Below are 288358 nucleotides of genomic sequence, written 5' to 3'. Positions count from 1 at the left end.
CCGTGTCCTCGGTACGTGTACTGTGCGCACGGGACCCCGTGTCCACGGGCCCTGGACCCCGTGCGCACGGCCCCCCTACAGCAGCCGCGAGTACTTCACCGTTTTGGCCGTAACTCTCGCATCCGAACTCCGATTTGGGTGTTTTTTGGCTCGTTGAAAAGCTAGCGATGTTCCCGAGATTCTCATCTTGGTTTTACCACCATTTGAATCCATCAAATTTTGTCCATTTTGCATCTTTTGCATCGGCCCTCCGCCATAACTTTCGCACCACCACATAAAACTTCCGCAAACTAACCCATTTTGGTTCCTTTGGTATTTGTGATTGTTTGAGTTGTGATTTGAGTCTCCTAATGTGTTTCGGCTACTTAGGGAAGGTTGCATCTTCATCCACCACGAGTGACTTGTATCGGTCCATCGACTACATCCACCGCGAGCTTCCACATCGACGACGACCATCCATCCTTTGAGACCATCTTCAACCGGAAGCAAGGGCGGTTACCCCCGACTTCGTGAAAGGTTAAGTGTGACGAAGGTATCCATTCCGTCATAAACTTCTCCTTCCTTGCCATTACATCTTGATAGACCCACAATCTTTGCGAATACCTTCATACCCATTGAGACTAGCTATCCGAGTATTGCCGGGCTTCACGAAAACTTGTGCACCATAGTGATACGATCTCATATTGTTGCATCATTGGATAGATCATACAGTGCCATTGTTTGTGGTTGAGGCTCATCAATCATAGTGATACTTGTGATACTTGTCGCATATTTGTGGTTGAGGCTCATCAATCATAGTGGAAAGGAAGAGAAGAGCAAAAAAAAGCTTTTAAGCAAGAAAGAGAATGATCATAAGCTTATAAGCAAAGAGTTGAGCATGAAAAGAGATACTTGTGCATGAGGATACATGGAATAGGAAACATTCTTGTTGCATACATATAGGTTGGTGCCAAGTAGTGAATCGTGCTCAAGTGTGCAATCAAGCTAGTGCTCTCCTAGTGTTTGTGCAACACGAGCTTAGTCTTCATTAGGCAATTTTTTATTGCTCATCCATATAGTTGCACAAGCCCCATTATCCCACCGTGTGTGTTTCTTTATTGCCCCCTCTATATTTGTGATCACTTGCTTTGCATTTTGAGTCCTTTGGATTTATTTCAACATTTACAATATCTTGGACTTCAATTTGCATGAAATTTGTGCCACTTGTCCTAACCAAGCCACTCGATAAGCTTTAGTTTGTAGGTGTGAGTGAACAAGTCCGGTACCAATTCCACTATTCTTTCATTTCACATTGAGTGATACAAGATACATCCTCAACTTTGGGAAAAGGTAGCTTGGTATTGTTTATCTCATTTCCTACTCACCTTTGCTCGAGTCTTGTGATGGATAGGCAAAGCACATCATCTCCGGTCTACAACAACGACGACGAGTTCGATGCTATGAAGAACTTCATCGACACCAAGATGGAAAAGCGCATGCAGGAGCTCAAGGCCCTCATCAAGAACCGCAAGTGGTCTTCCTCATCTTCGAGAAGACGCTCAAGTGCAAAGAATCCCGAGCTACCATCTCCGGCAAGTACACACAAGCATCAACATCGACAGGACCATGAAGAGCGACGTTCTGGACGAGAGTTGGCTTCTCTACCAACCCCGTCCACACGGGCCCTCGACCCCCGTGCACACGGCCTCCTGCACCCCCGTGCAGACGGGCTCTACAGAACCGTGACATCAACTATAAGACTACGGCTTCTTCAACACCTTTGGCATCTTTGCCAAGTGACTTCAAGGCATCTTCGCCTTCGGACGTACGACATCTTCGCCTACTCCGCGAGCTCAAGTCCACTACTCCCTCGAGCTACTACGACCTCGACATCGACCATGCAATTCCTTTCTATGGGACTCAAGAACCCGAGGAGTACCTCGAGTGGGAGCGTTTGATGGACGACTACCTCAAGCTACATCAAGTCCCTTCCGAAGATCAAGTGAAGTGCGCCACAAGAAACTTCCACGACTAAGCCTCGACATGGTGGCTTCACACACCTTCGAAGAGCTACGATATGAGTTGGTCCAAGATGAAGAAAGTGATGCGGCGAGAGTTTGTGCCTCCAACCTACACGGAACATCTTCAACGCCAATTGGAGAACACCATACAAGGATCCAAGTCCCTCGACGAGTACTTCAAGAACATGAAGGAAGCCTTGCGACGTGCCGGCGTGGACGACCCCATTTGGATGAAGTTCTACTTCATGATGGGATTGAACAACGACATCTCCAAGACTATCTTCCTCGAGAACTACAAGTCCCTCGATGACAACTACTTTGGTGCTCTCAAGGCGGAGCAAGAACTCAAGAAGGCCACGTCTACTCGACCCCGAGCTCACTTTGCAACGACCATGCTACAAGATGGCGAGAGTGATGATGTGCCATCTTCGGCCTTCATACATGACGAGAGTGATGATGTGCCATCTTCGGCCTTCATCCACGACGACGACTACGAGATGGTTGAGCATGGGATGCTCCCTTCGACCACGGCAATGTATGATGACTTGAGTGATTTTTGCCACCATATTGAGAGTGAGAGTGACTTCACCACTAGCCCCATATATGATGAGCTGCCCCAATTCCCATGTGAGGAGAGCCACCACCACCACCACTTGAGTGATTTGAGTGACTCCACCATATGCGACATTGAGTGCACCTACCTTGAGGGAGTGAGTGAGCCAACACCACATAGGGAGAGTGAGATAGTTGATGAGGCATATGAGGCCATTTCTCTTTCTAACAACTTAACCTCTACCTTTATTATGTCTTCTCATTTGGTGCTAGGTCCCATATATGATGACGCGCCGATCCTCGACGACTTCGTCCTCCCTTTGGACATGACGATGTCCATGGTGGACTATGATGCACCCCCCACATGGTTCCATCACGATGACGATGAACATGATTTGGTCTTTCCCACCTCATCTACACCACTTGAGTGGAATGATAAAGGTAACATAGGTGAAGGTGATGCTCTAGTCCCACTAGTGGACATTCTTGATTTTGATTGCTTGCATGATGTTGATCCACCTATTACCATGCTTCATGCTAGTATGATTTCCCCATGCGATGATTTGCCCATTTATGATGAGTTTGATGATTGCCATGAGGAGTCTAGTAGTTGTGATGCCATGTTACATAGGATTTCTTGTGATAATTCTCTTGGTCACATCATGTTTGATAATCCGCTTGACTTGTCATATGCTATGCATGAGATCTCCCTTATGTCATATTTGCAATCTCATTGTAGTGACTATGCATATGCCATTAAAATAAACCCAATTTGCACATATGTCATAGATGACAAGCCCATGGTTATTGGCATTTGTTTTTCTCGTGATGATATTGATATGCTCCCTTTGCATCAATTATCTAATATGCCATGCCATGACCACCGAGCTTCGAACATGCATTGTTTGCCATGTTGTCCATTTTCTCCATATTATGCTTCCGATATTGCTCATGAGGAGACCCCCATAGTTTCCTCATACCCATTAGGAGATTTTGATCCATCCTATGATTTGCATGATTTCCATGATTATGTGCACCATATGCTCCCCATGAATAAACATGCTTTTCATGTGCCATATACTTGTTTGCTCAATTTGTGTCCCCACCGTGTCATACATAACAACTATTCTTTCATTATGGATGACATGTTCATATACCATGCCTCAAATTTCTTTGAGCATTGCTTATCTTGTGCTAACTCACACGTGCACATACACATCATGATGGATGATGTGTACATTTACCACACACACAATTTCTTTCGTTTGTCTCTTTTGTGTAGGTACCCATGAATACTTCTCAACCTCGCAATCCCACGAGTTGACAAAACAAGCTCTAGAGAGCAACGATGATTTGGGATCCCATGGATTGTCTTTCCCACGGCTCTCTTCGCGCAAAGACTTAGCGCATTTCTTCTACATGGCCCTCACTTGGCTATGGGTTGTTGTCCATTACATACTATATGCCCATCTTGCCATGTTCACTTTGCATGATATGATTATTCCTATGCCTTTGCCATGCATTTGTGACCCATGCTTTGCATTACACATGATGATTGATTCTCATACTTGTATGTGTATTTGCAAGCTTGGTGGAGATATTGCTTGTTATTGCCATATTCCATCTATGACCCATTCCTATGATGATACTATGATCTTGCTTTGTGTTCGTGCTTGCGATATGTCATGTGCATTGCCTATATCCACTATTTGCTCACATGACATGATTGCCATGATTTACTCTAGTGTGTTGCATCTTTGCTCCACTAGTTTGCACGACTTGATTGATAGGCTTGCTTATGTTGCATCACCAATGACTCATACTTGCTCATTTCATGCGGTTGATGACAACCATCTACATGCTTTGCACATGATTGTTAGTGCTTCTTGTCACATATCTCCATATGTTGCATCTATCATGCTAGATGACTTGCCATGTATTGAGTGCAACAATGCTTATAGTCTTGCTCATAAGATTGCCCCCATAGCACTCTCACATATGTTTGGAGATTTTGACATATTCCTTGTGAAGCATTCTTGTCTTACCTCTTTGCACCATATACCTAGTGCCTTGAATATCGCCATTGTTGCATCATATTATTCATGCACTTGTGCTTCTAATGGTTATGTGCAAGAGAAGAGAACCATCATGATGGATGATGTGTTTATCTACCATGCGCATACGCTCTTTGTTTTGTTGTGTGCTTGTGTAGGATACTTGGACTTCGCGTCGACTTCCACTTCATATGAGTTGACCATTCGAGCTCTTGAGAGCGAGCCTCATACATTCGACCATGACTGGCTTCTACACCACATTTCCTACCACTTCGACATTGTGAAGAACGCACAAGGACATGCTTTCGAGGTGATATCCTTCTATCTCGAGAACACCCAAACCATGAGCATGCATATTGTGGATCATACTTCATGTGTTGCTTCCTCCATGACACTTTGCACACATGCCAGCGATCTTGCTTCGACCTATCATTACCACATTGCCATGCCACATGATATATATGCCTTGTGTGTTGTATCTAGTTCTTCACATATGCCATGTCCCTTTGCTTATCACATGCTTGACTTGATTGCCTCACACATGTTGAACAATTGCTCTTTCCAATGTGTTGAGTGCCATGATATCTTCACTACACCCTATGCACGTTATGCTTGGATTGTCTTGCACTTGCCCCATGTTTTTAGACATTCCACTATATTTGGTGTTGTGAATGACTCTTATGCCTACCATAGACCGTTCATTGAGCACTTTATGCATGCTTGCTATGACCTTGAGGTAGATGCTTGTTCACTTATCACATATATTTGCATCTTGACCTCCCATTTGCATGCTTGTTCCCATGATGTACTTGATTGTGCTCAATTTATATGTTCAAATGCCATGACACACTTCTTTGCCAAACCATATGCTATGCTTGATGACAACACTTGTTGGGTGAATCACCTCTTGAATGCTTGGTTTTGCTCTTACGACAACCACATTTGTTTTTCCAAGTGCTTGTTATCTTTGCTCCTTTTAAAGGAATTACAAGACGATGCAACATTGGAGAGTGCCCATTTGGAACTACAAGATGATGAATGCTTGGCGATCGTCCACTTCTACACGACGCCATCATCTCTTTCCCATGGTGATTTGGATTTCGATCCAAGGTCGGATCTTTCCCAAGGGGGAGGGGATGATGCAGAGCATCCTATGGACATCACCATGTCAAGAGTTCATTTGGGAAGTGACACGTGCCACATCTACTTCACATACATAAAGGTGAATCATCTCCTTTACACGTGTTCACTTGACCCCTTTGAGGATGGTATACTACTTGACATTACTTCTGTGTGCATTCATAGGTATTGTCGGAGCTTCAAACATAGCGAGGACGAGTTCATGCGGAAGAGAACATCTACACCATCCAAGAGGGAAGCCTGGAAGTGGAGAAGGAAGCGCCAAGAAGAATGCAGCAGCTCCCAGGTGACCCCGTGCGCACGGGCCCCTCCGACCCCGTGGCCACGGGCCTCCCAGGCTGGCGGTCCTGAAGATCCCGTGCGCATGGGTGTGTACCGTGCCCACGGGACCCCCGTGTCCACGGGCCTCACGGACCCCGTGCGCACGGGCCCTTGCGTCCGGTCCCTGGATACCCCGTGCGCACGGGCTCCACTTACCCCGTGCACACGGGGCCCCCTGTGTGATGCCGCGGGCTTTTCCCTTGTTTTACCATTTCGCCCCCACTTATCCCTCTCTTTGCCTAGGACTATATATACTCCCCTTCCTCCTCCATTTAGACTTAGCAAAGTGATAGCTCATTCTTAGGTGAGCTTTGCTCCTACCTCCTCCTCTTGAGAGAGAGACCACTCCCATGGAGTTCAAGACCTCCATTGGAGAAGATCCCTAGTGGATGAAGACCCCCTTGAGGGAAGGATCTATCTAGATCATCAAGCCCTCATCTCCTCCATAGGATTTGGGATGAACTCTACCATGTATCTTATTTCCCTTTGATTGTTCATGTACCTTGTGGATCTTGTGTGTTTGATTGTCTAGTGGATGTGTGATTTGACTTGTTCTTGAGTGTTCCTCTTGTTTTCCCTCTTTTGTTCATCTTGTTCTTGGGGATTCCCCCTCCAATTCGTGAAAGATCTCCCCATAGGGTTCCACCCTACATCACTTGCACTCCTCCTCGACATTCGTGAAGCTCTGACAATACCTATGCATGCATGATGGAGGGTCAAGTAGTATACCATCCTCGAAGGGGTCAAGTGAGCACGTGTAACGGAGATGATTCATATTTGTGTATGTGAAGTAGATGTCATACGTGCCACTTGCCGAATGAACTCTTGACATGGTGATGTCCGTAGGATGCTCCGCATTAGTAAGGATGGCCAACTTGGTTGCGGTTGCCGCCTTTGCACATCTGTCGGTTGCCGCAAGCTACCCAAGTCACATGGGAGGGGGGCAAATGCATGCCTCCCTAAGCTCATTGGCCCTTCCATGGGGGCGGGGCTCCTTTGTTGTGCATTTACTGTAGGTGGTTCCCTTTTCAAGATGTTGTGAAGAGGTGTTGTTTCTGCATATGGTGGAGGCAGCGAATGTCCTCGCCGTAGACTGAGGCTAATGACGGTGGTTTGCAGCGGGTCCACCAAAGCTCAAATGGAGTTGATGTCGACACCCTCAGTGTTGACGAGTGCTTGCAAAGCGGGGTGAGGATCTTGTGTACTACTTGCGAGATGCGTTGGGATTTTCCCCGAAGAGGAAGGGTGAAGCAATATAGTAGGTGATAAGTATTTCCCTGAGTGAGAACCAAGGTTTATCAGACCAAAAGGAGAACCACACACATCCTAGTGAATAGTACCTGCACACAGAAGAGCAAATACATGCACACAACACGGGCAAGAGGGTTGTCAATCCCCTTGAACTCGTTACTTACAAGGATCAAATCTGATAGTGGTAGATAGATAAATTGCAAAACAACAAAAAAGTAAATAAATTGCAGCAAGGTATTTTTGGTTTTAGTAATATGATAAAGATAGATCCGGGGCCATAGTTTTTATTAGAGACTTCTCTCTCGAATAAATAACATACGGTGGGTAGACAAATTATTGTTGGGAAATTGATAGAAAATCACATAATTACGATGTTATTCATGGCAATGATCATGTATATAGGCACCACGTCCGTGACAAGTAGACCGAAACGATTCTGCATCTACTATTATTACTCCACCAATCGACTATTATCCTCAATGCATCTATGGTATTAAGTTCATGACAAACAGAGTAATGCTTTACGAAAGATGGCATGATGTAGACAGAATGAAACCAAGCAATATGATTAAATCCCATCATTTTACCCTTAATGCAAAAAATACAAATACATGCCTCACTACCCTTTCTGTCACTGGGTGAGGACACAACAATATTGAACCAATCACAAAACACCTCTCCCGCTGAAGATAAATCAATGTAGTTGGCCAAACCAAACAGATAGATCGGAGGGAAATATAAAGCTATAACAATCATGCATAATAAAGTTGAAAAGACTTAATTACTTTCAATGAATAATATGATCATAAACCCACAGTTCATCGGATTCCAACAAACACACCGCAAAATAAGATTACATTGGATTGAACTCCATGGAGATCATGGAGAACTTTGTATTGAAGATCAGAGAGAAAGAAGAACCTATCTAGCTACTAGCTATGGACCCGTAGGTCTGTGGTAAACTACTCACACATCACTGGAAGTGCAGCAAGGATGATGTAGAAGCCCTCCGTGATCGTCTCCCCCTCCGGGGGAGTACCGGAAAATGCCTCCAGATGGGATCATGAAAGAACTGAAGCTTGTGGTGGCGGAAAAAGTGTTTCGGGTGGCTCTTTGTTGGTTTGAGAATATTTGGGAATTTATAGAGGTGGAATTAGGTCAAATGGAGCTGCGTGGAATCCACGAGCTCAGGGGGTGGACCCCCCTGGGCGCGCTGGGTGAGCTCGTCGCTCTCTCGTAGATCTTCTGGGCTCCTCCTGAATGTTGTAGTGTCCCTTATGGTCGAGAAAAATCACCGTGAAGTTTCATCGTGCTTGGACCTCGTTTGGTATTGATTTTTCGAAAAGCAAAAACAACAACTAGCACTGGGCACTATGTTAATAGTTTAGTCCCAAAAAATGATATAAAGTTGCATATAACATATCTAAGATTGGTAATATAATAGCATGAAACAATAAAAAAATTATAGATACGTTGGAGACGTATCCGCATCCCCAAGCTTAATTCCTGTTCGTCCTCGAGTAGGTAAATGATAAAAACAAATTTTTTGATGTTGAATGCTACCTAGCATGGTTATCATGTAATCTCTTTACGGTATAAATATTGAGAAATGATGAATTAATTGATATCAACATAATAATATCCATGAATATAAGAAACATAATCATTACTTTTTCGAAATATACGATGATCAACAAATGTTATCCATACTCATTGAATTATGTAAGCATGTCATGACTCCGCCTTCACCGCATAAGTATAGATCATGAGCACCCCAGTGTCAACCCAAGAAATTGTATCATACAACCCTCTTTGGCATTTTCAACTCCACTCAATACATGACATGAGCCATGGATATTAGCACTAGGGTGGAATAGAGTGCGATGGTAGAGATACATAGGAGAAGTCAAAAAGGAAGAAAGACTCGCATCAACTCGGCGGGTCAATAGCAATGGAGAGGCCCATCAATCGATATCAATGCAAGGAGTAGGGATTGCCATGCAACAGATGCACTAAGAGCTATAAGTGTATGAAAGATCAAACTGAAACTAAGTGGGTGTGCATCCAACTTCCTTGCTCATGAAGAGCTCGGGCATTTTAGGAAGCCCATCATCGGAATATACAAGCCAAGTTCTATAATGAAAATTTCCGCTAGCTAGTATATGAAAGTGATAACTCAGAAGAATCTCTGTATGAGGAATATGGTGCTACTCCGAAGCACAAGTGTGGTAAAAGGATAGTAACATCGCCCCTTCTCTCATTTTTTGTTGGGCTCTTTTGGCCTCTCTTTTTTCTGTCCGGAGTCTCATCCCGAATTGTGGGGGGATCATTGTCTCAATCATCCTTTCCTCACTGGGACAATGCTCTAATTAATAATGATGATCATCACACTTTTATTTACTTACAACTCGATAAACTGAAATAATATGACTCCATACGAATGCCTCTCACAGTGTACCAAGATGTGCAATGATCTGGCGTAACATGTATAATAATGAAGAACGGTGGCTTTGCCACAAATATTATGTTAGGTCTATATGACCATGCAAAGCAATATGATGATGAACACATAAGTCATGTGACGGAACAGTGGAAGTTGCATGGCAATAAATCTCGGAATGGCTATGGAACTGACATGATAGGTAGGTATGGTGGCTGTTTTGAGTAAGATATAAGGAGGCTTATGTGTGATAGAGTTTATCATATCACAGGGTTTGGATGCACCGACGATGTTTGCACCAACTCCCGAGGTGAGAAAGGGCAATGCACAGTACCGAAGAGCCTAGCAAATTTCGGAAAGGTTGGAGTGCGTAATTATCCATGGACTCACATTAGTCATAAAGAACTCATAAACATATTACAGAAGTTTATTAGCCCTTGAAGCAAAGTACTACTCACATGCCCCTAGGTAGGAGGTTGGTAGGAGTTAACCATCGTTCACCCCCGATTATGACAACACTTAAGAATTTTAATCAGACATAAAAATGGTCAAACATCCCCACCATGCCATGTCAGGCACTTAAATGAGTAGTAAATAACAAGCTTTAATATTGATATTCTTACTAACCAATGATCCTGGACTCATACCTATTCATATTACAACATCAATACAATTAAAACATACATTTCATATTTAGTGATCTACATGAAAGTTTTATTATACCACTCTTAAATACCTTTACCTTTTGGACTAGTATTATAGCCCGTTCTCATTATCACTTCCTATTTAAAGTCTTTCAAAAAGATTTAAGTCATCATGAGAGTTCAATCATTTCTATAAAATATAACCACTGTCGCGCTCTAACAGATACAAGTGAAGCACTAGAGCAACTGCATAGCTCAAAAGATATAAGTGAAGCTCATATAACATTCTAACAAATCACAATGAGTGTGTGTATTTCTCAAAAAGGTGTGCCCAGCAAACAATTATTGTGGAAAACTAACAAGCAAACAAAATAAAACTATGTCACAAGATGCTCCAAGTAAAACTCATATCCTGTGATGAATAAAAATATAGCTCCCAATAAGATACTGATGAATTGTAGACGAAAGAGGGGATGCCATCCGGGCCATCCCCAAGCTTATACGCTTGGGTCTTCCTTGAATATTACCTTGGGGTGCCTTGGGCATCCCCAAGCTTATACGATTGGGTCTTCCTTGAATATTACCTTGGGGTGCCTTGGGAATCCCCAAGCTTAGGGCCTTGACGCTCCTTACGACCCTCTCATGGGGCCTGGGGGTGGGGATGAGCTGCCCCTCGTCGGGCAGCCGGTGTGCGATGTCGCTGGATAGGTATCCGGCGCCGCGCAGCTTCTCGATGTGCCCCTCCGTAACGGAGGAGGCCATCCACTTGCCTCCCGCTCCGGACATGGCTGGAGAAGGTCGAGGTGAGATGTGCGGACTTGGGCGCTGGAGCTCGAGTGCGCGGAGATGGATAAGCAAAGGAGGAAGAAGGCGTAGGTAAAAGAGGTGGATCCTTATCCCCTTATATATGGGCGGACGAAACTATACGTCCCCACCGGCCTGGTAAAACTCGCTTATCTCCCAAGCGCCACAATCAATGGCGCGGTTGGGTTACCCACGTCTGTATTGATGGGAATCCCGGAATAAGGGGAACACGATCTTTGCTTCGACAAGACGTGCCAAGGAAACCGCTTCGCTAAACGCGCTGAGGTGGTATAATAAAAACGATTCAAGTAAAGGCTTGGTAGTGGTGTGACATCACGCCACAAAATACGTTAGCAGATTGAACTTGTGTGAATATTATTCTCTCTACGGTGGTATGTGGAATTTATTTTACAGAGCCAGACACTATCCTGGTGTTCACAATCTTCTATGGATTATTCGGAGGAGGAACCCACCTTGCAATGCCGAAGACAATATGCGCGCCGTACTCGTCGTCATTGAAGCCTGGTTCAGGGGCTATTGAGGGAGTCCTGGACTAGGGGGTGTTCGGATAGCCGGACTATCATCATCGGCCAGACTCCAAGACTATGAAGATACAAGATTGAAGACTTCATCCCGTGTCCGGATGGGACTTTCCTTGGCGTGGAAGGCAAGCTTGGAAATACGGATGTGTAGATCTCCTACCATTGTAACCGACTCTGTGTAACCCTAGCCCTCTCCGGTGTCTATATAAACCAGAGGGTTTTAGTCCATAAGACGAACAACAATCATACCATAGGATAGCTTCTAGGGTTTAGCCTCCTTGATCTCGTGGTAGATCCACTCTTGTACTACCCATATCATCAATATCAATCAAGCAGGAGTAGGGTTTTACCTCCATCGAGAGGGCCTGAACTTGGGTAAAAACATCGTGTCCCTTGTCTCCTGTTACCATCCGCCTAGACGCACAGTTCGGGACCCCCTACCCGAGATCCGCCGGTTTTGACACCGACAACCTCCTCACGGAGAAGAATGGCTACTATGTATCTTTCCTTTGTTGATTTCGAATCTTGTGCTACCCTATGTGTTCGGTGATCTAGCCCTTGTGTGATCGATACTTGTCGGTTGAGTGATTCTCTTGTTTCTCCCCGTGTTTCCCCTTGTGTTTTCTGCGCGTTCTTCGTGTTTCCCCCGTAGGATCCACTCCAAACATGAAAGATCGGCCCCTAGGGTTCTGCCCTACATCACCCCGTGCACACGGGACCCCGTGCACACGGGACCCCGTGCACATGGGCCTCACTTACCCTGTGCGCACGGACTATCCAGGGAGTTTTGGCCATTTTCTGTTTTCTTCATTTTGTTTCCCCACCAGCTCTTGTGTTCTTCCGCACCATTCCACGCGTTTGTTTGAGTTTTGGGTCACAGTTTCTCTCGTGACCTAAGGTGTTTTGGCTACTTAGGCGCGAGTTGGTATCATCATAATCGCCACCAATCATTGACTCGAACAACTCATCGGCTTCGACAACATCATCTTCATCTACCATAAGCAAGGACGGTAACCTCGACGACACCTTTGTGCTCCCTTGCCATTAACTTGATAACTTCGAGCCATTTTGCGTAGCTTACCATCGAGACTAGCTTGTTGAGTATTACCGGGTCACGCCTTAGTGCACCATTTAGTGTTCCGTCCCTCCCGTGCATTTACTACTTGTTACCTCGTTGTGTGGCTCATATATCAAGTATCATGGCATAGTTCAAAAAAAGAGAAAAATCTTTTAAGCAAAAGAGAAGAGAAGCAAAGAGCTTATAAGCAATAGCATCGAGCCTCCTAGCATACATACATCATCTTGGTCATCATCCATAAGCATACTTGGGATAGTGATACGAGTGAATTCTCTATTAGGTTAGTGCACTAGCGTGTCTAGCCCCTTAGTGCAATCGAGCTAGCGTCTCTCTAGTATCTTTACGACAAGAGCTTTTCCCGTGGTTCGACATCTTCGAGCTCAGCCCTTGGTTGTGCGAATCCCATTTATCTTCCGTGTGTGTGTTCCTCGTGTTATCTTTGGAGGTTGATCTATTTGTCTTACTTGCAATTTGTGAATCTTCTCAACTTTATCAACATCTTGACTAACATTTGTTGAATTATTTGTGCCTTTCCTAACCAAGCTCCTCCATATACCATTTACTTGTAGGTTGAGAAACAATTCCCGGTACCAATTCCCCTATTATAACATCACGTGGGATCGTACTTGTTACATCCACAATCTTCGACAAAGGTAACTTTGGTTTTGTAATCTCATTTTCCTACTCACCACCACTTTCATATGATGGATAGGCCAAGTTCTTCTACCAACCCACTCTTCATCGAGCAAGACGATGACATGTCATCATTCGTCACCAAGAGCCACCTCTTTGGTGCACAACGAGCGCTGCATCAAGAGCAACAAGCAATGAACGACCGCATCGACAACCTCGCCACCGACTTGCGACTCTCCGAGCAACGTACACGGGACAACTTCGACAACAAGCTTGACGCGCACAAGCAAGAGAACGATGCAAGAATGGACAAGATCCGCGCTTTGTTGGTGAACCGGCCTCCTTCAACTTCTTCATACTCAACACGGAGCCACTCAAGTCGACACTCTGATGACACCTTCTCCGGCTCAAGTACACCATCATCGAACACTCTTCGATGAGCCATGCGTCAAGACAGTCATGCGTCTCGCAACCCGCTACACGACAAGCATTCACAAGAGCAGGTCGATGAGCAAGTACCTCGTCCTCACTCAAACCAAGTCGTTGTGATAGAGGCAAAGGTGTCCCGTCTTTCGATGAGATGATGGATTTCGCTTTGGTGGAAGTCGACTTTGACGATCCGACTACGAACGTGCGAGGACGTCGCGCCTTAGCAATCGCTAAACCAACTCCGAGAGGTTATTGACCACGCTGGAGCACGATCAACCTGACCACGAGGGTCTGTTTCCTGCGAGCAAACGAAGAACAAGCAAGAAACTGAGATTGCACTCTGGATATTGTGAATATAAGATGAAAGCTTTATTGATCAAGGTGGGGTTCTGTGACGCCTTTGTCTGGTCGTTGAACACAAACGAAGTACGCGAATTGCAGCTATGGTGAACTTTAATCTAAAGAAAACCCAAAGTCTAAACAGTGCCCTAAGGGCTGTATATATGGAGGAAGAGAGGGGGAATTTCGTGGCCCTTGGTGGAGCGGTCCGAAATCAACCCTATCTCTTGTTTCCCCACACATACGGACTCTAAAAATAGCCTATACTTATGTATTTCGAAATTACAAGGGCCTGGCCCAATAAAAAGGTGACGCAACACCTATAATAGCCTCTGGATGAAATTTATGAAGTGACATCTTGTATATTTCGTCCAAGGCTTCATGCACTCGTTATGGTGGCTTCAAAGACCTGAAATCATCACTTGTAACTCCGTTCTTGTTCTCCTTGCGCATGCCATCATCTCCATGCTTGTTCTTGCTCCAATGTTCATCCTTCTCCAAGCTAGGCCCTTCATTTGTAAGCAAAACAAATGTATCCAATTTAGGCAGCATCATATTCTCATGAACATTAGAATCATTACCAAGAAACGAAAGTACCTGGTAATTTAGTTGGCGTGCGCGAGCTCTAGTAATTGGTCCAGTATGTATAGTAGCAGGGGCTGTGGGTGTAACAATGGTATTGATGTCCTCATCATCCTCCCCTTCTTGAAATGAAGTCGTCCTCGACGGAAGCTCATCTTCCTCACCCAAATAAGGCTTCAAATCTGCAATGTTAAACGTGGGACTAACCCCAAAATCTGCAGGAAGCTCAAGTTTATATGCATTATCATTTATTTTCTCTAACACCTTAAAGGGACCATCAGCACGTGGCATGAGATTTGATTTGCGCAAATCAGGAAATCTATCCTTACGCAAATGTAACCAAACAAGATCTCCAGGTGCAAACACAACATGTTTTCTACCCTTATCTCCAGCAAGTTTATATTTGGCATTCATACGCTCAATGTTTTCCTTAGTTAACTCATGCATTTTTAAAATCAATTCAGCATGTTGTTTAGCATCAAAATTAACCTTCTCCGAAGATGGAAGAGGCAACAAATCAATAGGTGCACGAGGTAGGAAACCATACACAACTTCAAACGGGCACATCTTAGTAGTAGAATGCAATGAACGATTGTAAGCAAATTCAATATGAGGCAAGCATTCCTCCCACATTTTCTTATTACTCTTCAAAACAGCCCTAAGCATAGTAGACAATGTTCTATTGACTACTTCAGTTTGTCCATCAGTTTGGGGGTGACAAGTAGTACTAAAAAGCAGTTTAGTCCCCAACTTAGCCCATAAACATCTCCAAAAGTGGCTAAGAAATTTAGTATCACGATCGGAAACAATAGTATTTGGCACACCATGCAAGCGAATCATTTCACGAAAGAACAAATCAGCAACATTAATAGCATCATCGCTTTTATGACATGGTATAAAGTGTGCCATTTTCGAGAATCTATCCACGACAACAAATATGCTATCCCTCCCCTTCTTTGTTCGAGGTAAACCTAAAACAAAGTCCATAGATATATCCTCCCAAGGAACACTAGGTACAGGAAAAGGCATATATAAACCATGAGGATTGAGTCGTGACTTAGCTTTTTGACATGTAGTGCAGCGAGCAATAAAACGCTCAACATCCCGTCTCATCTTTGGCCAAAAGAAATGTGTAGCAAGTACGTCCTCCGTCTTCTTTACGCCAAAGTGTCCCATTAATCCTCCTCCATGCGCCTCCTGCAACAACAAAATACAAACGGAGCTAGCTGGAATGCATAGCTTGTTAGCACGAAACACAAATCCATCGTTAACGACAAACTTGTTCCACATTCTTCCTTCTTTACAATTCTGCATTACATCTTTAAAATCAGCATCATGCACATATTGATCTTTGATGGTCTCCAAACCAAATATTTTGAAGTCAAGTTGTGAAAGCATAGTATAGCGACGAGACAATGCATCAGCAATAACATTTTCTTTTCCCTTCTTGTGTTTAATGACATAAGGGAAAGTCTCAATGAATTCAACCCATTTAGCATGTCTACGATTCAGTTTAGCTTGACTTTTAATATGTTTCAAAGATTCAAGATCAGAATGTATAACAAATTCTTTGGGCCATAAATAATGTTGCCATGTTTCTAAAGTCCGAACAAGAGCATATAATTCTTTATCATAAGTAGAATAATTCAGACTAGGCCCACTCAATTTTTCAGAAAAGTATGCAACAAGTTTGCCATCTTGTAATAACACACCTCCTAATCCAATTCCACTAGCATCACATTCAGGCTCAAAAGTCTTATTAAAATCAGGAAGTTGGAGTAAAGGAGCATGTGTCAACTTATCTTTCAATATCGTGAAGGCTTCTTCCTGTGCGGTACCCCACAGAAAAGGCACATCTTTCTTTGTAAGCTCATTGAGAGGTGCAGCAATGGTGCTGAAATCTCTCACAAAACGCCTATAGAATCCAGCGAGGCCAAGAAAACTCCTCACTTGTGTGACCGTTTTGGGCTGCGGCCAACTCTCAATAGCTTCAATCTTGGCTTTATCAACTTCGATTCCCTGTGGAGTAACAACATAGCCAAGAAAAGACACTCGGTCGGTGCAAAAGGTGCACTTCCCAAGGTTACCAAACAAACGTGCATCACTTAGAGCAATAAAAACATCACGTAAATGTTCCAAATGTTCTTCCAAAGATCTGCTATAAATCAATATGTCATCAAAGTAAACTACCACAAATCGTCCAATGAAAGCACATAAAACTTCGTTCATTAATCTCTTGAAAGTACTAGGTGCATTAGTTAACCCAAAAGGCATGACTAACCACTCATATAATCCAAACTTAGTTTTAAATGTTGTTTTCCATTCATCTCCCAATTTCATACGAATTTGATGGTATCCACTACACAAATCAACTTTGGAGAATATTGTAGAGCCACTCAATTCATCAAGCATATCATCTAGCCTAGGAATAGGATGACCATAATGAATAGTAATATTATTAATGCCTCTACAATCAACACACATACGTGATGTACCATCCTTTTTCGGCACTAGAATAATAGGAACAGCACAAGGACTAAGGGATTCGCATATATAACCTTTGTCGAGAAGCTCTTGTACTTGACGCATAATCTCCTTCGTCTCCTCTGGATTGGTACGATATGGTGCATGGTTTGGCAGTGAAGCACCGGGAATTAAGTCAATTTGATGCTCAATCCCTCGAATAGGCGGTAATCCCGGTGGCACGTCTTGTGGAAAGACGTCAGCGAACTCCTGCAAAATGTTAGTGACAGCAGGAGGCAAAGAGGAAGGCACGTCCTCGAATGAAAATAATGCCTCTTTGCACACAAAAGCATAGCAAACCGATTTGCTGAAATCTAGCTCATCAATATCAGATTTGGTGGCAAATAAACATGCACTTTTCAATTTAATTTCAGAAGCAACACTAGATGGTTTATTATTAGGCTTCATCTATTGCTCAAATTCTTTTGCCACAATCTGATTTTCACTCTTATTCTTCTCCTGTTTTGCTTTATTAGCTCTATTAATATCATCTTTCAAAATGGAATCAGGAGTCATAGGAAGCAAAGTAATATTTTTATCCTTATGAACAAGAGTATAGTGATTGTTCCTACCATGGTGTACAGAATCTTTATCAAATTGCCATGGTCTACCAAGTAATAAGGAACATGCTTGCACAGGTACCACATCACAATCAACATAATCAACATATGTAGAGATACTAAAATGCACACGAACAGTACGTGTTACCTTAACCTTGCCGCTGTTGTTGAACCATTGGATGTAGTAAGGATGTGGATGTGGTCTTGTGGTGAGAGAAAGCTTCTCCACTATCTCCATGCTAGCCAAGTTGTTGCAACTCCCTCCATCTATGATGTCGCGCATAGAACGTTCCTTCACAACTCCCTTGGTATGGAACAAATTGTGCCTCTGATTTTGCTCAGCTTGTGTGACCTGCACACTCAAAACACGTTGAGCAACTAAACATTCATACCCGTCAGCGTCTTCAGGAGCCATGTATTGCGTCTCATGATCAAAATCATCTCCACCATGTTCTTCACGTGTAATAAGAGTCAAAGTCTCCTCATCATAGTCACTAGTGGACTCATATCCACCACCCTCGGTAGCAATCATCACACGCGGAGATTTGCATTCTCTCGCATAATGACCTCCTCCCTTACAACGACGACAAATAATATCACTTGTGTGCCCTGTTGATGCCATGGAAGAAGAAGAACTCTATGCAGGCCCGGCAGGTGCGCTCTTGGCAGATAATGGTGGTTGTGCCTGTTTTCTTGTATCACGGCTGGAGGAGGCACCTGATTGAGGTGCTGGTGCAGTTGAAGTAGAAGATGCATGCGGTGTCCATGATGAAGGTCGGCCTTCAGAAAAGTTAGTTCGCGCCAATGCTTGTCGATCCTGCACTTCACGTTCAGCTTTACAAGCAAGATGGAATAAACGAGTGATATTAGTATACTCCTTATAGTCTAGAATGGTCTGAATCTCTCTATTTAATCCACCCAGAAAACGTGCAAGCATAGCTTCATTCTCCTCAACAATACCACATCGAATCATGCCAGTTTGTAATTCCTGATAATATTCTTCTATAGAATTTTTTCCTTGTCTTAAACGCTGCAATTTTTGAAGCAATTCACGTTGATAATATGGTGGAACCCAACGCGTACGCATAGCAGTTTTCAAAGCAGCCCAAGTAGTTGGAATAGGATATAATCTACAATGTTCAGACCACCATACACATGCAAAACTAGTGAAAGCACAAACAGCAGCAGCAACCCGTCCCTCCTCAGGATATTGTAAACATGTAAATAGTTGTTCAGTTTCTAACTCCCAAGTAAGATATATATTAGGAACATATCTACCCTCAAATGGTGGAATATTCAATTTCAGTTTAGGAATATGGACATCATCTCGTACCTGAGGTGGTGGTGCAGGCCTACCATTACGAATATATACCTGAGGTTGACCTGCTGGTGGTGGTGCTGGTGGCTGCACGTAGTTCGGATTTTGATCAACCTCATCCTCATAATCGCCTGCATACTCATCATCCTCCTGGGTACCAGCAGCAGCAGTAGCACGAGCCAAAGAAGCATCAACAACAGGAACAGCAACACGAGAAGTTTGGCCATCCTCAATAGGAACACGCTTCGCTCGTCCATACTGATTCGGAAGGAGGCGTTGTTGTTATTGTTGTAGAGGTGCGATAGGTGCAGCCGGCAGTGGTGGTGGAAAACGCGCGAGCAATTCATTAAACTTGCTATCAAGCTTTGTTTCGAACGTCTTCTCAATGCCATCTACCTTCTCCATGGCCTCGTCAAATCTGTTTAGCACATCTTGCACCTGTCCACTCATCATTTGCTGAAATTTATCATGTAGCTGTTTGTTCGTCAGGTTCTCCCAACCAGTCTCATCGGCTTGTGATCCTACCATGGTTAGCAGCAAATAGAAACACACAAGAATATGATTCTACAGACTACTAAGAAGTGGTGGTGGTGTATCACAAACCCGTCAAGCAAATCTCAAATTCTTACCAATTCTTACCCAACAACAGGTGGTGATCGGCAACCGTTGTAGTCAAAACTCTCAAAGCTTGGATAGAGCGGTTACCAGGGAGAGTCAAACGCACGACGTAGATGTATGTGGAGCTGGGAAGGCTTATAATATGGTAGCAAAAAAGGATCAGCAATAATCAATTCAGAGATGCAAAGTTGAATAAACGCTCAACGACGGTACTGTGCTGGTCCTAGGCTAGACTGTACGAGAGACGCGAGCCTAGAACACTAACAAAATCACGGCGCTGCACGTAAACAAGGGAAAAGCACACTCTGGATATTTTTTTTCGCTTTTTTTGCACTGCTTTTTTTGCGCTACTTTTTTTTTGTGAAAAATCACTATAATGGCGAGTGTCTCAAAACTCTTCCCAGGTCAAACTGACAGGATGGGCACGAAATTTGTTTGACCAAATTTTTTTTTCGACTGCCCGGACCCAAAAACTAGAAATGGGTCAAAAAAAAACTTTCTATAACGGCGACTGTCTCAATACGCTGAGAAACACCTAAAAATAGGATAGCCAGAAATTTTTTCGACAAGTGCGTTTTCGGAAAAATTTGGGCCTAAACGGAGGGTGGTTTCCGGACTCTTTTTTTTCGAAACCTACTCCGGCAAGGAAACACGAATCGGAATCTAGATGGATCTCGAAAACAAACCTAATATGACAAGAACTCGGAATGGTGGTGGATATATGGTGGTAGATGGCAGCGGTGGTGGTATATGACAGTGGTGGTGGTATATGGATACGGATTCGAAGCGGTGGCGGATAAGCGGTGGTGGTAGATGGCAGGGGCGATGATGATGGTGCGGCGGCGGCATGACAACTTATGACCAGAACTCGAAACTCTAAAAGACTAGACTCTAAGACCAGCAACTAGACACGACGATGCAACTGCAAATTCAACAAAGCAAAACCCTAAAAAGATTATGCAATGGCTCAGACTGGTTCGGATATGATGAACTAACCCTATTTTTTTGTGGCTTTTTCGTGGACTATAGGTATGAAGAAAATACTCGATCTAAACTATGAAAAACTGTAAAATCTCACCGAGCAACCTGGAAACTGATACCACTTGATAGAGGCAAAGGTGTCCCGTCTTTCAGTGAGATGATGGATTTCGCTTTGGTTGAAGTTGACTTTGACGATCCGACTACGAACGTGCGAGGACGTCGCGCCTTAGCAATCGCTAAACCAACTCCGAGAGGTTATTGACCACGCCGGAGCACGATCAACCTGACCACGAGGGTCTGTTTCCTGCGAGCAAACGAAGAACAAGCAAGAAACTGAGATTGCAATCTGGATATTGCGAATATAAGATGAAAGCTTTATTGATCAAGGTGGGGTTCTGTGACGCCTTTGTCTGGTCGTTGAACACAAACGAAGTATGCGAAGTTGCAGCTATGGCGAACTTTAATCTAAACAAAACCCAAAGTCTAAACAGTGCCCTAAGGGCTGTATATATGGAGGAAGAGAGGGGGAATTTCGTGGCCCTTGGTGGAGGGGTCCGAAATCAACCCTATCTCTTGTTTCCCCACACATACGGACTCTAAAAATAGCCTGTACTTATGTATTTTGAAATTACATGGGCCTGGCCCAATAAAAAGGTGATGCAGCACCTATAATAGCCTCTGGACGAAATTTATCAAGTGACATCTTGTATATTTCGTCCAAGGCTTCATGCACTTGTTATGGTGGCTTCAAAGACCTGAAATCATCACTTGTAACTCCGTTCTTGTTCTCCTTGCGCATGCCATCATCTCCATGCTTGTTCTTGCTCCAATGTTCATCCTTCTCCAAGCTAGGCCCTTCATTTGTAAGCAAAACAAATGTATCCAATTTAGGCAGCATCATATTCTCATGAACATTAGAATCATTACCAAGAAACAAAAGTACCTGGTAATTTAGTTGGCGTGCGCGAGCTCTAGTAATTGGTCCAGTATGTATAGCAGCAGGGGCTGTGGGTGTAACAATGGTATTGATGTCCTCATCACGTTGCTCAAGCTCAAGAATGACAACGACTACGGCGCCAAGAGGAAGAACGAGCGCGTCTACACCAAGAGGAACAAGACGCCGAGGCTCAACATCTTCAAGAACAACAATGAGAAGCGCAAGCTCTTGAGGCGCAACGTGCCCTTCAAGAATCAAGTCAAGCCATCGCACACCAAAATCAAGAGGAAGCCCTTCGAGAAGAAATCCAAGAGAGGAACTACCAACCACGTGTGCACCGTCAAGTCCCTCAAGCTCCTCCACAAGCTCGTCAAGCTCCAACTCAACCTCAAGTTCAACAAGAGCAAGTTGATCATGGACTTCCTCCACGCCAAGAGCAATATGAGGATGATTATCCTCCACGTCAAGGGCGTCATCACCACCATCGCCAACAACACAATGAAGAGCAACGCTATGGCAAGCTTAAATTCACTATGCCCAAGTTCAATGGAAGCAATGATCCCGAAGAGTACCTATCATGGGCATTGAAGGTCGAAAAAATCTTTCGTTTGCACAACTATGAGGAAGAGAAGAAGATCGCTATGGCATCACTTGAGTTCCAAGACTATGTGCTCATATGGTGGGAACAAGTCCTTGAGCACCGAGAAGTAAGAGGTGAACCTCCAATCACCACTTGGCCTCAAATGAAGGATGTCATGCGAGCACGTTTTGTGCCCACCTACTACAACCTCGTTCTCTTCAAGAAGCTACAACTCCTCAAGTAAGGAACAAAGAGTGTTGAAGAATACTACAAGGAAATGGAGATAGCCATGATTCGAGCCAATGTCAAGGAAGATGATGAGCAAACAATGGCACGATTCTTGAATGGACTCAATCATCCCATCAAGAAGATCGCCAACTTCCAACCCTACTCCACCCTCATTGAGCTCGTGCATCAAGCGAACAAGGCGGAACGTCAAGTGCAAGACGACTTCAAGTACGCCAAGTAATCATCCAAGACATACGGCTTCTCCAACAACAAGGCTTCAACAACTCCTCCAACATCTACTTCAACCAAGCCTTCTCCAAGCAACGACGACAAGCCAAGTTACAAGAAAACTTCGTCAAGTTCAAGTCGTCTTGCTCCTACTACAAGCAACTTCAAGCCGCGTGCTTCTTCATCAACTCCGACCGATGAGACCGTCAAGACGAGTTCCTTCAAGTGTTTCACTTGCGGCGGCCGAGGCCACAAGTCCTATGAATGCACAAACAAGCGCACCATGATCCTCAACGACGATGGCACCTACGACTCAATGAGTGAAGATGAAATGGAAGCCCTTGAGAAAGTGGCCATGCACCGATGCGTGAACGAGGATGAAGATGATCGAGTCTTTTGTGATGAGGATTCGAGCCCCACTCTCGTTGTCTCCAAGGTCTTGACTCTTCAACATCAACAAGAAGAAGACCAACGATGCCATATCTTCCACACTAAGGCCGACATCAATGGAAGGTCCGTCAAGGTCATCATCGATGGAGGTAGTTGCCACAACTTGGCAAGTGAAGAACTATGCTCCAAGCTTCAATTGGTCAAGAGGAAGCACCCGCGCCCCTACAAGGTTCAATGGCTAAGTGACTCCGGCACTATACGTGTTGAGCATACGATCCAAGTCTCCTTCAAAATTGGTGCATATGAGGACACTTTGGAGTGTGATGTGGTCCCAATGACCGTTTGCCACCTCCTTCTTGGTCGATCATGGCAATTCGATCGTGGCATCATCCACAATGGGCGTACCAATCACTATAGCTTCAATATGAAAGGGATGGATTACGTGCTACGACCTATGTCTCCTAGTCAAGTGATAGCCGACAAGCAAGCCACCCATCATGGAGAGAAGAGTGAGAAAGTGATCCACCCAAACGTGAGTGAGAGCCACAAGCCAAACTGGAGCGCCTCTTTGCCTAGAGAGAAAAACCTCATACTATTTGCCACAAAAAGTGAGATGAGAGAAGTGTGTGAGAACCCATCGAGTGTGATGCACTTTGTCCTTGTGTGCAATGACGGGGAACCAAAAACTAACACCTCTCACGAGCTACCTTTAGTGTTTCAATCTCTTCTACAGGAATTTCAAGATGTTTTCCCCGATGAGCTACCTCCGGGTCTACCTGCCCTTCAAGGCATTGAGCATCGAATCGACCTCATCCCCGGAGCGCCACTTCCAAACAAAGCTCCATACCATGACAACCCCGAAGAAACTAAGGAGATCCAACGGCAAGTACAACAAATCATCGACAACGGTCATGTACGTGAAAGCTTAAGTCCTTGTGCCGTTCCCGTTATACTTGTGCCTAAGCAAGATGGAAGTTTCTGCATGTGTTCCGATTGTAGACCTATAAATGCTATTATCGTTCGCTATAGGCATCCCATTCCTCTCTTAGATGATATGCTTGATGAACTTAGCGGAGCCGCCTTTTTCTCAAAAATTGATCTTAAAAGTGGCTATTAACAAATCCTCATACAAGAGGGTGATGAATGGAAAACTGCTTTCAAAACCAAATTTAGCTTATATGAGTGGTTAGTTATGCCTATGGGTTTGTCGGAGGCTCCCGGCTCCCGGTACTTTCATGCGTCTTATGCATTTTGTGCTTCGACCTTATATTGGAGTCTTTGTTGTGGTTTACTTTGATGACATTCTTGTGTTTAGCAAATCCATGAAAGAGCATATTAATCATGTTAGGGCTGTTTTGCAAACCCTTCGCAAGGAACGTCTTTATGCCAGCATGAAAAAGTGCACGTTTGGTGTTGACAAGCTAGTTTTCTTGGGTTTTGTTGTCTCTTCCAAGGGTGTCCACGTTGATGAATCTAAAATTGAAGCAAATTAAAACTTGGCCCCAACCCACCAATTTGCAACAAGTGCGTAGTTTTCTTGGTCTTGCGGGTTTTTATCATTGCTTTGTGAAAGACTTTAGCACTATTGCCGCTCCTTTGCATGCTTTGAGTAAGAAGAATGCTCCTTTTGTTTGGGGATCTTTGCAATCCACCGCTTTTGATGAGCTCAAGTCTTTACTTACTCATGCACTGATTCTTGCTTTGCCCAACTTTGAGAAAACTTTTGAGGTTCATTGTGATGCTAGTGGTACCGGAATTGGTGGAGTTTTGATGCAAGAAAAATGAGCAATTGCATTTTTTAGTGAAAAACTCTCCGGTGCTCAACTTAACTATCCCATCTATGACAAATAATTGTATGCTTTAGTGCGTGTGCTACATGTTTGGGAACATTATCTTAGACCTCATGAGTTTGTCATACATACCGATCATGAAACGCTGAAGTACCTAAAAGGTCAAACTAAGTTGAATAAGCGTCATGCCAAATGGAGTGAATTTATTGAATCTTTCCCCTGTGTGATCAAGTACATTAAGGGTAAGGAAAATGTAGTTGCGGATGCACTTTCACGCATATGCACGCTTGTCACTAAACTAGAGTTGATTGTTATTGCCTTTGAGCACATAAAAGACTTGTATGCTAATGATCCATCTTTTGCTAATCCTTATGCTAAATGTTCGACGCATACATCTTAGGAATAATATTACATCAAGGATGGTTATCTTATGAGAGCTAACAAACTATGCATTCCCGAGTCTTCTCTTCATTTGCTCCTTTTGCAAGAGGCTCATGGAGGCGGACTCATGGGACACTTTGGACGCGACAAGACTTTCGCCATGCTCTCCAAGAACTACTTTTGGCCCAAGATGTTCCGCGACGTCTCACACTTCACCACCCGATGCTCGACATGTCGCAAAGCTAAGTCTAAAGCTCAATCACATGGTCTTTACATGCCTCTTCCTATTCCTTATCAACCTTGGGAAGACATTAGCATGGATTTTGTACTTGGTTTGCCTAGAACTCAAAATGGCAAGGATTCCGTGTTTGTTGTTGTGGACCGATTTTCTAAGATGGCACATTTCATCCCTTGCAACAAGATAGATGATGCTTCACACGTTGCAAATCTCTTTTGTAGGGAAATCTTGCGCCTCCATGGAGTACCAAAGAAAATCATCTCCGACCGTGACGTCAAGTTCTTGAGTTACTTTTGGAAGATGCTATGCGCCAAGCTCAGAATCAAGCTCTTGTTCTCATCCGCATACCATCCTCAAACCGACGGCCAAACGGAGGTGACGAACCGTACACTCTCCACTCTACTTCGCGTGTTGATCAAGAACAACATCAATGAGTGGGAGGAGTGTGTACCCATCACCGAGTACGCCTACAACCATGCAAGACATTCGACTACCGGCAAGTCCCCCTTCGAGGTCGTCTACGGCTTCAACCCGTTGTCCCCATTGGACATTCTACCTCTTCCTCTACAAGAGCGCACCAACATGGATGCGAGTGCACGAGCAAGCTACATCAAGAAGATGCACAAAGATACAAGGAACACAATCGAACGCCAAGTACAACGACTAGCGACCAAGCTCAACATCAACAAGCAACCCATCATCTTCAACATAGGCAATCTCGTGTGGCAACACCTTCGCAAGGACCGCTTCCCCAACGAACGCAAGTCCAAGCTTCTCCCTCGAGCCGATGGACCCTTGAAGGTGTTAGCGCACTACAACGACAACACTTACAAGATTGAACTCCCACGAGACAAGTATAACGTGAGCGAAATGATACGGCCATGAAACCGTTGATGTTACTGATGCTGAGCCAGTTAGGAACAAACCATGAAAAGTTGTGAAAAATAATGCCATGCATGAGGCTCGATTTCATGAGGGAAATGATGGTCGTATGCGCCAATTATGTGGACCGAGAATCAGTTCTGTAATGAATGGACCAAAGAACAATTGTATGACATGTTTATTGAATTCAAGAAAGATTGGCACGTGGGTGCATGGTCCTTTACACATGACAACATATAGAGGTGTGCGATAAAGTTCAAGCAAATAAGTGATACAAAGAAAGTCAGGCACACATGAGATAGCAAGAAATCGACGTAGTTTTCAAAACAAAAGGAAAAGGAAATTGCATGGGCCGATTTACAAGAAAATACTGCAGATCAAGGAGGAGCCAGCGCTAGCTTCAGTAGAGCCCAATTTTCGTACGCCTTCGTTTCAACTTATGATAGGCAGAATCCTAATGAATTTTTGTTAGTAGTCCTACTTTGGTTTGTTAGCTAATAACTAGGATGGTACGTGAGTCGTTTTGTTTTTCTAGTTAGGATCCTTTTATTAGTTACCATTAGCACATGACGTGAGAGACTAGGAGTCCAGGTTACAGTGCGCCATATAAAAAGGCAGAGGCTTCGTCCATGTACGAGACAATTTTGAGTTTTATATTCAAGTATGAGATATACAGAAAAACATCTGATGAGGACATCAATACCATTGTTACACCCACAACCCCTACTGCTACATATACTGGACCAATTACTAGAGCTCGCGCACGCCAATTAAATTATCAGGTACTTTCGTTTCTTGGTAATGATTCTAATGTTCATGAGAATATGATGCTGCCTAAATTGGATACATTTGTTTTGCTTACAAATGAAGGGCCTAGCTTGGAGAAGGATGAACATTGGAGCAAGAACAAGCATGGAGATGATGGCATGCGCAAGGGGAACAAGAACGGAGTTACAAGTGATGATTTCGGGACTTTGAAGCCACCATAATGAGTGCATGAAGCCTTGGTCGAAATATACAAGATGCCACTTCATAAATTTCGTCCAGAGGCTATTCTAGGTGCTGCGTCACCTTATTATTGGGCCAGGCCCATGTAATTTCGAAATACATAAGTATAGGCTATTTTTAGAGTCCATATGTGTGGGGAAACAAGAGATAGGGTTAGTTTCGGACCCCTCTACCAAGGGCCACGAAATTCACCCCCTCTTCCTCCATATATACAGCCCTTAGGGCACCGTTTAGACTTCGGGTTTTGTTTAGATTAAAAGTTCGCCATAGTTGCAACTTCGCGTACTTCGTTTGTGTTCAACGACCAGACAAAGGCATCACAGAACCCCACCTTGATCAATAAAGCTTTCCTCTTATATTTGCAATATCCAGATTGCAATCTTAGTTTCTTGCTTGTTCTTCGTTTGCCTGCAGGAAACAGACCTTCGTGGTCAGGTTGATCGTGCTCCGGCGTGGTCAATAACCTCTCGAAGTTGGTTTAGCGATTGCTAAGGCGCGACATCCTCGCATGTTCATAGTCGGATCGTCAAAGTCAACTTCCACCAAAGCGATATCCATCATCTCATCAAAAGACGGGACACCTTTGCCTCTATCAAGTGGTATCAGATTTCCAGGTTGCTCGGTGAGATTTTACAGTTTTTTCGTAGTTTAGATTGAGTCTGTTCTTCATACCTATAGTCCACGAAAAAGCCAAATAAAAAATTAGGGTTAGTTCATCCCATCCGAAACAATCTAAGCCTTTGCATAATCTTTTCTGTATTTGCTTTGTTGAATTTGCGGTTGCATCGTCGTGTCAAGTTGCTGGTCTTAGCGTCTAGTCCTTTAGAGTTTCGAGTTCTGTTCACAGGTTGTCACGTCGTCGCTGCCATATATCACCATCGCATCATCATCGTCGCTGTTGCCATATACCACCACCACATATTCACCGCCAATCCGAGTCCATATACACCACCACATATCCGCCGCCATCACGCCAATCCGAGTCCACCTGCAACATATATCCGCCACTAGTCCGAATTCCACCAGATTCACCTCCGCCACCAGTCCGAGTTCCATCAGTTTCATCTCCGCCACCGGTCCTATTCCGAGTCCAGTATTTTGTTACTCTGTTTTGGATTTCCAGATCACGCAATACTCCGAGTCGTGACAGAGAAGGACTCCCCAACTTCCGTGCTACCCGCAGTAGAGAAATAGTTCCAAACTCAAAAAAAAAATTCTGGCTAGGCAGTTTTTAGACCATTTGTAGACTTTTTCGAAAAAATTTTGTTGCGGAGCAAAAAAAAGAGCAAAAAATTGCAAAAAAGGAAACAAAAAGAGAAAAAAATTCAGAGTGTGCTCCTCCCTTGTTTACGTGCCGCGCCGTGATTTTGTTGGTGTTCTAGGCTCGCGTCTCTAGCACAGTCTAGCCTAGGACCAGCACAGTACCATTGTTGAGCGTTTATTCAACTTTGCATCTCTGAATTGATTATTGCTGACCCTTTTTGCTACCATATTATAAGCCTTCCCAGCTCCACATACATCTACGTCGTGCGTTTGACTCCCCCTGGTAATCGCTCTATCCAAGCTTTGAGAGTTTTGACTACAATGGTTGCCGATCACCGCCTGCTGCTGGGTAAGAACTGGTAAGAATTTGAGATTTGCTTGACGGATTTGTCACACCCACCACCACCTCTTGTTAGTAGTCTGTAGAATCATATTTTTGTGTGTTTCTATTGCTGCTAACCATGCCAGGATCACAAGCCGACGAGACTGACTGGGAGAACATGACGAATAAGGATTTGCATGATAAATTTCAGCAAATGATGAGTGGACAGGTGCAAGATGTGCTAAACAGATTTGAAGAGGCCATGGAGAAGATAGATGGCATGGAGAAGACGTTCGAAACAAAGCTCGATAACAAGTTTAATGAATTTCTCACGCGTCTTCCACCACCACCACCCGCTGCACCTAACGCACCTCTCGAACAACAACAACAACAACTACCTCCACGTCGCGAAACAGCCCTCCTCCGAGCGAGCCGTGTCCCTCTTGCGTTTGGCCAAACTGTTGGTGCTGCTGTTGATACTTCTGTGGCCCCTGCTGCTGATGCGGAGGAGGATGATTATGTGGGAGATTACGAGGATGAGGTTGATCAAAATCAGAACTACGTGCAACCACCGGCACCACAAACACCAGGTCGTCCACATGCAAATAATCACAATGGTAGGGCTCTCCCTGAGGTACGAGATCATGACCATCTTCCTAAACTAAAATTGAGCATTCCACCATTTGAGGGTAGATATGTTCCTGATATATATCTTACTTGGGAGTTAGAAACTGAACAACAATTTACATGTTTACAATATCCCGAGGAAAGACGGGTTGCCGCTGTTGTTTGTGCTTTCACTAGTTTTGCATGTGTATGGTGGTCTGAACATTGTAGATTATATCCTATTCCAAGTACTTGGGCTGCTTTGAAAACTGCTATGCGTACTCGTTGGGTTCCACCATATTATCAACGTGAATTGCTTCAAAAATTGCAGCGCTTAAGACAAGGGAAAATTCTGTCGAAGAATATTATTAGGAATTAAAAACTAGCATGATTAGATGTGGTATTGTTGAGGAGAATGAAGCTATGCTTGCATGTTTTCTGGGTGGATTAAATAGAGAGATTCTGCTTGCATTCAGATCACTCGTTTATTCCATCTTGCTTGTAAAGCTAAACGTGAAGTGCAGGATCGACAAGCATTGGCGCGAACTAACTTTTCTGCAGGCCGACCTTCATCATGGACACCGCGTGCATCTTCTACTTCAACTGCACCAGCACCTCAATTAGGTGCCACCTCCAGCCGTGATACAAGAAAACAGGCACACCCACCATTATTTGCCAAGAGCGCACCTGCCGGGCCTGCACAAAGTTCTTCTTCTTCCATGGCATCAACATGGCACACAAGTGATATTATTTGTCGTCGTTGTAAGGGAAGAGGTCATTATGCGAGAGAATGCAAATCTCAGCGTGTGATGATTGCTATCGAGGATGGTGGGTATGAGTCCGCTAGTGACTATGATGAGGAGACTTTGGATCTTATTACACGTGAAGAACATGGTGGAGATGATTCTGATCATGAGACACAATACATGGCTCCTGAAGACACTGACAGGTATGAATGTTTGGTTGCTCAACGTGTTTTGAGTGTGCAGGTCACACAAGCTGAGCACAATAAGAGGCACAATTTGTTCCATACCAAGGGAGTTGTGAAGGAATGTTCTCTGTGCGTCATCATAGACGGAGGGAGCTGCAACAACTTGGCTGGCATGGAGATGGTGGAGAAGCTTTCTCTCACCACAAGACCACATCCACATCCTTACTACATCCAATGGTTCAACAACAGCGGCACGGTTATGGTAACATGTACTATTCATGTGCATTTTAGTATCTCTACATATGCTGATTATGTTGATTGTGATGTGGTTCTTATGCAAGCATGTTCCTTATTACTTGGTAGACCATGGCAATTTGATAAAAATTATGTACACCATGGTAGAAATAATCAGTATACTCTTGTTCATAAGGATAAAAATATTACTTTGCTTCCTATGACTCCTGATTCTATTTTGAAAGATGATATTAATAGAGCTAATAAAGCAAAACAGGAGAAGAATAAGAGTGAAAATCAGATTGTGGCAAAAGAATTTGAGCAACAAATGAAGCCTAATAATAAACCATCTAGTGTTGCTTCTGAAATTAAATTGAAAGGTGCATGTTTATTTGCCACCAAATCTGATATTGATGAGCTAGATTTCAGCAAATCAGTTTGCTATGCTTTTGTGTGCAAAGAGGCATTATTTTCATTCGAGGACGTGCCTTCCTCTTTGCCTCCTGCTGTCACTAACATTTTGCAAGAGTTCGCTGACGTCTTTCCACAAGACGTGCCACCGGGATTACCGCCTATTCGAGGGATTGAGCATCAGATTGACTTAATTCCCGGTGCTTCACTGCCAAACCGTGCGCCATACCATACCAATCCAGAGGAGACGAAGGAGATTATGCGTCAAGTACAAGAGCTTCTCGACAAAGGTTATATACGTGAATCCCTTAGTCCTTGTGTTGTTCCTATTATTTTATTGCCGAAAAAGGATGGTACATCGCGTATGTGTGTTGATTGTAGAGGCATTAATAATATTACTATTCGTTATCGTGATCCTATTCCTAGGCTACATATTTCTTTTGGCCAAAGATGAGACGGGATGTTGAGCGTTTTATTGCTCGCTGCACTACATGTCAAAAAGCTAAGTCACGACTCAATCCTCATGGTTTATATATGCCTTTGCCTGTACCTAGTGTTCCTTGGGAGGATATATCTATGGACTTTGTTTTAGGTTTACCTCGAACAAAGAAGGGGAGGTATAGCATATTTGTTGTCGTGGATAGGTTCTCGAAAATGGCACACTTTATACCATGTCATAAAAGCGATGATGTCGTTAATGTTGCTGATTTGTTCTTTTGTGAAATTATTCGCTTGCATGGTGTGCCCAATACTATTGTTTCAGATCGTGATACTAAATTTCTTAGCCACTTTTGGACATGTTTATGGGCTAAATTGGGGACTAAACTGCTTTTTAGTACTACTTGTCACCCCCAAACTGATGGACAAACTAAAGTAGTCAATAGAACATTGTCTACTATGCTTAGGGCTGTTTTGAAGAATAATAAGAAAATGTGGGAAGAATGCTTTCCTCATATTGAATTTTCTTATAATCGTTCATTGCATTCTAGTACTAAGATGTGCCCTTTTGAAATTGTGTATGGTTTCCTACCTCGTGCACCTATTGATTTGTTGCCTCTTCCATCTTCGGAGAATGTTAATTTTGATGCTAAACAACATGCTGAATTGATTTTAAAAATGCATGAGTTAACTAAGGAAAACATTGAGCTAAATATAAACTTGCTGGAGATAAGGGTAGAAAACATCTTGTGTTTTCACCTAGAGATCTTGTTTGGTTACATTTGCGTAAGGATAGGTTTCCTGATTTGCGCAAATCAAAGTCAATGCCACGTGTTGATGGTCCTTTTAAGGTGTTGGAGAAAATAAATGATAATGCATATAAACTTGAGCGGCCTGCAGATTTTGGGTTTAGTCCCACAGATTTGAAGCCTTATTTGGGTGAGGAAGATTACCTTCCGTCGAGGACGACTTCATTTCAAGAAGGGGAGGATGATGAGGACATCAATACCATTGTTACACCCACAGCCCCTACTGCTACATATACTGGACCAATTACTAGAGCTCGCGCACGCCAATTAAATTATCAGGTACTTTCGTTTCTTGGTAATGATTCTAATGTTCATGAGAATATGATGCTGCCTAAATTGGATACATTTATTTTGCTTACAAATGAAGGGCCTAGCTTGGAGAAGGATGAACATTGGAGCAAGAACAAGCATGGAGATGATGGCCTGCGCAAGGGGAACAAGAAAGGAGTTACAAGTGATGATTTCAGGACTTTGAAGCCACCATATTGAGTGCATGAAGCCTTGGACGAAATATACAAGATGCCACTTCATAAATTTCATCCAGAGGCTATTCTAGGTGCTGCGTCACCTTATTATTGGGCCAGGCCCATGTAATTTTGAAATACATAAGTATAGGCTATTTTTAGAGTCTGTATGTGTGGGGAAACAAGAGATAGGGTTAGTTTCGGACCCCTGTACCAAGGGCCACGAAATTCACCCCCTCTTCCTCCATATATACAGCCCTTAGGGCACCGTTTAGACTTTGGGTTTTGTTTAGATTAAAAGTTCGCCATAGCTGCAACTTTGCGTACTTCGTTTGTGTTCAACGACCAGACAAAGGCGTCACAGAACCCCACCTTGATCAATAAAGTTTTCCTCTTATATTCACAATATCCAAATTGCAATCTTAGTTTCTTGCTTGTTCTTCGTTTGCATGCAGGAAACAGACCTTCGTGGTCAGGTTGATTGTGCTCCGGCGTGGTTAATAACCTCTCGAAGTTGGTTTAGCGATTGCTAAGGCGCGACGTCCTCGCACGTTTGTAGTCGGATCGTCAAAGTCAACTTCCACCAAAGCGATATCCATCATCTCATCGAAAGACGGGACACCTTTGCCTCTATCAACATCCGAGTTACGGGCGGACATATCCTGTGTATTATCTGTGATTTCCCCATCGTGGAAATTTACTAGCGACGGAGGGTTGATCATCACATCAACGCCTACGTGCTGATCCGAGGGGGTCATTATTTTCGCTCGTGTATTTTTGTACACAGGTGAAAATTGTCTTGAAATTTGCAAGGAGGAACAAGGGGACGAACTGTCGATCAAGCATCACCGTGAAAGATCGGGCCATCTACACGCGCGAGTTAGCATCTCGCTAGTCCGTGCTACATCAAGTGGTATTTAGAGCAAAGGTTAGTCACGACGATTCAGTTTCCAATATTGTGTGCAGAGGCAAGCATCAACATGTTGAGCAAGAACATATTGATGGAGGAGGAAGGCATCGGTGAGGTTGTTCTTTTTCACACTCGTTGCGTTGTGAACGAACGACGTGTCAATCTAACGATTGATGAGAGTACTGCAGTCAACATGCTGAGCATCGAGGTGGTGGAAAAATTGGGACTGAAGATGGCACCTCTTGAAAGACTGTACACGTTGAAGTGGTTCAAAGGTGAAATCAAAATTACGCATCAGATTTTACTAATTTTTGATCTGGGAACATATTGTTGTGCGGAACTTTTTCACGTTTGCCCTATCCCCATGGTGTCGTGCCATCTCCTACTTGGGAACCCATGGTCCAAACGTGTTGGGGCTGTTCGGAATTCCAAGAAAAACAGTTACTCTTTATCATGGAAGGGCCAACAAGTTTGTTTTATTCCTATGCCAGTGGATGTGTTCATGGCAGATTGGAAAGGACGTTTGCAGAAAAGAAGAGAAGAGGAAGAAGAAATAAAGGAAAAGGTTGACGCACCGACAGAGGGGCTGAATCTTTTGGTAGAAAAGGTGACAGGGGATGGTGCAAAAGGGCAGCGGTGGAGTGTTTTTAAGACAAAATGCAAGAGCAAGGACTGTGCATGCAAGATGATAATTGATGGTGGCAGTTTTACCAATGCCATTAGCAAAGATCTTGTGCAAGAATTGGGTTTGTCTATGTGGCGACACCCGCAACCTCACCACGTGGAGTGGCTATACAACTCCGGAAAATTAAAGATCACACATAAGGTACGTGTGAAGTTTGCAGTTGGAGATTATTTTGATAAGGTGGACTGTGATGTTGTGCCGATGGATGCGTGTCAGTTGCTATTGGGAAGACCATGGCAGTTTGATCATGAAGCAGTTCATGTAGGAAGATCCAACACATATATGTTTATGCATCACGGAAGGAAGCACGTTGATGCGGAGCATCCTTCCATCATCCCCATGGACTCTACATCGACACATCCAACCCCACAAGGACCCACGACTAGAGCTAGAGCACGTGCTTTGGAAACCGAGGTGAACTCCTTTCTACTAGACTTGCATATGGACACAAATGGAACATGTCTACTACCTCACCAAAATATGCTATGCCTCCTTAGGTATGAAGAGGAACATCACCAAGGAGCTCAGGAGCATCACCAAGAAGAAGGAGAACCCCCCCAAGGCCACGTGGACCAAGAACAAGGAGAACAACAACTGCACAGGAGGCTCCAGGCGACCCCGTGTGCACGGGCCCCCAAGACCCCGTGCCCGCGGACTACATAGGAAACTGACGCTGGAGCACCCCGTGCGCACGGGCCCAACTTACCCCGTGCGCACGGGCCTCCCAGGATGGCCGGCTGAGATTGCATCTTCGGCTCCACTTCTTCTCCTTCGACCCCAAGGCTATATATTCCGTACCTAGGACCATGTTTAGGGTTAGCAAAGTATTAGATGAGATCTTGGTGAGCTTTGCTCCATTACCTTCCCTCTTTGAGGATCAAGACCCCATAGGGAAGAATCCTTGAGGATTTCAAGACCTCCGTTGGGAGAAGACTACCTTCAAGACCCCTCTTCCTTTGGATTTGGGATGAACTTTGCCATTGTATCTTTCCTTTGATTGTGTTTGTGACTTGTGGATCTTGTGTTATTACCCTAGTGGATGTGTAATCGGGAATTGTTGGAGTGATTGCCTCTTTGTGTTCATCTTTGTGTTCTTGTTATTCTTGTGGTTTCTCTCCTTTCCCCCTCCAAGTGTGAAAAGGTCCTTCCTAGGATTCTACCCTACATCATCTTGGTATCATGAGTCACGCTGATTCACATCTTGGAGTCCCTACCTTCCACTTTCTAGCTTGATTTTGTTGTTTTTCGTCCTAATCCGAAAATCCCCACCAAAAAAAGCCCCAAAATTTTTCTTGCGATTTCTTGATCTTGTGAGATTTGGTTGATTTGATCCACGAATTTGGTGTTTGGCAAGTGGATCTACCCCTCCACTATCTTCCCCACCCTTCCCCCACTGGAATTTGGCCAAAAACTTGCAATCAAAACGAAATCAGATTAGTTCATCCGCTCTCGGGAGACCCCGTGCACACGGGCCATCGGGACCCCGTGCACACGGGACCCCGTGCACATGGGACCCCGTGCACACGGGCCTCACTTACCCCGTGCGCACGGGCTATCCAGGAAGTTTCGGCCATTTTTCTGTTTTTCTCATTTTGTTTCACCACCACCTCACGTTTTCTTCCGCACCATTCCACGTGTTTGTTAAGTGTTCGGTTGCGATTTCTCTTGTGTCCTAAGGTGTTTCGGCTACTTAGGCGCAAGTTGGTATCATCATTGCCACCAATCATCGACTCGGACAACACTTCGGCTTTGACAAGATCATCTTCGACCGTAAGCAAGGACGGTAACCTCGACGACACCTTGTACTCCCTTGCCATTAACTTGATAGCTTCGAGCCATTTTGTGTAGCTTACCCATCGAGACTAGCTTGTTGAGTATTGCCGGGCCACACCTTAGTGCATCATTTAGTGTTCCATCCATCTCGTGCATTTACTACTTGTTACCTCGTTGTGTGGCTCGTATATCAAGCATCGTGGCATAGTGAAAAAAAAGGAAGAAGAAAATGCTTTTAAGCAAAAGAGAAGAGAAGCAAAGAGCTTATAAGCAATAGCATCGAGCCTTAGCATACGTGCATCATCTTGGTCACCACATACATAGCATACTTGGGATAGTGAGATGAGTGGATTCTCTATTAGGTTGGTGCACTAGCGTATCTAGCCCATTAGTGCAATCGAGCTAGCGTCTCTCTAGTATCCGTACGACAAGAGCTTTTCCCGTGATTAGACATCTTCGATCTCACCCCTTGGTTGTGCGGATCCCATTTATCTTCCGTGTGTGTGTGTTCCTCGTGTTATCTTGGGAGGTTGATCTATTTGTCTTATTTGCCATTTGGGAATCTTCTCAAATTTATCAACATCTTGACTAACATTTGCTTGAATTATTTGTGCCATTCCTAACCAAGCTCCTCCATAGACCATTTACTTGTAGGTGTGAGAAACAATTCCCGGTACCAATTCCCCTATTGTAACATCACGTGGGATCGTACTTGTTACATCCACAATCTTCGGAAAAGGTAACTTTGGTTTTGTTCTCTCATTTTCCTACTCACCACCACTTTCTTATGATGGATAGGCCTAGTTCCTCTACCAACCCACTCTGCATCGAGCAAGACGATGACATGTCATCATTCGTCACCAAGAGCCACCTCTTTGGTGCACAACAAGCGCTACATCAAGAGCAACAAGCAATGAACGACCACATCGACAACCTCGCCACCGACTTGCGACTCTCCGAGCAACGTACACCAGACTACTTCGACAACAAGCTCGACGCGCACAAGCAAGAGAACGACGGAAGAATGGACGAGATCCGCGCTTTGTTGGTCAACCAGCCTCCTTCAACTTCTTCCTACTCAAGACGGAGCCACTCAAGTCGACACTCCGACGACACCTTCTCCGGCTCAAGTACACCGTCATCGACCATTCTTCGACGAGCCGCGCGTCAAGACCGTCATGCATCTCGCAACCCACTACACGTCAAGCATTCACAAGAGCAAGTCGATGAGCAAGTTCCTCGTCCTCAATCAAACCAAGTCGCTTTTGCTCAAGCTCAAGAACGACAATGACTACGGCACCAAGAGGAAGAACGAGCGCATCTACACCAAGAGGAACAAGACGCCGAGGCTCAACGTCTTCAACAACAACAAGAAGAAGCACACGCTCTTGAGGCGGAACGTGCCCTTCAAGAATCAAGTCGAGCCATCGCCAACCGCAATCGCGAACGGCGCAATAAAGAGGAAGCCCTTCGAGAAGAAATCCAAGAGAGGAACTACCAACCACGTGTGCACCGTCAAGCTCCTCAAGCTACTCCACAAGCTCGTCAAGCACCATCTCAACCTCAAGTTCAACAAGAGCAAGTTGATCATGGACTTCCTCTACGCCAAGAGCGACACCAAGTGGAACAAGTGCTTCAAGAACCTCCTCCATGCCAAGAGCCACATCATGAGGAACGAGCATTCGAGGACTTTCCAAGGCAAGAGCGATATCGCAACTGCTATCAATATGAAGATCAACGCTATGGAAAACTCAAATTCACAATGCCCAAGTTCAATGGAAGCAATGATCCGGAAGAATACCTCTCACGGGCATTGAAGGTCGACAAAATCTTTCGTTTGCACAACTATGAGGAAGAGAAGAAGATCGCAATGGCATCACTTGAGTTCCAAGACTATGTGCTCATATGGTGGGAACAAGTCCTTGAGCGCCGAGAAGCAAGAGGTGACCCTCCAATCACCACTTGGGCTCAAATGAAGGATGTCATGCGAGCATGATTTGTGCCCACATACTACAACCGTGATCTCTTCAAGAAGCTACAACTCCTCAAGCAAGGAACAAAGAGTGTTGAAGAATACTACAAGGAAATGGAGATAGCCATGATTTGAGCCAATGTCAAGGAAGATGATGAGCAAACAATGGCACGATTCTTGAATGGACTCAATCATCCCATCAAGAAGATCGCCGACTTCCAACCCTATTCCAACCTCGTCGAGCTCGTGCATCAAGCGACCAAGGCGTAACGTCAAGTGCAAGATGACTTCAAGTACGCCAAGTACTCATCCAAGACATACAACTTCTCCAACAATCAAGCTTCAACAACCCCTCCAACATCTACATCAACCAAGCCTTCTCCAAGCAATGACGACAAGACAAGCTACAAGAAACCTTCGTCAAGTTCAAGTCGTCTTCCTCCTACTACAAGCAACTACAAGCCGCGTGCTTCTTCCTCTACTCCGACCGATGAGACCGTCAAGACAAGTTCAATCAAGTGCTTCACATGTGGCGGCCGAGGCCACAAGTCCTTCCAATGCACCAACAAGCGCACCATGATCCTGAACGACGATGGCACCTACGACTCAATGAGTGAAGATGAACTGGAAGCTATTGAGCAAGTGGCCATGCACCGGCGCGTGAACGAGGATGAAGATGGTCAAGTCTTTTGTGATGAAGATACGAGTCACACTCTCATTGTCTCCAAGGTCTTGACACTTCAACATCAACAAGAAGAAGACCAAAGATGCCATATCTTCCACACCAAGGCCGGCATCAATGGAAGGTCCGTCAAAGTCATCATCGATGGAGGTAGTTGCCACAACTTGGCAAGTGAAGAACTATGTTCCAAGCTTCAATTGGTCAAGAGGAAGCACCTGCACCCCTACAAGGTTCAATGGCTAAGTGACTCTGGCACTTTACAAGTTGAGCATACGGTCCAAGTCTCCTTCAAAATTGGTGCATATGAGGACACTTTGGAGTGTGATATGGTCCCAATGACCGTTTTCCACCTTCTTCTTGGTCGACCATGGCAATTCGATCGTGGTGTCATCCACAATGGGCGTACCAATCACTATAGCTTCAAGATGAAAGGGAAGGAATATGTGCTACGACCTATGTCTCCTAGTCAAGTGATATCCGACAAGCAAGCCACCCACCATAGAGAGAAGAGTGAGAAAGTGAGCCAACAAAACATGAGTGAGAGGAACAAGCCAAACTTGAGCGCCTCTTTGCCTAGAGAGAAAAACCTCATACTATTCGCCACAAAAAGTGAGATGGGAGAAGTGTGTGAGAACCCATCGAGTGTGATGCCCTTTGTCCTTGTGTGCAAGGATGGAGAACCAAAAACTAACACCACTCACGAGCTACCTTTGGTGTTTCAATCTCTTTTGCAGGAATTTCAAGATGTTTTCCCCAATGAGCTACCTCCGGGTCTACCTCCTCTACGAGGCATTGAGCATCGAATCGACCTCATCCCCGGAGCGCCACTTCCAAACAAAGCTCCATAACGCGTCAATCCTGAAGAAACCAAGGAGATTCAATAGCAAGTACAACAACTAATCGACAATGGTCATGTACGTGAAAGCTTAAGCCCTTGTGCCGTTCTCGTTATACTTGTGCCTAAGCCCGATGGAAGTTTCCGCTTGTGTTCAGATTGTAGACCTATAAATGCTATCACCGTTTGCTATAGGCATCCCATTCCTCGCTTAGATGATATGCTTGATGAACTTAGTGGAGCCAACTTTTTCTCAAAAATTGATCTTAAAAGCAGCTATTATCAAATCCGCATACAAGAAGGTGATGAATGGAAAACTGCTTTCGAAACAAAATTTGGCTTATATGAGTGGTTAGTCATGCCTATGGGTTTATCGGAGGCTCCCTGTACTTTCGTGCGTCTCATGCATCATGTACTTCGCCCTTATATTGGAGTCTTTGTTGTGGTTTACTTCGATGATATTCTTGTGTTTAGCAAAACCATGAAAGAGCATCTTGATCATGTTAGGGTTGTTTTGCAAACACTTCGCAAGGAAAGTCTTTATGCCAACATGAAAAAGTGCACATTTGGTGTTTAAAAGTGGTTTTCTTGGGTTTCGTTGTCTCTTCCAAGGGTGTCCATGTTGATGAAACTAAAAATGAAGCAATTAAAACTTGGCCCCAACCCACCAATTTGTAACAAGTGCGAAGTTTTCTTGGTCTTGCGTGTTTTTATCGTCGCTTTGTGAAAAACTATAGCACTATTGCCGCCCCTTTGCATGCTTTGAGTAAGAAGAATGCTCCTTTTGTTTGGGGATCTTTACAATCCACTGCTTTTGATGAGCTCAAGTCTTTGCTTACTCATGCTCCGATTCTTGCTTTGCCCAACTTTGACAAAACTTTTGAGGTTCATTGTGATGCAAGTGGTACCGGAATTGGCGGAGTTTTGATGCAAGAAAAACAAGCAATTGCATATTTTAGTGAAAAACTCTCCGGTGCTCAACTTAACTATCCCATCTATGACAAAGAATTGTATGCTTTAGTACGTGTGCTACATCTTTGGGAACATTATCTTAGACCTCATGAGTTTGTCATCCATACCGATCATGAAACTCTTAAGTACTTAAAAGGTCAAACTAAGTTGAACAAGCGTCATGCCAAATGGAGTGAATTTATTGAATCTTTTCCCTATGTGATCAAGTACATTAAGGGTAAGGAAAATGTAGTTGCCGATGCACTTTCACGCATATGCACGCTTGTCACTAAACTTGAGTTGAATGTTATTGGCTTTGAGCACATAAAAGACTTGTATGCTAGTGATCCATCTTTTGCAACTCATTATGCTAAATGTTTGACGCATATATCTTGGGAACAATATTACATCAAGGATGGTTATCTTATGAGAGCTAACAAACTATGCATTCCCGAGTCTTCTCTTTGTTTGCTCCTTTTGCAAGAGGCTCATGGAGGCGGACTCATGGGACACTTTGGACGTGACAAGACTTTCACCATGCTCTCCAAGAACTACTTTTGGCCCAAGATGTTCCGCGACGTCTCACGCTTCACCACCCGATGCTCAACATGTTGCAAAGCTAAGTCTAAAGCTCAATCCCATGGTCTTTACATGCCTCGTCCTATTCCTTATCAACCTTGGGAAGACATTAGCATGGATTTTGTACTTGGTTTGCCTAGAACTCAAAGTGGAAAGGATACCGTATTTGTTGTTGTGGACCGATTTTCTAAGATGGCACATTTCATTCCTTGCAACAAGATAGACGATGCTTCACATGTTGCCAACCTCTTTTGTAGGGAAATCTTGCGCCTCCATGGAGTACCAAAGACAATCGTCTCTGACCGCGACGTCAAGTTCTTGAGTTACTTTTGGAAGACGCTATGCGCCAAGCTCGGAATCAAGCTCTTGTTCTCATCTGCATACCATCCTCAGACCGACGGCCAAACGGAGGTGACGAACCAGACACTATCCACTCTACTTCGCGTCTTGATCAAGAAGAACATCAAGGAGTGGGAGGCATGTCTACCCATCGTCGAGTACGCCTACAACCGTGCAAGACATTAGACTACTGGCAAGTCCCCCTTCGAGGTCGTCTACGGCTTCAACCCGTTGTCCCCATTGGACATTCTACCTCTGCCTCTACAAGAGCGCACCAACATGGATGCGAGTGCACGAGCAAGCTACATCAAGAAGATGCATGAAGATACAAGGAACATCATGAGCGCCAAGTACATCGACTAGCGACCAAGCTCAACGTCAATAAGCAACCCATGATCTTCAACATAGGTGATCTCGTGTGGCTACACCTCCACAAGGAGCGCTTCCCCAACGAACGCAAGTCCAAACTTCTCCCTCGAGCCGATGCACCATTCAAGGTGCTAGCACGCTACAACGACAACGCCTACAAGATTGAGCTCCCACGAGACAAGTACAACATGAGCGACATCTTCAACATCAAAGACCTCTCGCCTTTCCATGGTGATGAAGATTTTGATCCGAGGTCGGATCTTTCCCAAGGGAGGGGAGATGATGCGGAGCATCCTTCCATCCTCCCCATGGACTCTATATCGACACATCCAACCCCACAAGGACCCATGACAAGAGCTAGAGCACGTGCTTTGGAAACCGAGGTGAACTCCTTCTGACTAGACTTGCATATGGACACAAATGGAACATGTCTACTACCTCACCAAAAAATGCTATGCCTCCTTAGGTATGAAGAGGAACATCACCAAGGAGCTCAGGAGCATCACCAAGAAGAAGGAGAACCCCCCCTAAGGCCACGTGGAACAAGAACAAGGAGAACAACAACTGAACAGGAGGCTCCAGGCGACCCCGTGCGCACGGGCCCCCAAGACCCCGTGCCCACGGACTACACAAGAAACTGACGTTGGAGCACCCCGTGCGCACGGGCCTGTACCGTGCCCACGGGACCCCCGTGCGCACGGGCCCAACTTACCCCGTGCGCACGGGCCTTCCAGGATGGCCGGCTGAGATTGCATCTTCGGCTCCACTTCTTCTGCTTCGACCCCAAGGCTATATATTCCATACCTAGGACCATGTTTAGGGTTAGCAAAGTATTAGATGAGATCTTGGTGAGCTTTGCTCCATTACCTTCCCTCTTTGAGGATCAAGACCCCATAGGGAAGAATCCTTGAGGATTTCAAGACCTCCATTGGGAGAAGACTACCTTCAAGACCCCTCTTCCTTTGGATTTGGGATGAACTTTGCCATTGTATCTTTCCTTTGATTGTGTTTGTGACTTGTGGATCTTGTGTTATTACCCTAGTGGATGTGTAATCGGGAATTGTTGGAGTGATTGCCTCTTTGTGTTCATCTTTGTGTTCTTGTTATTCTTGTGGTTTCTCTCCTTTTCCCCCCTCCAAGTGTGAAAAGGTCCTTCCTAGGGTTCTACCCTACATCACACATGCTGAAACCAATGGCAGATATTGCAATCACAACAGAGATGCAAATTCCAGAGAGAAAGGTTGTACAAAAATTAGACCCGAAACCGAGGACGGTTTCATTTAAAGGAAGGAAGGATGATACGGCCATGAAACCGTTGATTGTTGATGTTACTGATGCTGAGCCAGTTAAGGAGTCAAACCATGAAAAGGTTGTGAAAAATAATGCCATGCATGAGGCTCGATTTCATGAAGGAAATGATGGTCGTATGCGCCAATTATGTGGACCGAGAATCAATTCTGTAATGAATGGACCAAAGTACAATTGTATGACACGTTTATTGAATTCAAGAAAGATTGGCATGTGGGTGCATGGTCCTGTACACATGACAACATATAGAGGTGTGCGATCAAGTTCAAGCAAAGAAGTGATACAAAGAAAGTCAGGCACACATGAGATAGCAAGAAATCAAGGTAGTTTTCAAAACAAAAGGAAAAGGAAATTGCATGGGCCGGATTACAAGAAAATACTGCAGATCAAGGAGGAGCCAGTGCTAGCTTCAGTAGAGCCCAATTTTCGTACGCCTCCGTTTCAACTTATGATAGGCAGAATCCTAATGAATATTTGTTAGTAGTCCTACTTTGGTTTGTTAGCTAATAACTAGCATGGTACGTGAGTCGCTTTGTTTTTCTTGTTAGGATCCTTTTATTAGTTACCATTAGCACATGACGTGAGAGACTAGGAGTCCAGGTTACAGTGCGCCATATAAAAAGGCAGAGGCTTCGGCCATGTACGAGACAGTTTTGAGTTTTATTTTTGAGTATGAGATATACAGAAAACGTCCGAGTTACGGGCGGCCATATCCTGTGTATTATCTGTGATTTCCACATCGTGGAAATTTACTAGCGACGGAGGGTTGATCATCACATCGATGCTTACGTGCTGATCCGAGGGGGTCCTTATTTTCGTTCGTGTATTTTCGTACATAGGTGAAAATTGTCTTGAAAGTTGCAAGGAGGAACAAGGGGACGAACTGTCGATCGAGCATCGCCGTGAAAGATTGGGCCATCTACACGTGCGAGTTAGCATCTCGCTAGTCCGTGCTACATCAAGTGGTATTCAGAGCAAAGGTTAGTCACGGCGATTCAGTTTCCAATATTGTGTGTAGAGGCAAGCATCAACATGTTGAGCAAGAACATATTGATGGAGGAGGAAGGCATCGGTGAGGTTGTTCTTTTTCACACTCGTTGCGTCGTGAATGAACGACGTGCCAATCTAACAATCGATGAGAGTACTGCAGTCAACATGGTGAGCATCGAGGTGGTGGAAAAATTGGGACTGAAGATGGCACCTCTTGAAAGACCGTACATGTTGAAGTGGTTCCAAGGTGAAATCAAAATTACGCATCAGATTTTACTAATTTTTGATCTGGGAACATATTGTTGTGCGGAATGTTTTCACGTTTGCCCTATCCCCATGGTGTCATGCCATCTCCTACTTGGGAACCCATGGTCCAAACGTGTTGGGGCTGTTCAGAATTCCAAGAAAAACAGTTACTCTTTATCATGGAAGGGCCAACAAGTTTGTTTTATTCCTATGCCAGTGGATGTGTTCATGGCAGATTGGAAAAGTCGTTTGCAGAAAAGAAGAGAAGATGAAGAAGAAATAAAGGAAAAGGTTGACGCACCGAGGGGCTGAATCTTTTGGTAGAAAAGGTGACAGGGGATGGTGCAAAAGGGCAGCGGTGGAGTGTTTTTAAGACAAAATGCAAGAGCAAGGACCGTGCATGCAAGATGATAATTGATGGTGGTAGTTTTACCAATGCCATTAGCAAAGATCTTGTGCAAGAATTGGGTTTGTCTATGTGGCGACACCCGCAACCTCACCACGTGGAGTGGCTATACAACTCCGGAAAATTAAAGATCACACATAAGGTACGTGTGAAGTTTGCAGTTGGAGATTATTTTGATAAGGTGGACTGTGATGTTGTGCTAATGGATGTGTGTCAGTTGCTATTGGGAAGACCATGGCAGTTTGATCATGATGCAGTTCATGTAGGAAGATCCAACACATATATGTTTATGCATCACGGAAGGAAGCACATGCTGAAACCAATGGCAGATAGTGCAATCACAATAGAGATGCAAATTCCAGAGAGAAAGGTTGTACAAAAATTAGACTCGGAACCGAGGACTGTTTCGTTTAAAGGAAGGAAGGATGATACGGCCACGAAACCGTTGATTGTTGATGTTACTGATGCTGATCTAGTTAAGGAGTCAAACCATGAAAAGGTTGTGAAAATAATGCCATGCATGAGGCTCAATTTCATGAGGGAAATGATGGTCGTATGCGCCAATTATGTGGACCGAGAACCAGTTCTGTAATGAACGGACCAAAGAACAATTGTATGACACGTTTATTGAATTCAAGAAAGATTGGCATGTGGGTGCATGGTCCTATACACATGACAACATATAGAGGTGCGCAATCAAGTTCAAGCAAAGAAGTGATACAAAGAAAGTCAGGCACACATGAGATAGCAAGAAATCAAGGTAGTTTTCAAAACAAAAGGAAAAGGAAATTGCATGGGCCGGATTACAAGAAAATACTGCAGATCAAGGAGGAGCCAGCGCTAGCTTCAGTAGAGCCCAATTTTCGTACACCTCTGTTTCAACTTATGATAGGCAGAATCCTAATGAATATTTGTTAGTAGTCCTACTTTGGTTTGTTAGCTAATAACTAGGATGGTACGTGAGTCGTTTTGTTTTTCTAGTTAGGATCCTTTTATTAGTTACCATTAGCACATGACGTGAGAGACTAGCAGTCCAGGTTACAGTGCACCATATAAAAAGGCAGAGGCTTCGGCCATGTACGAGAAAATTTTGAGTTTTATTTTCGAGTATGAGATATACAGAAAAACGTCCGAGTTACGGGCGGCCATATCCTGTGTATTATCTGCGATTTTCCCATCGTGGAAATTTACTAGTGACGAAGGGTTGCTCATCACATCGACGCCTACGTGCTGATCCGAGGGGTCATTATTTTCGTTTGTGTATTTTCGTACACAGGTGAATTATCTTGAAAGTTGCAAGGAGGAACAAGGGGACGAACTGTCGATCAAGCATCGATGTGAAAGATCGGGCCATCTACACGCGCGAGTTAGCATCTCGCTAGTCCGTGCTACATCACGACATCTTCAACGTCAAAGACCACTCACCTTACCATGGTGATGAAGATTTTGATCCGTGGTCGGATCTTTCTCAAGGGAGGGGATATGATGCGGAGCATCCTTCCATCATCCCCATGGACTCTACACCGAGACATCCAACCCCACGAGGACCCATGACAAGAGCTAGAGCACGTGCTTTGAAAACCGAGGTGAACTCCTTCCTACTTGACTTGCATATGGACATGAATGGAACATGGTCACTACCTCACCAAAATATGCTATGCCTCCTTAGGTATGAAGAGGAACATAACCAAGGAGAAGGAGGACCACCCCAAGGCCTTGCGAACCAAGACGGAGTGCAACAGCAGCAACACAAGAAGTCTGAGGTGACCCCGTGTGCACGGGCCCCCGAGACCCTGTGCCCACGGACTACACAGGAAGCTGGCGCTAGAGCACCCCGTGCACACGGGCCCGTACCTTGCCCACGGGACCCCAGTGCGCACGGGCCCATACCTTGCCCACGGGACCCCAGTGCGCACGGGCCCAACTTACCCCGTGCGCACGGGCCTCCTAGGATAGCCGGCTGAGATTGCGTTTTCGGCCCCTCTTCATCTCCTTCGACCCCAAGGCTATATATTCCATACCTAGGACCATGTTTAGGGTTAGCAAAGTATTAGATGAGATATTTGTGAGCTTTGCTCCTTCACCTTCCCTCTTGGTGGATCAAGACCCCCTAGGGAAGAATCCTTGTGGATTTCAAGACCTCCATAAGGAGAAGATTATCTTCAAGCCCCCATCTCCTTTGGATTTGGGACGAACTTTGCCATTGCATCTTTCCTTTGATTGTGTTTGTGACTTGTGGATCTTGTGTTGTTATCCTAGTGGATGTGTAATCTGGAATTGTTGGAGTGATTTCCTCTTTGTGTTCTTGTTGTTGCTCTCCTTTTGCCCCTCCAAGTGTGAAAAGATCCCTCATAGGGTTACACCCTACATCACCCTACATCAGTTTGGCACATGCAAATTTACTTAGAACGGCAGGTAAATACAGCATATAGATAGGTATGGTGGACTCATATAGAATGAATTTGGGGTTTGGAAGTGGCTGCACAAGCAGTATTCCCGCTTACTACAGGTGAAGGCTAGAAAGAGACTGGGAAGCGACCAACTAGAGAGCGACACAGTGATAAACATGCATTAAGATTAACCAACAATGAGTGCAAGCATGAGCAGGATATAAATCACCATGAACATAAATATCGTGGAGGCTATGTTGATTTTGTTTCAACTACATGCTTGAACATGTGCCAAGTCAAATCACTCAAATCATTCAAAGGAGGATACCATCCTATCATACTACATCACAACCATTTTAATAGCATGTTGGCACACAAGGTAAACCATTATAAACTCCTAGCTAATTAAGTATGACATGAATAACTATAATCTCTAATTGTCATTGCAAACATATTACATTCATAATAGGCTGAATCAGGAACGGTGAACTACTCATATTTACAAAAAACAAGATAGGTCAAGTTTATACCAGCTTTTCCTCATCTCAATCATTTCATCATATATCATCACTATTGCCTTTCACTTGCACAGCTGAACGGTGTGGATAATAATAAGCGTGCACGTGCATTGGACTAAGCTGGTTGCAAAGATTTATTCAAAGGAGAAGACAAGGTAATATGGGCTCTTTATTAGATCAACAATAATGCACATGAGAGCCACTAAACATTTTCATCGTGGTCTTCTCCTCTCGACCCCCAAAGAAAAGAAAATAATTTCAAAGAACGAGAAAAACTATTTACACAGGAAAGCTCCCAACAAGCAAAAGAAGAACGAGAAATATTTTTGGGTTTTCTTTAATACTACTACTACACATGGAAAGTAAACTAGCTAGAAGCTACAACTAATTTTTTTGGTTCTTTTCTCAAAGGTTTTCAAACACACAAGAAGAAAGCAAGAAAATAAAATAAACTAGCATGGATAATACAATGAAAAAGTATGAACACCGACAACTAGAGTGAATATGTGAACATGAATGTAATGTCAGTGAGAAATACGTACTCCCCCAAGCTTAGGCTTTTGGCCTAAGTTGGTCTAGGCCCATGGATCAAAGTAGCTCTCTCCAATGTACTGAGGATGATCCTAGGGGTTCCACTGGTTAGCGAGCTCCTACGGATCCCATTGATAAATAGACTGCTGATATGGATCATGTGATGGCTCTGGCTCCAGATCCGGGGATCGTGCCCCCTCCAATATGCTTGAATATCTACGGGAAAAACAAAGTACCTGCCTGAATGAAGATCAAACAAAATAGGTGCAGGCAAAGTAACAATCTAAAAATTAGCATCGTCAATTATTAGGTCATAAATGAGTCTCTTTTCCTTATCATAGCAAAGAAAATCATGTGCTACCATACTCTTATAATCTAAGTAAATAGTGGGCAACAACTTTTCTTCTTTCTCATAGTGTCTAATAGGTATCTCAAAATAATTAGCAAGACGAGAAGCTTAGATACCTCCAAAGATAGTACCCTTCATACGGTTTAAACTCAACCGTTTAGCAACCATAGTGCCTAAGCTAAAAGTTTTATCATGAAGTAAAGCATGGCGCAAAATGGCAAGGTCAGGAGCACTAAGCCCCCCACTGTCCCCGCGACAAATTAAACATCTACTAGCAAATAATGAGTAGTAGCGCAGACAGGAAAATGTATAATAGATGTTCTCGCTGCCGACACCTTTCTCATTTCCCCTACAGTAATATCTTTAATAAAATCTTCCACATCACAAGGATGTGGTTCCTCGAGGCTGCCCTTAAAAGGTAACTTGCAAACCTCACAAAAATCATAGAGCGGCATCTCCTTATACTCATCATATAAATAAAAGTCTAGCATGAAAGTGAAAATTTTGCGTGAAAGTATTAGTGAGTAGGAGATATTGTTCACACTTATCGTGGAGAAAGTCAGTGATGCCAGCATTCTCAGCCAAGTAATAGAAATCTTCATCCGTCTGCCTCCAAGAATGCATCACTTGGCCATTCACACGGCCGAACCTCCGTGGTGCGAGGAAGGTTGTACTTGGGTTTTTCATTCTCTTTATTCTCCTTTTCCTTTGAACCCTGGCTCAAGGAGCCTCTCAACAATCTCCTCAAGATTTTCTCCCTTAGAAAATTTCTGAATTTTTTAATGACCCAAAATAAAAATGAACCAAACTCAACAAGATTGGTAGCAACTACTCCCATAAGTAGCAAAAATTTGGACCATATAAATTTGACATGCAAGCTCATGAACAGGGTCACCTCAGCAGCAAAAATTTTCAATAAATAAAGCACTAGAACAGAAACTAATTGGACCGTTGGAGGAGTCACATACAAAGAACAATCCCCTAAAGCAGTTTCGTGAATGGAGCTTTGAGCAAGGAAATTCGAAATGGCAGCAAAATGAGCAAGAACACAAGTTTGAGCTATGTGATAACTTTTTCTGGAGGAAGACGAAGTGGATGGGTGCTGGAATAAGCGCAGGGGGCCCATGTGATCCCACAAGACAGGGGCGCGCTGAGGGGGTAGGGCGCGCCCTCCACCCTTGTGGCTAGTTGGTGTAGCCCCCTGGTGTGTTCTATGTTCCAAAAATTCTCAAATAATCTACAAAAAATCATACTAAATTTTCAGGGCATTTGGAGAAGTTTTATTTTCGAGGTATTTTCTATTGCATGGATAATTCAGAAAATAGACAGAAAATACTAATTTTGCTTTATTTAATCTAAATAACAGAAAGTAAAAGGAGGGTACAGAAAGTTGTGCCTTCTAAATTCATCCATCTCATGCTCATCAAAAGGAATCCACTAACAAGGTTGATCAAGTCTTGTTAACAAACATCTTCCGAATGACTTGAAACCGGAGAATTTTCGAATAACACTAGGTTAACTCAACGAGAATATCCATGTCCCCAACAATAAGAATATCATATTTCTTTTTGACAGTAGGAAGAGGGAATTCAAAACCTCCAATAGTGATAGTTGAATTTTTTCCAATAGAATTGATACTATGAACTTGAGGTTGTTTCTCCGGAAAGTGTACCGTGTGCTTACTACCATTAACATGAAAAGTGACATTACTTTTGTTTCAACCAATAACAACCCCTGCAGTATTCAGAAAGGGTCTACCCAGGATGATCGACATACCGTCGTCCTTGGGAATATCAAGAATAACAGAATCCGTTAAAATAGTAACGTTTGCAACCACAGTAGGCACATCCTCACAAATACCGATGGGTATAGCAGTTGATTTATCAGCCATTTGCAAAGAGATTTTAATAGGTGTCAACTTATTCAAATCAAGTCTATGATATAAAAAGAAAGGCATAACACTAACACCGGCTCCAAGATCACATAAAGCTGTTTTAACATAGTTTCTTTTAATGGAGCATGGTATAGTTGGTACTCCTTGATCTCCAAGTTTCTTTGGTATTCCACCCTTAAAAGTATAATTAGCAAGCATGGTGGAAATTTCAGCTTCCGATATCTTTCTTTTATTAGTGACAATATCTTTCATATACTTAGCATAAGGAGGCATTTTAAGCATATCACTCAAACGCATACGCAAAAAGATAGGTCTAATCATTTCAGCAAAGCACTCAAAATCCTCATCATCCTTTTTATTGTATGACTTAGGAGGAAATGTGATGAGAACATCAATACCATTGATACACCCACAGCCCCTGCTGCTACATATACTGGACCAATTACTAGAGCTCGCGCACGCCAATTAAATTATCAGGTACTTCCGTTTCTTGTTAATGATTCTAATGTTCATGAGAATATGATGTTGCCTGAATTGGATACATTTTTTTTGCCTACAAATGAAGAGCCTAGCTTGGAGAAGGATGAACATTGCAGCAAGAACAAGCGTGGAGTTGATGGCATGCGCAAGGGGAACAAGAACGGAGTTACAAGTGATGATTTCAGGACTTTGAAGCCACCATAATGAGTGCATGAATCCTTGGACGAAATGTACAAGATGCCACTTCATAAATTTCGTCCGGAGGTTATTCTAGGTGCTGCATCACCTTATTATTGGGCCAGGCCCATGTAATCTCAAAATACATAAGTATAGGCTATTTTTAGAGTCCGTATGTGTGGGAAAACAAGAGATAGGGTTAAATTCGGACCCCTCCACCAAGGGCCACGAAATTCACCCCCTCTTTCTCCAAATATACAACCCTTAGGGCACCGTTTAGACTTTGGGTTTTGTTTAGATTAAAGTTTGCCATAGCTGCAACTTTGCGTACTTCATTTGTGTTCAACGACCAGACAAAGGCGTCACAGAACCCCACCTTGATCAATAAATCTTTCCTCTTATATTCACAATATCCAGATTGCAATCTCAGTTTCTTGCTTGTTCTTTGTTTGCCTGCAGGAAACAGACCTTCGTGATCAGGTTGATCGTGCTCCGGCGTGGTCAATAACCTCTCGGAGTTGGTTTAGCGCTAAGGCGCGACGTCCTCGCACGTTCGTAGTCGGATCGTCAAAGTCGACTTCCTCCAAAACGATAGCCACCATCTCATCGAAAGACGGGACACCTTTGTGATGCGGACCATCCTTCGGTCATCCCCATGGACCTTCCATCGCGTCACCAAGCACCAAGAGGAACCATGACTAGAGCACAAGCTAGAGCTCTCGAGACCGAGGTGACTTCTCTCCTTAGTGATATATCACATGATCCTCTCGAGATATGGCTACTACCTCAATCTGGAATGTTGTGCGTGATTAGGTACCAAGAGGACCCTCCTGAAGATGCACATGAAGATGGTCAAGACCCCAAGTCCACGGAAGAAGAACCAAGGGAAGAAGGCAAGAACAACCTCCAGGCACCGGACATCCGGCCAGGACCCCGAACATCCGGCCCCTGGAGATCTACACGGCCAGGCATCTGCAGAAGAAGCTACAGGGACCGGACATCCGGCGTCTAGCCCGGACATCCGGCCCCCCTCACCGGAAATCCGGCCAAAATCCCGGACATCCGGCACCGGGGTCCAGGGAGCACAGAAGCTTGCCCCGTCAGCCCGGACATCCGGCGATCGCCCCGGACATCCGGTGCCTCCCGAAGCAGCGGACATCCGGCCCCTCTGAGCGGACATCCGGAGCCACCCATCTAGAGGACAGAACGGGCATCTTCACCAGCCCAGACATCCGGCCCTGCCGACCGGACATCTGGCCCCTCGCGAGACACCGGACATCCGGCCCGACGCCCGGACATCCGGCCTTCCCTGTCCGCCCACAGTGTAGGGCCGAGGCCCATGTATCCCTCTTCGCCCCTAGACTATATATACTCCATCCCCACCTACGTTATAGGTTTAGCATTGTGATAGCTCATTTAGAGATAGAGCTCTGCTCATTCGTAACGGATCTACTCCACGTGAGGGACCGTGCCTCTTGGGAGAAGATCCATTCAGATTCAAGGCCTCCATCCGGAGAAGACAATCAAGACCTCCGCACGGAGAAGAACGGTTACTCTTGTATCTTCCTTTGTTGATTTTGGATCATGTGTTACCTTGTGCTTTCGGTGATCTAGCCCTTGTGTGATCGATTCCTTGTCGGTTGAGTGTTTCTCTCGTTTCTCCCCGTGTTTTCCCTTGTGCTCTTCCGCGCGTTCTTCGCGTTTTCCCCCGTAGGATCCCCTCCAAACGTGAAAGATCGGATTTGATCCATGGATCTGCTTTGCATCGAGTTGATCTAGCTTTTCCCCATCTCTCCCGCTATTTCCATCCACCAATTCGTCCGAATTTTGCCCCGGAGTTGCAATTTTTCTCGTGGAGTTCATCGTGTTTGTCCCCGATCCAGGAGCCCAGACATCCGCCCCGTGTCCAGCGGACATCTGGCAGCAGCAACTCCATCCCCCGCGCCCATTTTCGCATACTTTTGCCCAATTTTGCCCCGGTGCCCACGCTTACTTCCGCATACCCACACCGCTTTCCACAAGCACCACCACCGCTCACTGCTACCTCCTATGTCGATTTTTACACGTTTTGGTCTTTGAGATTTTGAGTTGTGGTTCCCGTGTCCTATTGTGTTTCGGCTATATAGGTATGGTTCGACGTCAACATCACCACCGCTCATCTCCATCGACTACTCATCATCACCAAGGACGGTAACTTCGACGACATCTTTGTCATACCTTGCAATTGCATTGATACCCCACATGGCCTTACTTTTGCGTTGCTTACCCATCGAGACTAGCCATTGAGTATTGCCGGCAACGTGACTTGTGCACATTAGTGATCATACTCCATAGCATACATACCATACCACCATGGTGCATATCTTGGCATCAACTTGTGTGTCACAAAGTTGTCATAGCATACACAATTGCTATCTTGGTTCGTGAAGTTTTGCATGAGAAAAGAGCTCAAAAGTGAAAGAGCCACCCAAGCTTTTAAGCAAAGAGGAAAGATAAGCAAAGAGCTTATAAGCAAGAACCATAGCATCATACTACATTAAGATTGTCATATAAGATCATCTTAGATCATAGCACCGAAATACCATACATATAGCATACTTGGGATAGAGATCGTTGCATTTTTGCCTAGTAGGTTGTGCACAAGCTCCGTATCCGCCTATTGTGCAATCGTGCTAGCGTCTCTCTAGTATTGTGCAACAAGAGCTTTTTCGTGGATTCCACATTTTGGCTCATTTTTGGTTTGCACAATCCCACTTATCTATTTGCATGTGTGTTTCCGTGTACCACTACTTGCTTGGTCTACTTGTTGCATTTGCAAATTTGTGTATCTTTTCCGACTTTATTGAAGCTCACTTACAATTGCATCAAATTTTGTGCCACCATCCTAACCAAGCTCCACCATAAGCTTTTACTTGTGTAGGTGTGAGAACCGACAAGAATTGGTACCAATAGTGCTATTTCATTGTCCGCATTTGAGTGAACTTGATTCATCATCAACATCGGTCAAGGTACATTGGTATAAGTTCTTCTCCTTCTACCTCTCACATTTTGCTTGGAATGATGGATAGGCTGAGTACTTCTACCAACCCACTCTTCATCGAGCAAGACGACGACATGTCATCATACGTAACCAAGAGCCACCTCTTCGGTGCACAACGAGCGTTGCATCAAGAGCAACAAGCTATGAACGAACGCATCGACAACCTCGCCACCGACTTGCGACTCTCCGCGCAACGTACAAAGGACTACTTCAACAACAAGCTTGACACGCACAAGCAAGAGAACGATGCAAGGATGGATGAGATCCGCGCCTTGTTCGTGAACCGGCCTCCTTCAACATCGTCATACTCAAGACGGAGCCACTCAAGTCGACACTCCAACGACTCCTTCTCCGACTCAAGTACACAGTCATCAAACACTCTTCGACGAGCCGCGCGTCAAGACCGCCATGCATCTCACAACCCGCTACATGTCAAGCATTCACAAGAGCAAGTCGATGAGAAAGTCCCTCGTCCTCACTCAAACCAAGATGCTTTTGCTCTAGCTCAAGAACGACAACATCTTCATCTCCAAGAAGAAGAACGAGCTCGTCTACACCAAGAACAACAAGACGCCGAGGCTCAACGTCTTCAACAACAACTATGTGAAGCGCAAGCTCTTGAGGCGCAACGTGCCCTTCAAGAATCAAGTCGAGCTATCGCCAACCACAATCGCAAATGGCGCAATCAAGAGGAAGCCCTTCGAGAAGAAATCCAAGAGAGGAACTACCAACCACGTGTGCAACGTCAAGCTCCACAAGATCCTCCACAAGCTCGTCAAGCTCCACCTCAACCTCAAGTTCAACAAGAGCAAGTTGATCATGGACTTCCTCCACGCCAAGAGCAACATGAGGATGATTACCCGGCGTCATCATCACCATCGCCAACAACACAATGATGAGCAACGCTATGGCAAGCTCAAATTCACAATGCCAAAGTTCAATGGAAGTAATGATCCCGAAGAATACCTCTCATGGGCATTGAAGGTCGACAAAATCTTTGGTTTGCACAACTATGAGGAAGAGAAGATCACTATGGCATCACTTGAGTTCCAAGACTATGTGATCATATGGTGGGAACAAGTCCTTGAGCGCCGACAAGCAAGAGGTGAATCTCCAATTACCACTTGGGCTCAAATGAAGGAAGTCTTGTGAGCACGTTTTGTGCCAACCTACTACAACCGCCACCTCTTAAAGAAACTCCAACTCCTCAAGCAAGGAACAAAGAGTGTTGAAGAATACTACAAGGAAATGGAGATAGCCATGATTCGAGCCAATGTCAAGGAAGATGATGAGCAAACAATGGCACGATTATTGAACAGACTCAATCATCCCATCAAGAATATCGCCGACTTCCAACCCTACTCCAACCTCATTGAGCTCGTACATCAAGCTACAAAGGAGGAACGTCAAGTGCAAGATGACTTCAAGTACGTCAAGTACTCATCCAAGACCTACGGCTTCTCCAACATACAAGCTTCATCAATTCCTCCAACATCTACATCAACCAAGCCTTCTCCAAGCAACGACGACAAGTCAAGTTACAAGAAAACTTCGGCAAGTTCAAGTCGTCTTCCTCCTACTACAAGCAACTTCAAGCCGCTTGCTTCTTCATCTACTCCGACCGATGAGACCGTCAAGACAAGCTCCTTCAAGTGTTTCACTTGTGGCGGCCGAGGCCACAAGTCCTATGAATGCACAAACAAGTGCTCCATGATCCTCAATGACGATGGCACCTACGACTCCATGAGTGATGAGGAGATGGAAGCTCTTGAGCAAGTGGCCATGCACCAGCGAGTGAACGAGGATGAAGATGATCAAGTCTTTTGTGTGAGGATTCGAGCCCCGCCCTCGTTGTCTCCAAGATCTTGACTCTTCAACATCAACAAGAAGAAGACCAACGATGACATATCTTCCACACTAAGGCCGGCATCAATGGAAGGTCTGTCAAGGTCATCATCGATGGAGGTAGTTTCCACAACTTGGCAAGTGAAGAACTATGCTCCAAGCTTCAATTGGTCAAGAGGAAGCACCCGCACCCCTACAAGGTTCAATGGCTAAGTGACTCCGGCACTATACGAGTTGAGCATACGGTTCAAGTCTCCTTCGAAATTGGTGCCTATGAAGACACTTTGGAGTGTGATGTGGTTCCCATGACCGTTTGCCACCTCCTTCTTGGTAGGCCATGGCAATTCGACCGTGGTGTCATCCACAACGGGCGCACCAATCACTATAGCTTCAAGATGGAAGTGAATGAATATGTGCTACGACCTATGTCTCCTAGTCAACTGATAGCCGACAAGCAAGCCACCCATCATGGAGAGAAGAGTGAGAAAGTGATCCACCTGAAAGTGAGTGAGAGCCACAAGCCAAACTTGAGCGCCTCTTTGCCTAGAGAGAAAAACCTCATACTATTTGCCACAAAATGTGAGATGAGAGAAGTGTGTGAGAACCCATCGAGTCTGATGCACTTTGTTCTCGTGTGCAAGGATGGAGAACCAAAAACTAACACCTCTCACGAGCTACCTTTAGTGTTTCAATATCTTTTGCAAGAATTCCAAGATGTTTTTCCCGATGAGCTACCTCCGAGTCTACCTCCTCTACGAGGCATTGAGCATCGAATCGACCTCATCCCCGGAGCGCCCCTACCAAACAAATCCCCATACCGCGTCAACCCGGAAGAATCTAAGGAGATTCAACGACAAGTACAACAACTCATCGACAATGGTCATGTATGTGAAAGCTTAAGCCCTTGTGTGATGAGGACATCAATACAATTGTTACACCCACAACCCCTACTGCTACATATATTGGACCAATTACTAGAGCTCGCGCACGCCGATTAAATTATCAGGTACTTTCGTTTCTTGCTACTGATTCTATTGTTCATGAGAATATGATGCTGCCTAAATTGGATACATTTGTTTTGCTTACAAATGAAGGGTCTAGCTTGGAGAAGGATGAACATTGGAGCAAGAACAAGCATGGAGATGATGGCATGCACAAGGGGAACAAGAACGGAGTTACAAGTGATGATTTCAGTACTTTGAAGCCACCATAATGGGTGCATGAAGCCTTGGATGAAATATACAAGATGCCACTTCATAAATTTCGTCCCGAGGCTATTCTAGGTGCTGCATCACCTTATTATTGGGCCAAGCCCATGTAATTTCGAAATACATAAGTATGGGCTATTTTTAGAGTCTGTATGTGTGGGGAAACAAGAGATAGGGTTGATTTTCGACCCCTCCACCAAGGGCCACGAAATTCCCCTCCTCTTCCTCCATATATACAGCCCTTAGGGCACCGTTTAGACTTTGGGTTTTGTTTAGATTAAAGTTCGCCATAGCTGCAACTTCGCGTACTTCATTTGTGTTCAACGACCAAACAAAGGCGTCACAGAACCCCACCTTGATCAATAAAGCTTTCATCTTATATTCGCAATATCCAGATTGCAATCTCAGTTTCTTGCTTGTTCTTTGTTTGCTCGCAGGAAACAGACCCTCGTGGTCAGGTTGATCGTGCTCCGGCGTGGTCTATAACCTCTCGGAGTTGGTTTAGCGATTGCTAAGGCGCAACGTCCTCGCATGTTCTTATTCGGATCGTCAAAGTCGACTTCCACCAAAGCGATATCCATCATCTCATCGAAAGACGGGACACCTTTGCCTCTATCAAGTGGTATCAGATTTCCAGGTTGGTCAGTGAGATTTTACAGTTCTTCGTAGTTTAGATCGAGTCTGTTTTTCATACCCACAGTCCACGAAAAAGCCACATAAAAAATAATTTAGGGTTAGGTCATCATATCCGAACCAGTCTGAGCCTTTGGATAGTCTTTTCCGTCTTTTGCTTTGTTGAATTTGCGGTTGCATCGTCATGTCGAGTTGCTGGTGTTAGTGTCTAGTCCTTTAGAGTTTCGAGTTCTGTTCACAAGTTGTCATGCCGCCGCCGCATCATCATCATCACCGCTGCCATATACCACCATCATCGTCACTGCTGCCATATACCACCATCGTCATCACCGCTGCCATATACCACCATCGTCATCACCGCTGCCATATACCACCATCATCATCACCGCTGCCATATACCACATATTCACCGCCATCACGATAACCCGAGTCCACCTCCATCAGTGATTCGCCAGTCCGTGTTCCTCCGCCCTACATATATCCGCCACAAGTCCGAGTTTCCACCAGATTCATCTCCGCCACTAGTCCTGTCCGAGTCCAGTATTTGTTGGTTTGATTTCGATTTCCAGATCACGCCATACTCCGAGTCGTGACCAAGTCAGACTTCCCAACATCAATGCCACCCGTACAAGAAAAATAGTTCCAGTTTAAAAAAACCAAGTCTAGAAAATTCTGGCTAGGCAGTTTTTAGACCATTTGTAGACTTTTTCGAAAAAAAATTGTTGCGGAGCAAAAAAAAGAGGAAAAAAAGTGCAAAAAAAAGTGCAAAAAAAGAGGAAAAAAAATCAGAGTGTGCTCCTCCCTTGATTATGTGTCGCGCCATGATTTTGTTAGTGTTCTAGGCTCGCGTCTCTAGCACGGTCTAGCCTAGGACCAGCACAGTACCGTCGTTGTGCGTTTATTCAACTTTGCATCTCTGATTTGATTATTGCTGACCTTTTTGCTACCATATTATAAGCCTTCCCAACTCCACATACATCTACGTCGTGCGTTTGACTCTCCCTAGTAATCGCTCTATCCAAGCTTTGAGAGTTTTGACTACAACGGTTGCCGATCACCGCCTGCTGTTGGGTAAGAACTGGTAAGAATTTGAGTTTTGCTTGACGGATTTGTGACACCCACCACCACCACTTGTTAGCAGTTTGTAGGATCATATTCTTGTGTGTTTCTATTGCTGCTAACCATGCCAGGATCACAAGCCGACGAGATTGACTGGGAGAACTTAACCAACAAGGAGCTTCATGATAAGTTTCAGCAAATGATGATTGGATAGGTGCAAGATGTGCTGAACAATTTTGAAGAGGCCATGGAGAATATCACTGGCCTTGAGAAGACAATCGAAACAAAGCTCGATAACAGATTTAATGAACTGCTTGCGCGTCTTCCACCACCGGCTGCACCTGCCGCACCTCTGCAACAACAACAACAACTACTACCTCCACGTCTCGAAATAGCCCTCCGCCGAGCGAGCCGTGTCCTTCTTCAGCCTGGCCAAACTGTTGGTGTTGCTGTTGATACTTCTGTGGCTCCTGCTGCTGATGCGGAGGGTGATTATGCGGGAGATTACGAGGATGTGGTTGATCAAAATCAGAACTACGTGCAACCACCAGCACCACAACCACCAGGTCGTCCACATGCATATAATCACAATGGTAGGGCTCTCCCTCAGGTACGAGATCATGACCATCTTCCTAAACTGAAATTGAATATTCCACCATTTAAGGGTAGATATGTTTCTGATGTATATCTTACTTGGGAGTTAGAAACTGAACAACGATTTACATGTTTACAATATCCTGAGGAGAGACGGGTTGCTGCTGCAGTTTGTGCTTTCACTAGTTTTGCATGTGTATGGTGGTCCGAATGATAGAGGCAAAGGTGTCCCATCTTTCGATGAGATGGTGGCTATTGTTTTGGAGGAAGTCGACTTTGACGATCCGACTACGAACGTGCGAGGACGTCGCGCCTTAGCAATCGCTAAACCAACTCCGAGAGGTTATTGACCACGCCGGAGCACGATCAATGTCACATCCCTAGTCTGGTATGACCTAGACTAGCTAGTCATTTGTGCATCATATTTAAATTTCATTTAAATTTGAAATGAGGATTGGTGGAACCCTCAGAATCATTTTTGGAAATGACCCAAATAAAAATTTCTCCAAAAGGGTCCAAGAAAATGCTCATGTTGCCCTCTGACAATATTGGACAGAGATAAAAATCAAACCAATATTTTCAGGACCTCATAAGTATTTTATTTTGGACATTCGGAATTAATACAATAATTATTTGCTTGGATATATAAATGTTATATATATTTTATATGTCCAAAATTGTGCCATTTGTTGAGGAGCTCTGGAATAATACCATTAGCCCCTACAAAAATTGGCATAATAAAAAAAAAATGGTTTGGTATTTTTATTAAACCAAACAAATGTCAGAAAATTAGAAAAGAAAACAGAAAAGGGGAGAGAGACTTACCTGGGCCACTTACCCGATCGGCCCAGTAGCTCGGCCCAGCTGACTGGCCGACGCCAGTCGTCCCCCTCCTCGCGCCAGAGGGACAGGGCGCGTGGTCGCCGCACACCGCGCGCATGCGCGCCACGGCAGCTGCCTGTGTGCCCTCCCCCTCGACGCCCTGGCCTCGCCAGAAGCGCCCAGCACCGCCCCGGATCTCTCCCTCGCTCTCTCGTTCCTCTCCCTCCCCTGCATCTCTCCCTCTCCCCGCGCCCGAAGCGCTGCCGTCGCCGCCGCACGCCGTGGCCATAGCCACCGCCTCCCCCTCGCCTCCCCGTCGTGCCCAGGAGCTCCGCCTCGTCGCCAGCTACCTCCTCGCCGAGCCACGCAAGCCGGAGTGCCCCGAGGAGCCGCCATCGCCGTCATCTTCGTCGTCGGCCACCCGAGATCGTCGGCGCCCGTCCGTCGTCTCCGACTCGTCCCCGAGCCTGTTGACCATCCCGTCACCTCTGCCGTGAGCTTCTGCGCCTGTTCCCCCCTTCTCTTCTTCCTCCCCGTGCGCCGTAGCTGTGCTCCCGCTCGAGGCAGAACTCCGGCCGCCGCCGTGAGCTCTGCTCCGGCGAGCTCCGCCGCCCCCGCAGCCTCCCGCGTGTTCCACTGGATGCGCGTGAGCGCGGGCTTCGCTCTCGTGGTCTCCGCCGCCCGAATGGTCGCCGGAGCGACGTTCCCGAGCCCCTCCGCCGCGCTCGGCCTCGCCGGCGGCTAAACGCCGGCGGGATTGACCGGTCAACCCGCGCTAACCCCCCCCCCCCAGTTGACCTGGGGTTTGACTACCCAGAGTCAATGACATGTGGGCCCGGCCCTACTAATTTTTAGTTTAGGATTAGTTTAGCAACTAATTATCTCTGTTAATTAACTGTGACACTGACAGTGGGCCCCAGCGCCACTAATCTTTTTAATTAGGATTAAACTAACCCTGTTTAACCCCCCTGTCACTGACGTGTGGGTCCCACACGTCAGGTTTGACCCCAGCCAGCCGCAGTTGACCGCTGACGTCGTGCTGACGTCATGCTGGCGCAATATATAATTTCTGGATTTAATTTAAATCAGGAAATTCCAGAAATTGTTTTAAACTTCAAAAATTCATAACAATTCAACCGTAGCTCAGATTAAAATAATTTATATATGAAAAATTATCAGAAAAATGCAACCTTTCCATCTGTACTAGTTTCATGCATGAAAAACCAACTTATACATGCTGAATATGGGAAAACACATTAGGGCATATATAAGAGACTTAATTTAGAAATGCATTTGAACCTTTGGTTCAAATGGACTTCAAACCAATTGTTTACTAGTTGCATTAGCTCAAACAGCATCACATCTACATGCCATGCTCATGCATCATATTGTTGCATATGATTGTGTATTGATTGCCGGCACCGTTCCTTCTCGATAGGTCCTGCTCCGGAGACGTTCCAGAGTACCTGTCTGTGAAGCAGTGCCTCCCTTGTTGATTTACCAGGCAAGCAAACCCCCTTGTTCATTTCGATAAAACCCTACTCTCTCGCTCCTGCTCTCAGTTATTGCATTAGGACAACAACGGTTCATCTGCTACTTTGTGCTGCGGTAGTTGAACCCATTCCTCTGCATGACCTGTCATTGCCACAGTAAATAGTTGAAACCCACTAGCATGTGTAGGAGTTGATTGAAGCCACTGATGTGTTCCTACCATGCTATGCCTGCTATTGCTTAGAGTTGTGTCAGGTCTGATTCATTGGGAATGAATTGGAGTGTCACGATATGTTCTGATGCTGAGAGTGAAGTGTGTGAACACGATTTGGTAAAGGTAGCGGTGAGAGGCCATGTAGGAGTACATGGTGGGTTGTCTCATTGGAACCGCCCTTAAGCACTGAGTTCTATGTATGTTGTCCAATGACTCGATACTACCACACATTGGGTTCCGGTAACTCGACCCCTCTCGACTTATTAACCAACTTGGTCTCTGTCCAGGAGTCGCAACTAGTTTCTGGTGTTTGTAGGTAGTGCTATTTTTCTACCAAGTGGCACCCGGCAGGGTGGGCTTGGGACAGACTAGGCACACGTGGCCTGGTGTACCGAGTGGCACCCGGATGGTGGGCTCGGGAACCCTGTACACATCGTTTGGGGCCGTGAGCGACACCCCGGCCGGATCTCCTTGCGGATGGAACCCGAATAGGCGATAAACCTGGACTAGAGTCTTGTGTGGTTAGTCAGGTCGTGGCCGACACCCTCGCCAGGCTTCCGCTTGAAGGTTGCCGAGATACATGACGTGTACATGGCGGTAAGTGGCGAGAGCGTGTGTGAAGAAGTACACCCCTGCAGGGTTAACATGATCTATTCGAATAGCCGGGTCCGCGGTTATGGACTTCTTGGATGCTTACATGGTACATAGACAACTTGAAGTGGATACTCTAAAATGCTCAAGACAAGTGTGAGTGCTATGGATGGCCTTCTCGTAGGGAGACGGGGATGAATCCATAGTAGTGTATTGTATGGTGATTAGTGGACTCGTGTACGTTGTTTCACCTCAAGAGTTTCTGGTAGTCGTAGAACAGGATAGCCACAGAGTCAAAGCTGGCTTGCTGCAACTAAACCCCACATTACCCTCTTGATACAAATGCATGTACGATAGGATCTGATGTAAGTCTTGCTGAGTACCTTTGTACTCATGTTGCTTTATTTATGTTTCTTGCAGCGAAGACTTCGGTCTTACTAGTGTTCTCGTGGACTTCGACTAGTAGCTAGTACCTCAGCTACGATCTTGATCGGACGTTGTAGATAGTCAGGCGTTCAGCCTTTTTCATTTATAGATGTCTGTACTCAGACATGTAATGCTTCCGCTTGTTGCTTGATTGCTCTGACTGTTGGGTCATGTGACCCCTGTTTGTAATAATGCTGTGATGGCTCTTCTGAGTCTTTATCTATTTGAGTTGTTGAGTTATGCTGTGATGCCATGTTGTACATCACATACTTGCATATTATGCGTACGTGTAATGTGTACTGCTATGTGTGGGATCTGACTATCTAGTTGTTTATCCCTAGTAGACTCTCTTACCGGGAAATGTCTCCTAGTGCTTCCACTGAGCCCTGGTAGCTTGCTACTGCTCCGGAACACTTAGGCAGGCCGGCATGTGTCCTTCTTCGATCCTGTGTCTGTCCCTTCGGGGAAATGTCACGCGATGAATACCGGAGTCCTGCTAGCCCGCTACAGCCCGGTTCACCGGAGTCCTGTTAGCCCAGTGCTACAGCCTGGATTCACTCGCTGATGACCGACACGTTCGATGCTGGGTCATGGATGCCTGTCCCTGTAAGTTAGTGCCACTTTGGGTTTACGACTAGCCATGTCAGCCCGGGCTCTTTATCATATGGATGCTAGCGACACCATCATATACGTGTGCCAAAAGGCGCAAACGGTCCCGGACAAAGGTAAGGCGACACCGTGGGGATACCGTGCGTGAGGCCGCAAAGTGATATGAGGTGTTACATGCTAGATCGATGTGGCATTGAGTCGGGGTCCTGACAGCTTTGGTATCAGAGCCTGACTGCCTGTAGGTTTACCAAGCCATACTGGTCGACGTTGAGTCTAGAAATTCTTTAGTTATGTAAGGGAATTGATTGTGGGAAGGAACGTAAGGCTCTTTTACTCCTTTACCTCATGGCCTTCTGATCTGAGTCCTCCTATCTTTCCTACGGGGTTAAGGAACTAGGCTTCTCTTCCGTCTATCAGGATCACGTGTTACTACTCCGTAGTTCCATAAGACTGGTTGATCAGAGTCATACCCCAGTTTCGAGTACTTCCGGTGTAGTCTGTTTAGTACTATCCCAGAACCTTGAGTGGTGATGTTGAGTTGTTGTACTACCCCATTTTTAGTAGGATGTCTCATTCTGAGCATTTTACTGCCGTTATGCTGCCGGAATTTTCCTAGGAGTTCGAGTGATACTAATTCCTTGTCCTACATTCTATAGCCTATAGTTAATGTTGACTCCGTCCCTGGTTTCGTTTCTCAGGATGTCATCAAGTTCTGTTGCTCGTAGCCAGAACCATGGATATGGTAGGGATGAGGATCCTCCCGACCAGCCTTCGTTGACAGAGTTCATGCTAGAGATGGAGAGGAACAAGAGTGAGTCTAACCGCTTGTTGGCACGTATCGAGGGGAACACCGCACATCAGTTCAAAGGGTCTGCTACCATTCATGACTTCATTCGTTTGCACCCACCTACCTTTCATCATTCCATCGAGCCACTCGATGCAGATGACTGGCTCCGTAGCATCACTCATAAGCTGCGTTCCGCGAACGTAGCTGAAGATGACAAGGTCACTTATGCCACATACCACCTGGAAGGTCCTGCTAGTCTTTGGTGGCAGAACTATGAGACTATGCTTCCAGCTGGCCAGACTCCTACCTGGAAGGATTTCACTGAGGCTTTTCGCGAGCATCACATTCCCCAGGCCCTCCTTGATCGCAAGAGAGAAGAGTTCTGCAGTTTCACCCAGAGTAAGATGGCTGTTGATGCTTATAGCAGAGAGTTCGAGAACCTTGCCCGTTATGCCACAGAAGAAGTGTCCACGGACGCCAAGAAGCAGGCTAGGTTCCGGAAGGGTCTCAACCCCAAGTTGCGTCGTGATCTCCACCTGCATCATTGTGATACATTCCAAGCTCTTGTGAACAAGGCCATTAATGCAGAGACAGCTCAGCTCACTTACGAGGAGTCTCGTAAGCACACCCGTGATTTGGGATCCTCCTCTGGCTCTAGTTCCCAGAAGCGTCGGATTTGGGTTCCAAACTCCGCTCTTCCTTCCGGATATACGCCGGGGCCATCCTCTGTGGTGCCTTCCCCAACTCAGTCATATGTTCCACCCAGGCCTACTGGTAGACCGCTTGTCAGTGCGGGTCCACGTCCAACCTCAGGGACTTGCTTCACATGCGGGAAGCCAGGACACTATGCACGTGATTGCTCTCAGACTAGTTATGCTCCACCCCAGCCCGAGAAGACTGTTGGCTGTATTAAGCCATCACGCAAGATGATCAGTGTCAAGTCAGTTCCCACTGAACGTGGACGTGTGCATCACGTCTCAGCTAAAGACGCTCATGATGATCCAGATGTCGTTCTTGGTACACTCCTTGTCAATTGTCACCCAGCATCAGTTCTATTCGATACTGGAGCATCTCACTCCTTCATTTCTGAAGGCTATGCTCGTTTGCACGACATGTCATTTTGTGATATGCCAACTCCGCTTGAAATCCAAACCCCAGGGTCTAGATGGCAGACCACCAGAATCAGCCATGGTAACGAAATCCTTGTTGACAGACTTGTATTCCTTGCATCACTTGTAGCCCTCAAGTCCTCAGATATTAACATCATCTTGGGTATGGACTGGATGACAGCTCATCATGCCAAGATTGATTGTTACACAAGATCTGTTCAGCTTACACACCCATCTGGCAAGATAGTCACCGTCTCCACTAGAGTTGCAAAGCGTCAGCTCTATTCTCTTAATGCCAGCCCTCTTCCAGACCTTGAAGATATCCCGGTAGTCCGTGACTTTCCGGATGTCTTTCCAGAGGAACTGCCAGGTGTTCCACCTGACAGAGATGTAGAGTTCGTCATAGATCTTATCCCAGGAACAGCTCCAATCTCCCGGAGACCTTACAAGATGGCACCCCTAGAACTAGCCGAGCTTAAGAAACAACTCGATGAGTCCTTGCAAAAGGGTTTCATCCGTCCTAGTTCTTCTCCTTGGGCTTGCCCCGTCCTCTTCGTCAAGAAGAAAGACGGTACGGACCGGATGGTTGTAGATTATCGTCCCGTTAATTTGGTCACGATAAAGAACAAGTATCCGCTCCCCAGGATCAACGACCTGTATGATCAGCTCGCTGGATCCTCAGTCTTCTCCAAGATGGATTTAAGGTTAGGATACCATCAAATCAAGATCAGAAACGGGGACATTCCCAAGACAGCTTTTGTCACTCGTTATGGTCAGTACGAGTACACCGTCATGTCCTTTGGCCTAACCAACGCCCCAGCCACATTCTCCCGCTTGATGAACTCGATCTTCATGGAGTACTTAGATAAGTTCGTCGTGGTTTACCTCGATGATATTCTTATTTACTCGAAGAACGAGGAAGAGCATGCCGAACATCTTAGACTTGTGTTAGAAAAACTCAGAGAGCACCGCCTTTATGCCAAGTTCTCCAAGTGTGAATTTTGGTTGTCAGAAGTGACCTACTTAGGCCACGTAATCTCTGGTAAGGGCATTGCTGTCAATCCCGAGAGAGTTCAAGCCGTTCTCGATTGGACTCCACCTGAGACGTTAAACAAGTTAGGAGTTTCCTTGGTCTAGCCAGCTATTGTCGCCGCTTTGTTGAAAACTTCTCCAAAGTAGCCAAACCCCTCACGGAACTTCTCAAGAAAGATAAAAAGTTCGAGTGGTCCCCACAGTGTGAGTACAGTTTTCAGGAACTGAAAAGACGCCTGACTTCTGCTCCCATACTTGTGCCACCGGATTTCACTAAAGACTTTATTATCTACTGCGACGCCTCACGACAGGGACTAGGTTGCATTCTTATGCAGGATCGTCATGTGATTGCCTATGCATCTCGACAGTTGCATCCACATGAGGAGAATTATCCTACACATGATCTAGAGCTTGCAGCCGTAGTCTATGCACTCAAGACCTGGCGACATTACCTCCTTGGTAAACGTTGCGAGATCTACACCGATCACCAGAGTCTCAAGTATATCTTCACCCAACCGGATCTGAACCTTAGGCAAAGACGTTGGTTGGAGTTGATCACAGATTATGATCTAGGGATTACCTACACCCCAGGCAAAGCCAATGTCATGGCTGATGCTCTAAGCCGTAAATCCTATTGCAACAATCTCATGTTGCAGCAAGGCCAACCACTTCTCCATGAGGAATTCTGTAAGCTTAACCTTCACATTGCTCCTCGCGGATTCCTTTCTACCTTGGTGGCGAAACCTACCCTTGAGGATCAGATCATCTCTGACCAGAAGTTTGATAGGGGGTTATCCGCATTAAGAGAAACATTAAGAAGGGAGTTGGTGGATGTTTCTCTATGGATGATCGTGGTGTTGTTTTCTTTGAGAATCGCTTGGTGGTTCCCAAGAATCAACATCTGCGACAATTGATTCTTAAGGAGGCGCATGAATCTCCTCTCACGATTCATCCCGGTAGTACTAAGATGTATCAGGACCTACGCCAGAGGTTCTGGTGGACTAGGATGAAGAGAGAAATCGCTGAGTTCATTGCTAAATGTGACATTTGTCGTCGCGTTAAGGCAGAGCATCAAAGACCTGCTGGCACCCTTCAGCCTTTAGCTATTCCTGAATGGAAATGGGATAAAGTTGGTATGGACTTCATCACCGGCTTTCCCAGGACCAAGAGAGGGAATAATGCTATCTTCGTAGTCATTGATCGTCTCTTCCAAAGTGGCTCACTTCCTTCCTGTTCGAGAGAGTATCACTGCTAGTCAGCTTGCTGACTTATATATTTCTCGAATAGTGTCACTCCATGGTGTTCCACTAGAGATCAATTCAGACCGTGGCAGCCTTTTCACTTCTCATTTCTGGGAGAGTTTCCAAACTGCCATGGGAACCCATCTTTCCTTCAGTACCGCTTTCCACCCTCAGTCGAGTGGTCAGGTGGAACGGGTCAATCAAATTCTCGAAGACATGCTCAGAGCTTGCGTTATCTCATTCGGTATGGATTGGGAGAAATGTCTTCCTTTCGCCGAGTTTGCTTATAACAATAGCTACCAATCCAGCCTCAAGAAAGCTCCTTTTGAGGTTCTCTATGGACGAAGATGTCGAACACCTTTGAACTGGTCAGAAACCGGTGAAAGACAATTCTTTGGACCGGATATGATCCAGGAGGCAGAAGAGCAAGTTCGCATCATTCGTGAGAATTTGAAAACAGCCCAGTCTCGTCAGAAAAGCCAGTACGATCGTCATCATAAGGATATGACTTATGAAATTGGCGACCAAGCTTACCTTCGGGTTACTCCTTTGAAGGGTACCCATCGTTTCGGTATCAAGGGCAAGTTGGCTCCTCGTTACATTGGTCCTTTTCGTATTCTCGCTAAACGAGGAGAGGTTGCCTACCAATTGGAACTACCCCCACATCTTTCTCGAGTTCATGATGTCTTCCACGTCTCTCAACTCAGGCGTTGCTTCTCGGATCCCATCCGCGGAGTGGACCACGAAACGCTTGATCTCCAAGATAACCTCACATACCGAGAGTACCCGGTTCGCATTCTTGATCAAGCGGAGCGTGTTACCCGACGTCAGAACATCAAGTTTCTCAAAGTTCAGTGGTCTCATCATTCCGAGAGAGAAGCTACTTGGGAGCGAGAAGATCGTCTTCGACTGGAGTACCCCGCTTTCTTTCCGTCGACCCCTGAATCTCGGGACGAGATTTTTTCAAGTGGGGGCGAGTTGTCACATCCCTAGTCTGGTATGACCTAGACTAGCTAGTCATTTGTGCATCATATTTAAATTTCATTTAAATTTGAAATGAGGATTGGTGGAACCCTCAGAATCATTTTTGGAAATGACCCAAATAAAAATTTCTCCAAAAGGGTCCAAGAAAATGCTCATGTTGCCCTCTGAAAATATTGGACAGAGATAAAAAATCAAACCAATATTTTCAGGACCTCATAAGTATTTTATTTTGGACATTTGGAATTAATACAATAATTATTTGCTTGGATATATAAATGTTATATATATTTTATATGTCCAAAATTGTGCCATTTGTTGAGGAGCTCTGGAATAATACCATTAGCCCCTACAAAAATTGGCATAATAAAATAAAATGGTTTAGTATTTTTATTAAACCAAACAAATGTCAGAAAATTAGAAAAGAAAACAGAAAAGGGGAGAGAGACTTACCTGGGCCACTTACCCGATCGGCCCAGTAGCTCGGCCCAGCTGACTGGCCGACGCCAGTCGTCCCCCTCCTCGCGCCAGAGGGACAGGGCGCGTGGTCGCCGCACACCGCGCGCATGCGCGCCACGGCAGCTGCCTGCGTGCCCTCCCCCTCGACGCCCTGGCCTCGCCAGAAGCGCCCAGCACCGCCCCGGATCTCTCCCTCGCTCTCTCGTTCCTCTCCCTCCCCTGCATCTCTCCCTCTCCCCGCGCCCGAAGCGCTGCCGTCGCCGCCGCACGCCGTGGCCATAGCCACCGCCTCCCCCTCGCCTCCCCGTCGTGCCCAGGAGCTCCGCCTCGTCGCCAGCTACCTCCTCGCCGAGCCACGCAAGCCGGAGTGCCCCGAGGAGCCGCCATCGCCGTCATCTTCGTCGTCGGCCGCCCGAGATCGTCGGCGCCCGTCCGTCGTCTCCGACTCGTCCCCGAGCCTGTTGACCATCCCGTCGCCTCCGCCGTGAGCTTCTGCGCCTGTTCCCCCTTCTCTTCTTCCTCCCCGTGCGCCGTAGCTGTGCTCCCGCTCGAGGCCGAACTCCGGCCGCCGCCGTGAGCTCTGCTCCGGCGAGCTCCGCCGCCCCCGCAGCCTCCCGCGTGTTCCACTGGATGCGCGTGAGCGCGGGCTTCGCTCTCGTGGTCTCCGCCGCCCGAATGGTCGCCGGAGCGACGTTCCCGAGCCCCTCCGCCGCGCTCGGCCTCGCCGGCGGCTAAACGCCGGCGGGATTGACCGGTCAACCCGCGCTAACCCCCCCCCCAGTTGACCTGGGGTTTGACTACCCAGAGTCAATGACATGTGGGCCCCGGCCCTACTAATTTTAGTTTAGGATTAGTTTAGCAACTAATTATCTCTGTTAATTAACTGTGACACTGACAGTGGGCCCCAGCGCCACTAATCTTTTTAATTAGGATTAAACTAACCCTGTTTAACCCCCCTGTCACTGACGTGTGGGTCCCACACGTCAGGTTTGACCCGGACCAGCCGCAGTTGACCGCTGACGTCGTGCTGACGTCATGCTGACGCAATATATAATTTCTGGATTTAAATTAAATCAGGAAATTCCAGAAATTGTTTTAAACTTCAAAAATTCATAACAATTCAACCGTAGCTCAGATTAAAATAATTTATATATGAAAAATTATCAGAAAAATGCAACCTTTCCATCTGTACTAGTTTCATGCATGAAAAACCAACTTATACATGCTGAATATGGGAAAACACATTAGGGCATATATAAGAGACTTAATTTAGAAATGCATTTGAACCTTTGGTTCAAATGGACTTCAAACCAAATGTTTACTAGATGCATTAGCTCAAACAGCATCACATCTACATGCCATGTTCATGCATCATATTGTTGCATATGATTGTGTATTGATTGCCGGCACCGTTCCTTCTCGATAGGTCCTGCTCCGGAGACGTTCCAGAGTACCTGTCTGTGAAGCAGTGCCTCCCTTGTTGTTTTACCAGGCAAGCAAACCCCCTTGTTCATTTCGATAAAACCCTACTCTCTCGCTCCTGCTCTCAGTTATTGCATTAGGACAACAACGATTCATCTGCTACTTTGTGCTGCGGTAGTTGAACCCATTCCTCTGCATGACCTGTCATTGCCACAGTAAATAGTTGAAACCCACTAGCATGTGTAGGAGTTGATTGAAGCCACTGATGTGTTCCTACCATGCTATGCCTGCTATTGCTTAGAGTTGTGTCAGGTCTGGTTCATTGGGAATGAATTGGAGTGTCACGATATGTTCTGATGCTGAGAGTGAAGTGTGTGAACACGATTTGGTAAAGGTAGCGGTGAGAGGCCATGTAGGAGTACATGGTGGGTTGTCTCATTGGAACCGTCCTTAAGCACTGAGTTCTATGTATGTTGTCCAATGACTCGATACTACCACACATTGGGTTCCGGTAACTCGACCCCTCTCGACTTATTAACCAACTTGGTCTCTGTCCAGGAGTCGCAACTAGTTTCTGGTGTTTGTAGGTAGTGCTATTTTTCTACCAAGTGGCACCCGGCAGGGTGGGCTTGGGACAGACTAGGCACACGTGGCCTGGTGTACCGAGTGGCACCCGGATGGTGGGCTCGGGAACCCTGCTCACATCGTTTGGGGCCGTGAGCGACACCCCGGCCGGATCTCCTTGCGGATGGAACCCGAATAGGCGATAAACCTGGACTAGAGTCTTGTGTGGTTAGTCAGGTCGTGGCCGACACCCTCGCCAGGCTTCCGCTTGAAGGTTGCCGAGATACATGACGTGTACATGGCGGTAAGTGGCGAGAGCGTGTGTGAAGAAGTACACCCCTGCAGGGTTAACATGATCTATTCGAATAGCCGGGTCCGCGGTTATGGACTTCTTGGATGCTTACATGGTACATAGACAACTTGAAGTGGATACTCTAAAATGCTCAAGACAAGTGTGAGTGCTATGGATGGCCTTCTCGTAGGGAGACGGGGATGAATCCATAGTAGTGTATTGTGTGGTGATTAGTGGACTCGTGTACGTTGTTTCACCTCCAGAGTTTCTGGTAGTCGTAGAACAGGATAGCCACAGAGTCAAAGCTGGCTTGCTGCAACTAAACCCCACATTACCCTCTTGATACAAATGCATGTATGATAGGATCTGATGTAAGTCTTGCTGAGTACCTTTGTACTCATGTTGCTTTATTTATGTTTTTGCAGCGAGACTTCGGTCTTACTAGTGTTCTCGTGGACTTCGACTAGTAGCTAGTACCTCAGCTACGATCTTGATCGGACGTTGTAGATAGTCAGGCGTTCAGCCTTTTTCATTTATAGATGTCTGTACTCAGACATGTAATGCTTCCGCTTGTTGCTTGATTGCTCTGACTGTTGGGTCATGTGACCCCTGTTTGTAATAATGCTGTGATGGCTCTTCTGAGTCTTTATCTATTTGAGTTGTTGAGTTATGCTGTGATGCCATGTTGTACATCACATACTTGCATATTATGCGTACGTGTAATGTGTACTGCTATGTGTGGGATCTGACTATCTAGTTGTTTATCCCTAGTAGACTCTCTTACCGGGAAATGTCTCCTAGTGCTTCCACTGAGCCCTGGTAGCTTGCTACTGCTCCGGAACACTTAGGTTGGCCGGCATGTGTCCTTCTTCGATCCTGTGTCTGTCCCTTCGGGGAAATGTCACGCGATGAATACCGGAGTCCTGCTAGCCCGCTACAGCCCGGTTCGCCGGAGTCCTGTTAGCCCAGTGCTACAGCCTGGATTCACTCGCTGATGACCGACACGTTCGATGCTGGGTCATGGATGCCTGTCCCTGTAAGTTAGTGCCACTTTGGGTTTACGACTAGCCATGTCAGCCCGGGCTCTTTATCATATGGATGCTAGCGACACCATCATATACGTGTGCCAAAAGGCGCAAACGGTCCCGGACAAAGGTAAGGCGACACCGTGGGGATACCGTGCGTGAGGCCGCAAAGTGATATGAGGTGTTACATGCTAGATCGATGTGACATTGAGTCGGGGTCCTGACAATCAACCTCACCACGAAGGTCTGTTTCCTGCAGGCAAACAAAGAACAAGCAAGAAACTAAGATTGCAATCTGGATATTGCGAATATAAGAGGAAAGCTTTATTCATCAAGGTGGGGTTCTGTGACGCCTTTGTCTGGTCGTTGAACACAAACGAGGTACGCGAAGTTGCAGCTATGGCGAACTTTACTCTAAACAAAACCCAAAGTCTAAATGATGCCCTAAGGGCTGTATATATGGAGGAAGAGGGGGGGAATTTCGTGGCCCTTGGTTGAGGGGTCCGAAATCAACCCTATATCTTGTTTCCCCACACATACGGACTCTAAAAATAGCCTATACCTATGTATTTCGAAATTACATGGGCCTGGCCCAATAATAAGGTGACGCAGCACCTAGAATAGCCTCGGGAGGAAATTTATAAAGTGGCATCTTGTATATTTCGTCCAAGGCTTCATGCACCCTTTATGGTGGCTTCAAAGTCCTGAAATCATCACTTGTAACTCCGTTCTTGTTCCCCTTGCGCATGCCATCATCTCCATGCTTGTTCTTGCTCCAATGTTCATCCTTCTCCAAGCTAGGCCCTTCATTTGTAAGCAAAACAAATGTATCCAATTTAGGCAGCATCATATTCTCATGAACATTAGAATCATTACCAAGAAAAGAAAGTACCTGGTAATTTAGTTGGCATGCGCGAGCTCTAGTAATTGGTCCAGTATGTATAGCAGCAGGGGCTGTGGGTGTAACAATGGTATTGATGTCCTCATTACTGAACATTGTAGATTATATCCTATTCCAACTACTTGGGCTGCTTTGAAAACTGCTATGCGTAGTCGTTGGGTTCCACCATATTATCAACGTGAATTGCTTCAAAAATTGAAGCGCTTAAGACAAGGGAAAAATTCTGTAGAAGAATATTATTAGGAATTACAAACTGGCATGATTGGATGTGGTATTGTTGAGGAGAATGAATTTATGCTTGTACGTTTTATGGGTGGATTAAATAGAGAGACTCGGACCATTCTAGAGTATAAGGAGTATACTAATATCATTCGTTTATTTCATCTTGCTTGTAAAGCTGAACGTGAAGTGCCGGATCGACAAGCATTGGCACGACCTAACTTTTCTGTAGGTCGACCTTCATCATGGACACCGCGTGCATCTTCTACTTCCACTGCACCAGCACCTCCTGATAGAGGCAAAGGTGTCCCGTCTTTCGATGAGATGATGGATATCGCTTTGCTGGCAGTCGACTTTGACAATCCGACTACGAACGTGCGAGGACGTCGCGCCTTAGCAATCGCTAAACCAACTCCGAGAGGTTATTGACCACGCCGGAGCACGATCAACCTGACCACGAGGGTCTGTTTCCTGCGAGCAAACGAAGAACAAGCAAGAAACTGAGATTGCAATCTGGATATTGCGAATATAAGATGAAAGCTTTGTTGATCAAGGTGGGGTTCTGTGACGCCTTTGTCTGGTCGTTGAACACAAACAAAGTACGCGAAGTTGCAGCTATGGCGAACTTTTAATCTAAACAAAACCCAAAGTCTAAACGATGCCCTAAGGGCTGTATATATGGAGGAAGAGGGGGGAATTTCGTGACCCTTGGTGGAGGGGTCCGAAATCAACCCTATCTCTTGTTTCCCCACACATACGGACTCTAAAAATAGCCTATACTCATGTATTTCGAAATTACATGGGCCTGGCCCAATAATAAGGTGACGCAGCACCTATAATAGCCTCGGGACGAAATTTATGAAGTGGCATCTTGTATATTTCGTCCAAGGCTTCATGCACCCATTATGGTGGCTTCAAAGTCCTGAAATCATCACTTGTAACTCCGTTCTTGTTCCCCTTGCGCATGCCATCATCTCCATGCTTGTTCTTAATCCAATGTTCATCCTTCTCCAAGCTAGGCCCTTCATTTGTAAGCAAAACAAATGTATCCAATTTAGGCAGCATCATATTCTCATGAACATTAGAATCATTACCAAGAAACAAAAGTACCTGGTAATTTAGTTGGCGTGCGCGAGCTCTAGTAATTGGTCCAGTATTTATAGCAGCAGGGGCTGCGGGTGTAACAATTGTATTGATGTCCTCATCACCTCCATTAGGTGCCACCTCCAGCCGTGATATAAGAAAGCAGGCACAACCACCACTATCTGCCAAGAGCGCACCTGTCGGGCCTGCACAAAGCTCTTCTTCTTCCATGGCATCAACTGGGCACACAAGAGATATTATTTGTCGTCATTGTAAGGGAAGAGGTCATTATGCGAGAGAATGCAAATCTCAGCGTGTGATGATTGCTACTGAGGATGGTGGGTATGAGTCCGCTAGTGACTACGATGAGGAGACTTTGGCTCTAATTACACGTGAAGAACATGGTGGAGATGATTCTGATCATGAGATGCAATACATGGCTCCTGAAGACGCTGACAGGTATTAATGTTTAGTTGCTCAACGTGTTTTGAGTGTGCAGGTCACAAAAGCTGAGCAAAATCAGAGGCACATTTTGTTCCATACAAAGGGCGTTGTGAAGGAACGTTCTGTGCGCGTCATCATAGATGGAGGGAGCTGCAACAACTTGGCTAGCATGGAGACTGTGGAGAAGCTATCTCTAACCACAAGACCACATCCACATCCTTACTACATCCAGTGGTTCAACAACAGCGGCAAGATTAAGGTAACACGTACTGTTCGTGTGCATTTTAGTATATCTACATATGCTGATTATGTTGATTGTGATGTGGTACCTATGCAAGCATGTTCCTTATTACTTGGTCGACCATGGCAATTTGATAAAAATTCTGTACACCATGGTCGAAACAATCAGTATACTCTTGTTCATAAGGATAAAAATATTATTTTGCTTCCTATGACTCCTGAGTCCATTTTGAAAGATGATATTAATCGAGCTAATAAAGCAAAACAGGAGAAAAATAAGAGTGAAAATCAGATTGTGGCAAAAGAATTTGAGCAACAAATGAAGCCTAATAGTAAACCATCTAGTGTTGCTTCTAAAATTAAATTGAAAAGTGCATGTTTACTTGCCACTAAATATGATATTGATGAGCTAGATTTTAGCAAATCTGTTTGCTATGCTTTTGTGTGCAAAGAGGCATTATTTTCATTCAAGGACGTGCCTTCCTCTTTGCCTCCTGCTGTCACTAACATTTTGTAGGAGTTCGCTGACGTCTTTCCACAAGACATGCCACCGGGATTACCTCCCATTCGAGGGATTGAGCATCAGATTGACTTAATTCCCGGTGCATCATTACCCAACCGTGCACCATACCGTACCAATCCAGAGGATATGAAGGAGATTATGCATCAAGTACAGGAGCTGCTTGACAAAGGTTATATACGTGAATCCCTTAGTCCTAGTGTTGTTCCTATTATTCTAGTGCCGAAAAAGGATGGTACATCATGTATGTGTGTTGATTGTAGAGGCATTAATAATATTACTATTCGTTATCGTCATCCTATTCCTAGGCTTGATGATATGCTTGATGAATTGAGTGGCTCTACAATATTCTCCAATGTTGATTTGCGTAGTGGATACCATCAAATTCGTATGAAATTGGGAGATGAATGGAAAACGGCATTTAAAACTAAGTTTGGATTATATGAGTGGTTGGTCATGCCTTTTGGGTTAACTAATGCACCTAGTACTTTCATGAGATTAATGAACAAAGTTTTATGTGCTTTTATTGCAAGATTTGTGGTAGTCTATTTTGATGATATACTGATTTATAGCAGATCTTTGGAGAAACATTTGGAACATTTACGTGCTGTTTTTATTGCTTTACGTGATGCACGTTTGTTTGGTAACCTTGGGAAGTGCACCTTTTGCACCGATCAGGTATCTTTTCTTGGCTATGTTGTTACTCCACAGGGAATTGAAGTTGATAAAGCCAAGATTGAAGCTATTGAGAGTTGGCCACAACCCAAAACGGTCACACAAGTGAGGAGTTTTGTTGGCCTCGCTGAATTCTATAGGCGTCTTGTGAGAGATTTCAGCACCATTGCTGCACCTCTCAATGAGCTTACAGAGAAAGATGTGCCTTTTGTTTGGGGTACCGCACAGGAAGAAGCCTTCACGGTATAGAAAGATAAGTTGACACATGCTCCTTTACTCCAACTTCCTGATTTTAATAAGACTTTTGAGCTTGAATGTGATGCTAGTGGAATTGGATTAGGAGGTGTGTTATTACAAGATGGCAAACCTGTTGCATACTTTTCTGAAAAATTGAGTGGGCCTAGTCTGAATTATTCTACTTATGATAAAGAATTATATGCTCTTGTTCGGACTTTAGAAACATGGCAACATTATTTATGGCCCGAAGAATTTGTTATACACTCTGATCATGAATCTTTGAAACATAATAAAAGTCAAGCTAAACTGAATCGTAGACATGCTAAATGGGTTGAATTCATTGAGACTTTCCCTTATGTCATTAAACACAAGAAAGGAAAAGAAAATGTTATTGCTGATGCATTGTCTCATCGCTATACTATGCTTTCACAAGTTGACTTCAAAATATTTGGTTTGGAGACCATCAAAGATCAATATGTGCATCATGCTAATTTTAAAGATGTAATGCAGAATTGTAAAGAAGGAAGAACATGGAACAAGTTCGTCGTTAATGATGGATTTGTGTTCCGTGCTAACAAGCTATGCATTCCGGCTAGCTCCGTTTGTATTTTGTTGTTGCAGGAGGTGCATGGAGGAGGATTAATGGGACACTTTGGCGTGAAGAAGACGGAGGACATCCTTGCTACACATTTCTTTTGGCCAAAGATGAGAAGGGATGTTGAGCGTTTTATTGCTCGCTGCACTACATGTCAAAAAGCTAAGTCACGACTCAATCCTCATGGTTTATATATGCGTTTGCCTGTACCTAGTGTTCCTTGGGAAGATATATCTATGCACTTTGTTTTAGGTTTACCTAGAACAAAGAAGGGGAGGGATAGCATATTTGTTGTCGTGGATAGATTCTCTAAAATGGCACACTTTATACCATGTCATAAAAGCGATGATGTTGTTAATGTTGCTGATTTGTTCTTTCGTGAAATTCGCTTGCATGGTGTGCCAAATACTATTGTTTCAGATCGTGATACTAAATTTCTTAGCCACTTTTGGAGATGTTTATGGGCTAAGTTGGGGACTAAACTGCTTTTTAGTACTACTTGTCACCCCCAAACTGATGGACAAACTAAAGTAGTCAATAGAACATTGTCTACTATGCTTAGGGCTGTTTTGAAGAATAATAAGAAAATGTGGGAAGAATGCTTGCCTCATATTGAATTTGCTTATAATCGTTCATTGCATTCTACTACTAAGATGTGCCCTTTTGAAATTGTGTATGGTTTCCTACCTCGTGCACCTATTGATTTGTTGCCTCTTCCATCTTCGGAGAGGGTTAATTTGATGCTAAACAACATGCGGAATTGATTATCAAAATGCATGAGTTAACTAAGGAAAACATTGAGCGTATGAATGCTAAATATAAACTTGCTGGAGATAAGGGTAGAAAACATGTTGTGTTTGCACCTTGAGATCTTGTTTGGTTACATTTGCGTAAGGATAGATTTCCTGATTTGCGCAAATCAAAGCTAATGCCTCGTGCTGATGGTCCTTTTAAGGTGTTGGAGAAAATAAATGATAATGCATATAAACTTGAGCTGCCTGCAGATTTTGGGGTTAGTCCCACTTTTAACATTGCAGATTTGAAGCCTTATTCGGGTGAGGAAGATGAGCTTCCATTGAGGACGACTTCATTTCAAGAAGGGGAGGATGATGAGGACATCAATACCATTGTTACACCCACAGCCCCTACTGCTACATATATTGGACCAATTACTAGAGCTCACGCACGCCAATTAAATTATCAGGTACTTTCGTTTCTTGGTAATGATTCTAATGTTCATGAGAATATGATGCTGCCTAAATTGGATACATTTGTTTTGCTTACAAATGAAGGGTCTAGCTTGGAGAAGGATGAACATTGGAGCAAGAACAAGCATGGAGATGATGGCATGCGTGATAGAGGCAAAGGTGTCCCTTCTTTCGATGACATGATGGATATCGCTTTGGTGGAAGTCGACTTTGACGATCCGACTACGAACGTGCGAGGACGTTGCGCCTTAGCAATCGCTAAACCAAATCCGAGAGGTTATTGACCACGCCGGAGCATGATCAACCTGACCACGAGGGTCTATTTCCTACGAGCAAACGAAGAACCAGCAAGAAACTGAGATTGCAATCTGGATATTGCGAATATAAGATGAGAGCTTTACTGATCAAGGTGGGGTTCTGTGACGCCTTTGTCTGGTTGTTGAACACAAACGAAGTACGCAAAGTTGCAGCTATGGTGAACTTTTAATCTAAACAAAACCCCCAAAGTCTAAACGATGCCCTAAGGGCTGTATATATGGAGGAAGAGGGGGGGGGGGATTTCATGGCCCTTGGTGGAGGGGTCCAAAATCAACCCTATCTCTTGTTTCCCCACACATACGGACTCTAAAAATAGCCTATACTTATGTATTTCGAAATTACATGGGCCTGGCCCAATAATAAGGTGACGCAGCACCTAGAATAGCCTCAGGACGAAATTTATGAAGTGGCATCTTGTATATTTCGTCCAAGGCTTCATGCACCCATTATGGTGGCTTTTAAGTCCTGAAATCATCACTCATAACTCCATTCTTGTTCCCCTTGCGCATGCCATCATCTCCATGCTTGTTCTTGCTCCAATGTTCATCCATCTCCAAGCTAGTCCCTCCATTTGTAAGCAAAACAAATGTATCCAATTTACGCAACATCATATTCTCATGAACATTAGAATCATTACCAAGAAACAAAAGTACCTGGTAATTTAGTTGGCATGCGCGAGCTCTAGTAATTGGTCCAGTATGTATAGCAGCGGCTGTGGGTGTAACAATGGTATTGATGTCCTCATCATCCTCCCCTTCTTGAAATGAAGTCGTCCTCGACGGAAGTTCATCCTCCTCACCCAAATAAGGCTTCAAATCTGCAATGTTAAAAGTGGGACTAACCCCAAAATCTGCAGGCAGCTCAAGTTTATATGCATTATCATTTATTTTCTCCAACACCTTAAAGGGACCATCAGCACGTGGCATTAGCTTTGATTTGCGCAAATCAGGAAATCTATCCTTACACAAATGTAATCAAACAGAATCTCCAGTTGAAAACACAACATGTTTTCTATCCTTATGTCCAGGAAGTTTATATTTAGCATTCATACGCTCAATGTTTTCCTTAGTTAACTCATGCATTTTAAAAATCAATTCAGCACGTTGTTTAGCATCAAAATTAACCTTCTCCGAAGCTGGAAGAGGCAACAAATCAATAGGTGCACGAGGTAGGAAACCATACACAACTTCAAAAGGGCACATCTTAGTAGCAGAATGCAATGAACGATTATAAGCAAATTCAATATGAGGCAAGCATTCCTCCCACATTTTCTTATTATTCTTCAAAACAGCCTTAAGCATAGTAGACAATGTTCTATTGACTACTTTAGTTTGTCCATCAGTTTGGGGGTGACAAGTAGTACTAAAAAGCAGTTTAGTCCCCAACTTAGCCCATAAACATCTCCAAAAGTGGCTAAGAAATTTAGAATCACGATCTGAAACAATAGTATTTGGCACACCATGCAAGCGAATTTCACGAAAGAACAAATCAGCAACATTAACAACATCATCGCTTTTATGACATGGTATAAAGTGTGCCATTTTCGAGAATCTATCCACGACAACAAATATGCTATCCCTCCCCTTCTTTGTTCTAGGTAAACCTAAAATAAATTCCATAGATATATCATCCCAAGGAACATTAGGTACAGGCAAAGTCATATATAAACCATGAGGATTGAGTCGTGACTTAGCTTTTTGACATGTAGTGCAGCGAGCAATAAAACGCTCAACATCCCGTCTCATCTTTGGCCAAAAGAAATGTGTAGCAAGTACGTCCTCCGTCTTCTTCATGCCAAAGTGTCCCATTAGTCCTCCTCCATGCGCCTCCTGCAACAACAAAAGACGAACGGAGCTAGCTGGAATGCATAGCTTGTTAGCACGGAACACAAATCCATCATTAACGACGAACTTGTTCCATGTTCTTCCTTCTTTACAATTCTGCAATACATCTTTAAAATCAGCATCATGCACATATTGATCTTTGATGGTCTTCAAACCAAATATTTTGAAGTCAAGTTGTGAAAGCATAGTATAGCGGCGAGACAATGCATCAACAATAACATTTTCTTTACCCTTCTTGTGTTTAATGACATAAGGGAAAGTCTCAATGAATTCAACCCATTTAGCATGTCTACGATTCAGTTTAGCTTGAGTTTTAATATGTTTCAAAGATTCATGATCAGAATGTATAACAAATTCTTTGGGCCATAAATAATATTGCCATGTTTCTAAAGTCCGAACAAGAGCTTATAATTCTTTATCATAAGTAGAATAATTCAGACTAGGCCCACTCTATTTTCAGAAAAGTATGCAACAGGTTTGCCATCTTGTAATAACACACCTCCTAAAGCAATTCCACTAGCATCACATTCAAGCTCAAAAGTCTTATTAAAATCAGGAAGTTGGAGTAAAGGAGCATGTGTCAACTTATCTTTCAATATCGTGAAGGCTTCCTCCTGTGCGGTACCCCAAACAAAAGGCACATCCTTCTTTGTAAGCTCGTTGAGAGGTGTAGCAATGGTGCTGAAATCTCTCACAAAACGCCCATAGAATCCAGCGAGGCCAAGAAAACACCTCACTTGTGTGACCGTTTTGGGCTGCGGCCAACTGTCAATAGCTTCAATCTTGGCTTTATCAACTTCAATTCCCTGTGGAGTAATGACATAGCCAACTGTCAATACTCGGTTGGTGCAAAAGGTGCACTTCCCAAGGTTACCAAACAAACGTGCATCATGTAGAGCAATAAAAACAACACGTAAATGTTCCAAATGTTCTTCCAAAGATCTTCTATAAATCAATATGTCATCAAAGTAAACTACCACAAATCGTCCAATGAAAGCACGTAAAACTTCGTTCATCAATCTCATGAAAGTACTAGGTGCATTAGTTAACCCAAAAGGCATGACTAACCACTCATATAATCCAAACTTAGTTTTAAATGCTGTTTTCCATTCATCTCCCAATTTCGTACGAATTTGATGGTATCCACTAGGAAAATCAACTTTGGAGAATATTGTAGAGCCACTCAATTCATCAAGCATATCATCTAGCCTAGGAATAGGATGACGATAACGAATAGTAATATTATTAATGCCTCTACAATCAACACACATACGTGATGTACCATCCTTTTTTGGCACTAGAATAATAGGAACAGCACAAGGACTAAGGGATTTGCGTATATAACCTTTGTCGAGCAGCTCCTGTACTTGACGCATAATCTCCTTCGTCTCCTCTGGATTGGTATGGTATGGTGCACGGTTGGGTAATGATGCACCGAGAGTTAAGTCAATCTGATGCTCAATCCCTCGAATTGGAGGTAATCTCGGTGACACGTCTTGTGGAAAGACGTCAGCGAACTCCTGCAAAATGTTAGTGACAGCAGGAGGCAAAGAGGAAGGCACATCATCGAATGAAGATAATGTCTCTTTGCACACAAAAACATAGCAAACAGATTTGCTAAAATCTAGCTCATCAATATCAGATTTAGTGGCAAGTACACATGCACTTTTCAATTTAATTTCAGAAGCAACACTAGATGGTTTACTATTAGGCTTCATTTGTTGCTAAAATTCTTTTGCCACAATCTGATTTTCAGTCTTATTTTTCTCCTGTTTTGCTTTATTAGCTCTATTAATATCATCTTTCAAAATGGAATCAGGAGTCATAGGAAGCAAATTAATATTTTTATCCTTATGAACAAGAGTATACTGATTGTTTCTACCATGGTGTACAGAATTTTTATCAAATTGCCATGGTCGACCAAGTAATAAGGAACATGCTTGCATAGGTACCACATCACAATCAACATAATCCGCATATGTAGAGATACTAAAATGAACACAAACAGTACGTGTTACCTTGACCTTGCCGCTGTTGTTGAACCATTGGATGTAGTAAGGATGTGGATGTGGTCTTGTGGTGAGAGATAGCTTCTCTACCATCTCCATGCTAGCCAAGTTGTTGCAGCTCCCTCCGTCTATGATGACGCGCACAGAACGTTCCTTCACAACTCCCTTTGTATGGAACAAATTGTGCCTCTGATTTTGCTCAGCTTGTGTGACCTACACACTCAAAACACGTTGAGTAACTAAACATTCATACCTGCCAGCGTCTTCACGAGCCATGTATTGCGTCTCAAGATCAGAATCATCTCCACCATGTTCTTCACGTGTAATAAGAGCCAAAGTCTCCTCATCGTAGTCACTAGCGGACTCATACCCACCATCCTCAGTAGCAATCATCACACGCTGAGATTTGCATTCTCTCGCATAATGACCTCTTCCCTTACAACGACGACAAATAATATCACTTGTGTGCCCTGTTGATGCCATGGAAGAAGAAGAACTCTATGGAGGCCCGGCAGGTGTGCTCTTGGCAGATAATGGTGGTTGTGCCCGCTTTCTTGTATCACGGCTGGAGGTGGCACCTGATGGAGGTGCTGGTGCAGTTGAAGTAGAAGATGCACGCGGTTTCGATGATGAAGGTCGGCCTGTAGAAAAGTTAGTTCGAGCCAATGCTTGTCGATCCTGCACTTCACGTTCAGCTTTACAAGCAAGATGGACTAAACGAGTGATATTAGTATACTCCTTATACTCTAGAATGGTCTGAATCTCTCTATTTAATCCATCCATAAAACATGCAAGCATAGCTTCATTCTCCTCAACAATACCACATCTAATCATGCCAGTTTGTAATTCCTGATAATATTCTTCTACAGAATTTTTCCCTTGTCTTAAGCGCTGCAATTTTGAAGCAATTCACGTTATCAATATGGTGGAACCCAACGAGTACGCATAGCATTTTTCAAAGCAGCCCAAGTAGTTGGAATAGGATATAATCTACAATGTTCAGACCACCATACACATGCAAAACTAGTGAAAGCACAAACAGCAGTGGCAACCCGTCTCTCCTCAGGATTTTGTAAACATGAAAATCGTTGTTCAATTTGTAACTCCCAAGTTATATCAGGAACATATCTACCCTCAAATGGTGGAATATTCAATTTCAGTTTAGGAAGATGGTCATGATCTTGTACCTGAGGGAGAGCCCTACCATTATGATTATTTGCATGTGGACGACCTGGTGGTTGTGGTGCAGGTGGTTGCATGTAGTTCTGATTTTGATCAACCTCATCCTCGTAATCTCCCACATAATCATCCTCCTCCACATCAGCAGCAGGAGCCACAGAAGTATCAACAGCAGCACCAACAGTTAGGCCAAACGCAAGAGGAACACGGCTCGCTCGGCGGAGGGCTGTTTCGCGATGTGGAGGTAGTCGTTGTTGTTGTTGTAGAGGTGCGTTAGGTGCAGCCGGCGGTGGTTGTGGAAAACGCGCGAGCAATTCATTAAACTTGCTATCAAGCTTTGTTTAGAACGTCTTCTCAATGCCATCTATCTTCTCCATGGCCTCATCAAATCTATTTAGCACATCTTGCACCTGTCCACTCATCATTTGCTGAAATTTATCATGTAGTTGTTTGTTCGTCAAGTTCTCCCAATTAGTCTCATCGACTTGTGATCCTACCATGGTTAGCAGCAAATAGAAACACACAATAATATGATCCTACATACTACTAAGAAGTGGTCGTGGTGTATCACAAACCCGTCAAGCAAATCTCAAATTCTTACCAGTTCTTACCGAGCAGCAGGTGGTGATCGGCAACTGTTGTAGTCAAAACTCTCAAAGCTTGGATAGAGCGATTACCAGGGAGAGTCAAACGCACGATGTAGATGTATGTGGAGCTGGGAAGGCTTATAATATGGTAGCAAAAAAAAGGTCAGCAATAATCAATTCAGAGATGCAAAGTTGAATAAACGCTCAACGATGGTACTGTGCTGGTCCTAGGCTAGACTGTGCTAGAGACGCGAGCCTAGAACACTAACAAAATCACGACGCTGCACGGAAACAAGGGAGAAGCACACTCTAAATTTTTTTCACTCTTTTTTTGCGCTCCTTTTTTTTTGCGAAAATCACTATAATGGCGAGTGTCTCAAAACTCTTCCCAAGTCAAGATAACAGGATAGGCACGAAATTTGTTCGACCAGTTTTTTTTTGACTGCCCGGACCCAAAAACTGGAAACGGGTCAAAAAAAACTTTTGATAACGGCGACTGTCTCAATACGCTTAGAAACACCTAAAAATAGGGTAGTCAATTTTTTTTGTCAAGTGCGTGTTTGGAAAATTTTGGGCCTAAACGGAGGGTGGTTTCAGGACTTACAAGTGATGATTTCAGCACTTTGAAGCCACCATAATTGGTGCATGAAGCCTTGGACGAAATATACAAGATGCAGCTTCATCAATTTCGTCCCAAGGCTATTCTAGGTGCTGCGTCACCTTATTATTGGGCGAGGCCCATGTAATTTCGAAATACATAAGTATATGCTATTTTTAGAGTCCGTATGGGTGGGGAAACAAGAGATAGGGTTGATTTCGGACCCCTCCACCAAGGGCCACGAAATTCCCCTCCTCTTCCTCCATATATACAGCCCTTAGGGCACCGTTTAGACTTTGGGTTTTGTTTAGATTAAAGTTCGCCATAGCTGCAACTTCGTGTACTTCGTTTGTGTTCAACGACCAGACAAAGGCGTCACAGAACCCCACCTTGATCAATAAAGCTTTCATCTTATATTCGCAGTATCCAGATTGCAATCTCAGTTTCTTGCTTGTTCTTCGTTTGCTCGCAGGAAATAGACCCTCGTGGTCAGGTTGATCGTGCTCCGGCATGGTCAATAACCTCTTGGAGTTGGTTTAGCGATTGCTAAGGCGCGAGATCCTCGCACGTTCGTAGTCGGATAGTCAAAGTCGACTTCCACCAAAGCGATATCCAACATCTCATCGAAAGACGGGACACCATTGCCTCTATCATTGTGTCTTTCCCGTTATACTTGTGCCTAAGCTAGATGGATGTTTCCGCTTGTGTTCCGATTGTAGACCTATAAATGCTATTACCGTTCGCTATAGGCATCCCATTCCTCACTTAGATGATATGCTTGACGAACTTAGCGGAGCCAACTTTTTCTCAAAAATTGATCTTAAAAGTGGCTATTATCAAATCCGCATACAAGAGGGTGATGAATGGAAAACTGCTTTCAGAACAAAATTTGGCTCATATGAGTGGTTAGTTATGCCTATGGGTTTATCGGAGGCTCCCAGTACTTTCGTGCGTCTTATGCATTATGTGCTTCGCCCTTACATTGGAGCCTTTGTTGTGGTTTACTACAATGATATTCTTGTGTTTAGCAAAACCATGAAAGAGCATCTTCATCATGTTAGGGGTGTTTTGCAAACCCTTCGCAAGGAACGTCTTTATGCCAACATGAAAAAGTGCACATTTGGTGTTGACAAAGTGGTTTTCTTGGATTTTGTTGTATCTTCCAAGGGTGTCCTTGTTGATGAATCTAAAATTGAAGCAATTAAAACTTGGCCCCGACCCACCAATTTGCAACAAGTGCGTAGTTTTCTTGGCCTCGCAGGTTTCTACCATCGCTTTGTGAAAGACTTTAGCACTATTGCCACTCCTTTGCATGCCTTGAGTAAGAAGAATTCTCCTTTTGTTTGGGGATCTTTGCAATCCACCGCTTTTGATGAGCTCAAGTCTTTGCTTACTCATGCTCCGACTCTTGCTTTACCCAATTTTGACAAAACTTTTGAGGTTCATTGCGATGCAAGTGGTACCGGAATTGGTGGTGTTTTGATGCAAGAAAAACGAGCCATTGCATATTTTAGTGAAAAACTCTCCGGTGCTCAACTTAACTATCCCATCTATGACAAAGAATTGTATGCTTTAGTGCGTGTGCTACATGTTTGGGAACATTATCTTAGACCTCATGAGTTTGTCATCCATACCGATCATGAAACGCTTAAGTACTTAAAAGGTCAAACTAGGGTAAACAAGCGTCATGCCAAATGGAGTGAATTTATTGAATCTTTCCCCTATGTGATCAAGTACATTAAGGGTAAGGAAAATGTAGTTGCGGATGCACTTCCACGCATATGCACGCGTGTCACTAAACTTGAGTTGAATGTTAATGGCTTTGAGCACATAAAACACTTGTATCCTAATGATCCATCTTTTACGACTCCTTATGCTAAATGTTTGACGCATACATCTTGGGAACAATACTACATCAAGGATGGTTGTCTTATGAGAGCTAACAAACTATGCATTCCCGAGTCTTCTCTTCGTTTGCTCCTTTTGCAAGAGGCTCAAGGAGACAGACTCATGGGACATTTTGGACGAGACAAGACATTCACCATGCTCTCCAAGAACTACTTTTGGCCCAAGATGTTCCGCAACGTCTCACGCTTCACCAACCGATGCTCTACATGTCGCAAAGCTAAGTCTAAAGCTCAATCCCATGGTCTTTACATGCCCCTCTCTATTCCTTATCAACATTGGGAAGACATTAGCATGGATTTTGTACTTGGTTTGCCAAGAACTCAAAATGGAAAGGATTCCGTGTTTGTTATTGTGGACCGATTTTCTAAGATGGCACATTTCATCCCTTGCAACATGATAGACGATGCTTCACACATTGCAAATCTCTTTTGTAGGGAAATCTTGCGCCTCCATGGAGTACCAAAGACAATCGTCTCCGACCGCGACGTCAAGTTCGTGAGTTACTTTTGGAAGACGCTATGCGCCAAGCTCGGAATCAAGCTCTTGTTCTCATCCGCATACCATCCTCAAACCGACAGCCAAACGGAGGTGACGACCCGTACACTCTCCAATCTACTTCGCGTGTTGATCAAGAAGAACATCAAGGAGTGGGAGGAATGTCTACCCATCGCCATGTACGCCTACAACCGGGCAAGACATTCGACGACTGGAAAGTCCCCCTTCGAGGTCGTCTATGGCTTCAACCCATTGTCCCCATTGGACATTCTACCTCTTCCTCTACAAGAGCGCACCAACCTCGACACAAGTGCCCGTGCAAGCTACATCAAGAAGATGCATGAAGATACAACGCACACCATCGAGCGCCAAGTACAACGACTCACGACCAAGCTCAACGTCTACAAGCATCCCATGATATTCAACATTGGAGACCTCGTGTGGCTACACCTTCGAAAGGACCGCTTCCCCAACGAACGCAAGTTCAAGCTTCTCCCTCAAGCCGATGGACCCTTCAAGGTGCTAGCACGCTACAACAACAACGCTTACAAGATCGATCTCCCACACGACAAGTACAACGTGAGCGACATCTTCAACGTCTCCGATCTCTCCCCGTACCATGGTGATTAGGATTTCGATCCGAGGTTGGATCTTTCCCAAGGGAGGGAGATGATGCGGAGAATCCTTCGGTCATCCCCATGGACCTTCCATCGCCTCACCAAGCACCAAGAGGACCCATGACTAGAGCACGAGCTAGAGCTCTCGAGACCGAGGTGACTTCTCTCCTTAGTGATATATCACATGATCCTCTCGAGACATGGCTACTACCTTAATCCGGAATGTTATGCGTGATTAGGTACCAAGAGGACCCTCCTGAGGATGCACATGAAGATGGTCAAGACCCCAAGTCCACGGAAGAAGAGAACCAATGGAAGAAGGCAAGAACAACCTCCAGGCACCGAACATCCAGCCAGGACCCCGCACATCCGGCCCCTGGAGATCTACATGGCCAGGCATCTGCAGAAGAAGCTACAGGGACCGGACATCCGACGTCTAGTCCGGACATCCGGCCCCCCTCACCGGAAATCCGGCCAAAATCCCGGACATCCGGCACTGGCGTCCAGGGAGCACAGAAGCTTGCCCCGTCAGCCCGGACATCCGACGATCGCCCTGGACATCTGGCGCCTCCCGAAGCAGCAGACATCCGGCGCCATCTTCACCAGCCCGGACATCCGGCCCTGCCGACCGGACATCCGGCCCCTCGCGAGACACCAGACATCCGACCCAACGCCCGGACATCCGGCCTTCCCTGTCTGCGTACAGTGTAGGGCCGAGGCCCATGTATCCCTCTTCGCCCCTAGACTATATATACTCCATCCCCACCTACGTTTTAGGTTTAGCATTGTGATAGCTCATTTAGAGATAGAGCTCTGCTCATCCGTACCGGATCTACTCCACGTGAGGGACCGTGCCTCTGCGGAGAAGATCCATTCGGATTCAAGGCCTCCATCCGGAGAAGACAATCAAGACCTCCTCACGGAGAAGAACGGTTACTCTTGTATCTTCCTTTGTTGATTTTGGATCATGTGTTACCTTGTTCTTTCGGTGATCTAGCCCTTGTGTGATCGATTCCTTGTCGGTTGACTGTTTCTCTCGTTTCTCGCCGTGTTTTCCCTTGTGTTCCTCCGCGCGTTCTTCGTGTTTTTCCCCGTAGGATCCCCTCCAAACGTGAAACATCGGCCCCTAGGGTTCCGCCCTACATCACTTTGCCTCTATCAAGTGGTATCAGATTTCCAGGTTGCTCGGTGAGATTTTACAGTTTTTCGTAGTTTAGCTCGAGTCTGTTCTTCATACCTACAGTCCACGAAAAAGCCACAAAAAAAATTAGGGTTAGTTCATCATATCCAAACCAATCTGAGCCTTTTCATAATCTTTTTAGGGTTTTGCTTTGTTGAATTTGCGGTTGCATCGTCTTGTCTAGTTGTTGGTCTTAGCGTCTAGTCCTTTATAGTTTCGAGTTCTGTCACAGTTTGTCACGCCGCCGCCGCACCATCTTCATCGCTGTTGCCATATACCACCACCGCTGCCATATACCACCAACGCTGCCATATACCATCGATCCCTATCCATATACCACCATCGCTATCGTATACCACCACCGCTGCCATATCCTACCACCAGATATGCACCACCAATCCGAGTTCTTTTCGTATTAGGTTTGTTTCCGAGATGCATCTAATTTCCGATTCGTGTTTCCTTGCCTGAGTGTTTCGGGAAAAAAAACGGGCAGTTTTTAGGCCAAAATTTTGGCGATCAAAAATATTTTTTCCCTATCCTATTTTTATGTCCCAGGGAGTGTTTTGAGACATTCGCCATCATAGTTATTTTTTGTCGCACTTTTTCGTCGTCGCTGCCCAGATTTCCAGAAAAAAAAAGTTGTGAAAAAAATTTCGTGCCCATCCTGTCAGTTTGACCTGGGAAGAGTTTTGAGACACTCGGCATTATAGTGATTTTTCGCAAAAAAAGAGCAGCGCAAAAAAAAGCAGAGCGAATTTTTTTCCAGAGTGTGCTTTTCCCTTGTTTACGTGCAGCGCCATGATTTTGTTAGTGTTCTAGGCTCGCGTCTCTAGTACGGTCTAGCCTAGGACCAGCATAATACCGTCATTGAGTGTTTATTCAACTTTGCATCTCTGAATTGATTATTGCTGACCCTTTTTGCTACCATATTATAAGCCTTCCCAGCTCCACATACATCTATGTCGTGCGTTTGACTCTCCCTGGTAATCGCTTTATCTAAGCTTTGACAGTTTTGACTACAATGGTTGCCGATCACCTCCTGCTGCTGGGTAAGAACTCGTAAGAATTTGAGATTTTCTTGACGGGTTTGTGATACACCACCACCACTTCTTAGTAGTCTATAGGATCATATTCTTGTGTGTTTCTATTTGCTGCTAACCATGGCAGGATCACAAGCCGATGAGACAGATTGGGAGAACCTGACGAACAAACAGCTACATGATAAATTTCAGCAAATGATGAGTGGACAGGTGCAAGATGTGCTAAAAAGATTTGAAGAGGACATGGAGAAGATAGATGGCATTGAGAAGATGTTCGAAACAAAGCTTGATAAGAAGTTTAATGAATTACTCGCGCGTTTTCCACAACCACCGCCGGCTGCACCTATCGCACCTCTGCAACGACAACAACAACGCCCCCTTCCGCATCAGTATGGACGAGCGATGCGTGTTCCTCTTGAGGATGGCCAAACTTCTGGTGCTGCTGTACTTGTTGTTTATGCTTCTTTGGCTCCTGCTACTGCTGCTGCTGGTACCCAGGAGGATGATCAGCATGCGGGCGAATATGAGGATGAGGTTTATCAAAATTAGAACTACGTGCAGCCACCAGCACCACCACCAGCAGGTCGACCTCAGGTATATAATCGCAATGGTAGGCCTGCACCACCACCTCAGATACGAGATAATGACCATATTCCTAAACCGAAATTGAATATTCCACCATTTGAGGGTAGATATGTGCCTGATATATATCTTACTTGGGAGTTAGAAACTGACCAACGTTTTACATGTTTGCAATATCCCGAGGAGCGACGGGTTGCTGCTGCTGTTTGTGCTTTCACTAGTTTTGAATGATTATGGTGGTCTGAACATTGTAGATTATATCCTATTCCAGCTACTTGGGCTGCTTTGAAAACTGCTATGCGTACTCGTTGGGTTCCACCATATTATCAACCTGAATCGCTTCAAAAATTGCAGCGTTTAAGACAAGGAAAAAATTCTGTAGAAGAATATTATCAGGAATTAAAACTGGCATGATTAGATGTGGTATTGTTGAGGAGAATGAAGCTATGCTTGCATGTTTTATGGGTGCATTAAATAGAGAGATTCAGACCATTCTAGAGTATGAGGAGTATACTAATACCACTCGTTTATTCCATCTTGCTTGTAAAGCTGAACATGAAGTGCAGGATCGACAAGCAATGGCGCGCACTAACTTTTCTGCAGGTCGACCTTCCTCATGGACACTGCGTGCATCTTCTACTTCCACTGCACCAGCACCTCCATCAGGTGCCACCTCCAGCCGTGATACAAGAAAGCAGGCACAACCACCACTATCTGCCAAGAGCGCACCTGCCGGGCCTGCACAGAGCTCTTCTTCTTCCATGGCATCTACAGGGCACACAAGTGATATTATTTGTCGTTGTTGTAAGGGAAGAGGACATTATGCGTGAGAATGCAAATCTGAGCGTGTGATGATTGCTACTGAGGATGGTGGGTATGAGTCCGCTAGTGACTATGATGAGGAGACTTTGACTCTTATTACACGTGAAGAACATGGTGGAGATGATTCTGATCATGAGATGCAATACATGGCTCCTGCAGATGCTGACAGGTATGGATGTTTAGTTGCTCAACTTGTTTTGAGTGTGCAGGTAACACAAGCTGAGCAAAATCAGAGGCACAATTTGTTCCATACAAAGGGAGTTGTGAAGGAACGTTCTGTGCGCGTCATCATAGACGGAGGGAGCTGCAACAACTTGGCTAGCATGGAGATGGTGGAGAAGGTATCTCTCACCACAAGACCACATCCACATCCTAACTACATCCAATGGTTCAACAATAGCGACAAGGTTAAGGTAACACGTATTGTTCGTGTGCATTTTAGTATTGCTACATATGCTGATTATGTTGATTGTGATGTGGTACCTATGCAAGCATGTTCCTTATTACTTGGTCGACCATGGCAATTTGATAAAAATTCTATACACGATGGTAGAAACAATCAGTATACTCTTGTTCATAAGGATAAAAATATTACTTTGCTTCCTATGACTCCTGATTCCATTTTGAAAGATGATATTTATAGAGCTAATAAAGCAAAACAGGAGAAGAATAAGAGTGAAAATCAGATTGTGGCAAAAGAATTTGAGCAAGAAATGAAGCCTAATAATAAACCATCTAGTGTTGCTGCTGAAATTAAATTGAAAAGTGCAAGTTTACTTGCCACCAAATCTGATATTGATGGGCTAGATTTCAGCAAATCTATTTGCTATGCTTTTGTGTGCAAAGAGGCATTATTTTCATTTGAGGACGTACTTTCCTCTTTGCCTCTTGCTATCACTAACATTTTGCAGGAGTTCGCTGACGTCTTTCCACAAGACGTGCCACCGGGATTACCTCCCATTCGAGGGATTGAGCATCAAATTGACTTAATTCCCGGTGCATCATTACCCAACCGTGCACCATATCATACCAATCCATAGGAGACGAAGGAGATTATGCATCAAGTATAGGAGCTGCTCGACAAAGGTTATATACGCGAATCCCTTAGTCCTTGTGTTGTTCCTATTATTCTAGTGCCGAAAAAGGATGGTACATCACGTATGTGTGTTGATGGTAGAGGCATTAATAATATTACTATTCGCTATCGTCATCCTATTCCTAGGCTAGATGATATGCTTGATGAATTGAGTGGCTCTACAATTTTCTCCAAAGTTGATTTGCGTAGTGGATACCATCAAATTCGTATGAAATTGGGAGATGAATGGAAAACATCATTTAAAACTAAGTTTGGATTATATGAGTAGTTAGTCATGCATTTTGGGTTAACTAATGCACCTAGTAGTTTCATGAGATTAATGAACGAAGTTATACGTGCTTTCATTGGACGATTTGTGGTAGTCTATTTTGATGACATACTGATTTGTTGCAGATCTTTGGAGGACCATTTGGAATATTTACGTGCTGTTTTTATTGCTCTACGTGATGCACGTTTGTTTCGTAACCTTCGGAAGTGCACCTTTTGCACCGACCGAGTGTCTTTTCTTGGCTATGTTGTTACTCCACTGGGAATTGAAGTTGATAACGCCAAGATTGAAGCTATTGAGAGTTGGCCGCAGCCCAAAACGGTCACACAAGTGAGGAGTTTTCTTGGCCTCGCTGGATTCTATAGGCGTTTTGTGAGAGATTTCAGCACCATTGCTGCACCTCTCAATGAGCTTACAAAGAAAGATGTGCCTTTTGTTTGGGGTACCGCACAGGAAGAAGCCTTCACGGTATTGAAAGATAAGTTGACACATGCACCTTTACTCCAACTTCCTGATTTTAATAAGACTTCTGAGCTTGAATGTGATGCTAGTGGAATTGGATTTGGAGGTGTGTTATTACAAGATGGCAAACCTGTTGCATACTTTTCTGAAAAATTGAGTGGGCCTAGTCCGAATTATTCTACTTATGATAAAGAATTATATGCTCTTGTTCGGACTTTAGAAACATGGCAGCATTATTTATGGCCCAAATAATTTGTTATCCATTCTGATCATGAATCTTTGAAACATATTAAAAGTCAAGCTAAACTGAATCGTAGACATGCTAAATGGGTTGAATTCATTGAGGATTTCCCTTATGTCATTAAACACAAGAAGGGTAAGAAAATGTTATTACTGATGAATTGTCTCGTCGCTACACTATGCTTTCACAACTTGACTTCAAAATATTTGGTTTGGAGACCATCGAAGATCAATATGTGCATGATGCTAATTTTAAAGATGTATTGCACAATTGTAAAGAAGGGAGAACATGGAACAAGTTCATCGTTAGTGATGGATTTGTGTTTCGTGCTAACAAGCTATGCATTCCGGCTAGCTCCGTTTGTATTTTGTTGTTGCAGGAGGTGCATGGAGGAGGACTAATGGGACACTTTGGCGTGAAGAAGACGGAGGACGTACTTTCTACACATTTCTTTTGGCCAAAGAGGAGACGGGATGTTGAGCTCTTTGTTGCTCGCTGCACTACATGTCAAAAAGCTAAGTCACGACTCAATCCTCATGGTTTATATATGCCTTTGCCTGTACCTAGTGTTCCTTGGGAGGATATATCTATGGACTTTGTTTTAGGTTTACCTCGAACAAAGAAGGGGAGGGATAGCATATTTGTTGTTGTGGATAGATTCTCGAAAATGGCACACTTTATACCATGTCATAAAAGCGATGATGCTGTTAATGTTGTTGATATGTTCTTTCATGAAATTATTCGCTTGCATGGTGTGCCCAATACTATTGTTTCAGATCGTGATACTAAATTTCTTAGCCACTTTTGGAGATGTTTATGGGCTAAGTTGGGGACAAAACTGCTTTTTAGTACTACTTGTCACCCCCAAACTGATGGACAAACTGAAGTAGTCAATAGAACATTGTCTACTATGCTTAGGGCTGTTTTGAAGAATAATAAGAAAATGTGGGAAGAATGCTTTCCTCAAATTGTATTTTCTTATAATCGTTCATTGCATTCTACTACTAAGATGTGCCCTTTTGAAATTGTTTATGGTTTCCTACCTCGTGCACCTATTGATTTGTTGCCTCTTCCATCTTCGGAGAAGGTTAATTTTGATGCTAAACAACATGCTGAATTGATTTTAAAAATGCATGAGTTAACTAAGGAAAACATTGAGCGTATGAATGCTAAATATAAACTTGCTGGAGATAAGGGTAGAAAACATGTTGTGTTTGCACCTGGAGATCTTGTTTGGTTACATTTGCGTAAGGATAGATTTCCTGATTTGCGCAAATCAAAGCTAATACCACGTGTTGATGGTCCTTTTAAGGTGTTAGAGAAAATAAATGATAATGCATATAAACTTGAGCTGCCTGCAGATTTTGGGGTTAGCCCCACTTTTAACATTGCAGATTTGAAGACTTATTTGGATGAGGAAGATGAGCTTCCGTCAAGGACGACTTCATTTCAAGAAGGGGAGGATGATGAGGACATCAATACCATTGTTACACCCACAACCCCTGCTGCTATACATACTGGACCAATTACTAGAGCTCGCGCATGCCAATTAAATTACCAGGTACTTTCGTTTCTTGGTAATGATTCTAAAGTTCATGATAATATGATGCTGCCTAAATTGGATACATTTGTTTTGCTTACAAATGAAGGGCCTAGCTTGGAGAAGGATGAAGATTGGAGCAAGGACAAGCATGGAGTAGATGGCATGCACAAGGGGAACAAGAACAGAGTTGCAAGTGATGATTTGATGACTTTGAGGCCACCATAATGAGTGCATGAAGCCTTGGACGAAATATACAAGATGCCACTTCATAAATTTCGTCCATAGGTTATTCTAGGTGTTGTGTCACCTGATTATTGGGCCAGGCCCATGTAATTTCGAAATACATAAGTATAGGCTATTTTTAGAGTCCGTGTGCGTGGGGAAACAAGAGATAGGGTTAGTTTTGGACCACTCCACCAATGGCCACGAAATTCACCCCTCTTCCTCCATATATACAGCCCTTAGGGCACCGTTTAGACTTTGGGTTTTGTTTAGATTAAAGTTCGCCATAGCTGCAACTTCGCGTACTTCGTTTCTGTTCAACGACCAGACAAAGACGTCACAGAACCCCACCTTGATCAATAAAGTTTTCCTCTTATATTCGCTATATCCATATTGCAATCTTAGTTTCTTGCTTGTTCTTTGTTTGCCTCCAGGAAACAGACCTTCGTGGTCAGGTTGATCATGCTCCGGCGTGGTCAATAACCTCTCGGAGTTGGTTTAGCGATTGCTAAGGCGCGACGTCCTCGCACGTTCGTAGTCGGATCGTCAAAGTCGACTTCCTCCAAAACGATAGCCACCATCTCATCGGAAGACGGGACACCTTTGCCTCTATCAAAAAGGCATGGGTTTCTGAACCCACGGTTCTCTTTCTTTACCATTTTACCTAGCAACGAAGTCTCTCTTATCATAAGGTTGATTCTTTGATTGTGGGTTATCAAGATCAACAGTAGGTTCAACTTCTACATCATTATTGTTACTAGGTTGAGCATCAATATGAACATCATCATTAACATTATCACCAGGTTCATGTTCATCACCAGATTGTGTCTCAGCATCACAGATAGAAATATCATTGCGATTCTCAGGTGTGTAAATAACAGGTTCACTAGAAGCATGCCCATCAGTATTCTTTTTCTTTTTATTAGCGGGACTAGGTGCATCAGTATTAATTCTCTGAGAATCTTGCTCAGATCTCTTAGGGTGGCCCTCAGGATACATAGGTTGCTGGATCATTTTACCACCTCTAGTCATAACTCTAACAACATTTTCATTGTTCTTATTATTTAACTCACTGAGCAAATCACCTCGTGCCTTAAGTACTTGTTCTACTTGAGTTGTAACCATGGAAGCATGTTTACTAATAAGCTTAAGATCACTTTTAACTCTAGACATATAATCACTCAAGTGTTCAACCATATAAGCATTACATTTCAATTGTCTACCAACATAAGCATTGAAGTTTTATTGTTTAACAATAAAGTTGTCAAACTCATCCAAGTATTCACTAGTAGACTTATTATGAGGGATATCACCTTCATCAAATCTATAGAGAGAATTTACCTTTACTACCTATGCCGGGTTATCAAGACCATGTATTTCTTCAATAGGCGGTAAATTCTTAACATCTTTAGCTTTAATACCTTTTTGTTTCATAGATTTCTTTGCCTCTTGCATATCTTCAGGACTGAGAAATAGAATACCCCTTTCTTCGGAGTTGCTTAGGAGTTGGTTCAGGAAGTGTCCAATCATTATCATTACTCAATATATTATTCAATAGCAATTCAGTTTTCTCAACAGCTCGTTCCCCAAAAACACAACCAGCACAACTATCTAGGTGGTCCCTAGAAGCATTGCTTAGTCCATTATAAAAGATATCAAGTATTTCATTTTTCTTGAGAGGATGATCAGGCAAAGCATTAAGTAATTGGAGAAGCCTCCCCCAAGCTTGTGGGAGACTCTCTTCTTCAATTTGCACAAAGTTAAATATTTCTCGTAAGGCAGCTTGCTTCCTATGAGTAGGGAAATATTTTGCAGAGAAGTAATAAATCATATCCTGGGGACTACGCACACAACCAGGAGTAAGAGAATTAAACCATATCTTAGCATCACTCTTTAACGAGAAAGGAAACACTTTAAGAATAAAGTAATAGCGATTTTTTTCCGCATGAGTAAATAGGGTGGCTATATGTAACATCCCAATTTTCAATTTTATTATTTTTATCTCCAATCATTTCCAATAATAAAAATATATGAGAGAAGATAATATGACTTCTTCAACCTGAGTGAAATATTGGAGAAAGAATTTTAAAATCAAATTATGATTTTATTGGTATTTTATTTGCTATTTTATTTGAATTAGAAAAACATTGCATTTTTGAAAATTGCATTTTAGTCCAGAAAAATGTTCATCTTGTCCTAAATATTAGGTTTGGACGGTGAAAATTGTTTCTGGAATTTTTAGAACTTTTTTAATATTTTATTAGGATTTTTCTTTCGGGCGAAACTTATTTAAAAAAAAAGTTCTGTCGCGCCCGACTGGGCCGAAGGCCCAGCCGAGCAGGCCGGCCCGCACAATGCCACCACCTTCGCCGCTGTCCCCGAGTCTGGTTGGGACACGGGAGAGCCGCCATCGCCGCCCGGGACTCCTCTCGACGCCGAGCTCCTTCCCTCCCTTTAAATAGCGCCACCCCGGGCCCCTGGATCCCGTCCACGCGCTGCCATCGCCTCCCGTCGCCGCCGCAAGCCCCGCCGGCGCCCCGCATTGCCACCCGACACCCGCGCCGCTGTCGCCTCCTAATTCCATTTTGAAAGATGATATTAATAGAGCTAATAAAGCAAAACAGGAGAAGAATAAGAGTGAAAATTAGATTGTGGCAAAAGAATTTGAGCAACAAATGAAGCCTAATAATAAACCATCTAGTGTTGCTTCTGAAATTAAATTGAAACGTGTATGTTTATTTGCCACCAAATCTGATATTGATGAGCTAGATTTCAGCAAATCTGTTGGCTATGCTTTTGTGTGCAAAGAGGCATTATCTTCATTCGAGGACGTGCCTTCCTCTTTGCCTCCTGCTGTCACTAACATATTGCAGGAGTTCGCTGACGTCTTTCCACAAGATGTGCCACTGGGATTACCATCTATTCGAGGGATTGAGCATCAGATTGACTTAATTCCCGGTGCTTCACTGCCAAACCGTGCGCCATACCATACCAATCCAGAGGAGACGAAGGAGATTATGCGTCAAGTACAAGAACTTCTCGACAAACGTTATATACACGAATCCCATAGTCCTTGTGTTGTTCCTATTATTCTAGTGCCGAAAAAGGATGGTACATCGTGTATGTGTGTTTATTGTAGAGGCATTAATAATATTACTATTCGTTATCGTCATGCTATTCCTAGGCTAGATGATATGCTTGATGAATTGAGTGGCTCTACAATATTCTCCAAAGTTGATTTGCATAGTGGATACCATCAAATTCGTATGGAATTGGGGGATGAATGGAAAACATCATTTAAAACTAAGTTTGGATTATATGAGTGGTTAGTCATGCCTTTTGGGTTAACTAATGCACCTAGTACTTTCATGAGATTAATGAACGAAGTTTTACGTGCTTTCATTGGATGATTTGTGGTAGTTTACTTTGATGACATATTGATTTATAGCAGATCTCTGGAGGAACATTTGGAACATTTACATGCTGTTTTTATTGCTCTACGTGATGCACGTTTGTTTGGTAACCTTGGGAAGTGCACCTTTTGCACCGACCGAGTGTCTTTTCTTGGCTATGTTGTTACTCCATAGGGAATTGAAGTTGATAAAGCCAAGATTGAAGCTATTGAGAGTTGGCCGCAGCCCAAAACTGTCACACAAGTGAGGAGTTTTCTTGGCCTCGCTAGATTTTGTAGGTGTTTTGTGAGAGAGTTTAGCACCATTGCTGCACCTCTCAATGAGCTTACAAAGAAGGATGTGCCTTTTGTTTGGGGTACTGCACAGGAAGAAGCTTTCACGGTGTTGAAAGATAAGTTGACACATGCTCCTTAACTCCAACTTCCTGATTTTAATAAGGCATTTGAGCTTGAATGTGATGCTAGTGGAATTGGATTAGGAGGTGTGTTATTATTACAAGATGGCAAACCTGTTGCATACTTTTCTGAAAAATTGAGTGGGCCTAGTTTGAATTATTCTACTTATGATAAAGAATTATATGCTCTTGTTCGGACTTTAGAAACATGGCAGCATTATTTATGGCCCAAAGAATGTGTTATACATTCTAATCACGAATCTTTGAAACATATTAAAAGTAAAGCTAAACTGAATCGTAGACATGCTAAATGGGTTGAATTCATTGAGACTTTCCCTTATGCCATTAAACACAAGAAGGGTAAAGAAAATGTTATTGCTGATGCATTGTCTCGTTGCTATACTATGCTTTCACAACTTGACTTCGAAATATCTGGTTTGGAGACCATCAAAGATCAATATGTGCATCATGCTGATTTTAAAGATGTAATGCAGAATTGTAAAGAAGGAAGAACATGGAGCAAGTTCGTCGTTAATAATGGATTTGTGTTCCGTGCTAACAAGCTATGCATTCCAGCTAGCTCCGTTCGTCTTTTGTTGTTGCATGAGGCGCATGCAGGAGGACCAACGGGACATTTTGGCGTGAAGAAGACGAAGGACATACTTGCTACACATTTCTTTTGGCCAAAGATGAGACGGGATGTTGAGTGCTTTGTTGCTCGCTGCACTACATGTCAAAAAGCTAAGTCACGACTCAATCCTCATGGTTTATATATGCCTTTGCCTGTACCTAGTGTTCCTTGGGAGGATATATCTATGGACTTTGTTTTAGGTTTACCTCGAACAAAGAAGGGGAGGGAGAGAATATTTGTTGTCGTGGATAGATTCTCGAAAATGGCACACTTTATACCATGTCATAAAAGCGATGATGCTGTTAATGTTGCTGATTTATTCTTTCGTGAAATTATTCGCTTGCATGCTGTGCCAAATACTATTGTTTCAGATCGTGATACTAAATTTCTTAGCCACTTTTGGAGATGTGTATGTGCTAAGTTGGGGACTAAACTGCTTTTTAGTACTACTTGTCACCCCCGAACTGATGGACAAACTGAAGTAGTCAATAGAACATTGTCTACTATGCTTAGGGCTGTTTTGAAGAAAAATAAGAAAATGTGGGAAGAATGCTTGCCTCATATTGAATTTGCTTATAATCGTTCATTGCATTCTACTACTAAGATGTGCCCTTTTGAAATTGTGTATGGTTTCCTACCTCATGCACCTATTGATTTGTTGCCTCTTCCATCTTTGGAGAAGGTTAATTTTGATGCTAAACAACGTGCTGAATTGATTTTAAAAATGCATGAGTTAACTGAGGAAAACATTGAGCGTCTGAATGCTAAATATAAACTTGCTGGAGATAAGGGTAGAAAATATGTTGTGTTTGCACCTGGAGATCTTGTTTGGTTACATTTGCGTAAGGATAGATTTCCGGATTTGCGCAAATCAAAGCTAATGCCTCGTGCTGATGGTTCTTTTAAGGTGTTGGAGAAAATAAATGATAATGCATATACACTTGAGCTGCCTGCAGATTTTGGGGTCAGTCCCACTTTTAACATTGCAGTTTTGAAGCCTTATTTGGGTGAGAAAGATGAGCTTCCGTCGAGGACGACTTCATTTCAAGAAGGGGAGGATGATGAGGACATCAATACCATTGTTACACCCACAGCCCCTACTGCTACATATACTGGACCAATTACTAGAGCTCGCGCACGCCAATTAAATTATCAGGTACTTTCCTTTCTTGGTAATGATTCTAATGTTCATGAGAATATGATGCTGCCTAAATTGGATATATTTGTTTTGCTTACAAATGAAGGGCCTAGTTTGGAGAAGGATGAACATTGGAGCGAGAACAAGCATGGAGATGATGGCATGCGCAGGGGAACAAGAACGGAGTTACAAGTGATGATTTCAGGACGTTGAAGCCACCATAATGAGTGCATGAAGCGTTGGACGAAATATACATGATGCTACTTCATAACTTCTGTCCAGAGGCTATTCTAGGTGCTGCGTCACCTTATTATTGGGCCAGGCCCATGTATTTTCGAAATACTTGAGTATAGGCTATTTTTAGAGTCCGTATGTGTGGGAAAATAAGAGATAGGGTTGGTTTCGGACCCCTTTCCCAAGGGCCACGAAATTCCTCCCTCTTCCTCCATATATACAGCCCTTAGGGCGTCGTTTAGACTTTGGGTTTTGTTTAGATTAAAGTTCGCCATAGCTGCAACTTCGCATACTTCATTTGTGTTCAATGACCAGACAAAGGCGTCACAGAACCTCACCTTCATTAATAAAGCTTTCCTCTATTATTCGCAATATTCAGATTGCAATCTTAGTTTCTTCCTTGTTCTTTGTTTGCTTGTAGGAAATAGACCCTTGTGGTCAGTTTGATCGTGCTCCGGCGTGGTCAATAACCTCTCGGAGTTGGTTTAGCGATTGCTAAGGCGCGACGTCCTCGCACGTTCGTAGTCGGATCATCAAAGTCGGCTTCCACCAAAACGATAGCCACCATCTCATCGAAAGACGGGACACCTTTGCCTCTATTAGATGATGTGCCATCTTCGGCTGTCATCTACGGCGACGACGACAAGATGGTTGAGAATGGGATTTTCCCTTCGACCACGGCGACGTATAATGACTTGAGTGACTTGTGCCACCATATTGAGAGTGAGAGTGTGATGCGGAGCATCCCACGGTCATCCCCATGTACAATCCGACTACTCTCCAAGCCCCAAGAGGACATATGACGAGACCTCGAATATACACCATTGGACACAAGGTGAACTCGCTCCTCTCCGAACCTTCACATTCTACATGTGAGACATGGCTACTACCTCATGCATGGATCTTGCATATACTCAGGTACAACCGAGACGACCATGGAGAATCCAAGGACCAAGGCCAAGCATGGAAGAGAAGGAGGAAGAGAACCTGGCCGCTCCAGAACGAGCGGTACTACCGCCCACTCCAAGTAGTACTACCACTGAGACCCAGCCCAGAAGGACCGGAATAACCGCCCAACCACCGCCCGGGCGGAACAACCGGCCAGCTACCGCCCAACAACCGGCCCACCTTCTGTGATCGAGCAGAGCAAGGCCGGTGCTGCACCGGTTTTAACGATTTCTGCCAAAAGACCAGAACAACCGCCCCGATGACCGGAACAACCGCCTCCCCTTCGGCGTACACCTGCAGATCCAGCGCCCGGGCTTCAAGCGGAACTACCGCACCCGCCTGACGGGTACTACCACCCCGCACGATCTCCCAGCGGAACTACCGGCCACATGACCGGTACTACCGGCCTGTTTGCGCACAGTGTAATGGGCTGAGCCCATGTATCCCTTCGCCCTCACTTACCCCTTCGTGGCTCTAGGCTATATATACTCCTCCACCTCCCCCTAGTTAGGGTTAGCATTGGTTTAGCTCATATTTTGTGTGAGAGCCTTGCTCATCCACTTGGTTACTTCTCCTTGGAGCTCACGACCTCTTCGGAGAAGATCCCACAAGCGGATTCAAGACCCCTTCAATGGAAGACAATCAAGACCTCCTCACGGAGAAGAACGGCTACCTTTGTATCTTTCCTTTGTTGATTTTGAATCTTGTGCTACCCTATGTGTTCGGTGATCTAGCCCTTGTGTGATCAATTACTTGTCGGTTGAGTTTCTCTCGTTCATGCCCGTGTTTTTCCTCGTGTTCTTCCGCTCGTTCGTCGTGTTCCCCGTAGGATCCACTCCAAACATGAAAGATCGTCCACATTGGGTTCCGCCCTACATCAGAGTGACTTCATCACTAGCCCCATATATAATGAGATGCCCCAATTCCCATGTGAGGAGAGCCACCGCCACCACCACTTGAGTGACTCCACCATATGTGACATTGAGTGCACCTACCTTGAGGGAGTGAGTGAGCCACCACCACATAGAGAGAGTGAGGTAGTTGATACGGCATCTGAGGCCATTTCGATTTCTAACAACTTAACCTCTACCTCTATTGTGCCTTCTCATTTGGTGATAGGTCCCATTTAAGATGACGTGTCAATCCTCGACGACTTTGTCCTCCCTTTGGACAAGACGATGGCCATGGTGGAATATGATGCACCCCCGCAAATGGTTCCATCAAGATTAAGATGATGAACACCATTTGGTCTTTGCCACCTCACCTACACCACTTGAGTGGAATGAACAAGGTAACATAGGTGAAGGTGATGCTCTTGTCCCACTAGTGGACATTCTTGACATTGATTGCTTGCATGATGTTGATCCACCTATTTCCATGCTTCATGCTAGTGTGATTTCCCCATGCGATGATTTGCCCATTTATGATGAGTATGATGATTCTCATGTGGAGTCTATTAGTTGTGATGCCACGTTACATAGGATTTCTTGTGACAATTCTCTAGGTCACATCATGTTTGACAATCCGCTTGACTTGTCATATGCTATGCATGAAATCAACAATATGTCGTATTTACAATCTCTTCATAGTGACTATGCATATGCCATCAAATTAAACCCAATTTGCACTTATGGCATAGATGACAAGCCCTTGGTTATTGGCATTTGTTTTTCTTGGGATGATATTGATATGCTTCCTTTGCATCATTTATCTCATATGCCATGCCATGACCACCTAGCTTCGGATATGCATTATTTTGGATGTTGTTCATATTCTCCATATGATGTGTCCACTATTGCTCATGAGGACACCCCCATAGTTTCCTTATACATTTTAGGAGATTTTGATCCTTCCTATCCTTTGCATGATCCCAATACTTGTGTGCACCATATGCTCCCCATGAATGAAAATGCTATTGATGTGCCATATACTTGCATGCTAGATTCGCGTCCCAATCATGTTATACATAACAACTATTCTTCCATGATGGACGACATGTTCATATACCATGCATCAAATTTCTTTGAGCGATGCTTATCTTGTACTAACTCACTCACACGTGCACATACACATCATGATGGATTATGTGTACATTTACCATGCACACACTTTCTTTGGTTTGTGTCTCTTTTGTGTAGGTACCCATGAATACTTGTCAACCTCGCAATCCCATGAGTTGACAAAACAAGCTCTAGAGAGCAATCATGGCTTGGGATCCCATGGATTGTCTTTCCCACCGCTCTCTTCGTGCAAAGACTTCGAGCATTTCTTCTACATGGCTCTCACATGGTTATGGGTTATTTACCACTTCTCACTTTATGCCCATATTGCCATGTTCACTTTGCATGATATGCTCATTCCTATACCTTTTCCATGCATTTGTGGCCCATGCTTTGAATTACACATGATGATTGATTCTACTACTTGTATGTGTATTTGCAAGATTGGTGGAGATATTGCTTGTTATTGCCATGTTCTACCTATGACCCATGCCTATGATGATACTATGATCTTGCTTTGTGTTCGTGCTTGCGATATGTCATGTGCATTGCCTATGCCTATTATTTGTTCACATGACATGATTGCCATGATTTCTTCTAGTATGTTTCATCTTCGCACTACTAGCTTGCACAACTTGATTACTATGATTGCTTGCCTTGTTGCATCACCCATGATTCATACTTGCTCACTTCATGCGGTTGATGACAACCATCTATATGCTTTGCACATGATTGTTATTGCTTCTTGTCATATATCTCCATGTGTTGCCTCTCTCATGCTAAATGATTTGCCATGTATTGAGTGCAACAATGCTTTTAGTCTTGATAATGAGATTGCCACCATAGCATTCTCGAATATATTTGGAGCTTTTGACATATTTCTTGTGAAGCATGCTTGTGTTAGCTCTTGCACCATATACCTAGTGTCATGAATATAGCCATTGTTGCATCTTATTATTCATGCACTTGTGCTTCTAACGGTTATGTGCAAGAGAAGAGAACCATCATGTTGGATGATGTATTTATCTACCATGCGCATGTGTTCTTTGTTTTGTTGTGTGCATGTGTAGGATACTTGGATTTTGTCTCGACTTCCACTTCACATGAGTTGACCATTCGAGCTCTTGAGAGAGAACCACCTTCGATCATGATGCTTCTACATTGCACTTGCTTGTGTTTCGGCATTGGGAAGAATGCACAAGGACACACCTTCAAGGTGACATCTTTCTTGAGCATGGATATTGAGGATCATACTACTTGTGTTTCTTGCACCATGAGACTTATTGGTCATCATGGACCACTTGATTGCACACTTGTTAGAGATCTTGCTTTGACTTGCCATTTTCACACTTCCATGCATCATGATATATATGACTTGTGTGTTGCATCCAATTCTTGGATTACTTGCTCCTATCACATGTTTGGTTGCAACAATGTCATTCCTTCACATATGCCATGTCCCATTGATTGCTACATGCTTTCCTTGATTGCCTCACACATGATGAACAATTGCTATATCATTTGTGTTGAGTTGCACACTTTCTTCACTACACCATATGAACATTATGCTTGGATTGTTTGCACTTGACCCATGTGTTTAGACATATCATCTTCTTTGGTGTTGTAGATGATTCTTATGCATACCATAGACCATTTGTTGAGCACTTTATGCATGCTTGCTATGACATTTAGGTAGATGCTTGTTCACTTGTCCCACATATTAGAACCTTTACCTCACCCTTGCATGATTGTTTCCATGATGCTTTTCCATGTGCCCAATTTATGTTCTTACATGCCAAGCCACACTCCCTTGTCACACCATATGCTATGCTTGATGAGAACAGTTGTTGGGTGAATCACCTCTTGAATGCTTGGTTTTGCTTTAATGCCAACCACATTTGTTTTTCCAAGTGCATGTTATATTTGCTCCTTTTGAAGGAATTACAAGATGGTGCGACATTGGAGAGTAACCATTTCGAGCTTCACCACGATAAGTGCTTGGTGGTCTTCCACTTCTACACGATGACGCCGTCTCCTTCCCATGGTTATGAAGATCATGATCCATGGACGAATCTCTCCCAAGGGGGGGATATGATGCGGAGCATCCCTCGACCATCACCATGGACGTCACACAATCACCACAAGGACGGAGAACACCGATGACAAGAGCACACGCGCGTGCCGTCGAAACCGAGGTGAACTCTTTCCTCTTCGAGTTTCATTGGGATTCACACGAGAGTCGGATTCTACCTCAAATGGAGACTCTATGCACTAGTAGGTACCAAGAACAAGACCGTGAAGTGGCGAGGACGGAGACACAAGCACATAAGGAGGAGGAGAAGGAAGAAGGACGCACGAGGTGCGAAGCATGCGAGGCCTCAAACCTCCCCGGGTGCCCAGCCACCAAGGGCCCGCGTGCCCGAACACCACAGTCGCCAGCTGGCCGCGCCTCTGGCCACCCCGGGTGACCGGCCCTTGGACCCCCGGGTGCCCGGCCCCGCCTGGGCGCCACCCCCGGCCAGCCCCGGGTGCCTGGCCTTGGAGCCCCGGGTGCCCGGCCCTCCCTGCCTGGAGTGGCCTGCCTCCACCCCGGGTGCCCGGGCCACTACCCACGGGTGCCCGACCTCTACAGCGCCAAGGGGCGCAACTCCCTGACCGGCCCGGGTGCCCGGCCCCTCGCGCCCCGGGTGCCTAGTCCTCCTTCACCCGGCGTGATGCGGAGCATCCCATGTTCATCCCCATGTACACTCCGACTACTCCCCAAGCCCCAAGGATACATAAGATGAGACCTCGACTATTCGCCATTGGACACAAGGTGAACCCGTTCCTAAATGCTTCCCCTTTGCATTCGTGTGAGACATGGTTGCTACCTCAATCGCGGACCTTGTGCTTACTCAGGTACACCCAAGGACACCATGGAGAGCCCAAGGACCAAGGCCAAGTGTGCGCGAGAGCGAAGGAACGAGAAGGAAGAAGAGTCTGCTGCTACAGCAGCCGGACACCCGGCCATGTCCCGGACATCCGGCTAGGCCCGGACATCCGGCCCAACACCCGGAAATCCGGCTCCCTTCTATCCAGAGAGCACCAGAGTCGGCCAAGTCAGCCGGGACATCCGGCCCGTCGCGAGCCGCCGGACATCCGGCCCAGCGCCCCGAAATCCGGCGCCCCATCACAGAAGCTGGACCCTGCCAGCCCGGACATCCGGCCCCCGCACCCGGACATCCAGCATCTCATGAAGGCCCGGACATCCGGCCCGTCGCCCGGACATCCAGCCCCTCCCGCCTGTGTGCAGCGCATCCGGGCCGAGTCCCATGTACCCCTTCGTCCCTTAGACTATATATACTCGCCCACCTCCTCCAAGTTAGGGTTAGCATTGGTTTAGCTCATATTTGTGTGAGAGCCTTGCTCATCCACTTGGTTACTTCTCCTCGGAGCACACGACCTCTTCAGAGAAGATCCCCCAAGCGGATTCAAGACCCTTTCTAGGGAAGACCATCAAGACCTCCTCATGGAGAAGAACGGTTACCTATGTATCTTACCTTTGTTGACTTTGAATCTTGTGCTACCTTATGTGTTCAGTGATCCAGCCCTTGTGTGATCGATTACTTGTCGGTTTAGTGATTCTCTTATTTCTCCCCGTGTTTCCCCTTGTGTTTTCCGCGCGTTCTTCGTGTCCCCCCCGTAGGATCCACTCCAAACATGAAAGATCGGCCCCTAGGGTTCCGCCCTACATCATCTTGGTATTATGAGCCACGTTGATCACGTTTTTGGAGCCCCTACCCCGTGTTTTCTAGCTTGATTTTGTTGATTTCGTCCTAAATCCAAAAATCCCCACCAAAAATAGCCCCCAATTTTTTTTGTGATTTGTTGGTTTGATGATGTTTTGTTGATTTTGATCCATGGATTTGCTTGGTTTCAAGTGGATCTAGCATCTCCCCAAGTTTCCCCATCTTTCACCCATGAAATCTCTCCAATTTTGCCCTCAAAATCATCAATTTCCGCCCCAAAATCGAGTTCCTCGAGTTCATCCTCGGATTTGGAGCCCGGACATCCGGCCTGCCCGGAGATCCGCCCATTAGCCCGAACATCCGGCTCCTGGAGCGCATTTTCGTGCAAGGTTCTGGACATCAGGTCCCGGACATCCGGCCAAACCCCCGGATGTGCGCCTGCTGCCATTTCAGATTTTTCCCGTTTCACCGTTTTGCCCATAACTAATTCATCTGGAGTCCTATTTTGATGTTCTTTAGCTCGTTTTGAAGCTCTTGACATCCCCCTTCCCACAAAAATACCACAAACATCATTTGACTCCATCAAATGTTTGAAAATTTGGCAAGTTTGCTTAGGGCTTCCACCACATCATCCGCATAGCCACCACCGACTTCCGCAACCTAACCCATTTTGATCCATAGCATTAGTGGTTGCTTGAGTAGTGATTCGAGTCTCCTAAGGTGTTTTGGCTACTTAGGGACGGTTGCTTCTTCATCAACCACCACCACCACTTCCACATAACCTTGCCCACCATACACTTCCGACAACCCAACTTAACCCAATTGTTGTTTGAGTTTTTCGAGTTGTGCCTTGTGTCTCCTAAGGTGTTTAGGCTACTTAGGGACGGCAACTTCAACTTTGACACGTGGATAGCCCGTCATCCCACCTCCGCATTGCCAAGTGCACACCACCACCGCTCTCCGCTACCACCATTTTGACATTTGACGTGTGAGATTTTGAGGTCGCGGTTTTTCCGTTTCCTAAGGTGTTTCGGCTACTTAGGGACGAGACTCCATCATCTTGGTTTCTACATCAAGAACAGCGCCACTCATCATCGCCAAGGATGGTAACCTCCATATCATCTTGGTATCGTGGTATCCCTCCATTGTATATTCCCACTGCCATTGCATTGTTAACCCCTAGCCCATTTTGCTTCACTTGCCTATCGAGACTAGCCATTTGAGTATTGCCGGCAACGTTACTTCCCATAGCATACATACCATATCATCGTGGTGCATATCTTGGTATCATATCTTGTGTCACAAGTTTGTTCCCTCATATACGCAATTGCTATCTTGGTTTGTGCATTGTGCAAAAGTGGCCATAGAGAAGAAAAAGAGAATAAGCTTTTAAGCAAAAGAAAAGAGAGCAAAGAAGCTTGTAAGCAAGTGCCATAGCATCATACCACATTGCACATAAGATTGTCATATCCGATCATCTTGGATCATCTTGAGAGAAACACCGGGAACCATACATACATAGCATACTTGGGATAAAAGTTGCTACATTTTGCATCTTATAGGTTGTGCACAAGTGTCGTATCCGCCTATTGAGCAATCGTGCTAGCGTCTCTCTTGAGTTGTGCAACAGGAGCATTTTCCGTGGATTCCACATTCTGTGCTCATTCCTTGGTTGCACGACCCCATTTATCTATCCGTGTGTGTGTTTCCGTGTGCCATCCATATTGCTATTGGTCTACTTGTTTCACTTGCGAATTTGTGAATCTCTTTCAACATTATTGACTCTTGCTAACATTTTGCATTTAATTTTTGTGCCACTATCCTCACCGAGTTCCTCCATAAGCTTTACTTGTGTAGGTGTGAGAACCGACAAGGATTGGTACCAATAGTGCTATTTCATTGTCGGCATTTGAGTGAACTTGATTCATTGTCAACATCGGTCAAGGTACATTGGTATAAGTTCTTCTCTTTCTCCCACTCATATTTGCTCGAGTCTTGTGATGGATAGGCAAGGCATTTCATCTCCGGTCTATGACAACAACGATGGCATGAACAACTACATCTCCAAAGCGTCCATATTTGATCTACAACGACAAATGCAAGGCGCAGAATCAAGATTGCGGGAGCGCATCGAGAACATCTCCATCGACATTCGTCACTCCGAAGCAAGGAAAAGGGACTACATCGACAAGAAGCTTTCCGCACATAAAGAGGAGCAAGATGAAAGGATGGAGGAGATTAGAGCCTTGACCAAGTCTTCTTCCCCTTCGTCATTGTGACACTCCAAAATTTTTGTGGTTTTTGTTTTCAGAGAGAGCCTTGCTTGGTTTAAAGAAGGTCATTTAAACCCTTCTTAAAAACCTCTCATGTGAGTTTTCTCTCTCAAAATCTTTTCTTGGATTTAGTTTCTTCTAAAAAAAGAAAACCTTTTTGGTTTTGGGCTTTTATTTGGTTTTGATCCATTCTTGATTTTACCATGCCTCCTATGGTAAAATTCTCCCAAAACCCCTCCTTCCACTTTGGAACAACCCAAACATTCTTTCCCAATTAATAAAATCCATTTTTGGATTTTATTCCATTTATTTCTTTTCCCAAAACAATTCTGTCCTTTATTTTGAGCCTAGGTAATTTGCAAAGCAAGTACCTTAATGCCTTTGAGCTTTGGTCTCAAATCAACTCCTCTGGATAGTCCTTAGCACCCACAACCTAGAACCATCAAGATCCACTCTTCTTCTTTTCAAATTTTTCAAAATTCATCCTCTGCAAGTTTGGACCAGATTTGTCAAATTTGGTGAAATTCATATATCCTCTTCTCCAAAAATTCCACCAAAATTCAGGCAACCCCCAGATGCAATGAGAGGCCACCCCACCAGAAATCAGCTCAAGGAGAAACTCCCACATACCAAAATCATTCTGTCGAACACCTGGCCTGCACTGTTTCTTTGCACTTTCAGAGAGATTCAGAAGATCAGAGAGATTCAGTGTCATTTTCTTCGTCAGAGTTCAGTCACGCATCGATAGTGCGCCTGGCGCGTTGCGCACAGCCCCTCCTCCCTATCTAGAGCGCCACACACGCACTTGGCCGGTTCCTGGGGTCGGCAGCACCCTGGCCCGCCTGCGCCGGCGTCTTCTGTGGCGGCAGAGCCACCCGTGGTGACCGAACGGACCCTGCTTCGGCCCGTTACGCCGTTCTGCGCCGCCCTTTGCTCCCTAAACCTCCGCGTGGCTCATGCATGCCAGCGCACCCCCGCAGCACCGTCGCCGTGGCCCTACAAGCACAGGGCGCACCCTCTGCCGCCGACGGGCCCGCGCCGCCCCATTCTGCCGAAACCAGCCAGCACGCCCGATCCAACCTAGGTTAGATGCTAAACGGAGCCCGTGGACCTCCACGTCGATGATTAACCGCCTAAACCTCCCCGACAAATTGTTGCGCCGCCGTAACCATCGCCGGAGAACTCCGTTCACGGCTACCGCCTCGGATCGCCTATAAAAAGAAGCCCCGAGCTCGCTCACGTGCACGCACCACCACTGCACCTCACCAACACCACGCCAAGCCTCTAGGAGGACCTCGAGGAGGTCTCCTCCCCCGACTCCGGCCGCCCCGTTCCACCTCGGCCTCCACCTCGATTAACTCCGGTGAGGCCGTCCCCGGCACCCAAACCTCGTCTGCAATCCCCTCAAGCTACCAGAGGTCTAACCCCTCCTCAATTTGTCCTCCGCAGCACTCTCCAACGAGGCCCACGACCACCCGAACCACCGTCCGCCGGAGCAAGGGCCACCGTCGACACAATGCTTGCCGGCGACCTCTACCACCACCCACCGATGCGGAAAGGTGCACTGAACACGGAGGTAACCCCCGATCCCCCTGCCTCGCCGTGGATCGCCGCCGGCGACCACCGCGGCTCTCAGGCACCGTCGAGCGCTGCCGCCTCTTTTGAATATTCAAACCTGACGGGTGGGACCCGCCCGCCAGCCTCTCTGTTGTTTTTTGAACCGTTTTTTGAAAGCGTATTCTGGCAAAATACGCTTTCCAAACTGAATCGTTTCCGGGACTTTTCTACTTAGGCCCCTGAGAGTTTTCTGTTTCATTATAGATGGGTCCTTGGATCAAAACCCTTATATCTTTTAAACAGAATAGTATTTTTGTTTGATTCTTTTTCTGTTCTCTTTAAAATTTTGTCTAGTTTTTTATTAGATTTATTTGAAAATTATTTGGATTACTTTTTGTGCACCTCGCGGTATTTACGTTACATGCGTATTTTCTTATACCATAGATACCGGAGAAGGTGACGGAGCCGCGAACTTCACCTAGTTAGACTCCGACTACTCCGAACCAGGCAAGCATGTTTGAACTCTTGATATGATGAGTGTTTGTTGCATGTTTGCATTTAGGAGTTTCATGGCATGTTTATGAACATTTCTTTGAATGTTATATTTCATGCACAAAAGTGGAAAGTAAGTTTCGAAAAGCCATATGTTGTTGGATACATATTTGCATGGCCATGTGATGGCATGAGGATGGGTAAGATGGTAGTGTTGTGGCATGCCAGTCTTACGCCAGTCTATTTGACTTCAGTATCATCATGAATCAAATCACATTCCCATCCATTCATGTACTGCCACATGTTTTCCGCAAGGAATATGGCTTAGTAAGTTGCAAACCGTTTTCCTGGTACACACCAAATAGAGAGGCCGGGATGAGGGTTCCATGGCCCTGGATTAAAGCCCGTCATCTGGTCAGGGGGCATGGGTGTTTCCGGTTGGGACCGAGAGGGGGGCACCCCTTAGAGCGCGCGTATAGAAATTTGATCCCATGCTATTAGAGGTTGTGACCTCCCCGTCTCAAAGTTTTTCTTGGACATTGTCTAGGGTGATTCCTGGCATCGTGAGGTGAAATGGGTGTGTACTGGTTAAATGAGTTTCTACCGAAATACCATAAACGGAACTAGTCCTTCGTGACTACAGAAATCCGTTGGCTGCGGTCAGTTAGTACAAACTCTGCAGAGTCACAAATTCTTTAAATCATCTTGTACTTGTCCAAGTACTGTATTCATCTTATATTGTCAGATATCAGCCTCAGTGAGAAAACTCTGGTCGACTACATGTGTGTAAATCCGGTTAAAAGTTTATTCTTGTGGATGGACTAACCCGTTATTTACTTTTGATATAAGCCCTTCTTGTGACGTCGCTCAGGCGTCCGACTGTGGCATACTTGTTATTTACATTTGATATAAGCCCTTTCTATGACATCGCTCAGATGTCTGACTGTGGCATACTTGTTATTTAATTTTGATATAAGCCCTTTCTGTGATGTCGCTCAAACGTCCGACTATGGCATTTCTTTTGATATAAGCCCTTTCTATGATGTCGCTCAGACGTCCGACTGTGGCATTTCTTTTGCAAGCCCTTTCTGTGATGTCGCTTAGACGTCCAACTGTGGCATTTCTTTTGCAAGCCCTTTCTGTGATGTCGCTCAGACGTCCGACTGTGGCATTTCTTTTGCAAGCCCTTTCTGCGATGTCGCTCAGACGTCCGACTGTGGCATTTCTTTTATAAGCCCTTTATGTGGTGTCGCTGAGACGCCCAACTGTGGCATTTCTTTTATAAGCTCTTTATGTGGTGTCGCTAAGATGACCGACTATGGCATTTCTTTTATAAGCCCTTTATGTGGTGTCGCTAAGATGCCCGACTGTGGCATTTCTTTTATAAGCCCTTTATGTGGTGTCGCTTAGATGCCCGACTGCGGCATGAGCTTTAGTTGTTTACCTTTCAAGGCGTCGCTCCAGACACCCGATCGGTTTTCAGTTATTTGTTTTACTTCCAAGTCGTGCAAGAATATTATTTTTGGAATGAGCATCATTATTTTTGTTCATGACGCATTCATGCATACATTTATTATATCTTTTGTCCGAACTGTCTTGCAAGTACTTTCAAAGTACTCACCTGGCTTGTTGATTTGGCCAGATGTTGATGAAAGCAATCTCATGGATGAAGAGTTCGATAGCGAGTCCGACGCCTAGAGGAGTCCCAGTCAGTCCCGTATGATCCTGCATTTGGTCACTGTATTATATCCGCTTCCGCCAGCCCAGAAATAAATACATTGAGCCTCACCTCGACGCTCGATGAGCTGCCAGTTAGTAGTCAAGTTATCCACCACCTTTTATCTCGAGCTAGTAGCATGTCACCACACCCCTGTGTTATAACCGCCCTTATGTAAGATATTGGCGAGTTTGTAATAATTTGTTGAGCAGCCTCAGCTCAACCCTGTAATATATTTAATGCTACTGGTCCTCTGTTTATCAAGTATTTGTCTACCAGTGAGGATGACTTTTCCTACACTGGGATCAAAAGATCGATTTTCTCAACAAGCATTTTATTGAAAAACCGGTTGTGACAGACTTGGTACCAGAGCCAGGCTGACTGTAGGAAGCCACTAGGTGCGATCGCTAATCGGTTATTAGCATGATAGAGTTTATTCATGTTTTTGCAAATGTAGTCATTTTTCTGACAGTCAGCATAAAATTTATGATCTGATCGCTCAGAATTTTTGCCTACTTTTGTAGATGGCTGGCAACGACTGTGAGTCACAAATGTTCACCAACGTGCCTGAGGGGTTCGTCAAGCTCCTCTCCTTCATCGTTCAGGTCGTGATGGGGCCATCCGTGCGCCCAGTCTTCACACTTTATCCACACAAGATCAACGATAGTCTGACCATGCACCAGGCCGCGGTGCAATTCAGGGGAGGGCGCGCTGAGATACGCCGCTTCCGATTCTTGGGGAGAGCCATGCCTACATAAAGGCATGCTATGCAGATGGCTACCCGCGAGGCGATAGCTCGTCTTCGGGATGTTCTTCCTGCAATGAAGACCCGTCGCTACCGCTACCTTCCATGCCATGTACCATACACCTGTCACTACTCATTCTCTTGCCCCAGAGGAGAGCAAGACGAGGCCTTTGAGATGCTTGTCGAGTACCTCCGAGCCCTGGAGGCAGCCTTCGACAGCATGGTGGACGACCTCATAGCTGCCCGCATGGACTCCGTCCATGGCTAGGCCGCCAACAGGAGGGAACTCTTGCACACCGCTCCACCGCTGACGTTCATCTCGTCCTCAGCTTCTCATTCGCCTACCATTCTCGCCACTGCTCGTCGTCTGCCTACCACTGAGGTATTCAACCAAGCTATTGCACCCACTCCCGTTCGCGCTGCACCACTCATTGCACCCACTCCCATACGTGCTACTCCACCTATTCCGCCCACTCATATTCAGGTTACTCCGCCTATGGCACCTGCTCCATCAGCTCAGCGCAGCGTTCCTCGTCTGGAACCTATTAGCGAGGAGGAAGTTGAGTCCCCAGCGTCACTGTGTCTCACCCTCGGCAGGCCAAGGGAGATCCTCACCATCTCTGACTGAGTATGCGTAGACGCCATGCGATGTACCGACTTGTGTGATATGTTTATATGTACATAGGTTGTGAGAAGTAGCCTGTTTGCGCATCATGTAGGATCTGGAGAAGTGCACTAGTCGTAATAACATGTCAGGATTATGTACGCATATCCTAAGTGGTGTAATGTATAATTATGCTTGCGTGTAAGATATGTAATAGTCCTTCTCCGCGCGCAATCGTGTAATTTCAAAAATATCCTGGAGTTTTAAAATTTTCTTTATGTGTGATTTTATTGACTTTTGCGACTCTCTTTCTTGTCTTACGAGTTTCACAAAATATATCCCCAGAGTGAAAGATGTCTCGTCCTTGGACGCGCTCCATGCCAAATTAGCCAGAGGAAAATTATGGCACACCGCCAAACCACAATTTCACTCAGGGACAGACAAGTCACCAAGACAGTGAAACAGCATTTACCCCAAGTGTGTCGTCTATATGAACATAGTCAGCAACAACACCAGGAAATGATGAACCAATTCATCAATATGGGAAATCATTGTGGTCACTATCAGCAGCAGTCCAAGTTATCTGAGTTGCAGAAAAAACGCGTCCTCCAACATTTTCTAATACTGACAAGCCTCTTGAGGCCGACGACTGGCTTCGAGACATGGAGAGAAAATTAATTATTGCACAGTGTTCAGACCTTGAAAAAGTATTGTATGCACCTCATTATCTCACGGGAGCAGCTGCATCGTGGTGGGAAAACTTCCTGCACATGCACCCCAACAAAAATGAAATAAATGAAATAACCTGGGAGGATTTCAAAGAAGGTTTTCGTCGGGCACACATTCCTAAGAGTGTTATGAAAATCAAGAAGAGAGAATTTGATGACCTCAAGCAAAGGACCATGACAGTGTCAGAATACAACAACCAATTTACTCTGCTGTCTCGCTACGCCAATGAAGAGCGCATGACCGAGAGCAAGAAGATGGAAAAATTCTTGGAAGGCCTGGCACCCGCCCTTAAATGCCAGCTGGTTGTGCATACCTTTCCAGATTTTAAAACACTGGTGGATAAGGCCATTACTCTGGAAAATGAGCGACGTAGCCTGGAAGATTTCTGCAAATGCAAAAGGGACCAGACTACTTTTGCTCGCAACCACAGAAGCAAGACGGAATTTCAGAAGGGTGGTACACACAAAACCCCGACGAATAATTCGCGCCCAATCAAGAATTTTCACGCAAGAGACAAGGAGTTCACATATCGCCCAAGCGTTACCTGTTACGCTTGTGGAGAAGAAGGGCACTATGCCAAGCAGTGCCCCAAGCCAAGGAACTCAACCCCAAAGCCTAACAATGGTGGCAATAATTCAGCGCCCAAGCGAAACAATTTCAACCCCAATAACAACCACCGGAAAGGTCACCTGAACCACGTGACCCGAGAGGAAGCACATAACGCCCCAGATATCGTACTCGGTACGTACCCTGTCAACACAATACCTGCCATGGTTTTGTTTGATTCTGGAGCTTCTCACTCATTCATTTTGAAGAGTTTTGCTTTGCAAAATAATTTTTCGATGCTTCCCTTGGAAAAATCAATGATCATCAAGTCCCCTGGAATTAAGCAAGTGACCCAGAGTTATTGTCAAGGTGTGGTTATTGAATTTGAAGGATTGAAGTTTTACGCCAACCTTATTGTATTGGAAAGCAAAGGACTGGATGTCATCCTAGGGATGGATTGGTTAACCACCAACAAAGGTTTTATTGACTGCTTCAACCGGACCGTGATTCTCACACACCATCACGGGAAGAAAATAAAAGTTTCAGCCAAAGAGAGACAAATACCTCGGCAACCGAGATTAAACAAGGTGGACGTTTCTGAGCTGAACAAGGTTCCAGTAGTATGTGAATTTCCAGACGTATTTCCAGAAGAACTACCAGGCATGCCACCGGACCGAGAGATAGAATTCAGCATTGAGCTAGCACCCGGAACCGCTCCCATTTACAAGAAACCATACAAAATGGCACCATCCGAATTGGTGGAATTGAAGAAGCAAATAAAAGAATTATTGGAGAAAGGATACATTCGAGCCAGTTCCTCACCTTGGGGTTCTCCAATTTTATTTGCCAAGAAAAAGGATGGAACACTGAGATTGTGTATTGACTATCGAGCTCTTAACATGGTCACAATCAAGAACAAATACCCAATGCCCCGAATAAATGATTTATTTGATCAGCTCGCACAGGCCACAGTCTTCTCAAAAATTGACTTGAGATCAGGATACCACCAACTAGAAGTGCGAACAGAAGATATTCCCAAGACAGCCTTCACTTCTAGATATGGACTGTATGAGTTCACAGTAATGCCATTTGGGCTAACCAACGCCCCCGCATATTTTGTTCACCTCATGAACAAAGTATTTATGAAGTATATGGACAAGTTTGTTGTGGTATTCATCGATGATATTCTGATATACTCCAAAAACCCAGAAGAGCACGCCGAGCATCTCAGGATTGTACTCGGAGAACTCAGGAAACATCAACTGTACGCCAAATTCAGCAAATGTGAATTTTGGCTAAGACAGGTGGGTTTTCTAGGCCATGTACTCACCCAAGAAGGTATTGCAGTAGACCCGGAAAAGGTCAAGGCCGTACTTGGCTGGAAACCACCAGCTAGCATAACGGACGTACGGAGTGTCTTGGGAATGGAAGGCTATTATCGAAGGTTTATTGAAGGATTCTCCACCATAGCAAAGCCAATGAGCAGTTGCTCAAGAAAGGCAAGAAGTTTGAATGGACGGAAGCATGTGAGAAAAGCTTCCAAGAGATAAAAAGGAAGTTAACAACGGCACCAGTATTAATTGTGCCAGACATACACAAGAATTTTGAGGTATATTGTGACGCATCCCGGAAAGGCCTCGGATGCGTGTTGATGCAAGAAGGCAAGGTAGTTGCGTATGTCTCCAGACAACTCCGCAAGCATGAAGCGAATTATCCCACTCATGACTTAGAATTGGCAGCGGTCATCCATGCACTCAAGGAATGGAGACACTTTCTACATGAAAATCGTTGTGAAATATACACATACCATAAGAGTCTTAAGTATATTTTCACACAGCCGGAACTTAATTTACGGCAACGATGCTGGTTGGAGTTTGTGAAGGATTAGGATGTTGGAATCCACTATCATCCTGGAAAAGCAAATGTTGTGGCAGATGCCCTTAGTCGGAATCCCAGCACGGACAACGACAGTATGCCAAACTTGAGGCCAGAGTTCCAACAGGAATTTCCCAAACTCAATTTAATAATGGTCACCGAAGGCAGTGTATCGAATTTGGAAATACAACCTACCCTGATGGAAAAGATTAAGGAGGCTCAGCACGGACACCCCAGCATTGAAGGCATAAAAAGGAAAGTGAGTTTGGGCAAGGCCTCAGAATTCAACATAGATGAGCAAGGAATATTGTGGTACGGAGAGAGACTTTGTGTACCAAATATCAAGGACCTCAAGCAGCAGATTCTGGCTGAAAGCCACACCGCTCCGTATTCAATCCATCCTGGAGGAACAAAAATGTACAAAGACCTTCAGGAAAATTTTTGGTGGCACGGTATGAAGAGAGACATAGCCACGTTCACTGCATGACGTGACTCTTGTCAACGCATGAAGGCCGAGCACCAGAAACCAGCCAGGCTATTACAACCAAACAAGATACCCGAGTGGAAGTGGGACGAGATTGGAATGGATTTCATTGTTGGACTGCCACGGTCACGACACGGAAACGATGCCATATGGGTCATAACCGACAGATTAACCAAAGTGGCACATTTTATTCCAGTGAAGACAACTCACACCACTCAGAGGCTGGCCAGACTTTATCTTGCGTATCGTCTGCCTGCATGGAGTCCCAAAGACTATCATATCTGACAGAGGCACACAGTTTGTCTCTAGATTTTGGGATCACCTACAACAAGCACTGGGAACCCAACTAGCATTCAGTACCGCATACCATCCCCAGACTGATGGGCAGACTGAACGCGTAAACCAAATTCTAGAAGACATGCTAAGAGCCTGTGTCCTCACCTACGGAACCAGTTGGGAAGAAAGTTTGTGATGCGGAGCATCCCTTGGTCATCCCCATGGACCTACCATCGTCTCACCAAGCCTCAAGAGGACCCATGACTAGAGCACGTGCTAGAGCTCTCGAAACCGAGGTGACTTCTCTCCTAAGTGATATCCCATATGATCCTCTCGAGACATGGCTACTACCTAAGTCCGATATACTATGCATGATTAGGTGTCAAGAAGAACCTCCCAAGGATGCATGTGAAGACGGACAAGCTGCCCACTCCGCGGATGAAGAGAACCAGCTGAAACGGACAAGATCACCTTCCAGGCCCCGGACATCCGGCCCAGGCCCCGGACATCCGGCCCCTGGAGCTTCTCCATCAGCAACAGCCAAGTCTGCCAAGTCTCCAGGGCCCGGACATCCGGCGTCCAGCCCGGACATCCGGCCTCAGCCCGGAAATCCGGCCAAAGCCCCGGAAATCCGGCGCCTCGCACCAGGAACCACAGAAGTTCAACCCTCCAGCCCGGACATCCGGCGTCCTGGCCCGGACATCCGGCGCCTCCGGAAGCCCCGGACATCCGGCCCGACGCCCGGACATCCGGCTCCGCCTGTGTGTGAACAGTGAAGGGCCGAAGCCCATGTACCTCTTCGCCCCCCTAGACTATATATACTCCTTCCCCTTCCTCTTTCTAGGGTTAGCATTGGATTAGCTCATTTTGTGTGAGAGCCTTTGCTCATCCACTTGGATACTTCTCCTCGGAGTTCACGGCCTCTTCGGAGAAGATCCCCAAGCGGATTCAAGACCCCTTTCTAGGGAAGAACATCAAGGCCTCCTCTCGGAGAAGAACGGTTCCGTTGTATCCTTTCCTTTGTTGATCTTGAACCTTGTGCTACCTTATGTGTGTGATGATCTAGCACTCGTGTGATTGATTCTATGTCGGTTTAGTGTTTCTCTCTCGTTTTCCCCGTGTTCCCCTTTGTGATTTCCGCGCGTTCTTCGTGTTCTCCCGTAGGATCCCCTCCAAACGTGAAAGATCGACGTTCTAGGGTTCCACCCTACATCATCTTGGTATCAGAGCCACGTTGATCACATTTTTGGAGCCCCTACCCCGTGTTTTCTAGCTTGATTTTGTTGTTTTCATCCTAAATCCGAAAATCCCCACCAAAAATAGCCCCAATTTTTTTTGTGATTTGTTGGTGTGATGAAATTTTGTTGGATTTGGTCCATGGATTTGTGTTGCTGCGTGTGGATCTAGCTTTCCCCACCCTCCCCACCCTTTTCCATCCACCAATTCGTCCGAATTTTGCCCCGGAGTTGCATTTTCCCCCGTGGAGTTCATCGTGTTCGTCCCCGATCCAGAGCCCGGACATCCGGCCCGTGTACCCCGGAAATCCGGCGCCCCGGACATCCGGCTCCTGGCCCGGACATCCGGCCCCTGGGAGACAGCAACTCCACCCCCGCGGCCATTTCACCATACCTTCGCCAAATTTTGCCACCGTGCCCACGACTTCTTCCGCATACCCACAACACTTTCCACAACCACCACCACCGCTCACCGCTACCTCCTATGTCGATTTTGATACGTTTTGGTCTTTGAAATTTGAGTTGTGGTTCCCGTGTCCTATTGTGTTTCGGCTATATAGGTACGGTTCGACGTCATCATCACCACCGCTCAACTCCATCGACTACTCAACATTGCCAAGGACGGTAACTTCGACGACATCTTTGTCATAACTTGCAATTGCATTGATAACCCACATTGCCTCATTTTGCGTAGCTTACCCATCGAGACTAGCCATTGAGTATTGCCGGCAACGTGACTTGTGCACATTAGGGATCATACTCCATAGCATACATACCATACCATAGTGGTGCATATCTTGGGATCCACTTGTGTGTCACAAAGTTGTCATTCGCATACACAATTGCTATCTTGGTTCGTGAAGTATTGCATGAGAAAAGAGCTCAAAAGTGAAAGAGCCACCCAAGCTTTTAAGCAAAGAGGAAAGATAAGCAAAGAGCTTATGAGCAAGAACCATAGCATCATAATACATTAAGATTGTCATATTGGATCATCTTGGATCATTGCACCGAAATACCATACATATAGCATACTTGGGATAGAGATAGTTGCATTTTTGCTTGGTAGGTTGTGCACAAGTTTGCGTATCCGCCTATTGTGCAATCGTGCTAGCGTCTCTCTAGTATTGTGCAACAAGAGCATTTTCGTGGTTTCCACATTCTGGCTCACTTTTGGATTGCACAATCCCATTTATCTATTTGCGTGTGTGTTTCCGTGTACCAATACTAGCTTGGTCTACTTGTTGCATTTGGAAATTTGTGAATCTTTTCCAACATTATTGAATCTCGCTTTCAATTGCATCAAATTTTGTGACACCATCCTAACCAAGCTCCACCAAAAGCTTTTACTTGTGTAGGTGTGAGAACCGACAAGAATTGGTACCAAAAGTGCTATTTCATTGTCCACATTTGGGTGAACTTGATTCATTTTCAACATCGGTCAAAGGTACATTGGTATTAGTTCTTCTCCTTCTACCACTCATATTTTGCTTGAAATGATGGATAGGCCAAGTACTTCTACCAACCCACTCTTCATCGAGCAAGACGACGACATGTCATCATTCGTCACAAAGAGCCACCTCTTTGGTGCTCAAAGGGCGTTACACCAAGAGCAACAAGCTACGAGCGACCGCATCGACAACCTCGCCACCGACTTGCGACTCTCCGAGCAACGTACAAGAGACTACTTCGACAACAAGCTCGACGCGCACAAGCAAGAGAACGATGCAAGAATGGACGAGATCCGCGCCTTGTTGGTGAACCGGCCTCATTCTACATCGTCATACTCAAGACGGAGCCGCTCGAGTCGACACTCCGATGACACCTTCTCCGACTCAAGTACACCGTCATCGAACACTCTTCGACGAGCCGCACGTCAAGACCGTCATGCATCTCGCAACCCGCTACACGACAAGCATTCACAAGAGCAAGTCGATGAGCAAGTACCTCGTCCTCAATCAAACCAAGTAGCGTTTGCTCAAGCTCAAGAACGACAACATCTTCGTCGCCAAGAAGAACAAGAACGAGCACATCTACACCAAGCGCAACAAGACGCCAAGGCTCAACGTCTTCAATAACAACAACGAGAAGCACAAGCTCTTGAGGAGGAACGTGCCCTTCGAGAATCAAGTCGAGCCATCGCCAACCGCAATCGCGAACGGCGCAATCAAGAGGAAGCTCTTCGAGAAGAAATCCAAGAGAGGAACTACCATCCGCGTGTGCAAAGACAAGCTCCACAAGCTCCTCCACAAGAACGTCAAGCTCCACAAGCTCCTCCACAAGCTCGTCAAGCTCTACCTCAACTTCAACCTCAACAAGAACAAGTTGACCATGGACTTCCTCCACGCCAAGAGCAACATGAGGATGATTACCCTCCACGTTAAGGGCGTCATCATCACCATCGCCAACAACACAATGAAGAGCAACACTATGGCAAGCTCAAATTCACAATGCCCAAGTTCAATGGAAGCAACGATCCCGAAGAGTACCTCTCATGGGCATTGAAGGTCGACAAAATCTTTCACTTGCACAATTATGATGAAGAGAAGAAGATCGCAATGGCATCACTAGAGTTCCAAGACTATGTGCTCATATGGTGGGAACAAGTCCTTGAGCGCCGTCAAGCAAGAGGTGAACCTCCAATCACCACTTGGGCTCAAATGAAGGATGTCATGCGAGCATGTTTTGTGCCAACCTACTACAACCGCGATCTCTTCAAGAAGCTACAACTCCTCAAGCAAGGAACAAAGAGTGTTGAAGAATACTACAAGGAAATGGAGATTGCCATGATTCGAGCCAATGTCACGGAAGATGATGAGCAAACAATGGCACGTTTCTTGAATGGTCTCAATCATCCCATCAAGAAGATTGCCGACTTCCAACCCTATTCCAACCTCATTGAGCTCGTGCATCAAGCTACAAAGGCGGAACGTCAAGTGCAAGATGACTTCAAGTACGCCAAGTACTCATCCAAGACCTACGGCTTCTCCAACATCCAAGCTTCATCGACTCCTCCAACATCTACATCAACCAAGCCTTCTCCAAGCAACGACGACAAGTCAAGTTACAAGAAAACTTCCTCAAGTTCAAGTCGTCTTCCTCCTACTACAAGCAACTTCAAGCCGCGTGCTTCATCTTCTACTCCAACCGATGAGACCGTCAAGACAAGTTCCTTCAAGTGTTTCACTTGCGGCGGCCGAGGCCACAAGTCCTATCAATGCATGAACAAGCGCACCATGATCCTCAACGAAGATGGCACATATGACTCCATGAGTGAAGAGGAGATGGAAGCCCTTGAGCAAGTGGCCATGCACCGGCGCGTGAACGAGGATGAAGATGATCAAGTCTTTTGTGATGAGGATTCGAGCCCCGCTCTTGTTGTCTCCAAGGTCTTGACTCTTCAACATCAACAAGAAGAAGACCAACGATGCCACATCTTCCACACAAAGGCCGGCATCAATGGACGATCCGTCAAGGTCATCATCGATGGAGGTAGTTGCCACAACTTGGCAAGTGAAGAACTATGCTCCAAGCTCCAATTGGTCAAGAAGAAGCACCCGCACCCCTACAAGGTTCAATGGCTAAGTGACTCCGGCACTATACGAGTTGAGCATACGGTCCAAGTATCCTTCAAAATCGGTGCATATGAGGACACTTTGGAGTGTGATGTGGTCCCAATGACCGTTTGCCACCTCCTTCTTGGTCGACCATGGCAATTCGACCGTGGTGTCTTCCACAACGGGCGTACCAACCACTATAGCTTCAAGATGAAAGGAAAAGAATATGTGCTACGACCTATGTCTCCTAGTCAAGTGATAGCCGACAAGCAAGCCACCCACCATGGAGAGAAGAGTGAGAAAGTGACCCACCCAAAAGTGAGTGAGAGCCACAAGCCAAATATGAGCGCCTCTTCGCCTAGAGAGAAAAACCTCATCCTATTTGCCACCAAAAGTGAGATAAGAGAAGTGTGTGAGAACCCATCGAGTGTGATGCACTTTGTCCTTGTGTGCAAAGATGGAGAACCAACAACTAACACCTCTCACGAGCTACCTTTAGTGTTTCAATCTCTTTTGCAGGAATTCAAGATGTCTTCCCCGATGAGCTACCTCCGGGTCTACCTCCACTACGAGGCATTGAGCATCGAATCGACCTCATCCCCGGAGCGCCACTTCCAAACAAAGCCCCATACCGTGTCAATCCCGAAGAAACCAAGGAGATTCAAGGACAAGTACAACAACTCATCGACAACGGTCATGTACGTGAAAGCTTAAGCCCATGTGCCGTTCCCGTTATACTTGTACCTAAACCCGATGGCAGTTTTCGCTTGTGTTCCGATTGTAGACCCATAAACGCCATTACCGTTCGTTATAGGCATCCCATTCCTCGCTTAGATGATATGCTTGATGAACTTAGTGGAGCCAACTTTTTCTCCAAAGATTGACCTTAAAAGTGGTTATTATCAAATCGCATTCAAGAAGGTGATGAATGGAAAACCGCTTTCAAAACCAAATTTGGCTTATATGAGTGGTTAGTCATGCCTATGGGTTTGTCGGAAGCACCCGAAACTTTCGTGCGTCTTATGCATCATGTGCTTGGACCGTACATTGGAGTCTTCGTTGTGGTTTACTTTGATGATATCCTTGTGTTTAGCAAAACCATGAAAGAGCATCTTGATCATGTTAGGGCTGTTTTACAAACTCTTCGCAAGGAAAGTCTTTATGCCAACATGAAAAAGTGCACATTTGGTGTTGACAAAGTGGTTTTCTTGGGTTTCGTTGTTTCTTCCAAGGGTGTCCATGTAGATGAAACTAAAATTGAAGCAATTAAAACTTGGCCCCAACCCACCAATTTACAACAAGTGCGAAGTTTCCTTGGTCTTACAGGTTTTTATCGTCGCTTTGTCAAAAACTTTAGCACTATTGACGCCCCTTTGCATGCTTTGAGTAAGAAGAATACTACTTTTGTTTGGGGAACTTTGCAATCAACCGCTTTTGATGAGCTCAAGTCTTTGCTTACTCATGCTCCGGTTCTTGCTTTGCCTAACTTTGACAAAACTTTTGAGGTTCATTGTGATGCAAGTGGTACCGGAATTGGCGGAGTTTTATTGCAAGAAAAACGAGCCATTGCATATTTTAGTGAAAAACTCTCCGGTGCTCAACTTAACTATCCCACATATGACAAAGAATTGTATGCTTTAGTACGTGTACTACATGTTTGGGAACATTATCTTAGACCTCATGAGTTTGTCATCCATACCGATCATGAAACACTTAAGTACTTAAAAGGTCAAACTAAGTTGAACAAGTGACATGCCAAATGGAGTGGATTTATTGAATCTTTCCCATATGTGATCAAGTACATTAAGGGTAAGGAAAATGTAGTTGCCGATGCACTTTCACGCATATGCACACTTGTCACTAAACTTGAATTGAATGTTATCGGCTTTGAGCACATAAAAGACTTGTATGCTAACGATCCATCTTTTGCACCTCATTATGCTAAATGTTTGACGCATACATCTTGGGAACAATATTACATTAAGGATGGTTATCTTATGAGAGCTAACAAACTATGCATTCCCGAGTCTTCTCTTCGTTTGCTACTTTTGCAAGAGGCTCATGGAGGTGGACTCATGGGACACTTTGGACGCGACAAGACTTTCGCCACGCTCTCCAAGAACTACTTTTGGCCCAAGATGTTCCGCGACGTCTCACGCTTCACCACCCGATGCTCTACATGTCGCAAAGCTAAGTCTAAAGCTCAATCTCATGGTCTTTACATGCCTCTCCCTATTCCTTTCAACCATGGGAAGACATTAGTATGGATTTTGTACTTGGTTTGCCTAGAACTCAAAATGGAAAGGATTCCGTGTTTGTCGTTGTGGACCGATTTTCTAAGATGGCACATTTCATTCCTTGCAACAAGATAGACGATGCTTCACATATTGCAAATCTCTTTTGTAGGGAAATCTTGCGCCTCCATGGAGTACCAAAGACAATCGTCTCCGACCGCGACGTCAAGTTCTTGAGCTACTTTTGGAAGACTCTATGCGCCAAGCTCGGAATCAAGCTCTTGTTCTCATCCGCATACCATCCTCAAACCGACGGCCAAACGGAGGTGACGAACCAGACACTATCCACTCTACTTCGCGTGTTGATCAAGAGGAACATCAAGGAGTGGGAGGCGTGTCTACCCATCGCCGAGTACGCCTACAACCGTGCAAGACATTCGACTACCGGCAAGTCCCCCTTCGAGGTCGTCTACGGCTTCAACCCGTTGTCCCCATTGGACATTCTACCTCTCCCTCTACAAGAGCGCACCAACATGGATGCGAGTGCACGAGCAAGCTACATCAAGAAGATGCATGAAGATACAAGGCACACCATCAAGCGCCAAGTACAACGACTAGCGTCCAAGCTCAACATCAACAAGCTACACATGATATTCAACATTGGAGACCTAGTGTGGCTACACCTTCGCAAGGACCGCTTCCCCAATGAACACAAGTCCAAGCTTCTCCCTCGAGCCGACATACCCTTCAAGGTGCTTGCACGCTACAACAACAACGCTTACAAGATCGACCTCCCACGCGACAAGTACAACGTGAGCGACATCTTCAACGTCTCCGATCTCTCCCCGTACCATGGTGATGAGGATTTCGATCCGAGGTTGGATCTTTCACAAGGGGGGGGGGGAGATGATGCGGAGCATCCCTTGGTCATCCCCATGGACCTACCATCGTCTCACCAAGCCTCAAGAGGACCCATGACTAGAGCACGTGCTAGAGCTCTCGAAACCGAGGTGACTTCTCTCCTAAGTGATATCCCATATGATCCTCTTGAGACATGGCTACTACCTAAGTCCGATATACTATGCATGATTAGGTGTCAAGAAGAACCTCCCAAGGATGCACGTGAAGACGGACAAGCTGCCCACTCCGTGGATGAAGAGAACCAGCTGAAATGGACAAAATCACCTTCCAGGCCCCGGACATCCGGCCCCTGGAGCTTCTCCATCAACAACAGCCAAATCTGCCAAGTCTCCAGGGCCCGGACATCCGGCGTCCAGCCCAGACATCCGGCCTCAGCCTGGAAATCCGGCTAACGCCCCGGAAATCCGGCGCCTCGCACCAGGAACCACAGAAACCTGAACCTCCATCCCGGACATCCGGCGTTTCGGCCCGGACATCCGGCGCCTACGGAAGCCCCGGACATCCGGCCCGACGCCCGGACATCCAGCTCTGCCTGTGTGTGAACAGTGAAGGGCCGAAGCCCATGTACCTCTTCGCCCCCTAGACTATATATACTCCTTCCCCTTCCTCTTTCTAGGTTTAGCATTGGATTAGCTCATTTTGTGTGAGAGCCTTTGCTCATCCACTTGGATACTTCTCCTCGGAGTTCACGGCCTCTTCGGAGAAGATCCCCAAGCGGATTCAAGACCCCTTTCTAGGGAAGAACATCAAGGCCTTCTCTCGGAGAAGAACGGTTCCGTTGTATCCTTTCCTTTGTTGATCTTGAACCTTGTGCTACCTTATGTGTGTGATGATCTAGGACTCGTGTGATTGATTCTATGTCGGTTTAGTGTTTCTCTCTCGTTTTCTCCGTGTTCCCCTTTGTGATTTCCGCGCGTTCTTCATGTTCTCCCGTAGGATCCCCTCCAAACGTGAAAGATCGACGCTCTAGGGTTCCACCCTACATCAGTTTGACAGATGCAGAGTTCGCATACAATAGTTATCAAGCCAGCTTGCAAATGGCACCCCTTGAAGCTCTGTATGGGAGAAGATGTCCTACCCCGCTAAATTGGTCAGAGACCGGAGACAGCCATATCTTCGGCCCAGATATGCTCAAGGAGGCTAAGGAGAAAGTTAAAACAATTAGAGATCGACTCAAGACAGCTCAATGTCGGCAAAAGAGTTATTACGATCGGAAGCATCGGGAAATCAGTTTTGAACCCGGAGAAGTTGTATACCTAAGAGTTTCTCCTATGAGGGGTCTGCAGCGAATCAGGATTAAGGGAAAGCTAGCACCAAGATTCATCGGACCATTCCGTATAGTGGCCCGAAGAGGCACGATAGCCTACCAGCTAGACCTACCCAGGGATTTGTCCAATATCCACAACGTGTTCCACATCTCGCAGTTGAGAAAGTACGTGAGCAATCCAGAGAAGCAAGTATCGCATGAAAATATTGACGTGCAACCAGACCTCACCTACCGGGAGCACCCAATAAAAATATTAGAAGAGTCTGAGAGGAGGACCCGACAGAAAACCATCAAGTTTTTCAGAGTTCACTCGAGCAATCACACCGAGAATGAAGAAACTTGGGAGAGAGAGGATTTTCTTCTGACAGAGAACCCACACCTTTTTAAGGATTAGCTGAAATCTCGAGGACGAGATTTTTCCTAAGGGGGTAGGTGCTGTCACACTCCAAAATTTTTGTGGTTTTTGTTTTCAGAGAGAGCCTTGCTTGGTTTAAAGAAGGTCATTTAAACCCTTCTTAAAAACCTCTCATCTGAGTTTTCTCTCTCAAAATCTTTTCTTGGATTTAGTTTCTTCTAAAAAAGAAAACCTTTTTGGTTTGGGGCTTTTATTTGGTTTTGATCCATTCTTGATTTTACCATGCCTCCTATGGTAAAATTCTCCCAAAACCCCTCCTTGCACTTTGGAACAACCCAAACATTCTGTCCCAACTAATAAAATCCATTTTTGGATTTTATTCCATTTATTTCTTTTCCCAAAACAATTCTGTCCTTTATTTTGAGCCTAGGTAATTTGCAAAGCAAGTACCTTAATTCCTTTGAGCTTTGGTCTCAAATCAACTCCTCTGGATAGTACTTAGGACCCACAACCTAGAACCATCAAGATCCACTCTTCTTCTTTTCAAAATTTTCAAAATTCATCCTCTGCAAGTTTGGACCAGATTTGTCAAATTTGGTGAAATTCATATCTCCTCTTCTCCAAAAATTCCACCAAAATTCAGCCAAAACCCCCAGATGCAATGAGAGGCCACCCCACCAAAAATCAGCTCAAGGAGAAACTCCCACATACCAAAATCATTCTGTCGAACACCTGACCTGCACTGTTTCTTTGCACTTTCAGAGAGATTCAGAAGATCAGAGAGATTCAGTGTCGTTTTCTTCGTCAGAGTTCAGTCACGCGTCGACAGTGCGCCTGGCGCGTTGCGCACAGCCCCTCCTCCCTGTCCAGAGTGCCACACACGCACTTGGCTGGTTCCTGGCGTCGGTAGCACCCTGGCCGCCTGCGCCGGCGTCTTCCGCGGCGGCAGAGCCACCCGTGGCGGCCGAACGGAGCCTGCTTCGGCCGTTACGCCGTTCTGCGCCGCCCTTTGCTCCCAAGCCCTCCGTGTGGCTCATGCATGCCAGCGCATCCCCACAGCACCGTCGCCGTGGCCCGGCAAGCACAGGGCGCGCCCTCTGCCGTCGACGGGCCCGCGCTGCCCTGTTCTGCCGAAACCAGCCAGCACGCCCGATCCAACCTAGGTTAGATGCTAAACGGAGCCCGTGGACCTCCAGTCAATGATCAACTGCCTAAAACTCCCCGACAAATCGCTGCGCCGCCGTAACCATCACCGGAGAACTCCGTTCACGGCCACCGCCTCGGATCGCCTATAAAAAGGAGCCCCGAGCTTGCTCTCGTGCACGCACCACCACTGCACCTCACCAACACCACGCCAAGCCTCTAGGAGGACCTCGAGGAGGTCTCCTCCCCCGACTCCGGCCGCCCCGTTCCGCCTCGGCCTCCACCTCGATTAACTCCGGTGAGGCCGTCCACGGCACCCAAACCTCGTCTGCAATCCCCTCAAGCTACCAGAGGTCTAACCCCCTACTCAATTTGTCCTCCGCAGCACTCTCCGACGAGGCCCACGACCACCCGAACCACTGTCCGCCGGAGCAAGGGCCGCCGTCGACACAGTGCTCGCCGGCAACCTCTACCACCACCCACCGACGCGGAAAGGTGCACTGAACATGGAGGTAACCCCCGATCCCCCTGCCTGACCGTGGATCGCCGCCGGCGACCACCGCGGCTCTCGGGCACCATCGAGCGCTGCCGCCTCTTTTGAATATTCAAACCTGACGGGTGGGACCCGCCCGTCAGCCTCTCTGTTGTTTTTTTTGAACCGTTTTCTGAAAGCGTATTCTGGCAAAATACGCTTTCCAAACTGAATCATTTCAGGGACTTTTCTGCTTAGGCCCCTGAGAGTTTTCTGTTTCATTACAGATGGGTCCTTGGATCAAAACCCTAATATCTTTTAAACAAAATAGTATTTTTGTTTGATTCTTTTTCTGTTCTCTTTAAAATTTTGTCTAGTTTTTTATCAAATTTATTTGAAAATTATTTGGATTACTTTTTGTGCACCTCGCGGTATTTACGTTACATGCGTATTTTCTTATGCCGTAGATACCGGAGGAGGTGACGGAGCCGCGAACTTCACCCAGTTAGACTCCGACTACTCCGAACCAGGCAAGCATGTTTGAACTCTTGATATGATGAGTGTTTGTTGCACGTTTGCATTTAGGAGTTTCATGGCATGTTTATGAACATTTCTTTGAATGTTATATTACATGCACAAAAGTGGAGAGTAAGTTTCGGAAAGCCATATGTTGTTGGATACATATTTGCATGGCCATGTGATGGCATGAGGATGGGTAAGATGGCAGTGTTGTGGCATGCCAGTCTTACGCCATTCTATTTGACTTCAGTATCATCGTGAATCAAATCACATTCCCATCCATTCATGTACTGCCACATGTTTTCCGCAAGGAATATGGCTTAGTAAGTTGCAAACCGTTTTCCTGGTACACACCAAATAGAGAGGCCGGGATGATGGTTCCATGGCCCTGGATTAAAGCCCGTCATCCGGTCAGGGGGCATGGGTGTTTCCGGTTGGGACCGAGAGGGGGGCACCCCTTAGAGCGTGCGTATAGAAATTTGATCCCATGCTATTCGAGGTTGTGACCTCCCCGTCTCAAAGTTTTTCTTGGACGTTGTCTAGGGTGATTCCTAGCATCGTGAGGTGAAATGGGTGTGTACTGGTTAAATGAGTTTCTACCGAAATACTACAAACGGAACTAGTCCTTCGTGATTACAGAAATCCGTTGGCTGCGGTCAGTTAGTACAAACTCTGCAGAGTCACAATTCTTTAAATCATCTTGTAGTTGTCCAAGTACTGTATTCATCTTATCTTGTCAGATATTAGCCTCAGTGACAAAACTCCGGTGGACTACATGTGTGTAAATCCGGTTAAAAGTTTATTCTTGTGGATGGACTAACCCGTTATTTACTTTTGATATAAGCCCTTTCTATGACGTCGCTCAGACGTCTGACTGTGGCATACTTGTTATTTACATTTGATATAAGCCCTTTCTGTGACGTCGCTCAGACGTCCGACTGTGGCATACTTGTTATTTAATTTTGATATAACCCTTTCTGTGATGTCGCTCAGACGTCCGACTGTGGCATTTCTTTTGATATAAGCCCTTTCTGTGATGTCACTCAGACGTCCGACTGTGGCATTTCTTTTGCAAGCCCTTTCTGTGATGTCGCTCAGACGTCTGACTGTGGCATTTCTTTTGCAAGCCCTTTCTGTGATGTCACTCAGACGTCCGACTGTGGCATTTCTTTTATAAGCCCTTTATGTGGTGTCGCTGAGACGCCCGACTGTGGCATTTCTTTTATAAGCCCTTTATGTGGTGTCGCTAAGACGCCCGACTATGGCATTTCTTTTATAAGCCCTTTATGTGGTGTCGCTAAGACGCCCGACTGTGGCATTTCTTTTATAAGCCCTTTATGTGGTGTCGCTTAGACGCCCGACTGCGGCATGAGCTTTAATTGTTTACCTTTCGAGGCGTCGCTCCAGACACCCTCTCGGTTTTCAGTTATTTGTTTTACTTCCAAGTCATGCAAGAATATTAATTTTGGAATGAGCATCATTATTTTTGTTCATGACGCATTCATGCATACATTTATTATATATTTTGTCCGAACTGTCTTGCGAGTACTTTCAAAGTACTCACCTGGCTTGTTGATTTGGCCAGATGTTGATGAAGGCAATCTCATGGATGAAGAGTTCGATAGCGAGTCCGACGCCTAAAGGAGTCCCAGTCAGTCCCGTGCGATCCTGCATTTGGTCACTGTATTATATCCGCTTCCGCCACCCCAGAAATAAATACATCGAGCCTCACCTCGACGCTCGATGAGCTGCCAGTTAGCAGTCAAGTTATCCACCACCTTTTATCTCGAGCTAGTAGCATGTCACCACACCCCTGTGTTATAACCGCCCTTATGTAAGATATTGGCGAGTTTGTAATAATTTGTTGAGCATCCTCAGCTCAACCCTGAAATATATTTAATGCTACTGGTCCTCTGTTTATCAAGTATTTGTCTAGCAATGAGGATGACTTTTCCTACACTGGGATCAAAAGATCGATTTTCTCAATAAGCATTTTATTGAAAAACCGCTCGTGACAGTCATCTACAAGGCAGCGACATTCAAGCCACAAGTCTTCGGAGCGCGAAAAAGGTGCAAGTGCAAATCGTCCTCATGCACATCTACATGGCGACCACCAACACGTTCGTGATCCACATCGTCATGAAGGGCAAGTCACCTCCAAGCATCATGTGCACGACGACGACGAACGACTACGAGCTCAAGCGCGAAAATGACATCATCATCATGAAGATGCTCCACAAGAGCAAATGCACAAGCCCCAACAAGCCCTACTTCACGCCAAGTCGACGCTTCATGAGCACAAAAGAAGACCGCGAGACGACCACCACCAAGACGGTGCTACGACTACCACCACCACTTTGGCATCTTCGCCAAGTGCTATGAAGGCATCTTCGCCTTTGGACGTACGACATCTTCGCCTACTTCCCACGAGTATGCCTACAACGACTTCATCAAGTACAAGGCGACTACCTACGAGCGAGGGGGACACTTCCATCTTCGGAAGCCCCTCAAGGAAGATGGCCGAGCATGGGAAACTCCCTTCGGTCATGGAGACGAGCTACGAGGTGCCACATCATATGGGCCTCCCACACCAAGACGGTGACAAGAATGTCGAGCAAGGGCCATCCCCTTCGACCACGGCGACGAGAGCAAACGTCTTCAACAACATGAAGACGGCGCCCATATTGGACCCATACTCCGAGTCAAGCTACACGACCGCACATGGAGACATTTGCGCCAACATCTCTCCGACACCCACATATGTTGAGATGCCCCAAGTGCCATGTGAGGAGAGCCACCACCACATGAGTGACATGAGTGACTCCACCATACGTGACATTGATAACATTTCCTATGAGAGGATGAGTGTGACCACCACTAGCCCCACACATGAGACCATGCCACAAATCCTATGTGAGGTTGAGCGCCATTTGAGTGACTCCAGCAACCATATGAGTGAGAGCACCCTTGAGGGAGTGAGTGAGCCACAACACTTAGTGAGTGAGATAGTTGACACGGCATGTGGGGCCACTATGATTTCTAATGACTTAACCTCTACTCCTAGTGTGTTTTCTTCTTTGGTGCTAGGTCTCCTACATGATGGCATGCCTACCCTCGACGAGTCCATCCCTCCAATGGGAAACCCGATGGCCATGGTGGACGATTTGATGCACCCCCCACATGGTTCCATCAAGATGAAGATGACAATGAGTGGATCTTCAACACCTCACCTACAACACATGAGCGACGCACCAAAGGTAACATAGGTGATGGTACTTCTCTTGTCTCACTAGTGGACCATCTTGACATCGATTGCTCCCATGATGTTGACCCATCTATTACCATGCTTCATGCTAGTGAAACTTATTCACGCCTTGACTTACCTATTTATGATGAATATGATGATGAGCATGTTGAGTTGCCTAGTTGTGATGCTATGCTCCATAGGATAGCATGTGAAAATTCTCTTGGTCGCGTCATGTTTGATAATCCTTTAAGCTTGTCATATGCTATGAGTGAGATCTCCCATATTGTATCATTTCAATATCAACATAGTAACTATGCATGCCCTATTAAAATAAATCCCATATGCACTTATGGCATAGATGACGAGATGATGGTCATTGGCTTTTGCTTTTCATGTGATGATATTGCCATGCTTCCTTCACATGATTTGCGCAATTCCTCTACTATGACATGCCATGATCACATTGTTTCGAATATGCATTGTTTTGGATGTTGTCAATATTCTCCATGTGATGTTGCTACTCATGCTTATGAGGAGACCCCCATAGTTTCCTCATACATATTAGGAGATCTTGATGCATTTCATACTTTGCATGATTCCCATGATAGTGTACACCTTATGCATTCCATGAATAACAATGCTCTAGATATTTCTCATGATGCATTACAACCTTTGAGTCTCCATTATGCCATACATAACAACAAACCCATCATGATGGATGACATGTTTCTATATCGCGCATCTCATTTGTTTGAGCATTGGATATTTTGTGCTAACCGACACATGCATGTGCGCATCATGATGGATGATGTGTACATATACCATGCACACACAATTTTTCCTTTGTCTTTGTTTTGTGTAGGTACTCATGTATACTCGTCAACCTCTCAATCCCAAGAGTTGACGAAACTAGCTCTTGAGAGCAATGACGCTTTGGGATCCCGTGGACTATCCTTAGCACCGTTCCCTTCGCGCAAGGACTACACGCATCTCTTCTACTTGGCTCTCACACGGCTATGGGCTATTTACCACTTGTCACCTTATGCCCATACTATTGTGTTCACTTTGCATGTTATGCTTTCTTCTATGCCTTTGCCATGCAATTGTGACCCTTGCTTGCATCTACCCATGATTGACCATTATGATACTCTTTGCATGCTTGGTGGAGATCCTTGTTGCTTTTGCCATGTTTATCATGTGCCCCATGCTATTGCTGCTTGTTGTGTTGGGAGAGTCATGATGTCCCATAGATATTTACATATGACCTCTCGCCAATACATTGATGACATTTTTCTCATATCTTGCTTTCATGCTTGTGATATGTCATGTGCATTATTCATGCCCACTATTTGCACCAATGACATGCTTGCCATGATTCCTCCTAGTATGTTGCATCTTCGCACTACTAGCTTGCTTGACTTGATCGCTATGATTGCTTGCTATGTTGCATCACCCATGTTCCACTATTACTTGCTTTCTTGGGTTGATGACATATATGCTCATGCCTCTCACATGATATATCTTGATCATTTTCTCTTGTGTCCATTAGTTGCCTCTCTCATATCCACTTGTATTGAGTGCAACCATACTATGCTTATTGATCTTGGAGACTTTGACACTTTACTTGTGATGCATGCTTGTTTGATTGAGCCTCTTGTATTTGGATGTTCTTACATCATATGCCTCCATACTTTGAAATGCTCCCTTGTACTTTCTTATGATGAGCATGATGCATACACTTGTTGGGTATCTTACCACATGAATGATAGGTTTTGCACTTCCGCTAACCTCATTTGTTTTTCCGAGTGTTTGTCATGTTCTTTCATTTTGAAGGATTCACAAGGCATTACCATCATGAGACATATTGGTTATGTGAAGGCATACATGATGTGCAACTCCAACATCTTCCAGAACATTCATAAGGTGAACTCCTTCTCTTTGAGCCATCCTCAAATACGCATATTGGATGGGTCACTCTTTCATTGTTGTTTCATTCTTGTTGTCTACATGTTACATCTATTGGATGGAGGAGCGACATTGGAGATTGGCTCTACGGGCCTTTACATTGAGGAGCGCTTGGACTTGGATGCACCTTTGGACTTCCACTCTTGCCACGACATTGAACATTGGTACATCAACACTCCTTTGACACATTGCACTCACACATCCATATTTGTTGATTGTGCTCATACATGTCATGCTCGATGGACATATCATACTCACCGCAAGTTTGCACCCTATGCATGGATTGACTCACATTATGATTGCCTTGTTGCATCTTGTATTACCATGTCATCCATGATATATGATGATGCGGAGCATCCTACGGTCATCACCATGTCAAGAGTCCAATTGGCAAGTGACACGTGCGACCTCTACTTCTCATACATAAATGTGAATCTTCTCCTGTACACGTGTTCACTTGACCCCTTCGAGGATGGTATACTACTTGACACTTCTCCCGTGTCCATGCACAGGTATTGTCGGAGCTTCACGGATGTCGATGAGGAGTGCAAGCGCCAAGGAACAACTACACCATCCGCGAGGGAAGCCTCGAAACGACGACGGAAGAAGACGGAGCTGCTGAAGCTACAGGGGCTGGACATCCCGGCCAGAGGCCGGACATCCGGCACCTGTGCAGTCGCCCACGAACTGCACCAATAGAAGGCCAAGGCATCAGCGGCCGTACATCCAGCCCGTGTGCCCGGACATCCGGCGTCTCGGCAACCACCGGACATACGGCGCTCTCCCCCGGAAATCCGGCTCCCCTATCCAGAGAGCACCGAGGCCGACCTCACCAGCCCGGACATCCGGCCCATGCCCCGGACATCCGGCCTCCCGCGAACGCCCGAGCATCTGGCCCCCAGCCCGGACATCCGGCGTCTGCCTGCGCGCAGAGTCGGGCCAAAGGCCCATGTATCCCTTCCCCACTTACCCCTTCGTGGCTAAGACTATATATACTCCTCCCCCTCCTCCTAGTTAGGGTTAGCAAAGTGATATCTCATTTGTATGTGAGCTTTGCTCCTACCTATCTCTACTCTTGAGAGAGAGAGACCACTACTCCATTGGAGGCGAAGACCTCCATCTAGGAGAAGATCCCGCGGGATATCATCAAGACCCCCTCGTGGGAAGATCCGTCTAGGATATCATCAAGACCTCCTCTTGGAGATGAACCTTACCTTGTATCTGTCCATTTGTTGTTCATGTACCTTGTGATCTTGTGTGTTTGATAGTCTAGTGGATGTGTGATTGGACTTGTTCTTGAGTGTTTCCCCTTGTGATTTCTCCCCGTTCTTCCCCGTGTTCATCGTGTTCTTCGAGGGATCCCACTCCAATCGTGAAAGATCGGCCTACAACGGGTTAGCCCCGCATCATATGGTATCATGAGCCACGTTTATCACGTATTTGGAGTCCCTCCCACCGTTTTCTAGCCTTCTTTTGCTTGATTTCGTCCTAAAATCCGAAAATCCCCACCAAAAATAGCCCCAATTTTTTTTTTGTGATTTGTTGGTTTGATGATGTTTTGTTGATTTTGATCCGTGGATTTGCTTGGTTTCAAGTGGATCTAGCTTTCCCCCAAGTTTCCCCACCTTCCATCCATGAAATCCATCAAATTTTGCCCCCGAAATCATCAATTTCCGCCCCCAAACGAGATCTGGAATCGTCGGGCCGGACATTCGGGCCTCAGGCCAGACATCCGGGCCCCAAGCCGGACATCCGGGCCCTGGAGCACCAAATCTGCACGGTTCTATACATACACCCCCGGAAATCCGGCCCCTACCAAGGATATCCGGTCCTTGGCATTTCAGCCTTCCGTGTTTCACCGTTTTGACCATAACTAATTCATCCGGAGTTCGATTTTGACGTTCTTTAGCTCGTTTTGAAGCTATTGACATCCCCCATCCCACAAAAATACCACCATCACCATTTGACTCCATCAAAGTTTTGGAAATTTGGCAAGTTTGCCTTGGCCCTCCACCATATCATCCGCATTACCACCATCGACTTCCGCAACCTAACCCATTTTGTACACCATAGCATTTGAGGTTGTTTGAGTAGTGATTCAAGTCTCCTAAGGTGTTTTGGCTACTTAGGGATGATTACTTCCTCATCAACCACCACCACCACTTCCGCATAGACGTTCCCACCATACATTTCCACCCCAACTTAACCCAATTTTGTTTGAGTTGTGGCTTGTGTCTGCTAAGGTGTTTCGGCTACTTAGGGACGGCAACTTCAACTCGGACACGTGTATAGCCATCATTCCACTTCCGCATTGCCAAGTGCAAACCACCACCATTTTCCGCTACCACCATTTGACATTTGCCTTTGGAGCTTTTGAGTTTGCGGTTTTTCCGTTTCCTAGGGTGTTTCCGCTAACTAGGAACGGCTCGACATCAAGAACACCGCCTCTCATCATCACCAAGGACGGTAACCATTGTATATTACCCTTGCAATTGCATTGATAACCCTTAGCCCATTTTGCGTTACTTGCCTATCGAGACTAGCCATTTGAGTATTGTCGGCAACGTGACTTGTGCACATTAGTGATCATACTTCCCATAGCATACATACCGTTTCATATTGGTATCATCATATCATCTCTTGTGTCACAAGCTTGTTCCCGCATATATACAATTGCTATCTTGGTTTGCGGATTGTGCCAAAGTGGCCATACAAAAAAAAAGAAATAAAGCTTTTAAGCAAAAGAAAGAGAGCAAAGAGCTTGTAAGCAATAGCCATAGCATCAAAATATATCATATGGTATCATACTTGATCATCTTGGATCATTGTGTGAGAAACACCGGGAACCATACATATATAGCATACTTGGGATAGAAAGTTTATCCATTTTTCATCTTATAGGTTGTGCACAAGTGTCTTATCCACCTATTGAGCAATCGTGCTAGTGTCTCTCTTGAGTTGTGCAACACGATCGTTTTCTGCGGATTCCACATTTTGTGCTCATTCCTTGGTTGCACGACCCCATTTATCTATCCGTGTGTGTGTTTCCGTGTGCCATTCATTGCTATTGGTCTACTTGTTTCACTTGCGAATTTGTGAATCTCTTTCAACATTATTGACTCTTGCTAACATTTTGCATCAAATTTTTGTGCCACTATCCTCACCGAGCTCTACCATAAGCTTTACTTGATAGGTGTGAGTGAACAAGTCCGGTACCAATTCCACTATTCTTTCATTTCACATTGAGTGAAACGAGAGACATCCTCAACTTTGGGAAAAGGTAACTTGGTATTGTTTATCTCATTTCCTACTCACCTCTACTCGAGTCTTGTGATGGATAGGCAAGGCATTTCACCTTCGGGCTACAACAACAACGACGAGTTCGATGCCATGAACAACAACTCCGACGCCAAGATGCAAGCTAAAATGGAGGAGATCAAAGCTCTCATCAAGTCCTACAAGCGATCTTCCTCGTCTTCGAGAAGATGCTCAAGAGCACATCCTTCCGAGCTACCATCTCTGGCAAGATCACATCGGCATCGACACCATCACCAACAAGAACGTGAAGGTCAAGAGCTCAACACCAACAACTGCTCAACGACTTCATCAGCTCCCTTGGCATCTTCGCCAAGCGACTTCAAGGCATCTTCGCCTACGGACATACGGCATCTTCGTCAACAAGAACCTCAAGGCTACACTCAAGAGAAGCTCCCCAAGCTCAAGTCCGCGACTTCATCGAGCTACTACGACCTCGACATCGACCATGCGATTCCTTTCTATGGGACTCAAGAACCCGAGGAGTATCTCAAGTGGGAGCGCTTAATGGACGACTACCTCAGGCTACATCAAGTTCCTCCCGAAGATCAAGTGAAGTGCGCCACAAGAAACTTCCACGACTACGCCTCGACATGGTGGCTTCACACACCTTCGGAGTACTATGACATGAGTTGGCCCAACACGAAGAGAGCTTTGCGGCGAGAGTTCGTGCCTCCAACCTACATAGAATAACTTCAACGCCAATTGGAGAACACCATCCAAGGATTCAAGTCCATCGATGACTACTTCAAGGAGATGAAGATTGCCTTGCGATGAGCCGGCGTGGACGACCCCATTTCGATGAAGTTCCACTTCATGATGGGATTGCACAACGACATCTCCAAGACTATCTTCCTCGAGAACTACAAGTCCATCGGCGACTACTACATTCGTGCTCTCAAGGCAGAACAAGAACTCATGAAGGCCAAGGCTTCTCCACCCCAAGCAAACTTCGCGGCGACCAAGCTCCATGAGAACGAGCATGAGGATAGTACCACCAAGATGTCCAAGCCCGACGAGCTCCAAGACGATGCTCCCAAGTTCGACTTCACCACCACCCCTCTTTGTGGCATTGATGGTGTCGAGTCTACCACGACTCTTTTTCAAGACGGTGCGGTGACGAGTACGACTACAGAGACCCTCAAGGACCAAGCTTTGGAGGCGAGCGACAAGGTGGCGAGCGAGGATAATGCTTCCATCTTTGCAGGCGAGAGTGATGATGTGCCATCTTCGGCCTTCATCAACGGCGACGGTGACGAGATGATCAAGCATGGGATTTCCCCTTCGGTCATGAAGGAGAATGATGATGTGCCATCTTCGGCCTTCATCCATGGCGACAATGACGAGATGGTTGAGCATGGGATTTTCCCTTCGACCACGGTGATGTATAATGACTTGAGTGACTTTTGCCACCATATTGAGAGTGAGAGTGACTTCACCACTAGCCCCATATATGACGAGTTGCCCCACTTCCCATGTGAGGAGAGCCACAACCTCCACCACATGAGTGAGATGAGTGACTCCACCATATGCGACTTTGAGTGCACCTATTTAGAGGGAGTGAGTGAATCACCACATAGAGAGAGTGTGATAGTTGATAGGTCTCGTGAGGCCATTTGCATTTCTAACAACTTGACTTCTACCTCAATTGTGTCTTCTCATTTGGTGCTAGGTCCCATTTATGATGACGCGCCGATCCTCGACGACTTCGTCCTCCCTTTGGACAAGATGATGGCCATGGTGGAATATGATGCACCCCCCACATGGATCCATCAAGATGAAGATGACCACCATTTGGTCTTTCCCACCTCACCTACACCACTTGAGTGGAATGAACAAGGTAACATAGGTGAAGGTGATGCTCTTGTCCCACTAGTGGACATTCTCGACATTGATTGCTTGCATGATGTTGATCCACCTAGTACCATGCTTCATGCTAGTATGGTTTCCCCATGTGATGATTTGCCCATTTATGATGAGTATGATGATTCACATGTGGAGTCTATTAGTTGTGATGCCATGTTACATTGGATTTCTTGTGATAATTATTTAGGTCACATCATGTTTGATAATCCCCTTGACTTGTCATATGCTATGCATGAGATCAACCATATGTCTTATTTGCAATCTCTTCATAGTGACTATGCATATGCCATTAAAATAAAATCAATTTGCACATATGGCATAGATGACAAGCCCGGTTTAGCGATTGCTAAGGCGCGACGTCACGCACATTCTGGCCTCAGCGGTAGTACCACTTGGAGTGGGCGGTAGTACCGCTCGTTCTGGAGCGGCCAGGTTCTCTTCCTCATCCTCTTCCATGCTTGTCCTTGGTCCTTGGATTCTCCATGGTCATCTTGGTTGTACCTGAGTATATGCAAGATCCATGCATGAGGTAGTAGCTATGTCTCACATGTAGAAAGTGAAGGTTCGGAGAGGAGCGAGTTCACCTTGTGTCCAATGGTGTATATTCGAGGTCTCATCATATGTCCTCTTGGGGCTTGGAGAGTAGTCGGAGTGTACGTGGGGATGACCGTGGGATGCTCCGCATCATCTCCCCCCCCCTTGGGAAAGATCCGACCTCGGATCGTGATCCTCATCACCATGGAAACGGTTGTCGTGGACGGACTTGTAGTTGGACGAAGTTGAAGACATGGCGCAATCCAAGTAGTCCAAGGTGTCTCCCGAGTGATAGACATGCAAAAAGAGCAAACACAAGCGACACTCGGAAATACAATGGTTAGCGCACACAAAGTGTCCATCATGTAAGAATGAGTCCGCGCGGCAAGATAGGGCATGGCAAAGCACAAGATGATCTAGAATGATAGGCAAATCATTCATGTGGTAATTAGCATGGTGCACAATGCTGCAAATTCTACCATTGTGCAAAATGATGTCATAGAGAGATGGTTTATGAAGAGCATGAACATGGCAATTGGTGCTCAATGTGATTATGTTGTCATGCAATTGATAATGGGCAATATGATCATGATGTATGAACATGCCATCAAGGTAGATCACAACAAATTTGCTAAGGAAATGCACAAGCTCATATATCATGGATGACATGGAAATATATGCAACAAGACAAGCATAATGTGAGTCAATCCATGCATAGGGTGCAAACTTGTGGTGAGTATGATATGTCCATCGAGCATGACATGTATGAGCACAATCAACAAATATGGAGGTGTTGGTGTACCAAAGCTCGATGTCGAGGCATGAGTGGAGTTTCGAAGATGCATCCAGTAAGTGCGAGCGCTCCTCAATGTGAAGGTCCATAGAGCTAATCTCCAATGTCGCTCCTCCATCGCGAGATGTATCATGTAGACAACAAGAAGGAAACAACAATGAAAGAGTGACCCATCCAATATGCGTACTTGAGGATGGCTCAAAGGGAAAGAGTTCACCTTTATGAGAATGTCCAAAATGTTGGTGTCGCACATCGTGTACGCCTTCACATTATCAAGTTGTCTCGTCATGGTACTACCTTGTGAATCCTTCAAAATGAAAGAACATGACAAACACTCGGAAAAACAAATGAGGTTAGCGGAAGTGCAAAACCTATCATTCGTTTGGTAAGATACCCAACAAGCGTATGCATCATGCTCATCATAATAAATTTCAAGGGAGCATTTCATAGTATGGAGGCATATGATGTGAGAACAACCAAATACAATAGGCTCAATTAAACAAGCATGCATGACAAGTAAAGTGTCAAAGTCTCCAAGATCAATAAACATAGCAAGTTGGCACTCAGTACAAGGTGATATGAGAGATGCAACTGATGGAGACAAGAGGCAATGATCATGACAAATCAAGTGATAGGCATCAACATATATGTCATCAACCCAAGAAAGCGAGAAGTAGTGGAACATGGGTGATGCAACCAAGCAAACAATCATAGTGATCAAGTTAAGCAAGCTAGTAGTGCGAAGATGCAACATACTAGGAGGAATCATGGCAAGCATGTCATTGGTGCAAATAGTGTGCAAGAATAATTCACATGACATAGCACAAGCATGAAAGAAAGAAATGAGAAGAATAGCATGAATGTATTGGTGAGAAGCCATATGTTAATAGCAATGTGTCATCATGACTCTCCCAACACGACAAGCATCAATAGCATGGGGCACATGATAAACATGGCAATAGCAACAAGGATCTCCACCAAGCATGAAAATACACATAGAAGTAGCATAATGGTGAATCATGGGTATATGCAAGCAAGGGTCACAATTGCATGGCAAAATCATGTAAAGAGGCATAACATGCAAAGTGAACACGATAGTATGGACATAAGGTGATAAGTGGTAAATAGCCCATAGTCGTGTGAGAGCCAAGTAGAAGAGATGGCGTAGTCCTTGCGCAAAGGGAACGGTGGTAAAGATAGTATGCGGGATCCCAAGTCATCGTTGCTCTCAAGAGCTCGTTTCGTCAACTCTTGGGATTGAGATGTTGACGAGTATACATGAGTACCTACACAAAACAAAGACAAAGGAAAAATTGTGTGTGCGTGATATATGTACACATCATCCATCATGATGGGCACGTGCATGTGTCGGTAAGCACAAAATATCCAATGCTCAAATAAATGAGATGCGCGATATAGAAACATGTCATCCATCATGAGAGGTTTGTTGTTATGCATGGCATAATGGAGACTCAAAGGATGTAATGCATCATGAGAAATATCTAGAGCATTGTTAATCATGGAATGCATATGGTGCATGCAATTATGGAAATCATGCAAATGATCGGATGAATCAAAGGCCTAGTTCTTTTGCCAGAATCTGGGGATTCTCCCAGAATCCGAACCCTACCTAGCTTCTCCCAGAATCTTTGAGCCCCATTTGTTTTACAATACTGTCTAATTAGACCCTAACTAGATAGGATTTTAAAACAAATGGGCTCAAAGATTCTGGTAGAAGCTGGGTAGGGGTCGGATTCTGGGAGAATCCCCAGATTCTGGCAAAAGAACTGGGCCAAAATCTCCAAACATGTATGAGGGCACTATGGGGGTCTCCTCATGAGCATCAATGGAAATATCACATGGAGAATATTGACAACATCCAAAACAACGCATATTTGGTTCAATCTGATCATGGCATGGCATAGTAGATGAATTGCACAAATCATGTAAAGGAAGCATGGCAATATCATAACATGAAAAACAAAAGCCAATGACCATCATCTCGTCATCTATGCCATAATTGCAAATGTGATTTATTTTAACGAGGAATGCATAGTTACTATGTTGAGATTGAAATGATGCAATATGGGAGATCTCACTCATAGCATATGACAAGTTGAATGGATTGTCAAACATGATGTGACCAATAGAATTTTCACATGATATCCTATGGAGCATAGCATCACAACTAGGCAACTCAACATGCTCATCATCATATTCATCATAAATTGGTAAGTCATGACATGAAGAAGTCTCACTAGCATGAAGCATGGCAATAGGTGTGTCAACATCATGGGAGCAATCGATGTCAAGAGATTCCACTAGTGGGACAAGAGAAGCACCATCACCTATGTTACCTTTGGAGCGTCACTCATGTGTTGTAGGTGAGGTGTTGAAGACCAAGTCATGGTCATTGTCATCTTGATGGAACCATGTGGGGGTGCATCATCGTCCACCATGGCCATCAGTTTTCCCATTGGAGGGATGGACTCGTCGGGGTTAAGCATGTCGTCATGTAAGAGACCTAGCACCAAAGAACAAAACACACTAGGAGTAGAGGTTAAGTCGTTAGAAATCATAGTGGCCTCACGTGCCCTCTCAACTACCTCACTCTCTAAGTGTTGTGGCTCACTCACTCCCTCAAAGATGCTCCCACTCATATTGTTGGTGGAGTCACTCAAATGGCGCTCAACCTCACATAGGATGTGTGGCATGCTTTCATGTGTGGGGCTAGTGGTGGTCACACTCATCCTCTCATAGGAAATGCTCTCAATGTCACGTATGGTGGAATCACTCATGTCACTCATGGGGTAGTGGCTCTCCTCACATGGCACTTGGGGCATCTCGACATATGTGGGTGTCGGAGAGATGTAGGTGCAAATGTCCCCATGCGCGGTCGCGTAGCTTGACTCGCAGTGTGAGTCAAATATGGGCGCCGTCTTCATGTTGTAGAAGAGGTTCGCGCTCGTCGCCGTGGTCGAAGGGGATGGCCCTTGCTCGACCATCTTATCACCCTCTTGGTGTTGGAGGCCCATATGATGTGGCACCTCATAGCTCGTCTGCATTACCGAAGGGAGTTTCCCATGCTCGGCCATCTTCCTTGAGTGGCTTCCGAAGATGGAAGTGTCGCCCTCGCTCGTAGGTAGTCGCCTTGGACTTGTTGAAGTCGATGTAGGCGTACACATGGGAAGTAGGCGAAGATGCCGTACGTCCAAAGGCGAAGATGCCTTGATAGCACTTGGCGAAGATGCCAAAGTGGTTGTTGTAGCCGTAGCGCCGTCTTGGTGGTGGTCGTCTCGCGGTCTTCTCTTTTGCTCATGAAGCTTCGACTTGGCGTGAAGTAGGGCTTGTTGGGACTTGTGCATTTGTGCTTGTGGAGCATCTTCATGATGATGATGTCGTTATCGTGCTTGAGCTCCTTGGCGTTCGTCGTTGTCGTGCACATGATGCTTGGAGGTGACTTGCCCTTCATGACGATGTGGATCACGAACGCGATTGTGGTCGCCATGTAGATGTGGACGAGGACGATTTGCACTTGCATCTTTTTCGCGCTCCGAAGACTTGTGGCTTGAATGTCACCGCCTTGAAGATGATGAAGGGGAAGAAGACTTAATCAAGGCTCTAATCTCCTCCATCCTTGCATCTTGCTCCTCTTTATGCGCGGAAAGCTTCTTGTCGATGTAGTCCCTTTTCCTTGCTTCGGAGTGACAAATGTCGTTCGAGATGTTCTCAATGCGCTCTCGCAATCTTGATTGCGCGCCTAGCTTTTGTCGTTGTAGATCAAAGATGGACGCTTTGGAGATGTAGTTGTTCACGCCATCGTTGTTGTCGTAGACCGGAGAGGAAATGCCTTGCCTATCCATGACAAGACTTGAGCAAATATGAGTGGGAGAAAGAGAAGAACTATACCAAATGTACCTTGACAGATGTTGAAAATGGATCAATGATCACTCAAATGTGTAACAAGGAAATAGCACAATTGGTACCAATTCTTGTTGGTTCTCACACCTACACAAGTAAAGCTTATGGTGGAGCTTGGTGAGGATAGTGGCACAAAAAATATGATGCAAAATGTTAGCAAGAGTCAATAATGTTGAAAGAGATTCATAAATTCGCAAGCAAACATACACACGGATAGATAAATGGGGTCGTGCAACCAAGGAATGAGCACAAAATGTGGAATCCATGGAAAACGCTCGTGTTGCACAACTCAAGAGAGATGCTAGCACGATTGCTCAATAGGCGGATACAACACTTGTGCACAACCTATGAGATGCAAAATGGATAAATTTCTATCCCAAGTATGATATGTATGTATAGTTCCCGGTGTTTCTCACAAGATGATCCAAGATGATCGGATATGACAATCTTATATGCAATGTGGTATGATGCTATGGCACTTGCTTACAAGCTTCGTTGCTCTCTCTTTTTCTGTGCTCAAGAGCTTATTCTTTTTTTTGTATGGCCACTTTTGCACAAATGCACAAACCAAGATAGCAATTGTGTATATGCGGGAACAAACTTGTGAGACAAGATATGATACCAATATATGCACCACGAGGATATGGTATGTATGCTATGGGAAGTATAGATCACTAATGTGCACAAGTAACATTGCCGGCAATACTCAAATGGCTAGTCTCGATAGGCAAGTAACGCAAAATGGGCTAGGGGTTGACAATGCAATAGCAAGGCGAATATACAATGGTGTTGTCGAGGTTACCATCCTTGGCGATGATGAGAGGCAGTGTTGCCGATGTCGACCCGTTCCTAGTTAGCCGAAACACCCTAGGAAATGGAAAAACCACAACTCAAAATCTCAAGGACAAATGTCAAATGGTGGTAGCGGAATGCGGTGGTGGTTTGCACTTGGCCATGCGGAAGTGGAGTTATGGGCTATACACGATGTCGGAGTTGAAGCAATGGTCCCTAAGTAGCCGAAACACCTTAGGAGACACAAGCTACAACTCAAACAAGCTCAAACAAAATTGGGTTAAGTTTGGGTTGTGGAAATGTATGGTGGGCACGTCTATGTGGAAGTGGTGGTGGTGGTTGATGAAGAAGCAATTTCCCTAAGTAGCCGAAACACCTTAGGAGACTCGAATCACTACTCAAGCAATCACTAATGCTAAGGGGATCAAGATGGTTTAGGTTGCGATGGTCGGTGGTGGCTATGCGGATGATATGGTGGAGGGCCTAGTCAAACTTTCCAAATTTTGGAAAATTTGATGGAGTCAAATGGTGTTGGAACCTAACTATATGGATGGGGGATGTCAATAGCTACTCAACGAGCTAAAGAACGCAAAAATCAGACTCCGAATGTGGAAGTTATGGGCAAAACGGTGAAACTCGGAACACTGAAACTGGGAGGGGCGGTAGTACCGCTTGTGGTGCTCAGCGGTAGGACCACTTGGAGGGGCGGTAGTACCGCTCATGTCGGGATTCTTCGCAGATCCAATCGGGGCGCGATTTTGGGGCGGAAATGGATGATTTCGGTGGCAAAATTTGACGAATTTCGTGGATGAAAGATGGGGAAAATTGGGGAGATGCTAGATCCACTTGAAACCAAGCAAATCCACGGATCAAAATCAACAAAACATCATCAAAACCAACAAATAAAAAGAAAATTTGGGGGCTATTTTTTGGTGGGGATTTTCGGATTTAGGACGAAAACAACAAAATCAAGCTAGAAAACACGGGGTAGGGGCTCCAAAAACGTGATCAACATGGCTCATGATACCAAGATGATGGAGGGCAGAACCCTAGGGGCCGATCTTTCACATTTGGAGTGGATCCTATGGAGAAACACGAAGAACGCGCGGAAGAACACAAGGGAAATCGCGGGGGAAAACGAGAGAAACACTCAACCAACACGAATATGATCACACATGTGCTAGATCCAAGGAACACAAAGAGATTCACGGTCCAAATCCAACAAAGGATGATACAAGTGGCGATAGCTCATCTCCGAGAGGAGGTCTTGAATCCACGAGGGATCTTTCCTTAAAGGTGTCTTGAATCCATGGTGCATCTACATCAGCTTCCGTCGAGGACGGCTTCATTTCAAGAAGGGGAGGATGATGAGGACATCAATAACATTGTTACGCCCACAACCCCTGCTGCTATACATACTGGACCAATTACTAGAGCTCGCGCACGCCAATTAAATTACCAGGTACTTTCGTTTCTTGGTAATGATTCTAATGTTCATGAGAATATGATGATGCCTAAATTAGATACATTTGTTTTGCTTACAAATGAAGGGCCTAGCTTGGAGAAGGATGAACACTGGAGCAAGAACAAGCATGGAGATGATGGCATGTGCAAGGGGAACAAGAACGGAGTTACAAGTGATGATTTCAGGACGTTGAAGCCACCATAATGAGTGCATGAAGCCTTGGACGAAATATACAAGATGATACTTCATAACTTTCGTCCAGAGGTTATTCTAGGTGCTGCGTCACCTTATTGTTGGGCCAGGCCCATGTATTTTTGAAATACTTGAGTATAGGCTGTTTTTAGAGTCCGTATGTGTGGGGAAACAAGAGATAGGGTTGGTTTCGGACCCCTTCCCTAAGGGCCACGAAATTCCCACCCTCTTCCTTCATATATACAACCCTTAGGGCATTGTTTAGACTTTGAGTTTTGTTTAGATTAAAGTTCGCCATAGCTGCAACTTCATGTACTTCGTTTGTGTTCAACGACCAGACCAAGACGTCACAGAACCCCATCTTGATCAATAAAGCTTTCATCTTATATTCGCAATATCCAGATTGCAATCTCAGTTTCTTGCTTGTTCTTCGTTTGCTCACAGGAAACAGACCCTCGTGGTCAGGCTGATCGTGCTCCGGCGTGGTCAATAACCCCTCGGAAGTTGGTTTAGTGATTGCTAAGGCGAGACGTCACGCACGTTCGTAGTCGGATCATAAAGGTCGACTTGTGACGCCCTCGATTCAATCGTACACTGATCATACACGCAAATGTGTATGATCAAGATCAAGGACTCACGGGAAGATATCACAACACAACTCTAGACACAAATTAAAATAATACAAGCTTTATATTACAAGCCAGGGGCCTCGAGGGCTCGAATACATAAGCTCGAAAACACAAGAGTCAGCGGAAGCAACAATATCTGAGTACAGACATGAGTTAAACAAGTTTGCCTTAAGAAGGCTAGCACAAAAGCAGCAGCGATCGAAAAGGCAAGGCCTCCTGCCTGGGAGCCTCCTAACTACTCCTGGTCATCGGCGGCCTCCACGTAGTAGTAGGTACCCTCGGGGTAGTAGTAGTCGTCGGTGGTGTCGTCTGGATCCTGGGCTCCACCATCTGGTTGCGACAACCAGAAAGAAGAAAGAATGGGGAAAAGGGGAAACAAAGCAACCGTGAGTACTCATCCAAAGTACTCGCAAGCAAGGATCTACACTACATATGCAACATTATCAAAGGAAGGCTATATATGTGGACTGGGCTGCAGAAATGCCAAAATAGAGAGAAGGCCTAGTCCTATCGAAGACTAGCATCTTCTGTAAACCACCATCTTGCAGCAACAGGAGGGAGTAGAGTAACATAAAGTAAAGTAGTAGTAGTGTTATCAACCTCGGCCAGAGATCCTTTCTCGACTCCCTGCGAGAAAGCAATCCCAGAGCCATACTATCCAATTGTCATCACAATCCAATTCTCATCACCATCCAGTTCTCATCATAAGTATCCAGTTCTAGTTGTATCGATCGGGATACAACTCCGAGTGTCCGTTACCGTAGGACAGGCTATCGATAGATGTTTTCTTCCCTACAGGGGTGCACCAACTTACCCACCACGCTCGATTAACTCCGGCCGGACACACTTTCCTGGGTCATGCCCGGCCTCGGACAAACAATACGCCGCAACCCGACCTAGACTTAATAGAGAGGTCAGCACGCCGGACTAAACCTATGCCCCTAGGGGTCATTTGCCATCTCCCCGGGAACTCCTGCACATTGCGAACGCGGCCGGTGAGTAGACCTAGCTACCTCCCTAAAAAGGCAGGTGCTTACCAGTCCAACCCGGCCCGCGCCGCTCAGTCGCTGACGTCTATTAAGCTTCGGCTGATGCATACGACGCAGAACGCCCATACTATGCCCACGTGATGGTTAGTGCTATCAGGCCAGAGGCCCCTCGGATCAAATATCCAAATCGTAGTGGATTAGGAACGCGCGGTAACAAGCAGAGACTCACGAAAGATGTGACCCCGTTGCCCCGTCTCGAGGGCTTGCGGCAAGGGCTAAGAATGCTCGGCCACGCCTTGTAATTATCTCTCGGGCACCTTCCAGGTCAACTCGACTCCACATCACTCGCAATTATGCTCGCGCGGGTACCCCTCATGGTCAACCTGTCTTTAGTAACATGGTTCAGTGTAACATAGTAACCATAGTAACCGTGTGTCCAAACATCAAGGGGAAAACCCGAGGAATCACCCCCGGTGAATTTCACTCGATGTAATCATCAAGGTGAATGTAAGAGGAATCACCCCCGAGGTTCACACTTGAGGGGTTGCACGACAGAGTCGTATCAGAAGTCGTTAAGGCGGAATCACCCTCGATGACCACGACCGAATAGCTACACTACAGGGTTAACATCAGAAGTGTTGTAGAGGTCTCACCCTCGGCACTCGATAGTAACCCAGCAGTGTCGAGCAACTAAGGGGAAAGTGATGTGCGATGGCGGGGCCTGGTCTTCGATCCCGTTGATCGGGTCTTCGATGATGAAGCAGGGGCAACAGGGACAATGTGGGGGTCACTGATGGATCACTAACCAACCTATACTAAGCAGTTTAGGATAAGCAGGTAAGTAACAATAAGCAGGTTACAAAAGCAGGCTATGCATCAGAATAAGAGCAAACAATAACAGTAGCAAAATCTAATGCAAGCATGAGAGAATGGAATGGGCGATATCGGGATGATCAAAGGGGGGGCTTGCCTGGTTGCTCTGGTAAGGAGGGGTCGTCGTCGACGTAGTCGATCACAGGGGCAGCATCGGTCTCGGGGTGTACCGGAGAGAAGAGGGGGAAGAAACAGTAAATATAAAGCAAACATAGCATAACAGGACAACAAGCAGAGCTAGACGTGTTCTAACGTCGTGCTACACGATACTGGCGAGGGGGGGAGGTCAACCGGGAATGTTTTCCCGGTTCTGGACCTGTGTCAAACAGATGACCGGAGGGGGAAAGTTCCATGTTCAGCATGCTAGGGGCATGTGACAGATGAACGGACCGCGTATTCGGATTCGTTGGATTTTTCTGAGCAACTTTCATGTAGAAAACATTTTCTTCCGAGTTACGGTTTATTTTCTATGAATTTTCAAAGATTAAAGCATTTTCTGGAATTATTTAAATTAACAGAAAATGAAATATGACGCCAGCAAAGTGTCAGCATGACATCAGCAGGTCAACAGACCCGCTGACTGGTCAAACTGACCAGTGGGTCCTACCTGTCATACACAGAGGGCTAATAGTGGGTTATTTTAATTAAACATGGTTAATTAGCTGTTGGGCCCCACATTTCAGTGACTATTTAGCTTAACTAATTATTTTTATTTGTAAAAACGTTTATTTAACAAAAATGCGGTGGGGCCCGCGTGTCAGTAACAATGTGTGCCCAGTCAACACAGTTGACCACGGTCAACGAGGTCAACTAGGGCCAGGGGGCCACGGGCAGTGACCCAGAGGCGGGCCCCAGGTGTGCCACGTCGGCGGCGTCGGGGTTTCACCGCTGGCGACCAAAACAGCGGCAGGGCTCGCCGGACTTCGCCGGAAAAACGCCACAGGGGGCCGTTTCGAGCGTGGCCGGGCTCGTTCGGATGTGAGAGGAGCGGCGCATCCAACTGTGACCTTAGCTCAGGCGGGGGCGGGCTGCAACGACGACGGCGTCGAGCGGGGCGGATGCCGGACGTCGGTCATCGTCGGGATCGGGGCTGGGGTGCGTTTGCGGGCAAACCAAGCGGCTAGACGAGGCCTATGCGGTGCGGTGAGCGCGCTGGGCACTGGCCCGTGACCATTTGGTCACCGGAGTCTTGCCGGCGACAAGATCCGCGACGGAGAGTTCGGGCATCTCCAATGCGATCACTACGGTGACGGAAACGCGCGGGGAGAGAGGGAGAAGGATGACGACTGCTCACCGGGCCCTGTAGTTGTGCTCAAATGGGCTCCGGGAGGCATGTCGTCACCGAAATCATCGCCGGAGTTGAAGATGGTCGTAGGGGAAGAAGAGGTCGTCGGTCTCGTCTCGGTGGCTTCCAGCTCCAATGGCTTGGACAGGACGACGCAGAGGACGACGGCGGAGCGCTACGTCATCGGGGCGAGGCGAGAGGTCGACAGGGAGCGTGGGATCGACGGCGCGCGGCAGCGGCTCCCTCGGTGAGGCAGGAGAAGGGTGAGGGGGAGCGAGGAGGAATCTGGTGGGGAGAGGGAGAGGCGGAGCGGGGCACGTGGGGAGGTGAGTGGGAGAGGCACCCGAGGTGTCGGGGGCGTGGAGGCCTTATCCTCCCCCTCGTCGTCGACGGCGAGGCGGTCCGGGGCGACCGCGCCCCTGTAGCGACAGGGTCGGTCGAACAGGGAAGGCGACCCGGGGTAAGGTGGGCCGGCCAGTGTAATGGGCTAAAGCCCAGGGAGGCAGGGGGCTCTTTTCTCACCCTCCCCTCTGCTTTTTCCTTTTTATTTCTTTTTTTGTTTTTCCAGCAGCTTTTGCATCTTCTTTTTAGACACTAATGACTTTGCAAAATTATGCCACTGGCCAAGATAATTTCAAAGAATTATTGTGCACTGCCACAAAAAGGTTGTGAGACTTTAAAAGTAGTTTGCAAATTTTATAATTTAATAAGGCATTTAAATTATTGCTTAGCTCACTGTTATAAGTAGTTTAGGCCACTTAAACACTTCTCAAAAATGTTGGTTCACCACCAATATTACTTGTGATTATTTGGCACATGATGAACATTTTAGTTTTCATGTTTGAGCAAATTGTGAATTTCACTCAGAAATTGAAATGGAATATTGATTAAAGTGACTAAGCACTGTTATAGCAAAATGATTAGCTTGATCTCAGGGATTACTGTAGCATCATTACACCGGGGTGTTACAACTCTCCTCCTCTAAAGGAAATTCTCGTCCCGAGAATTAAGAGGTAGAAGGGAACAGGTCGGGGTATTCATCCCGGAGGTTTTCTTCGCGTTCCCAAGTGGCTTCCTCTTTAGTATGATTCGACCATTGCACCTTGAGGAACTTGGTAACCTTCTGGCGTATTCGACGTTCAGCCTCTTCAAGAATGCAGATCGGATGCTCCTTGTATGTGAGATCATCTTGGATTTCAATCAATTCCGGATCCACTTCACGTTCCGGATACTTGAAGCATCGACGAAGTTGCGACACGTGGAAGACGTCATGAACATGAGAGAACTGAGGTGGCCACTCAAGTTGATAAGCCACCAGTCCATGACGGGCGAGAATACGAAAGGGACCAATGTAGCACGGAGCTAGCTTGCCCTTGACTCCGAACCGATGAGTGCCCCTCAAAGGAGTGACACGCAGATAAGCTTGATCACCAGGTTGATAAGTTGAACCCCAGTGTTTCCGGTCATAGTTGCTCTTCTGGCGGGACTGGGCCGCCTTGAGATTATCCCGGACAATGCGAACCTGCTCTTCAGCTTGTTGAATAATGTCTGGACCAATGAGCGCCCGTTCCCCAGTTTCTGACCAATTCAAAGGGGTTCGGAACTTACGTCCATATAGCACTTTGAAGGGTGCCATCTTCAAGCTGGCTTGAGAGCTGTTGTTATAAGAGAACTCCGCATAAGGGACAGATTCTTCCCACTTTTTGCCAAAAGAAATAACACAAGCTCGAAGCATGTCTTCAAGAATTTGATTAACTCGCTCGACTTGGCCTTAGGATTGGGGATGATAAGCAGTGCTCCAGGTAATATTAGTTCCCATTACCTCTTGGAAACTATCCCAGAACTTCGAAGTGAATATACTGCCGCGGTCTGAACTGATCTCCTTCAGAATGCCGTGGAGTGATACAATTCGAGAGATATACAAGTTTGCTAATTGACTAGCAGTGATAGGCTCCTTGACTGGCAGAAAGTCAGCAACCTTCGAGAATTGGTCGATGACAACAAAGATAGCATCGTTACCTTTCTGAGACTTGGGAAGGCCTGTGACGAAATCCATTTGGATCTTATCCCACATCCATTCAGGAATCGGAAGCGGTTGTAGAAGTCCAGCCGGTTTCTGATGTTCTTCTTTGACGCGACGACAAATGTCACATTCTTCAATATATCAAGCAATGTCTTGCTTCATATTAGACCACCAGTACTTTTGACAGATGTCTAGATACATCTTGGTACTTCCCGGATGAATAGAGAGAGGGGTGTCATGCGCTTCTTTCATCACCTTCTCTGTCATTAGCTCGAACCGGGGTACTACAATGCGATCTCTGAAGTATAAGGTTCCATCTTCACCAAGTGAGAAATCTCTGGATTTCTCTAAGGCAAGATCCTTTTTCATCAAATCAACGTGAGCATCTTTGGCTTGAGCAGACTTAATTGCTTTCAGAAGAGTTGGTTCCAGGACAAGGTTATTCAGAGAACCCTGTGGAACTAGTTGAAGGTTCAGTTTGCATAGCTCTTCATAAAGGCGGGATTGAGCTTTGTAGACCATGTGATTATTGCAATAAGACTTACGGCTCAGGGCATCGGCCATTACATTAGCCTTACCAGGGGTATAGGATATACCGCAGTTGTAGTCAGCAATAGCTTCCATCCATCGCTGCTGACGGAGGTTCAGATCTGGCTGAGTAAACAGGTACTTCAGACTCTGATGATCGGTGAAGATCTCGCAACGATTACCGAGAAGGTATTGTCGCCATAGCTTCAGTGCAAAGATAACCGCAGCAAGCTCGAGGTCGTGAACTGGGTAGTTTTCCTCATGAGGACGCACTTCACGGGAAGCATAAGCAATCACCCTGCGCTCTTGCATTAGAACACAGCCTAATCCTTGACGTGAAGCGTCACAATAAATGACGAAGTCCTTGCGAGAATCAGGATGAGCAAGCACTGGGGCAGAAGTCAGCTTGTCCTTGAGTGCCTGGAAACTTTCCTGACATTTGTCTGTCCAGTCGAACTTAACGCCTTTGTGAAGCAGATTAGTCAGTGGCTTGGCGATCTTGGAGAAATTCTCAACAAAGCGGCGACAATAGCTGGCTAGTCCGAGAAAGCTTCTGACTTGCTTGACAGTCTTCGGAGGGGTCCAATCAAGAATAGCCTGAACGCGCTCTGGGTTGACGGCAATACCATCCTTGGAGATGACATGACCAAGGTAGGTGACTTCGGGTAACCAGAATTCGCACTTGGAATACTTGGCATAAAGTTGATGTTCTCGGAGCTTCTCCAGAACAAGACGAAGATGTTCAGCATGTTCTTCTTTATTCTTTGAATATACCAGTATATCATCCAGATAGACTACAACGAACTTGTCAAGGTAATCCATGAATATGTAATTCATCAGACGAGAGAAAGTAGCTGGAGCATTGGTTAAACCGAATGACATGACGGTGTACTCATATGAACCATATCGAGTAACAAATGCGGTCTTTGGAATACCCTCTTCACGAACACGGATCTGGTGGTAACCCAACCTCAAGTCGAGTTTAGAGAATATCGATGAACCAGCCAGTTGATCATACAGATCATTGATCCGAGGAAGGGGATATTTGTTCTGAATTGTAGCTTGGTTGATAGGACGGTAATCTTGGACCAAACGGTTCGTTCCGTCCTTCTTCTTCACAAAGAGAGAAGGTGCTCCCCAAGCAGAGGAACTTGGACGAATGAAACCCTTGCGAAGAGATTTGTCGATTTCCTCCTTAAGCTCAAGGAGTTCATGAGGTGGCATCTTGTAGGGTCGTTTGGCAATAGGAACGGTGCCTGGTTTCAAGTCGATGACGAACTCGACAGCCCGGGCAGGGGGTATTCCTGGAAGTTCTTCTGGAAATACGTCTTGGAAGTCGCGAACGACTGGAATCTTTTCAATTCCCTCAAGAGGTGCCGCGTTCAACGCATTCAGCACATAAAGTCGTGCTTCAGCGTTTCGAACCAGACGAGCATTGTAGCTTACTATCTCATCTGAAGGGTGTAGAAGGTGGACGGTTTTAGTGGCACAAACGATAGAAGCCGTATGTGCTTTCAACCAATCCATTCCCAGAATTAGGTCAATATTGGAAGACTTCAGAATAATGGGGGATGCAAAGAATTCCAACCCTTCGATTTCAACTGAAACGTTGTGGCTAACCATGGAGGTTTGGCATTGGCCCGCAGGGGTTTTTACCACTAGTGGAGTGTGCATCTCTTCGTATTTAATGCCATGCATGAATGCAAAATCTTCTGATATGAAAGAATGCGATGCTCCTGTATCAAATAAAACAGCAGCTGGTACTGAATTAACGAGAAGAGTACCCATCACAGTGGCAGGCTGGTCTTGAGCTTCATTCAGATCAACATGATTAGCATGACCACGACCATAAGGTCTGGCATTGTTGTTATAGGGCTGATTGTTACGGCCATTTGAAGGTAGAGCCAGCTGGCTCTTTTTCTGAGTGCACTCTTTAGCAAGGTGGTCGGGGCGGCCACATCTGAAGCACAAACCATCATTGGGATAGGGAGCAGGAGCTTGGGATGGTACATCTCGAAGAGGCTGCCTCTCTAGTGGAGGAGGCAGACGAGGTGTAGCATAGGACTGTCTTGGTGCAGGTGCAGTTGGACGATACATGCTGTGGGGAATCCATATCCGACGCTTCTGCGCTAACGGGCCCGAAGATGGGCCAGCGTCACGGCTACGCCTGAGGGATCCCTGGTGTTCCTGAAGACCAGTCTCAACCTGAATAGCCTTGTTCACCAAGGTGGCGAAGTTGGTAAAGTCATGAACGAGCAGTGCTAGCTTGATATCAGGGTGAAGTCCGTCACGGAACTTTTCTTGCCTACGAGCATCAGTAGCAATGACTTCTTCAGCGTAACGGGACAATTCCAAGAATTCCCGCTGATAAGCATCTACAGACTTGTTGCCTTGGGTGAAGTTACGGAACTCGCGCTTCTTCCTGTCCATGATTCCCTGAGGAATGAAGCGGCCATGGAAAGCGGCTTGGAAATCTGGCCAAGTGATGAGCGTTCCAGCAGGTAGGGTACGCCTGTGGCTGTCCCACCATTGAGCAGCGGGACCCTTGAGGAAGAAGGATGTGAAGGTGACATAGCTGGCAGGGGCAACACTAGCAGACTCCATTTCATACGTGACGTCTCGGAGCCAGTCATCAGCATCAAGGGGCTGAGTTGAGCTGCGGTAGATTGTCGGGTTGAGGCCCATGAAGTCCTGCAGAGTAACTGGGGCTGGTTGCTGGTTCATATTAGGACGAGGAAACTAAGCCATCATTCCTTCCATGAACTGGCGGTTCAGCTCAAACTGTTGCATCATTCCAGCAAAGAATTCGGGCGGTGGTAGGTCGTTGCCACCACGACCACGACCAGCCGGTCTAACCATCCTGCTAACATATAACAGGGGGTAGTTCAGCATTGAGCATTTGCAAAGGCAAGGATCATTCATGATGAAAACATGCATAATGAAGGAGGTACGATGGATTCCACTTCGTAGTCAACACGACAGGTGTGTGTACTATTCAAGAGGCTATTCTAAGGAATAACTATGGCTTTATCCAACTTCGGGGTGAATGTGGTCACGGGATCCTAATGTTACCTGAGTAGAAGAGAGTTCAGAGTCCCAGAGTATAGACGAGGAGTAAAAGATCCTAGTACCACCCAATGGCGACATGGGCCCGTAAGCCACACAGCCAATGTTAGTAAAAGTTTTTCAGTGACTAGACTCAACTTCGGCCAAGGAGTTGGAAAGGGGGCTACCTACAGGCAGTCGGCTCTGATACCAACTTGTGACGCCCTCGATTCAATCGTACACTAATCATACACGCAAATGTGTACGATCAAGATCAAGGACTCACGGGAAGATATCACAACACAACTCTAGACACAAATTAAAATAATACAAGCTTTATATTACAAGCCAGGGGCCTCGAGGGCTCGAATACATAAGCTCGAAAACACAAGAGTCAGCGGAAGCAACAATATTTGAGTACAGACATGAGTTAAACAAGTTTGCCTTAAGAAGGCTAGCACAAAAGCAGCAGCGATCGAAAAGGCAAGGCCTCCTGCCTGGGAGCCTCCTAACTACTCCTGGTCGTCGGCGGCCTCCACGTAGTAGTAGGTACCCTCGGGGTAGTAGTAGTCGTCGGTGGTGTCGTCTGGATCCTGGGCTCCACCATCTGGTTGCGACAACCAGAAAGAAGAAAGAATGGGGAAAAGGGGAAACAAAGCAACCGTGAGTACTCATCCAAAGTACTCGCAAGCAAGGATCTACACAACATATGCAACATTATCAAAGGAAGGCTATATATGTGGACTGGGCTGCAGAAATGCCAGAATAGAGAGAAGGCCTAGTCCTATCAAAGACTAGCATCTTCTGGAAACCACCATCTTGCAGCAACAGGAGGGAGTAGAGTAGCATAAAGTAAAGTAGTAGTAGTGTTATCAACCTCGGCCAGAGATCCTTTCTCGACTCCCTGCGAGAAAGCAATCCCAGAGCCATACTATCCAATTGTCATCACAATCCAATTCTCATCACCATCCAGTTCTCATCATAAGTATCCAGTTCTAGTTGTATCGATCGGGATACAACTCCGAGTGTCCGTTACCGTAGGACAGGCTATCGATAGATGTTTTCTTCCCTGCAGGGGTGCACCAACTTACCCACCACGCTCGATTAACTCCGGCCGGACATACTTTCCTGGATCATGCCCGGCCTCGGCCAAACAATACGCCGCAACCCGACCTAGACTTAATAGAGAGGTCAGCACCTCGGACTAAACCTATGCCCCCAGGGGTCATGGGCCATCTCCCCGGGAACTCCTGCACGTTGCGAACGCGGCCGGTGAGTAGACCTAGCTACCTCCCTAAAAAGGCAGGTGCTTACTAGTCCAAACCGGCGCGCGCCGCTCAGTCGCTGACGTCTATTAAGCTTCGGCTGATGCATATGACGCAGAACGCCCATACTATGCCCACGTGATGGTTAGAGCTATCAGGCCAGAGGCCCCTCGGATCAAATATCCAAATCGTAGTGGATTAGGAACGCGCGGTAACAAGCAGAGACTCACGAAAGATGTGACCCCGTTGCCCCGTCTCGAGGACTTGCGGCAAGGGCTAAGAATGCCCGGCCACGCCTCGTAATTATCTCTCGGGCACCTTCCAGGTCAACCCGACTCCACATCACTCGCAATTATGCTCGCGCGGGTACCCCTCATGGTCAACCCGTCTTTAGTAACATGGTTCAGTGTAACATAGTAACCATAGTAACCCTGTGTCCAAACATCAAGGAGAAAACCTGAGGAATCACCCCCAGTGAATTTCACTCGATGTAATCATCAAGGTGAACGTAAGAGGAATCACTCCCGAGGTTCACACTTGAGGGGTTGCACGACAGAGTCGTATCGGAAGTGGTTAAGGCGGAATCACCCTCGATGACCACGACCGAATAGCTACACTACAGGGTTAACATCAGAAGTGTTGTAGAGGTCTCACCCTCGGCACTCGATAGTAACCCAGCAGTGTCGAGCAACTAAGGGGAAAGTGATGTGCGGTGGCGGGGCCTGGTCTTCGATCCCGTTGATCGGGTCTTCGATGATGAAGCAGGGGCAACAGGGACAATGTGGGGGTCACTGATGGATCACTAACCAACCTATACTAAGCAGTTTAGGATAAGCATGTAAGTAACAACAAGCAGGTTACAAAAGCAGGCTATGCATCAGAATAAGAGCAAACAATAATAGTAGCAAAATCTAATGCAAGCATGAGAGAATGGAATGGGCGATATCGGGATGATCAAAGGGGGGGCTTGCCTGGTTGCTCTGGTAAGGAGGGGTCGTCGTCGACGTAGTCGATCACAGGGGCAGCATCGGTCTCGGGGTCTACCGGAGAGAAGAGGGGGAAGGAACAGTAAATATAAAGCAAACATAGCATAACAGGACAACAAGCGGAGCTAGACGTGTTCTAACGTGGTGCTACACGATACTGGCGAGGGGGGGAAGTCAACCGGGAATGCTTTCCCGGTTCCGGACCTGTGTCAGACAAACGACCGGAGGGGGAAAGTTCCATGTTCAGCATGCTAGGGGCATGTGACAGATGAACGGACCGCGTATTCGGATTCGTTGGGTTTTTCTGAGCAACTTTCATGTATAAAACATTTTCTTCCGAGTTACGGTTTATTTTCTATGAATTTTCAAAGATTAAAGCATTTTCTGGAATTATTTAAATTAACAGAAAATGAAATATGACGCCAGCAGAGTGTCAGCATGACATCAGCAGGTCAACAAACCCACTGACTGGTCAAACTGACCAGTGGGTCCTACCTGTCATACACAGAGGGCTAATAGTGGGTTATTTTAATTAAACATGGTTAATTAGCTGTTGGGCCCCACATGTCAGTGACTATTTAGCTTAACTAATTATTTTTATTTGTAAAAACATTTATTTAACAAAAATGCGGTGGGGCCCGCGTGTCAGTAACACTGTGTGCCCAGTCAACACAGTTGACCACGGTCAACGAGGTCAACTAGGGCCAGGGGGGCACGAACAGTGACCCAGAGGCGGGCCCTAGGTGTGCCACGTCGGCGGCGTCGGTGTTTCACCACCGGCGACCAAAACAGCGGCAGGGCTCGCCGGACTTCGCCGGGAAAACGCCACAGGGGGCCATTTCGAGCGTGGCCGGGCTCGTTCGGATGCGGGAGGAGCGGCGCATCCAACTGTGACCTTAGCTCAGGAGGGGGCGGGCTGCAACGGGCGTTGAGCGGGGCAGATGCCGGACTTTGGTCATCGTCGGGATCGGGGCTGGGGTGCGTTTGCGGGCAAACCAAGCGGCTAGACGAGGCCTACGCGGTGTGGTGAGCGCGCTGGGCACTGGCCCGTGACCATTTGGTCACCGGAGTCTTGCCGGCGACGAGATCTGTGACGGAGAGTTCGGGCATCTCCAATGCGACCACTACGGTGACGGAAACGCGCGGGGAGAGAGGGAGAAGGACGACGACTGCTCACCGGGCCCTGTAGTTGTGCTCAAATGGGCTCGGGGAGGCATGTCATCACCGGAATCATCGCCGGAGTTGAAGATGGCCGTAGGGGAAGAAGAGGTCATCGGGCTCGTCTCGGTGGCTTCCGGCTACAATGGCTTGGACAGGACGACCCAGAGGACGACGGCGGAGCTCTACGTCATCGGGGCGAGGCGAGAGGTCGACAAGGAGCATGGGATCGACGGCGCGCGGCAGCGGCACCCTCGGTGAGGGAGGAGAAGGGTGAGGGGGAGCGAGGAGGAATCTGGTGGGGAGAGGGAGAGGCGGAGCGGGGCAAGTGGGGAGGTGAGTGGGAGAGGCACCCGAGGCGTCGGGGGCGTGGAGGCCTTATCCTCCCCCTCGTCGTCGACGGCGAGGCGGTCCGGGGCGACCGCGCCCCTGTAGCGACGGGGTCGGTCGAACAGGGAAGGCGACCCGGGGTAAGATGGGCCGGCCAGTGTAATGGGCTAAAGCCCAGGGAGGCAGGGGGCTCTTTTCTCACCCTCCCCTCTGCTTTTTCCTTTTTATTTCTTTTTTTGTTTTTCCAGCAGCTTTTGCATCTTCTTTTTAGACACTAATGACTTTGCAAAATCATGCCACTGGCCAAGATAATTTCAAAGAATTATTGTGCACTGCCACAAAAAGGTTGTGAGACTTTAAAAGTAGTTTGCAAATTTTATAATTTAATAAGGCATTTAAATTATTGCTTAGCTCACTGTTATAAGTAGTTTAGGCCACTTAAACACTTTTCAAAAATATTGGTTCACCACCAATATTACTTGTGGATTATTTGGCACATGATGAACATTTTAGTTTTCATGTTTGAGCAAATTTTGAATTTCACTCAGAAATTGAAATGGAATATTGATTAAAGTGACTAAGCACTGTTATAGCAAAATGATTAGCTTGATCTCAGGGATTACTGTAGCATCATTACACCGGGGTGTTACAGACTGATAGAGGCAAAGGTGTCCCGTCTTTCGATGAGATGGTGGCTATTGTTTTTGGAGGAAGTCGACTTTGACGATCTGACTATTAACGTGAGAGAACGTCGCGCCTTAGCAATCGCTAAACCAACTCCGAGAGGTTATTGACCACGCCGGAGCATGATCAACCTAACCACGAAGGTCTGTTTCCTACAGGCAAACGAAGAACAAGCAAGAAACTAAGATTGCAATCTGGATATTGCGAATATAAGAGGAAAGCTTTATTGATCAAGGTGGGATTCTGTGACGCCTTTGTCTGGTCGTTGAACTCAAACGAAGTACACGAAGTTGCAGCTATGGCGAACTTTAATCTCAACAAAACACAAAGTCTAAACGGTGCCCTAAGGGCTGTATTGATGAGGACATCAATACCATTATTACACCCACAGCCCCTGCTGCTATACATACTGGACCAATTACTAGAGCTCGCGCACGCCAACTAAATTACCAGGTACTTTCGTTTCTTGGTAATGATTCTAATGTTCATGAGAATATGATGCTACCTAAATTGGATACATTTGTTTTGCTTACAAATGAAGGGCCTAGCTTGGAGAAGGATGAACATTGGAGCAAGAGAAAGCATGGAGATGATGGCATGCGCAAGGGGAACAAGAACGGAGTTACTAGTGATGATTTCAGGTCTTTGAAGCCACCATAACGAGTGCATGAAGCCTTGGACGAAATATACAAGATGCAACTTCATAAATTTCGTCCAGAGGCTATTATAGGTGCTGCGTCACCTTTTTATTTGGCCAGGCCCATGTAATTTCGAAATACATTAGTATAGGCTATTTTTAGAGTCCGTATGTGTGGGGAAACAAGAGATAGGGTTGATTTTGGACCCCTCCACCAAGGGCCACGAAATTCCCCCTCTCTTCCTCCATATATACAGCCCTTAGGGCACCGTTTAGACTTTGGTTTTTGTTTAGATTAAAAGTTCGCCATAGCTGCAACTTCGCGTACTTCGTTTGTGTTCAACGACCAGACAAAGGCGTCACAGAACCCCACCTTGATCAATAAAGCTTTCATCTTATATTCGCAATATCCAGATTGCAATCTCAGTTTCTTGCTTGTTCTTGCTTGCAGTGTCACATCCCTAGTTCTGGCCTGTCCTATGCCTGCTTCCATCTGAGCATCATGTTTAAATTTTTTGAAACCTGAACTGAGGAATTCAGAAGCCTCAAAACCCTAAATAAAAGAGGGGCAAAAACCCTAGAAATCTCATTCATTGCTCCAAAGTGCTCTTCTTAAATGTTTGATAATTTTTGGTAAGGGTTCTGGTCCCAACCAAAATACTGAACATTTTTAAGGATTTATTTTTGGGACTTTGGATTTAATTCATTAGCTATTTGAATTTGAATTATATTCATATAATTAGAATATAATTTCAAATACCCCTGAAATATTTTATAAGCTTTTGGAAAAGTCCATCTAGCAATATAAAATATTCAGAGGAGCTTTGGCATTGTTTGAATTATTATTTTTTAATTCAAGACAGTGGCAAAAGAATTAAATAAAAGAAAAACAGAACAGAAATAAAAGACAGAGAGAGAGAAGGAAGTTACCTGTCAGCCCACCCTGCCCAAACCTACCTGGCGGCCTAGCTGGCAGGCCCAGCCCACCTCCTCCTCCCTGTCGCCTTCCTCCTCGCGCCAGTAGGCAGAGGAGGGACTCGGCGCACACGCCCGAGCTCGCCATGCCACCACCCTGCTCGTCTGCATCGCCTGGACACCGCGACGCCTCGCGTCATCCTCTCGGCGCTGCCCCGACCCCTGGAACCCCCTCGACCTCTCCCATCGCCTCTCCCCTTCCCCGTCCCTCTCGCACACAACCGGCCGAGCGCCACCGTCGCTGACCCTCGCTGCCCTCGCGGCCACCGCCACCCCCTCTCCTCCCCGATGCGCCCCCGAGCTCTGCAGTGCCTCCCTCGACCTCTCCGTTGGCTCACGCGACCGGAGAAGCCCCGAAGCGCCGTCCCGACGCTTTTCCCCTCCTCGGCCACCGAGGACCGCCGCTGTCGATTCGCCACCTCCGACGCCTCCTCGAGGCCGCTGAGATCACCTACGACCCCGCCGTGAGCTCCTCTTCTCTTCCCCTCACTCCACGCACTTGATTTCGTCCCCTAGCTCCATCTTCCACCACGGCCGAAGCTCGCCGCCGCCGTGCCTCGTCGCCGTCGTGGCCAGAGCCACTGTGGCTCGAAGCCGGGCACACCATCGTGCTCCACACCTCACCAGGAGCACGTAGCACGCACCAACGCCTCCCCTAGCGCCCTGCATCGCCTAACCCGCGGGTGCCCGAACTCCGGCCGCCGCCTCCCTCGCCGCTGCCGACGCCACAGCCAACCCCAACTCCTCTGGCTTGCTCGATTGGATGCGCACGAGCTCGAGCTCCCTGTAGAACCCCTCCACGCGTCGAATGGGCGCCGGAGCAGCCATTCCGGTGAGCCACCGCCGCGTCTGGTCATTGCCGGCGGTTAGACGCCGGTGGATTAGCCGGGCTGACCAGGGATTTGACCCCCCTGGGTCACTGACGTGTGGGCCCGTCCCCTGCTAACCTTTGGTTAAGTTAATAACTAAGTTTAATTAAGCCACTGACTCACTGACATGCGGGCCCGGGCCGACTAATTAAACTAGGTTAGGTTTAAGTTATATTAGGATTAGCCGTAGTCACTGACCAGTGGGCCCCACTGGTCAGGTTTGACCAGCAGCAGCGTCTGTTGACCTGCTGACGTCACGGTGACGCAGTGCTGACGCAGTAAATTCATTTCTGGATTTATTATAATCAGGAAATTCCAGAAAATAGCTAAAACTTCAATAAATCATAGAAATTCAACCGTAACTCCAAATTAAATAATTTATATATGAAAAATTATCAGAAAAATTCAAGGAATCCATCTGTACCATTTTCATGCATGTTAGAACAACTTATCACTACTGTTTAGGGCAAATGAAGTGAATGACATTTAAATAACCACATATGGAGTTTGAATTTGAATCTTGGATTCAAACCAACTTCATTTAATCTGGTTTTAGGTGCATTAGCCCAAAACACATTCATATTGCCATGTCATAGCATGCATCATATTGTGCATTGCATTGATCGTGTTTTTCTGTATTTGCCGGTAATTGTCCCCTCTCGATAGACGTGTACCGGCGATGTGATCGTTGACACCGATGAAGAGCTATATTATCTTCAGAAGTGCCAGGCAAGCAAAACCCCCTTGTTCATTCCGATAAAATCCCACTCTCTCGCTCCTGCTCTCTTTTACTGCATTAGGACAACAACGATATATTTGTTACTTGCTGCGGTAGCTGAACCCCTTTATCCTCTGCATGACCTGTCATTGCCACAGTAAATAGATGAAACCCACTAGCATGAGTAGGAGTTGTTTGAGCCCTGTTGTGCCTACTCATTCATGCTTGTTTGTCATGCCTGCTACTGCTTAGAGTTGTGTCAGGTCTGATTCATCGGGGATGAATCAGAGGCGTGTGAACATGTCCCAATGTGTGTGAGCTAAGTGTGTGAACACGATTTGGTAAAGGTAGCGGTGAGAGGCCATGTAGGAGTACATGGTGGGTTGTCTCATTGCAGCCGTTCTCAGGAACTGAGTTCTGTGTTTGTGATCCATGACCAGCTACTACCACACATTGGAATGCTTAAGTGCCCCTCTCGACTTATTAATCAACATGATCTCTGTCCAGGAGTTGCAACTAGTTTCTGGTGTTTGTAGGTAGTGTTAGTAGTCTACCAAGTGGCACCCGGTACAGGTGGGCTTGGGACAGACTAGGCACAGTGGCACGGTGTACCAAGTGGCACCCGGTTGGTGGGCTTGGGAACCCTGCTCACATCGTTTGGGGCCGTAAGCGACACCCCGGCCGGATCTCCTTGCGGATGGAACCCGAATAGGCGATAAACCTGGACTAGAGACTTGTTCGGTTAGTCAGGTCGTGGCCGACTCCCTCGCCCGGCTTCCGCTTGAAGGTTGCCGAGGTACATGACGTGTACAGGGCGGTAAGTGGCGAGAGCGTGTGTGAAGAAGTACACCCCTGCAGGGTTATCATCATCTATTCGAATAGCCGGATTCCTCGGATATGGAAACTTGGACCCCTTGTACAGTTCATAGACAATTGAAAGTGGATACTCTAAAATACGCAAGATAAGCGTGAGTGCTATGGATGGCGTTCTCGTAGGGAGACGGGAGCGGATCCATAGTGGTGTATTGATATGGTGAATATGTGGACTCGTGTGCGCCACCTCAAAAGAGTTACTTGCAGTCGTAGTTCAGGATAGCCACCGAGTCAAAGCTGGCTTGCTGCAGTTAAACTCCACCACCCCTTTGTTGATAATGATGCATATGTAGATAGTTCTGATGTAAGTCTTGCTGGGTACATTTGTACTCACGTTTGCCTATTTTATGTTTTTTGCAGAGAGACTTCAGTCTCACTAGTAATTCCGCGTGGTCTTCGACGTTTAGCTTGTTACCTCAGCTACGATCTTGTGCCCTCGGCAGGATCTGGTAGATAGTCAGGCTTCTCAGCCTTTTTCATTTATAGTTGTCTGTACTCAGACATGTTAAGCTTCCGCATGTGCTTTGACTTGTATGCTCTGATTGTTGGGTCATGAGACTCATGTTTGTAATATCTCGCTCCTCGGAGCCTATTGATAAATTACTGAGTCGTAGAGTCATTTTGTGATGCCATGTTGTATTGCACATATCGAGCATATTGTGTGTGTGTTATTGAAATGCTTGGTATGTGTGGGATCTGACTATCTAGTTGTTTATCTTTAGTAGCCTCTCTTACCGGGAAATGTCTCCTAGTGTTTCCACCGAGCCATGGTAGCTTGCTACTGCTCCGGAACACTTAGGCTGGCCGGCATGTGTCCTTCTTCGTTCCTGTGTCTGTCCCTTCGGGGAAATGTCACGCGATGAATACCGGAGTCCTGTTAGCCTGCTACAGCCCGGTTCACCGGAGTCCTGCTAGCCCAGTGCTACAGCCTGGATTCACTCGCTGATGACCGACACGTTCGATGCTGGGTCATGGATGCCTGTCCCTGTAAGTCTGTGCCACTTTGGGTTTACGACTAGCCATGTCAGCCCGGGCTCCTTATCATATGGATGCTAGCGACACTGTCATATACGTGTGCCAAAAGGCGCAAACGGTCCCGGGTTAAGGTAAGGCGACACCCGTGGGAATACCGTGCGTGAGGCCGCAAAGTGATATGAGGTGTTACATGCTAGATCGATGTGGCATTGAGTCGGGGTCCTGACAGCGTTGGTATCAGAGCTTGACTGCCTGTAGGATTACCAAGCCAAACTGGTCGAAGTTGAGTCTAGAAATTCTTTAGTTATATAAGGGAATTGATTGTGGGATGGAACGTAAGGCTCTTTTTACTCCTTATACCTTATGCCCTTCTGATCTGAGCCATCTTATCTTTCCTGCGGGGATTAAGAACTAGGCTTTCTCTTCTTTCTATCAGGATCACGTGTTACTAAATCCGTAGACTTATAGATTGTTGAATTAAGCCTCAGTTCAGTTTCTACCTCTGTATGTTAATTGTTGATCTCCAAACCTTGATATTGTGCTTTTGAGTGGTTATGCCACCATTTTTGTGAATGTCTCAAATCTTTTCTGAGCATTTACAGCCGTTATGCTGTCCGAGTCATCCTAGGTTTCTAAGTAGTCTGATGCATTTGCAAATCCTTTCTTTCCGTTTCAATGTTCCCATGGGCCAGATTAACCACACTAATCAGTGAGTTGAGGTACTCCGTTACCTTGACATATATGTTGGAGATATTATTATGACCCTAGGTGTCTTAGGGGATCATCTAGTATTTTAGCAATACTTTTGTATCCCCAGTGTGATGATTCTGGCCATTATTTTTGAAAGCATCCTGTGATGCTACTTAGTAATAGGTATTCTGTTCCTGGGTTCTTGAACCCGAGATTCACTCTACCTACTTCATGTTGATAGTAATTGCTAGTGCCTTTAGGATATTAGTAACCTTTGCGATAGTCCTTGAAGTCCGTGGTATCTTCTTCTTCCAAATACCATGAACTACTTATGGCAGAAGTTCCTCGTTGAACTGAAATATCACAACAGGATTATTCTTGATGAGTTCTCCATTATATATTGTGGCTCTGCCAGTTCTACCTTTCTGCATGGGTTATCCGGAAGAAATATGTTGAACTTCGTTCAACATGCTAATCCATGCATCCACAACTCAGAAAATTGTATATTCCTTTGAGTTGTTCTCTTTAGTTGCATTCTGACCCTCGTCTATCAATTGATAGTCAAGAGTATGCGTGCGTTCGTTCATCGATGCCTATGACTCTTGTGGTCTGTCAAGCCATTCTATTCCGGAATGACTAGGAGAAACAAACTCCAGTACCTCTTCCATATCCAGGATTGGGTCAAAGAAGTTGTGCTCCGCAGATCAAAATGCTAATTCAGCTTTTGCTCTGTTCTACCTTGGAGTATTACCCCCTTTATGTCAGAATTGTCATGAGAACTGCACAAACTCTCATGAATTTTGACATAGTGATACTTCTCACCATCATTAGTCATTCCTCGGCCCTCGTGTTGATGCAACCGGAATACCGACAAATGAATTGTGATGTGTGAAATCAATACTCCCAGCAACCTCGTTGCTTGGTAGTTAAAGGACAATAATTTCATTCTTAGTGTGTTGGTTATTGGAATCATCCTTCTAAGACTGATCGTGCTACCTAGTCCTTATTTCGGTGCACCCTTCGATTGATGAGTTAGGATCTCGTCAAGTCCTCACTCATTTGATCATATCGTCTTGCCCCAAAAAGCAAGATTGTTCTCGAGCTTAGTAACATATCGGTGGTTCGTGATTTTCCGAAGATCTTCTCGGAAGTATTACCAGGTTGTCACCTGACCGTTGTGTTGAGCTCGTGATCAAGTTGGTTTATTCTGTAAACCACCCTTTCTCCAAGAATCCGTGTTGGATATCCCTGAGCTAGTTGGTTAAGCTAGACAACAACTTGGAGAGTTGGAAGATAAAAGCTTGCCTGACTTAACTCGTTCCAAAGGGATATTCTTGTGTAGTGTGTGTTGAAGAAAGATGATATCTTCATCGATCGGTCCCTGTGATCAGTTGCTGGACCTATTGTCTTATCAATCCTTTGATTTGAGTGTGGGCTATCGTCAAATCAAATCAGTACCAACGATATTCGAAATGTTGTCTTACTCGTGGTTGATCCCTCGAGCATACACCATTATCTCTTTTGGGTCTGACCAATGCTATCACTTGTTCTCTTAACTATGGAATTCCTTTTAAAAGGAAACCTAGATGAATTGTTGTTGAGCCCATTGACAACATCCTTATCTCCTCCATGATTTTGTTGAACATTAAGCTAGTGTTGCAAACTTTTGAAAGCATTTGTTCATGCTAGCTCATGAAGCATATGTTTGGATGAAGGTAGTGACTTCCTTTAATTCATGTGCATCTGTTGCAAGTTGCCGCCGTGGATTCGAGAAAGTCAATGTTGCTTTCTTTGGAATCATTCCAAATCAGTCATGCACACGTGCGAAGAATGCTGTGGTTTGAAGACTTGCAACCTTCAATCTATATGTATCCCTAGCACACCAAGCCACTGATTGATTTGTTCAAGGAGAAGGAGTATCTTCATAAGAGCTAATCCGGACTTATGAAAGAACTTCGATATCCTCGCTGATGGTTCCCAACCAGAGCTCGGTAGTGTTTTATTGTAAGACTACCATGTGGGCATGCTTGTCTGGGACAACGTGTTCACATGTTTGTAGCAGAACCAGCTCATGTTTTGGAGCTTGCTATCGTAGTTCATTTCCTGAGAATCTCGCAACGTCATCTCGTCGATTTGTGTTGCAAACTTTCATTTTTCTTCCTAGACTCGATGAGTCTGGAATATCCTGACACCAACCAGATCTGAGTCTCAGGCAGATATGATGGTTGGAACATTTCCCAAGAACTATAATATTGGTCCCTCGATAACCGGTAAAGTGGATGTCGTGGCCAACACACCCAGCCGGAAGACCTATCATTGTAGTATCTTGTTTGAGGAAGTTGGCCACCTCCCCATAAGGATTTCGTAGGATTTACCTCCGTAACTGTTCCTTATGGATTCTATTGCTCCCGAAGTCCGACCTTTACTTGATGTTCTAGTTATCAAGCCATATCTATGAATGGGTTACACTAGCACGTCAAGGAGAACATTAGAAGCGGAGTGCTAAATGTCTCTCGGTCGATCATCCAGATTTTGTTTCCTTGGCCTCGCTAGGGTGAAATCTGAGTTGATGTTATCTTCCTATGCATCTGCCTCTTCCATCGTTGTTCATCATGGTGGTATGTTGTGTTGCCAGGATCCTTGACACGGATGTTGGTAAAACCTTGATGAATATGGAAATGCTCAAGTTCTTGAGAGCACGCACAAGCGCTAGGTGTTATCATCGGCACTAACTAGGTTTGCTCTCAACTTCCTCGGTTATGCTATAACTTTTCAAACAGGGAATCCACTCTCTATTGTTGGGTTCTTCCCCAGTTACCAGAATCATTCCCAGCATTTGCATTTTGTTCCTAGCTTGCACCACCAATGTGCCATTCTACCATGGGTCTCTTCCATTTCCGGTGGTAAGCAAATTCATCCACTACGTTGTCTTCAACAAGGTAATCCACATCATCCAAGTTCGAGTATGCCATTCTACCGAACCCCTCTAAATGATCGATTATGATTTGCCTTAAGCTGGTATAAAGAGTTTCAATGATCTCTATATCAAAGGTAATTCTTTTTGCCACTTAAGGTAATAATCTACGAATCACCCTCCTCCAGAATGTCCCGCGGTGGCATCATGGAAACTCAACTCCTCGCTACGTTGACAATCGTTTACCACCTTTTTAAAGTGTGGAATTATTGTCCACCTAGTGAACCTTCGTCATCCGTTTCTTTCCACCCCTCTTGATGTGTATCTCGTGTCTCAACCCGAGAGATAGTTCTACGTCTCATTCTGTGAGTTGTTCGATCTTCGAGGAGATCGACCCTTCTAGAGTCTCCTTCTCTCCAGGTCATGTTGGCAGGATTTCTCAGAGCAAGACTTCGAGACAATGATGGTGATCGAATCAACGTTCATTTGAAGTGCACCCTGGATCATGAAGATTATACTAGTTTGCGTTTCCCCTTCATCTTACCCTACGCTTGAATCTCGAGACGAGATTCTTGTTTAGTGGGGGTGAGTTGTCACATCCCTAGTTCTGGCCTGTCCTATGCCTGCTTCCATCTGAGCATCATGTTTAAATTTTTTGAAACCTGAACTCAGGAATTCAGAAGCCTCAAAACCCTAAATAAAAGAGGGGCAAAAACCCTAGAAATCTCATTCATTGCTCCAAAGTGCTCTTCTTAAATGTTTGATAATTTTTGGTAAGGGTTCTGGTCCCAACCAAAATATTGAACATTTTTAAGGATTTATTTTTGGGACTTTGGATTTAATTCATTAGCTATTTGAATTTGAATTATATTCATATAATTAGAATATAATTTCAAATACCCCTGAAATATTTTATAAGCTTTTGGAAAAGTCCATCTAGCAATATAAAATATTCAGAGGAGCTTTGGCATTGTTTGAATTATTATTTTTTAATTCAAAACAGTGGCAAAAGAATTAAATAAAAGAAAAACAGAACAGAAATAAAAGACAGAGAGAGAGAAGGAAGTTACCTGTCAGCCCACCCGGCCCAAACCTACCTGGCGGCCTAGCTGGCAGGCCCAGCCCACCTCCTCCTCCCTGTCGCCTTCCTCCTCGCGCCAGTAGGCAGAGGAGGGACTCGGCGCACGCGCCCGAGCTCGCCACGCCACCACCCTGCTCGTCTGCATCGCCTGGACACCGCGACGCCTCGCGTCATCCTCTCGGCGCTGCCCCGACCCCTGGAACCCCCTCGACCTCTCCCATCGCCTCTCCCCTTCCCCGTCCCTCTCGCACACAACCGGCCGAGCGCCACCGTCGCTGACCCTCGCTGCCCTCGCGGCCACCGCCCCCCCCTCTCCTCCCCGACGCGCCCCCGAGCTCTGCCGTGCCTCCCTCGACCTCTCCGTTGGCTCACGCGACCGGAGAAGCCCCGAAGCGCCGTCCCGACGCTTTTCCCCTCCTCGGCCACCGAGGACCGCCGCTGTCGATTCGCCGCCTCCGACGCCTCCCCGAGGCCGCTGAGATCACCTACGACCCCGCCGTGAGCTCCTCTTCTCTTCCCCTCACTCCGCGCACTTGATTTCGTCCCCTAGCTCCATCTTCCACCATGGCCGAAGCTCGCCGCCGCCGTGCCTCGTCGCCGTCGTGGCCAGAGCCACTGTGGCTCGAAGCCGGGCACACCACCGTGCTCCACACCTCACCAGGAGCACGTAGCACGCACCAACGCCTCCCCTAGCGCCCTGCATCGCCTAACCCGCGGGTGCCCGAACTCCGGCCGCCGCCTCCCTCGCCGCTGCCGATGCCACAGCCAACCCCAACTCCTCTGGCTTGCTCCATTGGATGCGCACGAGCTCGAGCTCCCTGTAGAACCCCTCCGCGCGTCGAATGGGCGCCGGAGCAGCCATTCCGGCGAGCCACCGCCGCGTCTGGTCGTTGCCGGCGGTTAGACGCCAGTGGATTAGCCGGGCTGACCAGGGATTTGACCCTCCTGGGTCACTGACGTGTGGGCCCGTCCCCTGCTAACCTTTGGTTAAGTTAATAACTAAGTTTAATTAAGCCACTGACTCACTGACATGCGGGCCCGGGCCGACTAATTAAACTAGGTTAGGTTTAAGTTATATTAGGATTAGCCGTAGTCACTGACCAGTGGGCCCCACTGGTCAGGTTTGACCAGCAGCAGAGTCTGTTGACCTGCTGACGTCACGGTGACGCAGTGCTGACGCAGTAAATTCATTTCTGGATTTATTATAATCAGGAAATTCCAGAAAATAGCTAAAACTTCAATAAATCATAGAAATTCAACCGTAACTCCAAATTAAATAATTTATATATGAAAAATTATCAGAAAAATTCAAGGAATCCATCTGTACCATTTTCATGCATGTTAGAACAACTTATCACTACTGTTTAGGGCAAATGAAGTGAATGACATTTAAATAACCACATATGGAGTTTGAATTTGAATCTTGGATTCAAACCAACTTCATTTAATCTGGTTTTAGGTGCATTAGCCCAAAACACATTCATATTGCCATGTCATAGCATGCATCATATTGTGCATTGCATTGATCGTGTTTTTCTGTATTTGCCGGTAATTGTCCCCTCTCGATAGACGTGTACCGGCGATGTGATCGTTGACACCGATGAAGAGCTATATTATCTTCAGAAGTGCCAGGCAAGCAAAACCCCCTTGTTCATTCCGATAAAATCCCACTCTCTCGCTCCTGCTCTCTTTTACTGCATTAGGACAACAACGATATATTTGTTACTTGCTGCGGTAGCTGAACCCCTTTATCCTCTGCATGACCTGTCATTGCCACAGTAAATAGATGAAACCCACTAGCATGAGTAGGAGTTGTTTGAGCCCTGTTGTGCCTACTCATTCATGCTTGTTTGTCATGCCTGCTACTGCTTAGAGTTGTGTCAGGTCTGATTCATCGGGGATGAATCAGAGGCGTGTGAACATGTCCCAATGTGTGTGAGCTAAGTGTGTGAACACGATTTGGTAAAGGTAGCGGTGAGAGGCCATGTAGGAGTACATGGTGGGTTGTCTCATTGCAGCCGTTCTCAGGAACTGAGTTCTGTGTTTGTGATCCATGACCAGCTACTACCACACATTGGAATGCTTAAGTGCCCCTCTCGACTTATTAATCAACATGATCTCTGTCCAGGAGTTGCAACTAGTTTCTGGTGTTTGTAGGTAGTGTTAGTAGTCTACCAAGTGGCACCCGGTACAGGTGGGCTTGGGACAGACTAGGCACAGTGGCACGGTGTACCAAGTGGCACCCGGTTGGTGGGCTTGGGAACCCTGCTCACATCGTTTGGGGCCGTAAGCGACACCCCGGCCGGATCTCCTTGCGGATGGAACCCGAATAGGCGATAAACCTGGACTAGAGACTTGTTCGGTTAGTCAGGTCGTGGCCGACTCCCTCGCCCGGCTTCCGCTTGAAGGTTGCCGAGGTACATGACGTGTACAGGGCGGTAAGTGGCGAGAGCGTGTGTGAAGAAGTACACCCCTGCAGGGTTATCATCATCTATTCGAATAGCCGGATTCCTCGGATATGGAAACTTGGACCCCTTGTACAGTTCATAGACAATTGAAAGTGGATACTCTAAAATACGCAAGATAAGCGTGAGTGCTATGGATGGCGTTCTCGTAGGGAGACGGGAGCGGATCCATAGTGGTGTATTGATATGGTGAATATGTGGACTCGTGTGCGCCACCTCAAAAGAGTTACTTGCAGTCGTAGTTCAGGATAGCCACCGAGTCAAAGCTGGCTTGCTGCAGTTAAACTCCACCACCCCTTTGTTGATAATGATGCATATGTAGATAGTTCTGATGTAAGTCTTGCTGGGTACATTTGTACTCACGTTTGCCTATTTTATGTTTTTTGCAGAGAGACTTCAGTCTCACTAGTAATTCCGCGTGGTCTTCGACGTTTAGCTTGTTACCTCAGCTATGATCTTGTGCCCTCGGCAGGATCTGGTAGATAGTCAGGCTTCTCAGCCTTTTTCATTTATAGTTGTCTGTACTCAGACATGTTAAGCTTCCGCATGTGCTTTGACTTGTATGCTCTGATTGTTGGGTCATGAGACTCATGTTTGTAATATCTCGCTCCTCGGAGCCTATTGATAAATTACTGAGTCGTAGAGTCATTTTGTGATGCCATGTTGTATTGCACATATCGAGCATATTGTGTGTGTGTTATTGAAATGCTTGGTATGTGTGGGATCTGACTATCTAGTTGTTTATCTTTAGTAGCCTCTCTTACCGGGAAATGTCTCCTAGTGTTTCCACCGAGCCATGGTAGCTTGCTACTGCTCCGGAACACTTAGGCTGGCCGGCATGTGTCCTTCTTCGTTCCTGTGTCTGTCCCTTCGGGGAAATGTCACGCGATGAATACCGGAGTCCTGTTAGCCTGCTACAGCCCGGTTCACCGGAGTCCTGCTAGCCCAGTGCTACAGCCTGGATTCACTCGCTGATGACCGACACGTTCGATGCTGGGTCATGGATGCCTGTCCCTGTAAGTCTGTGCCACTTTGGGTTTACGACTAGCCATGTCAGCCCGGGCTCCTTATCATATGGATGCTAGCGACACTGTCATATACGTGTGCCAAAAGGCGCAAACGGTCCCGGGTTAAGGTAAGGCGACACCCGTGGGAATACCGTGCGTGAGGCCGCAAAGTGATATGAGGTGTTACATGCTAGATCGATGTGGCATTGAGTCGGAGTCCTGACACGCAGGAAACAGACCCTCGTGTTCAGGTTGATCGTGCTCCGGCGTGGTCAATAACCTCTCGGAGTTGGTTTAGCGATTGCTAAGGCGCGACGTCCTCGCACGTTCGTAGTCGGATCATCAAAGTCGACTTGCACCAAAGCAAAATCCATCATCTCATCGAAAGACGAGACACCTTTGCCTCTATCAAGTGGTACCAGATTTCCAGGTTGCTCGGTGAGATTTTACAGTTTTTCGTAGTTTAGATCGAGTCTTTTCTTCATACCTATAGTCCACGAAAAAGCCACAACAAAATTAGGGTTAGTTCATCATATCCGAACCAGTCTGAGCCATTGCATAATGTTTTTAGGGTTTTGCTTTGTTGAATTTGCGGTTGCATCGTCGTGTCTAGTTGCTGGTCTTAGAGTCTAGTCTTTTAGAGTTTCGAGTTCTGGTCATAAGTTGTCACGCCGCCGCCGCACCATCATCATCGCCCCTGCCATCTACCACCATCGCTTATCCGCCACCGGCTTCGAATCCGTATCCATATACCTGCACCGCTGTCATATACCACCACCGCTGCCATCTACCACCATATCTCCACCACCAATCCGAGTTCTTGTTATATTAGGTTTGTTTTCGAGATCCATCTAGATTCCAATTCGTGTTTCCTTGCCGGAGTAGGTTTCGGAAAAAAAATCGAAAACGCACTTGTCGAAAAAATTTCTGGCTATCCTATTTTTAGCTGTTTCTAAGCGTATTGAGACAGTCGCCGTTATAGAAAGTTTTTTTGACCCGTTTCCAGTTTTTGGGTCCGGGCAGTCGAAAAAACAAAAAAAAATTGGTCAAAAAAATTTCGTGCCATCCTGTCAGTTTGACCTGGGAAGAGTTTTGAGACACTCGCCATTATAGTGATTTTTCGCAAAAAAAAAGAGCAGCGCAAAAAAAAGAGAGCGAAAAAAGAGCGAAAAAAATCCAGAGTGTGCTTTTCCCTTGTTTACGTGCAGCGCCGTGATTTTGTTAGTGTTCTAGGCTCACGTCTGTAGTACAGTCTAGCCTAGGACCAGCACAGTACCGTCGTTGAGCGTTTATTCAACTTTGCATCTCTGAATTGATTATTGTTGATCCTTTTTTGCTACCATATTATAAGCATTCCCAGCTCCACATACATCTACGTCGTGCGTTTGACTCTCCCTGGTAATCGCTCTATCCAAGCTTTGAGAGTTTTGACTACAACGATTGCCGATCACCACCTGCTGCTGGGTAAGAACTGGTAAGAATTTGAGGTTTTCTTGACGGGTTTGTGATACACCACCACCACTTCTTAGTAGTCTGTAGGATCATATTCTTGTGTGTTTCTATTTGCTGCTAACCATGGTAGGATCACAAGCCGATGAGACTGATTGGGAGAACCTGACGAACAAACAGCTACATGATAAATTTCAGCAAATGATGAGTGGACAGGTGCAAGATGTGCTAACCAGATTTGACGAGGCCATGGAGAAGATAGATTGCATTGGGAAGACGTTCGAAACAAAGCTTGATAGAAAGTTTATTGAATTGCTCGCGCGTTTTCCACCACCACCGCCGGCTGCACCTATCGCACCTCTGCAACAACAACAACAACGCCTCCTTCCGAATCAGTAAGGACGAGCGAAGCGTGTTCCTATTGAGGATGGCCAAACTTCTGGTGCTGCTGTTCCTGTTATTGATGCTTCTTTGGCTCCTGCTACTGCTGCTGCTGGTACCCAGGAGGATGATGAGTATGCGGGCGATTATGAGGATGAGGTTGATCAAAATCCGAACTACGTGCAGCCACCAGCACCACCACCAGCAGGTCGACCTGAGGTATATATTCGTAATGGTAGGCCTGCACCACCACCTTAGGTACGAGATGATGTCCATATTCCTAAACTGAAATTGAATATTCCACCATTTGAGGGTAGATATGTTCCTGATACATATCTTACTTGGGAGTTAGAAACTGAACAACGTTTTACATGTTTACAATATCCCGAGGAGAGACGGGTTGCTGCTGCTGTTTGTGCTTTCACTACTTTTGCATGTGGCTGGTGGTCTGAACATTGTAGATTATATCCTATTCCAACTACTTGGGCTGCTTTGAAAACTGCTATGCGTACGCGTTGGGTTCCACCATATTATCAACGTGAATTGCTTCAAAAATTGCAGCGTTTAAGACAAGGGAAAATTTTGTAGAAGAATATTATTAGGAATTACAAACTGGCATGATTCGATGTGGTATTGTTGAGGAGAATGAAGCTATGCTTGCATGTTTTCTGGGTGGATTAAATAGAGAGATTCAGACCATTCTAGACTATAAGGAGTATACTAATATCACTCGTTTATTCCATCTTGCTTGTAAAGCTGAACGTGAAGTGCAGGATCGACAAGCATTGGCACGAACTAACTTTTCTACAGGCCGACCTTCATCATGGACACCGCGTGCATCTTCTACTTCAACTGCACTAGCACCTCAATCAGGTGCCTCCTCCAGCCGTGATACAAGAAAACAGGCACAACCACCATTATCTGCCAAGAGCGCACCTGCCGGGCCTGCACAGAGTTCTTCTTCTTCCATGGCATCAATAGGGCACACAAGTGATATTATTTGTCGTTGTTGTAAGGGAGGAGGTCATTATGCGAGAGAATGCAAATCTCCGCGTGTGATGATTGCTACCGAGGGTGGTGGATATGAGTCCGCTAGTGACTATGTTGAGCAGACTATGGCTCTTATTACACGTGAAGAACATGGTGGAGATGATTCTGATCATGAGACGCAATACATGGGTCCTGAAGACGCTGACAGGTATGAATGTTTAGTTGCTCAACGTGTTTTGAGTGTGCATGTCACACAAGCTGAGCAAAATCAGAGGCACAATTTGTTCCATACCAAGGGAGTTGTGAAGGAACGTTCTGTGCGCGTCATAAAGACAGAGGGAGCTGCAACAACTTGGCTAGCATGGAGATGGTGGAGAAGCTTTCTCTCACCACAAGACCACATCCACATCCTTACTACATCCAATGGTTCAACAACAGCGGCAAGGTTAAGGTAACACGTACTGTTCGTGTGCATTTTAGTATCTCTACATATGCTGATTATGTTGATTGTGATGTGGTACCCATGCAAGCATGTTCCTTATTACTTGGTAGACCATGGCAATTTGATAAAAATTCTGTACACCATGGTAGAAACAATCACTATACTCTTGTTCATAAGGATAAAAATATTACTTTGCTTCCTATGACTCCTGATTCCATTTTGAAAGATGATATTAATAGAGCTAATAAAGCAAAACAGGAGAAGAATAAGAGTGAAAATCAGATTGTGGCAAAAGAATTTGAGCAACAAATGAAGCCTAATAATAAACCATCTAGTGTTGCTTCTGAAATTAAATTGAAAAGTGCATGTTTATTTGCCACCAAATCTGATATTGATGAGCTAGATTTCAGCAAATCTGTTTGCTATGCTTTTGTGTGCAAAGAGGCATTATTTTCATTCGAGGACGTGCCTTCCTCTTTGCCTCCTGCTGTCACTAACATTTTGCAGGAGTTCGCTGACGTCTTTCCACAAGACGTGCCACCGGGATTACCGCCTATTCGAGGGATTGAGCATCAGATTGACTTAATTCCCGGTACTTCACTGCCAAACCGTACACCATACCGTACCAATCCAGAGGAGACGAAGGAGATTATGCGTCAAGTACAAGAGCTTCTCGACAAAGGTTATATACGCGAATCCCTTAGTCCTTGTGCTGTTCCTATTATTCTAGTGCCTAAAAAGGATGGTACGTCACGTATGTGTGTTGATTGTAGAGGCATTAATAATATTACTATTCGTTATCGTCATCCTATTCCTAGGCTAGATGATATGCTTGATGAATTGAGTGGCTCTACAATATTCTCCAAAGTTGATTTGCGTAGTGGATACCATCAAATTCGTATGAAATTGGGAGATGAATGGAAACAGCATTTAAAACTAAATTTGGATTATATGAGTGGTTAGTCATGCCTTTTGGGTTAACTAATGCACCTAGTACTTTCATGAGATTAATGAACGAAGTTTTACGTGCTTTCATTGGACGATTTGTGGTAGTTTACTTTGATGACATATTGATTTATAGCAGATCTTTGGAAGAATATTTGGAACATTTACGTGCTGTTTTTATTGCTCTACGTGATGCACGTTTGTTTGGTAACCTTGTGAAGTGCACCTTTTGCACCGACCGAGTATCTTTTCTTGGCTATGTTGTTACTCCACAGGGAATTGAAGTTGATAAAGCCAAGATTGAAGCTATTGAGAGTTGGCCGCAGCCCAAAACGGTCACACAAGTGAGGAGTTTTCTTGGCCTCGCTGCATTCTATAGGCGTTTTGTGAGAGATTTCAGCACCATTGCTGCACCACTCAATGATCTTACAAAGAAAGATGTGCCTTTTCTATGGGGTACCGCACAGGAAGAAGCCTTCACGAATTGTAAAGAAGGAAGAATGTGGAACAAGTTTGTCGTTAATGATGGATTTGTGTTTCGTGCTAACAAGCTATGCATTCCAGCTAGCTCCGTTCGTCTTTTGTTGTTGCAGGAGGCGCATGGAGGAGGATTAATGGGACACTTTTGCGTGAAGAAGACGGAGGACGTACTTGCTACACATTTCTTTTGGCCAAAGATGAGACGGGATGTTGAGCGTTTTATTGCTCGCTGCACTACATGTCAAAAAGCTAAGTCACGACTCAATCCTCATGGTTTATATATGCCTTTGCCTGTACCTAGTGTTCCTTGGGAGGATATATCTATGGACTTTGTTTTAGGTTTACCTCGAACGAAGAAGGGGAGGGATAGCATATTTGTTGTCGTGGATAGATTCTCGAAAATGGCACACTTTATACCATGTCATAAAAGTGATGATGCTGTTAATGTTGCTGATTTGTTCTTTCGTAAAATTATTTGCTTGCATGGTGTGCCAAATACTATTGTTTCAGATCGTGATACTAAATTTCTTAGCCACTTTTGGAGATGTTTATGGGCTAAGTTGGGGACTAAACTGCTTTTTAGTACTACTTGTCACCCCCAAACTGATGGCCAAACTGAAGTAATCAATAGAACATTGTCTACTATGCTTAGGGCTGTTTTGAAGAGTAATAAGAAAATGTGGGAGGAAAGCTTGCCTCATATTGAATTTGCTTATAATCGTTCATTGCATTCTACTACTAAGATGTGCCCTTTTGAAGTTGTGTATGGTTTCCTACCTCGCGCACCTATTGATTTGTTGCCTCTTCCATCTTCGGAGAAGGTTAATTTTGATGCTAAACAACGTGCTGAATTGGTTTTAAAAATGCATGAGTTAACTAAGGAAAACATTGAGCGTATGAGTGCTGAATATAAACTTGCTGGAGATAAGGGTAGAAAACATGTTGTGTTTGCACCTGGAGATCTTGTTTGGTTACATTTGCGTAAAGATAGATTTCCTGATTTGCGCAAATCAAAGCTAATGCCACGTGCTGATGGTCCCTTTAAGGTGTTAGAGAAAATAAATGATAATGCATACAAACTTGAGCTGCCTGCAGATTTTGGGGTTAGTCCCACTTTTAACATTGCAGATTTGAAGCCTTATTTGGGTGAGGAAGATGAGATTCCGTCGAGGACGACTTCATTTCAAGAAGGGGAGGATGATGAGGACATCAATACCATTGTTACACCCACAGCCCCTGCTGCTATACATACTGGACCAATTACTAGAGCTCGCGCACGCCAACTAAATTACCAGGTACTTTCGTTTCTTGGTAATGATTCTAATGTTCATGAGAATATGATGCTGCCTAAATTGGATACATTTGTTTTGCTTACAAATGAAGGGCCTAGCTTGGAGAAGGATGAACATTGGAGCAAGAGAAAGCATGGAGATGATGGCATGCGGAAGGGGAACAAGAACAGAGTTATGAGTGATGATTTCAGGTCTTTGAAGCCACCATATCGAGTGCATGAAGCCTTGGACGAAATATACAAGATGCCACTTCATAAATTTCGTCCAGAGGCTATTATAGGTGCTGCGTCACTTTTTTATTGGGCCAGGCCCATGTAATTTCGAAATACATTAGTATAGGCTATTTTTAGAGTCCGTATGTGTGGGGAAACAAGAGATAGGGTTGATTTCGGACCCCTCCACCAAGGGCCACGAAATTCCCCCTCTCTTCCTCCATATGTACAGCCCTTAGGGCACCGTTTAGACTTCGGGTTTTGTTTAGATTAAAAGTTCGCCATAGCTGCAACTTCGCGTACTTTGTTTGTGTTCAACGACTAGACAAAGGCGTCACAGAACCCCACCTTGATCAATAAAGCTTTCATCTTATATTCGCAATATCCAGATTGCAATCTCAGTTTCTTGCTTGTTCTTCGTTTGCTCGCAGGAAACAGACCCTTATGGTCAGGTTGATTGTGCTCCGGCGTGGTCAATAACCTCTCGGAGTTGGTTTAGCGATTGCTAAGGCGCGACGTCCTCGCACGTTCGTAGTCGGATCATCAAAGTCGACTTCCACCAAAGAAAAATCCATCATCTCATTGAAAGACGGGACACCTTTGCCTCTATCATGTATATATGGAGGAAGAGGGGGGAATTTCGTGGCCCTTGGTGGAGGGGTCCGAAATCAATCATATCTCTTGTTTCCCCACACATACGGACTCTAAAAATAGCCTACACTTATGTATTTCGAAATTACATTGGCCTGGCCCAATAATAAGGTGACGCAGCACCTAGAATAGCCTCGGGATGAAATTTACGAAGTGGCATCTTGTATATTTCGTCCAAGGCTTCATGCACCCATTATGGTGGCTTCAAAGTCCTGAGATCATCACTAGTAACTCCGTTCTTGTTCCCCTTGTGCATGCCATCATCTCCATGCTTGTTCTTGCTCCAATGTTCATTCTTCTCCAAGCTAGGCCCCTCATTTGTAAGCAAAACAAATGTATCCAATTTAGGCAGCATCATATTCAAGAATATTAGAATCATTACCAAGAAACGAAAGTACCTGATAATTTAATTGGCATGCGTGAGCTCTAGTAATTGGTCCAGTATATGTAGCAGTAGGGGCTTTGGGTGTAACAATGGTATTGATGTCCTCATCATCTTCCCCTTCTTGAAATGAAGTCGTCCTCGACGGAAGCTCATCTTCCTCACCCAAATAAGGCTTCAAATCTGCAATGTTAAAAGTGGGACTCGCCCCAAAATCTGCAGGCAGCTCAAGTTTATATGCATTATCATTTATTTTCTCCAACACCTTAAAAGGACCAACAGCACGAGGCATTAGCTTTGATTTGTGCAAATCAGGAAATCTATCCTGACGCAAATGTAACCAAAAAAGATCTCCAGGTGCAAACACAACATGTTTTCTACCCTTATCTCCAGCAAGTTTATATTTAGCATTCATACGCTCAATGTTTTCCTTAGTTAACTCATGCATTTTTAAAATCAATACAACACGTTGTTTAGCATCAAAATTAACCTTCTCCGAAGATGGAAGAGGCAACAAATCAACAGGTGCACGAGGTAGGAAACCATACACAACTTCAAAAGGGCACATCTTAGTAGTAGAATGCAATGAACGATTATAAGCAAATTCAATATGAGGCAAGCATTCCTCCCACATTTTCTTATTATTCTTCAAAACAGCCCTAAGCATAGTAGACAATGTTCTATTGACTACTTCAGTTTGTCCATCAGTTTGGGGGTGACAAGGAGTACTAAAAAGCAGTATAGTCCCCAACTTAGCCCATAAACATCTCCAAAAGTGGCTAAGAAATTTAGTATCGCGATCTGAAACAATAGTATTTGGCATACCATGCAAGCGAATAATTTCACAAAAGAACAAATCGGCAACATTAACAGCATCATCGCTTTTATGACATGGTGTGCCATTTTCGAGAATCTATCCACGACAACAAATATGCTATCCCTCCCCTTCTTTGTTCGAGGTAAACCTAAAACAAAGTCCATAGATATATCCTCCCAAGGAACACTAGGTATAGGCAAAGGCATATAGAAACCATGAGGATTGAGTCGTGACTTGTCTTTTTGACATGTAGTGCAGCGAGCAATAAAACTCTCAACATCCCGTCTCATCTTTGGCCAAAATAAATGTGTAGCAAGGACGTCCTCCGTCTTCTTCACGCCAAAGTGTCCCATTAATCCTCCTCCATGCGCCTCCTACAACAACAAAAGACGAACGGAGCTAGCTGGAATGCATAGCTTGTTAGCACGGAACACATATCCATCATTAACGACGAACTTGTTCCACATTCTTCCTGCTTTACAATTCTGCATTACATCTTTAAAATCAGCATTATGCACATACTGATCTTTGATGGTCTCCAAACCAAATATTTTGAAGTCAAGTTGTGAAAGCATAGTATAGCGACGAGACAATGTGATGCGGAGCATCCCACGTTCATCCCCATGTACACTCCGACTACTCTCCGAGCCCCAAGAGGACATATGACGAGACCTCGAGCATACGCCATTGGACACAAGGTGAACTCGATCCTCTCTAAACCTTCACTTTCCTCACGTGAGACATGGTTGCTACTTCAAGCGCCGACCTTGTGCATACTCAGGTACACCTGAGGAGACCATGGAGAACCCAAGGACCAAGGCCGAGCGTGCGCAGAAGCATGGAAGAGGAGAAGGAATAAGAAAAATGGAGCAAGACAGGACTTGCCCGGATCATCGGGACCCCCAGCCGGACGCTCCGGACCGAGCCTGGACGATCCGGACGACCACCCGGACGATCCGGCTAGTTCGACCAAAGACGACAGAAGCCTCCCCCCTAAAGCCGGATCATCCGGACCCCGTCCCGGATCATCCGGAGCCTGCCCGGACGTCCGGACCGCCAGCCGGACATCCGGCCCTGCGCCTCCACCAGCCGAGTCTCCGGATCATCCGGGCCTCCACCCGGACCATCCGGACCAGCCCGGATCATCCGGTTTCGGACCCGGATCATCCGGCCAACGCCTGTGTGCGTGTGTTGGGCTGAGCCCGTGTACCCCTTCGACCCCCTAGCCTATAAATAGTACTCCTCCTCCTCCTTTTGGGACTTAGCATTGATTTATCTCAAGTTAAAGATAGAGCCTCGCTCATCCATTGGATCTCCTCCTCGTGAGAGACCGCGGCCTCTTTGGAGTAGATCCTATCGGATTCAAGACCCCCTCGTGGGAAGATCCCTTTGTGGATTCAAGGCCTCCTCACGGAGAAGATCGGTTACCTTTGTATCCTTACCTTTGTTGACTTTGGATCTCGTGTATCTCTTTGTGTTCTTCGATCTAGCACTTGTGTGACCGATTCCTTGTTGGTTGAGTGTTTTCCCTCGTTCCTCCCCGTGATTTCCTCGTGCTCTTCCGCTCGTTCTTCGTGTCTCCCCGTAGGATCCACTCCAAATGTGAAAGATCGACGCTGTAGGGTTCCACCCTACATCATCATGGTATCATGAGCCACGTTGATCACGTTTTGGAGCCCCTACCCCTCTTTTTCTAGCTTGATTTTGTTGTTTTCGTCCTAAATCCGAAAATCCCCACCAAAAATAGCCCCAATTTTTTTTGTGATTTGTTGGTTTGATGATGTTTTGTTGATTTTGATCCGTGGATTTGCTTGGTTTCAAGTGGATCTAGCATTTCCCCAAGTTTCCGCACCTTCCATCCACGAAATCCCTCAAATTTTGCCCCGAAAATCATCCATTTCCGCCCAAAAATTCGTCCCCGAGAGGAAATCCCGAGCAGTTTGACCTGCCCGGATCATCCGGACCTCCGGATCCGGACATCTCCCGGATCAGCTGGACCCTCTCCCGGACGTCCGGATACCCCACGCACCCAGAAAACAGAACCGGAGCTGACGAACCCGGATCATCCGGCTGTACACCCGGATCATCCGGACCTACCGTCATCCGCTCCCCCGGATGTCCGGTTAACCCTGAAACTGACTCGGCTGATATTTTGTTTTGGTGATAACTAATTCATCCGGAGTCCGTTTTTGACGTTCTTTAGCTCGTTTTGAAGCTATTGACATCCCCTATCCCACAAAAATACCACCAACATCATTTGACTCCATCATATTTTCTGAAATTTGGCAAGTTTGCCTAGGCCCTCCACCATATCATCCGCATTACCACCTCCGACTTCCGCAACCTAACCCATTTTGTTCCCCATAGCATTAGTGGTTGCTTGAGTAGTGATTCGAGTCTCCTAAGGTGTTTAAGCTACTTAGAGACGGTTGCTTCTTCATCAACCACCACCACTACCACTTCCGCATAACCTTGCCCATCATACACTTCCACTAACCCAACTTAACCCAATTGTTGTTTGAGCTTGTTCGAGTTGTGGCTTGTGTCTCCTAAGGTGTTTCGGCTACTTAGGGACGGCAACTTCAACTTTGACACGTGTATAGCCCATCATTTCACTTCCTCATTGCCAAGTGCAAACCACCACCGCATTTCCGCTACCACCATTTGACATTTGTCATTTGAGATTTTGAGTTTGCGGTTTTTCCGTTTCCTAAGGTGTTTCGGCTACTTAGGGACGAGTCTCCATCATCTTGGTATCTACACCAAGAACACCGACACTCATCATCGCAAAGGACGATAACCTCGACGACACCTTTGTATATTCCCTTGCAATTGCATTGTTAACCCCTAGCCCATTTTGCGTTACTTGCCTATCGAGACTAGCCATTTGAGTATTGCCGGCAACGTGACTTGTGCACATTAGTGGTCTACACCATCCATTGCATACATACCATATCATATTGGTATCATATCATCCATTGTGCCTCAAGTTTGTTCCCGCATATACACAATTGCTATCTTGGTTTGTGCATTGTGCAAAAGTGGCCACAGAAAAAAAAAGAGAAAAAGCTTTTAAGCAAAAAGAGAGCAAAGAGCTCGTGAGCAAGTGCCATAACATCATACCCCATTGCACATAAGAGCCATACCAAAATCTACATCATATGATATCATGCTTGAGAGAAACACCGGGAACCATACATACATAGCATACTTGGGATAGAAAGTTTATCCATTTTGCATCTTATAGGTTGTGCACAAGTGTCGTATCCGCCTATTGAGCAATTGTGCTAGCGTCTCTCTTGAGTTGTGCAACACGAGCGTTTTCCGTGGATTCCACATTTTGTGCTCATTCCTTGGTTGCACGACCCCATTTATCTATCCGTGTGTGCATTTCCGTGTGCCTTCCATATTGCTATTGGTCTACTTGTTTCACTTGCGAATTTGTGAATCTCTTTCAACATTATTGACTCTTGCTAACATTTTGCATTAAATTTTTGTGCCACTATCCTCACCGAGCTCCACTATAAGCTTTACTTGTGTAGGTGTGAGAACCGACAAGGATTGGTACCAATAGTGCTACTTCATTGTCCGCATTTGAGTGAACTTGATTCATTGTCAACATCGGTCAAGGTACATTGGTATAAGTTCTTCTCTTTTTCCCACTCATATTTGCTCGAGTCTTGTGATGGATAGGCAAGGCATTTCCTCTCCGATCCTCGACAACAACGACGGCTTGAACAACTACATAACCAAAGCGTCTATCTTCGATCTACAACGACAAGTGCAAGGCACACAATCAAGATTGCGAGAGCGCATTGAGAACATCTCCATCGACATTCATCACTCCGAAGCAAGGAGAAGGGACTACTTCGACAAGAAGCTTGCCGCACATAAAGAGGAGCAAGATGCAAGGATGGAGGAGATTAGGGCCTTGATCAAGTCTTCTTCCACTTCATCATCCTCAAGACGACGACGTTCAAGCCACAAGTCTTCGGAGCACAAACAAGATGCAAGCGCAAGTCGTCCAAGTCAACATCGACATGGCGACCACCATCACGTTCGTGATCCACATCGTCATGAAGGGCAAGTCACCTCCAAGCATCATGTGCACGACGATGATGAACGCCTTCGAGCTCAAGCGCGACAACGACACAATCATCATGAAGATGCTCCACAAGCGCAAATGCACAAGTCCCAACACGCCAAGTCGAAGCTTCATGAGCATAAAAGAAGACCGCGAGATGACCACCACCAAGACGGCGCTACGGCTACATCAACCACTTCGGCATCTTTGCCAAGTGTTCTCAAGGCATCTTCTCCTATGGACGTACGGCATCTTCGCCTACTTCCCACAAGTACGCCTACAACAACTTCATCAAGTCCAAGGCGACCACATACAAGTGAGGGTGACACTTCCATTTTCGGAAGCCCCCCAAGGAAGATGGCCGAGCATGGGAAATTCCCTTCGGTCAGGGAGACGAGCTACGAGGTGCCACATCATATGGGCCTCCAACACCAAGACGGTGACAAGACGGTTGAGCAAGGGCCATCCCCTTCGACCACGGCGACGAGCGTGAACCTCTTCAACACCATGAAGACGGCGCCCACATTATACTCATACTCCGAGTCAAGCTACGCGACCGCGCATGGAGACATTTGCACCTACACCTCTCCGACACCCACATATGAAGAGATGCCCAAAGTGCCATGTGAGGAGAGCCACCACCACATGAGTGACATGAGTGACTCCACCATACGTGACATTGAGAGCATTTTCTATGAGAGGATGAGTGTGACCACCACTAGCCCCACACATGAGAGCATGCAACACATCCTATGTGAGGTTGAGAGCCATTTGAGTGACTCCACCTACCATACGAGTGAGAGCATCCTTGAGGGAGTGAGTGAGCCACAACACTTAGTGAGTGAGGTAGTTGACACAGCATGTGAGGCCACTACGATTTCTAACGACTTAACCTCTACTCCTAGTGTGTTTTCTTCTTTGGTGCTATGATGAGGACATCAATACAATTGTTACACCCACAGCCCCTGCTGCTATACATACTGGACCAATTACTAGAGCTCGTGCACGCCAACTAAATTACCAGGTACTTTTGTTTCTTGGTAATGACTCTAATGTTCATGAGAATATGATGCTGCCTAAATTGGATACATTTGTTTTGCTTACAAATGAAGGGCCTAGCTTGGAGAAGGATGAACATTGGAGAAAGAACAAGCATGGAGATGATGGAATGCGCAAGGGGAACAAGAACGGAGTTACAAGTGATGATTTCAGGACTTTGAAGCCACCATAATGGGTGCATGAAGCCTTGGACGAAATATACAAGATGCCACTTCATAAATTTCGTCCCGAGGCTATTTTAGGTGCTGCGTCACCTTATTATTGGGCCAGGCCCATGTAATTTCGAAATACATAAGTATAGGCTATTTTTAGAGTACGTATGTGTGGGGAAACAAGAGATAGGGTTGATTTCGGACCCCTCCACCAAGGGCCACGAAATTCCCCCCCCTCTTCCTCCATATATACAGCCCTTAGGGCATCGTTTAGACTTCGGGTTTTGTTTAGATTAAAAGTTCGCCATAGCTGCAACTTCGCGTACTTCGTTTGTGTTCAACGACCAGACAAAGGCGTCACAGAACCCCACCTTGATCAATAAAGCTTTCATCTTATATTCGCAATATCCAGATTGCAATCTCAGTTTCTTGCTTGTTCTTCGTTTGCTCGCAGGAAACAGACCCTCGTGGTCAAGTTGATCGTGCTCCAGCGTGGTCAATAACCTCTTGGAGTTGGTTTAGCGATTGCTAAGGTGCGACGTCCTCGCACGTTCGTAGTCAGATCGTCAAAGTCGACTGCCACCAAAGCGATATCCATCATCTCATCGAAAGACGGGACACCTTTGCCTCTATCAAGTGGTATCAGATTTCCAGGTTACTCGGTGAGATTTTACAGTTTTTCGTAGTTTAGATCGAGTCTGTTCTTCATACCTACAGTCCACGAAAAAGCCAAAAAAAAAATTAGGGTTAGTTCATCATATCCGAACCAATCTGAGCCTTTGCATAATCTTTTTAGGGTTTTGCTTTGTTGAATTTGCGGTTGCATCATCGTGTCTAGTTGCTGGTCTTAGCGTTAGTCGTTTAGAGTTTTGAGTTCTGGTCATAAGTTGTCACGCCGCCACCGCACCATCATCATCGCCCTGTCACCTACCACCACCGCTCCGAATCCGTATCCATATACCACCACCAATCCGTATCCATATATACCACCACCGATCCATATCCATATATTACCACCGCTGCCATATACCACCACTGCTGCCATATACCACCACCAATCCGAGTTCCTTGCATATTAGGTGTGTTTTTGAGATCCATCTAGATTCCGATTCGTGTTTCCTTGTCGGAGTAGGTTTCGGAAAAAACGAGTCCGGAAACCACCCTCCGTTTAGGCCCAAAAATTTTCGAAAACGCATTTTTTGAAAAAAATTCTGGCTATCCTATTTTTAGGTGTTTCTGAGTGTTTTGAGACAGGTGCCATTATAGGAAGTTTTTTTGACCCGTTTCCAGTTTTTGGGTCCGGGCAGTCGAAAAAACGAAACAAAAATTTGGTCGAAAAAATTTCGTGCCCATCCTGTCAGTTTGACCTAGGAAGAGTTTTGAGACACTCGCCATTATAGTGATTTTTCGCAAAAAAAAACAGCGCAAAAAAAAGAGCGCAAAAAAAAGAGCGAAAAAAAAATTCCAGAGTGTGCTTTTTCCTTGTTTACGTGTAGCGCCATGATTTTGTTAGTGTTCTAGGCTCGCGTCTCTAGCACGGTCTAGCCTAGGACCAGCACAGTACCGTCGTTGAGCGTTTATTCAACTTTGCATCTCTGAATTGATTATTGCTGACCATTTTTGCTACCATATTATAAGCCTTCCCAGCTCCACATACATCTACGTCGTGCGTTTGAATCTCCCTGGTAATCGCTCTATCCAAGCTTTGAGAGTTTTGACTACAACGGTTGCCGATCACCGCCTGCTGCTGGGTAAGAACTGGTAAGAATTTGAGTTTTGCTTGACGGGTTTGTGATACACCACCACCACTTCTTAGTAGTCTGTAGGATCATATTCTTGTGTGTTTCTATTTGCTGCTAACCATGGTAGGATCACAAGCCGATGAGACTGATTGGGAGAACCTGACGAACAAACAGCTACATGATAAATTTCAGCAAATGATGAGTGGACAGGTGCAAGATGTGCTAAACAGATTTGACGAGGCCATGGAGAAGATAGATGGCATGGAGAAGATGTTCGAAACAAAGCTTGATAGCAAGTTTAATGAATTGCTCACGCGTTTACCACCACCGCCGCCGGCTGCACCTATCGCACCTCTGCAACACCAACAACAACGCATCCTTCCGAATCAGTATGGACGAGCGAAGCGTGTTCCTATTGAGGATGGCCAAACTTCTGGTGCTGCTGTTCCTGTTATTGATGCTTCTTTGGCTCCTGCTACTGCTGCTGCTGGTACCCAGGAGGATGATGAGTATGCGGGCGATTATAAGGATGAGGTTGATCAAAATCAGAACTACGTGCACCAACCAGCACCACCACCAGCAGGTCGACCTCAGGTATATATTCGTAATGGTAGGCCTGCACCACCACCTCAGGTACGAGATGATGTGCATATTCTTAAACTGAAATTGAATATTCCACCATTTGAGGGTAGATATGTTCCTGATATATATCTTACTTGGGAGTTAGAAACTGAACAACGTTTTACATGTTTACAATATCCCGAGGAGAGACGGGTTGCTGCTGCTGTTTGTGCTTTCACTAGTTTTGCATGTGTATGGTGGTCTGAACATTGTAGATTATATCCTATTCCAACTACTTGGGCTGCTTTGAAAACTGCTATGCGTACGCGTTGGGTTCCACCATATTATCAACGTGAACTGCTTCAAAAATTGCAGCGTTTCAGACAAGGGAAAAATTCTGTAGAAGAATATTATCAGGAATTACAAACTGGCATGATTAGATGTGGTATTGTTGAGGAGAATGAAGCTATGCTTGCACGTTTTCTGGGTGGATTAAATAGAGAGATTCAGACCATTCTAGACTATAAGGAGTATACTAATATCACTCGTTTATTCCATCCTGCTTGTAAAGCTGAACGTGAAGTGCGGGATCGACAAGCATTGACGCGATCTAACTTTTCTGCAGGCCGACCTTCATCATGGACACCTCAATCAGGTGCCTCCTCCAGTCGTGATACAAGAAAACAGGCACAACCACCATTATCTGCCAAGAGCGCACCTGCTGGGCCTGCATAGAGTTCTTCTTCTTCCATGGCATCAACAGGGCACACAAGTGATATTATTTGTCGTCGTTGTAAGGGAGGAGGTCATTATGCGAGAGAATGCAAATCTCCGCGTGTGATGATTGCTACCGCAGATGGTGGATATGAGTCCGCTAGTGACTATGATGAGGAGACTTTGGCTCTTATTACACGTGAAGAACATGGTGGAGATGATTCTGATCATGAGACGCAATACATGGCTCCTGAAGACGCTGACAGGTATGAATGTTTAGTTGCTCAACGTGTTTTGAGTGTGCAGGTCACACAAGCTGAGCAAAATCAGAGGCACAATTTGTTCCATACCAAGGGAGTTGTGAAGGAACGTTCTGTGCGCGTCATAATAGACGGAGGGAGCTGCAACAACTTGGCTAGCATGGAGATGGTGGAGAAGCTTTCTCTCACCACAAGACCACATCCACATCCTTACTACATCCAATGGTTCAACAACAGCGGCAAGGTTAAGGTAACACGTACTGTTCGTGTGCATTTTAGTATCTCTACATATGCTGATTATGTTGATTGTGATGTGGTACCTATGCAAGCATGTTCCTTATTACTTGGTAGACCATGGCAATTTGATAAAAACTCTGTACACCATGGTAGAAACAATCACTATACTCTTGTTCATAAGGATAAAAATATTACTTTGCTTCCTATGACTCCTGATTCCATTTTGAAAGATGATATTAATAGAGCTAATAAAGCAAAACAGGAGAAGAATAAGAGTGAAAATCAGATTGTGGCAAAAGAATTTGAGCAACAAATGAAGCCTAATAATAAACCATCTAGTGTTGCTTCTGAAATTAAATTGAAAAGTGCATGTTTATTTGCCACCAAATCTGATATTGATGAGCTAGATTTCAGCAAATCTGTTTGCTATGCTTTTGTGTGCAAAGAGGCATTATTTTCATTCGAGGACGTGCCTTCCTCTTTGCCTCCTGCTGTCACTAACATTTTGCAGGAGTTCGCTGACGTCTTTCCACAAGACGTGCCACCGGGATTACCGCCTATTCGAGGGATTGAGCATCAGATTGACTTAATTCCCGGTGCTTCACTGCCAAACCGTGCACCATACCGTACCAATCCAGAGGAGACGAAGGAGATTATGCGTCAAGTACAAGAGCTTCTCGACAAAGGTTATATACGCGAATCCCTTAGTCCTTGTGCTGTTCCTATTATTCTAGTGCCGAAAAAGGATGGTACATCACGTATGTGTGTTGATTGTAGAGGCATTAATAATATTACTATTCGTTATCGTCATCCTATTCCTAGGCTAGATGATATGCTTGATGAATTGAGTGGCTCTACAATATTCTCCAAAGTTGATTTGCGTAGTGGATACCATCAAATTCGTATGAAATTGGGAGATGAATGGAAAACAGCATTTAAAACTAAGTTTGGATTATATGAGTGGTTAGTCATGCCTTTTGGGTTAACTAATGCACCTAGTACTTTCATGAGATTAATGAACGAAGTTTTACGTGCTTTCATTGGACGATTTGTGGTAGTTTACTTTGATGACATATTGATTTATAGCAGATCTTTGGAAGAACATTTGGAACATTTACGTGCTGTTTTTATTGCTCTACGTGATGCACGTTTGTTTGGTAACCTTGGGAAGTGCACCTTTTGCACCGACCGAGTATCTTTTCTTGGCTATGTTGTTACTCCACAGGGAATTGAAGTTGATAAAGCCAAGATTGAAGCTATTGAGAGTTGGCCGCAGCCCAAAACGGTCACACAAGTGAGGAGTTTTCTTGGCCTCGCTGGATTCTATAGGCGTTTTGTGAGAGATTTCAGCACCATTGCTGCACCTCTCAATGAGCTTACAAAGAAAGATGTGCCTTTTCTTTGGGGTACCGCACAGGAAGAAGCCTTCTCGGTATTGAAAGATAAGTTGACACATGCTCCTTTACTCCAACTTCCTGATTTTAATAAGACTTTTGAGCTTGAATGTGATGCTAGTGGAATTGGATTAGGCGGTGTGTTATTACAAGATGGCAAACCTGTTGCATACTTTTCTGAAAAATTGAGTGGGCCTAGTCTGAATTATTCTACTTATGATAAAGAATTATATGCTCTTGTTCGGACTTTAGAAACATGGCAACATTATTTATGGCCCAAAGAATTTGTTATACATTCTGATCATGAATCTTTGAAACATATTAAAAGTCAAGCTAAACTGAATCGTAGACATGCTAAATGGGTTGAATTCATTGAGACTTTTCCCTTATGTCATTAAACACAAGAAGGGAAAAGAAAATGTTATTGCTGATGCATTGTCTCGCCGCTATACTATGCTTTCACAACTTGACTTCAAAATATTTGGTTTGGAGACCATCAAAGATCAATATGTGCATGATGCTGATTTTAAAGATGTAATGCAGAATTGTAAAGAAGGAAGAATGTGGAACAAGTTCGTCGTTAACGATGGATTTGTGTTTCGTGCTAACAAGCTATGCATTCCAGCTAGCTCCGTTCGTCTTTTGTTGTTGCAGGAGGCGCATGGAGGAGGATTAATGGGACACTTTGGCGTGAAGAAGACGGAGGACGTACTTGCTACACATTTCTTTTGGCCAAAGATGAGACGGGATGTTGAGCGTTTTATTGCTCGCTGCACTACATGTCAAAAAGCTAAGTCACGACTCAATCCTCATGGTTTATATATGCCTTTGCCTGTACCTAGTGTTCCTTGGGAGGATATATCTATGGACTTTGTTTTAGGTTTACCTCGAACAAAGAAGGGGAGGGATAGCATATTTGTTGTCGTGGATAGATTCTCGAAAATGGCACACTTTATACCATGTCATAAAAGCGATGATGCTGTTAATGTTGCTGATTTGTTCTTTCGTGAAATTATTCGCTTGCATGGTGTGCCAAATACTATTGTTTCAGATCGTGATACTAAATTTCTTAGCCACTTTTGGAGATGTTTATGGGCTAAGTTGGGGACTAAACTGCTTTTTAGTACTACTTGTCACCCCCAAACTGATGGACAAACTGAAGTAGTCAATAGAACGTTGTCTACTATGCTTAGGGCTGTTTTGAAGAATAATAAGAAAATGTGGGAGGAATGCTTGCCTCATATTGAATTTGCTTATAATCGTTCATTGCATTCTACTACTAAGATGTGCCCTTTTGAAGTTGTGTATGGTTTCCTACCTCGTGCACCTATTGATTTGTTGCCTCTTCCATCTTCGGAGAAGGTTAATTTTGATGCTAAACAACATGCTGAATTGATTTTAAAAATGCATGAGTTAACTAAGGAAAACATTGAGCGTATGAATGCTAAATATAAACTTGCTGGAGATAAGGGTAGAAAACATGTTGTGTTTGCACCTGGAGATCTTGTTTGGTTACATTTGCGTAAGGATAGATTTCCTGATTTGCGCAAATCAAAGCTAATGCCACGTGCTGATGGTCCCTTTAAGGTGTTAGAGAAAATAAATGATAATGCATATAAACTTGAGCTGCCTGCAGATTTTGGGGTTAGTCCCACTTTTAACATTGCAGATTTGAAGCCTTATTTGGGTGAGGAAGATGAACTTCCGTCGAGGACGACTTCATTTCAAGAAGGGGAGGATGATGAGGACATCAATACAATTGTTACACCCACAGCCCCTGCTGCTATACATACTGGACCAATTACTAGAGCTCGTGCACGCCAACTAAATTACCAGGTACTTTCGTTTCTTGGTAATGATTCTAATGTTCATGAGAATATGATGCTGCCTAAATTGGATACATTTGTTTTGCTTACAAATGAAGGGCCTATCTTGGAGAAGGATGAACATTGGAGCAAGAACAAGCATGGAGATGATGGCATGCGCAAGGGGAACAAGAACGGAGTTACAAGTGATGATTTCAGGACTTTGAAGCCACCATAATGGGTGCATGAAGCCTTGGACGAAATATACAAGATGCCACTTCATAAATTTCCTCCCGAGGCTATTTTAGGTGTTGTGTCACCTTATTATTGGGCCAGGCCTATGTAATTTCGAAATACATAAGTATAGACTATTTTTAGAGTACGTATGTGTGCGGAAACAAGAGATAGGGTTGATTTCGGACCCCTCCACCAAGGGCCACGAAATTCCCCCCTCTTCCTCCATATATACAGCCCTTAGGGCATCGTTTAGACTTCGGGTTTTGTTTAGATTAAAAGTTCGCCATAGCTGCAACTTCGCGTACTTCGTTTGTATTCAACGACCAGACAAAGGCGTCATAGAACCCCACCTTGATCAATAAAGCTTTCATCTTATATTCGCAATATCCAGATTGCAATCTCAGTTTCTTGCCTGTTCTTCGTTTGCTCGCAGTAAACAGACCCTCGTGGTCAGGTTGATCGTGCTCCGGCGTGGTCAATAACCTCTCGGAGTTGGTTTAGCGATTGCTAAGGCGCGACGTCCTCACACGTTCATAGTCGGATCGTCAAAGTCGACTGCCACCAAAGTGATATCCATCATCTCATCGAAAGACGGGACACCTTTGCCTCTATCATGCTAGGTCTCCTACATGACGACATGCCTATCCTCGACGAGCCCATCCCTCCAATGGAAACACCGATGGCCATGGTGGACAATGATGCACCCCCCACATGGTTCCATCAAGATGAAGATGACAATGATTGGATCTTTGACACCTCACCTACAACACATGAGCGATGCTCCAAGGGTAACATAGGTGATGGTGCTTCTCTTGTCCCACTAGTGGACTCTCTTGACATTGATTGCTCCCATGATGTTGACCAACCTATCACCATGCTTCATGCTAGTGAGACTTCTTCATGCCTTGACTTACCTATTTATGATGAATATGATGATGAGCATGTTGAGTTGCCTAGTTGTGATGCTATGCTCCATAGGATATCATGTGAAAATTCTATTGGTCACATCATGTTTGATAATCCGCTTGACTTGTCATATGCTATGAGTGAGATCTCCCATATTGCTTCATTTCAATCTCAACATAGTAACTATGCATGCCCCATTAAAATCAATCCCATTTGCACTTATGGCATAGATGACGAGATGATGGTCATTGGCTTTTGCTTCTCTTGTGATGATATTGCCATGCTTCCTTTACATGATTTGTGCAATTCATCTACTATTTCATGCCATGATCACATTGTTTCGAATATGCATTGTTTTGGATGTTGTCAATATTCTCCATGTGATGTTGCTACTCATGCTCATGAGCAGACCCCGTAGTTTCCTCATACATATTAGGAGATCTTGATGCATTTCATACTTTGCATGATTCCCATGATTGCTTGCACCATATGCATTCCATGAATAACAATGCTCTAGATATTTCTCATGATGCATTACACAATTTGAGTCTCCATCGCGATACATAACAACAAACCTCTCATGATGGATGACATGTTTCTATATCACGCATCTCATTTATTTGAGCATTGGATATTTAGTACTAACCGACACATGCACGTGCGCATCATGATGGATGATGTGTACATATACCATGCACACACAATTTTCTCTTTGTCTTTGTTTTGTGTAGGTACTTATGAACACTCGTCAACCTCACAATCCCATGAGTTGACGAAACGAGCTCTTGAGAGCAACGATGACTTGGGATCCCGTGGACCATCCTTACCACCGTTCCCTTCGCGCAAGGACTATGTGCATCTCTTTTACTTGGCTCTCACACGGCTATGGGCTATTTACCACTTGTCACCTTATGCTCATTTTCCCGTGTTCACTTTGCATGTTATACTTGCTTCTATGCATTTGCCATGCAATTGTGACCCTTGCTTGCATCTACCCATGATTCACCATTATGATACTTCTATGTGTATTTGCATGCTTGGTGGAGATCCTTGTTGCTTTTGCCATGTTTATCATGTGCCCCATGCTATTGTTGATTGTTGTGTTGGGAGAGTCATGATGCCCCATTGCTATTCACATATGGTCTCTCGCCAATACATTGATGATATTTTGCTCATATCTTGCTTTCATGTTTGTGCTATGTCATGTCCATTATTCATGCCCACTATTTGCACACATGACATGCTTGCCATGATTCCTTCTAGTATGTTGCATCTTCGCACTACTAGCTTGCTTGACGTGATTGCTATGATTGCTTGCTTGGTTGCATCACCCATGTTCCACTATCACTTGCTTTCTTGGGTTGATGACATATATGCTCATGCCTCTCACTTGATTTGTCATAATCATTGCCTCTTGTCTCCATTAGTTGCATCTCTCATATCACCTTGTATTGAGTGCCAACTTGCTATGCTTATTGATCTTGGAGACTTGGACACTTTACTTGTGATGCATGATTGTTTGATTGAGCCTCTTGTATTTGGTTGTTCTTACATCATAAGCCTTCATACTATGAAATGCTCCCTTGTCCATTCTTATGATGAGCATGATGCATACACTTGTTGGGTATCTTACCACACGAATGATAGGTTTTGCACTTCCGCTAACCTCATTTGTTTTTCCGAGTGTTTGTCATGTTCTTTCATTTTGAAGGATTCACAAGGCGGTACCATCACGCGGCATATTGGTTATGTGAAGGCATACAAGATGCGCAACTACATCATCCTTGGTGACACTCCTAAAGGTGACCTCCTTCTCTTTGAGCCATCCTCAAATATGCATATTGGATGGGTCACTCTTTCATTGTTGTTTCCCTTCTTGTTGACTACATGATACATCTCGCGACCGGAGGAGCGACATTGGAGATTGGCTACATGGACCTTAACATTGAGGAGCGCTCGCACTTATTGGATGCACTTCGGTCTTCCACTCATGCCTGGACATCGAGCTTTGGTACACCAACACCTCCATATTTCTTGATTGTGCTCATACATGTCATGCTCGATGGACATTTCATACTCACCACAAGTTTGCACCGTATGCATGGATTGACTCACATTATGCTTGTCTTGTTGCATCTATTTCCATGTCATCCATGATATATGAGCTTGTGCATTTCCTTAGCAAATTTGTTGTGATCTTCCTTGATGGCATATTCATACATCATGATCATATTGCCCACCATCAATTGCATGATAATATTCACATATTGAGCATCCGTTGCCATGTCCATGCATTTGATAAACCGTCTCACTATGACATCATTTTGCACCGTGGCTGCATTGATCATATTTACAACACATTTGTGTGCACAATGATTGCATTTCCTCCCATGAATGATTTGCATCTCATTCTAGATCATCTTGATAAGCTTCATGCGCTTTGTCACGGCCAATCTTGCCGCACGGACTCATTCTTGCATGATGGACACTTTGTGTGCGCTAACCATGGTATTTCCGAGTGTTTTTTGTGTTTGTTTCTTTTGAATGTACCACACACCGGAGACAACTTGGAGTACTTGGATTGCGCCAGGCCTTCACCTACGTCCCACTACAAGTCCTTTCACGACAACCGTTTCCATGGTGATGAGGATCACGATCCGAGGTCGGATCTTTCACAGGGGGGGGGGGAGATGATGCGGAGCATCCCACGTTCATCCCCATGTACACTCCGACTACTCTCCGAGCCCCAAGAGGACATATGACGAGACCTCGAGCATACGCCATTGGACACAAGGTGAACTCGATCCTCTCTAAACCTTCACTTTCCTCACGTGAGACATGGTTTCTACTTCAAGCGCGGACCTTGTGCATACTCAGGTACACCCGAGGAGACCATGGAGAACCCAAGGACCAAGGCCGAGCGTGCGCAGAAGCATGGAAGAGGAGAAGGAAGAAGAAAAATGGAGCAAGACAGGACTTGCCCGGATCATTCGGACACCCAGCCGGACGATCCGGACCGAGCCCGGACGATCTGGACGACCACCCGGATGATCCGGCTAATTCGACCAAAGACGACAGAAGCCTCCCCCCTGAAGCCGGATCATCCGGACCCCATCCCGGATCATCCGGACCCTGCCCGGACGTCCGGACCGCCAGCCGGACATCCGGCCCTGCGCCTCCACCAGCCGAGTCTCCGGATCATCCGGGCCTCCACCCGGACCATCCGGACCAGCCCGGATCATCCGGCTTTGGACCCGGATCATCCGGCCAGCGCCTGTGTGCGCGTGTTGGGCTGAGCCCGTGTACCCCTTCGACCCCCTAGCCTATAAATAGGACTCCTCCCCCTCCTTTTGGGACTTAGCGTTGATTTAGCTCAAGTTAGAGATAGAGCCTCGCTCATCCATCGGATCTCCTCCTCGTGAGAGACCGCGGCCTCTTTGGAGTAGATCCTATCGGATTCAAGACCCCCTCGTGGGAAGATCCCTTTGTGGATTCAAGGCCTCCTCACGGAGAAGATCGGTTACCTTTGTATCCTTACCTTTGTTGACTTTGGATCTCGTGTATCTCTTTGTGTTCTTCGATCTAGCACTTGTGTGACCGATTCCTTGTTGGTTGAGTGTTTTCCCTCGTTCCTCCCCATGATTTCCTCGTGTTCTTCCGCTCATTCTTCGTGTCTCCCCATAGGATCCACTCCAAACGTGAAAGATCGACGCTATAGGGTTCCACCCTACATCACAATGCATCAGCAATAACATTTTCTTTTCCCTTCTTGTGTTTAATGACATAAAGGAAAGTCTCAATGAATTCAACCCATTTAGCATGTCTACGATTCAGTTTAGCTTGACTTTTAATACGTTTCAAAGATTCATGACCAGAGTGTATAACAAATTCTTTGGGCCATAAATAATGTTGCCATGTTTCTAAAGTCCGAACAAGAGCATATAATTCTTTATCATAAGTAGAATAATTCTGACTAGGCCCACTCAATTTTTCAGAAAAGTATGCAACAGGTTTGCCATCTTGTTATAACACACCTCCTAATCTAGTTCCACTAGCATCACATTCAAGCTCAAAAGTCTTATTAAAATCAGGAAGTTAGAGTAAAGGAGCATGTGTCAACTTATCTTTCAATACCATGAAGGCTTCTTTCTGTGTGGTACCCCAAACAAAAGGCACATCTTTCTTTGTAAGCTCATTGAGAGGTGCAGCAATGGTGCTGAAATCTCTCACAAAACGCCTATAGAATCCAGCGAGGCCAAGAAAACTGCTGACTTGTGTGACCGTTTTGGGCTGCGGCCAACTCTCAATAGCTTCAATCTTGGCTTTATCAACTTCAATTCCCTATGGAGTAACAACATAGCCAAGAAAAGACACTCGGTCGGTGCAAAAGGTGCACTTCCCAAGGTTACCAAACAAACGTGCATCACGTAGAGCAATAAAAACAGCACGTAAATGTTCGAAATGTTCCTCCAAAGATCTGCTATAAATCAATATGTCATCAAAGTAAACTACCACAAATCGTCCAATGAAAGCATGTAAAACTTCGTTCATTAATCTCATGTAAGTACTAGGTGCATTAGTTAACCCAAAAGGCATGACTAACCACTCATATAATCCAAACTTAGTTTTAAATGTTGTTTTCCATTCAGCTCCCAATTTCATACGAATTTGATGGTATCCACTACGCAAATCAACTTTGGAGAATATTGTAGAGCCACTCAATTCATCAAGCATATCATCTAGCCTAGGAATAGGATGATGATAACGAATAGTAATATTATTAATGCCTCTACAATCAACACACATACGCGATGTACCATCCTTTTTCGGCACTAGAATAATAGGAACCGCACAAGGACTAAGGGATTCGTGTATATAACCTTTGTCGAGCAGCTCCTGTACTTGACGCATAATCTCCTTCATCTCCTCTGGATTGGTACGGTATGGTGCACGGTTGGGTAATGATGCACCGGGAATTAAGTCAACCTGATGCTCAATCCCTCGAATGGGAGGTAATCCCGGTGACACGTCTTATGGAAAGATGTCAGCGAACTCCTACAAAATGTTAGTGATAGCAGGAGGCAAAGAGGAAAGCACGTCCTCGAATGAAAATAATGCCTCTTTGCACACAAAAGCATAGCAAACAGATTTGCTAAAATCTAGCTCATCAATATCAGATTTAGTGGCAAGTAAACATGCACTTTTCAATTTAATTTCAGAAGCAACACTAGATGGTTTACTATTAGGCTTCATTTGTTGCTCAAATTCTTTTGCCACAATCTGATTTTCACTCTTATTTTTCTCCTGTTTTGCTTTATTAGCTCTATTAATATCATCTTTCCAAATGGACTCAGGAGTCATAGGAAGCAAAGTAATATTTTTATCCTTATGAACAAGAGTATACTGATTGTTTCTACCATGGTGTACAAAATTTTTATCAAATTGCCATGGTCGACCAAGTGATAAGGAACATGCTTGCATAGGTACCACATCACAATCAACATAATCAGCATATGTAGAGACACTAAAATGCACACGAACAGTACGTGTTACCTTAACCTTGCCGCTGTTGTTAAACCATTGGATGTAGTAAGGATGTGGATGTGGTCTTGTGGTGAGAGATAGCTTCTCCACCATCTCCATGCTAGCCAAGTTGTTGCAGCTCCCTCCATCTATGATGACGCGCACAGAACGTTTCTTCACAACTCCCTTTGTATGGAACAAATTATGCCTCTGATTTTGCTCAGCTTGTGTAACCTGCACACTCAAAACACGTTGAGCAACTAAACATTCATACCTGTCAGCATCTTCAGGAGCCATGTATTGCGTCTCATGATCAGAATCATCTCCATCGTGTTCTTCACTTGTAATAAGGGCCAAAGTCTCCTCATCATAGTCACTAGCAGACTCATACCCACCATCCTCAGTAGCAATCATCACACGCTGAGATTTGCATTCTCGCGCATAATGACCTCTTCCCTTACAACGACGACAAATAATATCACTTGTGTGCCCTGTTGATGCCATGGAAGAAGAAGAGCTCTATGCAAGACCGGCAGGTGCGCTCTTGGTAGATAGTGGTGGTTGTGCCTGCTTTCTTGTATCACGGCTGGAGGTAGCAGCCGATGGAGGTGCTGGTGCAGTGGAAGTAGAGGATGCACGCGATGTCCATGATGAAGGTTGACCTGCAGAAAAGTTAGTTCGCGCCAATGCTTGTCGATCCTGCACTTCACGTTCAACTTTACAAGCAAGATGGAATAAACGAGTGATATTAGTATACTCCTTATACTCTAGAATGGTCTAAATCTCTCTATTTAATCCACCCATAAAACATGCAAGCATAGCTTCATTCTCCTCAACAATACCACATCTAATCTTGCCAGTGTGTAATTCCTGATATTATTCTTCTACCGAATTTTTTCCTTGTCTTAAACGCTACAATTGTTGATGCAATTCACATTGATAAAATGGTGGAACCCAACGAGTACACATAGCAGTTTTCAAAGCATCCCAAGTAGTAGGAATAGGATATAATCTACAATGTTCAGACCACCATACACATGCAAAACTAGTGAAAGCACAAACAGCAGCAGCAACCCGTCTCTCCTCGTGATATTGTAAACATGTAAAACGTTGTTCAGTTTCTAACTCCCAAGTAAGATATATATCAGGAACATATGTACCCTCAAATGGTGGAATATTCAATTTCAATTTCGGAATATGGTCATTATCTCGTACCTAAGGTGGTGGTGCGGGCCTACTGTTGCGAATATATACCTGAGGTCGACCTGCTGGTGGTGGTGTTGGTGGTTGCACGTAGTTCTGATTTTGATCAACCTCATCCTCGTAATAGTCCTCCACCTCTGCAGTAGCAGCAGGAGCTACAGAAGCACCAACAGCAGTAGCAGCGGCACCAGAATTTTGTCCTGGCTCAATAGGAACACGCTGTGCTCGCCCTACTATATCGCGGCGTAGAGCTGGTTGTGGGAGACGTTTGAGTAATTCATCAAACTTGGCGTCCAACTTGGTGTCAATTGACTTCTGAATGTCGTCCATCTTCTCCATTGCCTTTCCAAAGCTGGCCATCACGTCTTCCACCTGTTGACCCAACATTTGATGAAACTTATCATGAAGCTCCTTGTTCGTCATGTTCTCCCAGTCAATCTCGTCGGCTTGTGTTCCTGCCATAGTTAGCAACAATAGAAACAGACAAAAATATGATCCTATAGACTGCTGGAATATGGTGGTGGTGGGGTGTCACAAATCCATCAAGCGAATCTCAAATTCTTACAAGTTCTTACCCAGCAGCAGGTGGTGATCGGCAACCGTTGTAGTCAAAACTCTCAATGCTTGGATAGAGCGATTACCAGGGAGAGTTAAACGCACGAAGTAGATGTATGTGGAGCTGGGAACGCTTATAATATGGTAGCAAAAAAGGTCAGCAATAATCAATTCAGAGATGCAAAGTTGAATAAACGCTCAACGACGGTACTGTGCCGGTCCTAGGCTAGACCGTGCTAGAGACGCGAGCCTAGAACACTAACAAAATCACTGCGCTGCACGTAAACAAGGGAGAAGCACACTCTGAATTTTTTTTCTCTTTTTTTCACTTTTTTTGCACTTTTTTTCCTCTTTTTTTTTGCTCCGCAATTTTTTTTTGAAAAAGTCTACAAATGGTCTAGAAACTGCCTAGCCAGAATTTTTCAGACTTAGTTTTTTTTTTGAAACTGGAACTATTTTTCTACTGCGGGTAGCACAAAAGTTGGGGAGTCCGACTTGGTCACGTCTCGTAGTATCGCGTGATCTGGAACTCGGAAATAAAGGAACAAATACTGGACTCGGACTAGGACTGGTGGCGGAGATGAATCTAGTGGAAGTCGGACTGGTGATGATGGTATATGATGGGCGGTCAAGCACGGACTGGTGGCGAATATATGGATACGGATCGGTGGCGGATAAGCGGTGGTGGTAGATGGAAGGGGCGATGATGATAGTGCGGCGGCGGCGTGGCCACTTATGACCAGAAGTCGAAACTCTAAAAGACTAGACGCTAAGACCAGCAACTTGACACGACGATGCAACCGCAAATTTAACAAAGCAAAATACTGAAAAGACTATGCAAAGGCTCAGACTGGTTCGGATATGATGACCTAACCCTAATTTTTTTTGGCTTTTTCATGGACTGTAGGTATGAAGAACAGACTCGATGTAAACTACGAAAAACTGTAAAATCTCATCGAGCAACCTGGAAATCTGATACCACTTGATAGAGGCAAAGGTGTCCCGTCTTTCGATGAGATGGTGGCTATCGGTTTTGGAGGAAGTCGACTTTGACGATCCGACTACGAACGTGCGGGAACGTCGCGCCTAGGCAATTGCTAAACCAACTCCGAGAGGTTATTGACCACGCCGGAGCACGATTAACCTGACCACGAAGGTCTGTTTCCTGCAGGCAAATGAAGAAGCAAGAAACTAAGATTGCAATCTAGATATTGCGAATATAAGAGGAAAGCTTTATTGATCAAGGTGGGGTTCTATGATGCCTTTGTCTGGTCGTTGAACACAAACGAAGTACGTGAAGTTGCAGCTATGGCGAACTTTAATCTAAACAAAACCCAAAGTCTAAACGGTGCCCTAAGGGATGTATATATGGAGGAAGAGGGGGGGATTTCGTGGCCCTTGGTTGAGGGGTCCGAAATCAACCCTATCTCTTGTTTCCCCACATATACGGACTCTGAAAATAGCCTATACTTATGTATTTCGAAATTACATGGGCCTGGCCCAATAATAAGGTGACGCAGCACCTAGAATAGCCTCGGGACAAAATTTATGAAGTGGCATCTTGTATATTTCGCCCAAGGCTTCATGCACCCATTATGGTGGCTTCAAAGTCCTGAAATCATCACTTGTAACTCCGTTCTTGTTCCCCTTGTGGATGCCATCATCTCCATGCTTGTTCTTGCTCCAACGTTCATCCTTCTCCAAGCTAGGCCCTTTATTTGTAAGCAAAACAAATGTATCCAATTTAGGCAGCATCATACTCTCATGAATATTAGAATCATTACCAAGAAAAGAAAGTACCTGATAATTTAATTGGCGTGCGCGAGCTCTAGTAATTGGTCCAGTATATGTAGCAGTAGGGGCTGTGGGTGTAACAATGGTATTGATGTCCTCATCTTCGACTCCCACAAAAAACGATAGCCACCATCTCACTGAAAGACGAGACACCTTTGCCTCTATCAGGGTCCCAGCTGTCAGGGGGAAGAATCATTTTTTCACGCCTAATTCAGAGGCACTTCCTTGCATCCGAAGATATAGCTGGTGGGTCCCAACTATCAGGGGGAAATATTTTTTTCCCGCAAAATACAAAGGCCCTTACGGTGGGTCCCTGCTGTCAGGTGGATGAATCATTATTTTGCGTGGAATAAGGAGGCACTTCCTTGTTGTGGCCATGGACCCACCTGTTAGCCTCTCCATGTACAATCCTCTTTTGATGGAAGTTGTTCCTCAACCACGTTGACCATGTACGCCGAGAGCACTGAGGCGGTGGATGACAGCGAGGCCTACGAATGGAACGACCGAGAGCCAGGGAAAACTCGATAGTTGTTTCCCATGCGGTGGGGAGTACGAGGGTTTACTGGCTCGGTTGCAGTGTGAGGCTGCCATCACCGGACAATAATAGGAAGTGTGGGTGAGTAGTGGGAGGGCATGGCCAACGGTGGCAGCGCAGCCAGCCATTGGAGGCAGGAGCAGGCGGTCCAGCCGACGCTGGTTTCGGCGTCTAGAGCAAGAACACCAGAGATTGAAGAAGTAGCGCGGCCGCCGGATGTTAATCCAACGGTCATTGCTACTAGAATCATTTGTTGACTAGGTTAACAAAGCCCCGCGTATGTGTCAACTTAGTAGGCCCACAAGTCAGCCTCCGAATCAGGTGGGTTCGAGCTAGGAGGGGTGTCGGTGCAACGAACGATCACGTTTGTTGCCCAGACTTATACACAGGTATGCTAGCACCCAATATCCAACACCAACTTCCAAAGCAAGACCAAACCAGGAGAAGCCGCTCTTCGTGAAATCAAGGAGCGGATCAAGAAGACCAAGACAAACAAGATAGCAGAGCACTACCTTGGGAAAGCTTCCTTTGTCGGGCAAGAGCATCTCATGTCAAGGCCGCCCCAAGAACGAATCCAAGACTTCTCCGGCAGGCTTGCCAGGGCTGCCAAGGGCGAATCTCCCTGCCAAGGCATCACCGCTCCACCTCATAGTGATGCAAATCACCTATCGGTGTAGTGTCGAGCCCTCAAGGTGATTAAGTGGCTTCCACTATGCACGTGGCAGCCCTTTTGAAGACAGATTACCTACGTAACACCTGCCCAGAGGCGTGTCAAGCATATAAGCAAAAGACGATAAAGCTGCACGGCAGACTTGCCGGGCTGCATCCTCAGCATGAAACCTAGCAGTGCATTTATTGCAATTTGTCTTAACTACCAGAGTTAGGTATGATAGCACTATTAGCTATCTAATCACTAGATAATGACTATTTTGACACTGTGGTTACCCCTTGGGTTATAAAAGGAGGGCCATGGCAGAATAGAGAGGGATTCAGACCCTTTCACACTTTTACGCGCGTAGCTGCTCTTCCCCCGAGGCACCCATGCCGGGCTTGAGCACTATGTGCCATTGTGCTCCACCAACCAATCCACCAAAAGCAGGAGTAGGGTTTTACGCCTCACGGTGGCTCGAACCTGGGTGAAAACCACATGTATCACCACAGTCGCATTGTTTCATTGCTTTCACTCTTCGTGCAATGTGATCATCCCCCTTGCCAAACCACAAAGGGGCTCATGGCCCCAAAGGTGATTGTGTTCACCCACGACATCTTTGGCACGCCGGGTAGGGGACTACACTTGCGCGAACCCGAGGCTGTGAACAGCGTGTCAGTCATCATCATCATCTTCTTCTTCATCATCTGTTTCTTCATCCATGGCGCCCAAGAAGAAATCCGGCACAACAACACATCCTTCCACTTTGAAGGCTCCCTCACACGCGTCCGCAAATGCCATAGGCACCATGGCGGGTTTGGGTGAGGTGGGTGTTGTGGGTGGCACGTCCAGCACAGGTGGCACCGTCATCATGTCCCTGTGATCAAAGCTGAGACAGGAAATGCTGGAGGCGGGCCGCATCAGCAACATTGATGGGAGCTTGGCCCAGAAGCTGCGTGAGGAGGGGACAACCAGTCTCCACCTCCCCACCATGCCAGCAGACATAGCCACCGCAGTGGCACTCGCTCTGGTGCAAGCCATGACCCTCTAACAGCGCCTACCACAGGTGCGGCTACTGGGCATACCCCTTGCCTGAAACAAGGCGAATAGGGCGGGGCGCAAAACGAGATAGCCAGCCCCAGGGACGTCCTACTCATCGCCCAGCGGCCATGGTGACCAGGTCGCGGCCATAAGAGTGCAGCGACGCTCCTACTGGTGCAACCAGGAGTTGAGCGACATCACACTCCGCCTCCTCATCTATGTCGAGCAAGGCTACGTCATGGGGTGAGCCCAACTTGATGTATGGTGGAACCCTAGGGGCCGATCTTTCATGTTTGGAGAGGATCCCTACGAGGAACATGAAGAACGCGCGGAAGAACACGAGGGAAATCACAGAGGAAAATGAGAGAAACACTCAACCAACACGAATATGATCACACATGTGCTAGATCCAAGGAACACAAAGAGATTCACGGTCCAAATCCAACAAAGGACGATACAAGTGGCGGTAGCTCATCTCCGAGAGGTCTTGAATCCACGAGGGATCTTCCCGTAAAGGGGTCTTGAATCCATGGTGCATCTTTCCAAAGAGGTCGGGGTCTCTCACGAGGATGAGATCCGTATGGATGAGCAAAGCTCTATCTCAAATGAGCTAATCCTTTGATAACCTTAACTAGGAGGAGGTGGAGGAGTATATATTGTCTAGGTCCACGAAGAGGTAAGTGGGAGAGGGGTACATGGGCCTCGGGCCTGATACACTGTGCGCAGACAGGCGTCGGACGTCCGGTGGGTTCCGGTCGTCCGATGGCTCGTGGGCGTCCGGACGTCCGGTAGTCTCCGGACTTCCGCTAATTCGGCTCGGGTGTGATGGGGCCGGTCGTCCGGTGGTGCACGGTCGTCCGAGGCCTGGGGGGTGTTAGACGTTCGGTAGTTGCCGGTCGTCCGGCCGCTGTAGCTTCCATCGGCTGGCCCTTCTGGCTGGCTGAGTGCCCAAGTGTTGGATGTCCGGCATTGTCCGGTCGTCCGGTAGCTGAAGACTTCGAGCAGCTTCTTCTCTTGGTCCTTGTACTTGGCGTCCTCGCTAGCTCGTCCGTTGGATCTGGTGGCTTCGTGGCTTTCCTCTAAGTACCTGATCATGCATAACACACACGTTGGAGGTAGTAGCCATGTCTCACATGTAGAAAGTGAAGGTTCGGAGAGGAGCGAGTTCACCTTGTGTCCAATGGCATATGTTCGAGGTCTCGTCATATGTCCTATTGGGGTTTGGAGAGTAGTCAGAGTGTACATGGGGATGAATGTGGGATGCTCCGCATCATCTCCCCCTCCCTTGGGAAAGATCTGACCTCGGATCGTGATCCTCATCACCATGGAAACGGTTGTCGTAGACAGACTTGTAGTTGGACAAAGTTGAAGACATGGCGCAATCCAAGTAGTCCAAGGTGTCACCGGAGTGATAGACATGCAAAAAGAGCAAACACAAGCAACACTCGGAAATACAATGCATAGCGGACACAAAATGTCCATCATGTAAGAATGAGTCCGTGCGGCAAGATTGGTTGTGACAAAGCGCATGAAGTGTATCAAGATGATCTAGAATGAGATGCAAAGCATTCATGGGAGGAAAGGAAATCATTGTGCACACAAATGTGTTGTAAATATGATCAATGCAACCACGGTGCAAAATGATGTCATAGTGAGACGGTTTATCAATAGCATGAATATGGCAATGGATGCTCAATATGTGTAAGCTATCATGCAATTGATGGTGGACAATATGATAATGATGTATGAATATGCCATCAAGGTGGATCACAACAAATTTGCTAAGGAAATGCACAAGCTCATATATCATGGATGACATGGGAATACAAGATGCAACAAGGCAATCATAATGTGAGTCAATCCATGCATGGGGTGCAAACTTGTGGTGAGTAAGATATGTCCATCGAGCATGACATGTATGAGAATAATCAACAAACATGGAGGTGTTGGTGTACCAATGTTCGATGTCGAGGCATGAGTAGAGTTGAGTAGGAAATGAGATAAACAATACCAAGTTACCTTTTCCCAAAGTTGAGGATGTATCCCCTTTCACTCAATGTGAGGTGAAAGAATAGTGGAATTGGTACCGGACTTGTTCACTCACACCTATCAAGACTTGATGTAGGGCGGATCCCTATGGGGCCGATCTTTCACGTTTGGAGTGGATCCTACGGGGAAACACGAAGAACACGCGGAAGAACACAAGGGAAAACACGGAGAGAAACGAGAGAAACACTCGACCGACAAGTAATTGATCACACAAGGGCTAGATCACCGAAAGCATAAGGTAGCACAAGATCCAAAGTCAACAAAAGGAAGATACATGAGTAACTGTTCTTCTCTGTGAGGAGGTCTTGATTGTCTTCTCCGGATGGAGGCCTTGAATCCGAATGGATCTTCTCCGAAGAGGCATGGTCCCTCACGTGGAGTAGATCCGGTACGGATGAGCAATGCTCTATCTCAAACGAGTTATCACAATGCTAACCCTAGCTAGGAGGTGGGAGAGTTCTATTTATAGTCATAGTGCAAATGGGGGGGTGTCAAGTGAAGGGGTACAAAGGCATCAGCCCGAGGCTGCGGTCACTCAGGTGTCGGACGTCCGGAGGATGTCGGTCGTCCGGAGCTTCGGGACGGTCCGGACATCCGTAGACCATCGGACTTCCGTAGATTCGGCTCGGGTGGGGAAGTACCGGACGTCTGGTGGCTTCGGTCTTCCGTTAATTTCCTCTCGGGTGCCCAGTTGCCGGACGTCCGGAGGGCGTCGGTCGTCCGGAGCATGGGAGTCGTCGGACGTCCGGGCTGGGCCGGTCGTCCGTGGCCTGTAGCTCTGTCATGTCTTCCTTCTCTCGGCTGTAGCATCTTCCAGGGCTCGGACGTCTGGGCCCGGCTAGTCGTCCGGTGCCTGTAGCTTCCCATGTAGCTCTTCTTCTTGATGTTCATGCTTGGTGTCCTTGCCACCTTGGCCATTGGGTGTAGTTGTCCCGTGGCTCTCCTCCAAGTACCTGATCACACACAGAGTGTCCATATGAGGTAGTAGCCATGTCTCATGAGTAGAGAGATGGAGTTTGGAGAGGAGCGAGTTCACCTTATCTTCAATAGCCTTTGCTCTAGCTCCTGTCATTGTTCCAAGTGGTGTTGAGGGAGATGTAGGTACGTCCATGGGGATGAGCGAGGGATGCTCTGCATCATCTCCCCCCCCCCTTGGGAGAGATCCGACCTCGGATCAATAGTGTCATCTCCATGGTATGGCGCAAGGTCCTTGACATTGAAGATGTTGCTCACATTGTACATGCCTCGTGGGAGGTCTATCTTGTAGGCGTTGTCGTTGTAGCGTGCTAGCAACTTGAAGGGTCCATCAGCTCGAGGGAGAAGTTTTGACTTGCGTTCATTCGGGAAGTGGTCCTTGCGAAGGTGTAGCCAGACGAGATCGCCAATGTTGAAGATCATGGGTTGCTCGTTGACGTTTGAGCTTGGTCACTAGTCGTTGTACTTGGCGCTCAATGGTGTGCCTTGTATCCTCATGCATCTTCTTGATGTAGCTTGCCCGTGCACTCGCATCCATGTTGGTGCGCTCTTGTAGAGGAAGAGGTAGAATGTCCAATGGTGACAACGGGTTGAAGCCGTAGACGACCTCGAAGGGGGACTTGCCGGTAGTCGAATGTCTTGCACGGTTGTAGGCGTACTCGGTGATGGGTAGACATGCTTCCCACTCCTTGATGTTGTTCTTGATCAACACGCGAAGTAGAGTGGAGAGAGTCCGGTTTGTCACCTCCGTTTGGCCGTCGGTTTGAGGATGGTATGTGGATGAGAACAAGAGCTTGATTCCGAGCTTGGCGCATAGGGTCTTCCAAAAGTAACTCAAGAACTTGACGTCACGATCGGAGACGATTGTCTTTGGTACTCCATGGAGTCGCAAGATTTCCCTACAAAAGAGATTTGCAATGTGTGAAGCAGCGTCTATCTTGTTGCAAGGAATGAAATGTGCCATCTTAGAAAATCAGTCCACAACAACAAACACGAAATCTTTTCCATTTTGAGTTCTAGGCAAACCAAGTACAAAATCCATGCTAATGTCTTTCCAAGGTTGATAAGGAATAGGAAGAGGCATGTAAAGACCATGTGATTGAGCTTTAGACTTAGATCTGCGACATGTAGAGCATCGGTTGGTGAAGCATGAGATGTCGTGGAACATCTTGGGCCAAAAGTAGTTCTTGGAGAGCGTGGCGAATGTCTTGTCGCGTCCAAAGTGTCCCATGAGTCCGCCTCCATGAGCCTCTTGCAAAAGGAGGAAACGAAGAGAAGACTCGGGAATGCATAGTTTGTTAGCTCTCATAAGATAACCATCCTTGATGTAATATTGTTCCCAAGATGTATGCGTCAAACATTTAGCATAAGGAGTGGCAAAAAGTGGGTCATTACCATACAAGTCTTTTATGTGCTCAAAGCCAATAACATTCAACTCAAGCTTAGTGATAAGCGTGCATATGCGTGAGAGTGCATCCGCAAATACATTTTTCTTACCCTTAATGTACTTGATCACATAGGGGAAAGATTCAATAAATTCACTCCATTTGGCATGACGCTTGTTCAACTTAGTTTGACCTTTTAAGTACTTAAGCGTTTCATGATCGGTATGGATGACAAACTCATGAGGTCTAAGATAATGTCACCAAACATGTAGCACACGCACTAAAGCATACAATTCTTTGTCATAGATGGGGTAGTTAAGTTGAGCACCGGAGAGTTTTTCACTAAAATATGAAATGGCTCGTTTTTCTTGCATCAAAACGCCACCAATTCCGGTACCATTTGCATCACAATGAACCTCAAAAGTTTTGTCAAAATTGGGCAAAGCAAGAATCAGAGCATGATTAGGCAAAGACTTGAGCTCATCAAAAGCGGTGGATTGCAAAGATCCCCGAACAAAAGGAGCATTCTTCTTATTCAAGGCATGCAAAGGAGCGGCAATAGTGCTAAAATCTTTCACAAAGCGACGATAAAAACCCGCAAGACCTAGAAAGCTATGCACTTTGATGTAGGGTGGAACCCTATGGGGAGATCTTTCACAAATTGGAGGGGGAATCCCTAATAAAAAGATGAGCAAAAGAGGGAAAACAAGAGGAACACTCAAGAACAAGTCAAATCACACATCCACTAGACAATCAAACACATAAGATCCACAAGGTACATGAACAACAAAGGGAAATAAGATACATGGTAGAGTTCATCCCAAATCCTGTGAAGGAGATGAGGGCTTGATGATCTAGATAGATCCTTCCCTCAAGGGGGTCTTCATCCACTAGGGATCTTCTCCAATGGAGGCCTTGAACTCCAATGGAGTGGAATCCCACAAGGGGAGGTACATGAGCTAAGCTCTAGTTTTCAGATCTAATCTTAGCTAAGTCTAAATGGAGGAGATGAAGGAGTATATATAGTCCTACGCAAAGAGAGGGGTAAGTGGGGGCAAATTGGTAAAACAAGGGCAAAGCCTGCAGCATCACACAAGGGGCCCCGTGTGCACGGGGTAAGTGGAGCCCGTGCGCACGGGGTATCCAGGGACCGGACGCAAGGGCCCATGCGCACGGGGTCCGTGAGGCCCGTGGACACGGGGGTCCCGTGGGCACGGTACACGCCCGTGCGCACGGGGTCTTCGGGACCGCCAGCCTGGGAGGCCCGTGGGCACGGAGTCGGAGGGGCCCGTGCGCACGGGGTCGCCTGGGAGCTGCTGCCTTCTTCTTGGTGCTTCCTTCTCCGCTTCCAGGCTTCCCTCTTGGATGGTGTAGATGTTCTCTTCCGCGTGAACTCGTCCTCGCTATGTTTGAAGCTCCGACAATACCTACGAATGCACACGGAAGGAATGTCAAGTAGTATACCATCCTCAAAGGGGCCAAGTGAACACGTGTAAAGGAGATGATTCACCTTTATGTATGTGAAGTAGATGTGGCACGTGTCACTTGCCAAACGAACTCTTGACATGGTGATGTCCATAGGATGCTTCGCATCATCCCCTCCCCCTTGGGAAAGATCCGACCTCGGATCGAAATCCAAATCACCATGGGGAAGAGATGATGGCGTCGTGTAGAAGTGGACGATCACCAAGCATTCGTCATCTTGTAGTTCCAAATGGGCACTCTCCAATGTCGCACCGTCTTGTAATTCCTTCAAAAGGAGCAAAGATAACAAGCACTTGGAAAAACAAATTTGGTTATCGTAAGAGCAAAACCAAGCATTCAAGAGGTGATTCACCCAACAAGTGTTGTCATCAAGCATAGCATATGGTTTGGCAAAGAAGTGTGTCATGGCATTTGAGCATATAAATTGAGCACAATCAAGTACCTCATGGGAACAAGCATGCAAATTGGAGGTCAAGATGCAAATATATGTGATAAGTGAACAAGCATCTACCTCAAGGTCATAGCAAGCATGCATATAGTGCTCAATGAACGGTCTATGGTAGGCATAAGAGTCATTCACAACACCAAATATAGTGAAATGTCTAAATACATGGGGCAAGTGCAAGACAATCCAAGCATAACGTGCATAGGATGTAGTGAATATATCGTGGCACTCAACATATTGGAAAGAGCAATCGTTCAACATGTGTGAGGCAATCAAGTCAAGCATGTGATAAGCAAAGGTACATGGCATATGTGAAGAACTAGATGCAACACACAAGGCATATATATCATGTGGCATGGCAATGTGGTAATTATAGGTCGAAGCAAGATCGCTAGCATGTGTGCAAAGTGTCATGGAGCAAGCAACACATGAATTATGATCCACAATATGCTTGCTCATGGTTTGGGTGTTCTCGAGATAGAAGGATATCACCTCGAAAGCATGTCCTTGTGCGTTCTTCACAATGTCGAAGTGGTAGGAAATGTGGTGTAGAAGCGAGTCATGGTCGAATGTATGAGGCTCGCTCTCAAGAGCTCGAATGGTCAACTCATATGAAGTGGAAGTCGACACGAAGTCCAAGTATCCTACACATGCACACAACAAAACAAAGAGCGTATGCGCATGGTAGATAAACACATCATCCATCATGATGGTTCTCTCCTCTTGCACATAACCATTAGAAGCACAAGTGCATGAATAATATGATGCAACAATGGCGATATTCAAGGCACTAGGTATATGGTGCAAAGAGGTAAGACAAGCATGCTTCACAAGGAATATGGCAAAATCTCCAAACATATGTGAGAGTGCTATGGGGGCAATCTTATGAGCAAGACTATAAGCATTGTTGCACTCAATGCATGGCAAGTCATCTAGCATGATAGATGCAACATATGGAGATATGTGACAAGAAGCACTAACAATCATGTGCAAAGCATGTAGATGGTTGTCATCAAGCGCATGAAATGAGCAAGTATGAGTCATTGGTGATGCAACATAAGCAAGCCTATCAATCAAGTCGTGCAAACTAGTGGAGCGAAGATGCAACACACTATAGTAAATCATGGCAATCATGTCAAGTGAGCAAATACTGGTTATAGGCAATGCACATGACATATCGCAACCACGAACACAAAGCAAGATCATAGAATCATCATAGGAATGGGTCATAGATGGAATATGGCAATAACTAGAAATATCTCCACCAAGCTTGCAAATAGACATACAAGTATGAGAATCAATCATCATGTGTAATGCAAAGCATGGGTCACAAATGCATGGCAAAGGCATAGGAATAAGCATATCATGCAAAGTGAACATGGCAAGATGGGCATATAATATGTAATGGACAACAACCCATAGCCAAGTGAGGGCCATGTAGAAGAAATGCGCTAAGTCTTTGCGCGAAGAGAGCGGTGGGAAAGACAATCCATGGGATCCCAAATCATCGTTGCTCTCTAGAGCTTGTTTTGTCAACTCGTGGGATTGCGAGTTTGACAAGTATTCATGGGTACCTACACAAAGGAGACACAAACGAAAGAAATTGTGTGTGTGGTAAATGTACACATCATCCATCATGATGTGTATGTGCACGTGTGAGTTAGCACAAGATAAGCAATCCTGAAAGAAATTTGAGGCATGGTATATGAACATGTCATCCATCATGAAAGAATAGTTATTATGTATGACATAATGGAGACTCAAAGGATGTAATGCATCATGAGAAATATCGAGAGCATTGTTATTCATGTTGTGGATATGGTGCACGCAATCATGGGAATCATGCAAAGTATGAAATGTATCAAGATCTCTGAATAAGTATGAGGAAACTATGGGGGTCTCCTCATGAGCATGAGTAGCAACATCACGTGGAGAATATTGACAACATCCAAAACAAAGCATATGTGGTGCAATGTGATCATGGCATGGCATAGTAGATGAATTGCGAAAATCATGTAAAGGAAGCATGGCAATATCATCACAAGAGAAACAAAAGGCAATGACCATCATCTCGTCATCTATGCCATAAGTGCAAATGGGATTTATTTTAATGGGGCATGCATAGTTACTATGTTGAGATTGAAATGATGCAATATGGGAGATCTCACTCATAGCATATGACAAGTTCAATGGATTGTCAAACATGATGTGACCAATAGAATTTTCACATGATATCCTATGGAGCATAGCATCACAACTAGGCAACTCAACATGCTCATCATCATATTCATCATAAATAGGTAAGTCAAGGCATGACAAAGTTTCACTAGCATGAAGCATGGTAATAGGTGGGTCAACATCATGGGAGCAATCATTGTCAAGAGCGTCCACTAGTGGGACAAGAGAAGCACCATCACCTATGTTACCTTTGGAGCGTCGCTCATGTGTTATAGGTGAGGTATTGAAGATCGTCTCGTTGTCATCTTCGTCTTGATGGAACCATGTGGGGGGTGCATCATCGTCCATCATGGCCATCATTTTGTCCATTGGAGGGATGGAGTCATCGAGGATAGGCATGTCGTCATGTAGGAGACCTAGCACCAAAGAAGAAAACACACTAGGACTAGAGGTTAAGTCGTTAGAAATCATGGTGGCCTCACGTGCCTTGCCAACTACCTCACTCACTAAGTGTGGTGGCTCACTAACTCCCTCAAGGATGCTCTCACTCATATGGTTGGTGGAGTCACTCAAATGGCGCTCAACTTCACATAGGATGTGTGGCATGGTCTCATGTGTGGGGCTAGTGGTGGTCACACTGATCCTCTCATAGGAAATGCTCTCAATGTCACATTTGGTGGAGTCACTCATGTCACTCATGTGGTGGTGGCTCTCCTCACATGGCAAATGGGGCATCTCGACATATGTGGGTGTCGGAGAGATGTAGGTGCAAATGTCTCCATGCTCAACTCCTATCACCGTGGTCTAAGGGGATGGCCCTTGCTCGACCTTCTTGTCGCCGTCTTGGTGTTGGAGGCCCATATGATGTGGCACCTCGTAGCTCGTCTCCATGACCGAAGGGAGTTTCCCATGCTCGGCCATCGTCCTTGAGGGGCTTCCGAAGATGGAAGTGTCGCCCTCGCTCGTAGGTCATCGCCTTGGACTTGATGAAGTCTTTGTAGGCGTACTCGTGGGAAGTAGGCGAAGATGCCGTATGTCCAAAGGCGAAGATGCCTTGATAGCACTTGGCGAAGATGCTAAAGTGGTTGGTGTAACCGTAGCGCCGTCTTGGTCGTGGTCGTCTCGCAGTCTTCTTTTGTGCTCTTGAAGCTTGGACTTGGCGTGAAGTAGGGCTTGTGGAGCATCTTCATGATGATGATGTCGCTGTCGTGCTTGAGCTTGTAGTAGATGTCGTTCGTCGTCGTCGTGCACATGATGCTTGGATGTGACTTGCCCTTCATGATGATGTTGATCATGACCGTGATGGTGGTCGTCATGTAGATGTGGACGAGGACGATTTGCACTTGCATCGTGGCCGCGCTCCGAAGACTTGTGGCTTGAATGTCGCCGCCTTGAAGATGACGAAGGGGAAGAAGACTTGATCAAGGTTCTAATCTCCTCCATCCTTGCATCTTGCTCCTATTTATGTGCGGAAAGCTTCTTGTTGATGTAGTCCCTTTTCCTTGATTCGGAGTGACGAATGTCGATGGAGATGTTCTCGATGCGCTCTCGCAATCTTGATTGTGTGCCTTGCATTTGTCATTGTAGATCTAAGATGGACGCTTTGGTGATGTAGTTGTTCATGCCGTCGTTTTTGTAGTAGACCGAAGAGGAAATGCCTTGCCTATCCATCACAAGACTCGATCAAAGGTAAGTAGGAAATGAGATAAACAATACCAAGCTACCTTTTCCCAGAGTTGAGGGTGTATCTTGTATCACTCAATGTGAAATGAAAGAAGAGTGGAATTGGTACCGGACTTGTTCACTCACACCTATCAAGTAAAGCTTATGGTAGAGCTCGGTGAGGATAGTGGCACAAAAATTTGATACAAAATGTTAGCAAGAGTCAATAATGTTGGAAAAGATTCTCAAATTCGCAAGTGGGACAAGTAGACCAATAGCAAATGTGGTACACGAAAATACACACACGAATAGATAAATGGGGTCGTGCAACCAAGGAATGAGCACAAAATGTGGAGTCCACGGAAAACGCTCGTGTTGCACAACTCAAGAGAGACGCTAGCACGATTGCTCAATAGGAGGATACGACACTTGTGCACAACCTATAAGATGCGAAATGGATAAACTTCTATCCCAAGTATTCTATGTATGTATGGTTCCCGGTGTTTCTCTCAAGATGATCCAAGATGATCGGATATGACAATCTTATGTGCAATGGGGTATGATGCTATGGCACTTGCTTACAAGCTTGTTTGCTCTCTTTCTTTTGCTTAAAAGCTTTATTCTCTCTTTTTTTTCTATGGACAATTTGCACAATGCACAAACCAAGATAGCAATTGAGTATATGCGGGAACAAAGTTGTGACACGAGATATGATACCAATATATGCACCACGATGATACGGTATGTATGCGATGGGCAGTATGATCACTAATGTGCACAAGTAACGTTGCCGGCAATACTCAAATGGCTAGTCTCGATAGGCAAGTAACGCAAAATGGGCTAGGGGTTAACAATGCAATTGCAAGGGGAATATACAATGGTGTCGTCAAGGTTACCGTCCTTTGCGATGATGAGTGGTGGTGTTCTTGATGTAGATACCAAGATGATGTAGACCCGTCCCTAAGTAGCCGAAACACCTTAGGAAACGGTAAAAACCGCAAACTCAAAATCTCAAATGACAAATGTCAAATGGTGGTAGCGGAAATGGCAATGTGGAAGTGGTGGTGGTGGTTTGTGAAGAAGCAACCGTCCCTAAGTATCCAAAACACCTTAGGAGACTCAAATCACTACTCAAGCAACCACTAATGCTAAGGGGATCAAGATGGGTTAGGTTGCGAAAGTCGATGGTGGTGTAGCGGATGATATGGTGGAGGGCCTAGGCAATCTTGCCAAAATGCCGAAATTTTGGTGGAGTCAAATGGTGTGGGAACCTATCTAGGTGGATGGGGACGAGCTAAAGAACGTGAAAATCGTACTCTGGATGTGGAAGTTGTGGGCAAAACGGTGAAGTGCACGCGGCTGACCTGGGGGGGTCGTGCGCACGGGGGTAGAAGCCCATGGGCACGGGGTCCCGTGCGCACGGTACATGTACGAGGGCACGGGGTGTCCAGAGACTTTTCGGGGGCCCGTGCGCACGGGGTCTGGGCCCCGTGGGCACGGGGTGGGCGGAAAATTCGTCATTTTGTGGCGAAAATAGGAGATTTCTTGGGAAAAATTGGAGAGATTTTGTGGATGGATGGAGGGGAAAAGATGGAGGAAAGCTAGATCCACTTGAAACCAAGCAAATCCATGGATCAAATCCAACAAAATCTCATCAAACCAACAAATCACAAAAAAATTTGGGGCTATTTTTGGTGGGGAATTTTCGAATTTAGGACGAAATCACACAAAACAAGGCTAGAAAACAAAGAGGGGGCTCCAATTTCATGAGAAACCATGGCTCATGATACCAAGATGTTGTAGGGTGGAACCCTATGGGGAGATCTTTCACGAATTGGATCCACAAGGTACATGAACAAGATGAACAAAAGAGGGAAAACGAGAGGAACACTCAAGAACAAGTCAAATCACACGTCCACTAGACAATCAAGCACATAAGATCCACAAGGTACATGAACAATCAAAGGGAAATAAGATACATGGTAGAGTTCATCCCAAATCCTATGAAGAAGATGAGGGCTTGATGATCCTATGATTGGGATCCTTCCCCAAGGAGGAGATCTTGATGTTTGGTCACTCCAAGAGGAGGTCTTGATCTCCTAGTGGAGTGGATCCATGGAGCAAAGCTCACAAATGTCTATCAACTACTTTGCCTCCCCCTAACATATGGTCTAGGTATGGAATATATAGGCATGAGGACGAAGTGGATGAAGAGGAGGCCCAAACAGCAATCACAGCCGTCCATCCTATAGGGCCCGTGTGCACGGGGTAAGTTGGGCCCGTGCGCACGGGGGTCCCGTGGGCACGGTACAAGCCCGTGCGCACGGGGTGCTCCAGCGCCAACTCTCTGGAGTAGTCCGTGCGCATGGGGTCTTCGAGGCCCGTGGGCACGGGGTCACCTGGGAGGTGCAGTGTTGATCCTGTTGCACTCCTTCTTCCTCCTTGTGGCCGCGCGTCAAGACCGTCATGCATCTCACAACCCGGTACACGTCAAGCATTCACAAGAGCAAGTCGATGAGCAAGTTCCTCGTCCTCAATCAAACCAAGTCGCTTTTGCTCAAGCTCAAGAACGACAACGACTACGATGCCAAGAGGAAGAACGAGCACGCCTACACCAAGAGGAAGAACGAGTGCGCCTACACCAAGAGGAACAAGACGTCGAGGCTCAACGTCTTCAACAACAACAACGAGAAGCACAAGCTCTTGAGGAGGAACGTGCCCTTCAAGAATCAAGTCGAGCCATCGCCAACCGCAATCACGAACGGCAAAATAAAGAGGAAGCCCTTCGAGAAGAAATCCAAGAGAGGAACTACCAACCACGTGTGCACCGTCAAGATCCTCAAGCTCCTCCACAAGCTCGTCAAGCTCCACCTCAACCTAAAGTTCAACAAGAGCAAGTTCATCATGGACTTCCTCCACGCCAAGAGCGACACGAAGTGGAACAAGTGCTTCAAGACCCTCCTCCATGCCAAGAGCGACATCGTGAGGAACGAGCATTCGAGGACTTTCCAAGGCAAGAGCGATATCGCAACCGCTATCGAGATGAAGAGCAACTCTATGGAAAACTCAAATTCACAATGCCCAAGTTCAATGGAAGCAATGATTCGGAAGAATACCTCTCATGGGCATTGAAGGTCGACAAAATCTTTCGTTTGCACAACTACGAGGAAGAGAAGAAGATCGCAATGGCATTACTTGAGTTCCAAGACTATGTGCTCATATGGTGGGAACAAGTCCTTGAGCGCCGAGAAGCAAGAGGTGACCCTCCAATCACCACTTGGGCTCAAATGAAGGATGTCATGCGAGCACGATTTGTGCCCACCTACTACAACCGTGATCTCTTCAAGAAGCTACAACTCCTCAAGCAAGGAACAAAGAGTGTTGAAGAATACTACAAGGAAATGGAGATAGCCATGATTCGAGCCAATGTCAAGGAAGATGATGAACAAACAGTGGCACGTTTCTTGAATGGACTCAATCATCCCATCAAGAAGATCGCCGACTTCCAACCCTATTCCAACCTCGTCGAGCTCGTGCATCAAGCGACCAAGGCAGAACGTCAAGTGCAAGATGACTTCAAGTATTCCAAGTACTCATCCAAGACATATGGCTTCTCCAACAATCAAGCTTCAACAACTCCTCAAACATCTACTTCAACCAAGCCTTCTCCAAGCAACGATGACAAGACAACCTACAAGAAACCTTCGTCAAGTTCAACTCGTCTTCCTCCCACTGCAAGCAACTACAAGCCGCGTGCTTCTTCCTCTACTCCGACCGATGAGACCGTCAAGACAAGTTCAATCAAGTGCTTCATATGTGGCGGCCGAGGCCACAAGTCCTTGCAATGCACCAACAAGCGCACCATGATCCTCAACGACGATGGCACCTATGACTCAATGAGTGAAGATGAACTGGAAGTGATGCGGAGCATCCTTACATCATCCCATGGACTCTACATCGACACATCCAACCCCACGAGGACCCATGACAAGAGCTAGAGCACGTGCTTTGGAAACCGAGGTGAACTCCTTCCTACTAGACTTGCATATGCACACAAATGGAACATGTCTACTACCTCACCAAAATATGCTATGCCTCCTTAGGTATGAAGTGGAACATCACCAAGAAGCTCAGGAGCATCCCCAAGAAGAAGGAGGACCACCCCAAGGCCGTACGAATCAAGACGGAGTGCAACAGCAGCAACACAGGAAGTCCAAGGTGACCCCGTGCGCACGGGCCCCCAAGACCCCGTGCCCACGGGCTACACAGGAAACAGGCGCTGGAGCACCCCGTGCGCACGGGCCTGTACCGTGCCCACGGGACCCCTGTGCGCATGGGCCCAACTTATCCCGTGCGCACGAGCCTCCCAGGATGGCCGGCTGAGATTGCATCTTCGGCTCCCCTTCTTCTCCCTCGACCCCAAGGCTATATATTCCATACCTAGGACCATGTTTAGGGTTAGCAAAGTATTAGATGAGATCTTGATGAGCTTTGCTCCATTACCTTCCCTCTTTGAGGATCAAGACCCCATAGGGAAGAATCCTTGAGGATTTCAAGACCTCCATTGGGAAAAGACTACCTTCAAGACCCCACTTCCTTTGGATTTGGGATGAACTTTGCCATTGTATCTTTCCTTTGATTGTGTTTGTGACTTGAGGATCTTGTGTTGTTACTCTAGTGGATGTGTAATGGGGAATTGTTGGAGTGATTACCTCTTGTCTTCATCTTTGTGTTCTTGTTGTTCTTGTGGTTTCTCTCCTTTTTCCCCCTCCAAGTGTGAAAAGGTCCTTCCTAGGGTTCTACCCTACATCATCTTGGTATCATGAGCCACGTTGATTCACATCTTGGAGTCCCTACCTTCCACTTTCTAGCTTGATTTTGTTGTTTTTCGTCCTAATCTGAAAATCCCCACCAAAAATAGCCCCAAAAATTTTTTCTTGCAATTTGTTGATCTTGTGAGATTTGGTTGATTTGATGCACGAATTTGGTGTTTGGCAAGTGGATCTACCCTCCACCATCATCCCCAACCTTCCACCATTTGATTTTGGCCAAAAACTTGGAATTCACCACGAAATCAGATCACTTCATCCGCTCTCGGGAGACCCCGTGCACACGGGCCATCGGCACCCCATGCACACGGGACCCCGTGCACACGGGCCTCACTTACCCCGTGCGCACGGGCTATCCAGGAAGTTTCGGCCATTTTTCTGTTTTTCTCATTTTGTTTCACCACCACCTCTCATGTTCTTCCGCACCATTACACGTGTTTGTTGAGTGTTCGGTTGCGATTTCTCTTGTGTCCAAAGGTGTTTCGGCTACTTAGGCGCAAGTCGGTATCATCATCGCCACCAATCATCAACTTGGACAACACTTCGGCTTCGACAAGATCATCTTCGACCGTAAGCAAGGACGGTAACCTCGACGACACCTTGTACTCCCTTGCCATTAACTTGATAGCTTCGAGCCATTTTGCGTAGCTTACCCATCGAGACTAGCTTGTTGAGTATTGCCGGGCCACGCCTTAGTTGATAGAGGCGAGGGTGTCCCGATCTTTCGATGAGATGATAACTATCGATTTGGTGGAGACGACTTTGACGATCCGACTACAAACGTGCACGACGTTGCGCCTTAGCAATCGCTAAACCAATCTCCTGAGGTTACTGATGATGCCGGAAGCACGATCAGCCTGACCACGAAGGTCTATTCCTGCAAGCAATCGAAGAACGAGCAAGAATATGATAAAGCAATCTGAATATTGCAAATATATATGAGGTATTGATAATGGTGGGGATCTGTAAGCGGTCTTGGTCTGGTCGTTGGACACAAACGAAGTACACGAAGTTGCAATGGCTAACTTTTAACTAAACAAATCCCAAGGAAAAGCTACTAGATGGATCTACTTATATAGGAGCAAGGGGTGGCGGCCAAGGAGGTGGGAGGACGTCCCAAGGCATCCTAAAACTAAATCTAGGTCGTACAAGGCCAATGGGCCCAAGTGGAGGTGATGTAACACCTTTGGACTTGTAGTTTGACTCGGATTCTGCTGCAGCATCAGATTGTTTCGTCCACAACTCAACGCTCCAGACTAATTTGAAGGTGATTCCAATTGGGTTGGAAAGTGCACGAAATCTAGTTTCCAACAAAAAAAGAATCACCCAATTCGGAGTCCGCATGAAAAACTTGTGTGCGTTTTGAGTCAGGTATGTCTGTGTAGTCCGAATCTGAATCCAGAACGTGAGAGACTTGGACTCTATCTTCTCTTGGGCCAAAAGTGACGTGAGAGAACTTTTTGGACAGCAAATAAACATCTCTTTCTTCCTTATCTTCATATGTGGATTGTACAAATGTCCCATACACCTGCAATTAGACAAAACACAAAAGTGTGTGAAGTATTTTTGTTCTGGATAACATAAATAGATTATTGAATAGTTTGCAATAGAAATCACCTGACAAATATGCATATATGCAATATTTTTGGTCATATCCAAGGTAGTCATGTCCTCATCATCCTCCCCTTCTTGAAAATAAAGCCGTCCTCGGCGTTGCTTAATCTGAAATGTGGCTAACAAAAGAGACAAGGTGTACATGTTGTATATGTACATGTCATCCATTTTTACTTCCCTTGATTTTTGCATATATGACACATGAATAGATGAGTAACTTGCATAGTTCATAAAATCTAAAGCCAAAAAATTAGCACAAGAAGTAGAATGCAAGAAAATATTGCAACTCAGTTTGCACATATAAGTGAAGCTCTTATTCATTTCAAAAGATTGACAATGTTCATCATTAAACCATCCCAACATTGGTGAATAAAACTTACTTGCATCAAATTTACATGCTACAACATGCTTAAATAAGCAAACATGCAATAAGTCATTCAACATAGAATCATCAACAAGATTAGAGGTCATATCAAAATGATTAAACATTGGTTCTTTTGCATCAATATTTAATTCAATGGGTGCACTCAAAATTGTTGGTATTTCAGTTGTTTGATCACATGGCAAAGTCAAATTATCAACGTAGTCCTCTAAAGTAGGTGGTGTGATCAAAGTAGTGGGTAGCTCATCAGATGGTGCATTCAAATTGACAAGGCATTCATCATTCTCATGTAGAGATGGAAGATCAGTACCTTTGTCATTACCTCTTATGATCAATTCAGATGATGTAGCCACTCTCGGGGGCGATGTGTCACATGGCGGAGGTGATGTAGTCCTGACAAAAACGGATGTGGTTGTCATAGTATGCCTAGTAGTTGAAGGAACAATCATGTCAACTCTTGGAATGTGCACCGTGCGCTTGTTCTCCTCGTGGCCAACACGTCGTTTTATTTCCTGTTCAGCTTTGCAAGCAAGATGAAACAAATGGTCCATAGGATAACACTCTTCATGAATTAGTATCTCTTGAATATCACGGTTTAATCCTCCCCAAAATCTATCCATAAAATCATCTTCACTTTCTTCTAAAGAGGAATGCAACAAGGTAGTTTGTAAATCATCATAATATTTTGTTACAGTTTCACTACCTTGTTTTAAGTGTTGCAACTTCTTAATCATGTCACGAGTATAATAAGCAGGGACGAAAGTATGTCGCATGGCAAGTTTCAAATCATCCCAAGTAGTAGGTATATAATCAGGGTGTAACCGACAATATTCACTCCACCAAACCAAAGCATAACCAGTGAAAGAACCAACCGCAACCTTAACCTTTTTATGTTCATTGAAATTATGGGAAGCAAATATATTTTTTATGTCGAACTCCCATTCAATATATAAAACAGGTTTAAAACGGCCATTAAATGGTGGTATAGATACATTAACCTGATCATGTGCATTTGGATGTTTGTGCACCTCTCGTGACGGTTGTGGTATTTGCAAAGGTGGTGGCACGTCTCCCGCGATCGACAAAGCCCATGAATTGACTCTGGATCCTGTCATGATTAGTAGAACAAGAAACAAAACCCAAAAATAATGTTCGTATAACTACTAGGATGTGGTGGTAAAATGCTCACAGTAAAGCAAATATCAATGTCTTACAAGTTCTTACCATGCAGCAGGCGGTGATCGGCAACCAGCGGTGTCAAGTAACTCCGAATATTGAGTAAAGCGATTGCCAGGGGAGCGTACGTATACACGGTGTAGAAATATGTGGAGCTGGGTTGGCTATATATGGTAGCAAAAGATTAGCAATAATCAATTCAAAGATGCAATGTTGAATAAACGCTCAACGACGGTACTGTGCTGGTCCTAGGCTAGACCGAACTAGAGACGCGAGCCTAGAACAGTAATGAGGTCACGTCGTAGCACAACCAGCATCAATGAAGGATACTAAGTAGCTCTGGACAGCAAGATATAAGTGAAGATCACAACGGCAGTAAAGATAATGATGTGAAACAACAGCCAAGCTGTTTTACTGAACAGTGCACAAAACAGATTCCAATCCGAATTCAACTACGAGATTGAGTCTAAAAAGATCTGAATTTTGTTTTTTTTCTCTTTTTTTCTCGCACTTTTTTTTCTTTCTCTCCTTTTTTTCTCTGACTTTTTTTTCTCTTTTTTATCTCTCGTTTTTTTTCTCTCTTTTTTTTCTCCCTCTTTCCAAAACAAACTAGTTAAGATGCAGATTGGATCAAGTGAAGATGTGAACGATCTCAACTATTATTATGACAATGAATGGTGGGTAGCACGTGGTGGAAATTGATGGATGGGTGGTGGACAGCGGAAGAGATAATGATGCAGCGGTGGCGTGACTAATGTGAACAGAACTCGAAACTCTAAACGAACTAGACACTAAGACCAGCAACTCGACACGACGATGCAACCGATAATTCAACTATGCAAGCAATGAAAAGAAAATTGCAAAGGCTCAGACTGGCTTGGACCAAGGATGAATAGATCTAACTCTTTTTTTGTGGCTTTTTCTTGGACAATAGGTAAGAAAATAAATCTAATCTAGGAAAACTGGAAATTCTCACCGAGCAACCTGAAAACTGATACCACTTGATAGAGGTGAGGGTGTCCCAATCTTTCGATGAGATGATAACTATCGATTTGGTGGAGACGACTTTGACGATCCGACTACAAACGTGCACGACGTTGCGCCTTAGCAATCGCTAAACCAATCTCCTGAGGTTACTGATGATGCCGGAAGCACGATCAGCCTGACCACGAAGGTCTATTCCTGCAAGCAATCGAAGAACGAGCAAGAATATGATAAAGCAATCTGAATATTGCAAATATATATGAGGTATTGATAATGGTGGGGATCCGTAAGCGGTCTTGGTCTGGTCGTTGGACACAAACGAAGTACACGAAGTTGCAATGGCTAACTTTTAACTAAACAAATCCCAAGGAAAAGCTACTAGATGGATCTACTTATATAGGAGCAAGGGGTGGCGGCCAAGGAGGTGGGAGGACGTCCCAAGGCAGCCTAAAACTAAATCTAGGTCGTACAAGGCCAATGGGCCCAAGTGGAGGTGATGTAACACCTTTGGACTTGTAGTTTGACTCGGATTCTGCTGCAGCATCAGATTGTTTCGTCCACAACTCAACGCTCCAGACGAATTTGAAGGTGATTCCAATTGGGTTGGAAAATGCACGAAATCTAGTTTCCAACAAAAAAAGAATCACCCAATTCGGAGTCCGCATGAAAAACTTGTGTGCGTTTTGAGTCAGGTATGTCTGTGCAGTCCGAATCTGAATCCAGAACGTGAGAGACTTGAACTCTATCTTCTCTTGGGTCAAAAGTGACGTGAGAGAACTTTTTGGACAGCAAATAAACATCTCTTTCTTCCTTATCTTCATATGTGGATTGTACAAATGTCCCATACACCTGCAATTAGACAAAACACAAAAGTGTGTGAAGTATTTTTGTTCTGGATAACATAAATAGATTATTGAATAGTTTGCACTAGAAATCACCTGACAAATATGCATATATGCAATATTTTTGGTCATATCCAAGGTAGTCATGTCCTCATCATTAGTGCACCATTTAGTGTTCCGTCCATCCCATGCATTTACTACTTGTTACCTCATTGTGTGGCTCGTATATCAAGCATCGTGGCATAGTTGCAAAAAAGCTTTTAAGCAAAAGAGAAGAGAAGCAAAGAGCTTATAAGCAATAGCATCGAGCCTTAGCATACGTGCATCATCTTGGTCACCACATACATAAGCATACTTGGAATAGTGAGACGAGTGGATTCTCTATTAGGTTGGTGCACTAGCGTATCTAGCCCATTAGTGCAATCGAGCTAGCGTCTCTCTAGTATCCGTACGACAAGAGCTTTTCCCGTGATTAGACATCTTCGAGCTCACACCTTGGTTGTGCGGATCCCATTTATCTTCCGAGTGTGTGTCCCTCGTGTTATCTTGGGAGGTTGATCTATTTGTCTTATTTGCCATTTGTGAATCTTCTCAAGTTTATCAACATCTTGACTAACATTTGCTTGAATTATTTGTGCCTTTCCTAACCAAGCTCCTCCATAGACCATTTACTTGTAGGTGTGAGAAACAATTCCCGGTACCAATTCCCCTATTGTAACATCACGTGGGATCGTACTTGTTACATCCACAATCTTCGGAAAAGGTAAGTTTGGTTTTGTTCTCTCATTTTCCTACTCACCACCACTTTCTTATGATGGATAGGCCAAGTTCCTCTACCAACCCACTCTTCATCGAGCAAGACGACGACATGTCATCATTCGTCACCAAGAGCCACCTCTTTGGTGCACAACGAGCACTCCATCAAGAGCAACAAGCAATGAACGTCCGCATCGACAACCTCGCCACCGACTTGCGACTCTCCGAGCAACGTACACGAGACTAATTCGACAACAAGCTCGACGCGCACAAGCAAGAGAACGATGCAAGAATGGACAAGATCCACGCTTTGTTGGTCAACCGGCCTCCTTCAACTTCTTCCTATTCAAGACGGAGCCACTCAAGTCGACTTTCCAACGACACCTTCTCCGGCTCAAGTACACCATCATCGACCATTCTTCGACGAGCCGCGTGTCAAGACCGTCATGCATCTCACAACCCGCTACACGTCAAGCATTCACAAGAGCAAGTCGATGAGCAAGTTCCTCGTCCTCAATCAAACCAAGTCGCTTTTGCTCAAGCTCAAGAACGACAGCGACTACAGCGCCAAGAGGAAGAACGAGCGCGTCTACACCAATAGGAACAAGACGCCAAGGCCCAACGTCTTCAACAACAACAACAACGAGAAGCACAAACTCTTGAGGCGGAACGTGCCCTTCAAGAATCAAGTCAAGCCATCGCCAACCGCAATCGCAAACAGCGCAATAAAGAGGAAGCTCTTCGAGAAGAAATCCAAGAGAGGAACTACCAACCACGTGTGCATCGTCAAGCTCCACCTCAACCTTAAGTTCAACAAGAGCAAGTTGATCATGGACTTCCTCCAAGCCAAGAGCGACACCAAGTGGAACAAGTGCTTCAAGACCCTCCTCCATGCCAAGAGCGACATCATGAGGAGCGAGCATTCGAGGACTTTCCAAGGCAAGAGCGATATCGCAACCGCTATCAAGATGAAGAGCAACGCTATGGAAAACTCAAATTCACAATGCCTAAGTTCAATGGAAGCAATGATCCGGAAGAATACCTCTCATGGGCATTAAAGGTCGACAAAATCTTTCGTTTGCACAACTATGAGGAAGAGAAGAAGATCGCAATGGCATCACGTGAGTTCCAAGACTATGCGCTCATATGGTGGGAACAAGTCCTTGAGCGCCGAGAAGCAAGAGGTGACCCTCCAATCACCACTTGGGCTCAAATGAAGGATGTCATGCGAGCACGATTTGTGCCCACCTACTACAACCGTGATCTCTTCAAGAAGCTACAACTCCTCAAGCAAGGAACAAAGAGTGTTGAAGAATACTACAAGGAAATGGAGATAGTGATGTAGGGTGGAACCCTATGGGGAGATCTTTCACGAATTGGAGGGGGAATCCCCAAGAACAATATGAACAAGAGAAGGAAAACAATAGGAACACCCAAGAACAAGTCAAATCACACATCCACTAGACAATTAAACACATAAGATCCACAAGGTACATGAACAACAAAGGGAAATAAGATACATGGTAGAGTTCATCCCAAATCCTATGAAGGAGATGAGGGCTTGATGATCTAGATAGATCCTTCCCTCAAGGGGGTCTTCATCCACTAGGGATCTTCTCCAATGGAGGCCTTGAACTCCAATGGAGTGGAATCCCACAAGGGGAGGTACATGAGCTAAGCTCTAGTGTTTAGATCTAATCTTAGCTAAGTCTAAATGGAGGAGATGAAGGAGTATATATAGTCCTAGGCAAAGAGGGGAATAGGTGGGGGCGAAATGGTGAAACAAGGGCAAAGCTCGCAGCATCACACAGGGGGCTCGTGTGCACGGGGTAAGTGGAGCCCGTGCGCACGGGGTATCCAGGGACCGGACGCAAGGGCCCGTGCGCACGGGGTCCGTGAGGCCCGTGGACACGGGGGTCCCGTGGGCACGGTACACGCCCGTGCGCATGGGGTCTTCAGGACCATCAGCGTGGGAGGCCCGTGGGCACGGGGTCGGAGGAGCCCGTGCGCACGGGGTCGCCTGGGAGCTGCTGCCTTTTTCTTGGCGCTTCCTTCTCCACTTCGAGGCTTCCGTATTGGATGGTGTAGATGTTCTCTTGTGCTTGGACTCCTCCATGATGAATGTGTAGCTCCGCTCACACCTAAGTATGCACACGAGAGAGGGGTCAAGTAGTATACCATCCTCGAAGGGTACAAGTGGACACGTGTAAAGGAGATGATTCACCTTTGTATGCATGAAGTAGATGTGGCACGTGTCACTTGTCAAATGGACTCTTGACATGCTGATGTCCATAGGATGCTCCGCATCATCCCCTCCCCCTTGGGAAAGATCCGACCTTGGATCAAAATCCAAATCACCAATGGAAAGAGATGATGGCGTCGTATAGAAGTGGACGATCACCAAGCATTCGTCATCTTGTAGTTCCAAATGGGCACTCTCCAATGTCGCACCGTCTTGTAATTCCTTCAAAAGGAGCAAAGATAACAAGCACTTGGAAAAACAAATGTGGTTGTCGTAAGAGCAAAACCAAGCATTCAAGAGGTGATTCACCCAACAAGTGTTGTCATCAAGCATAGCATATGGTTTGACAAAGAAGTGTGTCATGGCATTTGAGCATATAAATTGAGCACAATCAAGTACATCATGGGAACAAGCATGTAAATGGGAGGTCGAGATGCAAATATATGTGATAAGTGAACAAGCATCTACCTCAAGGTCATAGCAAGCATGCATAAAGTGCTCAATGAACGGTCTATTGGTAGGCATAAGAGTCATTCACAACACCAAATATAGTGAAATGTCTAAACACATGGGGCAAGTGTAAGACAATCCGAGCATAACGTGCATAGGGTGTAGTGAAGATATCGTGGCACTCAACACAATGAAAAGAGCAATTGTTCAACATGTGTGAGGCAATCAAGTCAAGCATGTGATAAGCAAAGGGACATGGCATATGTGAAGAACTAGATGCAACACACAAGGCATATATGTCATGAGGCATAGCAATGGAGCAAGCAACACATGAAGTATGATCCACAATATGCATGCTCATGGTTTGGGTGTTCTTGATATAGAATGATATCACCTTGAAAGCCTGTCCTTGTGCGTTCTTCACAATGTTGAAGTGGTAGGAAATGTGGTGTAGAAGCGATTCATGGTCGAATGTATGAGGCTCGCTCTCAAGAGCTCGAATGGTCAACTCATGTGAAGTGGAAGTCGACATGAAGTCCAAGTATCCTACACATGCGCACAACAAAACAAAGAGCGTATGCGCATGGTAGATAAACACATCATCCATCATGATGGTTCTCTTCTCTTGCACATAACCATTAGAAGCACAAGTGCATGAATATTATGATGCAACAATGGCGATATTCAAGGCACTAGGTATATGGTGCGAAGAGGTAAGACAAGCATGCTTCACAAGGAATATGTCAAAATCTCCAAACATATGTAAGAATGCTATGGGGGCAATCTTAAGAGCAAGACTATAAGCATTGTTGAACTCAATACATGGCAAATCATCTAGCATGAGAGAGGCAACACATGGAGATATATGACACGAAGCAATATGAATCATGTGCAAAGCATATAGATGGTTGTCATCAACCGCATGAGATGAGCAAGTATGACACAAGAGACAATGATCAAGATATATCATGTGAGAGGCATGAGACTATATGTCATCAACCCAAGAAAGCAAGTAATAGTTGAACATGGGTGATGCAACATAGCAAGCAATCATAGCAATCAAGTCAAGCAAGCTAGTAGTGCAAAGATGCAACATACTAGAAGGAATCATGGCAAACATGTCATTGGTGAAAATAGTGGGCATGAGTAATTCACATGTCATAGCACAAGCATGAAAGCAAGATATGAGGACAATAGCGTGGGGCACATGATAAACATGGCAATAGCAACAAGGATCTCTACCAAGCATGCAAATACACATAGAAGTAGCATAATGATGAAACATGGGTAGATGCAAGCAAGGGTCACAATTGCATGGCAAAGGCATAGGAGCAAGCATAGCACGCAAAGTGAACACGGTAAAATGAGCATAAGGTGACAAGTGGTAAATGGCCCATAGCCGTGTGAGAGCCAAGTAGAAGAGATGCGCGTAGTCCTTGCGCGAATGGAACGGTGGTAAGGATAGTCCACGGGATCCCAAAGCATCATTTCTCTCTAGAGCTCGTTTCGTCAACTCTTGGGATTGAGAGGTTGACGAGTATACATGAGTACCTACACAAAACAAAGACAAAGGAAAAATTGTGTGTGCGTGGTAGATGTACACATCATCCATCATGATGCGCACGTGCATGTGTCGGTGAGCACAAAATAGCCAATGCTCAAATAAATGAGATGCGTGGTATAGAAACATGTCATCCATCATGAGAGGTTTGTTATTATGTATGGAATAATGGAGACTCAAAGGATGTAATGCATCATGAGAAATATCGAGAGCATTGTTATTCATGTTATGTATATGGTGCACGCAATCATGGAAATCATGAAAAGTATGGAATGTATCAAGATCTCCGAATAAGTATGAGGAAACTATGGGGGTCTCCTCATGAGCATGAGTAGCAACATCACGTGGAGAATATTCACAACATCCAAAACAATGCATATTTGGAACAATGTGATCATGGCATGGCATATTAGATAAATGATGCAAAGGGAGCATATCAATATCATCACAAGAAAAACAAATTCCAATAACCATGGGCTTGTCATCTATGCCATATGTGCAAATTGGGTTTAGTTTAATGGCATATGCATAGTCAGTATGTTGAGATTGTAAAGATGCAATATGGGAGATCTCACTCATAGCATATGACAAGTTCAATGGATTGTCAAACATGATGTGACCAATAGAATTTTCACATGATATCATATGGAGCATAGCATCACAACTAGGCAACTCAACATGCTCATCATCATATTCATCATAAATAGGCAAATCATTGCATGGGGAAATCATAATATAATGAAGCATGGTAATAGGTGGATCAACATCATGCAAGCAGTCAATTTCAAGAACGTCCACTAGTGGGACAAGAGCATCACCTTCACCTATGTTACCTTTGTCGTTCCACTCAAGTGGTGTAGGTGAGGTGGGGAAGACCAAATCGTGTTCATCTTCATCGTGATGGAACCATGTGGGGGGGGGGGGTGCATCATATTCCACCATGGCCATCATATTGTCCATTGGAGGGATGGACTCATCAAGGATAGGCATGTCGTCATGTAGGAGACCTAGCACCACAGAAGAAAACACACTAGGAGTAGAGGTTAAGTCATTAGAAATCATGGTGGCCTCACATGCCGTGTCAACTACCTCACTCACTAAGTGTTGTGGCTCACTCACTCCCTCAAGGATGCACTCACTCATATGGTTGGTCGAGTCACTCAAATGGCGCTCAACCTCACATAGGGTGTGTGGCATGCTCTCATGTGTGGGGCTAGTAGTGGTCACACTCATCCTCTCATAGGAAATTCACTCAATGTCATATATGGTGGAGTCACTCATCTCACTCATGGGTTGGTGGCTCTCCTCACATGGCAATTGGGTCATCTCATGATATGTGGGTGTCGGAGAGATGTTGGTGCAAATGTCTCCATGCTCAACTACTATCGTCGCCTTGGTTGAAGGGATAGTCCCATGCTCAACTTTCTTGTCACCGTCTTGTTGTTGGAGGCCCATATGATGTGGCACCTCATAGCTCGTCTCCATGACCAAAGGGAATGTCCCATGCTTGGCCATCTTCTTGGAGGGGCTTCCGAAGATGGAAGTGTCTCCCTCGCTCGTAGGTCGTCGCCTTGGACTTGATGAAGTCGTTGTAGGCGTACTCATGGGAAGTAGGCAAAGATGCCGTACGTCCAAAGGCGAAGATGACTTGATAGCACTTGGCGAAGATGCCAAAGTGGTTGGTGTAGCCGTGGCGCCGTCTTGGTGGTGGTCGTCTCGCGGTCTTCTTTTGTGCTCTTGAAGCTTGGACTTGGCGTGAAGTAGGGCTTGTTGCGACTTGTGCATTTGCGCTTGTGGAGCATCTTCATGATGATGATGTCGTTGACGTGCTTGAGCTCATAGTAGATGTCATTCGTCGTCGTCGTGCACATGATGCTTGGATGTGACTTGCCCTTCATGACGATGTTGATCACGACCGTGATGGTGGTCGCCATGTAGATGTGGACGAGGACGATTTGCACTTGCATCGTGGCCGCGCTCCGAAGACTTGTGGCTTGAATTTCGCCGCCTTGAAGATGACGAAGGGGAAGAAGACTTGATCAAGGCTCTAATCTCCTCCATCCTTGCATCTTGCTCCTCTTTATGTGCGGAAAGCTTCTTGTCGATGTAGTCCCTTTTCCTTGCTTCGGAGTGACGAATGTCAATGGAGATGTTCTCGATGCGCTCTCGCAATCTTGATTGTGCGCCTTGCATTTGTTGTTGTAGATCGAAGATGGACGCTTTGGTGATGTAGTTGTTCACGCTGTCGTTGTTGTCGTAGACCGGAGAGGAAATTCCTTGCCTATCCATCACAAGACTCGAGCAAATGTGAGTAGGAAATGAGATAAACAATACCAAGCTACCTTTTCCCAAAGTTGAGGATGTATCTTGTATCACTCAATGTGAAATGAAAGAATATTGGAATTGGTACCGGACTTGTTCACTCACTCCTACAAAGTAAAGCTTATCGAGTGGCTTGGTTAGGACAAGTGGCACAAATTTCATGCAAATTGAAGTCCAAGATATTGTAAATGTTGAAATAAATCCAAAGGACTCAAAATGCAAAGCAAGTGATCACAAATATAGAGGAGGGCAATAATGAAACACATGGTGGGATAATGGGGCTTGTGCAACTATAGGGATGAGCAATACAAAATTGCCTAATGAAGACGAAGCTCATGTCGCACAAACACTAGGAGAGCACTAGCTTGATTGCACACTTGGTCACGATTCACTACTTGGCACCAACCTATATGTATGCAACAAGAATTTTTCCTATTCCATGTATCCTCACGCACAAGTATCTCTTTTCATGCTCAACTCTTTGCTTATAAGCTTATGATCATTCTCTTTCTTGCTTAAAAGCTTTTTTTCTCTTTTTTTTGACTTTCCTCTTCCTTTCCACTATGCTTGATGAGCCTCAACCACAAATATGGGACAAGTATCACAAGATATGAACGGGAGTAAACAATGGCACAATATGATATATCCAATGATGCAACACTATGAGATCATATCACTATGGTGCACAAGTTTTCGCGAAGCCCGGCAATACTCGGATAGCTAGTCTCAATGGGTATGAAGGTATTCGCAAAGATGGTGGGGCTATCAAGATGTAATGGCAAGGAAGGAGAAGTTTAGTACGGAATGGATACCTTCGTCAAACATAACCTTCACGAAGTCGGGGGTAACCGGCCTTGCTTCCGGTTGAAGATGGTCTCAAAGGATGGATGGTCGTCGTCGATGTGGAAGCTTGTGGTGGATGTAGTCGATGGACCGATACAAGTCACCCGTGGTGGATGAAGATGCAACCGTCCCTAAGTAGCTGAAACACCTTAGGAGACTCAAATCACAACTCAAACAACCACAAATACCAAAGGAACCAAAATGGGTTAGTTTGCGGAAGTTTTATGTGGTGGTGCGAAAGTTATGGCGGAGGGCCGATGCAAAAGATGCAAAATGGACAAAATTTGATGGAGTCAAATGGTGGTAAAACCAAGATGAGCAGCTCGGGCACGTCGCTAGCTTTTCAACGAGCCAAAGAACACCCAAATCGGAGTTCAGATGCGAGAGTTACGGCCAAAACGGTGAAGTCCGGGCGGCTGCTGTAGGGGGGGCGTGCGCACGGGGTACAGGGCCCATGGACACGGGGTCCCGTGAGCACGGTACATGTACCGAGGACACGGGGTCTCCAGGGACTTCACGGGGGCCCATGGGCACGGGGTGGGGAGCCCGTGGGCACGGGGTAGGCGGAAATTTCGTGATTTTCTTGTCAAATTCGATGGGGGGAAAGAAAAATTGGGGTATGTGGACGTAAGAGGGGGTAGATCTAATTGCTATACATCAGATCCATGGATCAAAATCAACAACAACTCACAAAAACTTCAAATCACAAAAAAAATTGGTATGGCTCTTTTTGTGGGGATTTTCGAAATTGGGCAAAAACAAGCAAAATTAGGCTAGAAAACTAAGAGGGGGGCTCCAATTTCGTGAGAAACTATGGCTCATGATACCATATGATGTAGGGTGGAACCCTATGGGGAGATCTTTCACGAATTGGAGAGGGAATCCCCAAGAACAAGATGAGCAAAAGAGGGAAAACAAGAGGAACACTCAAGAACAAGTCAAATCACACATCCACTAGACAATCAAACACATAAGATCCACAAGGTACATGAACAACAAAGGGAAATAAGATACATGGTAGAGTTCATCCCAAATCCTATGAAGGAGATGAGGGCTTGATGATCTAGATAGATCCTTCCCTCAAGGGGGTCTTCATCCACTAGGGATCTTCTCCAATGGAGGCATTGAACTCCAATGGAGTGGAATCCCACAAGGGGAGGTACATGAGCTAAGCTCTAGTGTTTAGATCTAATCTTAGCTAAGTCTAAATGGAGGAGATGAAGGAGTATATATAGTCCTAGGCAGAGAGAGGGGTAAGTGGGGGCGAAATGGTAAAACAAGGGCAAAGCCCGCAACATCACACAGGGGGCCCCGTGTGCACGGGGTAAGTGGAGCCCGTGCACACGGGGTATCCAGGAACCGGACGCAAGGGCCCGTGCGCACGGGGTCCGTGAGGCCCGTGGACACGGGGGTCCCGTGGGCACGGTACACGCCCGTGCACACGGGGTCTTCGGGACCGCCAGCCTGGGAGGCCCGTGGGCACGGGCTCAGAGGGGCCCGTGCACACGGGGTTGCATGGGAGCTGCTACCTTTTTCTTGGCGCTTCCTTCTCCGCTTCCAGGCTTCCCTCTTGGATGGTGCAGATGTTCTCTTCCGCGTGAACTCGTCCTCGCTATGTTTGAAGCTCCGACAATACCTATGAATGCACACAGAAGGAATGTCAAGTAGTATACCATCCTCAAAGGGGTTAAGTGAACACGTGTAAAGGAGATGATTCACCTTTATGTATGTGAAGTAGATGTGGCACGTGTCACTTGCCAAACGAACTCTTGACATGGTGATGTCCATAGGATGCTCCGCATCACACTGGTTGCAAATTGGTGGGTTGGGCCAAGTTTTAGTTGCTTCAATTTTAGATTCATCAACATGGACACCCTTTTAAGAGACAACAAAACCCAAGAAAACGAGTTTGTCAACACCAAATGTGCATTTTTTCAAGTTGGCATAAAGATGTTCCTTGCGAAGGGTTTGCAAAATAGCCCTAACATGATTAAGATGCTCTTTCATGGTTTTGCTAAACATAAGAATATCATCAAAGTAAACCACAACAAAGACTCCAATATAAGGGTGAAGCACATAATGCATAAGAGACATGAAAGTACCGGGAGCTTCCGATATACCCATAGGCATAACCAACCACTCGTACAAGCCAAATTTGGTTTTGAAAGCAGTTTTCCATTCATCACCCTCTTGTATGCGGATTTGATAATAGCCACTTTTAAGATCAATTTTTGAGAAAAAGGCGGCTCCGCTAAGTTCATCAAGCATATCATGTAGGCGAGGAATGGGATGCCTATAGCGAACGGTAATAGCATTTATAGGTCTACAATCGGAACACATGCGGAAACTTCCATCTTGCTTAGGCACAAGTACAACAGGAATGGTACAAGGACTTAAGCTTTCACCTACATGACCGTTGTCGATTAGTTGTTGTACTTGCCATTGGATCTCCTTAGTTTCTTCAGGGTTCACGCAGTATGGAGCTTTGTTTGGGAGAGGCGCTCCAGGGATGAGATCGATTTGATGCTCAATGCCTCATAGAGGAGGTAGACCCGGAGGTAGCTCATCGGGGAAAACATCTTGGAATTCCTGCAAAAGAGGTTGAAACACTAAAGGTAGCTCATGAGAGGTGTTAGCTTTTGGTTCCCCATCCTTTCACACAAGGACAAAGTGCATCACACTCGATGGGTTCTCACCCACTTCTCTCATCTCACTTTTTGTGGCAAATAAGACTAGATTTTTTTCTCTAGGTGAAGAGGCGCTCAAGTTTGGCTTGTGGTTCTCACTCACTTTTTGGTGGATCACTTTCTCACTCTTCTCTCCACGATGGGTGGCTTGCTTGTCGGATATCACTTGACTGGGAGACATAGGTCGTAGCACATACTCCTTCCCTTTCATCTTGAAACTATAGTGATTGGTACGCCCATTGTGGATGACACCACAGTCGAATTGCCATGGTCGACCAAGAAGGAGGTGGGAAACAGTCATTGGGACCACATCACACTCCAAAGTGTCCTCATATGCACCAATTTTGAAGGAGACTTGGACCGTATGCTCAACTCGTATAGTGTCGGAGTCACTTAACCATTGAACCTTGTAGGGGTGCGGGTGCTTCCTCTTGACCAATTGAAGCTTGGAGTATAGTTCTACACTTGCCAAGTTGTGGCAACTACCTCCATCGATGATGACCTTGACGGACCTTCCGTTGATGTCGTCCTTTGTGTGGAAGATGTGGCATCGTTGGTCTTCTTCTTGTTGATGTTGGAGAGTCAAGACCTTGGAAACAACGAGAGCGGGGCTCGCATCTTCATCACAAAAGACTTGTTCATCGTCATCCTCGTTCACTCGCTGGTGCATGGCCACTTGCTCAAGAGCTTCCATCTCCTCATCACTCATGGAGTCGTAGGTGCCATCGTCATTGAGGATCATGGTGCGCTTGTTTGTGCATTCATATGACTTTTGCCCTCGACCATCGCAAGTGAAACACTTGAAGGAGCTTGTCTTGATGGTCTCATCGGTCGGAGTAGATGATGAAGCACGAGGCTTGAACTTGCTTGTAGTAGGAGGAGGACGACTTGAACTGATAGAGGCAAACGTGTCCCGTCTTTCGATGAGATGATGGATATTGCTTTGGTGGAAGTCGACTTTGACGATCCGACTACGAACGTGCGAGGACGTCGCGCCTTAGCACTCGCTAAACAAACTCCGAGAGGTTATTGACCACGCCGGAGCATGATCAACCTGACCACGAGGGTCTGTTTCCTGCGAGCAAATGAAGAACAAGCAAGAAACTGAGATTGCAATCTGGATGTTGCGAATATAAGATGAAAGCTTTATTGATCAAGGTGGGGTTCTGTGACACCTTTGTCTGCTCGTTGAACACAAACGAAGTACGCGAAGTTGCAGCTATGGCGAACTTCTAATCTAAACAATACCCAAAGTCTAAACGACCTAATGGCTGTATATATGGAGGAAGAGGGGGCAATTTCGTGGCCCTTGGTGGAGGGGTCCGAAATCAACCTATCTCTAAAAATAGCCTATACTTATGTATTTCGAAATTACATGGGCCTGGCCCAATAATAAGGTAACGCGGCACCTAGAATAGACTCGGGACGAAATTTATGAAGTGGCATGTTGTATATTTCGTCCAAGGCTTCATGCACCCATTATGGTGGCTTCAAAGTCCTAAAATCATCACTTGTAGCTCCGTTCTTGTTCCCCTTGCACATGCCATCATCTCCATGCTTATTCTTGCTCCAATGTTCATCCTTGTCCAAGCTAGGCCCTTCATTTGTAAGCAAAACAAATGTATCCAATTTAGGCAGCATCATATTCTCATGAACATTAGAATCATTACCAAGAAACGAAAGTACCTGGTAATTTAGTTGGCGTACGCGAGCTCTAGTAATTGGTCCAGTATATATAGCAGCAGGGGCTGTGGGTGTAACAATTGTATTGATGTAGTTTTAAATGCTGTTTTCCATTCATCTCCCAATTTCATACGAATTTGATGGTATCCACTACGCAAATCAACTTTGGAGAATATTGTAGAGCCACTCAATTCATCAAGGATATCATCTAGCCGAGGAATAGGATGACGATAACGAATAGTAATATTATTAATGACTCTACAATCAACACACATACGTGATGTACCATCCTTTTTCGGCACTAGAATAATAGGAACAACACAAGGACTAAGGGATTCGCGTATATAACCTTTGTCGAGAAGCTCTTGTACTTGACGCATAATATCCTTTGTCTCCTCTGGATTGGTACGGTATGGTGCACGGTTTCGCAGTGAAGCACCGGGAATTAAGTCAATCTGATGCTCAATCCCTCGAATAGGCGGTAATCCCGGTGGCACGTCTTGTGGAAAGACTTCAGCGAACTCCTGCAAAATGTTAGTGACAGCAGTAGGCAAAAAGGAAGGCACGTCCTCGAATGAAAATAATGCATCTTTGCACACAAAAGCATAGCAAACAGATTTGCTGAAATCTAGCTCATCAATATCAGATTTGGTGGCAAATAAACATGCACTTTTCAATTTAATTTCAGAAGCAACACTAGATGGTTTATTATTAGGCTTCATTTGTTGCTCAAATTCTTTTGCCACAATCTGATTTTCACTCTTATTCTTCTCCTATTTTGCTTTATTGGCTCTATTAATATCATCTTTCAAAATAGAATCAGGAGTCATAGGAAGCAAAGTAATATTTTTATCCTTATGAACAAGAGTATACTGATTGTTTCTACCATGGTGTACAGAATTTTTATCAAATTGCCATGGTCTACCAAGTAATAAGGAACATGCTTGCATAGGTACCACATCACAATCAACATAATCAGCATATGTAGAGATACTAAAATGCACACGAACAGTACGTGTTACCTTAACCTTGCCGCTGTTGTTGAACCATTGGATATAGTAAGGATGTGGATGTGGTCTTGTGGTGAGAGAAAGCTTCTCCACCATCTCCATGCTATCCAAGTTGTTGCTGCTCCCTCCGTCTATGATGACGCGCACAGAACGTTCCTCATCAACTCCCTTGGTATGGAACAAATTGTGCCTCTGATTTTGCTCAGCTTGTGTGACCTGCACACTCAAAACACGTTGAGCAACTAAACATTCATACCTGTCAGCGTCTTCAGGACCCATGTATTGTGTCTCATGATCAGAATCATCTCCACCATGTTCTTCACGTGTAATAAGAGCCAAAGTCTCCTCATCATAGTCACTAGCGGACTCATACCCACCATCCTCGGTAGCAATCATCACACGCTGAGATTTGCATTCTCTCGCATAATGACCTCTTCCCTTACCATGACGACAAATAATATCACTTGTGTGCCCTGTTGATGCCATGGAAGAAGAAGAACTCTGTGCAGGCCCGGCAGGTGCGCTCTTGGCAGATAATGGTGGTTGGGCCTGCTTTCTTATATCACGGCTGGAGGTGGCACCTGATGGAGGTGCTGGTGCAGTTGAAGTAGAAGATGCACGCGGTGTCCATGATGAAGGTCGGCCTGCAGAAAAGTTAGTTCGCGCTAATGCTTGTCGATCCTGCACTTCACGTTCAGCTTTATAAGCAAGATGGAATAAACGAGTGATATTAGTATACTCCTTATAGTCTAGAATGGTCTGAATCTCTCTATTTAATCCACCCAGAAAATGTGCAAGCATAGCTTCATTCTCTTCAACAATACCACATCTAATCATGCCAGTTTGTAATTCCTGATAATATTCTTCTACAGAATTTTTTCCTTGTCTTAAGCGCTGTAATTTCTGAAGCAATTCACGTTGATAATATGGTGGAACCCAACGAGTACGCATAGCAGTTTTCAAAGCAGCCCAAGTAGTTGGAATAGGATATAATCTACAATGTTCAGACCACCATACACATGCAAAACTAGTGAAAGCACAAACAACGGGGGCAACCCGTCTCTCCTCGGGATATTGTAAACATGTAAATCGTTGTTCAGTTTCTAACTCCCAAGTAAGATATATATCAGGAACATATCTACCCTCAAATGGTGGAATATTCAATTTCAGTTTAGGAAGATGGTCATGATCTCGTACCTGAGGGAGAGCCCTACCATTGTGATTATTTGCATGTGGATGACCTGGTGGTTGTTGTGCAGGTGGTTGCACATAGTTCTGATTTTGATCAACCTCATCCTCGTAATCTCCCACATAATCATCCTCCTCTGCATCAGCAGCAGGAGCCATAAAAGTATCAACAGCAGCACCAACAGTTTGGCCAAACGCAAGAGGGACACGGCTCGCTCGGCGGAGGGTTTTTTCGCGATGTGGAGGTAGTCGTTGTTGTTGTTGTTGGAGAGGTGCGTTAGGTGCAGCGGGTGGTGGTGGTGGAAGACGCGCGAGCAATTCATTAAACTTGTTATCAAGATTTGTTTCGAACGTCTTCTCCATGCCATCTATCTTCTCCATGGCCTCATCAAATCTGTTTAGCACATCTTGCACCTGTCCACTCATCATTTGCTGAAATTTATCATGTAGCTGTTTGTTCATCAGGTTCTCCCAGTCAGTCTCCTCGGCTTGTGATCCTACCATGGTTAGCAGCAAATAGAAACACACAAGAATATGATCCTACATACTACTAAGAAATGGTGGTTGTGTATCACAAACCCGTCAAGCAAATCTCAAATTCTTACCAGTTCTTACCCAGCAGCAGGTGGTGATCGGCAACCGTTGTAGTCAAAACTCTCAAAGCTTGGATAGAGCGATTACCAGGGAGAGTCAAACGCACGACGTAGATGTATGTGGAGCTGGGAAGGCTTATAATATGGTAGAAAAAGGGTCAGGAATAATCAATTCAGAGATGCAAGGTTGAATAAACGCTCAACGACGGTACTGTGCTGGTCCTAGGCTAGACTGTGCTAGAGACGCGAGCCTAGAACACCAATAAAATCACGGCGCGGCACGTAAACAAGGGAGGAGCACACTCTGATTTTTTTTTCTCTTTTTTTTCCTTTTGTTTTTGCACTTTTTCCCCTCTTTTTTTTTGCTCCGCAACAATTTTTTTTGAAAAAGTCTACAAATGGTCTAAAAACTGCCTAGCCAGAATTCTCCAGACTTCATTTTTTTCAGTTTCGAACTATTTCTCTACTGCGGGTAGCACAGAAGTTGGGGAGTCCTTCTCTGTCACAACTCGGAGTATTTCGTGATCTGGAAATCCAAAACAGAGTAACAAAATACTGGACTCCGAATAGGAATGGTGGCGAAGATGAAACTGGTGGAACTCGGACTGGTGGCGGAGATGAATCTGGTGGAACTCGGACTGGTGGCAGATATATGTTGCAGGTGGACTCGGATTGGCGTGATGGCGGTGGATATGTGGTGGCGTATATGGACTCGGATTGGCGGTGAATATGTGGTGGTGGTATATGGCAGCAGCGCCGATGATGATGCGATGGTGATATATGGCAGCGACGACATGACAACCTGTGAACAGAACTCGAAACTCTAAAGGACTAGACGCTAAGACCAACAACTTGACATGATGATGCAACCGCAAATTCAACAAAGCAAATACAGAAACGATTATGCAAAGGCTCAGATTGTTTAGGATGGGATGAACTAACCATAATTTTTTTTGGCTTTTTCGTGGACTATAGGTATGAAGAACAGACTCGATCTAAACTACGAAAAACTGTAAAATCTCACCGAGCAACCTGGAAATCTGATACCACTTGATAGAGGCAAACGTGTCCCGTCTTTCGATGAGATGATGGATATCGCTTTGGTGGAAGTCGACTTTGACGATCCGACTATGAACGTGCGAGGACGTCGCGCCTTAGCAATCGCTAAACCAACTCCGAGAGGTTATTGACCATGCTGGAGCACGATCAACCTGACCACGAGGGTCTGTTTCCTGTGAGCAAACGAAGAACAAGCAAGAAACTGAGATTGCAATATGGATGTTGTGAATATAACATGAAAACTTTATTGATCAAGGTGGGGTTCTGTGACGCCTTTGTCTGGTCGTTGAACACAAACGAAATACGCGAAGTTGCAGCTATGGCGAACTTTTAATCTAAACAAATCCCAAAGTCTAAACGGTGCCCTAAGGGCTGTATATATGGAGGAAGAGGGGGGAATTTCGTGGCCCTTGGTGGAGGGGTCCGAAATCAACCCTATCTCTTGTTTCCCCACACATACGGACTCTAAAAATAGCCTATACTTATGTATTTTGAAATAACATGGGCCTGGCCCAATAATAAGGTAACGCAGCACCTAGAATAGACTCGGGACAAAATTTATGAAGTGGCATCTTGTATATTTCGTCCAAGGTTTCATGCACCCATTATGGTGGCTTCAAAGTCCTGAAATCATCACTTGTAACTCCGTTCTTGTTCCCCTTGCGCATGCCATCATCTCCATGCTTGTTCTTGCTCCAATGTTCATCCTTCTCCAAGCTAGGCCCTTCATTTGTAAGCAAAACAAATATATCCAATTTAGGCAGCATCATATTCTCATGAATCATTACCAAGAAGCGAAAGTACCTTGTAATTTAGTTGGCGTGCGTGATCTCTAGTAATTGGTCCAGTATGTATAGCAGTAGGGGTTGTGGGTGTAAAAATTGTATTGATGTCCTCATCATGAACTTGCCGAAGTTTTCTTGTTACTTGACTTGTCGTCATTGCTTGGAGAAGGCTTTGTTCATGTAGAGGTTGGAGGAGTTGTTGAAGCTTGGTTCTTGGAGAAGCCGTAGGTCTTGGATGAGTACTTGGTGTACTTGAAGTCATCTTGCACTTGACGTTCCGCCTTTGTAGCTTGATGTACGAACTCAATGAAGTTGGAGTAGGTTTGGAAGTCGGCGATCTTCTTGATGGGATGATTGAGTCCATTCAAGAATCATGCCATTGTTTGCTCATCATCTTCCGTGACATTGGCTCGAATCATGGCTATCTCCATTTCCTTGTAGTATTCTTCAACACTCTTTGTTCCTTGCTTGAGGAGTTGTAGCTTCTTGAAGAGATCATGGTTGTAGTAGGTTGGCACAAAACATGCTCGCATGACTTCTTTCATTTGAGCCCAAGTGGTGATTGGAGGTTCACCTCTTGCTTGTTAGAGCTCAAGGACTTGTTCCCACCATATGAGCACATTGTCTTGGAACTCAAGTGATGCCATAGCGATCTTCTTCTCTTCCTCATAGTTGTGCAAACGAAAGATTTTGTCGACCTTCAATGCCCATGAGAGATATTCTTCGGGATCATTGCTTCCATTGAACTTGTGCATTGTGAATTTGAGCTTGCCATAGCGTTGCTCTTCATTGTGTTGTTGGCGATGGTGATGATGACGCCCTTGACGTGGAGGGTAATCATCCTCATGTTGCTCTTGGCGTGGAGGAAGTCCATAATCAACTTGCTCTTGTTGAACTTGAGGTTGAGGTGGTGATGAGGACATCAATACCATTGTTACACCCACAGCCCCTGCTGCTATACATACTGGACCAATTACTAGAGCTCGTGCACGCCAACTAAATTACCAGGTACTTTCATTTCTTGGTAATGATTCTAATGTTCATGAGAATATGATGTTGCCTAAATTGGATACATTTGTTTTTCTTACAAATGAAGGGCCTAGCTTGGAGAAGGATGAACATTGGAGCAAGAACAAGCATGGAGATGATGGCATGCACAAGGGGAACAAGAATGGAGTTACAAGTGATGATTTCAGGACTTTGAAGCCACCATAATGGGTGCATGAAGCCTTGGACGAAATATACAAGATGCCACTTCATAAATTTCATTCCGAGACTATTCTAGGTGCTGCGTCACCTTATTATTGGGCCATGCCCATGTAATTTCGAAATACATAGGTATAGGCTATTTTTAGAGTCCGTATGTGTGGAGAAACAAGAGATAGGGTTGATTTCAGACCCCTCCACCAAGGGCCCTGAAATTCCCCCCTCTTCCTCCATATATACAGCCCTTAGGGCATCGCTTAGACTTTGGGGTTTTGTTTAGACTAAAGTTCTCCATAGCTGCAACTTCACGTACTTCGTTTGTGTTCAACGACTAGACAAAGGCGTCACAGAACCCCACCTTGACCAATAAAGCTTTCCTCTTATATTCGCAATATCCAGATTGCAATCTTAGTTTCTTGCTTGTTCTTCGTTTGCCTGCAGGAAACAGACCTTCGTGGTCAGGTTGATCGTGCTCCGGCGTGGTCAATAACCTCTCGGAGTTGGTTTAGCGATTGCTAAGGCGCGACGTCCTCGCACGTTCGTAGTCGGATCGTCAAAGTCGACTTCCTCCAAAATGATAGCCACCATCTCATCAAAAGACGGAACACCTTTGCCTCTAGCAAGTGGTATCAGATTTCCAGCTTGCTCGGTGAGATTTTATAGTTTTTCGTAGGTTAGATCGAGTCTGTTCTTCATACCTACAATCCACGAAAAAGCCACAAAAAAATTAGGGTTAGTTCATCATATCCAAACCAATCTGAGCCTTTGCATAATGTTTTTAGGGTTTTGCTTTGTTGAATTTGCGGTTGCATCGTCGTGTCTAGTTCCTGGTCTTAGCGTCTAGTCTTTTAGAGTTTCGAGTTCTGGTCATAAGTTGTCACGCCACCACCGCACCATCATCATCGCCCCTGCCACCTACCACCACCGCTCCGAATCCGTATCCATATACCACCACCAATCCGTATCCATATACCACCACTGATCCATAGCCATATACTACCACCGCTACCACCATCGCTGCCATATACCACCATCGCTGCCATATACCACCACCATATATCCACCACCAATCCGAGTTCCTAGCATATTAGGTTTGTTTTCGAGACCCATCTATTTTCCGATTCGTGTTTCCTTGCCTGAGTAGGTTTCGGAAAAAAAATCCAAAAGCGCACTTGACAAAAAAAAATCTGGCTATCCTATTTTTAGGTGTTTCTAAGCGTATTGAGACAGTCGCTGTTACAGATAGTTTTTTTTACCCGTTTCCAGTTTTTGGGTCCGGGCAGTCGAAAAAAAATTGGTCGAAAAAATTTTGTGCCTATCCTGTTATCTTGACTTGGGAAGAGTTTTGAGACACTCACCATTATAGTGATTTTCGGAAAAAAAGGAGCCCAAAAAAAAGAGCGCAAAAAAAGAGTGAAAAAAAATTCAGAGTGTGCTTCTCCCTTGTTTCCGTGCAGCGTCGTGACTTTGTTAGTGTTCTAGGCTCGCGTCTCTAGCACAGTCTAGCCTAGGACCAGCACAGTACCGTCGTTGAGCGTTACTTTGCATCTCTAAATTGATTATTGCTGACCCTTTTTGCTACCATATTATAAGCCTTCCCAGCTCCACATACATCTACGTCGTGCGTTTGACTCACCCTGGTAATCGCTCTATCCAAGCTTTGAGAGTTTTGACTACAACGGTTGCCGATCACCGCCTGCTGCTGGGTAAGAACTGGTAAGAATTTGAGATTTGCTTGACAGATTTGTGACACCCACCACCACCTCTTGTTAGTAGTCTGTAGGATCATATTCTTGTGTGTTTCTATTTCTGCTAACCATGCCAGGATCACAAGCCGATGAGACTGACTGGGAGAACATGACGAATAAGGAGTTGCATGATAAATTTCAGCAAATGATGAGTGGAAAGGTGCAAGATGTGCTAAATAGATTTGAAGAGGCCATGGAGAAGATAGGTGGCATGGAGAAGACGTTCGAAACAAAGCTCGATAACAAGTTTAATGAATTACTCGCGCGTCTTCCACCACCACCACCCGCTGCACCTAACGCACCTCTACAACACCAACAACAACGACTACCTCCACGTCGTGAAACAACCCTCCACCGAGCGAGCCGTGTCCCTCTTGCATTTGGCCAAACTGTTGGTGCTGCTGTTGATACTTATGTGGCTCCTGCTGCTGATGCGGAGGAGGATGATTATGTGGGAGATTACGAGGATGAGGTTGATCAAAATCAAAACTACGTGCAACCACCTGCACCACAACCACCAGGTCGTCCACAAGCAAATAATCACTATGGTAGGGCTCTCCCTTAGGTACGAGATCATGACCATCTTCCTAAACTGAAATTGAATATTCCACCATTTAAGGGTAGATATGTTCCTGATATATATCTTACTTGGGAGTTAGAAACTGAACAATGATTTACATGTTTACAATATCCTGAGGAGAGACGGGTTGCCGCTGCTGTTTGTGATTTTACTAGTTTTGCATGTGTATGGTGGTCTGAACATTGTAGATTATATCCTATTCCAACTACTTGGGCTGCTTTGAAAACTGCTATGCGTACTTGTTGGGTTCCACCATATTATCAACGTGAATTGCTTAAAAAATTGCAACGCTTAAGACAAGGGAAAAATTCTGTAGAAGAATATTATCAGGAATTACAAACTGGCATGATTAGATGTGGTATTGTTGAGGAGAACGAAGCTATGCTTGCACGTTTTATGGGTGGATTAAATAGAGAGATTAAGACCATTCTAGAGTATAAGGAGTATACTAATATCACTCGTTTATTCCATCTTGCTTGTAAAGCTGAATGTGAAGTGCAGGATCGACAAGCATTGACGCGAACTAAGTTTTCTGCAGGCCGATCTTCATCATGGACACCGCGTGCGTCTTCTACTTCAACTGCAACAGCACTTCCATCAGGTGCCACCTCCAGCCGTGATACAAGAAAGCAGGCACAACCACCATTATCTACCATGAGCGCACCTGCGGGCCTCCACAGTGTTCTTCTTCCATTGCATCAACAGGGCACACAAGTGATATTATTTGTCGTCGTTGTAAAGGAAGAGGTCATTATGCGAGAGAATGCAAATCTCAGCGTGTGATGATTTCTACTGAGGATGGTGGGTATGAGTCCGCTAGTAACTATGATGAGGAGACTTTGGCTCTTATTACACGTGAAGAACATGGTGGAGATGATTCTGATCATGAGATGCAATACATGGCTCCTGAAGACGCTGACAGGTATGAATGTTTAGTTGATCAACGTGTTTTGAGTGTGTAGGTCACACAAGCTGAGCAAAATCAGAGGCACAATTTGTTCCATACAAAGGGAGTTGTGAGGGAACGTTCTGTGCACGTCATCATAGACGGCGGGAGCTGCAACAACTTGGCTAGCATGGAGATGGTGGAGAAAGTATCTCTCACCACAAGACCACATCCACATCCTTACTACATTCAATGGTTCAACAACAGCGGCAAGGTTAAGGTAACACGTACTGTTCGTGTGCATTTTAGTATCTCTACATATGCGGATTATGTTGATTATGATGTGGTACCTATGCAAGCATGTTCCTTATTACTTGGTCGACCATGGCAATTTGATAAAAATTCTGTACACCATGGTAGAAACAATCAGTATACTCTTGTTCATAAGGATAAAAATATTAGTTTGCTTCCTATGACTCCTGATTCCATTTTGAAAGATGATATTAATAGAGCGAATAAAGCAAAACAGGAGAAAAATAAGAGTGAAAATCAGATTGTGGCAAAAGAATTTGAGCAACAAATGAAGCCTAATAGTAAACCATCTAGTGTTGCTTCTGAAATTAAATTGAAAAGTGCATGTTTACTTGCCACTAAATCAGATATTGATGAGCTAGATTTTAGCAAATCTGTTTGCTATGCTTTTGTGTGCAAAGAGGCATTATTTTCATTCCAGGACGTGCCTTCCTCTTTGCCTCCTGCTCTCACTAACAATTTGCAGGAGTTCGCTGACATCTTTCCACAAGACGTGCCACCGGGATTACCTCCCATTCGAGGGATTGAGCATCAGATTGACTTAATTCCCGGTGCATCATTACCCAACCGTGCACCATACCGTACCAATCCAGAGGAGACAAAGGAGATTATGCGTCAAGTACAGGAGCTGCTCGACAAAGGTTATATACGCGAATCCCTTAGTCCTTGTGCTGTTCCTATTATTCTAGTGCCGAAAAAGGATGGTACATCACGTATGTGTGTTGATTGTAGAGGCATTAATAATATTACTATTCGTTATCATCATCCTATTCCTAGGCTCGATGATATGCTTGATGACTTGAGTGGCTCTACAATATTCTCCAAAGTTGATTTGCATAGTGGATACCATCAAATTCGTATGAAATTGGGAGATGAATGGAAAACAACATTTAAAACTAAGTTTGGATTATATGAGTGGTTAGTCATGCCTTTTGGGTTAACTAATGCACCTAGTACTTTCATGAGATTAATGAACAAAGTTTTACGTGCTTTCATTGGACGATTTGTGGTAGTTTACTTTGATGACATATTGATTTATAGCAGATCTTTGGAAGAACATTTGGATCATTTACATGCTGTTTTTATTGCTCTACGTGATGCACATTTGTTTGGTAACCTTGGGAAGTGCACCTTTTGCACCGACCGAGTATCTTTTCTTGGCTATGTTGTTACTCCATAGGGAATTGAAGTTGACAAAGCCAAGATTGAAGCTATTGAGAGTTGGCCGCAGCCCAAAACGGTCACACAAATGAGGTGTTTTCTTGGCCTCGCTGGATTCTATAGGCGTTTTGTGAGAGATTTCAGCACCATTGCTGCACCTCTCAACGAGCTTACAAAGAAGGATGTGCCTTTTGTTTGGGGTATCGCACAGGAAGAAGCCTTCACGGTATTGAAAAATAAGTTGACACATGCTCCTTTACTCCAACTTCCTGATTTTAATAAGACTTTTGAGCTTGAATTGGATTAGGAGGTGTGTTATTACAAGATGGCAAACTTGTTGCATACTTTTCTGCAAAATTGAGTGGGCCTAGTCTGAATTATTCTACTTATGATAAGGAATTATATGCTCTTGTTCGGACTTTAGAAACATGGCAACATTATTTATGGACCAAAGAATTTGTTATACATTCTGATCATGAATCTTTGAAACATATTAAAAGTCAAGCTAAACTGAATCATAGACATGCTAAATGGGTTGAATTCATTGAGACTTTTCCTTATGTCATTAAACACAAGAAGGGAAAAGAAAATGTTATTGCTGATGCATTGTCTCGCCGCTACACTATGCTTTCACAACTTGACTTCAAAATATTTGGTTTGGAGACCATCAAAGATCAATATGTGCATGATGCTGATTTTAAAGATGTATTGTAGAATTGTAAAGAAGGAAGAACATGGAACAAGTTCGTCATTAATGATGGATTTGTGTTCCGTGCTAACAAGCTATTCATTCCAGCTAGCTCCGTTCGTCTTTTGTTGTTGCAGGAGACACATGGAGGAGGACTAATGGGACACTTTGGCGTGAAGAAGATAGAGGATGTACTTGATACACATTCTTTTGGCCAAAGATGAGACGGGATGTTGAGCGTTTTATTGCTCGCTGCACTACATGTCAAAAAGTTAAGTCACGACTCAATCCTCATGGTTTATATATGCCTTTGCCTGTACCTAGTGTTCCTTGGGAGGATACATCAATGGACATTGTTTTAGGTTTACCTAGAACAAAGAAGGGGAGGGATAGCATATTTGTTGTCATGGATAGGTTCTCGAAAATGGCACACTTTATACCATGTCATAAAAGCGATGAAGCTATTAATGTTGCTTATTTGTTCTTTCGTGAAATTATTCGCTTGCATGGTGTGCCAAATGCTATTTTTTCAGATTGTGATACTAAATTTCTTAGCCACTTTTGGAGATGTTTATGGGCTAAGTTGGGGACTAAACTACTTTTTAGTACTACTTGTCACCCCCAAACTGATGGACAAACTGAAGTAGTCAATAGAACATTGTCTACTATGCTTATGGCTGTTTTGAAGAATAATAAGAAAATGTGGGAGGAATGCCTGCCTCATATTGAATTTGCTTATAATTGTTCATTGCATTCTACTACTAAGATGTGCCCTTTTGAAGTTGTGTATGGTTTCCTATCTCGTGCACCTATTGATTTGTTGCCTCTTCCATCTTCGGAGAAGGTTAATTTTGATGCTAAACAACGTGCTGAATTGATTTTAAAAATGCATGAGTTAACTAAGGAAAACATTGAGCATATGAATGCTAAATATAAACTTGCTGGAGATAAGGGTAGAAAACATGTTGTGTTTGCACCTGGAGATCTTGTTTGGTTACATTTGCGTAAGGATAGATTTCCTGATTAGTGCAAATCAAAGCTAATGCCACGTGCTGATGGTCCCTATAAGGTGTTGGAGAAAATAAATGATAATGCATATAAACTTGAGCTGCCTGCAGATTTTGGGGTTAGTCCCACTTTTAACATCGCAGATTTGAAGCCTTATTTGGGTGAGGAAGATGAACTTCCATGGAGGACGACTTCATTTCAAGAAGGGGAGGATGATGAGGACATCAATACCATTGTTACACCCATAGCCCCTACTGCTATACATACTGGACCAATTACTAGAGCTCGCGCACGCCAACTAAATTACCAGGTACTTCCGTTTCTTGGTAATGATTCTAATGTTCATGAGAATATGATGTTGCCTAAATTGGATTCATTTGTTTTGCTTACAAATGAAGGGCCTAGCTTGGAGAAGGATGAACATTGGAGCAAGAACAAGCATGGAGATGATGGCATGCGCAAGGGGAACAAGAACGGAGTTACAAGTGATGATTTCAGGACTTTGAAGCCACCATAATGGGTGCATGAAGCCTTGGACGAAATATACAAGATGCCACTTCATAAATTTTGCTCCGAGGCTATTCTAGGTGCTGCATCACCTTATTATTGGGCCAGGCCCATGTAATTTCGAAATACATAAGTATAGGCTATTTTTAGAGTCCGTATGTGTGGGGAAACAAGAGATAGGGTTGATTTCGGACCCCTCCACCAAGGGCCACGAAATCCCCCCCCCCCTCTTCCTCCATATATACAGCCCTTAGGGCATCGTTTAGACTTTGGGGTTTTGTTTAGACTAAAGTTCGCCATAGCTGCAACTTTGCATACTTCGTTTGTGTTCAACGACCAGACAAAGGCATCATAGAACCCCACCTTGATCAATAAAGCTTTCCTCTTATATTCGCAATATCCAGATTGCAATCTTAGTTTCTTGGTTGTTCTTCGTTTGCCTGCAGGAAACAGACCTTCGTGGTCAGGTTGATCGTGCTCCGGCGTGGTCAATAACCTCTCGGAGTTGGTTTAGCGATTGCTAAGGCGCGACGTCCTCGCACGTTCGTAGTCGGATCGTCAAAGTCGACTTCCTCCAAAACAATAGCCACCATCTCATCAAAAGACGGGACACCTTTGCCTCTATCAGGTGGAGCTTGACGAGCTTGTGAAGGAGATTGAGGAACTTGACATTGCACTCGCGGTTGGTAGTTCCTCTCTTGTATTTCTTCTCAAAGGGCTTTCTCTTGATTGCGCCGTTCGCGATTGTGGTTGGCGATGGCTCGACTTGATTCTTGAAGGGCACGTTGCGCCTCAAGAGCTTGCACTTCACGTAGTTGTTGTTGAAGACGTTGAGCCTCGGCATCTTGTTGCTCTTGGTGTAGACGCGCTCGTTCTTCCTCTTGGCGCCATAGTTGTTGTCGTTCTTGAGCTTGAGCAAAAGCGACTTGGTTTTTGTGCGGACGAGGTACTTGCTCATCGACTTGCTCTTGTGAATGCTTGTCGTGTAGGGGGTTGCGAGATGCATGACGGTCTTGACATGCGGCTCGTCGAAGAGTGTTCGATGATGCTATACTTGAGCCGGAGAAGGAGTCGTCGGAGTGTTGACTTGAGTGTTTCCGTCATCAATATGAAGAAGTGGAAGGAGGCCAGTTCACCAACAAGGCGTGGATCTCGTCCATCCTTGCATCGTTCTCTTGCTTGTGCGCGTTGAGCTTGTTGTCGAAGTAGTCCTTGGTACGTTGCTCGGAGAGTCGCAAGTCGGTGGCGAGGTTGTTGATGCGTTCGTTCATAGCTTGTTGCTCTTGATGTAACGCTCTTTGTGCACCAAAGAGGTGGCTCTTCGTGACGTATGATGACATGTCGTCGTCTTGCTCGATGAAGAGTGGGTAGGTAGAAGTACTCCGCCTATCCATCATTCCAAACAAAATGTGAGTGATAGAAAGAGAAGAACTTATACCAATGTACCTTGACCAATGTTGACGAGGAATCAAGTTCACTCAAATGCGGACAATGAAATAGCACTATTGGTACCAATCCTTGTCGGTTCTCACACCTACACAAGTAAAAGCTTATGGTGGAGCTTGGTTAGGATGGTGGCACAAAATTTGATGCAATTGAAAGTGAGCTTCAATAATGTTGGAAAAGATTCACAAATTTTCAAATGCAACAAGTCGACCAAGCAAGTAGGGTTACACGGAAACACACACGCAAGTAGATAAATGGGATTGTGCAAACCAAAAGTGAGCCAAAATGTGGAATCCACGAAAATGCTCTTGTTGCACAATACTCGAGAGACGCTAGCACGATTGCACAATAGGCGGATACGGAACTTGTGCACAACCTACTAGGCAGAAATGCAACGATCTCGATCCCAAGTATGCTATATGTATGGTATTTCGGTGCTATGATCCAAGATTATCCGATATGACAATCTTAATGTAGTATGATGCTATGGTTCTTGCTCATAAGCTCTTTGCTTATCTTTTCTCTTTGCTTAAAAGCTTGGGTGGCTCTTTCACTTTTGAACTCTTTTCTCATGCAAAACTTCACGAACCAAGATAGCAATTGTGATGAGGAGCATCCTTCGGTCATCCCCATGGACCTTCCGTCGCCTCACCAAGCACCAAGAGGACCCATGACTAGAGCACGAGCTCGAACTCTCGAGACCGAGGTGACTTCTCTCCTTAATGATATATCATACGATCCTCTCGAGACATGGCTACTACCTCAATCCGGAATGTTGTGCATGATTAGGTACCAAGAGGACCCTCCCGAGGATGCACGTGAAGATGGTCAAGACCCCAAGTCCGTGGAAGAAGAGGACCAATGGAAGAAGGCAAGGACAGCCTCTAGGCACCGGACATCCGGCCAGGACCCCAGACATCCGGCCCCTGGAGATCCACAAGGCCAAGCATTTGCAGAAGAAGCTACAGGGACCGGACATCCGGCGTCCAGCCCGGACATCCGGCCCCCACCGGAAATACGGCCTAAATCCCGGACATCCGGCACTGGTGTCCAGGGAGCACAGAAGCTTGCCCCGACAGCCCGGACATCCGGCGTTCGCCCCGGACATCCGGCGCCTCCTGAAGCCATGGACATCCGGCCCCTCCGAGCGGACATCCGGCGTCGCCCCTCAAGTGCACAGAAGAGTCAACTCCACTGGCCCGGACATCCGGCCCCTCTAGCCCGGACATCCGGCCCGTCGCCCGGACATCCGGCGCCCTCTGCCTGCGCGCAGCTCCTTTGGACCGTGACCCCTGTACCCCTTTCCCCTTTGACTATATATACTCCCTCACCCCGTACATTTTAGGGTTAGCATTGGTTTAGCTCATATTTCTGTGAGAGCCTTGCTCATCCACTTGGATACTTCTCCTCGGAGCTCACGACCTCTTCGGAGAAGATCCCCCAAGCGGATTCAAGACCCCTTCAAGGGAAGACCCTCAAGACCTCCTCACGGAGAAGAATGGCTACTCGTGTATCATTCCTTTGTTGATTTTGAATATTGTGCTACCTTATGTGTTCGGTGATCTAGCCCTTGTGTGATCGATACTTGTCGGTTGAGTGATTCTCTTGTTTCTCCCCCGTGTTTCCCCTTGTGTTTTCCGCGCGTTCTTCGTGTTTCCCCCGTAGGATCCACTCCAAACGTGAAAGATCGCCCCCTAGGGTTCCGCCCTACATATCTTGGTATCATGAGCCACGTTGATCACGTTTTTGGAGCCCCTACCCCGTGTTTTCTAGCTTGATTTTGTTGTTTTCGTCCTAAATCCGAATATCCCCACCAAAAATAGCCCCAATTTTTTATTGTGATTTGTGGGTGTGATAAAATTTTGTTGGATTTGGTCCATGGATTTGTGTTGCTGCGTGTGGATCTAGCTTTCCCCACCCTCCCCACCCTTTTCCATCCACCAATTCGTCCGAATTTTGCCCGGAGTTTTAATTTTCCCCGTGGAGTTCATCGTGTTCGTCCCCGACCATAGCCCGGACATCCGCCTCGTGTCCACCGGACATCCGGTGCACCGGACATCCGGCAGCTGGCCCGGACATCCGGCCCCTGGGAAAAGCAATTCCAACCGCCACGCCGCTTCCGCATACTTTCGCCCAATTTTGCCCGGTGCCCACGCCTCCTTCTGCATACCCACAACACCTTCCACAAACACCACCACCGCTCACCGCTACCTCCTATGTCGATTTTGACACGTTTTGGTCTTTGAGATTTTGAGTTGTGCTTCCCGTGTCCTATTGTGTTTCGGCTATATAGGTACGGTTTAACGTCACCATCACCATCGCTCATCTTCATCGACTACTCAACATTGCCAAGGACGGTAACCTCGATGACATCTTTGTCATACCTTGCACTTGCATTGATACCCCACATAGCCTTACTTTTGCGTATCTTACCCATCGAGACTAGCCATTGAGTATTGCCGGCAACGTGACTTGTGCACATTAGTGATCATACTCCATAGCATACATACCATAACACCGTGGTGCATATCTTGGAATCAACTTGTGTGTCACAAAGTTGTCATAGCATACGCAATTGCTCTCTTGGTTCGTGAAGTTTTGCATGAGAAAAGAGCTCAAAAGTGAAAGAGCCACCCAAGCTTTTAAGCAAAGAGGAAAGATAAGCAAAGAGATTATAAGCAAGAACCATAGCATCATACTACATTAAGATTGTCATATAAGATCATCTTGGATCATAGCACCGAAATACCATACATATAGCATACTTGGGATAGACATCGTTGCATTTTTGCCTAGTAGGTTGTGCACAAGCTCTGTATCCGCCTATTGTGCAATTGTGCTAGTGTCTCTCTAGTATTGTGCAACAAGAGCATTTTCGTGGATTCCACATTTTGGCTCACTTTTGGTTTTCACAATTCCATTTATCTATTTGCGTGTGTGTTTCCGTGTACCCCTACTTGCTTGGTCTACTTGTTGCATTTGCAAATTTGTGAATCTTTTCCAACATTATTGAATCTCGCTTTCAATTGCATCAAATTTTGTGCCACCATCCTAACCAAGATCCACCATAATCTTTTACTTATGTAGGTGTGAGAACTGACAAGAATTGGTACCAATAGTGATATTTCATTGTCCGCATTTGAGTGAACTTGATTCATCATCAACATCGGTCAGAGGTACATTGGTATAAGTTCTTCTCCTTCTACCACTCACATTTTGCTTGAAATGATGGATAGGCCAAGTACTTCTACCAACCCACTCTTCATCGAGCAAGACGACGCCATGTCATCATACATCACCAAGAGCCACCTCTTTGGTGCACAACGAGCGTTGCATCAAGAGCAACTGGCAATGAACGACCGCATCGACAACCTCGCCACCAAATTGTGACTCCCCGAGCAACGTACAAGGGACTACTTCGACAACAAGCTCGACGCGCACAAGCAAGAGAACGATGCAAGAATGGACAAGATCCGCGCCTTGTTGGTCAACCGGCCTCCTTCTACATCGTCATACTCAAGACGGAGCCACTCAAGTCGACACTCCGATGACTCCTTCTCCGGCTCAAGTACACCGTCATCGAACGCTCTTCGACGAGCCACGCGTCAAGACCATCATGCATCTCGCAACCCGCTACACGTCAAGCATTCACAAGAGCAAGTCGATGAGCAAGTCCCTCGTCCTCAATCAAATCAAGTCGCTTTTGCCCAAGCTCAAGAACGACAACGTCTTCCTCGCCAAGAATAAGAAGAACGAGTGCGTCTACACCAAGAGCAACAAGACGCAGAGGCTCAACGTCTTCAACAACAACAACGAGAAGCACAAGCTCTTGAGGCGGAACGCGCCCTTCAAGAATCAAGTCAAGCCATCGCCAACCGCAATCACGAATGGCGCAATCAAGAGGAAGCCCTTAGAGAAGAAATCTAAGAGAGGAACTACCATCCGCGTGTCCAACGTCAAGCTCCACAAGCTCCTTCACAAGCTCGTCAAGCTCCACCTCAACCTCAAGTTCAACAAGAGCAAGTTGATGATGGACTTCCTCCACGCCAAGAGCAACATGAGGATGAGTACCCTCCACGTCAAGGGCGTCATCATCACCATCGCCAACAACACAATGAAGAGCAATGCTATGGCAAGCTCAAATTCACAATGCCCAAGTTCAATCGAAGCAATGATCCCAAAGAATACCTCTCAAGGTCGACACAATCTTTCGTTTGCACAACTATGAGGAAGAGAAGAAGATCGCTATGGCATCACTTGAGTTCCAAGACTATGTGCTCATATAGTGGGAACAAGTCCTTGAGCGCCGACAAGCAAGAGTTGAACCTCCAATCACCACTTGGACTCAAATGAAGGATGTCATGCGAGCACGTTTTGTGCCAACATACTACAACCGCGATCTCTTCAAGAAGCTACAACTCCACAAACAAGGAACAAAGAGTGTTGAAGAATACTACAAGGAAATGGAGATTGCCATGATTCGAGCCAATGTCACGGAGGATGATGAGCAAACAATGGCATGATTCTTGAATGGACTCAATCATCCCATCAAGAAGATCGCCGACTTCCAACCCTACTCCAACCTCATTGAACTCGTGCATCAAGTTACAAAGGCGGAACGTCAAGTGCAAGATGACTTCAAGTACGCCAAGTACTCATCCAAGACCTACGGCTTCTCCAATAACCAAGCTTCAACAACTACTCCAACTTCGACATCAACCAAGCCTTCTCCAAGCAACGACGACAAGTGAAGTTACAAGAAAACTTCGGCAAGTTCAAGTCGTCTTCCTCCTACTACAAGCAACTTCAAGCTGCATGCTTCGTCTTCTACTCCGATCGATGAGACCGTCAAGACAAGATCCTTCAAGTGTTTCACTTGCGGCGGCCGAGGCCACAAGTCCTATGAATGCACAAACAAGCGCACAATGATCCTCAATGACGATGGCACCTACGACTCAATGAGTGAAGAGTAAATGGAAGCTCTTGAGCAAGTGGCCATGTGTAACGCCCTCGATGCGGCTATATCTCCCACGTGTCGAAGCACGACTTAGAGGCATAACCGCATTGAAAGCAATGTCGCAAGTGAGGTAATCTTCACACAACCCATGTAATACATAAGGGAAAGAGATACATAGTTGGCTTACAATCGCCACTTCACACAATTACATGAATAAAGCATTACATCATCCAGATACAATCAAGGTCCGACTACGGAACCAAAATAAAAGAAGAACCCCAAATGCGACAAAGGTCCCCGATCGACCCCAACTGGGCTCCACTACTGATCAACTAGAACGAAACAACACAAAGGGCAAGATCTTCATCGAGCTCCTCCTTGAGCTTGGTTGCGTCACCTGCTCGGTAACATAGGCACCTGCAAACTGGTTTTGGAAGTATCTGTGAGCCACGGGGACTCAGCAATCTCGCACCCGCGAGATCAAGACTATTTAAGCTTATAGGAAGGATGGAGTAACGAGGTGGAGCTGCAGCAAGCGACTAGCATATATGGTGGCTACAATCGCAAAAGAGAGCGAGAAGAGAGGGCAAAGCACGGTCGATAAAAGTATGATCAAGAAGTGATCCTATAGCAACCTACGTCAAGCATAACTCCAACACCGTGTTCACTTCCCGGACTCCGCCGGAAAGAGACCATCACGGTTACACACACGGTTGATGTATTTTAATTAAGGTCAACTTCGGGTTTTCTACAACCGGACGTTAACAAATTCCCATCTGCCACATAACCGCGGGCACGGCTTTCGAAAGATAATACCCTGCAGGGGTGTCCCAACTTAGCCCATCACAAGCTCTCACGGTCAACGAAGGAATAGACCTCCACCCGAGACGTTCCGATCAGACTCGGTATCCCGGTACAATAAGACATTTCGACAGGGTAAAACTAAACCAGCAACACCGCCCGAATGTGCCGACAAATCCCGATAGGAGCTGCACATATCTCTTTCTCAGGGCACACTCAGATGAGACTAGCTACGAGTAAAACCAACCCTCAAGTTTCCCCGAGGTGGCCCCGCAGGCAGCTCAGTTCGGACCAACACTCAGAGGAGCACTGGCCCGGGGGGGTTAGAATAAAGATGACCCTTGAGTCTGCAGAACCCAAGGGAAGGTGGTAGGTTGTTAGTGCAAATGGTAAAACCAATGTTGGGCATGGCTGGAGGAGCTTTACTTAAGGCGAACTGTCAAGGGGTTCCCATTATAGCCCAACCGTGTAAGGAACGCAAAATCCGGGAACATAACACCGATATGACGGAAACTAGGGCGGCAAGAGTGGAACAAAACACCAGGCATAAGGCCGAGCCTTCCACCCTTTACCAAGTATATAGATGCATTAATTAAGTAAGATATATTGTGATATCCCAACAAGTAAACATGTTCCAACAAGGAACAACATCTCCATGTTCCAACAAGGAACAAACTTCATTCTTCACCTGCAACTAACAACGCTATAAGAGGGGCTGAGCAAAGCGGTAACATAGCCAAACAACGGTTTGCTAGGACAAGGTGGGTTAGAGGTTTGACATGGCAATTTGGGAGGCTGACAAGCAAATGGTAGGCATCGTAGCATTGGCATAGCAAGAGCGAGCAAACTAGCATAGCAAAGATAGTAGTGATTTCGAGGGTATGATCATCTTGCCTGAAATCCCGCAAGGAAGAAGAACGAATCCAAGAAGAAGACAAACGGCCGTAGACGAACGAATCCTCACAACTCCGGAACGAAACCGAAGCTAACGTGAGAAGCAACCCGGAAAGAAACAAACAACATAGTAAACACACAAGCATAAACAAGTCATGATGCACAAACAAGTATGATGCATGTCCGGTTTAATGAGGCATGGCATGGCAAAGTGCAACAAACAATACTACAAGTTAAGTGGAGCTCAATATGCAACGAGGTGCATGTTGACGGAACACCACATCAATTATTTAGTTATCTCTCGTTTAAGCTACCCAACAATATTAACTGTTGTTAAACATGGCAAGAGGTGAAGCATAATATAAACTATACCATCTAAACAATTTAAATGGGGCCGGATATAAAAACAACAAATCCGGTAAATCCCCATATGCATTTAGCAATTTAATGCAACAACAAGTTTAAACATTTTAAATGTTGTTATCATGATGCGGATGACATATACAAGTTTTATGCAATTTTATGAAAATGTTGACATGAGCATGTTACGAGGCATTTGTCGCCATGGCGGAAGGAAAAAGGTGCCACGGCGGCGAATCCGAAAATGATGCCACGGCAACATTCCGGTCCCGGTAACTCATGGAGGTACCGGTGCAAAAGGAAGTGTGACGTGAACAAGTCATGCAAGATGGTGGGGTGATCCCGAATTCCGGGTTCCACGTGTCGACGGCAAGGCAATGAGGAACGCGCAAGGAACAACTCGGACATGGTGCAAACACGGGCATCTCATACAACCCACATTCGTTCTCGGAAGGCGTCTCGGGGTTATACCTTTGAAGCGTGCATTTTCGAAGCGAATCGGTTCGGAGGGGAAGTAGTCGTTCTCGCGACGGTAGTGGAAGTAGTTGTACTCGGCTATAGCGGAAGTAGACGTTCTCGCGACGGTAGTGGAAGTAGTGGTACACGGCGACAGTAGTTGTACACGTTCGTTTCGTAGATGTCCAGGGTCGTCGGTAGAGGTACACGTTTCGGAGAGGAACTTGTCGTATCCATGTAGTCGTTCACGTGTGACCGTGGTGTAGTCGTACATGTCGGCGATAGTGGAACTTGGCGGTCTCGACGGTCATCGGGGTACTTGTTGGTCCGGTCTTGGCGTCCGCAATCGTAGTGGTACTTGGCGGTTTCGTGTAGTCGAACTTGACGAAATCCATCTGGAAGTAGACGTCCGTGGGGTCTTGTCGGTTGGGTACTTGGCGAACCCAGAGGCCTTCATAGTGGTAACTCGCGAACTCCACGGGGCGGTCTTGGCATGCCACGAGCAATGGTGCGATGTCCAGGTGCATCGGCGACGGGGATCGGGCGAGGACGAGGACGAGACGTGGACCTGGGCGGCGGGAGCCCATCTCTGACGATGGCGGCGGCGCTAGAGCGTGAACGAACGCCGGGGGAGGCAGAGAAGCTCGCGTCCTTGGCGGCAGGGAACTTGGCGCGGCGACGGCGAGACGGGGCGGACTTGGCGCGGTCGCGAGGCACAGAGACCGAAGGGCGCGACGGCAGCGGAGGTAGGCGGCCATGGCGCGGCCATGAGCGCATAGCTCGGGTCGCGGGCGAGGGGGAGATGGAGAGGTGGGGCGCAGAGGAGGCCAATGGGGCTCCGTCCTGGTTATCTTCTCCGGCGAGGGCGGAGCGCGGGAGCGAGGGGAAGGTTGAGGGCTGCGCGCTTGGGCTCGGGATCGAGGAGAGGGAAACGAGGGGATCGGGCGCAGGGAGCTCCTCTCCCTGGCTCGATGTGGTGTATGGTGACGACGCGAGGGAGGAGACGAGGGAGAGTGGGGGATCGAGAGAGGAGAGATGGGGCGCAGAGGAGGGAGATGGAGGCGCTGCGGGAGGGAGATGGGATCGAGAGAAGGGAGAAGACGAGCGTGAGGAGGGGGATCGCGCGCTGGGGATCAGGGAGAAGCGAGAGGAGGGAGGCGAGGGGATCGAGCGCTGGGTCTCCCTGGCGATGCGGGTGTGCCTGGCGGCGCTCCAAGGGAGCGAGAGGGAGAGATGAAATGCGGGCTAGGGTTAGGAGGGGGTTAGGTGGCTGGACTGCGGATGGGGCCTAAGAGGCCGGCTAGGTTACAGGCTACTGGGCTTCTTCTCCCTCTCTTATTTTCTGAAAATAGAAAATAAATCAAGGAAGAAAAGGAGAAGAAAGGAAGGTAGAAATAGAATTTTGGGCAAGGGGATTATTTTTCCGGACTCGCAAAAATATGCTCGATCCAGGAAAAATAGAAGTGGGCATGATCGAAAGATTTAAATTCAAACTCATTTGAAATTCAAATGGGTTTGAACTAGGACTGATGAAAGGAAGGTCCAAAAATGTTCGGATTTTTGGTGGAGCTCCGGAAAATGATGAAATAAATATTGGCAAGGTTGGAGACCAAACTTGAAGCAGAAAAGGAACGAAAATATTTTGTAAGTGTGTTTTGGTGATTCCAAAATAGTGGAATATTTTATATAGCTCTCTAATATTGGAGGATATGTTATAAAGAGAAGTCACCATGTGAGTCCCTCGATTTAAATGGATCGAAAAATCCATACAATTTATTTAGTTGAGGTTTTAAAAATTAATGATATGATGGCATGATGACATGATGCAAGGATGAATGCAACAAATAAAACAAATCACACGACGAAACTCGAAATAGCTGGAAGTCTTCTGGAGCGTCGGTCTCGGGGCGTTACAACACTCCACCACTACAAGAGGATCTCGTCCCGAGATCTAGGATGGCACCGGAGAGAAATGGAAGAGGAAGAGAAGAGATAAAACTAAGTTGCTTCTTCGACAAAAGAGTGAAACCAAAGAACCTTGAGAGGTTGAAAAGTTGAAAGAAAGGACATAACAGAGTTGAACACAATTGAGAGCACTGCAGTAGAAAAGAGAAACAAGGAACACCATGTGAACCTTGGAGGTTGCAAAGCTATGAAAGACGAGTACCATGGACAAGAAGGAATTGGAACCACTCTGGTTGAAACGAGATAAACAAGGAACAAGGAAGATCAAATTCGAACAACACTCCGGTTGAAAAGAGATGCAAAACTTGATAAGATGAAAAGAACTTGAATGAGAACACAACACTCCGGTTAAATGGATAAGCAAGAAAATAACATGATCTTGAGAAAACGAGATGATGGGTCAACGAGAGCAACATCAGAATGCCTCCGGAAGAAAGAATAGAAGATAGATCATTGGAATAATAGAATGGAAAAGAAAATGACAACTTCTACCACAATTGAATTTGGAAGGCATCCTTGCACGAAGGTTAGAATAGAGTTGTTGGAAGACCAACAACGAAAAGAATAAGTTTGTAGTGGGCTTATGGAAACATCTCAACATTATGAGGTGACAACCGGCCACTAACGGAAACAATTGCTTGCTTGAGATCAACGAAGAGATGAAAACTTCTTCCACCAAGATGATAAAGAGATAACTTGGATCATTGGCAAGCACCACAAATAGCAACATTCCCAATGGAAGGCTTTTAGGTGAAATATGACACAAGATAACTCCAACAACGAGGTTGATGGATTTAAAAATAACTCATTCTTAACAACATGTGAATCATGGAACATGAACTCAAATTATCAAGAATGACATAATACCACCTCCAAAATATGGTAGAAAGAATTGCACTCCGGATTACCATATAAAGAAAGCTTTTGCTCCTTAGGAAAGAATCTCGATGAAAACTTTGAGAAGGGAATTAAATCCTTGATGAACCATCATGTAGAACCTCCATGAAGAACTCCGGTAAACAAAAGGAATGAAAAGAAAGAGAAATTGAAAACACAAGGTGAATCCTTGCAATGATTTAGATGGATCTCCGTGACGAGATAATGCGGAAAACTTAGAACTCCGGAAGAAAGATGAACAACAAGCAGCCAAGAATTTATTCCTCCTAAACAAACTCTGAAGGAAAGGATTAGTCACTTGGATGAAACCAGAATAAGAATTATGTTATGCGTATCCTTCACCAATTTAAATTGATGACAAGCAACGGATTTGGCATACTACTTATTCTTGTAGAAAGGATTAAGAGAGATATGGCGTAAACTTGAGAAGGTCTTCAACGAACCACCGGTAGGATTTGGAAAGAACGAATGAATTGATATGATAACAAAGAAAGAGAACTCTTGAACGAACCATCGTACGAATTGAAAATGAATTAAGGGAAGACAAAGAAACACCGGGAAGAATAGTGAAATGAACGAAGATACATGAGACAATCTAGATACATGAGAACGAAGAGAGAACGAGCCGATTAAAGATCACTTGAACAAGGCACCGGTAAGATCGGAGAATGATAACTGGCAGCTGAGAATGAATAAACCTGAATTGATGGACTCCGGATAACAAACTGAGAAGACTCTTGAATTACTCCGGATAGGTGAAAAGAATCTCACAATCGAAAACAATTATGAGAGGATGGCAACAAGCCAGCACCATGAATCTTGAAGAGAATAGAGCAAGATTAAAGAGAAACTCTTCTTCGGTCTTCAAATGATGAGAATGACAACGAGAAACACCACCAAGAATTATTGAGGCACACCGGAAGAATCAAAAGCGAAGAGGTTAAGCCAACTATGAAAAGAATTTGAAAGATCTTGGAGAAAAGCATTTGACTAATGATAACTCATTCTTACGTCAAACTTGGAGAAGAATTTAGGATAGCTCTCCGAAAATAGAAGAGTCAGGTAAGATCCTGGGAAAAGACCTGTGGGTTAGGGCCCACTCAAAAGAACACCGTTGAAAAGATTTAAAAGAGATGTTGCACCGGTTGAATTAAATGACTTGAATGAGATACCAATCTCGAAAGAGCTTGAACGAATGCAGAGTGGAAACACGAATCTTCGAGATATCTTGAGCACTCCGGAATAACAAATAGCGAGAAGTAGAATGATAATGAGGTGCAGCGGTATGAGAAGACATTGAAATGAGGAAAAAGGTATGATCAACAAAACTTGACTTGAATCCACCGGATAAGAGAAAGGAATGGCGAATGACGAACTAGTAGAACATCTTCTTGAGAACCACCGGGTAAGAACATTGACGGAAAAGAATGGAGAGACTTCCCATCAATAAAAGGATACATGATTAAGATATCTGAGTCCTTGAACAAAAAGGGTGGGAGGGTGGGAAAAACAAAGGCAACTTGGAGACGGATGAAACAAACACCGTTGAGAAGAAGTGATAAATGATCTTGCAAATGTTGACGTGAACGGATCCACTTGAGGAGAGACACACCGGTTAAAAAAAGGATTGACAAGACAGACTCGATGATCAAGAAGGATTAGTATTCACATAGCAATATGAGAACACCATTTAGGAAAGGTATGGATTTAACATTTGACTTTGAAGCAACTCGAATACCACAAATAAAACAAAACAAAAGATTGGCTTGCAAAATAAGCCGGAACAAACATATGATAGAGATTTCGTCCGAAGTTTTCGTGGTGGGGCCTACACGGGCTCGAGTGAAAAACACCATCATGTACAAGGCAGTGCACATGACATACGAAGCGTCCCCGAGTCAGCATAGCCAAGGACTCTTTAAGACACAACGAGACCACTATAAAATCGACCGTGAATAGGTGGACCACTAGACGTCGAACCCCAATTTCATATCATACATCCGTCGGAAAGATATCCTAAGAGCTACTTGAATTCCCACCTATGAAACTCCCGAAATTTTCCGGTTATGCAATCAGGTGTTGGGGATACAGGGGAAGCATAATATCTCACCCAAAACTAACAAATCCTACATCCAGCTGTATCCATCCTTCAACACATAACCAAGAAACCTTCGAAAATCGTCTACCTCAACCTTCGAAAAGCATCCATTATACAAGTCATGGCAATACTCCCGTACTCACCTCAGTACTGGGTTATCGGGGTTATCTCACCAACAACTGCATAAAAGAGATTTTCGATGTCGGCGTACTAAACTCAGGTATTCCAGAACTGCAACGATAAAATTATGACGACAACACCTTAGAGCTCAACTCCCCGGGACACTTCCACTAAACCCCTGACAGGAGGCACCAAGACAATGTTCTCATCATAAAACCATCGGAACGATTCCAAGATACCCGCGTGATCCTAAAAAAAATTTAGTGAAATTTGAGAAGAGAAGAGTCAAAACTCTACGTCAGGATGCCTTACCAGAGCGATGAAGAGACTGGGGAGTAAAAAGAATTCCTAACTCTCCGATATATATAATCCTAAATGACTCAAAATATTTTTCTAGACACAACTCGGCCGCTAAAAACGATCAAGCAATGGGGCTCCTAAGGTCGGGGAAGGCTCTGATTACCAACTTGTAACGCCCTCGATGCGGCTATATCTCCCAGGTGTCGAAGCACGACTTAGAGGCATAACCGCATTGAAAGCAATTTCGCAAGTGAGGTAATCTTCACACAACCCATGTAATACATAAGGGAAAGAGATACATAGTTGGCTTACAATCGCCACTTCACACAATTACATGAATAAAGCATTACATCATCCAGATACAATCAAGGTCCGACTACGGAACCAAAATAAAAGAAGAACCCCAAATGCGACAAAGGTCCCCGATCGACCCCAACTGGGCTCCACTACTGATCAACTAGAACGAAACAACACAAAGGGCAAGATCTTCATCGAGCTCCTCCTTGAGCTTGGTTGCGTCACCTGCTCGGTAACATAGGCACCTGCAAACTGGTTTTGGAAGTATCTGTGAGCCACGGGGACTCAGCAATCTCGCACCCGCGAGATCAAGACTATTTAAGCTTATAGGAAGGATGGAGTAACGAGGTGGAGCTGCAGCAAGCGACTAGCATATATGGTGGCTACAATCGCAAAAGAGAGCGAGAAGAGAGGGCAAAGCACGATCGATAAAAGTATGATCAAGAAGTGATCCTATAGCAACCTACGTCAAGCATAACTCCAACACCGTGTTCACTTCCCGGACTCCGCCGGAAAGAGACCATCACGGTTACACACACGGTTGATGTATTTTAATTAAGGTCAACTTCGGGTTTTCTACAACCGGACGTTAACAAATTCCCATCTGCCACATAACCGCGGGCACGGCTTTCGAAAGATAATACCCTGCAGGGGTGTCCCAACTTAGCCCATCACAAGCTCTCACGGTCAACGAAGGAATAGACCTCCACCCGAGACGTTCCGATCAGACTTGGTATCCCGGTACAACAAGACATTTCGACAGGGTAAAACTAAACCAGCAACACCGCCCGAATGTGCCGACAAATCCCGATAGGAGCTGCACATATCTCTTTCTCAGGGCACACTCAGATGAGACTAGCTACGAGTAAAACCAACCCTCAAGTTTCCCCGAGGTGGCCCCGCAGGCAGCTCAGTTCGGACCAACACTCAGAGGAGCACTGGCCCGGGGGGGTTAGAATAAAGATGACCCTTGAGTCTGCAGAACCCAAGGGAAGGTGGTAGGTTGTTAGTGCAAATGGTAAAACCAATGTTGGGCATTGCTGGAGGAGCTTTACTTAAGGCGAACTGTCAAGGGGTTCCCATTATAGCCCAACCGTGTAAGGAACGCAAAATCCGGGAACATAACACCGATATGACGGAAACTAGGGCGGCAAGAGTGGAACAAAACACCAGGCATAAGGCCGAGCCTTCCACCCTTTACCAAGTATATAGATGCATTAATTAAGTAAGATATATTGTGATATCCCAACAAGTAAACATGTTCCAACAAGGAACAACATCTCCATGTTCCAACAAGGAACAAACTTCAATCTTCACCTGCAACTAACAATGCTATAAGAGGGGCTGAGCAAAGCGGTAACATAGCCAAACAACGGTTTGCTAGGACAAGGTGGGTTAGAGGCTTGACATGGCAATTTGGGAGGCTGACAAGCAAATGGTAGGCATCGTAGCATTGGCATAGCAAGAGCGAGCAAACTAGCATAGCAAAGATAGTAGTGATTTCGAGGGTATGATCATCTTGCCTGAAATCCCGCAAGGAAGAAGAACGAATCCAAGAAGAAGACAAACGGCCGTAGACGAACGAATCCTCACAACTCCGGAACGAAACCGAAGCTAACGTGAGAAGCAACCCGGAAAGAAACAAACAACATAGTAAACACACAAGCATAAACAAGTCATGATGCACAAACAAGTATGATGCATGTCCGGTTTAATGAGGCATGGCATGGCAAAGTGCAACAAACAATACTACAAGTTAAGTGGAGCTCAATATGCAACGAGGTGCATGTTGACGGAACACCACATCAATTATTTAGTTATCTCTCGTTTAAGCTACCCAACAATATTAACTGTTGTTAAACATGTCAAGAGGTGAAGCATAATATAAACTATACCATCTAAACAATTTAAATGGGGCCGGATATAAAAACAACAAATCCGGTAAATCCCCATATGCATTTAGCAATTTAATGCAACAACAAGTTTAAACATTTTAAATGTTGTTATCATGATGCGGATGACATATACAAGTTTTATGCAATTTTATGAAAATGTTGACATGAGCATGTTACGAGGCATTTTTCGCCATGGCGGAAGGAAAAAGGTGCCACGGCGGCGAATCCAAAAATGATGCCACGGCAACATTCCGGTCCCGGTAACTCATGGAGGTATCGGTGCAAAAGGAAGTGTGACGTGAACAAGTCATGCAAGATGGTGGGGTGATCCCGAATTCCGGGTTCCATGTGTCGACGGCAAGGCAATGAGGAACGCGCAAGGAACAACTCGGACATGGTGCAAACACGGGCATCTCATACAACCCACATTCGTTCTCGGAAGGCGTCTCGGGGTTATACCTTTGAAGCGTGCATTTTCGAAGCGAATCGGTTCGGAGGGGAAGTAGTCGTTCTCACGACGGTAGTGGAAGTAGTTGTACTCGGCCGTAGCGGAAGTAGACGTTCTCGCGACGGTAGTGGAAGTAGTGGTACACGGCGACAGTAGTCGTACACGTTCGTTTCGTAAATGTCCAGGGTCGTCGGTAGAGGTACACGTTTCAGAGAGGAACTTGTCGTATCCATGTAGTCGTTCACGTGTGACCGTGGTGTAGTCGTACATGTCGGCGATAGTGGAACCTGGCAGTCTCGACGGTCATCGGGGTACTTGTTGGTCCGGTCTTGGCGTCCGCAATCGTAGTGGTACTTGGCGGTTTCGTGTAGTCGAACTTGACGAAATCCATCTGGAAGTAGACGTCCGTGGGGTCTTGTCGGTTGGGTACTTGGCGAACCCAGAGGCCTTCGTAGTGGTAACTCGCGAACTCCACGGGGCGGTCTTGGCATGCCACGAGCAATGGTGCGATGTCCAGGTGCATCGGCGACGGGGATCGGGCGAGGACGAGGACGAGACGCGGACCTGGGCGGCGGGAGCCCATCTCTGACGATGGCGGCGGCGCTAGAGCATGAACGAACGCCGGGGGAGGCAGAGAAGCTCGCGTCCCTGGTGGCAGGGAACTTGGCGCGGCGACGGCGAGATGGGGCGGACTTGGCGCGGTCGCGAGGCACAGAGACCGAAGGGCGCGACGGCAGCGGAGGTAGGCGGCCATGGCGCGGCCATGAGCGCATAGCTCGGGTCGCGGGCGAGGGGGAGATGGAGAGGTGGGGCACAGAGGAGGCCGATGGGGCTCCGTCCTGGTTATCTTCTCCGGCGAGGGCGGAGCGCGGGAGCGAGGGGAAGGTCGAGGGCTGCGCGCTCGGGCTCGGGATCGAGGAGAGGGAAACGAGGGGATCGGGCGCAGGGAGCTCCTCTCCCTGGCTCGATGCGGTGTATGGTGACGGCGCAAGGGAGGAGACGAGGGAGAGTGGGGGATCGAGAGAGGAGAGATGGGGCGCAGAGGAGGGAGATGGAGGCGCTGCGGGAGGGAGATGGGATCGAGAGAAGGGAGAAGACGAGCGTGAGGAGGGGGGATCGCGCGCTGGGGATCAGGGAGAGAGCGAGAGGAGGGAGGCGAGGGGATCGAGCGCTGGGTCTCCCTGGCGATGCGGGTGCCTGGCGGCGCTCCAAGGGAGCGAGAGGGAGAGATGAGATGCGGGCTAGGGTTAGGAGGGGGTTAGGTGGGCTGGACTGCGGATGGGCCTAAGAGGCCGGCTAGGTTACAGGCTGCTGGGCTTCTTCTCCCTCTCTTATATTTTCTGAAAATAGAAAATAAATCAAGGAAGAAAAGGAGAAGAAAGGAAGGTAGAAATAGAATTTTGGGCAAGGGGATTATTTTTCCGGACTCGCAAAAATATGCTCGATCCAGGAAAAATAGAAGTGGGCATGATCGAAAGATTTAAATTCAAACTCATTTGAAATTCAAATGGGTTTGAACTAGGACTTGATGAAAGGAAGGTCCAAAAATGTTCGGATTTTTGGTGGAGCTCCGGAAAATGATGAAATAAATATTGGCAAGGTTGGAGACCAAACTTGAAGCAGAAAAGGAACGAAAATATTTTGTAAGTGTGTTTTGGTGATTCCAAAATAGTGGAATATTTTATATAGCTCTCTAATATTGGAGGATATGTTATAAAGAGAAGTCACCATGTGAGTCCCTCGATTTAAATGGATCGAAAAATCCATACAATTAATTTAGTTGAGGTTTTAAAAATTAATGATATGATGGCATGATGACATGATGCAAGGATGAATGCAACAAATAAAACAAATCACACGATGAAACTCGAAATAGCTGGAAGTCTTCTGGAGCGTCGGTCTCGGGGCGTTACACCATGCACCGGTGCGTGAACGTGGATGAAGATGATCAAGTCTTTTGTGATGAAGATACGATCCCCGCTCTTGTTGTCTCCAAGGTCTTGACTCTTCAACATCAACAAGAAGAAGACCAAGGATGCCACATCTTCTACACTAAGGCCGGCATCAATGGACGATCCGTCAAGGTCATCATCGATGGAGGTAGTTTCCACAACTTGGCAAGTGAAGAACTATGCTCCAAGCTTCAATTAGTAAAGAGGAAGCACCCGCACCCCTACAAGGTTCAATGGCTAAGTGACTCCGACACTATACGAGTTGAGCATACGGTCCAAGTATCCTTCAAAATTGGTGCATATGAGGACACTTTGGAGTGTGAGGTGGTCCCAATGACCGTTTGCCACCTCCTTCTTGGTCGACCATGGCAATTCGAGCGTGGTGTCTTCCACAACGGGCGTACCAACCACTATAGCTTCAAGATGAAAGGGGAGGAATATCTGCTACGACCTATGTCTCCGAGTCAAGTGATAGCCGACAAGCAAGACAACCACCATAGAGAGAAGAGTCAAAAAGAGATCCACCAAAAAGTGAGTGAGAGCCACAAGCCAAACTTGAGCGCCTCTTCGCCTAGAGAGAAAAACCTCATACTATTTGCCACAAAAAGTGAGATGAGAGAAGTGTGTGAGAACCCATCGAGTGTGATACACTTTGTCCTTGTGTGCAAGAATGGAGAACCAAAAACTAACACCTCTCACGAGCTACCTTTAGTGTTTCAATCTCTTTCGCAGGAATTCCAAGATGTTTTCCCCGATGAGCTACCTCCGGGTCTACCTCCTCTACGAGACATGAGCATCGAATCGACCTCATCCCCGGAGCGCCACTTCCAAACAAAGCTCCATACCATGTCAATCCCAAAGAAACCAAGGAGATTCAACGGCAAGTACAACAACTAATCGACAACGGTTATGTACATGAAAGTTTAAGCCCTTGTGCCGTTCCGGTTATACTTGTGCCTAAGCCTGATGGAAGTTTTCACTTGTGTTTCGATTGTAGACCTATAAATGCTATTACCGTTCCCTATAGGCATCCCATTCCTCGCTTAGATGATATGCTTGATGAACTTAGTGGAGCCAACTTTTTCTCCATAAAAGTGGCTATTATCAAATCCGCATTCAAGAGGGTGATGAATGGAAAACGGCTTTCAAAACCAAATTTGGCTTATATGAGTGGTTAGTCATGCCTATGGGTTTATCGGAGGCTCTCGGTACTTTCGTGCGTCTCATGCATTATGTGCTTCGCCCTTATATTAGAGTCTTTGTTGTGGTTTACTTCGATGATATTCTTGTGTTTAGCAAAACCATGTAAGGACATCTTAATCATGTTAGGGCTGTTTTGCAAACCCTTCGCAAGGAAAGTCTTTATGCCAACATGAAAAAGTGCACATTTGGTGTTGACAAAGTGGTTTTCTTGGGTTTCGTTGTCTCTTCCAAGGGTGTCCATGTTGATGAAACTAAAATTGAAGCAATTAATACTTGGCCCCAACCCACCAATTTGCAATAAGTGTGAAGTTTTCTTGGTCTTGTGGGTTTTTATCGTCGCTTTGTGAAAGATTTTAGCACAATTGCCACTCCTTTGCATGCCTTGAGTAAGAAGAATGCTCCTTTTGTTTCGGGATCTTTGCAATCCATCGCTTTTGATGAGCTCAAGTCTTTGCTTACTCATGCTCCGATTCTTGCTTTGCCCAATTTTGACAAAACTTTTGAGGTTCATTGTGATGCAAGTGGTACCGGAATTGGCGGAGTTTTGATGCAAGAAAAACGAGCCATTGCATATTTTAGTGAAAAACTCTCCGGTGCTCAACTTAGCTATCCCATATATGACAAAGAATTGTATGCTCTAGTGCGTGTACTACATGTTTGGGAACATTATCTTAGACCTCATGAGTTTGTCATCCATACCGATCATGAAACGCTTAAGTACTTAAAAGGTCAAACTAAGTTGAACAAGCGTCATGCCAAATGGGTGAATTTATTGAATCTTTTCCCTATGTGATCAAGTACATTAAGGGTAAGGAAAATGTAGTTGCCGATGCACTTTCACGCATATGCACGCTTGTCACTAAACTCGAGTTCAATGTTATTGGTTTTGAGCACATCAAAGACTTGTATGCTAATGATCCATCTTTTGCTATTCCTTATGCTAAGTGTTTGACGCATACTTCTTGGGAACAATATTACATCAAGGATGGTTATCTTATGAGAGCTAACAAACTATGCATTCCCGAGTCTTCCCTTCGTTTGCTACTTTTGCAAGAGGCTCATGGAGGCGGACTCATGGGACACTTTGGACGAGATAAGACATTCGCCACGCTTTCCAAGAACTACTTTTGGCCCAAGACGTTTCGAGACGTCTCACGCTTCACCACCCGATGCTCTACATGTCGCAAAGCTAAGTATAAAGCTCAATCCCATGGTCTTTACATGCCTCTTCCTATGCCTTATCAACCTTGGGAAGACAATAGCATGGATTTTGTACTTGGTTTGCCTAGAACTCAAAATGGCAAGGATTCCGTGTTTGTTGTTGTGGACCGATTTTCTAAGATGGCACATTTCATCCCTTGCAACAAGATAGACGATGCTTCACACATTGCAAATCTCTTTTGTAGGGAAATCTTGCGTCTCCATGGAGTACCAAAGACAATCGTCTCCGACCGCGACGTCAAGTTCTTGAGTTACTTTTGGAATACCCTATGCGCCAAGCTCGGAATCAAGATCTTGTTCTCATCCGCATACCATCCTCAAACCAACGGCCAAACGGAGGTGACGAACCGTACACTATCCACTCTATTTCGCGTGTTGATCAAGAAGAACATCAAGGAGTAGGAGGAGTGTCTACCCATCGCCGAGTACGCCTACAACCGTGCAAGACATTCAACGACCGGCAGATCTCCTTTTGAGGTCGTATACGGCTTCAACCCGTTGTCACCATTGGACATTCTACCTCTTCCTCTACAAGAGCGCACCAACCTCGACGCAAGTGTCTGTGCAAGCTACATCAAGAAGATGCATGAAGATACAAGACACACCATCGAGCGCCAAGTACAACGACTCACGACCAAGCTCAACGTCAACAAGCATCCCATGATATTCAACATTGGAGACCTCGTGTGGCTACACCTTCGCAAGGACCGCTTCCCCAACGAACGCAAGTCCAAACTTCTCCCTCGAGCCGACGGACCCTTCAAGGTGCTAGCACGCTACAACAACAATGCTTACAATATCAATCTCCCACGCGACAAGTACAACGTGAGCGATATCTTCAATGTCTCCGATCTCTCCCCGTACCATGGTGATGAGGATTTCGATCCGAGGTCAGATCTTTCACAAGGGGGGGGAGATGATGTGGAGCATCCTTCGGTCATCCCCATGGACCTTCAGTCGCCTCACCAAGCACCAAGAGGACCCATGACTAGAGCACGAGCTCGAACTCTCGAGACCGAGGTGACTTCTCTCCTTAATGATATCTCCTACGATCCTCTCAAGACATCGCTACTACCTCAATCCGGAATGTTGTGCATGATTAGGTACCAAGAGGACCCTCCCAAGGATGCACGTGAAGATGGTCAAGACCCCAAGTCCGTGGAAGAAGAGGTCCAATGGAAGAAGGCAAGGACAGCCTCCAGGCACCGGACATCCGGCCAGGACCCCGGACATCCGGCCCCTAGAGATCCACAAGGCCAAGCATCTGCAGAAGAAGCTATAGGGACTGGACATCCGGCGTCCAGCCCGGACATCCGGCCCCCACCGGAAATCCGGCCTAAATCTCGGACATCCGGCACTGGTGTCCAGGGAGCATAGAAGCTTGCCCCGACATCACGGACATCCGGCATTTGCCCCGGACATCCGGCGCCTCCCGAAGCCACGGACATCCAGCCCCTCCGAGCGGACATCCGGCATCGCCCCTCAAGTGCACAGAAGAGTCAACTCCACTGGCCCGGACATCCGGCCCCTCCAGCCCGGACATCCGGCACCTCGTGAGCGCCCGGACATCCGGCCCGTCGCCCGGACATCCGGCGCCCTCTGCCTGCGCGCAGCTCCTTTGGGTCGTGACCCCTGTACCCCTTCGCCCTTTGACTATATATACTCCCTCACCCCGTACGTTTTAGGGTTAGCGTTGGTTTAGCTCATATTTGTGTGAGAGCCTTGCTCATCCACTTGGATACTTCTCCTCGGAGCTCACGACCTCTTCGGAGAAGATCCCCCAAGCGGATTCAAGACCCCTTCAAGGGAAGACCCTCAAGACCTCCTCATGAAGAAGAATGACTAATCGTGTATCTTTCCTTTGTTGATTTTGAATCTTGTGCTACCTTATGTGTTCGGTGATCTAGCCCTTGTGTGATCGATACTTGTCGGTTGAGTGATTCTCTTGTTTCTCCCCTGTGTGTTCCCCTTGTGTTTTCCACGCGTTCTTCGTGTTTCCCCCGTAGGATCCACTCCAAACGTGAAAGATCGGCCCCTGGGGTTCCACCCTACATCAAATTGTGTATACGATGACAACTTTGTGACACACAAGTTGATGCCAAGATATGCACCGCTATGTTACGGTATGTATGCTATGTTGTATGATCACTAATGTGCATAAGTCACGTTGCTGGCAATACTCAATGGCTAGTTTCAATGTGTAAGCTACGCAAAAGTAAGGCAATGTGGGTATCAGTGCAATTGCAAGGTATGACCAAGATGTCGTCGATGTTACCGTCCTTGGCGATGATGAGACCCTTTCGAAGATGAGCCGTGGTGATGATGATGTCGAACCGTACCTATATAGCCGAAACACAATAGGACACGGGAGGCACAACTCAAAATCTCAAAGACCAAAACATGTCAAAATCGTCATACGAGGTATTGGGGATGATGGTGGTGTATGTGGGTTTGGAAGATGTGGTGGAAGGTGGTGGTGGCAGAACTGAACCATATTCAGTTTCGTCAGAGTTACATGGACGTCCAGGTAGTCACGGTCGTCTGGCTGTCGGACGTCCGGCAGGTTCCGGTCGTCCGTAACCTGGGCAAAATCGGGCACGGGATGAACAACACGATTTCGGGGAGGAAGAAGATGGTGATGTCGAAATCGAGCGGATTTGTGGATGGAAAAGGGTGGGGAGGGTGGGGAAAGCTAGATTCACACGTGGCAAGACAAATCTGTGGACCAAATCCAACAAAATTTCAACTCACCAACAAATCACAAAAAAGTTTTGGGGCTATTTTTGGTGGGGAATTTTCGGATTTAGGACGAAAACAACAAAATCAAGCTAGAAAACAAAGGGTAGGGGCTCCAAAAACATGATCAACATGGTTCTGATACCAAGATGATGTAGGGCGGATCCCTATGGGGCCGATCTTTCACGTTTGGAGTGGATCCTACGGGGAAACACAAAGAACGCGCAGAAGAACACAAGGAAAAACACGGGGAGAAACAAGAGAAACACTCGACCGACAAGTAATTGATCACACAATGGCTAGATCACCGAAAGCATAAGGTAGCACAAGATCCAAAGTCAACAAAGGGAAGATACATGAGTAACCGTTCTTCTCCGTGAGGAGGTCTTGATTGTCTTCTCTGGATGGAGGCCTTGAATCCGAATGGATCTTCTCCGAAGAGGCACGGTCCCTCACGTGGAGTAGATCCGGTACGGATGAGCAATGCTCTATCTCAAACGAGCTATCACAATGCTAAGCCTAGCTAGGAGATGGGAGAGTTCTATTTATAGTCATAGTGCAAATGGGGGGTCAAGTGAAGGGGTACAAAAGGCATCAGCCCGAGGCTATCATCACTCAGGTGTCGGATGTCCGGAGGACGTCGGTCGTCCGGAGCTTCGAGACGGTCCGGACATCCTTTGACCGTCGGACTTCCGTAGATTCGGCTCGGGTGGGGAAGTATCGGATGTCTGGTGGCTTCGGTCTTCCGTTAATTTCCTCTTGCGTGCCCAGTTGCCGGACGTCCGGAGGGCGTCGGTCGTCCGGGGCCTGGGAGTCGTCGGACGTCCGGGCTGGGCCGGTCGTCCGTGGCCTGTAGCTCTGTCATGCCTTCCTCCTCTCAGCTGTAGCATCTTCCAGGGCTTGGACGTCCGGGCCCGGCCGGTCGTCCGGTGCATGTAGCTTCCAAAGTAGCTCTTCTTCTTGATGTTCATGCTTGGTGTCCTTGCCACCTTGGCCACTGGGTGTAGCTGTCCCGTGGCTCTCCTCCAAGTACCTGATCACACACAAAGTGTCCATATGAGGTAGTAGCCAAGTCTCATGAGTAGAGAGAGGGAGTTCGGAGAGGAGAGAGTTCACCTTATCTTCAATAGCCTTTGCTCTAGCTCTTGTCATTGGTCCAAGTGGTGTTGAGGGAGATGTAGGTACGTCCATGGGGATGAGTGAGGGATGCTCCGCATCATCAGATGATGTAGGGCGGAACCCTAGGGGCCGATCTTTCACGTTTGGAGAGGATCCCTACGAGGAACACGAAGAACGCGCGGAAGAACACGAGGGAAATCACGGAGGAAAATGAGAGAAACACTCAACCAACACGAATATGATCACACATGTGCTAGATCCAAGGAACACAAAGAGATTCACGGTCCAAATCCAACAAAGGACAATACAAGTGGCGGTAGCTCATCTCAGAGAGGAGGTCTTGGATCCACGAGGGATCTTCCCGTAAAGAGGTCTTGAATCCATGGTGGATCTTCTCCGAAGAGGCCGCGGTCTCTCACGAGGAGGAGATCCGTATGGATGCAAGACCCCTTTACGGGAAGATCCCTCGTGGATTCAAGACCTCCTCTCGGAGATGAGCTACCGCCACTTGTATCATCCTTTGTTGGATTTCGACCGTGAATCTCTTTGTGTTCATTGGATCTAGCACATGTGTGATCATATTCTTGTTGGTTGAGTGTTTCTCTTGTTTTCCTCCGTGATTTCCCTCGTGTTTTTCCGTGCGTTCTTCGTGTTCCTCGTAGGGATCCTCTCCAAACATGAAAGATCTCCCCCTAGGGTTCCGCCCTACATCATCTTGGTATCATGAGCCACGTTGATCACGTTTTTGGAGCCCCTACCCTTTTATTTTCTAGCTTGTTTTGTTGTGTTCTTCCCCAAAATTCGAAAATCCCCACCAAAAATAGCCCCAATTTTTTTGTGATTTGTTGGTTTGATGATGTTTTGTTGATTTTGATCCATGGATTTGCTTGGTTTCGAGTGGATCTAGCATTTCCCCAAGTTTCCCCATCTTTCCAACACGAAATCCCGTCAATTTTGACCCCAAAATCTCCATTTTCCACTCAAAATCGCGCCCCGGATCTCGGATTTCGCGTTGACACCGAAGCCACTGGACGTCTGGTACTTCCCCGCCCGAGCCAAATCTATGGAAGTCTGACGGTCTACAGATGTCTGGACCGTCCCGAAGCTCCGGACGACCGACGTCCTCCGGACGTCCGACACCTGAGTGACCGCAGCCTCGGGCTGATGCCTTTGTACCCTCTCACTTGACACCCCATTTGCACTATGACTATAAATAGAACTCTCCCACCTCCTAGATAGGGGGAGCATTGTGATAGCTCGGTTGAGATAGAGCATTGCTCATCTGTACCGGATCTACTCCACGTGAGGGACCATGCCTCTTCGGAGAAGATCCATTCGGATTCATGAAGGTCCATAGAGCCATCTCCAATGTCGCTCCTCCGTTCACGAGATGTATCATGTAGCAACAAGAAGGAAACAGCAATGAAAGAATGACCCATCCAATATGCGTATTTGAGGATGGCTCAAAGGGAAGGAGTTCACCTTTATGAGAATGTCGAAAATGTTGGTGTCGCGCATCGTGTATGCCTTCACATAACCAAGTTGTCTCATGATGGTAATGCCTTGTGAATCCTTCAAAATGAAAGAACATGACAAACACTCGAAAAAACAAATGAGGTTAGCGGAAGTGCAAAACCTATCATTCGTGTGGTAAAATACCCAACAAGTGTATGCATCATGCTCATCATAAGAGAGTACAAGGGAGCATTTCATAGTATGGAGGCATATGATGCGAGAACAACCAAATACAATAGGCTCAATCAAACAGGCATGCATCACAAGTAGGTGTCAAAGTCTCCAAGATAAAAAAGCATAGTATGGTTGCACTCAATACAAGTGGATATGAAAGAGGCAACTAATGGACACAAGAGACAATGATCAAGATATATAGATGAGGACATCAATACAATTGTTACACCCACAGCCCCTGCTGCTATACATACTGGACCAATTACTAGAGCTCGTGCACGCCAACTAAATTACCAGGTACTTTCATTTCTTAGTCATGATTCTAATGTTCATGAGAATATGATGCTGCCTAAATTGGATACATTTGTTTTGCTTACAAATGAAGGGCCTAGCTTGGAGAAGGATGAACATTGGAGCAAGAACAAGCATGGAGATGATGGCATGCACAAGGGGAACAAGAACGGAGTTACAAGTGATGATTTCAGGACTTTGAAGCCACCATAATGGGTGCATGAAGCCTTGGACGAAATATACAAGATGCCACTTCATAAATTTCGTCCCGAGGCTATTTTAGGTGCTGCGTCACCTTATTATTGGGCCAGGCCCATGTAATTTCGAAATACATAAGTATAGGCTATTTTTAGAGTACGTATGTGTGGGGAAACAAGAGATACGGTTGATTTCTGACCCCTCCACCAAGGGCCACGAAATCCCCCCCCCCCTCTTCCTCCATATATACAGCCCTTAGGGCATTGTTTAGACTGCGGGTTTTGTTTAGATTAAAAGTTCGCCATAGCTGCAACTTCGCGTACTTCGTTTGTGTTCAACGACCAGACAAAGGCGTCACAGAACCCCACCTTGATCAATAAAGCTTTCATCTTATATTCGCAATATCCATATTGCAATCTCAGTTTCTTGCTTGTTCTTCGTTTGCTCGCAGGAAACAGACCTTCGTGGTCAGGTTGATCGTGCTCCGGCGTGGTCAATAACCTCTCGGAGTTGGTTTAGCGATTGCTAAGGCGCGACGTCCACGCACGTTCCTAGTCGGATTGTCAAAGTCGACTCCCACCAAAGCGATATCTATCATCTCATCGAAAGATGGGACACCTTTGCCTCTATCAAGTGGTATCAGATTTCCAGGTTGCTCGGTGAGATTTTACAGTTTTTCGTAGTTTAGATCGAGTCTGTTCTTCATACCTACAGTCCACGAAAAAGCCAAAAAAATTAGGGTTAGTTCATCATATCTAAACCAATCTGAGCCTTTGCATAATCTTTTTAGGGTTTTGCTTTGTTGAATTTGCGGTTGCATCGTCGTGTCTAGTTGCTGGTCTTAGCGTTAGTCTTTTACAGTTTCGAGTTCTGGTCATAAGTTGTCACGCCACCACCGCACCATCATCATCGCCCCTGTCACCTACCACCACCGCTCCGAATCCGTATCCATATACCACCACCAATCCGTATCCATATACCACCACCGATCCATATCCATATATTACCACCGCTGCCATATACCACCACCGCTGCCATATACCACCACCATATATCCACCACCAATCCGAGTTCCTTGCATATTAGGTGTGTTTTTGAGATCCATCTAGATTCCAATTCGTGTTTCCTTGCCGGAGTAGGTTTCGGAAAAAAAAGAGTCCGAAAACCACCCTCCGTTTAGGCCCAAAAATTTTCGAAAACGCATTTTTCGAAAAAAATTCTGGCTATCCTATTTTTAGGTGTTTCTGAGTGTTTTGAGACAGGTGCCATTATAGGAAGTTTTTTTTGACCCGTTTCCAGCTTTTGGGTCCGGGCAGTCGAAAAAACGAAAAAAAAATTTGGTCGAAAAAAATTTCGTGCCCATCCTGTCAGTTTGACCTAGGAAGAGTTTTGAGACACTCGCCATTATAGTGATTTTTCGCAAAAAAAAGCAGCGCAAAAAAGAGCGAAAAAAATTCCAGAGTGTGCTTTTTCCTTGTTTACGTGCAGCACCGTGATTTTGTTAGTGTTCTAGGCTCGCGTCTCTAGCACGGTCTAGCCTAGGACCAGCACAGTACCGTCGTTGAGCGTTTATTCAACTTTGCATCTCTGAATTGATTATTGCTGACCCTTTTTGCTACCATATTATAAGCCTTCCCAGCTCCACATACATCTACGTCGTGCGTTTGACTCTCCCTGGTAATCGCTCTATCCAAGCTTTGAGAGTTTTGACTACAATGGTTGCCGATCACCGCCTGCTGCTGGGTAAGAACTGGTAAGAATTTGAGTTTTGCTTGACGGGTTTGTGATCACCACCACCACTTCTTAGTAGTCTGTAGGATCATATTCTTGTGTGTTTCTATTTGCTGCTAACCATGGTAGGATCACAAGTCGATGAGACTGATTGGGAGAACCTGATGAACAAACAGCTACATGATAAATTTCAGCAAATGATGAGTGGACAGGTGCAAGATGTGCTAAACAGATTTGACGAGGCCATGGAGAAGATAGATGGCATGGAGAAGACATTCGAAACAAAGCTTGATAGCAAGTTTAATGAATTGCTCGCGCGTTTACCACCACCACTGCCGGCTGCACCTATCGCACCTCTCCAACACCAACAACAACGCATCCTTCCGAATCAGTATGGACGAGCGAAGCGTGTTCCTATTGAGGATGGCCAAACTTCTGGTGCTGCTGTTCCTGTTATTGATGCTTCTTTGGCTCCTGCTACTGCTGCTGCTGGTACCCAGGAGGATGATGAGTATGCGGGTGATTATGAGGATGAGGTTGATCAAAATCAGAACTACGTGCACCCACCAGCACCAGCACCAGCAGGTCGACCTCTGGTATATATTCGTAATGGTAGGCCTACACCACCACCTCAGGTACGAGATGATGTGCATATTCCTAAACTGAAATTGAATATTCCACCATTTGAGGGTAGATATGTTCCTGATATATATCTTACTTGGAAGTTAGAAACTGAACAATGTTTTACATGTTTACAATATCCCGAGGAGAGACGGGTTGCTGCTGTTGTTTGTGCTTTCACTAGTTTTGCATGTGTATGGTGGTCTGAACATTGTAGATTATATCCTATTCCAACTACTTGGGCTGCTTTGAAAACTGCTATGCGTACGCGTTGGGTTCCACCATATTATCAACGTGAATTGCTTCAAAAATTGCAGCGTTTAAGACAAGGGAAAAATTCTGTAGAAGAATATTATCAGGAATTACAAACTGGCATGATTAGATGTGGTATTGTTGAGGAGAATGAATCTATGCTTGCATGTTTTCTGGGTGGATTAAATAGAGAGATTCAGACCATTCTAGACTATAAGGAGTATACTAATATCACTCGTTTATTCCATCTTGCTTGTAAAGCTGAACGTGAAGTGCAGGATCGACAAGCATTGGCGCGATCTAACTTTTCTGCAGGCCGACCTTCATCATGGACACCGCGTGCATCTTCTACTTCAACTGCACCAGCACCTCAATCAGGTGCCTCCTCCAGTCGTGATACAAGAAAACAGGCACAACCACCATTATCTGCCAAGAGCGCACCTGCTGGGCCTGCACAGAGTTCTTCTTCTTCCATGGCATCAACAGGGCACACAAGTGATATTATTTGTCGTCGTTGTAAGGGAGGAGGTCATTATGCGAGAGAATGCAAATCTCCGCGTGTGATGATTTCTACCGCAGATGGTGGATATGAGTCCGCTAGTGACTATGATGAGGAGACTTTGGCTCTTATTACACGTGAAGAACATGGTGGAGATGATTCTGATCATGAGACGCAATACATGGCTCCTGAAGACGCTGACAGGTATGAATGTTTAGTTGCTCAACGTGTTTTGAGTGTGCAGGTCACACAAGCTGAGCAAAATCAGAGGCACAATTTGTTCCATACCAAGGGAGTTGTGAAGGAACGTTCTGTGCGCGTCATAATAGACGGAGGGAGCTGCAACAACTTGGCTAGCATGGAGATGGTGGAGAAGCTTTCTCTCACCACAAGACCACATCCACATCCTTACTACATCCAATGGTTCAACAACAGCGGCAAGGTTAAGGTAACACGTACTGTTCGTGTGCATTTTATTATCTCTACATATGCTGATTATGTTGATTGTGATGTGGTACCTATGCAAGCATGTTCCTTATTACTTGGTAGACCATGGCAATTTGATAAAAACTCTGTACACCATGGTAGAAACAATCACTATACTCTTGTTCATAAGGATAAAAATATTACTTTGCTTCCTATGACTCCTGATTCCATTTTGAAAGATGATATTAATAGAGCTAATAAAGCAAAACAGGAGAAGAATAAGAGTGAAAATCAGATTGTGGCAAAAGAATTTAGGCAACAAATGAAGCCTAATAATAAACCATCTAGTGTTGCTTCTGAAATTAAATTGAAAAGTGCATGTTTATTTGCCACCAAATCTGATATTGATGAGCTAGATTTCAGCAAATCTGTTTGCTATGCTTTTGTGGGCAAAGAGGCATTATTTTCATTCGAGGACATGCCTTCCTCTTTGCCTCCTGCTGTCACTAACATTTTGCAGGAGTTCACTGACGTCTTTCCACAAGACGTGCCACCAGGATTACCGCCTATTCGAGGGATTGAGCATCAGATTGACTTAATTCCTGGTGCTTCACTGCTAAACTGTGCACCATACCGTACCAATCCAGAGGAGACGAAGGAGATTATGCGTCAAGTACAAGAGCTTCTCGACAAAGGTTATATACGCGAATCCCTTAGTCCTTGTGATGTTCCTATTGTTCTAGTGCCGAAAAAGGATGGTACATCACGTATGTGTGTTGATTGGAGAGGCATTAATAATATTACTATTCGTTATCGTCATCCTATTCCTAGGCTCGATGATATGCTTGATGAATTGAGTGGCTCTACAATATTCTCCAAAGTTGATTTGCGTAGTGGATACCATCAAATTCGTATGAAATTGGGAGATGACTGGAAAACAGCATTTAAAACTAAGTTTTGATTATATGAGTGGTTAGTCATGCCTTTTGGGTTAACTAATGCACCTAGTACTTTCATGAGATTAATGAACAAAGTTTTACGTGCTTTCATTGGACGATTTGTGGTAGTTTACTTTGATGACATATTGATTTATAGCAGATCTTTGGAAGAACATTTGGAACATTTACGTGTTGTTTTTATTGCTCTACGTGATGCACGTTTGTTTGGTAACCTTGGGAAGTGCACCTTTTGCACCTACCGAGTATCTTTTCTTGGCTATGTTGTTACTCCACAGGGAATTGAAGTTGATAAAGCCAAGATTGAAGCTATTGAGAGTTGGCCGGAGCCCAAAACAGTCACACAAGTGAGGAGTTTTCTTGGCCTCGCTGGATTCTATAGGCGTTTTGTGAGAGATTTCAGCACCATTGCTGCACCTCTCAATGAGCTTACAAAGAAAGATGTGCCTTTTCTTTGGGGTACCGCACAGGAAGAAGCCTTCTCAGTATTGAAAGATAAGTTGACACATGCTCCTTTACTCCAGCTTCCTGATTTTAATAAGACTTTTGAGCTTGAATGTGATGCTAGTGGAACTGGATTAGGCGGTGTGTTATTACAAGATGGCAAACCTATTGCATACTTTTCTGAAAAATTGAGTGGTCCTAGTCTGAATTATTCTACTTATGATAAAGAATTATATGCTCTTGTTCGGACTTTAGAAACATGGCAACATTATTTATGGCCCAAAGAATTTGTTATACATTCTGATCATGAATCTTTGAAACATATTAAAAGTCAAGCTAAACTGAATCATAGACATGCTAAATGGGTTGAATTCATTGAGACTTTTCCTTATGTCATTAAACACAAGAAGGGAAAAGAAAATGTTATTGCTGATGCATTGTCTCGCCGCTATACTATGCTTTCACAACTTGACTTCAAAATATTTGGTTTGGAGACCATCAAATATCAATATGTGCATGATGCTGATTTTAAAGATGTAATGCAGAATTGTAAAGAAGGAAGAATGTGGAAAAAGTTCGTCGTTAACGATGGATTTGTGTTTCGTGCTAACAAGCTATGCAGTCCAGCTAGCTCCGTTCGTCTTTTGTTGTTGCAGGAGGCGCATGGAGGAGGATTAATGGGACACTTTGGCGTGAAGAAGACGGAGGACGTACTTGCTACACATTTCTTTTGGCCAAAGATGAGACGGGATGTTGAGCGTTTTATTGCTCGCTGCACTACATGTCAAAAAGCTAAGTCACGACTCAATCCTCATGGTTTATATATGCCTTTGCCTGTACCTAGTGTTCCTTGGGAGGATCTATCTATGGACTTTGTTTTAGGTTTACCTCGAACAAAGAAGGGGAGGGATAGCATATTTGTTGTCGTGGATAGATTCTCGAAAATGGCACACTTTATACCATGTCATAAAAGCGATGATGCTGTTAATGTTGCTGATTTGTTCTTTCGTGAAATTATTCGCTTGCATGGTGTGCCAAATACTATTGTTTCAGATCGTGATACTAAATTTCTTAGCCACTTTTGGAGATGTTTATGGGCTAAGTTGGGGACTAAACTTCTTTTTAGTACTACTTGTCACCCCCAAACTGATGGACAAACTAAAGTAGTCAATAGAACGTTGTCTACTATGCTTAGGGCTGTTTTGAAGAATAATAAGAAAATGTGGGAGGAATGCTTGCCTCATATTGAATTTGCTTATAATCGTTCATTGCATTCTACTACTAAGATGTGCCCTTTTGAAGTTGTGTATGGTTTCCTACCTCGTGCACCTATTGATTTGTTGCCTCTTCCATCTTTGGAGAAGGTTAATTTTGATGCTAAACAACGTGCTGAATTGATTTTAAAAATGCATGAGTTAACTAAGGAAAACATTGAGCATATGAATGCTAAATATAAACTTGCTGCAGATAAGGGTAGAAAACATGTTGTGTTTGCACCTGGAGATCTTGTTTGGTTACATTTGCGTAAGGATAGATTTCCTGATTTGCGCAAATCAAAGTTAATGCCACGTGTTGATGGTCCCTTTAAGGTGTTAGAGAAAATAAATGATAATGCATATAAACTTGAGCTGCCTGCAGATTTTGGGGTTAGTCCCACTTAAAACATTGCAGATTTGAAGCCTTATTTGGGTGAGGAAGATGAACTTCCGTCGAGGACGACTTCATTTCAAGAAGGGGAGGATGATGAGGACATCAATACAATTGTTACACCCACAGCCCCTGCTGCTATACATACTGGACCAATTACTAGAGCTCGTGCACGCCAACTAA

Source organism: Triticum aestivum, chromosome 6B (assembly GCF_018294505.1).
Source record: "Triticum aestivum cultivar Chinese Spring chromosome 6B, IWGSC CS RefSeq v2.1, whole genome shotgun sequence".
Classification (NCBI taxonomy): Eukaryota; Viridiplantae; Streptophyta; class Magnoliopsida; order Poales; family Poaceae; genus Triticum; species Triticum aestivum.
Note: the sequence above shows the minus strand (reverse complement) of the source record.